General features: G+C 42.9%; 1 protein-coding gene, 2 long non-coding RNA genes, 2 pseudogenes and 1 gene segment (V, D, J or C); 2 read left to right on the top strand and 4 right to left on the bottom strand.

The window, feature by feature from the left end:
- The first annotated feature begins 52937 nt into the window (after nt 1–52937).
- Nucleotides 52938–78723, top strand: Rpia (ribose 5-phosphate isomerase A). Its single transcript, XM_076566896.1, has 9 exons — nt 52938–53236; nt 59818–59878; nt 61707–61762; nt 68538–68597; nt 69992–70056; nt 70778–70846; nt 71681–71822; nt 72941–73040; nt 77786–78723. Exons 1-9 carry the CDS (start codon nt 52973–52975, stop codon nt 77878–77880), a joined length of 912 nt encoding a protein of 303 aa, XP_076423011.1. The 5' UTR covers nt 52938–52972; the 3' UTR covers nt 77881–78723.
- LOC102904009 (heterogeneous nuclear ribonucleoprotein A1-like) lies at nt 63265–64644 on the bottom strand (annotated as a pseudogene).
- A 20955-nt stretch (nt 78724–99678) lies between the features above and the next one.
- Nucleotides 99679–111011, bottom strand: LOC143272384 (uncharacterized). The gene is made up of 3 exons (XR_013049898.1): nt 110928–111011; nt 104492–104652; nt 99679–99793 (listed from the first exon to the last, which is right to left on the bottom strand). It is a non-coding gene; the product is annotated as an uncharacterized LOC143272384 (long non-coding RNA).
- A 4899-nt stretch (nt 111012–115910) lies between these two features.
- Nucleotides 115911–176265, bottom strand: LOC102913793 (Ig kappa chain V-III region MOPC 321-like). The segment is given in 4 exon segments: nt 115911–116451; nt 120649–120686; nt 175693–175999; nt 176202–176265. Coding segments are annotated over 4 exon segments (729 nt in total).
- Nucleotides 176266–189832: 13567 nt separating this feature from the next.
- On the top strand, nt 189833–233564 carry LOC143272383 (uncharacterized). Of its 2 annotated transcripts, none has more exons than XR_013049895.1 (3): nt 189833–190492; nt 228403–228562; nt 233186–233564. It is a non-coding gene; the product is annotated as an uncharacterized LOC143272383 (long non-coding RNA). The 2 variants fall into 2 exon arrangements; XR_013049896.1 differs by lacking the exon at nt 189833–190492 and adding an exon at nt 217071–217122.
- Nucleotides 233565–246388: 12824 nt separating this feature from the next.
- Nucleotides 246389–248014, bottom strand: LOC102917027 (tRNA wybutosine-synthesizing protein 5 pseudogene; annotated as a pseudogene).
- Between the last annotated feature and the right edge of the window lie 40344 nt (nt 248015–288358).

Genomic DNA, 288358 nt, shown 5'->3' with positions numbered 1-288358 from the left:
CAGGGACCATCTGCCTCTCCCCTTTGGCCCTCACAGTGTATTGCTGGTGTCTTACTGGACATCCTTTCTCATCTCTTATACTAGGATTCTGAGGGTTCACTTTCATCAGGTATATGCTGAGGTCACTTCTTCCAAGCTGTCTCAGGGATCACTTATATCAGTGATGTTCTTCTCTTCCATGTTTCTACAATGTTACTCCTCTTTTCTTTATAGGGAAGGTTACACAGTTTTATTATCAGAAAAAGCAAAGCAACTAGGTATAATAAACAACACAGGAGCTCAGTCGTTAAGAGTGCTTGCTGCTCTTGCAGAGAACCTGGGTTTAGTTCTTAGCACCTATATTGGGCAGCATACAGGTACCTTATAACTCCAGCTGCAGGAAATCCAATGCCCTCTTCTGTCTCATGAGCACCAGGACATATGTGGCACACAGACACACACATTTTTTTTTAATTCTAAAAAAAGTTAAGTAACATAAATGCCAAGTGTCACTTTATATACCAAATACTGTATAGATACAGTATTTCTCATACAAGGATCATCAGTACAGTCAGTGTTAATGTTCTGTAAGAATGGAATGATATGATTGGGGCTTTGCTGTTTTCATTTATATGATAACCTTTTAATGTATCATAGGATCGTCTAGTTGACTTTTTTTTTTTTTGGCATCCAAGGGTCCAACCTGAATGAAGTAATGGTATTTGAATTGTCAGAGGCAATTTAGGAAAAAGAGAGCTATGTTCTTGCACTAAACAGATTTATTCCTTCTAAATAAGTACCAAAATGCTGGCAACTTCCAAGAGCAAGCACTCCACGGTGGTTCAAAACAAGACAAAAATGCTGAGAGAATCAAATCCTCACACAGCATGTGGCTCTGTAAGTGAGCCAGGCAGAAAACAGCCCACATCTCTGCTGCCAGCATTGTGTGTGCTCTCAGCAAAGCGCTGGAGTTTCATTAAATTATCACCCATTGGGCATCTGCTCCCAGCTCCGACATAGTAGCGGGCTCTAGAGCAAATCTCTTACTGACTTTCTCCATCGATTATATTGAAACAGCAGCAGCAACAACTCTTTGAAGGCATCAGGCAAGAACCAAGGCATCCAGGACTTGACGGACTAAATATGAAGACAGAGAAGGCCGTTATTACATCAAGGTAACTGTCTCCACTATGTTCCTTCTCTGGACACCTGCTGAATTATAAGGGAGAATCTCAGGGCCACTTTCCAGTACTTGTAGTTCAGAGAAATATTTAGCATCTCAAGTGGCAACAGAAACAGAATGCAGTTGCGGGCTAGCCTGGGAGCTGGGATTGGAGGGCTAAGAGAGCAGCAAAATGATAAACACTAAAACTCGAGGCTGAGGGTGTGCCTTCTTAGTCTATCAAAGTGTTTGCTGATTCCTAAGCCAGCAAGTAAGAGATCAAAACTCTAAGCAGATGGAGGCAAGGAAAACACTGATGAGCACTAAATCTCATTGTACTGAGAAGTTGAAAGTGCAGGTCAGGTCCAGCATTACAGCTCTGATGCATACCATCGGGCTTTGCCGAGACCCCTGGTGGACTTCAGATAGCAGTAAGGGCAAGGGAGTAATAAGCTGGCCTCAGAGAACCAAATTCCCTAACTGGATCAAGGAAACAAACAAACAAACAAACAAACATCTCCTAGAAAAAGAAACATCACACAGAATGTTCACAATTTACATGAACTGTTGCTGAAATGTGAACCAAAATTGTCATATGGATCACAGTGATAACAGAACCAGTAACAGAAAATCAAAAGAAAACAAAAAAAACAAAAATGACAGAAATAGACTCAACTCAGCTCCCTCATACACAGCTAAGGATATGAAATTGTGCAGATACTTTAGAAAACACTTTGGTTATTTCTCAAAAATGTTAAATATTGAGTTATCATATAATCCAGTAATTCTTTTACTATGTACATACTCCAGAGATAAAAATATTTATCTACACAAATATTTATCTACACAAATATTTATCTACACAAATATTCACAACAATATTATTTTGGTTTTCTCTGGGTTTTCTTCCTGTTTGTTTATAGTTTTCATTCCATAATAAACAAAAGACATTAAGTTATTTAAATTCTCTTATATTCATTATGAGTTGTTTTGTGTCCTAAAATGTCATCTATTTTAGAGAAACCTATGGGCTACTGAGAAGAATGTATGTTCTGTTGAGCCATAATGTCATGTAACCTTGATATTTCTTTGTGGATTTTTGTCTAAATGACCCATCTACTGATGCAATGGGATACTGAAGTTACTTACTATTATTGTGTTGAGGTCAGTATGTGTATTTATTTCCAGTGTATTTACTCTGTGAAACTGGTAGTGTAGATACTTGGCTCATGTGTTTACTATTAGAATACATTCTTGATGGATTGGCCCCTTAATCAATGTTTATCAGCTTTCCTCCTCTGGGTTGACTGACTTTGGCTTGATGCCCATCTTGACAGACCTGGGTGCAGCTGCATCCGCTCACCCCTCATTTCTATCTGTTTGGACTGTCTGCTTCTGTCTTTTCGCCTTGAAGACTATGCTCATCTCTGCTATTGATGTGTGTTTCTTACAGGCATTTAAAAATAAAAAAGATCCTTTATAGCTAGGCAGTGATGACGCATGCTTTTAATTCCAGCCAGAGACAGGCAGATAGCTGTGAGGTTCAAGGCCAGCCTGGTCTACAGTGCTAGTTCTAGGACAGCCAAGGATACACAGAGAAATCTTGTCTTGAAGAAAAACAAAACAAAAGGCTCATTTTAAAATCCAACCCTCCAAAATCCAAAATGAATTTTTACTGGAGAACCGAGACCATTAATGTTCAGAGTTGTTCTGGGAAGGTGTCTGTTAGCTCCAGCAGTCTGCTGTTTCTGTGGTGTTTGTCTCTCTCCTGTTCCCCATTCGCTCATTTACTGTTCTGGTGAGTCCATTCTTTCCTTTGGCCTTGTGGATGTGCTTATCTTTTTCCTTAGTGTGTAGGATTCCTTCAAGTACCTTCTGTAGTTCTAGCTTAGGGGTCACAAAGTCCATTAGTTTGTATTTATCATGAGAAGTTTTTATTTCTCCTTCAATTATAAAGAGTAATTCTTCTGGATATAGTAATCTGGGTTGGTGGTGGTTGTCTTTTAGAGACTGAAATACACTATTCCTACTGTTAGTTATTTTTCGGCGCTGTGCTCTTACCCTGCAAGGAAATGTCACGAAACACGACAGAATCTGCTAATAAGAGTTTTATTAAGATGAAAGGGACAGAGTGTGCAGGCCTGTGGGAGAGACACGTGTGTGGAGAAGAAGGATCTGGGAATATGGCACCGGCTTATAAAGACTGGGTGGCGTACATGCGTACACAGGTCGACGTAACCGTTCCACGCCTGCGCAGATCACATGGCTACGCTGCGCGCGCTTGCGTAGCCACGCAACGTCACGGATCCTGGTCACGTGAGACGCCTTGACCTGGAAATGGCTATCTTGACCTGGAACTGGCTAGGCAGAAGTGTCCAGGTCCGCCGGGCATGCGCAAACAAGCCCAACCGTGGGGGCATGTTGTGAATCCTTCATCTACCATTCCTTGCTCTCCTGGATTTTACAGGGTTTTGTTTTTATTTTTTTTGTTTGTTTAGAAATCTGCTATTTTTCTTCTGTATTTACCTTTATATGTGATTTGATGCTCTCTTTTGAAGTTCTCAACATTATTTTATATGTTTACTATTTTAATTATAGTATGACATGGGGATATTCTTGTTTGGTTTTTATCTATTTTGGTGTTCTACATTCCTTCTATATTTGGATAGCCATCTTTCCCTAGACTCAGAAAATTTTATTGAAATTATTTTCTGTGCCTTTAGCTTATATTTCTCATTCTTCTATGACAATGGTTCATAAAATGAGTCCTATAGAGCTGGATAGTGGTGGTGCATGCCTTTAATCCCAGTACTTGGGAGGAAGAGGGAGGTGGATCTCTGGGAGTTCCAGAGCCAGGATTGTTAACACTGAAAAACCCTATCTAGAAAAAACAAAAACAAAACAAAATCCAAAGAACACACAAAAAACTCCTGGAACAGGAGTTACAATTGGTTGTGAGCTGCCTATCATGGGTGTTGGGCACCATACCAGTGTCCTCTGGAAGAACAACAAGCTCTCTTAACCAGTCACCCACTTTCTAGTCACTGTTCATGTGTTCTTATTACTTTATATTTGTTGTTGTCTGCCTGTACTTCTCTTGAGCCATTCTATTGGTAATGTTTTCCATTGAGTTTAGTTTATGTTTATTTCAACTTTTTTTGTGAATTACTGAGGTTTTTGTTTTAAAGTCTGTTTGATTTTTTTTCATTATTTCTCATCTCTTTATTGAAATTCTCTTTCATATCCTATGCTGGTTTCCTTATTTCATTAGATTTTTATTTATAATCACTTTGAATTCATTCAGGAGTTAATTCATTTCCCTTTCGTTCTTTCCTTTTTTGGGGGGTAGGGGATTGATTTTTTGAGACAGGGTTTCTCTGTGTAGCCCTGGCTGTTCTGGAACTTGCTTTGTAGACAAGGCTGGCCTGGAACTCGCAAGGTTCCACCTGCCTCTGCCTCCCAAGTGCTGGAATTAAAGACACGTGCCACCATGGCCTGTCTAATTTGTTTCCTTATTGTATGGAAAATTCTTATAATCATTCTTTTTCAATGTTTGGGATTTTATCTAATTCAGTCTCACTGCTATGGAGCTGCTGAGTTTTGGAGGAATCGTGTTGCCTTAAGTCTCAGTTTTCTTGCATTTCTGCAATGAGACATGCACATCTGCCTGGGTGGTTTGGCTTGGAATTCTTTGATCATCTGCATTCTCTCAGTTGAAGTATTTGCACTGTTCAAGGGGGATCAGGTTGAGGTAGGATTGAGGTATAAATCTTCCTTACTGGACTGAAGATGTAGCTCAGTAGCTAAGCCCACAGACCATGTGCTCAGGCATCAGGCACAGTCTCCTGCACCACTCCAAGAACAGAAAAACTAACTTCAGAAGCAACCATAGCTAATGGATAGGCCTACTATGAAAATACAGTAAAAAATGCCTGGCATGGTGGTGCATGCCTTTAATCCCGTCACTCAAGAGGCAGAGGAAGGCAAATCTCTGTGGGTTCAAAGTCAGCCTGGTCTACATAGTGAGTTCCAAGAAACCCATCTCAAAACAAAACAAACCAAAAAAATATATTTGTTGCTAAGTGTAGAAATCAGAAAAAAAAAAATCTGAGAAGGCTAGCCATATCATTGAAGAAAAAAATAGAAAAGGGAAATGTAAGTAGAAAAGAAGGAACAGTAAAAGCGAGAGAAGACAAGGCAGCTCCAGCCAGAGAGAAAGAAGTAAAGAACTGTAATCACACAAACTAAGACAACACTCAAGAGGCCATCAGAGAGCTTCCCAGGCCCAGCCCCAGCCCTCGGGAGAGGTATCATAAAGAGAAACGGGGGAGAGGGCAGGCTTAGGACAAAATGGTCCCCAACATTAATTTAGCTATTGAATAGTGCCTGCCTCTGTGCTGGCACTCACCTGAGCACAGATGCAGATCCTGTTTCTGTGTCTTCTTCTTTTTCTTCTCTTTCTATTTGTGTTGGTGGCTTCTGACCAGAACAAAACCTTTGTGGTATTTCATTTCCTGTGCTGACCTTTGGTTGTTTGCTCAGCAACCATAGGGTATTGTTTGTGTGCCGGGCCTTAGGAACTGTAACTGGAGATGTCTTCAAGTCTCTGGGTGCTAGGAGGGACTGCCAGGAAGCTCTCCACTGACCTACCCTGGACACCAGCATCTTTAAACACTTGGTACTGCCCTTTCCTCTTCAGGAAACTGGTTAGGTCTAGATGGGTCTCAGTTCAGCCAGATAGTCTGTGTGCCAGACTCAGTGAATAGTCCCTTGACACATGTCCCGTCGGTCACAACGTAGTCAAAGGAGGTACCTTTGCCTCTACAGCCACCTAGCCAATTGCTCAGCAATGGTCGTTTAAAATCAGCTTCTGGAGGTTGCTCTGGTCAGAGGCTGGGAGGAGATGACTTCCTGATAGGTGTACTCTGTGTGGACCCAAAGATCACTGTCTGGATGGACTGCAAATCTAGTCAGTGACATGTCCAGTGTGGGGGTATATTTTGAATCTCTATTTTGTTTTTTGTTTTGCTTTTGGTCTCTGCCAGCATATGCAGCTGCCTTGGGCTCTCTGGGTCTGTCTCTCTCTCCCTCCCTCCCTCCTTGCCTTCCTCTCTCCCTCCCCCTTTTCCCTGCCCCACCCCCCTTTGCTCTGCTCTGTAAATCTGGTACTGAAAGTAGAGTGCAAATGTTCAGGCTTTCTATCTTAAGCTTGCGCTCACTTTGCGCGAGGAGCTGAGGCCGAGACCGCTCCGAAGGACTCTGGACTATTTCTGTCCACTTTTTAAAGTTCCCTTTCTTTCCTTGCTACAAACACTAGTGTGCTCCCATAGTCCCCGAGCTCATGGCTCAGCTTCTCCCAGTTTGCTCCTCAGAGATTCTAGCAGGCAGTGCTTGGGTGTCATCTGCCAACCTCAGGTCTCCCTTTCCTGCATGTGCACGCCCCTGTGTGTGTGTGTGTGTCTGTGTGTGTGTGTGTGTGTGTGTGTGTGTGTGTGTGTGTGTGTTGCTGGAGATCCAAGCCAGGACTTTGAGCTTGTTGGGCAGATAGGCTCTCTGGCACTGAACTGCAACGCTAGCCCTTGTTTCATACATTCATTCTTTAACTATTTATATGCTTACAGTGAAGCAGACTGTTTAAGAACTGGGATTTCAACTCAGAAAATATTCTCATGCTTGGGGACATATAACAGAGACATTGGTACTTGAAAGAATACCTCACCTGTATTTCCTTTAGTATTCCTCATATGTCTATAAAAAGATATGATGAAGAAAAAATAGGATGTAAAGGCACATCCCAACAGGAGGATCTTTCAAGGTTTCCGGTGTTCAAGTAACTTGTCAATAACCGGGGGTGGGGGGTGGAAGCCAGCTCCTGTAAAGACCAGGCCTTGGATCCACCTGTTTCTGCATTCCTTGCAGAGTGCTGACTTCAGCATAACACTCTTTCAGTATCTCCAGGCAAGTCCAGGGTAGCACCGGATACAAGCGAGTCATTACATGTTTGATCTCTTTCTTAACTCCCTCCAACTGGCAAAAAGCAGAACACTTTCTGTGGGTGTTTTTATTTACCTTCAGCATTCTCTCTTAGCTCATTCTGACTTTCTACACTGAACCCATACTACCCAAATATTTTTTTTTTTTTGTTATGATGTACATATATTTCTACTCTTATTTGAAATATTTTTTTTTTTTGCATATTTTTTTTTTATTATTATTATTATTATTATTTTATAACACCATTCAGTTCAACATAATAGCCACAGAATCCCCTGTTCTCCCCCTCTCGCCCACCCCTCCCCCCAGCCCACCCCCCATTCCCACCTCCTCCAGATCAAGGTCTCCCCCGAGGACCGGGGTTGACCTGGTAGACTCAGTCCAGGCAGGTCCATTCCCCCCTCCCAGACCGAGCCAAGTGTCCCTGCATAAGTCCCAGGATTCAAACAGCCAACTCATGCAACGCGCCCAGGACCTGGCACCAATGCACAGCTGCCTCCCAAACAGATCAAGCCAAATGACTGTCTCACCCGTTCAGGTGGCCTGATCCAGTTGGGGGCCCCTCAGCCTTTGGTTCATAGATCCTGTGCTTCCATTCATTTGGTTATTTGTCCCGGTGCTTTATCCAACCTTGGCTTCAACAATTCTCGCTCATATAAATCCTCTTCTTACTCACTAATTAGACTCCCAGTGCTCCACCAGGGGCCCAGCCGTGGATGTCTGCCTTCAGATTCCTCAGTCCTTGGATGGGGTTTATGGCACCACTATTTGGGTGTCTGGCCATCCCATCACCAGAGTAGGTCAGTTCCTGCCGTCTCGCGACCATTGCCAGCAGTCTTTTGAGGGGGTATCTTTGTGAATCTCCGTGGGCCTCCCTAGCTCTCTGCTTCCTCCCCTTCTCACCTTCTCATGTGGTCTTCATTTACCATGACTACCCAAATATTTTTAAGTTAAAAGTAAAGTGGAACCCTCCTGGCATCTTTCTAGAAGGCTGCCATATAGCCCTGCTCATCTTTAGCAAGCACTTTCCACGAGGCATTGACTCACCTGTTTAATTACCTGCTTCCTCTAAGGCTGTGATTTCCTTAAGGCCAGTGCTGTGCCTTCCTAGCTGGGTCCCCAGGGCCTGCCTTGCAGGAGGCCAAAGAGCTTTGATCTGTTCCTCTCCCCTCTTGAGTTTTCTGCCATTAATACTCTTCCATTCAGTCGGCAGCTAACCCCATAACATCACATCTATTCTCAGAGAACCAAAGAAGGTTTCTTCCCGGCCATCAGCTGGCATGACATACTAAGTCATGTACAACACTGTGCAACAATATGAGAAAATAAGGGCTCCCACCAGACATGACTGGCACATCCGACTCAGGAAGGCTCATGGTCAAGGTGGTGGTTGAAGTGCTTTATTCAGGTGAGAGCGGGGGGGGGGGGGGGGGGTGTCTTCTGGAACAGCAAGTGAAGCGGGGAGGGATGAGAATTGGATGGAGGGCTTGAGAGCAGAGCATAGGCTGGGAGTCAAGGAAGGCAGGAATCTAAGCTGTGGGTGACAGTGGATCGGAGACAGAGCAGTACACAGCAGAGAACTTAAAACGCAACCGGAGGTATGTGCAGAAAGGAAGGAAAGGGAGGATATGAAATTGGGCTGAAGAGAGGATATTTAAGAAAATAATTCAAACTTTTAAAATTTTACTAATGTACTGGTGAGTCTACCCAATGTCCCACTCCATGTCAGCACTGATGCACTTGAGGAGGCAGAAATGAATCCTCTTTAATCTTTAATGGGGTGAAATTCAGTCTTGGCTATACTTGGATTTTCAAGGGGGCTTTATAAAAGGCCAGTGCTTGCCTGGCGGTGGTGGCACACACCTTTAATCTCAGCACTCAGGAGGCAGAGCCGGCCGATCTTTGTGAGTTCAAGGCCAGTCTGGTCTAATGAGTGAGATCCAGGAAAGGCACAAAGCTACACAGAGAAACCTTGACTTGAAAAAACAAAACAAGACAAAACAAAACAAACTCCAGTGCCTGGACCCCACTCCTAGGGAGTCTGATGAAGTTAATTTCTTGTGAATCCTTCCTGAGCCTTCTTACAAAAATTCAGCTAAAGCAAATATTTATAATTTTTCCACAAATTTGTACAATGTTAAAATATCATTTTTGTTAGTGTTATCCCCTTTCAAAAATTAAGATTGAGTGCTTTTTTTTTTGGTTTTTCAGGACAGAGTTTCTTGGTGTAGCCCTAGTTGTCCCAGAACTCACTCTGTAGAGGAGGCTGGCCGCAAACTCACTGAGATCTGCCTGGTTCTGCCTTTCGAGTGCTGGGATGAAAGGCACGTGCCACCATCGTCTGGCTAAGATTAAGTGCTTTAAAACCTATGTTATTTATTTATTTATTTATTTATTATTTATTTATTTATTTATTTATTTATTTATTTATTTATTTATTTATTTATTCATTTATTTTGGTTTTTTTCGAGACAGGGTTTCTCTGTGTAGCTTTGTGCCTTCCCTGGGACTCACTTGGTAGTCCAGGCTGGCCTCGAACTCACAGAGATCCGCCTGGCTCTGCCTCCCGAGTGCTGGGATTAAAGGCGTGTGCCATAAAGCCTATGTTATAAATGATGAATATCAATTTTCTTTTAAAGTAAGAAAGATTTCTTGGAAAAACTGTGTGTTCTAGATTTGAACAAGAAATACACAAGGGGGTCTTGGGATAACTTGCCTTAAAAGAAAAAGACAGAAAAGCAAACAAAGTGAGTTAATCAGAGCTGGAGAGATGTCTCAGAGGTTAAGAGCACTAGCTGTTCTTCCAGAGGACCAGGGTTCAATTCCCAGCACCCATATGGCAGCTCACAATTGTCTATAACTCCAGTTTCAAGGGACCTGCCACTCTCACACAGATGTACATGTAGGCAAAACAGCAATGCTCATAAAATAAAAACAAATATATATATATATATATATATATATATATATATATATATATATATTTAAAAGAAAGAGAGTGAGTTGTTTTGCAAAGACTAAAAGAATCACGCATAAAGAACTCAGGTTTTGGAACCCTACAGAAGGTTCAACGTTTGTGGTAGTTTGGAAGAAAATGGCCCCTAAAGGGAATGACACCATTAGGAGGTGTGGCCTTGGAGTGGGTGTGGTCTTGTTGGAGGAATTGTGTCACTGTGGAGGCAGGCTTTGAGGTCTCATATATGCTTGTCACACCCAGTGAGACAGTTCAGTTCCTGTGGCCCACCTAAGATGTAGAACTCTCAGCTACCTCATCAACACCATGTCTGCCTGCACAGGACCTCTGAACTGTAAGCCACCCAGTGAAATGTTTTCCTTTATAAGAGTTACTGTGGTCATGGTGTCTCCTCACAGCAATGGAAACCCTGACTAAGACAGCAGTTAAGAGTGTTTTCTGCTCTCGCAAAGGCCCATGTTTGACTCCCAACACCCACTTGTCACTCCAGTTCCAGGGGATCTGATATCCGATGCCCTCTTCTGGCATGCATGGCCACTGCACTAACACACACACACACACACACACACACACACACACACACACACACTCCTAAAAATAAAATAATAATAATTTTAAAATATTCGGGTCTAAACTGCGGAGACTTACTGTGGGCAACAATGGGAATAGGATAGTGAAACCCATAATTGTATAATGACATTCCAAAAATATGAACATTTAGAGGCATCTAGAGGACCTCATTAGTTTTAAAACTGGGAGGGGGTAGTGCTAATCAAGCACAAACTATCACTGAGCAATCAAGTGTAATGATAGAAGTGTCTCTTTATAGACTGTTCTGTCAAATAGATAAGGAATGAAAGGATACTGTCACTCCTTACCCCTCATGCATGAGAGAATGGGAGGTTAGCTTGGAGGCAGTGGAATCATAGTAGAGAAACTGCCCGGTGTGACAAATCTCAAGCTACACAGCACTACTTATGAAGTCATCTTTTTATCAGGAAGAACAATGACAGCAAAAATAGCCACCACTCAAGCTGCCTACAGATGGAACTACCAGCTCACGGAGAATACAGGGAACAGAAGGACATTGTACCATCTGTTCTAGTTTGCTGTCTGTTGCTGAGATAAAATACTGACAAAAAAGAACTTGGGGAATGTCTTAGTTTAGATTTCTATTGCTGTAAAGAGACACCATGACCACAGCAACTTTTATAAAGGAAAACATTTAATTGGGGCTTGCTTACAGTTTCAGAGGTTCAGTCCATTATTATCATGGCAGTACATTGTGGCATGCAGGCAGACATGGTGCTGGAGAAGGAGCTGAGAGTTCTACATCTTGATCCACAGGCAGAAGGAGAGACTGTGTACTGGGTGCAGCTTGAGTGTGCATGAGACCTCAAAGCCCACCCCACAGTGACACACTTCCTCCAACAAGGCCACACCTACTCTAATAAGACCACGCCTCCTAATACTGTCATTCCCTATGGGTCGAGCACTCAAACACATGAGGCTATGGGGGTCATTCCCATTCAAACCACCACAGGGAGGAAAGGATTTATTTCATGTTTATGCTTTACAGTCCATCATTGAGGGAAGCCAAGGCAGGAACTCAGGGCAGAAACCTGGAGACAGGAAGTGAAGCAGGGGCCACAGAGGAAGGAGGAACACTACTTACTAGCTTGCTTTCCGTGATTTGCTCAGCGTGTCTTCTTATAAAACCCAGGACCAGCCGGGCAGTGGTGGCACAAGCCTTTAATCCCAGCACTCAGGAGACAGAGCCAGGTGGATCTCTGTGAGTTCGAGGCCAGCCTGGTCTATAGAGTGAGTTCCAGGAAAGGTGCAAAGCTGCACAGAGAACCCTGTCTCGAAAAACCAAAAAAAAAAAAAAAAAAAAAAAAAAAAACAAAAAAACAAAAACAAAAACAAACAAACCCAAGACCATCTTCCAGAGGTGGCACTGCCCATTGTGGACATAGCCCTCCTACATCAATCATTAACCAAGACAATTCCCCATAGACATGCCCACAGGTAAATCTAATGTAGGCAATTCTTCAATTGGGGATTTTCCCGGATGACTCTAGATTGTTTGTTTTGGTTTTTTTCCTTTTTTCTATTTTCGAGACAGGGTTTCTGTGAAGCCTTGGTTGTCCTGGAACTTGCCCTTATAGACCATGGACCAGGCTGTCCTCAGACTCATAGAGATCTGCCTGGCTCTACCTCCCAAGTGCTGGGATTAAAGGTATTCACCACCAATACCTAGTTACTCTAGTTTGTTTTAAATTAACAAAAACTAACCAATATACCATTCTTAAGGGATGCTTAAGCAAAATCCAGCCTATAGGAAACAAATAACTGTAAGGGTAAAAGGGAGACAGTGCATTCATCTGTGAAAAAAAAGTGTTGACATACCAGGCCTGATGCTGCTCCCTTGCAAAGGCTTTTTTCAAAGTTGGTCCTTGGTTGATTTCAGGAAAGTTCCCTCCAAAACCCCCGTGATGAGAATGGCCTCGGTGCTTAAGCTGCCGTGCAATGGGGTTCATGGTGACACCTGCTTTCATTCTGGAAACCTTAAATTACAGGATGTGCAGACAATGGGTACCTACCTATAGGACCAACCTCCCTTAAATACTCCGGACACTGAGTTTTTGATGCGCCTCCCTGCATGACAGCATTCCACATTTTGTCATAGTCTGATGCTGGAGTAATTAGTGTGTCCTGTGTGGCTTTATTGGGAGAGGGCTCTTGAAGCTTGTGCTTGGCTTACTCTGGCTATGACACCCATGTGCTTATCTCTTTTTGTTGACTTTTTTTTTTTCCACCTTGTGGTGTTTTGCATGAGATTGACCCCACAGACTCATATAGTTGAATGCTCAGTGGAACTGTTTGGAAAGGACTGGGAGGTGTGGCCTTGTTGGAAGATGTATGTTACTGGAGGCAGTCATTGAGTTTTCAAAAGCCCATGTCATTTCCCAGTGTCTTTCTCTGCCCCTAGCTTATAGGTCAAGATGTAAGCTCTCAGCTACTGCTCCAGTGCCATCCCTGCTTGCCTGATGCCTTGCTCCCCACCATGATGGTAAGATACTCTACTCCCAGAAGCTATAAGCCCCAAATAAACTTTCTTCTATAAGTTGCCTTGGTGGTTTTTTTTTTTTAATCACAGCACAGAACAGTAACCAAGTCACACCCTTATCTTTTTTTTTTAAACTTTGTATATATGTACGTGGGTGTGCAGAGGCCAGAGGACATCTGGTGTCCTGCTGTCACACTCCATCTTATTCCCTTGAGACACGGCCTTTCACTGAACTTGGAGCTAGGATGGCAATCAGGAAGCCCCAGAGGTTCTCCCGTTTCTGCCCTCCACAGTGCTGGGACTACAGGTGTGCATGCAACTATGTGAGCTTTTTTATGTGGGTTCTGGGACCCAAACTCTGTTTTTGCACTTGCCCAGTGAGTGTTCTTACCCACTGAGCCATCTCTCCAAATGCCCAAGAGAAGTCTAAGAGAGGAAAGATGTCATCCATCATGGCAGGGTAAGCAGAGCTGATCCATTCCCGGTGCCAGAAAGCATCCAGATGATGCCTACACCGCTGGCTTTTCCATTTTCCTCCTTGTTTTTTTTCCAGTTTAGGACCCCAGTTTGTAGGATGGTCCCACGCAGATTCACAGAGAGGTTTCTCCTCTTGTGATTTTTTTTTTCTGGAAATACCTTCCCAGACACACCAGGGCATGCACTTACTAATCTAGATGTTTCCTAATCCTTTCAAGCTGACAATGCACTATCCCGTCAGCGTCCCCCATGTCTTTTGGCAAGCTGGAGGAGGTGATTGCAGGGCACAGTAGGGCTTTCTTTCAGGGGGGGTCCTAGTTCTGTGGCTGGTGATAGTTATGGTATTCTGGGATGACTTTCTGTGAGGCTTCAGGGAATGTTAGTCAAGATGCTACTGTGGTGAGCCACATAAACCAACTCCTACCATTTTTAGAGAAAGAATTTTAAAAGGCTCTTGCAAGGATATGGAAACCTCACAGAATTAAAGGGAAAACACCATGTTTTGGATGTAACATGCTTTCTCAAGGATTCCTGGGTTGGAAGCCCAACTCCCAGCATGGTGCTATCAAAATGGTGGGACTTTTAAAGATCCTCTAAAAATTTTTATTTATTTACTTTTGTTTTATGTATATATGTGTGTGCCTGGGTGCAGGTCTATGTACTATCTGCATGAAGTGCCCAAGGAGGCCAGTAGAAGACATCAGATCCCCTAGAAATGGAGTTACAGATGGTTGTGGGCTTGCATGTGGGTGGTGGGAATGGAACCCAGGTCCTCTACTCTGGAAGAGCAGCCCGGGCTCTTAACTGCTGAGCCATCTCTCCAGCCCCAAGTAGCAAGAGAATTTTATGTTGTCATTTTTGGCACTGCATTCTGAGACAAGAGTAAGGGAGTTATTTCCCACAAGAGTGAATTGTTATAAAAGTCTCAGCCTGACCCCTGAGGTACTGTCTAGCTTTTGTCTGGCATCATGATATCACCCTCTTGCATGCTCTCCTACCAGCAAAATGGCCTCAAGGGAACTGAGCAGACATAGGTACCATGCCCTTGAATCTACAGAACTGTGAGCGTAGCATACTGTTTTTCTTTGTAAATTATTTAGTTGCAAACAATTATTATAGTAACATAAAAAAGATATCAATGCTAAACAGTAAGTCTGGGAACCAGGTCAGGTTAGAGGAACTCAAGGAAGCAGGAGCTAGTGGACAATCTCTTCAGAGATTCCCCAGAGTGGGGAATGGATCTAGCTTGGGTTATGGGTGTAGTCTGAATGAGGAAAAGGGAGAGCTCCTTGATCACAGTCCTCTCATGTCCATATACAGAGGGGAGAGGAGAGGCATGTTCCTATAGGGAAATCGTGGGATGATGACTATGGCAGATATCAAGGCTGGAGAAAAGGCTCAGCTGTTGAGAGCACTGGACTGCTCTTCTAGAGGTCTGGGACTCAATTTTCAGCTCACAACTCCAGTTCCAGGGGAGCAGATGTACTCTTCTGGCCTCTGGGGGTACCAGGCAGGCATGTGGTTCACAGACATACAAGCAGGCAAAACACTCATGTATATAAAATAAAATATTTTTTTTAAGGCAAATGATAGATTTCCACACCCATGCATATAAAATAAAATAACAGTGATAGATTTCCATCACTGAGAGCTTCCAGGAAGACTGGTAAGGATAACTTGTACCACTGATTTTTCTCCTGGTTGGTATAGCTTGAGAAACAGGGGCTATGCTAGAGAAATTTGTGACATATGATTGTCCTCTCTTTCCTGCCCAAAGGAAATTTCAAACTCCCTGAATAGTGTGTGTGTATGTGTGTGCATCTCATATGTGTGTGTGTGTGTGTGTGTGTGAGAGAGAGAGAGAGAGAGAGAGAGAGAGAGAGAGATGCACACACACACACACACACACACACACACACACACACACACACACACACATTATTAGAGCCTTATTCATATACTCAGGCTGACCTTGAATTCACTATATAGCTGTTGGTTACTTTGAACTTCTGATCTTTCTACTAGGATTGCACCCTGCACCACCTGGTTGATGTGTTACTGGGGATCAAACTTCCCTTTGCATCAGAGTTCTCTTGTGGTATGGTCCACATCCTGTTCCAGCAAGATGAAGGAGTAGTTGACATGGGGGTTCCAGGGTCTCATCTGCCATCTGTCACTTAGTAGACACTGATTAAATATTTGATGATATAAATGGCATGACTAGTATGAAGGGCATTGGCTGGACTTGTTCTGGAATGAGAATCCAGGGCCTCCACCCTTCTCTAACACTGAGTATAGCGAGTCTCCAGGAAAAGAAAGAGTTCCGTAAATACAGTCTATCCACACTCAGCACCTCAGTACCAGCCCCATTCAGAGGGAAGTGGCCAATGGAAGGCTGAGCGGACCCAGATGACCTCTGGTCTGCGTAGAGAAACACAGACTGTACTTTGCGCTGATCTTGCACACATAGCCCCACACCTGGCTGTTCTTAGCAGTCGGCAGCTCCTGGATTCCCCTTGGGTCTGGAAGGCAGCCACCCCGCTGATTGGCTTAGGAGTTGTGTTTTCAGTATGGTGACAGTCACCTGACTCTGCAGGGCCACTTCTGCTCCTTTCCTGTGACAGAGCCTGGGATGTGTTTTTCTGGAATGTCTGAGGGTGGGGCAGTAGCCGCTGCTCCTGGGTGGGGCTAGAGAACACTGCATTATTTTCAAGTTTATCCTGGGAGGACGGGCAGAGCCAGGACAGCGAAACCAGAGGGAGGTTGAAGGTGGGATATCCCTTGGCCACTTCCCTGGCGGCCACCTCTCTTGGCCAGTTTGGAGGTTGGAAACTGCTGTTCCATAGGACAACGCTCCCTTTAGGACTGAAAAGAAGGCAAAGGAAGGGTATTTTCATACACAACGCTGGCCTCCCTCATTCCTGAGAACTGTGAAAGCTCTCTTGGCACACAGGAGCTGCTCGGCCAGGAGGGTAGACGTCAAAGACGGCTAAGTCTTCTTCCGTGGGAGAGAAAAACCTCTCTGGGAGGAAACTGTGAAGCACAGTAACTTGTGGCAAAGGGATGAATGTCTGATGGGATTCACAGCCAACTGAAACTCCTCATCAGCCCTGGCCACATCACACCTCTCTCTGCACCAACACTTGGGTGTTTCTCAGTGTGTGTTGGGGGTGGGGGATGGGGCGTCTGTATTTCTGCTTTGGTTCTTTCCTACCTCCACGTGTGTAGTGCTAGAATCACAGAATTACAGGTGCACGCCACCGTGCCTGCTCAAGTCGGGCTGGGGCTTGACCCCGAGGTTTCAGGCCTGCTAGGCAAGCACTCTGCCAGCTGAGCTACAGCCTTAACCCCAGATTTTGGTTGTTGCCATTTGTTTTATATCTCTTCAGTGGCTAAAGGAGGAATCTGCAACTGGTCTTCTGTATAACCAAAGCGTATAATTAACTGAAACCAGAGAGGAAAAGCCCTTTAGAGGCAAAACCCCAGCCTTATGGCTGCATTTTAGTGTAGAATAAGCTTCTAGCGCTGCAAGGCTCTCACAGAACCAAATAGCTCCACTTATTTTAGACACCCAGACAGCCCTTTGTCATACACACCAAAACAGGATATCGGAACAGAAGGTGTTCAGTGCCACAGTCAAGCCACTAAAGCTTCCTGTTAGTGAAAGACAGACCTGGGTTCCAGACACGGCAAATCTGCCGCAGGAGCAGAGCAGCTGAACAGAGAGAGATTGTGGGAGATCCAGCTGGAGAGAGAGGGACAGGTCAAAAAAGGGACTCTCAGATTAAGGGACTTGTTCTCAAAGCAAAAGGAGCAGGAAGAAGTAGAGCAGGAGGATAACATAAAAAGAATCTCTTTTTAAAAACACCATTTATATGCGTGTTTGCATGGGCACTTCATGTTGGAGTGCATGCCGCAGCTCGCATGTGGAAGTCGGAGGACATCTTTCAGGAGTCAGTCCTCTTACCAGATGAGTCTCAGGGACCATGACCCAGGCCATAAACTCAGGTTATAAAGCTCAGTGGTTAGCACCTTCACCAACTGAGCTATCTTGCCAGCCCAGGAAAACCATATTTGAAAAAAAAGATTATTTTGCCCATTAGTTCATGTGTTACATAAAGTGTGAGTCCACAAAACCACTTCCTTACACACCTCCCATGGACAAACAGGCTTGAGAAGCCCTGTCTATTTTACTCTTGGAGTCTCCTGGTGATTCACAAAACACATTTGTTTTCAAGTCTCTGAGAAGTCACAAGAAAAAAAAGTTAGTTTTCCGGGGTGGGGTGGGGTGGGGGAGATTTAATTCTAGACTTCTAGCCAACCTCACAATGAAATGACTCCTCTTCCTCAGCAATACTGACAGCTTTGAGATAAACTTGGAGGTAGCTCGGTTTTCTGTGGCAGTGTGGCGGCCAATCAGTTTAAGAGCAGGTGAATCTAACCAGCAAGTCCAAGCAGGACTAGGAAGTACCTCGAACGCTCCATGGCATGACCATTACTTATAGGAGCTTACAGCTGCCGGGTCTATCTGCACTAGACCTGCACAAGATCAACCCAGTTAAAATCTCAGACATGGAGGGAGAAGGACTCCCGAGGTCCCACCCCTAGCAGGGAAGCTAATGGTAGTTGATGGAGGTTGAGGAAGACGGTCGCATTCTCTGGGGGCTGTGGCTATTGGTAGGTTTCCATACCCCAGTGATGACCACCCACGTGTGCACATATGGGCAGTACTGACTGGACTTTGTGGATCATAAAAAGAGAGTGAGATGGAGTTGGGAGGGAGATCGGAGACATGTTAGAGGAGGTAGGAGAGGGGAGTGAGTAGATGGATATAACCAAGATACACATGGAAGAATCTTTGCACAAGTGGGGGGAAAAGGAAGTCCCACTAATAGAATATTATGGAACTAAATATTAGTGTGTTTGACAGTGTTGTGCTTCTAGACACTTCTTGTGACCTGCAGATAGAGCCAATCCTGTTTGTGGTTCTATATATATTTTTTCCTCTGGTTTAGGGCACCATGGTACTGAGAGGGCAGTTGTCTCTGATGCCCCAGTTCACACAATCTGTCCAGCAGGCTTCTGCTGTACCTCACTGCCTGCTCTTATTAATGGGCTGCACTGAGCTGCATGGAGCTGTCTCCTCTGGCCAGCAGGGAGACTCATTTCAGAGATATTACCCCCCAGGGGAGTGAGAGGGCACACACAGCTCATGCGTCATGGCTTCCCTTCTTGCTACATTCTCCTGGTCTCAGAGTTAAAGGTTTTCCATGGGCACACTGAGTATGGGTGCTAGAGAGAACTAGAATCATAGGTGATGAGGGTATGTGTGTGTGTGTGTGTGTGTGTGTGTGTGTGTGTGTGTGTGTGTGTGTGTATGTGTGTATGTGTGTGTGTGTGTATGAGTGTGGTTTTAGAGAATTGTTTCCCATGATTATTATTTTTTAAGTATTTATTTTTGATTAACATATAATGAGTTAGAGATCATTATGGCATTTTTGAGCAAAACTGTAATGGTTCTCCTTCCCCTGTCTCCTTCCCCCGTCTCCTACCCCTTTCCCACACCGATGGCCCCTTTTAGCCTCCTGTTTGTCCCTAGCCTCTTTTCCTTTGCTTTGTCTTCTGTTTCCTTTCTCCTACCCCGTCCTTTCTCACCACCTGTTACTACCTTCTTTTTGTCTCTGTCCAGATTTTTAGGCTTTATTTACACTTACCTCTGTTTGTTTATATGTATACATTATAATCTAGATTTTACATGGGAAAGAGAATATGAGTTGGTTTGTTTTTATTTCTGAGTCAGGGTCACCTTGATTACATTATACTTTCTAGATCTATCCACTTTCCTGAAATTTCCATTTTTCTTTACAGCTGAATAAGATTCCATTGTGATGTATGCTATATCTTTATTATGCATTCTTCCATTGATGGACATCTAGGCTGGTTCCATTTTATATGTGTACATATGTGCACGAGTGTAGACATACGAGTACCATGATGTGCTGTGTTAAGAGGGCAACTTTCAGGCAAAGATTTTCACCCTCCACCTTATTGAGGCAAGGTCTCTCTTTGTTTCTTCTGATACACATCATATTACAGAATAGCTGGCCGGTGAACTGGCCCACAAGCTCCCGGATGATTCTCTTGTCCTGGCCTCCCATATCTCCTCAGGAGTGCTAGAAGCACAGACATGCTCCACCTCACTTGTTTTGTTTTGTTTTGTTTTTAGCGTGATTTCTGGTGATTGAATTCAGGTTGCCAGGCTTTTGTGGCTAGCCTTTTACCTAGTGATCCACACCTCCACCTGCATGATTAAGGCTAGCAAGTCTGCAATGTGCAGAAGGAGATAGAAACTCAGGGAAGAAGTGTCAAATGGAAGGTTTCCTCTAGGAGCCCCAGTCCTTCAAGACTGTCCACCACATGGAGCCTACACATGCCATACTTAATCTGGTTTGCTTAACATCTTCTGCCTTAAATATTACTCTCATTGAAAATATATTTCCACAGTGACACGCAGGTTAGTGTCTGACACCAAATGGCTATAATGACTTAACTGTCTCCTTAGGTGTCTGTGGAGTTGGGCCCATCCCTCCAGACTCCTGTGTCTTGTTAAGTGACTTTCTTATTGGGCCACTGTACCTCTTGGGAAGCCCGACTTCCATAAGGCCAAACCCTAACTAAAACTGACCTCTGGTCCAGCCAAGGTGACTTGTGACATGAACAGTGTCATGGCCCTACACCCATCAAAACAGCCTTAGTTTACATGAAACTTAGCTATTTTTCTCTCAAAAGTTTCATTCCAGCCGGGCGGTGGTGGTGCATGCCTTTAGTCCCAGTACTTGGGAGGCAGAGCCAGGTGGATCTCTGTGAGCTTGAGACCAGCCTTGGCTACAGAGTGAGTTTCAGGAAAGGCACAAAACTACACAGAGAAACCCTGTCTGTAAAAAAAAAAAAAAAAAAAAAAAAAAAAAGCCGGGCGGTGGTGGCGCACGCCTTTAATCCCAGCACTCGGGAGGCAGAGCCAGGCGGATCTCTGTGAGTTCGAGGCCAGCCTGGGCTACCAAGTGAGCTCCAGGAAAGGCGCAAAGCTACACAGAGAAACCCTGTCTCGAAAAAAAAACCAAAAAAAAAAAAAAAAAAAAAAAAAAAAAAAAAAAAAAAGTTCCACTCCCAAGGAGTTTCTTCATTAGTTAAACATCAGAAGTTTTAAGTTTAATTATTAAAAGCTCATAGAAGGCCAACAGAGAAATGAAAGATTAGGAGCTGGCTACCAGTTAGTAGAAGGAAAGTAGCCAAATGCCAGCATTCAATGTTTGGAAGACTGGATGGAAATAGTTAGGGTGTCACTGTGTGCTGGACAAGGAAGGTACGGCAGGTGACTGGACCTCTTTGGTCCAGATAGGACAGTAATAGATCTTTAAAATGTAAAACGTCTTCACAGGACTTGGGATATAGCTCAGTGGGTAAGATGCTTACCTAGCATGGGCAAGTCCCCCAGTTGGATTCCTGGCATAATATAAAGTGGACATGGTGGCCCATGCCTGTAACTGTAACACACTTAGGAGGATCAGAAGTTCAAGGTCATCCTCAGCTATATAGCAAGAGCAAAGCCAGCCTGGCATTCATGAGACCTTGACTTATAAAGAATTATGTATTTGTTTTATTTTTAGGCATCAAGTTTTGCTCATCAAGACCATAACAACTGTACATATAGAGGATACAGTGTGACATTTCAATACATATAAACAGTGCATAATGATCAGACCTAGCGTATCTTCACTTTAAACACTTACTACTATTTCTTTGTGTTAGAAACCTTCAATTCCTGCCTATTAGATTTCAAAATCATAGTATGTTTTAAAATATGCAATTAGTTGTTGCCAATCATAGTTACCCCACTGTGCTTTATAATTGGGGAAGTTATTCCTTCCAGCTGAGTGTGGTGGCAAACTCCTATAATTCAAGCGTGAGGGAGACTGAGGCACAAGCCAACTTGTTCTATGTAGTGAACTCTGTCTCAAACAACAAACACTCAAGGGCTGCTTCAAAAAAGAGAACTCATGCCTTGTGCTGTAAGCCTGCAAGAGTCAGTGGCTGGGAGGTCCCAGGCCTTGGGGGAACCAACTCTTGTTGTCTTGCTGGTTGGTCCTGTGTCAACTTGCCTTCAGCACTTCCGATTATAGCCTGAGGTTAGTGCAGGTTAGTGTGCCTCCCTTGGTCAGAGAAAGCTTCTTTTTTGGTGGGAAGCAGTCACTGCAGACTCCTAACTGGTGAAAGCAGGAGACTAAGGGACTATTGAGTGCTTGGCCCTGAAAGGGGCATCTATGGCAAGCTCTCCAAGGCACACTGTGGAAGAGGGGCCGGAAAGAGTGTAAGAGCTGGATGATGGGGAAGAGGGCTGCACAATGCTGTCTTTTGGACATGACAGGGCTTTTGTACTCATGAGCTCACAGTAGCTGTGGTGACCTGTGCAAGATCAGGTGAGCCAGCATTCCAGCATGAATGGGGAAGAGGCTCACACGGCCCCTCCCCCTAGCTGAAGAGCTGTTTGCAGTGGATGGCTACCATGGGAGGAAAAGTCAATTTTCTCTCTTTTGCTTTTTAGAAAAATATATTTTATGTGTATGTGTGTATGGGTGTTTTGCCTGTATCTGTGTCTGTATATCATGGGAATACCTGGTGCCCATATAGACCAGAAGAGGGAATGGAATGGAATACAGATGGGCATGAATGACCATGTGTGTCCTGTGTCCTGAGAATTGAACCCTGGTTGATTTCCACTGTTTTATTCTGTCCCTCTCTGGGTGGACATTTTCAATTTAAGTGGGAATTTTCAGTGTCTGTCTTTCTGAGCCTGATTTATTTCACTTATAAGGTCTTCTAGGCTCATCCATGTCGCTTCAGATCACAGGTTTCATTCTTTTTAGGGCTGAATGACATTCCATTATGTATAAAGAAACAAAGATTATTATTATTATTTTCTTCCTTTGTCTTCTTTTTATTTATTTATTTATTTATTTACTTATTTAATGTATATGGTTTCTTTGTCTGCCTGTATGTCTGCACACCAGAAGAGGGCATCAGATCCCATTATAGATAATTGGGAGCCACCATGTAGGTGCTGGGAATTGAACTCAGGACTTCTGGAAGAGGAGCCAGTGCTCTTCACCACTGAGCCATCTTTCCAGCCTTGCGAAGATTTTTCTTGGCCATGGCGATTTGCTTAGGCCTGCATAAGCTCTCAGTCACAGGTTCATGATCATTTTCCTCCCTATTTCATTTACTAGTTCCCTAAATTTCACTTCTTTGTCAGTTTCCCCACTCTGAGCCCCACCCTTTATTTTCAGTGTCTTCACTTCAAAGATGCCAATTTTAGAATATTGTAGGGAGTCTGGCCCTGAACACTATCTAGTGATTAACTGGAGTACCTTGTGACACATCACTCAGACTGGTTTTGCTATTACTCATTTTACCCAATAACTGGCTTAGGCATCTCTGTCCACTGGGAAGTGTTAGCTTTTCTAACTCTGATTACAGGTTGTGTTTATAGAGGAGAACACAGGCACTTCAATCTCCTATCACCCTCATTATGGACTACAAAAAGGTCGTGTGGTATAAACACTAGAGAGACAGAAGGACATACACGTACATTTGAGGAAATAGATAATACCATTCACCTATGTGGTTGCACTTCTCAACCTTTCGAGATGTGATCTGATCAACTTTGAATGGGAAACCAGTTGTGCCCAAAGCCAGCAAGTATTTCTAAAAGTCTACCCCAGAAAAAAAAATACATCATAAGAATGCATCTATTTTATGCATAACAGCACATATTTAATTCAATGAATTTTTCTTGGGTGCTGTTATATCTAAAAAAAAAAAAATGTTATGTATCTCTCCTAGGATTAAACCAAGGGTTCCCTCCTTTAGAGTACAACTCACCCTATGTTCACTTGGCCCCACCATTTGAACCCAGAAGCATCAAGTCATAATTGTGTAGTGTGTTCTTATGACTATGACCAGCTTAAAAGCATTTGTATCAATTAAGAAACATTATACGTTGTCAATATCCAGTTCACTTCTGTGGCATGCTAATGGACATATGTAATGGACTAGAACCTGTGTCAAATGTCCATGCACGGAACTCAGAGAAAGGGTACAGTCCATTTTGCAATCCCTTTGCTTTGTTGTCTCTTATAGTAATTTGGAAACTGTACAATTCTAATATTCATGGTCTGTCCAAAAAAAAAAAAAAAAAACAACAACTTTGGGCTAGTACTAAAACTGTGACTGTCTGAGGCCCTAATCAGGCTAAAGGTGGAACTAGAAACCTAACGCAGTGAGATAGTGAGTGAAGGCATGGTGATTGTGAGTTCTGAGGCCAGAGTTCGAAGCCCAAAGCAAGGGTTTCTTGTTTCCTGGAATGGTTGTTTGCTACATATTAGGTTGTTAAAAGCTGATGTTCCAGGCCATAAAATTAGTCTGGCCATTGCTTTTCCAGCTTGAGTAGCTATACCAACCATCCATTGTTCAATGCAGATTCTGCCTAAGTAGGAGTGGGGTCCAAGAATCTGCATTTCTGAGAGCTCGCAGGCAGGTGCTGATGCTGTTGGCTCACAGTTAACACTGGAACAGCGCAGCCCTAGATTGTCATGTTAGGGCCGCAAGACCTCCAGTGGGTCATAAAATCAAGGTGTAACCAGGTTCACTGGATGCGGTGTATTGGTTCCATCATCTCTTCCATCCTTGATTTGTATGCTTTCCCTGCATTGTGGAGTCAAGAAACCCAGCCTTGCATCTTGGGCTCTGACTCTGCCTGGCCTTCTGCCAACCTTAAGCACCCAGTTGACATTTGAATCCATGACTGACTTAGATGAGGGAGATAACAAGGTAAGAGGCACCTTTCTTTCTCTGCGGATCTCTGTAAAAGTGCTGGATCCGGAGGCAGGGAGCAGCAGCATCCACATACAGCAGTGCTCTTGGGAGTATATTTCTTTGCTGTACAGATCAGGTGTTGCTCCTGGATGTCTAGACTCCATTCTTTATCATGTGCCAACATTGTTGTGCACTTTAAATTACTTTGAATCAAGTACTTTCTTTGTGAGCTAATGAAGGTGAAGTCTTCTTTCTTAGGCTAAGCCTTCACTAATACACCAGATAGCAAACTGCTTTAGGTACAGGTCCTGGGGTACCTGCTGAAGCTTCCAGGTTCTTGTGTCCCAGGACAGAGAATTTCACCAGGGATACATCATTATCAATAATCATAGAGACAATTTATTAAGAAATAATTTATTAAGAAAGAATTTGTTCTAATCTACTTCTGGAAATTAGAGTAGGCTAGTGAGCTGAGAAAAGGTATTAAGCTCAAAAGTGCTTGGCCACCAGTCTCATGATCCTTTTATAGGTCATTTACATAGCACTTGACCTTTTGGGCATTTGTATATTGTGGGATTTTCTGGAGCATGTGCTTACACAGAAGCCAGGTAGAGAAGGGTTTTCAGTTCTCTTTGTCAACTGTCTTTTTATAAGCTTATCTTGATGTCCCTTCCTTCACATACCACATTAATATGTCTTGAGTAAGACTCTGCTGCTGGGGAGATGTGAACCAATTTCTAATCACTCCACATAGGGAACCAAAGCAGACTAAAGTAATGATAACAGCAAAGGTCAGCTTGGTGAACCAATGGATTTATTGGGGTTACTCACAGGAACAGGGGTCACTCAAAGGCAAGTGCATCAGCAAAATCCCACCCTGCCACAACCTGTACGGCCTGGGACCCAGAACTGGCGAGGGACGTCGAGGTTAAGCAGCACTCAGGACACACCGTGGTTTGTCATTCAAAGAGAGCCCTTTATTGACTATCCATCAGCCTTATATACCCTGCTACTTCCTACTCTCCATGGGGTCAGGGTACAGTCCTCAGGTTCCCATCTGTGTCCCAGCAGCTCAGCCAAACAGGAAGACCGCAAGCAGAGAGCTGATTCTTGAAACAATGTTCCAGCAATAGCTTTATCGTAAACATCCTGTGACTTGCTGACCACAGGAAAAGACGAAGGACAAAAGGGCACCTTAGGGCAATATAGGGCAAGCAAACAAGCTATGCACAAGGCCTGTTCAGCGTCTGCTGCCAACACCACCCCGACAATAGTGACTCAAGAAAGCTGGACCCCTGAAGTTTTCCCAACTTGCAGGCGGCTTCACAGGCTGAAGAGTCTCCTCCACAGTCCTTATTGCTTATAAAACCTGGAAAGGGAGGGGCCTTTCGAATCAGTTAAGTTGTAGGGACTTCCTGAGTCTTGTGAGTTGTTTGCTTCCTCAGTCTTAATGAGCCACTCTCCAGGATGGAAAGTTTCAATTTGGAGGAAATTGTCACAAAGCAATGGACCAAAAATAACATCTGAAATACACTTAGAAAATATATGTAACCTGTAGACAAGTAGGAGGGAATGCTTGCCTGCAGGCTGGAGGGCATCCTGGGTTATTTTGATGGTGGAGACTCTACTCTAGGTAAAAGTCCTTACCTTCTGTTTTGCTTTTTACCAGCCAGTCAAAGAACTGTGAGCTAGCATCCACCCCCAAGAACTAATAGAGCTGTAAATATCTAGGGAGAGAATTCTGTGGCAATACTTTTGGGGATGGAAAACTGAGGACAGATATTGAAGAAGAAAGGTTTGGGAGAAGAGGGGGCACCCCCAGGCTACTGTTTTCTCAGGATCTTTTATAAACAGGTATCTCCTGAGTAGGGCATGAAGGAATACTTTGCACTTGAACTAGCTTCTATTTTCCTAGTGTGTTGTATCCCAAGCTGAGGGACCACAAATAGCTTCTAAATACCCACGAAATCACCAAGCTTTGGCTATAGAATGAACATACCATGTGATACAAACATACATACAATAAAATCTGTCTTATTCATGTAGAGTGATGTAGAATATCATTTTAATATTATTTTAACTTTTGTTTATGTTGCATTTGTTTAACTCTGTGAACTATGTTACTGTGCCTGCCTAAAACACCTGATGGTCTAATAAAGAACTGAACGCCGATAGCAAGGCAGAAGAAAGGATAGGTGGGGCTGGCAGGCAGAAAAATAGGAGAAATCTGGGAAGGGAAAAGAAGGAGTAGGCAGAGAAGGAGGAGACCCAGGGGCTAGCCACCTAGCCACGCAGCAAGCCACGGAGTAAGAAACAAAGAAAGATATACAGGAATAGAAAAGGAAAGCCCAGAGGCAAAAGGTAGACAGGTTAATTTTAAGTTAAGAAAAGCCTACTAGAAACAAGATAAGCTAAGGCTGGGCATTTATAATTAAGAATAAGTCTCCATGTGTGATTTATTTGGGAGCTGGGTGGTGCACCCCCCCCCCAAAAAAAAGAGCAAAAACAAACAACAAGGTGATGGTGTGCAGGTCTTGGGGTATGGAGTGCTCATAGGGGAACCGTTAAGTCTGGACTGTGGGATGAACAAAGAATTGTATCTCCAGGAAAGGCAGAAGATGGGGACTCAGTGAAAGTGAAAGGGATAAACTTTATTAAAGCAAATAGATGTTTTAATGGATGGGAGGGGCCTCCCAGCTAGGAGTCCACCAAGAGGGCTCTAGCCTGGTTTATAGGGCCTGTGGGCTCTCCCTTTCCTGCCTCTCCCCCTTCTCCGTTATTGGTCCTGCTCTGGTATCCACTTAGGCACGTTCCTTCTTCCTACTGTCAGGCTTTTTCCTCCCACTCACAGTTACAAAGTCCCCAGGAATATGAAGCAGTCCCCTTAAAGGGACCTGCCTTTGATTTCCTTATCTGCCTAAGTTACCCCTAACTCTTTCTGAAAATGCTTAATACATATATTTTAAATCATTGGCAAGATTACAGATTTTTCATTATGAGTTTTCTTACTCAGCAAATACTATAGGATTACTGGGCATGGTGGCTTGTACCTGCAATCCCGACGCTCAGGAGACAGTGGCAGGAGGATCAGGAGTTCAAGGTCATCCTCAGTGAGTTGGAGGCTAGCCTGAGTGATGTGAAACCCTGTTTCAAAAACAAACAAACAAACAAACAATAGAACCCAAACCAAACACTAGAAAATAACTACTATCAATTAGAGATGTCTATGCTTTTCCTTTTTACCCAAGTGAAAATGTCCTCATGTTTATAGAAATGAGTGCTATGGTCCAATCCCTCTTAGCTTTTTGGCCTTGCATGGTCCAGCCTTGTGTTGGCTGTGATTGAAAAGTAAGTAGGAGGAGTTTGTTCACAGCTGCACAAGCCAAGCAAAAGGCCAGAGTTAGACCAGAGCTGCAATCTCACAGCCTACACGAATGACCTCACTTGGAGGTTGCTCATCTCTTGTTCAGTTTAGAGGTTTTGTTCTTTTTTTTTTTTTTTAAGATTTATTTATTTACTTATTATGTATACACTGTCCTGCCTACATGTGTGCCTGCAGGCCAGAAGAGGGCACCAGATCTCATTACAGATGGTTGTGAGCCACCATGTGGTTGCTGGGAATTGAACTCAGGACCTTTGGAAGAGCAGCCATCGCTCTTAACCGCTGAGCCATCTCTCCAGCCCTAGGTTTTGTTCTTATTAGGAGGACTCTGACTCAGAGACACGAAAGGAGAAAGTCGTCTGGACCTGGAAGCAGCCTGTAATAGCAACATAATGCTAAGTCCCAGAAAACCCTGACCCAGGCTCTAGTCACTGACTTGGTAAAAACCAGTGATATCAATTACCAAAGTGCTGGGCCTGGGGATATTTGACATCAACTTCCCTTTAGGAAGCTCATGGCTGAGTGAGGGGGACGTAGAAATATATTGGTGACTGTGGTGGCTGACCTTGGTTGGCAAACCTGGGAAGAGGAAACATTAACTGGAGAATCTATTCCATCAGATTGGCTTGTTGGATTGTCTCTGGGGGCATTTTCTTGATTGCTAATTGATGGGAGAGGGTCCAGGCCACTGTGGGAGTACCATCCCTGGGCAGGGGGCCTGGGCTGAATGTGACCCTAGGAGCAAGCCAGTAGGCAGAGTTTCTCCGTTGGTTTCTGCTTCAAGCTCCTTAAGTTCCTGCTTGACTTCCCTCAATACTGACTATAATTTGTGAGCCACAATAGGCCCTTTCTCCCCGAAGTTGCTTTTGGTCATGGTGTTTATCACAGACAGCAACAGAAACCAAACCTGGACAGTGACAAAATACAGTGGCAGAAGTGTCATGAGGGGGAGTCAGAAGCATAATGAAAGCGACAGTGGCCTGAACATAAGGAGAAATATTCAGACATTCATCAACTATTTCTCTCTTCCTCCCTCCCTCCCTCCCTCCCTCACACCCCTGCCGTGTTCGCGTCCATGGGTTTGAGCAAGTGTATTTGTGCATGCATGCCTGTGTGTAGAGGCCAGAGGTTGACATTGTGTGTCCTTCTCTATTGTTCTCCACTAAAATTTCCTGCCAGTCTCTCACTGACCCCGGTGCTCACTAACTAGCTAGCCTGGTGGGCTACTGAGCTCTGGGGATCCCCTGGTCTCTGTGTCCCCAGTGCTAGGGTTACAGATGTGCCCCTATACACATCTGTTTGTTGTTCATTTTATTTTTTAACCCGAGTACTGGAAAGCCAAGCTCAGGTCTTCATGCTTACCCAGCAAGAACTTACCCAGCTGAGTGGTTTCCTCTATAAACTTTGTCTCGGGTGACCAGGATCAACAAAGTCAGGTTTCTTTTTATAGACATCTAAACCTGTGCCCCCAGAATCCAAGTATTATATGAAACACGACTGTGCCCTACTGAGGGAGGACACGAGACTGGGGCTGTTCAACAATGCCTGTGACCGGCCCAGCCTGGGTCTAGGTTCTCCCATGGATGTTTGGAGGGCAGCTCCCCTCCTCTCCCAGCTGCTCTCCTTCTCAGGTGATGTCAGCAGAACCGTGAGTCATTATCACGAGTTGTCTGTGTCTGTTCCCACTCTGGTCCTTGCCAGGTCAAACAGACTGATACATAGGCAGCTGGCCCTTGGTCCCAGAGCCTTGTCTACCTGGAAACTCAGTATAGTCTTTGGAGTGTGCCCATTATTGATTTACAGGTTGTCTGAGGACACACCTTGCTGGGGCCCAGCTTCCTTCTCTCTTCACTGTCTCCCTATGTTCCCACGTCCCAGTTTTTAAAAATTAATCTGTGTATATGAGTGTTTTGCCTGCATGTATGTATGTACACCATATGCATGCCTTAGTGCCTGAAGATGTCAGAAAAAGGAATAAGATCTCCTGGGACAGGAGTTACAGGGGGGTTGTGAGTTGCCATTTGGGTGCTGGGATTCAAACCCCTGTCCTTTGCAAGAGCGACACATGCTCTTAACCCACTGCACCAACTCTCGGGCCCAACAGCTGACATTTTATACAACTCTGTCCCCAAGTTCTCCTACAGTACTCATTGTGGGAACTTGGTAAATATTTGATAGACCATGAAACCAAGTTTAACTAAATGGACTGTTGGATCGTTTTCAAATCCTTTGGGCCAGAAAATCTAAAGAAACTAGATTGTTCCAGAAATTCTTCACAGCAGGAAATAGAAGAAGCTCACACTCTAAATATAACTAGCCATCATTTCCTGTGGTGACCAAATCTGTCAATGGGGGTGGTCAGCCACCTGGTGGCCACAATAAGCATTGCTCCCTGGTAAACCTCAAATTCTGTGTTGGTTGAACTAAATGGGTGCAGAATCCTAGAATGTAAGATCTAGAAAAATCATCACCCTCTGCATTTATTTATAACAACTAAAACAGAAAAATCTGACAAAATATATTTTTAGATTATTTATGAATGTTTGCATGTGAAATCTTGTAATGGGATAAAGAAAGAGACCATAAACTAAAATCTGCTGGTGGTCTTGGAAACCAGACATTCTACACAGATGATCTTCCTCACAAGCTCACTCTGATTGGTGCTGGCAGCACAGGAAGTGAGCCTCAATTTCCTGTTCTTGCCACCAGGCCTTCACTTATGGACTCTGACCCTCGGGAACTAAGAGCCCAAATAAAATTCTTCTAGTTTCCTTGATCACAGCGTTTTATCACAGCAACAGGAAAGTAACTAGCATAGTAGGTATGCAGTTACCTCCCGCAGACATTCATGCCTGAATATCTGTAACCTCTGAATGTTGCCTTGGGTGGCCAAGAAAATTCAGTTAGCTGCTTAGGCCAGCAGGATGATCAGTGAGTAAGGGCCTCTGCATGCCAAGCCCAAGGACCTAAGTTCGATCCCAGGCCCTACACAGTAGACAGAAAGAACTGATACCAGATGTTTCATGGCATATTGCACGAGTGCACACATGCACACACAATAAACAAATAAACAAATAAATGTTAGAAAACAATGTTTGCCAGGTGGTGGTGGTACAGGCCTTTAATCCCAGCACTTGGCAGGCAGAGGCAGGAGAGAGTTCTAGGACAGCCAGGGTGGTTACATAGAGAAACCTGTCTCTTAAAAAAAAAAGAAAGAAAGAAAAAAGAAAAAGGAAGGAAAAAAGAAAGCAAGAAAGAGAAAAGAATTTTTTGAGTTTTTTTTTTTTTGTTGTTGTTGTTGTTTGTTTTTTCAAGACAGGGTTTCTTGGTGCAATAGTCTTGGCTGTCCTGGAACTCGATTTGTAGACCAGGCTGTCTTTGAACTCACAGAGATCTGCCTTTCTCTGCCTCCCAAGTGCTGGGATTAAAGGCGTGCATCATCACTGCCTGACAAAATAAAAGAATCTTAAAAGCTGTTTCTTGAGGCTAAGTGATGGTTCTGGATTGCTGCTGAGGCTGAGGAGTCACGAGGCTCTATATAGAAGGGAAACAGGAAGCCAGAATGAGTGGTAGTCTTGAGATGTCAATGCAGGACCAAGACGTTGGAGGGACACAAGAGAGGAACCCTGAGCCAAGAATCTCAGGCAGCCTCTGTCAGTTTATGATAAAGATGGGTCTAAAACCTGATTCTTCTAATTCTGCCTTTATAGTCTCTTTATTCTTTTCATTGCACCATACAGCTTCTATATGTGTTTAAAAGGCTGTAAATGTTATACAATTTCATATTGGACTTTCACTATGCTGATTTGATCCATTATTCACCCCTCTTATAGCCACATACTGGGCACTTTCTATGAATCAGTTCTAAGGATACAGACTTAAGATGCAGCTTTAGACTCTGAACCCAAGGAGCTTGCTTTTTAGAGGGCAAATGTAGTTACAGGTGCATAATGATACATAGGGGAAATCCAGATAAGACAAGCCTGAGACAATGCATAGGATGTATATGGTATATAGTATAGCTATGTATGGTATACCTGTGTATCTATAACAATGTAGCAGGGTCCTGTGCTGTTGTTCCCTTTGTGGGAGGGGTGCAGAGTCAACAACACAGACTCTGGGAGAATGTCGATACAACAAGCTCAGTTTATTCAGGAAGAGGCAAGCCTTATATACCCTCCATCCCACCCTGGAGGAAGGTCTGATGAATATGCATCTGCTGGTGTGACATGGCTGCCTCTCATTGGTCCAGATCATCTCCAGATCATGTCTTAGCTGCTGTTGCTAAGATCATCAGGCAGACCCAGGCTGGCTCTCAGAAAGTGTCTATTTACTTGTTTGGTCTGGCTGGCCCTCAAGCCTGTTAGGAATGAGTCATCCCACATAACATGTCATACAGTGATACAGTTATTCAGTGGGGAGACCCATACCAGGAGTTGGCCAGATTGTGGAGGCCCACAATGGTTTCCTGTAACAGGAATCTTAAAAGTTCTTATTAATAAAAACAAACCTGGAGCCAGGTACTGGGGTCAACGCTGGGAGATCAGAGAAACAAAACAAGCCACAGCTACCTCACCTCGTCAGTTCCTTAGCTGATCCTGTTTCCTCAGGCTGGAAGCCTTTGAGTCCTCATCCAAATGGATCTCAGCTGAACTGCTTCTTGAAAGCCTAAAAGCTTAACTCGGCCAAAAGCTTCTAGTTTCTGGTCTTCACACCTTATATACTTTTCTGCTTTCTGTCATCACTTCCTGGGATTAAAGGCATGAGTCACCATGCCTGGTTATTTCCAGTGTGGCCTTGAACTCACAGAGATCCATGCCTCCAGAAAGCTAGGATTAAAGGTGTGAGTGCCACCATTTTCTAGCCTCTGTATCTAGTGGCTGTTCTGTTCTCTGACCCCAGATAAGTTTATTAGGGTGCACAATATTTTGGGGAACACAATACCACCACAGTTTCCTAGTGAGATCTGAGCTTGCTTTGCCCAGCAAGGCTGCAATAGAGAATTGCTTGACCATGTTCATGATTAGTAGGTGATTGGGAGGGTCTACACTTGGCTAGGCTAGGGGGAGGCTTTTGTTCCACCTCTTGACATTCCTATAAATAGCCCTTTAGAAGAGACAAGAGGGGCTGGTGGATAAGGATCCAGGCCCTCTTGAGGCTATCCTCTGTTTCTGTCTGTTCCTCTCCCCTCTATCCTTCTATCTAAATATTTTGCATTTCTTCCTCCTCAAGAGTACCCTAGGGGGAAAATGTGGGAGCGGGTCTCCCACACCAGATGAAGATAAAGGAGTCTAAGGAGTGAGGGGTGGTAGAGAGGGCACCTAGGTGGAGACACCAGTGCTTGCAGAAGCATAAAGACATGAGAGCACTATGCATCAGGGAACTCTGGCTGGCTCTGGCTGGGGTTTAGGTCATTAAATAGGGAAATGGCCCTCGAGAAAAAGGCAGGGTTCTGTTCATGCCAAGGCTTTGTATGTTTTCATACAAAGCTCTTACTTTGCTGGGCAGTGGTGGCACACACCTTTAATCCCAGAACTCAGGAGGCAGAGGCAGGTGGATCTCTGTGAGTTCAAGGTCAGACTGGTCTACAGAGTTCCAGGACAGGCTCCAAAACTACACAGAAAAACTCTGTCTCAAAAAACAAAAAACAAAACAAAACAACAACAAAAACAATGATTATCAAGCATTGTTCAGGAGAAAGAAAAGATAACATAAACAAAAATGGAAATACAACCAACATGAACAACATCAAGCAAGAAACATGCTAAATAAATGTCCAAACCATAGGTAAATGGCAAATTACAGAGATTACTCCAACAGCTGTCTTATCCTGAAGAATCTAACTCTAGTACCTGATATATTCTTAGCTAAGATATGAGAGGAATGTAACTGCAACCATCTAGTCTTCAAGCCCATCAAAGATCTGAGAAGGAAAATACTATTACCTGTGGCAAGTCGTAAGAAAATGTAATGGAATTCAGCTACTATCACAAAAGCTACTACTTGGAAAAGTCAAGGACTTTTCTGAAGTTCAAGCCACGGCTTAAGAAGTCTTGGTGATGGGCTGGAGAGGTGGCTCAGAGGTTAAGAGCACCATCTGCTCTTCCAGAGGTCATGAATTCAATTCCCAGCAACTACATGGTGGCTCATGATCACTTATAATGAGATTTGGTGCCCTCTTCTGGCATGCAGGCATGCATGTAGGCAAAACAAAAAATCTTAAAAAAAAAAAAAAGAGAAGTCTTGGTGATATTTTAGCTTTTGTATATATATAAGCCGATTTCTGTAACGATTTTCTTGTATGCTATGTATTCTTCCAAGAACTCATAACAGTGTATTTTATCTAAAATACCTATCAAACATCCAAGGCTAAACGATCTCCTGAATTAAGGTAAATTAGGTTCAGACCCTCCTTTTATATACAGCCTTAGTGGTATTTATACTAACATTATAGACTCCTAACATTTACCTAATCACCTCTAGGAATGTAGTTTGAGCACACAAATTCCTTTTTTTTTTTTGTTATGTTAACTGATTTCAGTTCTTAGTTGACCTCCTTCTTTACCACTCCCCTTTTGGATTGTAAAAGAAAGCCTGATGGTCACTGACTGAGGAAAACTCTTGTCTGCCTTTATGACCCTGTAAGAATTCAAGCCTGGTGACCTTGCTTTAGCTAGAGCACTGCTATTGCATGGATATATAACTGTAAACCTCAGAGACTGAGAGAGGATTTTGACTGGAGAACTAGATGGAGAACTAGAAGAAGACAAACTCCTTATGAACTATCTTTGATGCCCAACATTCTTTTGGGAGTAGATCAGTGCTGCCAGGAGCAATAGTATCCCACATCAACAGAATCCTAAGTCATTTAAAACATTCAAATGCTCTATTCTCTGGGTCTATGAAGTGTTTGAAGATTACCTATCCATGTATCATGTATTTCTGTATATCTAGAAAACCTAACTAACATGACTATGAATGTGACAAGCATGGGCGACTATTAACCTGTAATTCTTATCAACCTAAATAACTTAAAGACTAAAGCTTCACATTATAAAAATAAACAATCTGTAAACAGATGTACAGTATAGGAACAATGACCTCAAAGTTGTGACAATATACAAAAATATCTTAATCAGAGGTAGAAATGTATAGTGCAATATGACAATAATATCCTTAATATGTATCAATATACAAAATATCCTAAACAGAGGTAGAACATACATACAGTACGACAAATATAATTTTAGGTTTGTATCAATATACAAAATATTTCAAACGGAAGTAGGAACATATGTACACTATGACAAATACAGTTTTGTATTTGTATCAATATACAAATATCTTATACAGGAATGGAAAAATAATTTTACATTTGTATCAATATACAAGAATCCAAACCAATGCAAATTATCTAAAGCTGATAGTTACTGATTTAGTTTACAAGCAGATACAATAATCTACCTTACTATCCTATCCTATCTATTCCCCTTTTTTCTTTTCCAAAAGAGAATCCTGAGTCTAAACTTTATTGTTCCATCCCCAACCCTATTGTAACTTATAACCAACTCCTAACAAATGACAATTATCCAAAACCCTAAGAAAACAAAACCTGTTAGAAGATGGGGTATCGTTTTCTTAAAACTGCTTCCTGCTGTCTAGGGGATGATGGTATCTCTGTGGAATCCTGTAAGAAAACTAAAATAATGATTAAGTTTCATTAGACTAGCTGTAATGCTTGTAGGCAGTCTCAGAGTAATGGGTAAAGCTTATCTGAAGTTCTGGCTAGAGGTGTGAGATGATGGACCACCCCAGCTAGCCACCTTGGAACTGTCCTGAATAGGTTGTAGTCCAGAGCTGATCTATGAGTGGTTTAATTTATTGGCTCAATGGCATCATTATGAACCACGTAGAATCATGGTTGTGGGGCCCCATCTTCATTTTGGAGACTTCAGAGATCACTGTTAGAAAAATGTATTGTTCACTGTAGAAATCTTAAACATTATTAATATCAAAATGGAAAGTTTTGAGATAGCATTATATCTAAAGAAAAGTTCAAAAGAGTCAAGAATGAGTATGGGGAGAAATAGAATTTTGACAACAATAGTCCCTAGATTTCTGTTTTTTTTTCTGTCCTATACCAGGTGGCTCTTCTGATATGAGGCAGAAACTTTTTACAACATGCTTGGATTTAGAAAAAGGAGAGAGCCACACTCCAACTCCAAAGCCAGCTTTGATTATAATTGAGTCAGGACTAAGACAGCCAGAGCTGCACAGAGAAACCCTGTCTCAAAAAAAAAAAAAAAAAAAATTCTTAATTTAACCACCAATGAGCTATGTTGTAAGATTTAAACAATAGTAACATAATCAGATTTGACTTTAAAAATGTCTATTTTTTTTTTCGTTTTGCCTGCATATATGTCTGTGTACCTCCTGCATACCCAGTGCCTGCAGAAGCCAGAAACAGCCATTGGATCCCCTGGAACTGGAGTTACAGACAGTTGAGGGTGCTGGGAATTAGACCTGGGTCCTCTGGAAGAGAAACAAGGACTCTTAACTGCTGAGCTATCTCTCCAGACACTTAAAAACAACAAAAAAAAGGTGTAGCCCTGGCTGGCTTTGAACTCATGATCCTCCTGCCTCCACCTCTTCGGCACATCCTACACACCACAACAACTGGGCAGCTTTAGAAACTCGGTCCTATGTCCGTAGAAGAGAATTAAAATCAGGACACTGGTGTGAAGTTATAAAGCTCCTGCAGTTTTCTAGGACTGGAGTGACTGCTCTGAGGGGCTGCTGCCGGACCAACAAGAAAAAGAAGGTTTGAGTCTGAGGGAGGCAGATCCTGTAGGCAGATTGAGACCGATGGGATATAGTAAAGAGTGGTCCTAAAACCCTGGATTGGAATTAGTGCTCACAACTGGCTGAAACTCTTTGGCCTCCAAGGGCTGCAGGTACATGGTGCATGTACATACCTGCAGGTAAGTCACTCATACGCATAAAGTAAAAGTAAATCTTTAAAAATCAAAAAAGAATTGCTTACACAAGTATTTGAATAATTCTGGTGATTTATTTGCCTTTGCTGTACTGCTCACTCATGGTCCCTGACACTAGCAGATGACAAAGCATTTGATCCTTTATTATTTAATATATTTGTAATATTGCCTGTTTTAACATGAATTTGGAGTTGCCTGCTATTCAAGCACAAACACAATAAAGGTAAACATAGTCATAGTCTCACACTCTCATGCAAGAGTGGCCACACCCTACTTTTGGCTTCCCGGCATTTGTCCTCCAGGAACAGTACCATAACTTCATTCCACAGCTCCTTCCCACAGTCCGCAGGCTCCCAAGGAAGAGAACTGTTCTCACTTGAATGTAAGTGTCCCCTACAGGCTCCTATGTTTGGACACTTGGTCCCCCGCTGACGGTATTGTTTTGGGTGTGGGGCCTAGCTGATGGACGTGCATCACTGGGCGCTGGCCTTTAGAGATTCTATCTGCCTCTGGTTCCAGCCTAAGCTGATCCCTGGTGCTCCCATCTGAACAGGCAGCCCCAGAGCTCTTCCTCTCCTTCCGCCACGCCTCTTTTGCCCCCGTGGACTGGAATTGTAAGCCGAAATAAAAATTCCCTTCCTCAGGTTGCTGACATGAGGTGTTTTGCCACAACAAGGAAAGTATTGAGGCAATAACTCTAGCTAAAGGATTTGGGTCTCAAACTAAAGAAAACCCATCAGTGTCAATTGATTCCGGAAACAGAGGTGTCTCATCTGTGACCCCAGGAGAGCTATGGTTGGGGCCCAACACAAAACTGTACACGTAGTTGAAACGTGAGGTTTTGCTTGTTCTCCAGCAGGAGCTGTAGGTGACAAGGCAGTGTGGCTGTGACACAAAACAAAGGTCTGGCAGCCTGAAGGCTGGGACTTGCAGGCCAGCAGGAGAAAGCAGAGGCCTTTGCCTGGTGAGTGAGGGGCATGGCAGGTGCCTTTGGCAGACACCTCGGACACGAGGGAAAAGTTCATCCGATGCTCGACCAACCTCGAGGCAGAACTGATGCAGAATATAACCCTCTCTTTTGAAATCTAGATCCAGCTGAGATGAAGATGATTTGGTTTGGGGAACCAGGCTGTTCCCATGGCCACTTTGGGCAGGTTTTGTCCCCTAGAAATGAAGGGTTTCCTTTCTTAAAGACTTCCCTAGAAGTGGCACCTTACCCTGGGAAGTCCAGAGCCAGTTTCTGAGAATGAGGTGCCAAGAGGTTTGAAGGGGTGGGCCACTGATACAGGCACACCCCCTTTTAACTTGGAAGCAGGGTGGGCAACACCCGAGGGAAGGGAAGACCAAATCCAGAAGCTCTAGCTTCCTTTACAGAAAGCCTGCACATGAGTGTGACTTTGCTCCAACAAGGCTCTCAGAGAGATGCTGGGAGCTTGGAAAGAGATGCTTGGAAGCCTCTGGAAGACGCCTCCTCCAGACTTACTCCAACCGAAGCCTGAGGACGTTCCTTCCTTCCACCCCCACTACCTGCTCTTTACTACACAGAGAACACCACTGAATCCATCTTTCCTCGGGGACGGGTATCCTGCTCTGGTTCTGCACTCCAAAGGCCTTAAAGTTGTGTATTTCAAACCACTAGTCATGATCTTCCAGGGCTTCAGAAACCAGGCCTGCAGATCCCTAACCTTCTTTGTGCGCTCTAACAAAATACTGGAGAATGGGCAACTTACATGAAGGACGTACTTTGTTCCTCTTAGTTCTGGAGGTTGGGAAGCCTATAATCAGGGGACTGGCATTTGGCAAGGGCTCTGGCTCACTGCCACGTGATGGAAAGCAGAAGGGCAAGGGGGCGGGATGGAGAGAGGGCAGGGTCCCTCTTTATGCCTGAATGGATATCACCCACTGATGCAGGTCTTTGAGAATGATGGGACCTTTCTGAGCCCACATGTACTAGACCCAAGGGACTAAGGTACCACACAGTCACCAGTGACCAGAAGTCAGCTGAGATGGTGGTCGTCAAGTTATTGTCACATGTCAATCATGAAGATGAGGGCCAGGGAGAAACAGACAAAGCCGGAGCAGACTTTAGCAGGGGATTTAAAGAAAGACGAGAATTTGAAGGAAAATGAGAGAAACTCCTGAGAGTCAGAGGGTGCCTAAGAAGAGGAGGTCCCTCTGGAGCAAGGGGTTTTACAGGTCTCAGGGAAGAAGCCAGATGAAGATAAGGTAATTTCTATTGAGACTGGTTACTTTCCCGGGCACATAAGCCCAAGTCCATCCACCCTGCACCAGCTTGGAGGTGGGGGTGGGGCGCGCATTCTGCATCTCCCTCTGGCCTAGCCAGTGACACAGTCACATGCTGCTCATGTGTGCTTGCATAATTAGGGGGCGGTCATGTGTTGAAGCCCCCCACTGTTCATCTTTGAGTTCTGCCTTGTTAGCCGATGACCTTGGCTGCCTGGCTGCTGCTGGCTCTGACCTGCTTTGTTAGTTGCTGCTCTGGAGCTTGGCTGGTGTTTTGCTGGCTGTTAATTAAATTATATTCTCTCTGCTCCCACTTCTAAGTGATCAGCTTGTAATTTTCATTAAGCAAAAGTCCTTTACTGCCTAATTTAGGCCTCATCATAAAAACTGCTTTTATTGGAGGTGACTGCTGCAATCCTGCCCATTAGCCACTAGGTGGCAGCAATACTCCCACATCACTCAGTTGCTACATCCCCAAATCTCTCTCTTGGACTGGGGAGAGGATTAAATCATAGAGTACCTACTGAGCAAGCATGAAGGTGTGGGGTGTGTGTGTGTGTGTGTGTGTGTGTGTGTGTGTGAGAGAGAGAGAGAGAGAGAGAGAGAGAGAGAGAGAGAGAGAGAGACAGAGAGACAGAGAGACAGAGAGAGAGACAGAGAGAGAGAGAGACACACACAGAGACAGAGACAGAGACACAGAGACAGAGAGACACACAGAGAGAGACAGAGAGGGAGGGAGGTTCTCTGTGTCGCTCTGGCTGTCCTGGAACTCACACTAGATCAGGCTAGCCTCACATTCAGAGATCCCTCTGCCTTTGCCTCCTGAGTGCTGAGATTAAAAGCTTATGCCACCACTGCCCAGCCAAACAGAGATCTGAGTTCAAATCCACCATCTGCATAAAAGGCCAAGTCTGGCTCCCTATAACCTCGGGAGAATGGCTAGGCCTTGCCTGTTACCTGCCTGGCTCCAGGTTCCGTAAGAGACCCTGTCTCAAGAGAATAAGGTGGAGCGATAGAGCAGGGAACCTGCTGTCCTTACACTTGCATCCCCTCACACACACTCCCCACCCCCCCCCCTGCTCTTGTAAGTGTATGAAGAGGTCTTTATTACCCACCACCCATGCACCTACTAAACCTATCACCTGTCAATATTAATTATTACGTATTCTAAGGGAAGGATTGTCTTACTTGAAGACCTCCCTGGGAGGGGATTCTTGCTCTGGGAAGGTGAAAACTAGTGAAGACTGACGAGAAAGATGCTTGAAACTGGCAGCCGACACCTACTTGCCCCGGGCTAAAGGGATCTTCCAGGGAGCACAGCCCCCTGTACATTTGGGGGATGCAAGGGTTCTCCCCGCCCCCCATGACTAACAATTTTGTTGTTTTCTTTTTTTTTTTTATTAAGAGATTTTCTATTCATTTTACAATCCAACCACAGACTCCCCTGTCCTCCCTCCTCCTGCTCCCATCTTTCCCCCCCAAACCAATTCCCCATTCCCACCTCCTCCAAGGCAAGGTCTCACATAGGGAGTCAGCAGAGCCTGGTACATTCAGATGAGGCAGGTCCAAGCCCCTCCTCCCTGCATCAAGGCTGCACAAAGTGTCCCACCATAGGCACTGGGCTCCAAAAAACCGGCTCATGCACTAGGGACAGGTCCCGATCCCCCTGCCTGGGGGTCCCCTATACAGTTCAAGCTAAACAACTGTCTCCCTTATCCAGAGGGCCTAGTCCAGTCCCATGGGGGCTCCTCAGCTATTGGCCCACAGTTTATGTGTTTCCACTAGTTTGGCTAGTTGTCTCTGTACTTTTTCCTCATGGTCTCAATATCTCTTGCTCATAGAATCCCTCCTCTCTTTCATTGATTAGATTCCTGGGACCCAGCTGTGGATCTCTGCATCTGCTTCTACCAGTCACCGGATGAGGGCTCTATGATGACAGTTAAGGGTATCAACCATCTGATTAACACAGTAGGTCATCTCAGGCACCCTCTCGACCATTGCCAGTAGTCTATGGTGGAGTCATCCTTGTGGATTCCTGGGAACTTCGCTAGCACTCTGCTTCTCCCTATTTCCATGGTGTCTTCATTTATCATGGTATCTCTTTCCTTGCTCTCCTACTTTGTTCCGGTTCTAGCTAGAACCTCCAGCTCTGCTAATTCCCAGTCCGCAAGGGTTCTTAGTTGTCACAGCTGAGATGTTGCTTCCACCTAGTGGTCAGATGGCAGAGTTGCAGTCCCTTACAGAAAAGAGTGCCCCAGTTTAATGCTCAACTATGTTGGTGAACTCCACGCTATCTTCCGTGGTTTTAGAGAGAAAGGGTGCATGGAAGACTAGACACTGGTAGTGAAGGGACAATTAAATTTCATCATGAATTTTGGTGGGGACAAACATTCAAACAATAGCAACAGGCATCAATGCACATTGGGTAGCAAAAGGATACAAAATATCAACACCTTCTATGAAGGAAGAATGAGTGTCATTTCCATTAATATTCCTTTCAGAGAAATTGCATATAGAATGCGGCTCTTGCTATGAGTTCTACGGCTCTTGCTGTGAGTTCTGGGTGAACAGCTGCACTAGTTTGGCTGAGATTCTTCCCAGAGGACTGGGGTTCAGGGATACAGGTATGGTGGGATGAAGAGGGGACGGAGGAAGGGAATGAAGTGGGGAAAGAGTTGGGCTCCAAATTGGAACTACTTTTGTGTTGAAAAAAACAAACTCAATCCCCCAAAACCCGTATGCTTGCTGCTTCTAGCTTTAGAAAGACAGGATGCATGGGAACTTTGAAGCTGGCTTTGCATGGAATATTTTGTGTGTCTGCAAGCAACGATAGTGTATTGCCTAGACTATACAGGACATCATCCTTCCAGGTTATTTGATTTCAATGAAGCTATTTTGTAATTTTGTAAAGTACAGAAAGGCAACAGCAATGCAAATTATTTATTTTGTATCTATAAACATGCAAAATCTGCTTCATTTAGCGGATGTTCAGTAGGCTTCCTGTTCCAGTGTGGAACAAGCTTGTTTTGATTCCAACTGCATGTTCATTTCAACACGGCATTCCAGGATACTTGACACCCCAGTTTAGAAGTTGGTGACCATCTTCTTAGCCAACACCCCCCAAACCAAACTATATACTAATATATACACAAGACCTGCAGGGCCAGAAGGGATCATAGCAGAGTGCAGGGGCCAAGGGAGCGCTGGTAAAGAACTTCAAATCCTCCCACACATGCTAGAATCCCATGAGCACAGACTGCAGAGACCAAGGACTCCCACCCTCCCCTCCCCAACAGCACCACATGGGACCTGCTTTCAACTCAGTACATCTATGCCTGCAATTTACCCCATAAATTATTCTTTTTATTTCTTATTTCCTACTATGTAATTTCTGTTCTTGCATATGTCTCATACGGTTTTGCTTTTGTTTGTACATTGCTCAGTTAGGTTTTGGGAATGTTGTTCATGTTTCTCCACTTAGATTATTATAAGGCATTTAAAAAATATTTCATTCTAAGTGTATGTGTGTATTAGTGTTTTGCCCACGCACCAAGTGTGTGCCTTGTACCTGTGGAGTCCAGGAGAGGGTATCAAATCCCCGGTAACTGTAGTTACAGATGGTGATGAGCTACCATGTGGGTACTGGGAATTAAACCCAGCTCCTTTGGAAGAGCAGCCAGTGTTCTTAACTACAGCCAACTCTCTAGCCTTATGAGTTACTGTTTACCATAGCACTCTTCAGTATCTATACCATACTATAGTAGCATAGTACTCTATATTCTCTTTGGTCACATCTCATAAACACCCCCTCTTATTCCTGTCTTTTCCTCTTTTACTCATCCTTATCCTCCCCCTTCTTACATCATAACTTTAATCTCTTATAGATTTAATAATCTATAAAATCTCTGGACCCTAATAGTCTCTCAACTTTTCCTTCTCAGCTACTTAAAACTACCTTGGATTTGTTTTCTTTTCAAAACCAATCAAACATTGCTGTAGAATCTTATTTTGAGGTGTGCTACCTTTGCTTATGTTGCTTTAAGTCTGTGTTACTGTGTCTGTCTAGAACACCTGATGGTCTAATAAAGAGCTGGATGGCCAATAGCAAGGCAGGAGAAAGGATAGGTGGGGCTGGCAGGCAGAGAGAATAAATAGAAGGAGAAATCTGGGAAAAGAGCTAGGAATGAGGGAGGAAGGAGGAGGACACCAGGAGACAGCCACCCGGCTCCACAACCAGCAACGGAGTAAGAGGAGGATTTACAGAAATAAGAGAATGGGAAAAGCCCAGAGGCAAAAGATAGATGGGTTAGTTTAAGGAAAGCTGGGTAGAAACTAAGCCAAGCTAAGGCCAGGCATTTATAAGTAATAATAAACCTCTGTGTGTGGATTTATTTGGGAGCTGGGTAGCGGGCCCCCCAAGAGAACCCAACAACAACAAAATATTAATTCTTATACACCCCCCTTGTTAGTCCTACTCCTACTCTAACCTTAATAACTAAAATCAAAGTACACCCGTACTAGTCTTGGCTGTTTATCCTCTAGCAGTTAAGGAAGCCAAAGGGGCCGCTGTGGAGAATGGGCTAGTGTGACATTTGCACCGTGGTAATATTGTGGAGATATGTAGACTGCGATGCTGTATTGTGAGTCACACACACCACACACAAAACAACAACAAACCCACAGACAACAAAACACCTCTAAAGACCATTAACCTGACAGTAATGGTGTCTAGAGGGAGTGAGTTCATCCCGGACAGAGAACGGGCATTTGGTCTGTGTTGTGCTCGGATGTCCCGTGAAGTCTGTGAAGTCGGGCGTTGGTTTGAGAGGTAGGGCTCACAGTCAGCTGGCTGGAGTGGATCATGGAGTTCCCAGGCAGACTCCGGAGAAGGGGAAGAGAGGCATCCCATAGTGGCATTCCTAGCCTCTGCCTACTGGATGCCAGTAGCATTTATCCAATTGTGACAATAAAAAGTGGCTCTACATATTGCCAAATACTCCATGATGGGCAGAACCGAACCGAACCAAACCCCAAACATTCTAAGTTGATAACCACGGCTACGAAGATCTCAAAAGGCAAAACAAACAAAAAATGGGTCCATCCCCACCCAGTAAGAAGTTGTCCTGTATACACCACTCCGCCCCTCCCCTAGAACTACATGGCCTGAGTCAAACAGTAGGAAGATAAATAGATTGCGGTATGGTGCATCCCATTGTTAAGTACACAACAAGATGGTAATGTTGACACAGCAGTGAATCATTTTGGTCACTGAGCACTGACTAAGGCCCATACATTTCTATGGATTTAGTAATCAGCATTGCTAGTCGATGGGAAACCTGCCCTTGTGAACAAAGGAGGAAGCAACAGAGGTCACATTTTGAAGCGCCAAGGACTATTTTGAGAGTGTGAGAACGGAGAAGCTACGGGAGCTTAAGTTGTTTCTTTTTTTAAATTAATTTCTATTTCTTTGTGTGTGTGTGTGCGTGTGTGTGTGTGTGTGTGTGTGCGTGTGTGTGTGTGTGTGTGTGTGTGTGTGTACGCGTGCACACACACGTGCTATGGTGAGTGTGTAGGTCAGAGGACAACTTTCCAGAGTTCTCTGATTCTACTATGTGAGACCTGGCAGTCACACTCAGGTGTCTGGGTTGTGGCAATTCCTTTTGCTTGCGGAGCCATCTTGAGCTCCAGAGATATAATTTAGTCAGGGACGCTGCAGTCTCAGTCAGGATTCTCAAGGCTGTTCTGTAGCCATGCACAATATTCCCTGGAGATCACCTTCCAACACCCTCCCTCTTCCATCCGCCTATTGGTCCATCCTTCCCTCTCTCCCTCCCTCCCTCTCTTTCTTTCTTTCTTTTTTGGATACAATGTTTCTTTGTGTAGCTCCAGCTATCCTGGAATTAGCTGTGTGGACCAGGCTGGCCTCAAACCCCTGCCTCTGCCTCCTGAGTGCTGGAATCAAAGGTGTGTGCCAACACCACTCAGCCTTTGCTTTGTTTTGTTTTTTTGTTTTCCACATTTCACATTTTCATGCTTTGAACAGAGCAAGTGGAAAAGAAGAGGAGATGATGTGGGAAATCACAAAGGGATAGTTTTTTCCGTTTTTCACCGAAGCCAAGGCAGGTGGCTGTGTGTCTCTGCCGTGCACTCCACAACATCTTAAACTGGTTCTCATGGGAGCCCTCAGGAAAGCAGTGCCTACATCCTCTGCAGACCCAACCACCCCACCTCCCTCTCACCAAAATCAAGGATTCAGTATGATGTGCTCAACTTCCTGGGGTCCTTTACTCTTATTCTGAAGACTCTTGCCCAAGAGTTCCTCAGAATCTTAACTACCCCAGGTCCATTAGATTCCACAAAGGAGGGAGAACTACTGGTCTGGTGGAGGGGAGGCTGTAGTGGACTTTAAGATTATAAAGTAGGCTAAGGCTGGGGATGGGACATAATGGTAGAGTGCTTGCCCAGTGTAGGCAGGGCCCTGGACTTGATTCCTAGCAATGGAAGAAAAAAAAGAGGAAAGCATCATGTAACAACAACAACAACAGCAACAACAACCACAAAACTACCTCACATTGTTGGCTGGGAATGGTGGCACACACCTATAACCACAACACTTAGGAAGTGGAGGCAGGAGAACTACAAGCTTGAGGCAGACCTAAGCTACATAGTGAGAACCTATGTTGTGGAATATTTGTTTACACTGTGTGGTAGTTTGAATGTACTTGGCCTCCATAGTCTCATAGGAATGGCACTATTAGGAGGTGTGGCTTTGTTGGAATGGATATGGCCTTGTTGGAGGAAATGCGTCACTGTGGAGGTGGGCTTTGAGGGCTCTTGTTGTTGGAAAGTTTCTCTATTCCCACCCGGCCCTCCGTCCTACAGCTGCTTATAAAATAATTATCCAGAGGCTTATATAAATTACCAATTGCATGGCCTGTGGCAGGTTTCTTGCTAGCTAGCTCTTATAACTTTCTATATTCACATCGTACAGAAAGACATCCCCCAGCAGAATCCTTTGCTCAAGTTTCCTTCAGTGTGACTGTCAGTTGACTTCCTGTTGCCTGCAAAAGGTAGCACTCCCAGCTCCCATACCACGTCTGCCTGCACACTGCCATGCTCCCTGTCATGACGATAATGGACTAAACTTCTGAAACTATAATTAAGCCGCTCCAATTAAATGTTTTCTTTTTAAGAGTTGCTGTGGTCATGATGTCTCTTCACAGCAATAAAATCCCTAACTAAGACACATTGTGAAGATGTGTCTTTGTCAAGGAACCTTCTGATTGGTTTAATATAGAGCTGAATGGCCAATAGATAGGCAGGAAGAGGTTAGGTGGGACTTCTAGGGACAGAGAGAACTCTGGGAAGAAGAAAGGCAGAGATGCAAGGAGAAGTAGAACAAGCAGGATGTGCAGGAGGAGAGGAAACAGCCATGAGTTACGTGCAGAACATAGCTTAATATAAATGGGTTAATTTAAGTTAGGAGAGCTGGTGAGAAGCCTAAGCTAAGGTCAAGCTTTCATAATTCATAATAAGTGTCCGTGTCGTTATTTGTGAGCTAGAGGCCCAAAGAAAAAAATCCAACTACAAACCAACCTACTTCACAAAAGAGATCTTAGTTTGTTAGAACCTGGAAGTGGTTGAGAATCCTGAAACTATGAATTTCAGTAAGCTGTCTGGGAGGTACTCTCTTCTGTCATCTCCCCTGGTGTTGCAGCGTGAAGCCCCAGGGATCCCTTCTTGCCACACTTAACTGTGTAGACTGAGCTGGCATTGGAGACGGTAGAGCAGAGCCACAGCAGGTGCAGTAAGGAGAGTACCAGTGAGCAGCTAGCTCAGTGAGAGCCAAGGGTCCTGATGCCGGAGGCTTGTACAGAGCTGAGCACTAGAGGGCACCACCTGACGTGACAGCCACTTGCAGCTGTCAAATGGCAAAGGACAGAAAGTTACCAATGGCCAGACTCCCAGGGTTTCTTTTCCACCACGATTTCTCAATGGGTACAGTGAGAGGACTATCGCTGGGCGGCTGGTGACCGTGATGGTTGATTCTCCTTGTCAGCTTGATGTGACTCAGTGTATCCATGAGGATGCTTCTCGAGTTTAAGTGAAGACTCACCCTGAATGTGGGTGGCACCATTCATGCTCTAGAGAAGTTTAACTGAAGACCCACTCTGAATGTATTGGTATCCCAGGATGAATAAAAAGGGAAAAAAGAGGATACCAGCTGAGCTCTGGTATTCCCCTTTTTTTGCTTTGTAGTCAGTACTTTGGACCCAACAGCTGCTGCCATGGCTTCCCCACCATGATGGACCTTATGCTCTCTGCCTGCCAGCTAACATAAATCCGTTCTTCCTTAGGCTGTTTCTGTCACAATAACAAGTAATGTAACCACTGTAGAAAATCAGTAATATGATGTTGCTATTGCTTCGACTACATGACTATGTGATTGATTCCCGGACTTCTGGAACTAGTTTGCAGAGTTTGGAACTAGTTTTGGAACTAGTGGAAGAGTTTGGAGCTGTGAACAAGAGAAGGCCTAGAATGCAGAAAGCAAAGCTTAATGGGTCATTCTGGTAGGAAACTGGAAGACCAGAATCCTGAGAGGAATTTGGATCGTTAAGGCCTGGCTCAGGGGATTTTCATGGGAATCTTAAGAGTTCTACTGGGAATTGGGTTAGAGGCCTTCACATTGCATTCTGGGGAAGACTTTCTGCATCCTGCCCATTTCCCAAGGAGATGAGTAAGGCTGAATTAAAAAAGAATAGACTGAATTTTCACAGCATAACATCCAGGATGTGGCATGGTAACTGTTCTTTGTCAGATCTCTAGTGACCCCCAGTCATGAAAAAAGAAAGGCGTGTATATTTAGAGTAGCAGACAAGACAAGCTGGGGTAAGTAACTGCGATTATCAAAAAGATCAGCACCGTTAAAGAGAACGCTTATGTCTTATATTGGGGCAATAGAAATGGTACTCTGAGGGCATGGTCTTATCCACAGAAAACTTCACACTGTAAAAATGCAAATTCCTTTAAAAGGAGAGAGTGAGCCAAGAACACAACTGTTGCAGGACATCTGATCACAGTGTAAACCCAGGGATTGTGTTATTTACCGGAGAAACCTGTTTCTATTTGTGTTGTGGCTCAGTCCTTGAACATATCTTTAATCCAAGCACTTTCTGCTTAAATATTGTGAACAGGGTTAAATAAAGTCAACAATAGGTCAAGAGGCAGAGCAAGCAACTGGTTGACAGGAAGTGAACATAGGATTATTAAGAAAAAAAACCATAGAGAGTAAGAGGGAGTCAGGAGGACAGATAGAGAGATGCATGGGAGGTAGAAGGAAGGGACATTAAGTTTGAGGAAGTTGGTTCAGCATGGGGTGGGGTTTCTGGGACATTGGCAGAGGAAAGTCAGCTGGGTGCTCTCTGCCTCTCTGAGCTAGCAAGCTTTCACCCCACTATCTGGCTCCTGAGTCTTTACTGGTAAAATCGAACGATTGAGATTTTGTTAAAAACATGTAACAGAAGGCATTCTGTGCATGAAACCAACTACCAGGAGAAGTTCAGCTACCAAGGCACACAGGGGCCACTACAGGTCTGGTACAAACCAGGAGAACTTGACAGTGTTATTTATGTGGCTTTGTAGGCATGGCAAATTAAAGTTATGGTGTCATGGAGACTTACCTCCAGTGAAGTTATTGATATCAGACAATATATAGCAAAGCTGGGTTCCATGCAAGGGGTCCTGAAAGACTCTTTTGTATAGTCTGGATGATGATCTATGGTAGCTGTGCCTTTGGTTTCAAATAAGTACACTTATTAAGTATACAGCAAGAAACATAAAAGAATTAATACCAAGTAGTGCATATAGAGAAGCAGTAGACAGATAGCAAACCATAATCACACTGGGCACTCACAACACATTGCAGAGATGGCTGGGGTCAGAGAATCATCAAACTGGGACTTATAGCTCCCAGCAGAAACAGGCTGGGAAAATGTTGAAGCAGTTAGCTGAGATTCCAATTCACAGTTTTCTCTCCATGGATGACTTTCTGGGTTCTGGTTCCCATTGCAGGCATTTTTATATCAAGAGGTAAACAAAAGTAAACTCTGTTAGACATGGTTCACTTTCTAGCTGTTCCCAAGGGCACAAGGATTTTAATAGCCTCAGCAGTATGCTTTTTCCATTCTCCCTGTCACAGAATTCGGGGGGCAGTTTGACCAAGGTCAGGGAGCTTTGGAGGACACTTGAGATAAACGTGCTTCTCAGATCTATGGTGACATCAAGGAGATAAAAGAGAGCCTCCTTGTTCTCTAAGTCCATTTTAACAAACTTAAAGCACATGGTAACTTACCAGTATAATGTACTGTAAAGGCTGCTGAGTGAAGCTATGACGGCAAGATTAAGTTGCAAGAGACACCCCAGTGTGTTGCAAAGACTTGGATGCCCACCAGAGAAAGCTGCAGGCATGGAGTGGAGCTGGCCCAAGAGAGAAGCTATGTGTGCTTTAGGTGGCAGAACCAGATGGTCAGGGCTACCCAAGGATGTTGGAGTCAGGAGGATGCCAATGAGAGCTCCAGAGGCTGAGCATGGAGCTACAGGATTTGGTGTTTGCCCTGCTAGGTTTTCATCTTGGTTTGCTCTGATTTTTCCTTTCTATGTCCTCATTCCTCCCCTTTGGGATGGGAATGCTTACTTTGTGCCATTGTATATCGGAGGTCTGTAACTTTTTTTTTTTTTTTTCCATTACCAGGGATTGAACCTAGGAAACCACGCATGCTGGTCAAGTTCTCTATCACCTGCCGTGGTTGCAACTTAAAAAAAATAGTCTAACAGGGCTCACAGAGAGTGCCTCAGTGTCAGAAGAAACTTTGGGCTTTAGAAAAATGATAGCACTGTTAAGATTTGGGGAATTAGAACAAAACGGACTAAGAGAAGGGTACAGGTGATCGGAAGGATGCTCCAAGGGGCAGTCTATGAAAGTGGGAGTTGAGTTCAGTGTTGTTGAGATACAAATAGCATGGAGTCTTTTTTAAAGATTTATTTTTTATGTATGTGAATGCCTAAATGTATATTTGTGCACCATATGGAAGGCCAGGTGAGGATGTCAGATCCCCTGAACCTGGAGCTGTATGTGGTTGAAGATGCCTGATGTGGGTGCTGGGAAATGAACCCAGCCCTCCATAAGAGCAGTAAGCACTTACCTCTCTAGGCTGTCTTTTGGGTTTTGAACCGGAGTCTCACTGTGTAGCCCCAGCTGAACTGGAACTCTGTTATCTAGGCCAGCCTGACCTGGAACTCCTAGAGATCCACATACCTCTGCTTCCCAAGCGCTAGGATTAAAGATGTGCACCACCATTCCCTACAAACAGTGAAGTCTTGAATTACATGTATGAATTATATAATGTGCTCAAAACCACAGCTAACAGCACAGGAAGAGACAGAAATTCTGTATGACTGAAGGTGGAGGGTAGAGTTGAGGCACGGGATGGTTGCTATTTCATCTTGCTTCAGATGCATGTTGAGGATCCTTTGTATGTTAGCAGCAGCCTGATAGCCTCTACAAAGGATGCATGATAAGCACAGAGTAAAGAAATGATCACAAAAAGTCCTCCTGAGTGAGTGATGTAATCTTAACTACTGAGAACATAAGGAAGGCAGGTGGGTTGAAAGTTCAAGGGCTGCCTGGGCTGCATAATGAGGTCAAGGCTGGACTGGTCAACTTAGTGAAACCCTGTTGTCAATGGCAGTGGGGCATGTGCCAGAGACACATCTCCATAGTGTTCAGCAGTCAGAGTTCTTTTCAGAGACTCCTACTCTGCTGAAGCCAGGATTCAAACCAGAGTTCAGTTTATTACAAAGGGACTTTTATCATATACTTAAACACGGGGTTAACATGAGGAGAGAGACTGTCTGTATTGCATAGTTTTATGTTAACGTGACACAAGCTAGTCATTTGAGTGGAGGGAACAATTGAGAAAACGCTTCCATAAGACTGGCCTGTAGGCAAGGCTGTAGGGTATTTTCTTAGTGACTGATGTGAGAGGGCCTGATGTGATTGTAGGTGGGGCAGCACCTAGCCTATTAGAAAGCAGGTTGAGAAACCAATAAAGAGTCATCCAGTAAAGAGCACCCCTCCCACCATGGCCTCTGCATCAGCTCCTGCCGCCAGGTTCCTGCCATGGCTTCCGTCAGTGGACTGTGATTCAGGATATGTAATCCAAATAACGTTTTCCACTCCAAGTTGCTTTTGGTCATGGTGCAGTTGACTAAAATAACTAAGATCCCAAATGTGGACGTGGGCTTCTCAGAAGAAGAGTCACATTTAAGTGTCTGGACAGCAGTTGTACACCTGATTTTGGTGGCTCCTGAAGTTAAATTTCTAATGGTGACTGAAGAACTTCCCCTCCTTTTTTGGTAAAGGAGGCTATCAAGTGGCCCCTGAGTGCATTGGGCGGGATTCCAGTCTGATAAGATAAAACTCAGGCTATAAAAGTTGCAAAAAGGCATTGCGAACTTGTCTTTTATTTTCCTACGGGTTTCTGGAAAATTCTAGCTCTTGGGGGAGGGTGTGGTGGCACATGCCTTTAATTACAGTCCTGGGTAGGTAAAGGCAGGCTGATCTCTGAATTCAAGGCCAGACTGGTCTACATAGTTCCAGGACAGCCAGGGCTACACAGAGAGACCTTGTCTCAAAAACCCTAAGGAAACACTAACAAAAAGAACTTCCAGCCTTCTTGGATGGCATACTCGGGTAATCCAAGCTCAGGAGAATGCTACACAGTGAGCCTGGGCTACATAGTGAGTTCAGGCTAGTGAGGCTGTTGCATGAGACCGAGAACTTCCAAGTGTTCAGTAAGGCTTAGCCAGCACTGGTTTCCTGCTTGTAAAAGGTGGTGATAAGAATTCCTCACCCCTTACATAGCAGCAAACTAAAGGCAGAGAAGAAGGCCCAAAGCTTTTAGTTTTAAAATTGCCAGCCACCAAGAATTGCAGGGTCTCTATAGGGCACACTGGTTTCTGCGCAGGCACCCAGGCTCCATCTAGACACCACGCCATCCAATGCCAACAGCAGAACAATGTCCAAGGCAGGAGCTGTTGGCTGAACTTGTGATCTTGGGTTTGTGATGGTCTAGCACAGACTTCAGAAGGCTTGGGAGTCTCAAATATATATCACCAAGGAGTGAGTCTAGAGCAGACACCTTTAAGGTGGTCTGCCAGTAAGTACTGACATAGGTGTTCAATCCCGGCTACATAGGTTGTCAGATAATGGACACCTGCAAGTTGTCCTTTGACCCACACAAGTTTGCACTCATGCACACAAACACAATTTTAATAAAATGCAATTAAAAGATTAAAAAAAAAAGAATGTCGTTGTGTTGTTATAACCACTTGACTGAGGACTCGCCCACAACACAGCATTTGCTGGGGGAAAACAAGGTCAGGTTTTCAACAGCTCGCTCTCTCTTCTATTGCATTGTTTTCCTAAATGCATGTCAAGACAGAAAAGTTCTTGGAGTTCACCTACAGGTGTAAACACTTGACCCCAGGGCACGGACTTGTCAGCTTCCTAGACAGTGGCGTTCCCGACCTTCCGGACAGAAAAAGGCTGGCGTCAAGGCGCGCGATTTGCACACTAAGCCGCGGGCATTGTGGGGCGTGTAGTCCAGATTGCGGCAGGGCTAGAGGCCGCCGCCGCCTCAGGACTACATTTCCCAGCAGCACGCGCTCAGGAACAGGCGCGGACCAGGGTGCGCCAGCCAGCCGATTTCCGGAGGAGCTGGGGGCGGGGCGGCCGCAGAGGCTGGAGCGAGGTGGCGGGATGCAGCGCCCCGGGCCCTTCAGCACCCTCTACGGGCGGGTCCTGGCCCCACTGCCCGGGCGGGCCGGGGGCGCGGCCTCGGGCGGGGGCGGGAACAGCTGGGGCCTCTCGGGTTCCCACGTGCAACTGCCGGGGCGTGCACAGTCGGAGACCCGCGGCGACAAGGGAGGCTCGAGCGCGGGCGGCCCAGCCCCCTCCACGATGTCCAAGGCCGAGGAGGCTAAGAAGCTGGCGAGCCACACGGCGGTGGAGAACCATGTGAAGGTGGGCAGCTTGTGGCGGCGTGATGGCTTCGTGCTGCGCGGCCGGGGTGCGCCTGACGCCCGAAAGGGCGAGGGCTGCGAGAGGGGAGAGGGTGAGCCTTGTACCCGAGTTCACGCTGCCCTTCCGAACCCCCGAAAGGCCCTTTAGACGTCGAATCGGTGGGTGTCAACTCTCCCCCAAATCGAGCCTTTTCCCCAAAGACTCCCTGTCCAGCCGGAACTGAGTGTACAGTGGAGCCTGGCATTACCCTGATGATAGAGTTTGTCAGGCTGTTATTGCCTGCCTCCTAGTCAGCCCATTGAAAATGGTGAGCCCCGAGGCTGCCTCGAGTTCTTCACTTCCCACTTACCGGGAAGCCACTGGAGAACTGGGTTGCAAAGAGTTTTGAAATTTTACTCCGGACAAGCTTTCAGCTCCTCCTGCTTGGGAAGCTTGAGTGCAGTCTTTACAAAGAAGTCTTGCTGTTTACAGGGCCGGGTGGACACGACATCTGGAGGTGCTGCTTCTTAGGTGGGGTCCAGGTGTTGAACAGTTCCTCAGTCAGGTTGTGTCCCCCACTTGCTTGTTAAACGGCAGGTGTGGTGCTATGAGTGGACTCTTCGCGTCTTGCCGTCCCGTAGCAGGTTAATTATCTGAGTTGTATCATTTCTGTTGCCCTATGGTGGAGTTTCCTAGTCTTGTTTTGTTTTCCACTTCTTTTTCTTTTCTTTTCTTTTTTCTTTTTCTTTCTTTTTTTTTTTTGAGCCGAGGATCGAACCCAGGGCCTCGCGCATGCTAGGCAAGCGCTCTGCCACTGAGCTAAATCCCCAACCCTTTTTCCACTTTTTAGATAGGGTTGTCAGAACACATTTCTCCATAGTAGGAAGTTCTTTTTTTTTTTTTTTTCCTTTCTTTTCATTTGTTAGTGCTGCACAAAGTTCCTCTGCAAAGATGATGTTCTTAGAGCTTTTTCTCTCTTCCTGCCAAGAGCGAGGGCGGTCTGAGTGGGTGGGACCGGGTCTGATAACCTCTGGCTCCTCCTTTTCTATAGCAGGACAGCCATACCACTCTTGTTTCAGGCAGGACTCCTATGCTCTTCTGTTCTGGTGTAGCTTTTTGCTACTCTAGTTAGCACAGGATTTTATACTCGCAATAAGAGGGTGTAGGGTGTAAGTATGAATGTAAAGTGTGTAATTTGGCTCTGTGTTGGGAATTCAGTGCCACAGTGGTACCTGGGACAGTAAAGTGAAATTTCAAAATACCTCCATAAAGTGACTTAATAGATTGATAAATGAAATTTATACCTTAGGAGAGCCCATTATCTAAGTTATTCTGTTAATGTTTAGTGGTACATGTCTCCTTGACCTTTGCTTTATGGTTATATATTTGATTAAAATAAAATCTGGAAGACTTCATCTCATGGTAGAGCCCCCAAACACTGGATTCTAGAGATATTCGAAGAAGTAACCAGGGAATACTTGGAAGATCTCTATTGGGTTTTGGAGCTTTCTGTTAAAATAGGGTTGTTTGTCTCGTAGGGTTTGATTCAAAGGACTTCACTACTTCAGTTTTTCCTTGTCTTCCTAAGGAGACTAGGAGAGGCCAATTTCCTCTTCCTATTTGGAGACTCAGGCTGGCTTTGAAGGCTTGTGCCACCACCACCTTCAGGCTGGTTTTGAAATCCTCTCCTCCTTCTGGCCAGGAACTTGATATGTGGGCCACGCTGGCCTTGAGTGCTGGGATTAAAGGTGTGCACTACCCCACAGCCAGATCCTCCTGATTCCGCCTCCCAGGGGCTGGCATTATAGGCATGAGGCACCACACTCTGCTTCCTCTGCTTGACTCCCAGACACTCTATGTGACCTATGTTCTAGTCCCCTGTGCGTTTCTCTTGCCTAACTCCCTACGAGCTCTGGGAGGAGCGTTATCGTTATCTACACATTCGGTGTTGGGTACAGTGAGACCTGCTCAGGCAGTATTCAGTGGGTGGTGTGGAGTGTGGGCACTGATATGGTGGTTGTAGACCACGGTGGCCCTTTTCCTAGGCTCTCAGAGTTTGCGGTTTCCAGTCCCCCCAATCTCCGGAACTGTTTCTACTTCAGTGTAGATGGAGAACTCCGCTGTTGAATCTTTGTCAGCAGGTCCAGACCTCCCTGATTCTAAAAGTGTAGTTACCTCAGATGGGTTACTGTGCATGTCTGTGCTGTCCTCATGGTCTGTTGCTTCATGTTGAAGCCTGCTTTGCTAACACGCTGTTCCAGACTCATCAGATACACCAGAGCCACTCTCCTAGATTCTTGAGATCACCCCATTGGACACGATGACATGCTGGTTAGCATTGCCCATTAGAAGGGCTGTCAGCTGTTGGGCCAGTTTGCAGGCAGCCTTTGGCCACTTCTAGTTGGTTTTGGCTAGGGCACTGACTCCCGGGTCTGTCATTTCATTTGGAGGTGGCAGGCCCTGCAATTCGTCTTCGAGAATAGAGCCTGTCTGATGTACTAGGTTCGTCTGTGTGCTGCTGCTTGACTGCCGGGAGCGACATGAGCTAAGCTAATGAGGAATTGATAATCAGATTCTCAGCATCAGGCCAGACGTGAAGGTCAGGTTAAGTTTATCTAGGCTTTAAGAAATGGAGATGTTCACCATTGTTTGAATACTTGACATCTTGAGATATTTGGCTGCTGTAAATGTTTTGTGTCCTCAGGTTCCTTGAGTCCCTTGTGTTTTTGGTTTTGTGGGGGCAGCTGATGACTTTATTAGGTGCATTGCTCTTGTGAAGGCATCCTGGCAGGTGGAATCTACAAGAGTTTGGAACTGTATGTTAATCTGGGCTTCTACTAGATTAGAAACAGAAATTGCCTTTAATCCCAGCACTTGCGAGGCAGAGGCAGGTAGATCTCTGTGAGTTTGAGAGCAGTCAGAGCTACCTAGTGAGACTGTCTCAATGAACTAGCAAACACCCCACAGAAATGGAGTCTCCCTCACTTCTAGTGCTCCCCGCTCCTCCTGCAGCCGCCTCTCGCAGGCTGTTTCCACCCAGGAAAAGGAGTCCTATTATGTGTCCTATAGCCAGAACCTCCACTCTTCCATCCTTTGCTGGTGCAGGTAAGGATGACGGCCTGCTTCCTGTTAGCATTGAGGAGTCTCTCTATAGGAATTGAGCTTCAGGAAGATCCTTACTGTACTGCCCCAGGGGTTGTGATAAAGTAGCAAAGGCCAGCCGGCAAGAAGTTTACCCACAATGGCACTGTCACAAGCATGTGTGTGTCGAGATAACTCAGCTATAAGGTGAGCAGGCAAGAACACAGACCAGTTCCTCCCAGAGACTAGATTGGCCAAGGATGGCTGTCTCAACTTCCTGGGTTTAAGTGCCTGTGTCTTCCTAAAGCTTCAGTGAGGATTTCCTTGCAGCAGTAGAATTTCCCTATCCCTTATTAAAAAACCCCACAGCTCATTCAGTGTTACCATTTGAGGTGCTTTGACTTGTAAGCTTCTTTATGCAATAATCTGACTAGACACCCCCCCAAAAAAAAAAAAAGAAAAAAAAAACCCACAGAAAATGATGGATAAAGTCTTAGGTAGGTAGGCGAGTCCCAGCTAGAAACATTTTTCAATGTGTTAAGTGTGTGATTGCCATTACAATAGAATTTGATTTGTTTTTCTAAATTCTTTGTACTTGTTGGTCATTTTGTGTCTTTCAGTTTTAGATATAGTCTAATTTTGAGAAGATCCAAATGAGGCATGGGGCTCTGGGGCTGTGGGGATCGGGGGGTTGGGGGATAGGGGCTTTAGGCTGTGGGCCTGCCCCTGCCCCTGCACATTACTGTGGCTTTTGTAGTGTGGCGATGAAACGGACGTTTTAGCTGCAGCCCTTAGTGCCTCCTACGAGGAAGTTTCACAATGGCCTTTCCCTTGCCAAGTGAGTTGCTGATAGTTGTCCCACTCTGAGAAATTTGAGGTGCAGGGCTCTTTCAGCAGTCGAACTCCTTGAATTGTTTAAAGTGAGGGTGTGTGTGGTTGATGGGGTTAAAAGATGATTTTCTTTGTAAGGAAACATGATAAGGATGTTAACTATTCTTACGTCAGTATTTTATTCAACTCATTAAATTAGTGGGGCATGAATAAAATGAACTGGATTTTTAAAGACCAGAATTTATTGTATAATAAATGTAGGATAATAACTACTTGCGTCTCATGGAACACAGTGAATTGAATTTTATGGATAAGATTTCTGAAGGTTTTCTGCGGATTGAAGTCAGCATCTATGGAGCTGTCAAGTTGTGCACACTCTTGTAGGATCAGATAGTACAGGCAGGGGCCAGAATTCTATGGAAGGAATCTAGTAATCTTTGGCTCACTTCAGAGTCTTCAGTTTTTTTTTTTTTTGTTGTTGTTGTAGTGTTGTATGGATCTGTGGAATGGGTTAGTGGGTCTCTAGGCCATAGGGGTCGTTGTGAAACTGGGCTTTATGTTAAGATATACAAGTCCTCTTGGTAATATTTTTTTTTTTTTTTTTAGTGAAACAGAATTTCTCCCTATAACAGCCCTGGCTGTCCTGAAACTTGCTTTGTAGACCAGGCTGCCCCCAAACTCACAGAGATCTGCCTCTGCCTCTTGAGTGCTGGGATTAAAGGCGTGCTCCACCACTGCCTGGCGGTATTGCTTCTTGATGGAAGGCAAATGTAGGTCTTCTAGGCCAGTGGTTCTCAACCTTCCTAATGCTACCACCCTTTAATACAGTTAGTTCCTCACGTTGTGGTGACCCCAACCATAAAATTATTTTCATTGCTGCTTTCATAACTGTAATTTTGCTACTGTTTTGGATTGTAATGTGACTATCTGATATGCGGGCTACCTGATTGTGACCCCTGTGAGAGGGTCTTTTGACCCCCTTTAGCCCCCGGAAGGGTCTCGATCCACAGGTTGAGAACCACTGTTGTAGGCCGTGTTCAGTGTAACTGCTGTTCTGGTTGGTGGTTTTGCTATAGCCTGAAGGAAGGTGTTCCCAGGAAGTTGCTTAGGAACCCAGCTCCATATTTGTTTTGATAGCGCCCCTGTTTTATTTTTTCTTTGTGGTCCTACCATCTGATCATAGGTATCTTCTCTCTCTTAGGATGGCAGGCTTAGTGTTGTGGCACATGTTTCCTATCCTTTGTGTTTGGGAGGCAGAGCAGGTACTAAAGAGGCTACTTCTTGCTAGGGGCCCACAAGGTGACTAAATGCCTCAGGACCTAAGCCTGCCATCTTCTGCCTCCATCTGTATCTGCACCCTTTACTTTGAGTTAAACACTTGCTTAATTATGCACACAGGCATGTTAATCATTCAAGGAGTGTTGGTCTAAAAACCAGTGCTATGCCTCATCCTGCTGCAGGGTTGAAGGTAAAGGAGCAACTTGCTGCCTTCAGCTCTTACCGTGTGCGCTTCCAGATCCTCAAAAGCACGGGAAAGTCTCCAGTCATTTTCCTAGACCTGTGTTTCAGGAGTGATGGAAGCTAGGCAGACACTGTGATGAAGTCACCCCCAAGCAGGAGCTGCCATTTCATGGTTGTTTCCTTCAGCAGTGAGGATGTCTTTGAAGCACCTTGTAGAATCTTAACCGAGACAGTGATCAAACAGAGCAGAGTTTGAGCAGCATTGCTTAATAATGTGTCCCTCTTGTCCTCTCCCTCCCCTACTTTAAAATCAAAGCTCAAGTCAGTGCCCTGAAGATGGCTGAAATGCTTGGGTTTCTCTCCTCAGTGGAGTTTACATTGAGTAAAATCCTGTCCTGCTTTTTCACCATTACATCTGCATCTTTGGGGCGAGGCTGGACCAACATGTTAGTCCTCACATGTCAAGCCTCCTGCCCAGGCTCTGGCTATAGAAAGGCTCTGCCTATGAAGACTTTCTAAGCTTTCATTCTCTTCCCATGCAAAAGAGGCCCCCTTGGTGTTGGCTGGACAGAAGGAAGATTGACTTCTGAAGTCACTTCCCACTCTCCCTTCTTTTACTGACTTTGGCAGAGCTCTGGGTGGTAGTCATGATGTGTCCCTGAGGCTTCTGTGTGAAGATGATGGTCTCTGCCTTCTAAGTCTTGAGCTTGTGTGAAAAGGCAGCCAGAAAGCCCAGCTTTCCACCCTTACCCAGGCTGCTTTCCCTCCTCCCCTGCCTCCCTCCCTCCTTTCTCTTCTCTCTTTCCCTCTCCCCTTCTCCTTCCCTCCTCCTTGTCTTTCTCATTTCCTCCCTTGGATTGGCCGAGATCTTTAATCACTGTTATTTGCAGGCCGTTTCTGTGAGGCCAGCTTCAGTTAGTGGAGAGTTGCTGTATGGTGTGAATAACTGAACCGGTTATTCATACGGGGTGTGTGTAGTGAGGATGGTGAAACGGGGATGGTATTAGTGTCAGAAGGGAAAGAGGGGGCCCTGCCACTGGATAGCAGGATAAAGTACAGCTTCGAGGGTCAGTGGTTACGAATCTGTAAAGCAGGCATGGTGCCCGTCTTGCACCTGTGCTGGTGAACTGATGTTCATGATGACTTCAGTGCTCCATAAGTCTAGGCCAAGGGAGTAAAACTACTGTTTGTAGTTTTGAATTTTGTTTGTCCTTCCCTCTTTTTGGCAGAATAACCAAGTGCTGGGAATTGGAAGTGGTTCTACAATTGTCCATGCTGTGCAGCGAATAGGTATGTTCTCAGACTGTTACTAGATGTTTCTTGTGTGTTTGTGGGGGTAGGAGGTGGGGGAAGGGAGGGAATGGGCAAAAGTTTGGCACTTGTTAACCTCCCTGCCCCCAGCCTTACAGTGCCGGGAGGAGCAGGCTGTTCACCTGAGGTCAGTTGAGTGTTTCTGTTGTTCTCAGGAAAGAGGGATTCTTGGCCCTCTTCAGCTGACTTTGGAGGAGCCCTGCCTGTGTTTAATTTACTGTGGTTAGCTAAAGGGGAGGAATTGACTTAGGTGAGACCTTGCAGAATTTGATGGTGCACACCCATCAGGGTTCCTGTATGTATTCTTGGGTTTCCTCTGAAGCCTGTGTATTTCTCAGGCAAATTGAGGTCACAGTGTCCTGTCTATGACCCTAGCAAGGGTGAGGCTCCTCTAGTTGGTGGCTGGTTTTGTAGGTGTTGACTTACTCTGATTGGGTTCTGTTGGTGCTTAGGAAAGGTTCAAGCATTATCAGCTCCCATGGCTGCTCAACAGGTTCTGCTGCCCTGCTCTTGGCTGGTAGAAACAAAGCCTGGGAGAGGCTTGCCCAAATGCCCATCTTTGGCAGGTGCCAATTGTCAGGGCCCAGGAGGTTCCTGTTGTGATAGGGAAGTGTATTGTGGAGGTGATGGCTGATGGGAGATTTAGTGACCAGTACATAACTACCTTAACCCTGTGTATGGAGAATCTTACGGCACAGGAATTGGTATGGATTCACAGAAGTGACATCTAGACCTCCCAGGAGACAGAGTTGATTAAAGAGACCTGATGTTTTAAGAAAACAGCTTTTTAAGCCTCATTCAAATTAAGATTTCCTGAAAGTTTAAGATAAATAACCAAATTTAAAATTACTAGGTACCTCTCTCAACCTTAATCATCCCCTGGGGCCTGTAGACCCTTATATCTTATTAAATGCAGAGTGAAGTTCTGATGTTTTCCTGGAAAAGGCAATGTAGGATTCTAGCTTAGATTGAAAAGCAGGCTACCAACCACACCTTTAATCCCAGCATTGGGGAAGCAGGGGCAGATGGAGGCAAGCGGATCTCTGAGTTCAAGGCCAGCCTGGTCTACAGAGTTCCAAGACAGCTAGGATCACACAGAAACGCCATGCACCACCCCCCACTCCCCACCCCCACCCCCCCCCAAAAAAAAGGAAAGGAAAAGGAAAGAGAGACCACCAAGGACCATATTCCAGCCGCTGGTTACTGGGTGACTACAAGGTGATTTACCTCTCAGTGACTCAGCTTCCTCATGTGTGTAGAGTAGGGGTGATAGTTCTAACTTATCTCTTGGGATGGCAGGACTTAAAAGGCTAGTGTATACATAGCCATTAGCAAATGCAGACACATAGCAGCAGGATCACTGAAATGGCTTTTTCTGAGGTCACTGCTTCCCTCTCAGGCCCTCTGGTGTCCCTGCCTTCCGAGGTGTCAAGTGAGGTCACTAGCTTTTACATCAAAGATGGGAACACAGAGGCAGCTGTCAGTGGGAGAGAGGCCTTTCCCCTTTGCTTGGCTTTGAGAAACACGCATGTGACAGGAAAAATCAAGTGCTAGCCTCGCAGTGGTCGCGCACGCCTTTAATCCCAGCACTCAGGAGGCAGAGGCAGGTGGATCTCTGAGTTCGAGGCCAGCCTGGTCTACAGAGTGAGTTCCAGAACAGCCAGGACTGTTTCACAGAGAAACCCTGTCTTGAAAAACCAAACGCCCTTCCCCCTGTCAGGAAAAAAAAAAAAAAAAAAAAAGAAAAGAAAAGAAAAATCAAGTGTGGGGAAGGAAACACTTAGCAGTGTGACTCTTGTCTCCACAGCTGAAAGAGTGAAGCAGGAGAATCTGGACCTCGTCTGCATCCCCACGTCCTTCCAGGTATGTCACGTCCTCTGTCTCCGTCTGTGTGTCCTCCCCACTGCTGCCAGGTCTTCCGGGTCCCTAAGACTCGTGGTGGACTCGTGGCTTTGTATTGCCATCAGGGTTGTTTTCCTCGAGAGAGCCAGGCACAGGAGAGAGGCTGACCACAAGCATTGCTCTTGAGTAATTTCTTTGAGACAGGGTCTCAGTATAGCCTTGACTGCCCTGGAACTCACTGTAGAGCAGGTTGGCCTAGAACTCATAGAGATCTTGCTGCCTCTGCCTCTTGAGTATTGGAATTAAAGGCATATGCCGCATGTCCAGCTGGTGGTTTAATTTTATATGTGTTCATTTTCTTCAAGAATATTTCCTCATGAGGTAGGAGGCACTGTGGAGTATGCAGAGACAACTGTGTGGTCTTCAGCCTTGAGGACTATTACTCTGTTAGTGGATGAAGCCAAAGGAATTTGTGAAGTTTAGTAACGCAAGTATAGTGTGCTCTTTGATTATGCAATGGCCAGAGTTGGATGGGGAAACAGTGGAGCTGGGGAAAACTGCAGAGTAGATTGAGAACCAAGGTGATAGAGCTGTCTGTTTTCGTCTGACTTGCCAGAATTTTGTTAAGAATTTGCCATTGTCTACCCATGAGTGTTTTAATTGGGGCCCCCCAGAGAATGGTTTTACAAGTGGATTTATAAGAAAAGAAGTTGAGTATTCCCACAATGGCCATGTGCAGGCGGGAGATCTGGGAACATTGGTAGCTGCTCAGTTGAAGACACTGGAAACCCTTAGTTTTCTCTGTTCTTCCCTCATCCCTTCTCCCCCTTCTCCATTTGATCCTCCTCTTCTGGCCCCCTTCTCCCAATCCATCCATAACTATCATATTTCCCCTTCCTAGGGTGATCCAGTTTAGGTTCTTACTCTATACCTAAACTCTGTGGCTATATGGATTATAGTCTGCTTATCAAAGACTTAATAACTAAAATCCACAGATAAGTGAATATAAACCGTATTTGTCTTTTTGGGTCTGGGTTACCTCATTCAGGATGATTTTTTTTTTAACTTTTGAGATCTTTTTCATTTAAAAGTAATCTTAATGCTATTAAATTCACAAATATGCTAATTTTTATTACCCAATCCTAATTATCTAAAACACATTGCAAACATACAGATATCTATTCTCTCCACATATCAGCACCCATTCATCATGGTTTTGGAAATGGGGAGAATAGATTCCCCTTAAATTGCAAGTCAGTAGGTGTTTCTTTACAGTTAACTGTAGCAAAATTCATACAAAATAGTAATTAACAATGATCTTCTTTACTTGTTAACTCACAAGGAAACACCTTCAAAACTGCATTTTTGTTAAAGTTTCTGTACTAAAATGTAGAAAAACTGAACTACATAAATATTGAAAAGTTAAAAATTCCTTAATTTTTTATTCCTGGTTTCACTACCACAATTTACAGGGCAATATACCTGATGTAATGAAAAGAAAAAGAAAAAGAAAAAGACAAAGCTACAACAGATAAAAGACCTCAGGAATGTACATCTAATTGACACTACATTGCATGAATCAATAGCTGCACTTTTTGCAAACTGTGGCTATGACAGTCCTGAACAAGAAGGGTTTCCTGTTTAAGCTGCAGTAACTTTTCTGACTATGGATCATTGCTCCTTCTGTGGCAGATTTTTACAGTTCCTCTAATGCATTTAGGACGACTGTCTCAAAGTAACCTGCAGCTTTCCTGACAACTCCTCGCTCTCTCTCCTGCTAAGAACTGTAGCCCTTTTCTGCTTTTTTTTTTTAAACCTTCTGCTACCATATCCACCACTTCCACCACCAGATCCATAGCCACCACCATAGGGACTGCCTGAGCTTTTTCCACCAAAACTGCCCCCTTTCATGGGCCCATAATTTGATTGCTGTTGTCCACTATAATTTCCAAAGTCATTATAGTTCCCACCACCACCATTGTTACCTCCACCAAAATTTCCTCCTTCATTGTAACCATCGTATCCTCCTCCACCACCACCATATCCACCACCTTGGTTTCCATATCCTGGTCCACCACCACCATAGCCTCCTCTACTACTGTAACCAGGACCACCACCATAGTTGCCACCATCACCTCCAAATCCATTATATCCACCATCACCACCTCTATAACTACCTCTGCTGCCACCACCTTCACCACCATAGCCTCCTCTTCCACCAAAGTTTCCACCACGACCAAAATTACCTCCATCACCTCCAAAGTTTCCTCCATGACCCATAAAGTTTCCAGATCCACCTCCACGACCTCTCTGTGATCCAGCAGACTGCATCTCTTGTTTAGAAAGGGCCTTTTTCACTTCACAATTATGCCCATTAATAGTGTGGTATTTCTGAACAACAATTTTATCAACTGTGTCATGATCATCAAAAGTTACAAAAGCGAATCCTCTCTTTTTCCCACTGCCTGTCTTCCATTACTTCTATGGTTTCGATTTTGCCATACTTTTCAAAGTAGTCTCTTAGATTATATTCTTCTGTATCTTCTTTAATACCACCAACAAAAATTTTCTTCATGGTTAAATGGGCACCACGCTTTACAGAATCCTCTCTAGAAACAGCTCTCTTTGGTTCCACCACATGCCCATCAACCTTGTGTGGCCGAGCACACATTGCAGCATCCACCTCTTCAACACAAGAGTAGGTCACAAAACCAAAGCCCCTGGAACGTTTTGTTTGGGGATCTCTCATTACCACAAAGTCTGTAAGTGTGCCCCATTTCTCAAAATGTTCTCTTAAGCTATCATCTGTGGTTTCAAAGCTCAGACCACCAATAAACAGCTTCCTCAACTGTTCTGGTTCCTTTGGATCATGGCCCTCCATTTTGAGACCGGACTCGCCTCTTCCAACTTCTCAGGATGATTTTTTTTCTAACTCCATTCATTTACCTGTGAATTTCATTAAAAAAAAGTAATATTCCACTGTGTAAATGTATTACATTTTCTTTATCTCTTTATTTGTTGATCCCTTCATCTACTTTCTGGCTCTTATGAATAGAGCAGTAATGAACATGGTTGAACAAGTGTCTCTATGGTAAGATGAAGCATCCTTTGGGTATGTTCCCATGAATGATATAGCTGGATCTTGGGGTAGATCCATTCCAATCTTTCTGATGAACAGCCACACCAATTTCCGTAGTGGCTTGTAGTCAGACTTTCTTTGGACTGCCAGCTCCTGAATAATAACATGGAGACTTTTTATTATGAAAGCTTGGCCTTAGCTTAGGCTTGTTCCCAACTACCTCTTAAAACTTATGAACACGTTTATATTAATCTACGTTCTGCCATGAGGCTGTCACCTCTCCTCAATACAGTATGTCCAACTTCCTCCATGTCTAGCTGGAAAATCTCCCAGGCTTCAGATTCTTCCCAGAGTTCCTATCTCTGCCCAGAAGTCCTGCCCATTCTCTCCTGCCTAGCTGTTGGCCGTTTAGTTCTTTATTAATCTAATCAGAAGGTGCCTTAGGCAGGTGAGTTAAAACAGAGACATCTTCACACAGTGTGATCAACTATCTATATCCCACAACAGTGCCTGTCAGGTTCACACTTGACAGTCTATTTGCCATTTGTATATATGAGGGTTTGAAGGAGACCCCCACACAGAAGGGGCTCCCTCTCCGACCAGATTGGGCTCAGACCACACCCCAAACACCTGTTTTCACAGAGAGATCCTTTATTAAGTGGGGAAGAAAAGTTAAAGTGGCTGCTCTCTGACTCAGGCAGAAAAACAGCAGCAAATGACCTTGCAGGTGTAATTTTTAATAAGAGAAAAAAGAGGGAGGTGTGTGTTAGAATGGGCTAGCAATCTTTTGATTGCTGGACTTCAGTGCTTTGATAGTTGAACCTTGGTAGTCAGCCTCAGGAGGAGGAGGTGGCCAAATAAGGGAACAGACCTCGGGGGCTAGCTTAAGGAATGTCTTTTTTTTTTTAAGCAAGGCAGAGGGAATGGGAGAGAAGGGCAAGGCCTGCCAGAGGTACATGCTCAAGTGGGCTAACATACCTTCAGGGCTACTAATTTATATATTTTGATTTTGTGCCCTACTACTTTGCTGAAAGTGTTTATCAGCTGTGGGAGTTTCCTGGTAGAATTTTTCAGGTCACTTATGTATACTATCACCCTCTGCAATTAAAGATACTTTGACTTCTTCCTTTGTAATTTGTACCCCTTTGATCTCCTTCAGTTGTCTAATAAGAATATAGTACTTCAGGTACTATATTGAGTAGGTATGGAGAGAATGGGCAGCCTTGTCTTGTTCCTGGTTTTAGTGGAAACTGCCTTTATTGTGTTGAGGTATGTCCCTTGTATACCTAGTCTCTCCAGGACTTTTATCATGAAGAGGGGTTGGATTTTTGTCAAAGGCTTTTTCTACATCTAGTGATAATCATGTTGTTTTGTCTTTCATTCTGCTTATGTGGTAGATTATATTTATTGATTTGTGGGATGAAGCCTAATTGATAAAGGTGGATGATCTTTATGATATGTTCTTAGATTTGGTTTGCAAATATTTTATTGAGAATTTTTGCATCCATAGTGTTCACAAGGGGAATTGATCTGAATTATCTTTCTTTATTGGGTCTTTATGTGGTTTGGGTATTAGGATAACTGTGGCCTTGTAGAATGAATTGGGCAATGTTCCCTCTGTTTCTTTTTTGTGGAATAATTTGAGAAGTATTGATGTTAATTTTCCTTAGAATTCTGTTCTAAAATAATCTAGCCTTGGGCTTTTTTTGCTTGGGAGACTTTTAATCACTGCTTCTGTTTCACTAGGGGATATAGGTCTGTTTAAATTACTCTTGAATTCTGTTGGTGAGGCTTACCTGTGAGGTTCCTCTTCAAGTTTCTAAAGTTTTGTTTCCAGTTTTCTTTCATTTTGGGTTTTCTTTATTGATTCAGTTTTACTTTCATATCTTGAACTGTTAATTTTATTTCACAGTTTGTGTTTTCACAGAGATTATTAAGGGATTTCTTCACATCCTCTGTAAGATCCCTGATCATATTTATTTTTAATAGCCGTTTGAAGTCCTTGTCTTGTGCTTCATCCATATTGCATTTCTCAGGGCCTACTGTAGTAGTGTTGTGGGGCTCTGGGGGAGATGTGTCCTGTCCTGGCTGCTATTGATTGTGTTTTCGCTCTGGTGCCTAGGCATCTGGGTTTGGGATGATTGTAGTTCTAGGTGTTGATATCTGGTCTTGTCTCTGTTGGGTCAGTTTTCTGTTCTTTGGTTCTGTTTCCCTCTCTGGATCTTAGAAGTGTGTGGTGGCTGTGGGTTGCTGGGTAGGAAGAGCTGAGTCTCTGCCTGATGTGGCTACTGGGGATCCCGGGTAGAACTTGTTTTTAGGTGTTGGGAGCTGACATGCAGGAATGTGGATGGGGCAGTGTAGAGGGCACACAGATAAGCGCCGGAGAAGCCAGGAAAGGTTAAACCTGCCACTATCTCTTCAACGTAAGAAGGTGCTTATCTAGTCTTCCAGAAAGCTGGGGAAGAATGGAGATCATGACTTGGTGATCCTTTGTGGAGCCAGCTTTACTTGTATCCCCAGAATTTATGTTTTACTTGTCCAGGATGCTTTCCACCTAAATCTTAAGCATTGCTTCTAGGCCATAAAACCCATCCATATGAGTGATGGCACTTGTATTTTGTAACAGCCTAAATGACTTCTGTATTATTTATTATCCTAGGGTCAGGCCAATCCTGACACCATTCTCCCTAGACCCCCAAATCCTGGGCACTGTCTCTGAGTCAACATGTCCATCTTTATGAAAGAAGCCAGATGGACTTTGTAAAGAATTCCAATGTAAACATGTCTTACATTTTGTTACACTCAACGGGACTGAGTTAATTGTTATCAGAAAACTCCCCCCCCCCCAAATTGTGCTGCGTTTAAATATGGCTAGAATAAATGACCCGATGTCAGACTCTGGAAGTTTGAACCAGTCGTGCTGAACTGAGTTTCATTCTTACCTCACCCTGATCATTTCCCTGCTGGCCATAAAGTTGCAGCCCCCTTCCCACAGTGTAGAAGGGTGCGGGGGGTTCTGAGACGGTCCACAGGAGGGAGGAAAGCTGTGTGTGCCCCGAGGATCTGATTCCCTGGCAGTGTGGTTTCCAGGTAGAGCGGCTTGGGTGTTGGCGGATGAGACAGAGGTCTGTGATTAGGAAGGAAGCTGTAGGAGAGAATCTGTTTAGTTCCCTGGGAGTCTGCTTTTCCATTTTTGAAGTTCTCCTGCCTCAGCCTCCTGGATCTTGTATTTTGTGGATTTGGGTCTTATTTTCGCTCTCTACCCCTGCCCATGCTAGGGATCTAATCTGGGGCCTTTGGCATGCCAGGAAAATGCTGCACCACTGAGCTCCATTCCCAGTCCTTGGTCTTTTGAGACAGGGCATCATTTTAGCTCAGGCTGGCTTTGAATTGGCTGTGTATCTCAGCCTCCCAAATGTATTGTTAGAAGTTTTAGGAGCATCCTGCCATTGTTTCCCCAATCAGGGAGGGGAAGCTCTTAGCTCACCTGGCACTGTCTCCGCTGTGTGCTGCATGGCTCCAGTCCCTGGAATGAATGAAGTAGCAGTCAGCATTGCTCTTTGTGGGGCTGGATCTCCCACCTGTTGGTAGCCAAGTTTGGGATATGAGAGAGGCCATAGGCCAGTCTTTAGGATTTGAAACATCAAAAGAACTCTGCAAACCCTTGCCATATTTTCAGAGTAAATGATTGTGGTTGTTTTTTCCTGCCCTCCTCAGGCCAGACAGCTTATCTTGCAGTATGGCTTAACCCTCAGTGACCTGGATCAGCACCCAGAGGTAAGAGAGAGAGGGGGGAGGGGAGGGAGGGAAGGAGGGGAGACGATGACAGAGGATTGTGTCTTTCCCCCCTTTTTTTGTGGCTCCAATTGTTCATGGGCTCCAGATATCTTGGCAGGTCCAAAAAACATTAGTCAATTATATTCACTTTTGTTCTGGGAACTTGAGTGTTAATTCTGACAAATCACAAGTAGAGAGGTGGTTAATTTCCAGTGTAGGCATAGTATAGGTTAGCTTCCCTGAGATTTAACCTCTAGGAATCAGTACATGGTAAAGGAGCTGTGGACAGCTCCAGGATTGGTCCATGGTTTCCTGAGAGTTCCTTCTCATAAGTGAGCCAGCCTGCATAGCTCACACCTAAGCAGAGGAAAGAAGTCATATCTGAGGCAGCCTTGGCTACTTGAAAACCGATTAAAGTTGGTATTTGTGGGAAAGGTTGTTAAATTTAAGGATAGTCACCTAGGAGAAACTGAAGGTGGGTGTGGAGAGTGAACAGCATCCCCTGTCACCCAGCCCCACCTGAGCTGTCATTAGGTATAGAGCTAAGTTTAACCTAGACCGTGGGTACTATAACTATCCGGTGGGTGGATGTGGAAAGGTCTGCCATTTGCTTAGGCGGCAGAAGCAGAATTATAACGTGTACACTTCAGGCTCGAGAGCAGTGTTGTAGCAAGAGGCTAGGCTTGTGCTTCGCTGCAGAGGCTCCATGGCAGGGCCGAGAGAGTCTTTGGAGGAGAAGATAATAGACATGGATGTGTGGCACGCGTGGGTGTTGCCCAGACTTTCTGGAGTGATGGGGCACAGTGGGGCAGGTATGGGGTGGAGATTTGACAGGGTCTAGCGGCCATGCCATGGTGTACATGATAAAACACTGGGAAGGACCTCCTGGGGATTTCTGTGGGCAGAAAGAGTTTCCAGTTCAAGACTGTGGTGAGTGTTTGTCATCTCCAGAGACGCCTGTTAATCTTCTTGTCCATTTGAAGTTGCCTGTGTCTGTCCACGTTAGTGCCGTCTTTGCAGTCAGTTTTCCTCTGTCCTGCTGCATATCTGCATATGGTCCTTCGGAGGGCTCCCAACTACAGTATCTTAAACGTTTAACCCTCACCTGTCACCCCCAGAGTCAGTATTTTGACTCCTTTGGGAATGCATGCTACAATTCCACTTTGTCCCTGGAGAGCAGAGGAAGCAAGTGTGGTGGCCAAGAGCTGGACATTGGACAGCGTGTGTCTCAGCCCCTCAGCCCCTTTCCCCTGTGACCCTGGCAAAGTCCCTTGGGTGGTTGAGTGGAATTACTGGGCCTAGCTCACGGAGCTGCCGAGAACCTGATGAGCTGTTGCTGCTTGATCAGGTTTGGCACAGCATCTCAGCTCAAGAGGCTCCTTCCTCCCTCACAGATTGACCTTGCCATCGATGGTGCTGATGAAGTGGATGCTGAGCTCAATCTCATCAAGGGTGGCGGGTGAGTGTTGTGGGGCTTGGTTGCTGAGGAGACTCTGTCAGCTAAAATGGAGTACAGAGTAAATATTTGTCCTGGATACATGTATTTTGTCTTCCTATCAGCACATTGATACCATATGCCTTCGAGTCAGCCTGGCATTTCTGATCATTAATTAGTGTCTGTCTGCTGACAGGCAACCCGGGTCTTTCAGTGAGGTGGTTTATCTTGCTGGGTTCTGTGTACGCACACAGCACAGTCTTGGGTTAGACTGTTAGGTCTGTGACTTTTGTGTTAAAAAGTCTGTGATCAGTTGGGGTACTCTTCCTTTACTTGGAAACACGTATCCGAATGACAGAGATGGTGGTTTTCTGTGTATTGTGTAGTCCTGGTTGCCCGTGTGAAGTACTTTAGCTGGGGGCGGTGGAGACAGCGGCAGTTCAGTGTCTGGGCCCTGTGCTGGCCTTCTCAGACACGTCCAGAGATGTCTCCCTAACACGGAGGGGATGTGCTTGGCCTGAATGGAACCTTTGTCTACTTCCTGGGTTTCTCCCAGACACAGGCTAGTGTTCCTGTCGTCCCTTTACTAGAAAGTAGCACGACAGGATTGAGGGTGGCTCCTTAACAACGGAAGCCAAATTTCTCTTCAAGTGTCAGGACTGAGCACAGCTGGGATTCCTGTGTCTGACCCTAGTCCCCAAATTAGGCTGATCTCACTCTAATGTCACTTTCTTCTTCCCGTCAGAGGCTGCCTGACGCAGGAGAAGATTGTGGCTGGTTACGCCAGTCGCTTCATTGTGATCGCTGATTTCAGGTGCTGTCCCGGGTCCTGTGCTCCAGCTGAGAGTGTCCGTGGGTTCCCCAGTCTCATCCCCGTGTGCAGAGGGAAGCCTGGGGAGGGACTCAGGAAGGACAACCTGCTCTCTGGGATTCCAGGCAGTGACTCCTGCTGTTATCATAGCACTCTTGCATGCAGCTGAGACTTCATGTCTGGGGGTGGGGAGGAAGCAGTGTCACCCTGTAGGCAGAGCACAGCTGCATGTGTCACTCATTAGGTTTCCAGAGGGAACCTCAGGAAGCAGGACAAGCCCTGGCCACAGGCGGTGACTCAGCACGTCCTGCTTCCTCTGGGGTCAGGATTTGCCACACGTGACGACTGTGTTCAGTCTTGGTCCAGGCTGATTTTTTTTCAGGAGCCACTTGTGCTGAGCATGTTAGAAGAGATACTTGCATTTACTCAAGAAAAACCAGAGCTGCAAGGAAAACCTAGTTTAGTCAGTAAGCCAGCAGAGCAGTTTTTTTTTTTTTTTTTTTTGTTTTTTTCGAGACAGGGTTTCTCTGTGTAGCTTTGTGCCTTTCCTGGAGCTCACTTGGTAGCCCAGGCTGGCCTCGAACTCACAGAGATCCACCTGGCTCTGCCTCCCGAGTGCTGGGATTAAAGGCGTGCGCCACCACGCCCGGCAGCAGAGCAGTTTTTAACAGTTTTGCCACATTATTCAGGTTGCTCTGTAGTGTAAAACAGCCCATACTTCTGAAGCCCCCTGTACTGTTCGGATCACTTCCCCTCTAGCTGTCAGACTAGCTAGCCCCTTGCCTGAATTTGGTTTTGTACGTTGAACTTACTTGATTTGATTGACATTCTTTCCAGGAAAGATTCAAAGAACCTTGGAGATCGGTGGCACAAGGGGATCCCGATTGAGGTCATCCCAATGGCCTATGTCCCAGTGAGCCGAGCTGTGACCCAGAAGTTTGGGGGCGAGGTCGAACTTCGAATGGCTGTCAACAAGGCAGTAAGTGGCCAGGGAGGTTTCCCAGCATCCTGGCTCAGTGTGCTACTGTCACCCTTTCTGTAGCAGTTAGGCCCCTGAAGTCTGGGGGTGGTATGTGTGTTCACTCCCCACCCCCTCCACCCCGTATAGAAGGGGGTGTGGTTCTCCCTGACATTCCCAGGGCTCCCAGTGAGCAGCCTCTAAACACTCTTTTGGATGCTCTGTGGGGCAGAAGGTTTTTCAGGTTCCCTGGTATGATATTTCCCTCCTTTCTCATCCTTTTTGAGGCTATCTGTGTATGAGTACAACTCTCATCTCAAAGAGCATAAGAAGTAGTTTACTTTAGAGCCAAATATGAGTAACCATGGTCTGGGAGTACAGGGTTAGGTTATTCCAAATCCTGCATTCCAGGGAGGTAATAGTTTTCAATTTGTACAGAGACAAAACAAAGAAGTTTACAAATGACACCTTTAAAATACATGGGAAACATCAGGTAGGTAGGCCACAGAAGAAAGGGGAGATCTTAGCTCTAGGCCTCAGCCCTGTCTGGTAGCATTCTTTGTTTTGTTTTATTTTTCTGTGTAGCCTTAGCTGTCCTGGAACTCTCTCTGTAGACCAGACTGGCCTTGAACTCAGAGATCCAGCTGCCTTTGCTTCCCCAATGCTGGGATTAAAGGCATGTACCACCACCGCCTGGCTGCTCCGTCCTTTTAAAGAGACACTGATGGAGAAGGTGTGATGTGTGAAGTCAGTACAGCCTTATTTTGTGGTTTTGGTGGTGTTTATGCTAAGCTTTGAGATGTTGGCGGTCATTTTGTTGGAGGCTTTCACTCTGTAAGTTGAAAGCTTCACTCCATTGGGCCTTTCCTGTTTGCATCTCTGTCCACCTTGTTGACACTTGAGAAACAGTAAGGTTTAGAGAAGCCAATGGCTCCTCTTAATCCCATACATATGTGGTGTTAAGACTTAAATCCAAGTTGCCAAAACTCCAAAGCGCATGCTCACTACTGCTTTACAGCACCACCTTGTAGGAAGCAGAGAGCAGGAGCGGAGCCCGTCAGTTAGGACGCCTGGCAGGTTGTCATCTTCCCTCTGCCTACCTGTGTTGTCATCCTTGGTCACTGGAAATTCTCTTCTAGGGGCCTGTGGTGACAGACAATGGGAATTTTATCCTGGACTGGAAGTTTGACCGTGTCCACAAATGGAGTGAAGTGAACACAGCCATCAAAATGACTCCAGGTAACCTGAGTGGTCTTCATAGTCACCCATCCTTCCATAGCTCCCCGCTCTTCTGGCCACAGGAGGCATGATGGACATGTACTGTGTAGGACCTAGTTTCCAAGAGCTCACCTTATACCATGTCTGGGGTTTTAACTTGAATCACCTCCTTCCCCTTGGCTTATGTAATAGTGTTGATATGTATGTATTTGATAGTCTGTTTCAATTGGGATAGTCCTGGAGCTGATGGAAAGCCAGAGGTGCTTGCTTTGAAATAAGGTCACCATCTCTGGGAGGGATCCTGCCCTCCTTTTCGGGGAGTTTGACTACAGCTTCTTTGACCTTTTTAGGGAAAAGTGGCTCAGTTCACCCACATTCACTGGTTATATGTCATAGGCAAGATGCGGTGACTGTGTATACATGGAATTGGTCTTAGATTAGAACTGATGTCAACCCAGGGAAGGCTGTGTGAAGCCAGCCTGCAAATACTGAAAGTGCTGATTCTGCTGGAGAAATAGCAAGAGTTTAGTTCACAGAGATTCCTTTTTTTTTTTTTTTGGGAAGGTGTGTTGGGGCAGTTTCATAGAAGTGATATTGATCTGGGTATTAGAATCACATTATCTAGACACTGCTTAGCCTTCTAAAAGTTTTCATTGGATTCCCACTTGGATGAGGTAGTTACAGGGCACAACACAGGCCTAGAGCTAAGCTAAGTGGTTTGCCTAATAACTACAGCATCAAGGTGGGAGCCCTAGGTTGTGTGCCTCTTGACCTTGACCTTTTAAGATTTGTGTTATTTTTAATTATGTGTCTCTTTATGAGTATGTGCATTCTAGTATGTGCAGGTGCCCATAGAAACCAGAAGAAGGCATTTTTTCTGGAGCTGCGGTAGTTGTGAGCCTTCCGACATGACATGGGTGCTGGGAATTGAACTTGGGTCCTCTATAGGAGCAGTATGCTCTCTTAAGCGCTGGGCCATCTCTCCAACCCTTAGACCCTGAACTTGAATGCTTACTCACTCAAGTGCCGTGCTGAAATGAGACCGTATGATGTATAAGCCTAGACTTCATGCTAAGGGATAATTAAGTAGGAGTTGGGGGAAGATTGGATGAGCTGGATTGAGATGAATTGGAGTCCAGGCTTAAGAAATCTGAGTGTCAGAGCTTGTAGGAGGGGATTTAAAGGAGGAAGTGATTTGAAAGGCATCATTCTTGCAGTGCTGAGGAACTGTCTAGATCATATATGGGTGGTGAGATAGATAAAATGTTTACCAGAGTGTGGTGGCTGAGTGGCTGCTGGGAGAAGACTGCTTGGACAAAGATTCTAACCCACCCATGCTTTAGCTGTATGAACTTGGAGCCCCTAGCTAACAACAGTGTACCTCAATTTCTCCTCTGTAAAAGGGCCAATACTAGTACCTTCTTTTGTAAACAGTGGTGGAACTTTCTGTCCTGTTCACTAGATCCCAAATACCCGGCAGCTGCTTCCCAAATTACCACACAGAGGCTTATATTATAAATGCTTGGTCGATGGCTCAGGCTTATTACTAACTAGCTCTTACATTTAAATGAACCCATTTCTATTAATCTATTTATTGCCACATGGTCCATGGCTTACCAGTCCTCTGGAATCTTGTTCCTTGGGTGGCTGTCTCACGTCTGTCTACCCACCCTCCTTCCTCTGAGTCCTCAGTTTGATTGTCCTTATCCTCCCTTGCCATAGGCCCAAACACCTTTATTATCAGCACACATTCACAGCATACAGAAGGACCATCCCACAACATACCTTATAGGGTTGCTGTGAGGATTAAATGAGTTAGAAAGGATACACTATTGTAATCATCAACTACTACATTAGTGCCCATGTAGTGACACACACCTGTAATCCTGGTACTTGGGAGGTAGAGGCAGGATGATTAGGAGGTCAAGGACTTCCTTGGCTACATAATGGATTTGAGGCCAGCCTGGGCTACATGAAACATTGTCTCAATGCCCACTGACACCCCCTCCTCTTTTTTTAGTTTTTTGAGACAGGGTTTTTCTGTGGTCCTGGCTGTCCTAGAACTCACTCTGTAGATCAGGGTGGCATCAAACTCAGAGACACCCCCCCCACCCCACCCCCCGCGCGCCTCTGCTGGGATTAAAGGCATGTGCCACCCCCCCAACCCCCAGTTTTGTTTTTGTTTTTTTTTCCCCCTAGATTCTAAGTTATTTGTGTTAGTTGGGAATGAAACCAGTGTGACTATATGCTGTATAATAATGCAGCTACTTCTTCTAAGTCCAGCTCTGGCAGTCTTTAGTCTTGTGACAACATTTTCTCCATTAATTAAGTACAGCAGGTGAATTACTCTATTGCTTAGTGTGACCTCTCAAAAAGGCCAAGAAGGCAGGAGGAAGATGATGTGCATGCAGGTCATGCTTGGTGGCAGAGTGCACTTGATTCTGCTAATACAGACTGACCCAGGGTGGAACGGGAAGTCGGGTTCCTTCTGTGCCCACTAGGGGGCTCTCTTGCTCTTCCCCAGGCCTTTCTTGGCTTTTGCGACTTGGAAGTGTGAGGAAGTGTGAGGAAGTTTTGTCCATGTTGCCTTTTACTGAGCATTGAAGAATCTGTATCCTTGATACATCAGAGTTACAGCTTAGAGTGAGGAAGCTGGCATGTTACCACAGGTCCATCCATGTTTGTCGTTGGCTCTCCTTTTCTCCTCCTTTCTGCCCATTGGGGTTGCTGTTGGAAAACATCCAGGGAAGAGGAATGGGCAGGCTTTGTTTATTCCCAGGTGCATTTGACAATGAGACCCTCAGAAAGTAGTCCCTCTGTGTGTTTCATGGCTCTGTCCTCTGCCCACGTTCAGCATGCTCTGCCCTTTTCTTGATTTTGTTGGGGGTGAAGGGATCAGTCAGTCCTAGCCCCTTAGTGATTCGAGGTCCCAGAATGCTGTAGACAGCTGCCCTGATACTTCTTGTAGCCTTTGAAGTGGTTGACTGTCTCTGGGGGCCAGATCGAAGCTTCTCGGTTGTGCTCCAAAGGTGTTCGTCAGAACGAGTGTGAGTGCTGCTTTGTCCGTTCTCAGGAGCTCTAGCTGTGCAGGCAGTGTGTGCCAGGACCTTCCTGCTTCAGCCACTCCATGCCAGTTTGCTATGGTGAGAGCTGTCCACAGATGGTTTAATTTACTTACCTTTGGGAATCACCTTGTTCAAAACTAGGAGTAAACAGTGGCAAGTGCCCCATCCCTTCTTTTTTACACAGCTAGTTACCCCGTCTGAAGACGGCCGGTGTTACTAAAAGAACAGTGTGGTCTGTTCTGAGGTGATCTTCCACACAAACAAAGGTCGAAACGCCCCTGCCTTCCCCACTTTAACCCAAGTAAAGGCACAACGTGCTCAAGCTCTGTTCTGCCCTCTCTCATCTCAGCTTATTACATGCTGACTCACAAGAGACTAGATCCCTGCTAGTGGTCATGTGCATCAGCCTTGTGCTAGCATGGACGTACTGGATCAAAGATCAGTCTCATTTTACAAATGACATTAAATGCTACCCACATTAAGAGCCCCCGTTTACCAGTACGCGAAACGAGATGCAGGCCCGTTTCCCTGCACCAGGCTCACTACCCTTTGATGGTTGGCAGTGTTATCTCACTGTAGGATATGTGTGTTTATAGACATTTTTATGAAGGCCATCTATAGTTAGCTAATCCTCTTTGTTGAGTGGTCCACTGTCAGTATGCATGCATAAACAAGCATGTTGATATATTCATGCTACTCTGTGTGCATGTGTGTATGTGCAGAAGCCAGAGGGCAATGTGTGTGTCCTGTCTTCCTTAGAGTCAGGTCTCTTACTGACCCTGGAGCTGGACGATGGCCAGCAAGCCTCAGCAATGTTCCTGTCTGCCTTCATATTCTAGTCAACTGTCATTGCCCTGGTGATCAAGTAGTCTTTCATGCCCTGTCACTAGTGAGTTTGAGTGCCTTTTTAAATGCTGGCTTTTTGGGATTGCTCTTTTTTTTAATTAATTTTAATTTTAATTTCTAGATTTATTTATTATGTATATAGTGTTCTGCCTGCATGTATGCCTGCATACCAGAAGAGGGCACCAAGAGGGCATCAGATCTCATTACAGATGGTTGTGAGCCACCTTGTGGTTTCTGGGAATTGAACTCAGAACCTCTGGATGAGCAGCCAGTGCTCTTAACCACTGAGCCATCTCTCCAGCCCAGGGATTGCTCTTTTTAAGAAGTACTTATTCAAGTCTTTTACTCACTTTTCTTTTGGGTATCTTTTACTTAGGGACTTGAGAAATTGTATTCTGATGTGACTCCTTGGTCAGGTGTGTGCTTTGTGAATATCTCCCACTCTGAGGAAGACCTTCTGGTCTGCTGGTGTGACTGAATTACCTGGGAAGAGTGGGGTCTACGTAGCATAGTCTTGGGGGTCTCTGTAGAAGACACATGGGAGGATGAAGAGGAGCAGCCAACCTTGACTGTTAAGGATGGCCAGTCAGGCGAGGGGAACAGCATGAGCAGAGGCTCCAGGGTGGGATGAAGCTGGCACATTTGGGTACACAGAGCAAGCCATGATGTAGTGGGAGGAAGAAGTGCCAGGAAGGAACAAAGATAGCCCTGGTTTCTTTCAGTGCTGTGTGAGAGAGCAGGGCTTTACTTCTGTGTTTCGTCTGGTGCTCTTTATGATGTTTGCTCCCAGGGACCCTGGAGGTTTGCCTTGTCTTGGGAAGCTGGACCTCAATGCTCCTATTCTTCATTCTGCAGGTGTGGTGGACACAGGCCTGTTTATCAACATGGCGGAGAAAGTCTACTTTGGGATGCAGGATGGCTCCGTGAATGTGAGGGAGAAGCCCTTCTGACCCTGTGAGGAGCAGGGTGCTCACCTTGAGTCTCCAGCCCAGGCACAGTGGACATGCCTCTCCAGGAGCCTTTGCCTTAATGTACCTTAATGTAGCTGTCCACAGTGCCAGAGGGACAGCTGGCCATGGGTGGGTGAGGGGGTGGTCAAATCCAGTCTTATGAAGTATTGCTATGTGTCTTTTTAAAAAGAAATTTAAATATATATTTTTACTATTAAAATATTCAGTTTTTTTTTATAAAATAGAACTTGATTTTATGTTTTATATGAAACATTTACCAAAACAAAAAAAAAAAATGTATAAATAAAAACAGGTGGTCAGGACTGTCTCTGAAAGCATTGACTTGACTTGCTGGTTCAGCTTCTGAGGTTTTGGATTTGCTGAGAAATAACAACCCGACATTTCCTTAAGCCAGCTGGCAGTGTCTCCTGATGCCTTATGGGAAACCTTGTTTACTTTCTTGCCGTACTCTGTTGTTTTGAGGTTGTTTTCGTTGTACCACTCCCAAGTCCTAGTTACGTTTTAAGATGAGGTTTACACAAGTCTGAGCGGAGCAGCGGGGTTTGTGGTGACTTGGGGATACACTCCCAGGTGAGAATGCACCTTCTCTGGGACCCTGGCTTTGCTTGGGTCCTGCTGGTGGGAACACGTGGTGGGAAGCTTTCGCCTGCTGGCAGTGCATAGCATGGCGTGAGATGTGCAGCACTTACTCTTTGTTGGAATCATTTTCTTTCTGTTAATATTGTTTTGTTCCTCTAAGAACACTTGTATGATTTGGCATCAGAAGCTGTCACTTTCCTGTGCTGTTTGAAGGTTGAAATAAACATTGTTGTGCCATTTTGACCCTTTGTCTTGACTGCGGATGTTGCACTGAAATGGGGATCAGTTTTGCTCACCTGGTTTATATCAGATAAGAGTGGGAGCCACTCAGGCATCTGAGACAGGCCAGGTAAATGCTTCGGTTCCGGCAGATTATCATCTCCTTTTTGAAACAAGGACCCGTGAGTTCTGGAGACCTTTGCTGCAGTGTTGATTTTCTCTGTCCGAGTGAGGGCAGCAGAGCTGAGCACACGTTTGCTTGGTTTCAGCTGCTGTATTCGACCTTTAGTCATGGAAGTTGATGAGCAGGAAAAGAGACTGGAATTTTCTCGTTTCCCTTAGTCTAGTGTTCAGATAAACTGCCTAGTAAGCAGCAGACCACTTAGAAAAAGCTCCATAGAGAAAGGTAGGCCGTGACCAGCTCAGTGGTAGTTCTAGAAGGGCCTCACAGGTCCGTTCTGGTAAACGGCCCTGTGCAGTGAGCCCTGGTTCCCTCATGCTAATGCTGCGTGATACTCAGCAGTCATCTCAGTTTACCTCTGCTCTGAAGTTTGAACTCTGCTGCACGTGTTGACATCTAAATTCCTGCTGAATCAAGTCTCAGAGTAAAAGCTAACCAGGACTGAGCCCTAAGTGGGCATTTTCCAGCCTCCTGTGGTGGCACACACCTTGAATCCCAGAAGAGGCAGGTGGCTCTCTTAGTTCTAGGCTAGCCTGGTCTACAGAGTGAGTTCCAGGATAGCCAGCGCTACACAGGGGAGCCATGTCTCAACAAAGGCATTTCCCCCCTTGCTGAATTCTGTTTTTTACTCAGAAAGTGCTCTCTACAGATAGCTGCCTCAGGTGCTGTTATGAAGGCTGGGTTAGGAGTGCATTATTTTTAATTGGCTCATCAGCAGCCTTTGTGCAGAACGAGCCGAGAAATTTGATCGAGTAGGTTTCAAAACAAGCCGGTTTGTGTGGTGTGGATTTAACTCATGGATAAAGGTAAACAAGATTAGTTGGGTTTCAGAAACACCTGTTTGCTCTGCGTCACATGTAAATTTCCTGTTGGCTTCACAGGCTTTGGCACATGTGACCAAACTAGGGCTTGTGAATGTTAATGTGAGGTTTTTCTTCTCTCAGAGAAAAACAAAACACCTGGTAGGTGAGATAGGGCAATTTAGAGGTAAATTTTGATTCAATTAAAATGAAACAATTGCCACTACATTATTAAATGTGACCTTGCAAGTGATTCACTGAAGAAGCCAAGCCACTTTCTTGTGCTCTACCTTGGGCCAGTAGTACATATCTTTATATATATATATGTAAGCTATATTTATGTAGACAGACGTGGTGACACACCTTCAATCTCAGCACTTGGAGGCAGAGGCAGGCAGATCTCTGTGAGTTTGAGCTCAACCTGGACTATATAGTGAGTTCCAGGACAGTCAGAGCTACATAGACCCTGTCAAAAAATAAAACAAAAATTATGTCTGTGTTTGTGTGTGAGTATGTATGTACACATGAATGTAGGTTCCCACAGAGGTGAGAAGAGGCTTTTGGAAACTGGCCTGGAATTACAGGTGGTTGTAAGCTGCCTGGTGTGGGTGTTGGGAATGGAACTGGGGTCCTCTGCAATGGCAGGACAGTGTGTACTCTAACCCCCGAGTCATCTCTAGGCCTTGAGTGACTTCTGGGAAAGGTTTGTCATCAAGGTAGGCTGCCACCATTCTGGGAGGCATGCAAGGACAATCACGGGGACTTGGGTAGAGTTGACTCAGTTTGGGCTTCAGCTAGGACTCAAAGTGAGGAAGGAAAGCGGCTATTTCCTCTTTGAACTTGTCCTGTGTGCCAGGCACTGTTCTGGAACTTTGACCTGCCATCCCGCAACTCCTTTGTGCCTGAATTTTCAGAGTGAGAGAGTGAGGCTCAGTTTAAGTACCTGGTTCAGGTTACACCCTGGAAAGCTGAGCAAACTTCTCTGGTTCCTGGCCTCGCTTGTGCTTCTGGGTAGTTGTAGGGTTTTGCCTAACTTATGTCCCTTGATTCTGTCTTGTCAGTTGTAATGTCAGTCACATTTGTTAAAGGCCTGAAGTTAATGAATGGTTGTGTGCACATGTGTGTGCTGGTGTGAGCTCATGGCTACTCTTGTTTATTTCTGTATTGTTGAGCTTTTTTTGGAAGAAGGGGAATAGAACATTGTGTGAACCTAGTTGGAGAAAGAGTGTCACTTGTCATCTGTCACAGAAGCAACACTCAACAACCGCTGTTTCCCCCCATCTCCTCTGTGTTCCTCTCTTCGGAGTTTTCTCTATGAAATGGGCCATTGGCCACTGTAGGCACAGCCCAGGAAAGGGGATTGTGAGTTCCTTTTAGCCACAGGCAAGTGATGGACCCATTGCATGGAGGGGAGCTTGCTGTGGGCAGCTTTTGGGATGTCTTGGTGTTAAGTCTGAGGAGATCTGTGTTTGTGCTTGGTCACAGTAAAGATGGAGGCTTTGCCTGGGACCAAGTGCTGGTAGAAAGCAGGAGTGATTCTTTGCGCAGGCACCTGAACATTCTTCCTCACATGGGAAGAAGAATGGAGAGAGGCCTTGTAGGAAAGCAGCCATGATTAGCCAGGATAGGGCTATCTGGTCCTTTTTATGGCTTCGGTGGTGTTCCTGTTTTACCTGTGTTCAGATATGATTGTGGAGGAGTCTGGCTTTTCTTGTCAAGATTGAAGAGTGGTCTTGCCTAACGGCCACTGGGATTGTTTATGCTCACCAGAAGGGTTCCAGGGCTTAGGTGTGGGTGTCAGGCTGACTGGTAGCCACCCCAAGGCCTGACGGAGAGCCGGCCAGTTGTGCTAGCTCAGACAGCATTTCTCTTCCTTGAGATCCAGAGGGCCTGAGCCTTGGCTTAGCAGTTCTTCACACCTGTGATTCACTGGCATTGTGCACTTGCCATGACCTGGGCACTGGCGTGGATGACTTGGGGTCTCAGAAACCCCATGTTACAGCTTCAGCCTCCAGACTTCCTTGGGGCTGCAACAACTTCTCGTGCCGAGATGCCTGACTGCTTACTTCCTGTCACACGTAGCAGCTGATGCAGCCAGATTTAGGATTGCATCAGCCTTCACTCCACTAACCCAGTAATCAGATGATGTTTTGACAGGTTCAGTGTCATTGGTTTTTTTTTAGTAACTGAGTTGAATCACAGAATTGCAAAACACTCCAGTATAGCTTAGCAATGAATTGAACACAAGTAGGTCTCAGCAGGTAAACATGCAGCCATGCTTTGAGAGAGAAAACAATGATTGGCTGGGGTTGGGTGGAGGCCCAGTCCAGGGAAGGAAGGAGAGGTCTTCTTTGCAGAGGTGATGCCATTGTTTACTGGACAGTTGTTAGGCAGGTTGATGAATACAATAAATTCAGGTTGAAACCCCCTTCTGTTACGGTGGGTCACTGAGAGCTTTGGCTCAGCCACAAGGTGGGCAAGGAAGTAGCTGTGTCAGGGAACTGAATTCCTGGCTGGTGGCGTCTCTTGTCAGGCTTATCCCAGTGGCAGTCAGACTCACAATGTCCCCTGATGACAGAACTGCCTTCTGAGGGGATGGTTTGGCATCTCAACTTGAGTTTCAAAGAGGCGAGTGTGTTAATTCTCATTTTACTTTAGAAGTTGGTCTTCATGGAGACTGAGGCCAGTCTGCTGTCACTGATGAGTCCTGATGGTCCCAAGATCTGATCTCTGAGTTTGATTGTACTTGGCCCATGTTCCTCAGTGCTGAGGATGCACTCCCCCTCCTTTGCAAACCTGTAAGTGGCATTCACAGAGCAAGCTCTCATACGGACCGAGTGCCAGGGCTGTACCAAGAGTCACGGCAGCATTGCCCGGGAGAAATGTCGGTCACGTGATTTAAAATGTTCTAGTCACCATACTAAAAAGAGGGGTGAAGCCAATTTCAAAATAGTTAATCCTAAATCTCTAAACTATTTTTAACAAAACAGTATTTTACATTCTTTTTATATTGCATCTTCAAAATACATATTTTTTACTTTAGATTTTGTCCTGGACTGGCCACACCTTTCAGATCTAGTTGAAATTACAGCTGTTAAGCAATCCGATGCAAAAGGGAAAACTGTAACAACAACAACAACAACACACACACACACACACAAAGTACTTGAAAAGTGTCAAAGGATTATGGGGACAAATCACCTGTGGTGTGGAACTAAAGTCATTGACATGGTCCAGGAGAGACAACCATCTCTATCTGATGTCCTTATATAATCGTCATGAAAACCGAATAGTCAAGTTCTTTAACATGTACAGAAAACTGTCACAGGCTGGTTTACACTTTGACAACAGCTTTGGAATTAACTGGGGCACTAACACAAAGATGTCATCACCCAGGGCTAAGGTATGCTCACAGAATTAGGCCCAAAGATCTGCCAAACCCAGATGAAAACGTTGCATTGCCATAGTGTCTAAGCCAGGAGAGGCTCTCTTCGCTGCTGTGTTTAGGGATGCCAGAGATACAGTAAGTCTGCCTGTTTGTAAAGAGATGGAGAAGTGTGCCAGACTAGATACCACATGCAGAATGCTTCCTCGAACTTACCCAGAAATAACAAAACAAAGCAGCTTGTTAGGAAAAAGTGTGCTTAGTCTTCTCCCTGCCTCAACACTGGCATGGAAGGGGAGAAATAAGAATGCTGTGGACCTCTCAGAAATGCTAGAGAAGACACCGGGTTCTAAGTGAGTGGATTGAAAACATGAACTCTCCCTCTTCTCTCTTCCACATTCGAGTAGAATCGTGCATTAAAAAAAAAACTAATATTAAATGCGACACTCTAGAGCTCTTACCATAAAAAGTAAATCACATCTCCCTCTGCTGATTTCAGAGGAGGTGGATGGGTGGTACAAAAACCAAACAGGAAACCATGCCGGGGTCTCTGTAGCTGGCTCCTAGTCCCCAGATGCTGGCTTTCGTGGGCATGCCATGATGTTGGTCCAAGGAGGTAGGATTTCTGTGGTAGGTATGCACATACCACTCAGCTCATGAGAATCCAGCTTCTGTGGAAATGTGCAGTATGCTTACAAAATGAAAACGGTCTTAACAAGAGCAAGACATCACTGTCTGAGATGGTTTTCCTGTCATCTAGTGAAACTTGTCCTGTCTGCTTGTAGAAGCCTCATCCTCTGTGATTCTTTTAAACAGCAAAATTCCCAGTCCTCTGGGGGCCTCTGAAGCACAGTCTTAAAGTTACCCATGTTTTGGCATGTATCATCAGCACTTACTTTTTTATTGTTAAATAAAATTCTCTTGTATGTATATCTTTTTTACTAGTTGTTAAACAGTTAGTTTTTTTCTACTTTTATATATTGTGAATATAGAAGCCCTGGGAACTTGCATGTATGGCTTTTCATATTTTTGCTGTCTTTGGTATATTTGTGTGTATGCACATATGGAGCGTATATCATGTATAAACTTACACCATTGAAATTCTCCTTTCTTCCTGATTATTTTTTTTTTAACCTATGCTTGCTCCAGGCAGGCAGGCAGTGGTTCAGGGAGGGTGTCCTAGCTTTTTGTAACTTTCTGTTTTCAAGGCACAAAATGCTGGATTGTGAGAGATGTCCTCCTGCTAGGGACTCTTCTTATGTATGGGTCTTTTTTCCAGAGATGTCACACAGGCCCAGGCTTGGACGATTAGCTGCTCCTGCTTAGGGCTTGAATCCTAAGGGAGTATCTCAGCTCTGTCCCAATGCCTCAGAGCACCTCAAATGCAGTAGCTTAGAACACTGCCAACTTCTGTTTGCTCACAGTCCTGCAAATGGAACACTGACTGGTGTGTGAGGTTTCAGCTCTGGAGTACTTGAACCAGTACTGGACTCTGGGCATTGCCTGGACCCCCTGCTCTCCGTGGGCCTTCTTGGGCCTCCTCACGACATGGAGTAGATAAACTCGAAGGAGTTATGTTGGTTTTCTATCACTGTGACGAATAACCTCAGTTAATCAGCATAGAAGCAAAGGTTTGTTTTGTCTGGAGGGTTCAGAGGATTCAGTCATTGGTCATCTGGTCCTGGTTGTTTTGGGGCCTGTGGCAAAATGGTACGTCCTGTCAGGAACACAAGACTAGAGAAGCTGTGTACTTCATGGTGGCCAGGAAGTGGAGGGAGGAGAGGGCTCATGTCCCAGTCAGTGTTCCCTTCAAGGGCGTACCCCACTAGACTTCAGTACTCATAGGTTCTTCCACCTCACAACAGTACCACAGGCTAGTGTCCAAATCTTTAACACATTGGCCTTTGGGGAACACTTATCCAGTCATAGCACGAAAGGTCTTATGGAAGCCACAGGCCTTTCTCAGAAAGCATACAGCATACACCTATTATTGTACTTCACAGTAAGGAGCTGGAGAAACAGACTACTTGCCCATGAGAGAAGGCGTTAATGCAGTCTCCTCGTCGTCTGGGAATGACAAAGACATAGGGATGGTTTACTGGGCATTTGGCCAGTGCAAGGGTCAGGGATGCCAATCACTCCATCCAGGACAGCACAGTCAGCCTTGCCATGCTTTAAAGGCTGTTTTAGGGCGGGAGCCTGGCTGTTGTTGTCACTTGCCAGGCTCTATGGAATCTTCCTAATTTTTGAACCCTGTTTGCTGGTACTTAGAATCTTGTGCTATCCTTTGAACAATTCCCTTTTACTTAATGCCGCCACAGCCAGCATCTGTGTGCCTAAGAATCTGATACCTTAGTGAGAACTCAATAGCAAGAGACAGGATAGTTTACCAAAGAGGAAACACCTGAAAAATGTTCTGCCTCGCTAACATCGAACACAAAACACCTCAAACAGCAGCGGCAGAGGAGCAGCAGTGTGCTCTTACTGTCTCAGCATCAATAATCTAATCCGAGCTATGGAGGGCCGTGGAGAGGAGCTTTCCCAGCTCGCTGGGGTTGCAAGCTCTTTCTAGCCTTTCTTGCTGGAGATTTTTGGTACTAAGTGCCAAGAAACAGAAAATGTCCCACTCGTTTCCAGTTACTTGCAGGAAACAGTCTGTGCAAATACATTGAAGGGGAGGTGGAAACTGAGGTGTGCAGACATTCATCCCAATGCTATATTTTAGCAAATACAGAAACCTAAATGATGTGAATCAAGATGTGATGTTATATTATTCAGTCTTTAAGATGGAGTTTGTTCACTGGGGATGTAGCTCAGCTGGTAGAGTGTCTGCCTAGAGTGCTCCTAGGTTTGACCTCCACTACCACAGGCCTATAATTCCAGCACTCAGGAGGTGGAGGCAGGAGGATCAGAAGTTTAAGGTCATCGTTAGCCAATCTGGGCTACGTAAGACCCTGTCTCAAACAAAACAACAACAAAAAGAATCCATAAAGAACTATATTTAGTGACCCATATGGGATAATTTTGAGTGGATATTATACAGATTGATCTTGATGTGAGCAGGTAAATTAGCCACTCAGGGCATTTCAAACAATGTCTTTGTGGGACCTACTTCATAGGGACAAGGAGCAGAGAACCCATCATTAAACTGAAGGGACCCAGAGCTGAGCAACATCAGGGTTGCAAGAGGTTGTCTCACAGCCTCGAAGTTATGCACTTGGTGGGAGCAAGAGTCACGGCTAGTGGAAAATTCCTCCCCCAGGCAGAGGGGGTGAGCGAATGTCCTGGCTTGACCCTTGACTCTTTAAACTTGCCAATGCCTTCCATGGCCCAGTCTAGTGAGGATGGGGACCAGGGCAGAGGAACGAGACTGGAAGTAGATGGAAAATGACTACTGCAGAGCATGATCTCAACTATGTAAAAAAAACGATACATACCAAACAATGTTAAGAGTAGTTGTCTGTGAACCTCATGATGTCATTGTTTTTCTCTGCTGAGTAGCACTCCATTGTGTATATGGAGGAGGGGCTTGGACCTGCCTCAACTGAATGTGCCAGGCTCTGCTGACTCCCCATGGGAGACCTTGCCTTGGAGGAGGTGGGAATGGGGAGTGGGTTGGGGGGAAAAGGCTGGGAGGTGGGAGGAGGGAGGACAGGGGAATCAGAGGTTGATATGCAAAATGAATAGAAAATCTCTTGATTAAAAAAAAAGAGTAGTTATCTTTGCTGATGGGTTGATAGCTGCCTCTTATTTCCGATTTCTTTGAAGAACCTAAAACAATATTATTAACATTAAAAATGGAAGTGTGGGAAATGTGTGAATGAGAAATGCCAAATAAAATTTTAAAGAGGTTAATGCCAATGTAATGATGGCTGTAACAGAGTTAAATGGTGACATTTTAGATAGTCTCTCTTTCAAGGGATTCAGTGGCCTCAGAGCTTTGTGTACCTCAAGCCAGAAGGGGGTGCTCCAGCCCAGCACATCAAAGGCCTCCTGAACAGGCTGGGTAGGGATTTCTGTGCCCACAGCAGAGTGAGTGGGATCTTGGGGAGACGTGTGTGGCCTCATCAGTCCCTGTCCCTAAAGCTAATTATCTCTGTCTTCATTTCAGAGCAATCCATCCTCTTTGGGAGTTATTGCCATGGTTCTTCAAAAAGCTAGGCTGAACACCACCGGAACTCATGGGTTCTTCCTGGTTCCTTTGGGGGTGTTCGGCGCATGCTCATGTGCTCATCGACCGGAGAGCCTCATTGTACTAGTCATGCATGGCCTAAAGGGCCTTGTACTGAGGTGCTTAGGGCTCCTAGCGCCGGATAATACATGCCCCATAAAACCCACTGTGGTGTCCCCCTAGCAAATCTCTTAGGTCTCTCGATATGTTTGCATTTCGAGTGTTTCTCTACCATTTGACTCTGGGACAACAGCCGGCCGGGGCTGTTAACCAGCAAAGCTGCAAGTGTAGTTAGAGTTATGTTATGGAGTGGTCAGAGGACATTTTCTCTCAGTGAAGATGTGTTGTAATTTTGAGTGTGTGCTACATCAGCTCACTGCCAAGCCCTTAGCTTTGTTCTCCTATGTGCCTAAAGCCACCCATAGCTGAATATGCTGGCTGGGTTGGGGTACAGTTCTGCCTGCCTGAAGCCCCGTCACCCCAACAAGCCCTTCAGGCAAATGGTTTTCCCATGGACATCTACTGACAGGTCATCAGGGGTCAGAGGAGGTTGTTTTTAGGGAACATGAAAGTTTTCCTGGGGGAAAATGGATCAAACTTCAAACGCTGGCCATTCTGAAGCTACAGCAGGGCTCGCTCAAATCTGAGCACAGCTGCAGTCCATCACGGGCTGCCACCAGGGCCCTCACAGTGATTGCTGCCAGCCTGCTGCCTGTGCAGAAACTGAGCAAGAGCTGCGTCCTGGACTCCCACCCAGGCTGTGCACCCCTCACAGGCCACTCTCTTGGTGTGTGGGGTTTGTACGGGAGGAATTATTGGAAAATCCAAGGGAGGTTAAGGAGATTGAAGGATAATCTTCTGTAACTCTTCATAGCTTGGCTTTTCCAAGCACACCTCCCCTGTACATTTTCCCCAATGGAGAAAGCCTGCCTTAATTTCTGCAGCCCCCACCAACTTTCTTCCTCAAGTTTGTTGTAGTGTTAAGCTTGTGCTTTAGAAAATGAATTAAAACCATGTACAGGAAAAGATTGTTTTGCTGAAACACAAAAAGTTTGTGTTAGCAAAATAGAATTTTAAATAACATTCAGTTGGTACCATGGAAAGATGCTTCCTAAGCGTACAGCTGAGTGGTGGAGTGTGTCTTCCTTCTATGCCCAAGGCCCTGAGTTTTATCCATAGCAAAAACAAACAAATGAACAAACAAAACAACAACAAAAAACCTCAATAAAAAAACAAAAACCCAACCCAAACCAAACCAAAACAAAATAAAGGTATGCTTGTAATTCAAATTGTTAAAAACAAGCCTGGATTCATTAGGTGTGAAGACTGTCGATGAACAAGTATTATCCTGGCTGCCACTGTTGGCAGAGGCTGACACTGGCAATTCTTGGGATTTTGCAGAGCTGGGGTTTGCATTTCTGGGCTAGTGCCCAAACATCGGTTCCCAAGAATAAATTCTTGTTTTATTTTAAAATGCATTTCCATTTTGTTGAGCTATAGTTTACATGCAATAAAACTCAGAGGGCACATACTATAATAAAATAAACTGCTGTATAATGTGTCTGCATGTAAAGTTCTATATATTTAAAAGTTTCAAGAAGAGAGGAGCCTTTCCTCTGAGTTCTCTTGATTGTGTTTCTGATTGCATGTATGCAACATTCAGTGATTATGAATTCCATTCATGGGTACCCTTTTGTTGGCACCCCACGAGATCACTTCTCATCCCCAGTTTGTATGTAAGTATAAATAATGAAAATGGAGAAATGATCCCGAATAGTTACTTAAACACAGTGTTGTTTTCTAGAACACATTTTTTTTTCTGAATAATTTTCTGTACTTAAAATAATTATCTCTCTAAAGTGGCAATTTTATAAGTAAGGATAATTCTAAAGGAGTTCTAAAAGTCATTTTTTGCTGTGTGTTTCTGAGACAGGGTTTCACTCTGTAGAGCAGGTTGAAGGTGTGAGTCACCTGGTTCTGAAGCTCTGATGCTGATAATTCAAGAGAGACTTTCTGCTGTTCAAGGGCAGCTCACACAGCTCCCCTCTTTTAAAACCCAGTTCCTTCTCTGACTCACTGGCTGTTGGTCTTGACCTGACTTTAAGAAGCTCTCTGTTAGAGCTAAGATGCTTTATTAAAAGTGTTGTAGCCTGGGGGACAGGGTAGTAGAGAGGATCATTTTCCATGGCCACTTCTTTGTACTGTTGGAATATTTTGCCAATGCAGTATTCAAAAATTAAATGAAATTTCCAGCAGGTGAATCAGTAAGAACATGTATTCATCTTTAGTTTCTTTTCTTTAACATGTTTTGGAAGTACTCAAGGGTACAAGTAGATGCATATATGTGGGAGTTGGAGAGAAATGGCTTGATTAAAACATGCACCTCTCCCCAGACATACCCTCATTAATTTATTCTACCTAGACAGTTGTGGAAGCAGGGCACAGTCTCAGAATGGCTTAACCTATTTTTATAGCTTATACATCACTTGACAACAAAGAGTAATTGGTGATTCTGTTTGCTGTAGGCAGTGAGATCTTACCTTTCTGATCGTTAATCCCAGCTGTTAGGGAGCTGTTAGCGGGCATTTTTGGTTAAGAGCAGCTTTCTACTCCAGGGACAGGAGCAGGCTCTCCATGCTGTGAGATGATCCACAGAGGGCCCAGTACCAGAGGCCTTGGCTCATCTCTGAAAAGAAGACAAGAGAGGTTGAAGCTGTGTTTACACTGTGAACAGTGGCAAGTGTTTCTGCTTCTTCTAGTTCTGGGTATTCCTTACTATAAAACAGTGTTCAACATCAAGAAGTTATTAGTGTATACTAAGTGTATAAAACACCAACTTTCATTCTGTTTTTATATGTGTATGTAACATGCTTGGATCAAGTCACCCACTTCTTGTTCTTGTCTTCTTTAACCTTCCTCTGCCCCCTTACTCTTTCCAAATGGTTCTCCTTCTACACTCATACCTTTAAAAAAATACTGAGATTCCTCCTGTGAGAGAAAACACACGGTATTTGTCCTAATATGACTTATTTTGCTTAACATAATGATTTCTAGTTCCACATATTTTCCTACAAATACCGTAATTTAGCTCTTTATGGCTGAGTAAAATTCCACTGGAGGGGGGTGGTGAGGTGGGTCAGTGGGTTAAGGTACTTGTCACCAAGCCTGAGGACTTGAGTTGGATCCTGGGAGCTACGTGATAGGAGAGAATCAACTCCTGCAAGTTATCCTCTGACCTCCAGAGATCACACACACACACACACACACACACACACACACACACACACACACACACACACACTCTCACACACAATGTAATGAAAAAAATCCTCATTGAGTACACATGCTATATTTTCTTTGTCCATTTATTCATTGATGGGCATCTAAGTTGAGCCATAGCTTGGCCACTGTGAACATTGCTGCAGTAAACAAGCATTTTGAAGGAAGACACTTTACCACTTGCCTTTAATACAGCACATGCTCAACATTTTGTCTGAGTTCTGTTTCTAATCCTTATTTCTAAATATGTGCATTTTTTTTACATAGGGCTGATTGTAATAGAATTCAATGTTACACATATCTCATTAACATGTAGCTGTCTATATTGTTACATAGGCCTTGGATGCTTCCTTTTACATGATAGCAAGTTCATTGAGGTAATTTTCCATATTTTCTTGGCCATTTCTCCTTTTGTTGGTCACTTAGCTTTCTACTTATGTTTACTTTATTTTATTATTAATATTTCTTTGATGTTAGGGATTGGACCTGAAGTTGGGAGCATGCCAGATAAGAGTTGGAACATGAAGCTATTTCCCCTGCTTTTTAATGTTCAATGTTTAGATTTCTTGAACTTACTGAGTTAAAGGGGATGAAATTTTGGTGACTTTTGATATGTGCTAACCTAATTATCTTTCAAAACATTAGGATGATTTGTAGCACCAATTAAATATTTCATGAGTTATTTTCCAACCATGTGAAGATTATTTTGCAGTTTATTTTTACACATCTGTATCTCTTTTCAAAAAAAAAAAAAAGAAGAAGGTGAAGTAGGATACAGATGAATTTGCATGTGTGTTGATGTTTACTGTGAACGCTGAGTTCCAGGTACTGAATTCTACAGATGTTTTCTTACTGAGAATTGCAAAAATGACCAATTTAGCTCCAGGCCTCACATATGGACTGAGTTCGTACTTGAAATCACGATTCTGTAAGGCTTTTTTTCCATTTGTAAAGTAGAAACTCTGACTTTCTGTTTCTGTGATTGCAGGTGTCTGTACAGAAAGAGGGAGCTGGGGCAAGCTGGACCTGCTGTTCTAATTATACAGCGATAAGGAAATACAGATTCAACATGGAGTTCGTAAGGAGAGCAGGCCATGGCCCATCACACATGGAAAGGCCCACCATGTTGCTTCCCATGAAATTAATCCTCACCATTGCTCTGAACATTTTTCAGAAGGTTGCAAAGAGCTGTTTTTGTGACCATTACTCAATGTTGTACAAACTGTAGGCAGGTGCTTTTAGATGAAGAACATGACCCAGTGCCATATTGGGGAGGAACCAGAACTAGGAACAAGTGCCAAATCCAGTCATTTGTTTAAAAAAATTTATTTCTACCACTGAGCTATTTTAAAACATCCAAGTGTCCATGTCAGTACCCACAGCACAGACAAAGAAAAATAGACCAATTGTTTTGGCAATTTTATCCAATTGTTGACACTCCAACCAGGATATTCAGGCACTTCTAGACTTATTGTATGTTTCCTAACAACTGCTTTATTTAAATAATCAGGACCATCTCCTACTCTTGTTCTAGAGATGTCTGGGAATCTAGGTGTGATTTGGTTTGGATATTCCTCCCAATTTGTGGAGGCCAGGAGCACTGAGGGGTCAAGCTGCATCACAGACTCTGGTCATTTGCCATTTTAACTCCTCTTTGTCAGTTCTCTTTCTTAGAGATGTATTTCTCTAAGTGCCTTTTCATCTGGTAAAACTTGAAAAATCAGATCCGGAGGGAATACTGCATGGCCTCTTTTCATATTAAAAATCAGCTTCCATAGCAATGAAAGAGATCTTGAGGGAGACATCATGGGGATAGGGAGAAACCTGGTGCTAGGAAAATCCCCAGGAATCCACAAGGATGACCCCAGCTTAGACTACCAGCAATAGTGGAGAGGGTGCCTGAGCTGGCTTAACCTGGCAATCAGACTGGTGAATACCCTGTCATCATAGAGCCTTCCCTCAGTAATGAATGGAAACAGATGCAGAGATCCACAGCCAAGCACCAGGCCGAGCTCCAGGAGTCCAGTCGAAGAGAGAGAAGAGGGATTCTATGAGCAAGGGGCATCAAGATCATGATGGGGAAACCTATAGAGACAACCAAACCAAGCTAGTGGGAACTCATGAACTTTAGACCAACAGCTGTAGAGCCTGCATGGGATTGGACTAGGCCCTCTGCATAAGGGAGACAGTTGTGTCGCTTGGTCTGTTTAAGAGGACCCCTGGCAATGGGATCAGACTCTATCCCTGGTGCATGAGCTGGCTTTTTGGAGTCCATTACCTATGGTGGGACACCTTGTACAGCCTTGGTGCAGGGGAGAGGGCCTTGGGCTTGCTTCAACTGAATGTACCAGGCTTTGCTGACTCCCCATGGGAGGCCTTATCTTTTTGGAGGAGAGGATGAAGGGTGGGTTGTGGGAGAAGCCTGGGGGACAGCGGAGGAGCGATGAGAGGGGAATCTGTGGTTGGTATGTAAAATGAATAAAAAAAATTTCTTAATAAAGGAAAAAAAAAAACCAGCTTCAAAGAGAATACTGCATGGCCCCTTTTCATGTTAAGATGATTGTTTCCACATTATGCTCAAAGAAAGAATCATGAAAATTCTTCACATTGCCATGCACAGACAGCAGCTTGTTAGCCATGAAGAGACAAGTCATCCAATCCAACCAATTGCCTCATGTTACAGACAGGCAAACTGGGGCTAGTGAGTTGTTCAGGATTGTGAATAAAGCAGAGTCAACTATGGGCTCCAGTCTGTTCTCTAGGACTGCACAGACCCAGCAAGTGTCAGTCATAACTGGGAGCTCCTTAAATTATGGAGCCCTCAGCTATGTTCATAGCAGCGTTGTTTGTAATAGCCAGAACCTGGAAACAACCTAGATGCGCATCAACAGAAGAATGGATGAAAAAAATGTGGTACATATACACAATGGAGTACTACTCAGCAGAGAAAAACAATGAAAGCATGAAATTTGCAGGCAAATGGATGGAACTAGAAAAAATCATCCTGAGTGAGGTAACCCAAACCCAGAAAGACAGTCATGGTATGTACTCACTCATAAGTGGATTCTAGATATGAAATAAAGAACAATCAGACCACAGCCCATAGAACCATAGAGGCTATATATATAGTATGGAGGTCCCTAGGACAACTGTGGCTTATAATAAATTTCGGCTCTACTCAATTATTGAAAAAAAAATTATGGATCCCTTTGTAGTTAATAAACTCTTTTTTTTGAACAAATTTTTTTAAATTGATTTTTTTGGAAATTCCAATCCCACCCATCTCCCAGTCTCTCCATATCCACCCTTCACCCTTGTGGCATACCCCCTCCCCCCCGCAAGGAAAACTTAAAAAGAAATAATAAAACTAAGAAATACAAATACAAATAAGAATATTAATTAATTAAAAACAAACAAGAAAGAAAGAAAACAACCCAAAACTAACAAACCAACAAACAAAAAAAGCAAACAAACAAATACCACTTAACTCCTCTGTCTTTCCCGCATCTCCATTGCCTCTTCATTTGTCTTAGTGGCATTGGGAGATGCTGTGTAGAAGTTAATAAACTCTCACACATGCAGAGGTGTGGATATGTAGAAGGTTTATTTAACATTTCATGAAATAGTCTTAATCTACTAGCTTTTTTAATAGTGCTTTCTTGTGATTTATGAATTATTAAGGGAAAAAGTCAATGAGAGGAAACTATAGATACTGTTTTTATTTTACTTTAGTCATGATCATTAAAAAATTATTAATTTTAATCTAAACTCTCATTCCTTAAGTAAGGCAACAAATGTGGAAATTTCTGAGGTTATTTAGGAAACTCTGGACATTTTCTTATCTCTGCATTGAGGTTTTTTTTGTGTATGTACATGTGTGTGTGCAGGTGCAAGTGAGTGTATGTACATGTATGTATGTATGTACATACGTGTGGACACCAGAGGACAACCTCAGGTGCCATTCACCTTTATGGTTTTGAGACAAGTACTTTCATGGGTTTGGCGATAACCAAGCAGGCCAGTCTGGCTAGCCGGTGATTCCCAGGAATCTAGCCTTTCCAGACCTGGGATTCCAAGTGTGTGTCACTCACTGTTCCTGGCTGTTTTTATATGGGATCTGGGGATCAATGTACAAGACAAGCACTCTACTTGCTGAGCTGTATCCCAAGCTCTGAATTGAGATGAAAAACAATTATGTGTATATGTGTGCATCTGTGTATATGTTTATACCATGTGTGTATGGATTCTTTCAGAGGGCACAAGAGCATGTCAGCTCCTGCAGAGTTACAAGTGATTGTGAGCCACCAGCTATGGGTGCTGGGATATTAACCTGGGTCCTCTGCAAGAGCAGCAAGTACCTTTAGACACTGAGTTGGTACCTCTTCAGCCCTTGGATCGAGATGTTTGATTTCATCATTTTCATGTGAGCGCTGGGGGTTTGAACTTCTCTTCATGCTTGTATAGCATGATGTACAGATGACACACTGAGTCATCTCCCTAGCCCTTTGGATTGATTGATTGATTTTTTGCTAAAGGAATTGAGTTTGCAAATTAAAAAAAAAATTGTGCACAGTAAGTCTTCATCAGGTTTTGACGGAGAAAGGTGGTCTAAGGCATGATTTAAGCTAAACTTTGAAAAATCCTTCCGATTTGATTGGCAGATTCTCAGAGGGAGGAAGACAGTGCAGCCTGGTCTTTGTGTCACTGGTGAGACACTACAGATGGGATAATTGTTTGTGCTCCGGCGTGAAGACACAGAATAGTGAAGCCTCTCCTCTGAGCGTTGGAGCTCGTTTAGTGGTGTTTACACGAATTTAGAACAATAAGAAGAGAGGCCTGCAAAATGACTTCGTGAGTGAAGGCACTTGCCGCCAAGCCTGACAACCTGAGTTCAGGCCCCAGAATTTACATGGTAGAATGAGAGAACTGACTCCCCCAAGCTGTCCTTTGACCTTCACATGTATGCTGAGGCATGATCAGATGTGTGTGTGTGTGTGTGTGTGTGTGTGTGTGAACAAATAAATAATATAGAAAATAGCAGAAACATTTACCTTCCCCTCCATCCCACCCTAGGCACTGTTCTATCACTATAGTTATAATCACGTTCAGAGGTGTGCTTTGTTATTATCTTAAAACATTACAAGTGGGGAAACAGGTACAGGTAATGTTAGCAATTGGGTCAAGACTAGTCAGCTAGGTTGAGGGAGAGCTAAGGTTATAACCAGGTTTGCTGGCTTCCTGGTTTGCCATTTTTCCACTGTGGTATTGTTATTATACTGAAGACATGATGGTTAAGATGGTTCCCTGCCTTTTCCTTTTCCATGGCTGCTGAGCAGGGGGAACAGAGCCCTAGGCCCCTCACTTCTGGCCAATGGCAGTGCTCTACCCTCTTTAATTTCCCATTCTTCCTGCTCAATCAGCAAGCATTGGGACTACACACGAGCCAGGATACTAACAGTTCTTCCCTCTGACTTTGCCTTGTTTATCCCTTTGGTGTTGGGGGACAAGCTAGAGGAGAGAAAAGCTGGAGATCTTAAGGCCAAAGATTCTCCATCTTCATGGCCTGCATGGTAGAAAACTTGGTTCCATCATCACTCAGCCAGCCTGTGTCCTGAACCTTCATGCCAGCCTGGCAGTGAGAAAAGACTGCTTTCATTTCTTCTTTTGTGAAGGCCATCTGCCCTGTGCAGGTGCAGGGCCGGGATCTTAAAATAGAAGCTTTCTTGTGTGTGATGTGGCATGGTGGAAACCCCCTGGCTTCCTTACCATGTTCAGATGAATGAAATGATGATCTGTCCCTTCCTTGTGGCGTTGTCCTGGCTTCTGTGAGATCTTTCATTTCTCAGTTAACGTCTCTAGTTTCTCTGTTTGTGGAACAGCACCTGCTCTTGGTGGTGTTAGGTCCCACCCACCCTACCTTTGATTTCCTATGCTTGCATTTCTGATTAGGACTCTGACTTGGGAATTCTCTTTGTCTTGTTGGATTCGCCCAGCCATGCTGTTCTGGCAAAGATAGCTGGGGATAACGATGTTTTTTGATACTTACAATCCTTTGTCTCACCATTTTGACACCACATTCACCCTGTTGTAGTCAGGGTAAACTAAATGTCACAGTCAGTATATCTAAAATGGTTAGATACACTCAGAAGCTTGATTAAGTGCTCATGTGTATGTTTAGAGTCACAGAAAATGAGATCTGGTTCATTTTAAAATTTGGGATGGATGTTTCCATAACAGCTGTTCTTACTTTTTAGCTTAAACATTTAAGATTCTTCTCAGAAGCTCAACATCCTGAGATATTGTACTGTGGAAAGTTAGTATTTGTTAAAGTTTACTAATTTCTACAATGACCCTAAGAAAAGGGGATTGTTACTGCTTTACAAAGAAGACAGCGAGGATCAGGATCTACTAACAATACTGGGTGGGAATTTAATGAGAGGAAAAACACAGTACTGTTTAGCAAGTGTCGGCTAAGCATCAAGAAAATGGTTACTCTGGGTCAAATGGTTAGCTCCATTTCCTCTGCTATGAGCACTAGCTAGTTATTAACTCTGAGGTTAGAAAATGTTTAAGATAAGACCTCCGATTTCAGTTTTATTTATTGGTTTGTTTATTGTTGTGGTGGTGGGGATCATGTTCAGGGCCTTGGATATGCCAGCCATCTCTCCTATTGGGCTTCACTTCGAGCCCATTATCAAACCGGCTAGCAATGTTTTCATGAGACCAAAGGAATATAGGTGAAACATTTACAACATAGAGTGTTAGCAAATGAGCAATGGATGGATTGGATAAAACATACCCCAGGCAGAGCAGGTGAATTCTCACAGTGATGGAGACTGTGGAGAGCCAGCATAGCTGATCATTCTAGGAAAAGTCGAGACCACAGCTATGAGCTGTAACAACAGAGAAAAGACAAAGTCAACTATGGACTGTTAGAATGAGAAAAACACAGCGTTCAAAGTGACCAGTGTGATGCCTTGGTAGAAACAAGTGCTCTGTGTGCACAGAGTTGAACATGAAATTGTAATTTTGTGGCTGATCCAGGGGCTATGGGTAGAATATACAGATAAATATCAGAAAAGAACACAATGTGAGAACTGACAGTAATAGATACTATGGTTAGAAATTTATAGGTGGATTTGAAAGACTTTCTCTTTAATAATTGACATTTTTTTTAATTAAATAATGACTGGGTTGAATGATCAAGCAGTCCCCGCTGGAGGGCTCCATCCATCTCAGAACTCCCTTCTTGGTTTTCATTGTCTTAGCCTTGGATGGATGGTTTTCTTAAAGAGTGTGGGATGCAACACACACAGTGGGCGATGGGACTCTCTCCTGCTTGTCTTGCTGTGGCCCTGCTTTCCCAGATTCTCTATAATCCTGGTTGTAAACCCAGTACTGAGTACAAAGGAAGGGAGGCTCTGGGGGCTCTGATGTCAGGGTTGAGGGGCCTGTCCTACTGTCCCTTTGGGAAAATGCCCAGTTCTTCTAAGAGCCAGTCAGTTCCAATAGAGCTATAAATCCTTTAGAAGAAAGTAAGAAGAAGAAAAGGCAGTACGGCAGCTCTCAGCTTACCAAGTAGACAGAAGGGAGAAGATTTACACCTTCATTTTGAAGCACGCGCGCGTGTGTGTGTGTGTGTGTGTGTGTGTGTGTGTGTGTGTGTGTGTGTGTTTTCTAGATGTATAATTGTGTATTTGGATGTGAGTTCGGACACATGTTACTTTATGTGGAAGTCAGAGGACAGCCTTGGGCCCTGGTCCTCCTCTTCCCTTTGACAGAGGGTCTCCTGTTTGCCATTACATACAGGAGGCTGGACGGCCTGTGTACTTCTGGGGGGTTCTTTTCTTTCCACCTCCCATGTCGCTGTTGGAGTGCTGCAATTACAGATGTGTGCTGCAGGGCTGTGTCCGGTTCTGCGTGAGTTCTGGGGATCTGAACTCAGGACTTCATGCATGCATACGTGGCAAGCGCTTTAACCACTGGGCCGTCTCCTCATCCCCACATCTTTCTTGACAGATGGAGACTATTCTCAGAGGAACTTAGAAACTTAGGAAGTTTGGCTTTTTAGCAATGCGCTGATTCCTCGCAGCCCTTGACGCTGTAGCCAGCGGTGCTTTCTTTTTACCCCATGCTTTCATAGGGCTTCCCCTTCTGGGACTCGAACAGCTGGGTTCTAGGAACCTGAGGACACACAGCACCACTGTGACATTTGTCAGCCTTCTTTCTAGCTGTTGGCTTGATTCAAGTCACATCAGTTTAACCCAAACCAACCCAGGGAAACTTGTTCAAAGCACTCATCCCCTAAATCCATGAGTGTTTGTGCCAGTCAGTGTAGTGATCACATTCCTGCCCGAATTAGAAGTTAAACTGGATGGCTGACATGCTCTGGCCTTTCTGTCATTGAGGGGAAGCTCATGGACATTCTCATGCCACTGACAGCTTCTCAAAGCCTCCTGGCTTAAGTTAGGTTAAGAGTGAAGGAAATAAACAAGATAGAAAGTCCAGAGCCCTAGTTTTTAATCTTGTTTTAACGTTAGCTGCTAACAAGGCCGGGTAAGCCAGGCCGTGCTGTAAGGTGTGTACCATCACACATGAGCTCTATCCTGGACTCGTTCTTGTGCCTATAAAACAGTTGTAACTCAAGTGAACAGTAGTCACAATTGTAACTCAAGTGAACAGTAGTCAATTTTTAATAAATCTGGAATGTTACAGATCGTATTTATATATGTATATATTGCAATAAATGTTGAAAAGCTTTAAAAAAGATTTATTTTTATAATTAAATGATGTTGTCTATGAAATTTTTCTGGAGATGCACACACACACACACACACACACACACACACACACACACACACACCCCTGTTCGCCAACTTAATGAACTCTTACATGGGACCAAATCACTCAACCCCAGTGTAGTGTTGCCCTCTTGACTCTAACAGCAAATGACCACGTGCACTCAGGGGTGGGGAGTGTGGCCATGGTACTGGGTGGAGGGTTGGGTTGTGGAATAGGATTGGATTATCCAGAGTCAGAAGTGAAAAATAATTTCTAGCTGCCTGGTTCCGGAAGGTGCAGTGTGCTGTCCCTGGAGCATTAAGTAACAATGCACAGCTATGACACACAGAGTGGATTGCTGGTGCAGCAGAACTCTTCAGAGGCTGGTGACATTGATCCAGGAGATTGATTGTGTGTACAGAAGAACTGACCTCACAAGGCAGGTGTGAGAGGCGACTTCCACTCGAGCGAGTCTCTAGATGGTTCTGCTCCTTCACCTGTAAACAGAGGGTAATAATGTCACACTCTGTCAGTCAACGTACCCAGAAAACAAGTAAATACACCCATGCGTACAGAAAAACAACTCAATAAACCCTGACAAACATCAACAGCCCATAGCCATCAACAACTCTTTTGCTCATCTATTCATTTATTCAGCAGGTGCTTGTCTGACCCAGGCGCCATGCTTTGTCCAAAGCTCTGTAACAGCTGTAAAATGATGTAAGCTTCAAGGAGTGAAAAGTCCTAGTTCAGGTTTCCAGTGAGTGGTAGATAAATTATAAGCGGAAGTGTGGAAATCAAGAATGATCTTCTATGAGTCCTCTATGATTACAATTACAATTACATTACATGCTTTGGTGCACAGTTTTCAAGGGAACAGTGTCAGTTCCTGCTTAATGGATTCTGTCCCTTGGGAGTTTATGAAATATATTTATAAAAGTTTGTAATATAAAATTTATTATTATGTACATTGTTGTTTTGTAGTACTTGGGATTAAATCTAGGGCCTTATACATGCTAGGCAAGTACTCTGCCATGAAACTATATCCCCAGCCTTTCAAATATATATATTTTTAATTTTGAGACAGGTTTCATTCACTTGACCAGGCTAGCCTTACACTTGCACTGCAGCCCTGACAAGTCTTAAATGTGAGATCCTCCTGCCTCAGCTTCCCAAGTAGCTGGGATTTCAAGTTTGTGCTACTGGGCCCAGCAGCTTTGCATTTTAAAAGGAAATACTTGGAACCTGCACAAGTCAAATACATATGCGATAGGTGGTATTTAATAAATTCTCTGACATGGAAAAATCAAGGAGAGGGTGAGCGTGGGGTGGATAGTAATAGGAGATTTTCATTACAGATGCTCTAGGTAAAAGGAAGTTTCTTCAGGTCAGATGGAAGCAGAACAAGCTTTCATTGTTCAGACATGCCTGAAGATAAAATCTCATAGGAGTTTTGAAGTTAACAGATTTGATGGTGTTATAGTGAAGCCGTTTTGCCTCATTATTTGGGGGCATTGCATGAAAGAGGGAAGCAAACTCAAGTCCTCTGGATGAGCGGTGCACCCCTTAAATGCTGAGTCATTTCTCTATAGTCCTGTTACGTGTATCTGGTATCTGACAACATGGTGACAATGTTATTTGCCACTGTCAAACTGTAGGTCAGTGACACACACGTTAGGAGTTTGTTTAATGTCACCTAATGTCTATTGCAACAGGATACAGGACTGGAAAGAAGAAATGCTTTCCGTTTTCTTATGTGATAATTAGGGCTCACTGTATTTCCGAAGAACAGTGTGTTAGAAAACCACAGTGAGGTTGAGAGTGGAGAGAGCCAGCAGCAGAGCGACAGGCAGTATGGACAAAAGCGTGTATTTACGCTTGCATGTCCGTGAGCTGAGGTGGCAGAAGTGGGCTTGGGCACCGCCATTTTTCACACATGCATATTTTGCTTCTACAGTTCTAGGACTTTGATACTTTTAAACTAATTATCCTTAGATTCTGTCTGTGTGTTCAACATTTCCAACCCTAAAGGGATGCATAAGATGAAGGACGGACAGATAGATGTAATTCTAAGACAAACCATTGCAGGTCTATGAAGCATGAGCTTTTCCAGCCTTTTGGCTACAGTGGGTCATATCCTTCTTGCAATAATCCGAGGGAATCTTTCCATATTGGTTTGAGATGCTTTAGTTAACGCCACCATTGGAGTCTCCAAAAGGATGTCATTTAACAATGGATCCTGGTATATGGGGTGGCAGACCAGGTGATAAGCATTGCAACACACAGCCTCATTCCCAGATACACACAGCCAAGCTCTTCAGTCATTGTAACCTCCCACTGGTCTCCTTTTTTCTTCATTATTTCCACCTCTAGTATCTTTTTCCCTGTTCTTTTTAATCTTTTCCAAATAATCATTTAAAATTTTCCTTTAATTGTGCATATTCCAGAACTAAAGCATAATCATCAATTTGTTAAATAAAATACTTCATGAATACCCTTACCCACACCCATGGAGTATTCTCAATTTTCTTCATAAAGAAAGAAAAAAAGATTGGAGATGGTGGCACACACATCTGTAATCCTAGCACTCAGGAAGTTGAGGCAGGAGGATTGTGAAATTGAGGCCAGCTTTGGTACATCGTGAAATCCTGTCTCAATAAAGTCAAATAAACAAAAACTAAACCAGAACACACACACACACACACACACACACACACACACACACACACACACACACACACACACGGTTGTGGGTGGGTAGGGGAGGGACAGGGAGAGGAAGAGGAAGAGACTGGACAATTGTAGAGAAATTTGTCAATTGTGTCAAATTTAGTGTTTGGGTGGTGAACCTCAGTCCAGAATTTCCTCATGTCTAGATGATTGTTTTTGGTGGTTGACAAAGAAATTATGTAATGGGAACCTGTATGTGGACTCTTAAGTCTGTGAGAGAACATTGTGAACTGAGTAGGAGTAGGTTAGAGGCCTTCTCTTCCTCCTTCCCAGGCGATTCATTTGAGTTTTTGTCTGGAGACAGGCTCCCAGTGGAAAGAGGGTGAGTGCTGAGTGTGGGGCGAGCTCTAGCACCAGAAAGGCTGGGCTTGCCACTTCCTCCTGGTCCTTGACCATCCCCCCAATCTTCCTTTGATTCTAATGTGAAGTCACATCTATAGACAAAACAATTCAGGGATGCCTGTGGGGGTAAAATGTTATAATCTCTCATAACTTCTGTGTCAAATATGTCTTAATTCCTCAAGGTGGCTTCTTTTTTCTTTTCTTTTCTTTTCTTTTCTTTTCTTTTCTTTTCTTTTCTTTTCTTTCCTTTCCTTTTCTTTTCTTTTCTTCTCTTTTCCTTCCTTTCTTTCTTCCTTCCTTCCTCTCTCCCCTTCTTCCTTCCTTCCTCTCTCCCCTTCTTCCTTCCTTCCTTCCTTCCTTCCTTCCTTCCTTCCTTCCTTCCCTCCCTCCCTCCCTCCCTCCCTCCCTCCCTCCCTCCCTCCTTCCTTCCTTCCTTCCTTCCTTCCTCTCTCCCTTCCTTTCTCTCTCTCTCTCTCTCTCTCTCTCTCTCTCTCTCTCTCTTCATTCTTTTCTATCTACAATGTAGTTTGTTCCCTTAAAAAATTACTGCATAATGAACTCCCCCCACAAAAATTCTTAGGCACTAAAGAATATCAGTAAACACACCATCATGCCCTGACTGTGAACTGAGTGAGTAGGAAGGCAGGTCTTGGTTGGTTGTAGGCCAACAGGCGTTTGTGATATTTTAGTGAGCAGGGTCTCTGTTCCCACAAGGGTAAAGAACACACCCTCAACTCATGGTTCTGGTGAGAAAAACAGCTGGATGGATGGATTTCTTGAAACTCTATACTCATGATTAGAAAGCACATTTCTTTTTTCTTCAGTATTAGTCTTTTGGGAAATGCATGTTGTACCTTAAGCCTGCAACATTTCCTAAGCTCCTTTATGGCACTGGATGGTGTGGATGGGGGAAATTATGTGGAGTCGACCAAGATTCCTAAGCCTGGGGGTCAGACACAGGATTTGCAAACAATCTCTTCACCTCATGCCTCATTTTTTCTATCTTCCCAATTGTGAGATTTTTTAAAATCGCTGTTTCCTGTTAAATTGGTAAGTGTGTTATTGCATATTGGAAGAAACAAATATTTCAGTCTAAGTTGGAGGATTCCTTGTGGGATTACTGCAGGGAGAATATCTACTGAGCTTAGCTATAGACCCAAAGAAACTGTTAATAATTAAGGATATAAGCTGGGTGGTGGTGGCATACACCTTTAATCCCAGCACTTGGGAGGCAGAGCCAGGCGGATCTCTTTGAGTTCGAGGCCAGCATGGTCTACAGAGCGAGATCCAGGACAGGCACCGGAACTACACAGAGAAACCCTGTCTTGAAACAAACAAACAAACAAACAAACAAATAAACAAACAAATAATTAAGAATGTAAGCTTGGTGATGGTGGCACATACCTTTAATTTCAGCACTTGGGAGGCAGGGGCAGGTGGATCTCTGTGAGTTCGAGGCCAGCCTGGTCTACAAAGTGAGTTCCAGGACATCCAGAGCTACACAGAGAAACCTCATCTCAACGCCCCCCAAAGGAAAAATAACTAAGAATATGAACCATATACAGGCCACATGCCTCCAATGTAAACACTGGGAGGTGGAGGCAAGAGGATCACTGCAAATTTGAGGCTACCTTGTTCTTCATAGTGAGTTTCAGGTCAGCCAGGGCTATACAGAAGGAGGCTTTGTCTCAAAAACCAAATAAGCACAGCAACAGCAACAGAATCACATCATCAAACAAACGGATCAATAAAAAAGAGACTATCAAAGGTTTGAGCTCATGTGCTACACCATGTCCTATACTAAGCAGATTATATGTAGTACTTCATTGACAGCTCATGGTGACATGAGGTAGAGACTTTATAGATACTGCTTTAATATAGCTGGAGAACTAAAGACAAAGGAAGAGCAAATACATTTGTGATTGATGGACTCCCACATGACCCATTTCTAATCAGAGGGCCGAAACATTGGAATGATCTGTGAGGACACCCTCGGTGCCAGGTAGTTCCCAGCTTGGCTCGCATTTAGCATGTGGGTGAGGGCATACACCGTCTCTGACCTTCAACATGTGTTACCTGCCCTTCTTGAAGCTTGCTTCTGCAGAGTCGTCTAGATAACTCACCCATGTTGCAACTTCTGATTGATGATTGCTTCTGCTGTAGGCTGGGAGCTCCTTGATGCTGGATTTCTTTTTGTTGACTATATTGTTTGCAGAACACAACCCAGAGGCAGGTGCATAGAGACACCAATGATTGGAATGAAGTCCAGCATGGTTGTATATATCTGTAACCACATTAGGTGGGAGAATTATGGGTTTGAGGCCAACCTAGGCTTCATAGTGAGACTCTTCCTCAAAAACCATCCACAAGCCAGGTGGTGGTGGTGCATGCCTTTAATCCCAGAATTTGGGAGGCAGAAGCAGATGGATTTCTGTGATTTTTGAGGCCAGCCTGATCTACAGGGCTAGTTTCAGGACAGCCAGGGCTACACAGAGAAACCTTGTCTTGAAAAACCAAAACCAAACCAAACCAAACCAAACCAAAACAAAAAACAAAATCCACAAAATGAATAAAAGTGACTACTTACATATCCAAACACACAATTTTCTCTTCTGGATGCTAGGCTTTCTTTGTGAAGGACAGATGACCTAGCTTGAATTGAGTAGGAACCAACATCTGGGTGAATGGATATGAGGATGGCCATATGCATGGATGGAAAGGGATACAGTAAGAAGAGAATACTTCTGTTGTGGGGAATTTGCTGACATCTATCCTGAAATGCTGGTAGAGTAATCTCTATCTTTTCAAGTCTCTCAGCCTTGAGATGGCCAAACTATTTAGCACAACTATTTCTTGCTGCTCTCAGGTACTTTCAGAACCTGTCTGGGCCTCATGAAACATCTTTTTCACATGTCTTACATTGTATATGGGCCCAGTGACTGTATCAGAACTGTTCAAGGGCGCTGGTTATTCCAAGCTGAGCTTTGACAGTGAAAAAACATTAGGACTGGGAGACCAGTCTGGAACTTGAGATAGAGTAATATCAAACAAGATGGAGGTTGGTATCATTTCCATCCCAGTGCTGGATACAGCCTTGGCCAGGTGCTGGGGTGGGGGGCAGGTGTGTGAGGCTTTGGAAACTTGCAAGGGTGTGGAGTGCACCACCCAATCTCTCAGTGGAGGATGGGAGTGAAAGCAGCAGATGTGCCTAAGGTTCTGTTTTCAGTTCCTCAAAGGGTCTTCTTGATCAAAGCAGTATGACGGTTGCTATGGCAGCTGCTATCTTGGTCCATGGGACACTCCCTCCAAAGGCAGCATTGCTTTTTTTAATATTCTCAGACCAGTCACCATGAAACTCAATAACTAGTCTGGGGTGGGGGGATGGGTGGGGAGATATGTGAGGGTCCTCAGTACTGTATCAAAGTGGAAGCTGTTGGCTAATAGTACTTTCCTAAAGGAATCTAACACTCTCAGTTGTTGTAGAGATCAATAGAATGTTCTCATTCTATGTCCACACTTAGATCCTTATTGCAATTTAAAAACATAGCAGGTAGAAAACACTGGCTTTGAATCTCAAGTCTGTGTCTTAGTAGCCAGATCTTATCATTCAATCTCCTATTAATTAAGCAGTTAGTAATTTTTTTGGGGACAGTTTCTGTATGTAGCCTAAGCTGGTTTGAGCTTGAGGACTTCTTGCCTTAGTTTTTCTAGCATTGGGATTATAGGAGTGTACAACTACCCTGAGTCTATCATTCCGTCTCCATCTTTTCATTTCCTCGTTTGTTAAATGAGTCATTTGATTTCTAAGTTTTTCCACTGGGATGTTGACTGATCCTTTGTTTCTGGAATCAGCAATTGTATCCAAGAACCAGTGAAGGAACAGCATTAGTTTTGAATTGGGCCTCTCCATCAGGCCAAGTTGGACTTAACTGATTGTATAATCTTAGACATGACATTTATTCCTTCTGAATCTTAGCCTCCCTATCTTTTTATAAAGGGAATGATGCAAGTTGCTTCAGGGGCTTCTTGAAGATGGCATGAGTTGGGACACTGTATCCGTTCCTGTTAGCAGAGCAAAACTGTTACAAGTTGGCGTCTGTGGAGCCACCTCAGGGTAGAAGGTCTCTCTGCTGGTTTTCAATTTGGTCATCAATGTTTTACAGCTTTGTCTTAGGTCGGGGGCCACTTCTCATTTGCTCTTGAACCCATGGTGGAATCAAAGCTTATGAATTTATGTAGATGGCTGACAGAGAGTGAGAATCATTATTTGTTATCCATTTGAGCTTACAAACTAATGTTCTAAGCCTTAAGCTTTATTCTTTATTAGCTCTGTAATACTCAAATATGAGAACTCTAGCACTGGCTTCTTCATCTGTGAGCCACAGCTAAGAGCGCCTGAGTGTGGGGTATCAAACCTTAAGGTGCCATGCAGGGGACAATGCCAGTCAGCCTTCCCTACTGCGTTACCCCTCTTCTGTCATTTCCTTTCTGAGTCTATGCAGAGAGTCTCAGAGCTCCAGGAACACAAAAAGGCCCATCCAGATTTGGGAGGTGGAACCTTCCATGAGATACTCAGTCACACAGGAGACATGATAAGGACGACCCGATCTTGAAACAGTGCAGGCAGATGGAAGGACAGAGCAAGGAGGGGGGAGGAGGCAGATGCTGGGAGAGAAGAGTGAGGGCACGCGGACAAGGAACAAGAGGAATGGGAAGGGGCAGGAGCGTGGCACCTGCGGGGAGCAACGCGAGGAATGAGGTTTCTTAGGGTGCAAAGACAATGTGTTGGGGTGTGTCTGTAAGGAATCTTTCAGGGAAGAAGACATCAGGAAGAGCCAAGGCAAGGCACATGACAGGTAGCAAGGACATTCTTTAGGAAGAGCTCTCTCCTTCCCCTACTCTCTTCTCTTAGCTACATCTTGCCTACAACCTTGAGTGGCTTACACCAATCTGCATGGTCTTCTCCAATGCCTGCAGCTACAGCATCTGAGCAATACGTGTTTACCGAGGTCACAGGCCTCTCCGCAGCTCTATCTGGCACACTGCCTTCTCCCTTGCTGTGGTGGTGAGCTGTCTGTGCCCACTCAAGGGGGACACTTCCACCTGTGTCGCCTGCTGTCTCACCTGGCTGGGGACATTGTTCCAGAAGTTGCTCCTTTTATGCTGCACTGCATTTTTCACCTCTGCTGGATCCTTCTTGTCAGCATCAGCAATGTTGCCATTTCCCTGAATTTCACATATATTTTCTTTCTTCCTTTTTTGGTTTTTAGAGGCAGGGTTTCTCTCTGTAGCTTTGGCACCTCTCCTGGAACTCACTCTGTAGCCCAGGCTGGCCTCAAACTCACAGAGATCCGCCTGCCTCTGCCTCCTGAGTGCTGGGATTAAAGGTGTGTGCCACCGCCGCCCGGCCACATATATTTTCTGTAGATACCTTTCTCTTTCTATTCTTTCCCTAGTTACGGCCTCATTCTCTCCCTCCATTTTCTACTTCTTTCCTGGAAATACTTTTCCATGCATTCTGTGTCAGATCTTCTCCCTTTCATTTTCTCTTGAATCCCTTTTGATCAAATCCTTGCCCTTGCCTTCTGTAGAACTTCCCTCTTTTAGTTTTCCAGTGATCCTCACATCGCTGAATCTGTCAGGCTATCTCTATCCTAATCTTCGTGACCTGTCATCTTCCATCAATGCAGCTGAAATACTGATCCCCTTTGTAACATTTTCCCTGGACTATCCTGGATTCTAGTGTATCTCCATCTTCCGAGTGTCTCTCAGTCTCAGTCTCTCCTTTCTGCCTTCTTTTTCTGGTCTTTCCTCATTTTGCCAGCTTGCTAATACTGGAATGCCTCCCAGATCAGGGCTTGGATTTCTCTAGCCATGCTCTCCAGCTGATCATGATGGCATCTCTGTTTCCAGGATTTGCCTCTTTGTCCTGACTCTGGACATAGCATTCAGCTGTCCACCTGACATCTCTGCTTGGTTATCCAATAATTGTCTCAGAATCAGCATGTTTGAGAAAGATCTCCTAAGGCCTCAGCAATCAAGACGCTATCTCCTGGCATCAGGACAGTCAATTATTTCAATGGAGTTTGAATAGGAAACTTAGATGTAGGGTCAACTTATATGATCAGTCGAGTTTCACAAAATAACTCAAATCAATCCCATGGAGGAGGGAAGTCTTTCTAAGCAGATAGTGCATATCCATATGGAAAAGAAGGAACCTTGAGTCTTACTTCACAGTATGCACAAAATAAATTCTAGAGAGTCTTGGCTTTTTTGCCCAAACCTGTGCCTTCTATTGGCATCAGATTTCTAGTTAAGACAACTGGGTCCTTCTAATTACAAGCTGAAGAATCCCAGTTCACCCTTGAATCTCAACAGATGCCCTGTTGGTGTGTTCTGTCAGTCTGAGTTCCTAAGTAGCGCCATGTCTTGTTTGGACTCCTGCCCACATCCATTCTTGTTTTTTTTTTTTTTCCAAGACAGGGTTTCTCTGTGTAGCTTTGCACCTTTCCTGGGACTCACTTGGTAGCCCAGGCTGGCCTCGAACTCACAGAGATCCCCCTGCCTCTGCCTCCCGAGTGCTGGGATTAAAGGCATGCGCCACCACCGCCCGGCATCCGTTCTTGAGAATTTGTCAGCAGAGTGCCCAGATGAAGCCAGATAAAATATGTCATGCGAAATTTATTCTCCCCCCACCACCAGTACTCCCTATCACTAAGCTTTATTCCCAGGTCTCCCCCACCCCCATTTTTAAATTTGAAGCTAAACAACCCTCACTCATTTGAAGTCAAATTAATTCTTTTTGTGATTCTGGAGGGTCTGCTTGACCTGCCTTTCATCCCTGTAGTCATGAGCTGTGCACACATCAGCCACAGGTATACCTTAGGGCTTTCCATTGCTATTCGTCAACATCTGAGATAGAACCTGGTGTATTTTGGATATTTAATGGACGTTTGTTGAATGAAAGCATAAACTGGAAATCAGGTCCTTAAGTTTACAGTTCCCCCAAATTTGATAGGATTTGTTCAATTTCCCTATATATGGCTTGGCTGTTTGCTGGATTATAAGAACATTAATGGCAGGAACTATGGATCATTTCTCACATGACTTTGTATTCTCCACTATTAGCAGCATCAGGAAGGGCATATGGGAGTCTTCTCTGAGTCTCCTGTATTATGTGTCATATCATGTCAACATATCAGTGTTTATGAGGTCCACTTATATTTGAGTCTTAGTGAATTTATGTTCTGGGACAGTGATATAATTATGACTTATATTTTCATAACTACTTTGATCACAATTGCAAGCAAAAGCATTGAAGATATTTTCTATAGAGTAATTGACTAGCATGAGATAGAGTGGGAAAAAAGAATGAATTTCTGGAAGCCACAAACTACTTTCAGTAGTTAGAGAATCTGAGGCAAACCTTTGCCAGTTTCTCATCTATTGCCCCCAAACCTGAACAGCACTGGAGATTGAACCTGGAGCCTATGCATGCTTGGCAAACATTATCATTGGGCTGTGCCTTTAGCTTGGACTGGATCCTTCTGTTAATGTTTATTTAATATCTGGTAAGGTATAGAGTGTTCAGGCAAACTCTACCTTAGTTCTTCACGCTTCATATCAAGTCTAGAAACCTTTTGTTAAAACTTGGGATCACTAGCCAGGCATAGTGGCACACACCTTTAATCCCAGCACTCAGGAGGCAGAGGTAGGTGGATCTCTGTGAATTCAAGTCCAGCCTGGTCTACATAGTGAGTTCCATGACAGCCAGAGCTTCAAACCCTGTCTCCAAAAATAAAACAACCAACCAAACAACCAACCAACCAAACAAAAAAAAAACCCCAAAAAACAAAACAAAACAAAACAAAAAAACAAAAAGCAAAACAATAAAAAAACCCAACAAACAAACAAACAAACAACTTGGGATCACTTTTGAGGGTGCAATTTGTAGTTTAGTATTATCTAGAGAGCACTATCTGATAGAAATAGAATATAAGACATATATAAAATTTAATAATTTCTAATATCCCCATTATAAAAATAAGCCTGTGAAATTAAGCTTATGACTATATTGATTTAACCTAATACATCCATAAAGTTATCATTTTGACATGTAATTAAAATGTAAATTGTACCATAGCATTTATTAATTATACTTATATTGTACAAACTCTTCAAACTTTGGTGTTAAAAATACTGTAGCACATCTCAGTATGGACTTCCCTTTCTTCACAAGGGTACCCAGTAAAAACAGCACTTCTATGAGAAGATAAAAGGGCCTGGCATAGACACTAGTTTACTGGGGGCCTGGTTGTAAGAAAGAACAAGATGTTGCTGGGTTGACACAAGAGAAGAGTTAAGTCTTAGACTCATCAATAAATTTGCCATGACTAAGTGCAAATCACAAACACGTGTCCATCTTGGCTTCCCCTTCTTCCTGTTTCCTTTCCTACCCAGCATCAATCATCTTTACCTCCCCTTCCTCCTCCTCCAGCTCCCTCCACCTCTTTCTTAATTTCCTTCCCTCCCTCTCCCACTTGTCCCCTCTCCATTTACCTTTTCTCCACAATGATTTATTTGACTTGTTAACTTCTCCAGAAGCAAATTTTAGGAAGCATAGTTGACCCTGGAAATTCTCTCTTTTAAAAAGAAAAGTTTTAATTAATTCTTTGAGAATTTCCTGCATTTCCTTCACTAACTCCTTCCAAATCTACCCCTACTTTTCTAAGCCCCAACTTCACACCCCTTTTTATTTTTAAAATGACCCACTGACTCCAGTTTCTGCTGTCTGTGTACTCCTGGGTGTGAGGTCATCCACTGGAATATGCTGGACCCAGCAGAAGTTGAACTCTCCGTCCCCTAGAAGTCATCAGTTGTTCATAGCTCCTCATTAGTGCTGGGGGGCTCATGCACCCTTTTCCACTTCAAAATTCTTTCATTTATAGACAAAAAAGTTACAAATGGAAAGCTACCACTCATTCGAAGTCACAGAGGATCCCACTCTGAGATGTAGACATTAAAGCTGGAAAGGAACTTCAAGATCCCTGATGCAGCTCTTTGTCTTGCTGACAGGTGTGGAGGGGGCAATCACACACCTGAGGGAACCAGGACTGGGCTGGAGGAATGTGGATGACTTCAGGAGGTGGTGGCTTAGCTCTCGTCCCAATCTGTGACACTAAACTCCATTGCCTACTATCAAGAAGTTCTAATTTTTACCTACTATCTTTTTGTCTCAGTATAATCTATACACTGCGCTTAAGAGGTCTAGGCTTATTTACTATCCAGTAATTGACACCCCGCTCTGCACCATGAGTGTGGGCCTGCCTCTTCTCTCTCATTAACAGGCAAGCCCCACAGTGTGCTAAGAATCTCTCTGACCTGCAGATGGGACACCCTCCTTGCTATGGGTGGGGAGTGTCATGGCAGGGCCTTCCTAGTTTTCCTTAACAGATCTCCTCCTTTTCCTTCCTTCTTCTTCCTCCTCTCATTCATAATGTAGCTCTGGCTGGCCTGGAATTCACTCTGTAGACCAGAGTGGCCTGGAATTCGCAGAGACCTGCTTGCCTCTGCCTCCTGAGCTTGGGGATTATTGTTTTGTTTTCTCCCATCTTTTTCTTGTCTTCCATCTTTAATTCGCCTTCCTTTCTTTTCTTTCTCTGTTGCATCTTTTCCCTCCTGTGTCTACCACGAGACTCATGGGATTTGGTGTCAAAGACATAGTCCCTCCTGCACATCACTGAAAGCAAATGTGCTCATTCACTGGCCAGCTTCACTGGGCTTTGAGTATGAGGCCTGCGGTGTGTCCAGCTCTACACTGCTCCTTTTAATCTTCACAACTTCTTGCCTTTCCAGTGATTGCCATCATTATATGCATCATATATGAAAGAAATCGAATCCCATGCAAGGTAAAGAACTTATACAGGCAGTACATGACATTGTTGAAGGCTGACTCCACACTATTTTAGAGTAGAAGGCATGTATGTTACTTACCAAGAGAAGCAGTTCTTGTGTATTTGATCTTTAATTCATGTTGACTTGAGCTTTCCAAATTTGACACAGCCATCTTTGGGCAGATGAACACCTGTGGGCCAACTCATAAATTTAGAAGGAAGGTCCTTGAAAGCTAAGTTAGCCTTTTGGCTGTCTGCATTGTACTGGTTTCCTAGCTCTACCCTAACAAGGAGCCAAACACTGGGGCTTAAAACAATAGGAAGTTATCCTCTCACAGTTCTGAAGGTTACAAGTCTTAAGCAAAAAGGTATTGGTTGGGTTGGTTTCCTCTGGCTACTTTGAGGGAGAAGCCATTTCATACCTCTTTCCCAGCCTTTGGTTGCTCCAGGCAGTCCTTAATCTTCCTTGACATGCTGCTGTGTTACTTCAGTCTGTCTCCAAGGTGATAGGGTGCACTCTCTGCATGTCTCCACATCATTAATCTCTCTCTCTCTCTATAAAGAAGCCAAACATTGGATTTAGGACTCATTTGGATCCAGTATTGGGGAAAGCATGGGCCTATGGGACATCCTCAGTTAGTACGTCCACACAAGATATGTCTTTTTAATATGCTTTATCCACACAAACATTCCTTATAGTATCATGCTAATATGAAAGTTAAGCAGACATCTCACTAGGCAGGAAACACTTGTTTGGGCAGAAATGCTGCTGCAGGGTCCCACTGGGAAGTCTTTGGTGAGGACGCTTTGGAAACTTTCTGTCTCAACCAAAGTCTGCAGTGATGGTCTTCAGCTGTGGCAGCCTGGGATATTGGCATTGATGGAGGTTCAGGAGGTCCTTGAGAATGTAGGCCAACAGCTAGTGTTGACAGATGGGCCTATGTGGGCCCAGCGACTGTGGGAAGCTCAACAGCAATCGAAGCCAGGGCCACACAGAGTCTCAAGTCCCCTTGCTGATGGATAGCAACACAAAAGCTGGAGAAGCCATGTCTCAGGAGCATTGCAAAGTGATCCTAGAGAGCATTCCCAAATTTTGTATCATTTTATCGGCAGTAGCTTTGTGCTACCAAGGCTCACAGCTTGAGGCTGATTCACTAGCCTATCAACACCACCACCTTGGGGTTAGTTCATTAGTATATCAAGGTCTGTCCTGGGCTTAGGTCTTATCTGAGTTGCTTGGTGACCTGCCAGGGGCTTGCTTCTGAGGCTTAGGTCTTATTAGATCTACTTAGTGACAAGCTTAGGCATATTATTTTAAGTCACACAAAATGGTTTTTAAGTTATGTTCCCAATAAGCACAGTCTCATCTTTGATGTGACCTCCACCCACTTTGTCCAAATAGTTATTGCATAATTATAATATGATGCCAAAACTAAGCATTTGACATTGGCACAATGTGTGTATGCAACTCTAAACCATTTTATCACATATCTAGACATATATAACCACTACTGAAATCAAGACAGTGATTCCATGACCACGATAGTCACATCTGCTTTTTTTGTCCCTACATCCCTAGCTCCTAGGAATCTGTGATCTGCTCTCCTCTTTAATAGTGTAATTTCAAGAATGTTAAATAAAAAGATTATGGCATGGGACATTAGACTAGTTTTTTTTTTCACTAAGCACAAGGATGCTCAGAATTATCTCAGAGCTTATATATATATCCTTCCTTCCTTTATATTGAAGGCACTGTTGTAGTTAAGACTTGAGCATATATATTTTTGAGGAGCAAGATTCAACATACAACATTTATTTTCTCTTGTTTGGGTCCTGATGGGTCTGGCTTCAGAATCTTGCCTCAGAAGAGGCTTGCTTTTCATTCATAGCCAGATTAGAGGTGTTGTTGATTGCTAAATTTGGTTCACAGAAATGGGTGAACAAGTTCATGTTATTTGAAAAGACATATTAAGTAAAAAAACAAAACAAAACTCAAGACCTCTAAAGTTTCAAGAAGTGGATAGTAATGAATATTCTCATGCAGTAGAAAGGCAAAGTGTTTCCCTATCTGATTGGGTGACCGTCCTTTCTCTTCATTTTAGAGCTGATTGAGAAAGAGGAAGAGTAGGAAATCTAGACTTGTACTAACTGAGGGAAGGGATACTATCTTAATTATTTCTCTATCCCCTTCAGAGTGTAGGCTGAGAAGGTGCTTAGTAAACGTGTGTTGAGTGGATGAACTCATGAGGGACTAAACCCAGGCGTCTCCAGGAAGAGGGGAGGGTGAAAGTGTTATGTATCCTCTTCCTTCCCAAACATAACCTTTGATACACGGCCTCTTCATACCTAGACAAAATTATTTATATGACTTGACCAATTGCTGAAGGTCTCATCCATCCCATTTTTTATACATGTATGTTCCTAGTTTGGTGGGTGGAGGAGGACACCCCAAGGAAGTATCACGTGTTTGACTCACTACAGTCTGAGTTCTGGAAGGTAGAATAACAGAGGGCACAAGAGAGCAGATTTAGGGATGTGGACATTTGATCTTGGATCCTCCAGTACTGTCTTTCTGGCCTTGATCTGTGGTCCATTCCTTCTATATTCTCTCTTATCCGTGCACTGGGTATTAGCTATTTCTTTATGTGAAGTTATTAAGAAAGAACATAGATTCCAACACCACAATATTAATTTTCACAAAGTGATGCAGCCCACACCGAGACACAGAACATGCTCCAATATCCAGAATTCCCTTCTTGTTATGTCATAACTTATCCTACATCCACCAGTGTGTCTTCCAAATCTTGATTTTTTTGTCTCTTTGGGTTTTTTTTTGCTTAATATAGTGTTTATGAGATTAAACTATGTTGTTGGTTTAGTTGTACCTCACTAATTCTTTATTGAGTCACAGCTCATTTGTGAACATACCAAAATTTAACTGTTGGTGGACATTTTGGTTGTTTCCAGTTTTAGGCTTTCATAAATGAGTCTCTGAACATGGATTGCTGCTTAAGGTTTCCTTCTGGTATATAGAGACAGGCATGTAAGAGTGGTATGGCCACAAATAATGATGACCACCTCTCAGGTTTATGGAACCTTTCCATAATTTTGATGAACATGTTTAATCTCACGGTATAGTGAGTCTTGAAGTAGGCTGTGGACAGTGCCCAGCATTGCCAATAGGAGTCTACCCATGTTTAAGAACACAATGAAGGCATAAGAGCTCATGATGCTCAGGTGCTATGATGGCCACAAACATTTCCCTATTGCTTGTTCCTTTAGGTTCTCTCCACTCCCTGGGGCAAAGGCTTTTCATTGCTTTGTCAAGTTTTCAGGGTAGGCTAAATCAGATCATAGAATATGTGCTTGTAAAAACTGTCCCCTTCTGGACTTTGAGGACTTAAGAGAGGAAAAACTAGGAACCTCTTCCAACCCACCATGGCCCAGAAGGGTGAGATGCGAATAGTACTTGGGAACCTTAGAGAGGGCTGTCATGTAGAGGACAGCCACACAGGGCAGATGGAGGATTTTATTTATGTTTTAAGTGTCATGGATTTCAGGGTAACTAGATATTTAACTTCATTTGAAGAGAAACCAGGTAACTAGAGAAAACAACTGTTAACAGTTAGTAAGAAAGGAAACAAAAATCTCAAGTGCAAAGATTCACTTTATTCAATATCTTCCCCAAATATAAGCATGATAAAAGCCAAGGAAAGGGAGGGGGATGAGGCAGGGAGGGGATTTGAGGACTGCAACAGTGGCAGGTTGTCTGTGGAGAAAGCTCCAAGACCTTAGGAGGGAAGACTGAGGATGGTCCCAGAGAGCAGGGTCCCAGGGGCAGGTGGTGGTGACTCAGGACCTGCGGCTCTAACACTCATCCTTCTTGAAGCTCTTGACGATGGCTGTAGATGACGTCTTGTGGGTGACCTCACAGGCATACAAGCTGTGACTCTCATACTCTGCTTTGGTCAACATGAGGGTGCTGCTCATGCTGTAGGTGTTGTCTTTGCTGTCCTGATCGGTCGTACTGCTCACAATTCCATTTCGTTGTTCACTGCCATCTACTACCCACTTGACATTGGCTTCTTTGGGGTAGAAGTTGTTCAGGAAGCACACGACTGAGGCAGTTCCATCCTGTAACTGCTCTTTGGATGGTGGGAAGATGGAGACAGTTGGCTTGGCATCAGCCCCTGAGGAAGGAAACACAGAGGATGCATGAAGTAACAGTGACGGTCTCTCTTTGGGTGTATTGTGTGTGGACAGTCACATGCATTGTAGACAGACACACAGAAAAGCACACTTCTCCTTCAGACTAGGAGCAGTGAATCCAGGAAGTACACATATACAATCTTGTTGGTTTTGAGTTATTCCCTAGTTCGTGGCTACTTCTTTGGAAAGCAAATTGCATCTGGCCCTTTGAAGCTATTTCCAGACTTCTTCCTATACCTATCTTCCCTGAAACTGTGTTCTCCATCAGCTGCAATGGTTGCATGCTTCAGAGAGAGAAAAAACAGGCCAGTTTACTTGACATCCCTGGTGTTTGCGAGTCTGAACACACAAATACCTAAGGTAGGAGCAGAAGGTTGGTTTTCATTTTCTCCTGCCTCTTTCAAGAATACTCTGATTTCAATTTCTCTATGGCTTCCTTTAGAGTGGCCAAGCTAGAGACCCACCCTATGGACGGGGCCTTGAGCCAGGGTCTGTGTTTAGGTTCATGTTCAGCCACTCTCTCAGCTCTTACAAGGCCTCCAGGTGAGACCTGGACCCTGGTCTGATGGCCTGTAACCGCATGGGGCAATTTTTAGCCACCCCAGAAGAGGTCAACTGTAATCTTGGCCACCTGCCTAGGAGGAACTGACTGGCTTCACTTCTGACCTCCAGCAGCTGCCAGATGGCTTCTCGGAAATCCCCCTCTGTGGGGACGACAACCCTTAGGTGACAGAGTGACAGCAAAAATGAAAACCGAGAGCCCTTTGCCAAGAAAAACAGCAGAATTATTAGCAGCTTTTCTTCCCCTCTAAATAAATTAGCAGTTTTAAAAGAAGTTGACATCATTTTAAAGTAATTAAAAGTGGTTAAATAACTTAAATTGACTCTAAAATAGTTTCAAGAGTTTTAAAAGGCCCTTAAATAGTTGTGGTTAGCTGGGAAAGGGTCAACCACAAAAACAAATCAGCAAACAATTCTAGAGATTGTGGAATTAAAATAGCCAGCTTAAACATTTTTTTATCATTGAATTAAAGTGCTGGAAAATATGTTTACGCTAAATTTTTATTAGTCAAATTTTTGTACAAAGAAAAATAGCTTACCTAACGAGCTAAAATCATGTCACCAATTTATCTTATTTTAACCAGTTAATATGCCATACAATTTAATGGAATTTAATGAGAGTTCAGTCAAAGTAAATTTACCATGACTTGAATGGCATATGAGTGGTGTTAATTCAATTTCCTTGGAATTGATTTTACCTCCAAAGAATTACAGGCATTAATTAAGATCTTCATATAACACTGGGTAAAACAGTTTTCTGCCTTTTATAATCCCCTAATGGGAAAATAAGGGAATATAATGATAAAGGCATTTTATCTCTGAAATCTCCAATAAGTCACCTTTCTGCCACGTTAGTGTACTGTCTTTCCATTAGTGGCACTGTTCTTAGCACTGTGCCCCAGGAAAGCGGTCCACACGGAGTGAAGGGCGCTACCGCGGGCTTTGCGTGGCCCTTAGCGGCCACTGTGAATGGCTGGCATGGCCGCGAAGCCATTCAGTCATAAAGAAGAGGCTGCGGACCATTTCAGTCCCCTTTTGGCGGCATAAAAATACAAGCATATAATAACTGGGAAAAACAAAGGTCCATATATCTTACAAAACCTTGGCCATTAAAAAATATAATTTACTTTTTGAGCATTTGAACCCAACTGTATTTCTACGATAATTTACATTCATGTAGAAGTGCGACAAAACACCAGCTGTCTATCAAGAAGTTGTTCCCATAGAGTCATTTTGACATTTTGTGACATATTCTGGACTCTAGGAATCACATCCCTTCTGATTCAGTAAGCCACCTTTTCTACATGCCAAGTAGTCATGCTTTTAAACATTTTACTGATTTTTATTTCAGGGCCTGATACTGATTTTTATAGTTATAAAAAATGATGAGACAAAAGAGGGCAAGCCCCTTAGGGCCCAGCTCACTCAGCTCCTACCACATTTACTGTAAAACAACACAGTAGTGAGGAGACCCAACATAAATGAACTCATTTCTGTTCTCAGAGCTCCAAGCCCCTCTTTTCATCTGCAGTTTTCATCCTTTGAGTCCTTCAGCCCATCTCAATGAGAAACTTTGCTTCCACATCCATCTTTTACAGCTGAACTTGACTTTAGCTCTTGTCCACCCTGAAATGCCCTCTTTTCTCCTCTGCCCAAATCTCCCACTTAAAAGCATCTAGAAGTCAACACTACCAGCAGTTAGACCCAGGTCTCAGAAGGATATAGACAGTAACGACTTATATTTAATCTCCAGTCTAATCTCCGGATGCTGACCACAGTATTAACTACTTTTCCTCAACTAAAGCCCCCTTTTCGCCCCCAATCTCAATAACTCGGTAAACAGAAAATCTGACACTGAATGCTGTGTTAACTGATGAACCCCTTCCACTTTCTCAAGATGAACAGATTTTCTGCCACTCAGCTACTTTTTGGAACCAACTTTAACTCCTAACATGACAATCTTACATGTAAAAGAAAGATGAGAAAAATGCACTTACGTTTGATTTCCAGCTTGGTGCCGCCACCGAACGTGAGCCACAGTGGCGACTCTGACATGTGCCCCCTCAACAAAAACCTGCCTCTGAAGTCAATCCAACTAGATTGGCCAAATTCAGAGGGAAAGCCCAGCTTTTTCTTATCCGCTCCCTTTACAAACCTATTCCCACAAGTCTAACATGAATTTCTTGACTCAACTTTCCACTGGCTATTTTTCTGGGACTATTGATGTATATGGGTCACCAGGAATGACTCATTTAGCCAAAATATCACAAACTAACATAGATGATACAACAGAATCAAAATGTCACAAATAAGTGAGCAAAAATCTACTTACGTTTAATTTCCAATTTGGTCCCTGCGCCGAACGTGAATCACAGTGATTCACGTCAATGCCCTCCTCTGTCAAAATCTGCCTCTGAAGCCAGTCCAATTGGACTTGCCAAATTCAGAGAAAAACTGTTTCTTTTCCCTTCCTCTCACAAATCCTACGTTTTCTCACAGAGCTAATGTGAGGCCAGTCTGTCTGCCCAGCTTCTATCCTGGCTATTTTTTGGTGCTCCTATTTAACTTTTGGATGACCTGGAACAGTTCATTTAACCAAAAACACCACAGACTTACACAAAAGACCCAATGGGACCCAAACTTCACAAACAGTTGAGCAAAAATGTACTTACGTTTTATTTCCAATTTGGTCCCTGCACCGAACGTGATTCACAGTGATTCACTTTAACTTCTCACTCTACAAAAACCTCCCTTGACAGGCAAGTATCCCTCTTTCCCCAGCTTAGTTACATTGGTTTAGAAAGCCTAAAAATCAGTCACTAGCCAGCCTCCGGTGGAACGTTTTCCCTCCCTAAAACCTAATCTGAGAGACTGGAGTTTGTTACATCCCTGAAATCCCATTAAGGAAAGCACACAAAAAAGTACAAAGTAACCTGATTAGACACAGTGAAGAATTGGTTGAGAAGAATACTTACGCTTGATTTCCAGCTTGGTCCCGGCTCCAAACGTGTATACACACTGGTTTCCCTCCACTTCCCCCCAGTACAAAAACTGAGTATCGCCTTCTGACCACTGAGCAACCCCTTGTCTAGAACTCTCTTGTCTTAATTATTACACTGACATTTGCTCTTCAGAGAACATGTACAGTCTATTCCCAGGTTTGCCTACAGTTATTATTTATCTTTGCCCTGGAGAATGCCAGAATCTGGTTTCAAAGTCAGATTTTTGTACATTACTTTTAGACACAGAGACCACGAAACATAGTGCAGGAAAGAGAGTTTGGAGTCTACTTACGTTTGATTTCCAGCTTGGTCCCGGCTCCAAACGTGTATACACACTGGTTTCCCTCCACTTCCCCCCAATACAAAAACTGAGTATCGCCTTCTGACCACTGAGCAACCCCTTGTCTAGAACTCTCTTGTCTTAATTATTACACTGACATTTGCTCTTCAGAGAACATGTACAGTCTATTCCCAGGTTTGCCTACAGTTATTATTTATCTTTGCCCTGGAGAATGCCAGAATCTGGTTTCAAAGTCAGATTTTTGTACATTACTTTTAGACACAGAGACCACAAAACATAGACAGTGCAGGAAAGAGAGTTTGGAGTCTACTTACGTTTGATTTCCAGCTTGGTCCCGGCTCCGAACGTCCACCACAGTGGTAGTCCTCCATTGTCTGGCTGTACAAAAACCCTCCTCACCGAAGAGGAACAGAGCCCTGGGTCAGCTGCTAAAGCTTAACCCCTTCTCCAAGCATGCGTGGAAGCTCTTTGGTTTCTCTGACAGAGAAATGCTTATTTTCATAGGCGAGACTTGAATTTGTAGAAGATAATTTATTTTATTGCATATAATATTATACATTTTTGTCTCTTTCTTTAGCAGCCTACCACATAGGATTGCTTATTATTTATCCATTTAAAAATAAAGAAAAACAGGGCCGGAGAGGTGGCTCAGCAGTTAACAGCACTTGCTTTCTTCCCTAGGCCCTTCGTTCCTGGAGCCCACATTAAGCAGCTCACAACTGCCTATCTCCAGCTCCAAGGAATCTGATTCTGGTCTCAGTACTCACAAACTCATGACACTCACTCACACATAAAACCAAATAAATGAAAGAATAGCCATTTCTTTATAATATTTCCTGGGGCGAGTGAGTATGGGGACTTCTGCAAATTATAAACTTTGATATTAGGTTAGAACCCAGTAGCATCTCTCAGTTAATAATAACTAAGACTGACCTGCTATTTGAACTTCTTTGCTTTAATGCTGTTTCATAAAAGGTAATATATATATATTATATAAAGGTAATATATATAATATATAATATATGTTATATATGTGTGTGTGTGTACACATATATAAAATCAAGGCTCATATCTTTGACATACACTTTGGAATTGAGTTATGGGTGACATATGAGGCAATGACAACCATCAGTAAAGGAGAAAAATAAGCTTTTACTCTTGGATTGGTCTGTTGTTACAGGGCAAGCATTGCTCAGGTGTCACAGAGATCAACCAGATGTATACTGCCATTGGAGTTAGTGTCTCCATAACAACCAATTAAAGACACCGAAGAACTTGCTTTGAGTGCCAGCTTCATTGACCTGTTTCCCTTGTAACCATTCATTCCCATCCTCTTCCTACCACCCTAAACTCCTTAGAGTTCTACCATGGCCCCCAGCATTTGCAAAGCAACTTTCTTGCTTCTAAACACTCTACTCTCCCTTAGGATAGCTCAGAAATAACAGTCATTCAAGATTCAGCTCAAGAGATTCTTTCTACTAGTGAGCTGGATTTACAGACAGATTGTTAGGCCTGTAGAACCTCTTTACTCTTAACTGATGTTGGATTCTCTCTTCCCTATTAGATGGTAAGCAGTTTGCTGTTTTATTAGTCAGATATTTGGGAATGTTGGTCTATTATATTTAACTGACGAGCACTCATCATATATTTGCATAATAAATGAAAAAAAGCAATTGAAAAGTCAATAATATAATCAATGATAGTAATCTACAATATAGATGAAAGGTTAGTACAGATCATGACAACAACCAGCTTTCCTAGAGAAATTACAAGTGTAACCAGATTAGAGAGACCAATTTATTTTTGTTACTGGGAGTTTTGCTAATCTGGAATGGCAGATTCTACAGTGTGTTTTACCAGAAGATAGAGAAGGAAAATAATTGAGTTGGAAGTAGAGAGAAAACAGAAATTATCAATAGAAATAAGTGTGTAAAATAGCTGATGAACTCAACTAATATGCATCCCAAAGAGGATGGAGAGTGATTTTCTCCTTAGTTATAGGAGCGATATCAACTATGAAGATTGACATTTGTTGAGAACTTATAAAATGCCAGGCATCACATATGGCTCACTGTATTTAGATATCCATAAGACTCTATGAACAAGAAATTAATATTGACTGTCTTATGGCATTGAAGGGTAGAGCTTGGATCTGAATCTGCTGCTCATGTGCTTAGCATTCTTACTGCAGGGTGGACACCAGCAACACAATCACCTGACGGAAGCAGCAGGCATGTGAGAGAACCCCGGAGTGGGAGGAAGGAAAACTCCTTAGGCCATCCTGGGGCGGTAAACGAGTGGCTAAGTGTGCCTAGATGTCTGTACAGATTGCATTGTTATTTAAAAGGTGAAAAAAAATACAAATACCAAATATCCATCACTAGGAATTTGCTCAAGCTAATTTTTGTAGAGCACAATGAACACAAATCAGTTGATAAGAGGAAAAATAGGTTTCTGGATATTTTCATGAAAAGGTGGGGCAGTGAATACTGTGTATGGTCTGACACCATGAACCTTTTAAAATGGATCCTGAAGACTGGGCTTCTTCTAGAAGGTTACACAAGCTGTGCTCAACAGTTTCTCCTGGGACTTCTTAGAAAAACTGATGGACATTCTATTCTCTTGTCTATTGTATATATGCCCTTATATTGCATATTATTTAACTGTTATATTCACTCATTTTATAATAATTCATTTCCTACATTTATTTTATGGTTGTCAGAAACAGCGAGACTATGCCACTCGGGGGGAAATGTAAATTCTGAGATTACCTTTTCTCGTTTTCTCTATTAATTTTTATAAATACCTTTAAAAAGAGTTCAAAAATGGTAAGAGCCTCTCTGGTTCTGTATAGGAGATATTTTTTTCCAGAAGCAGAATTGGGGACTGTAACATGGGAGTGGATTAGTTGCACTGGCAGTACAAGAGACACATTTCTGAGTAAACAAGATGTAGTTTGGACAGTACATGACTGCAGCAACAGATGATCGTTATGAAGCTGTATTTGGCCATACAGTGGTAGCTGATGGGTATGGGGTTGGGATCTATTTTAGTAAAAACAGATCACTGAGAAGTGGCTGAAATGTTTAATATGGGACTCATTACTTGCAGGCAAAGGATGTCTCAGGAGCATTTATGAGGCTCTACCAGGATTTATGATTCTATAGAGTGTCCATATTGGGCATTAGTTGATCTATTGAGGAAAGCCTAAGTGTCAATAAAACAACCTGCGTGGTTCCTGGACAATACATGAGATTGATGGGAATAGAATTCTGAGGGAAGCATTCCAATAAACTCATCCTTAATATTGTTTCCCATTTCAACCTCAGGAAAGTCAAATAAATTCTCAGAATAAATTTAAACCTGTTTGTGAAGAGAAAGGGAGAGGGGGAGGAATAGGGAGAGGGGAAGGGAGCCAGTAAGTATAAAAACATGTCTATAAATTATCCTAAACAATTCACAAGCTATGTCAATGACATTCCTTAGATATAACAATTCCAGAAACATGTTTTTTTTGTCAATGTAAATAATTTTGCCACCATTAAACAGTCTTTTAAGGGAGATTCTTTTCATATTAGTAACACAGAAGATTACTCAACATGTCAGAAACAAACAATTTTGTTCTCTGCAGGTTTGAGGGGTGTTGGCTTCCCTACCTGGCAGCGGAATATCCACCTTGAAGTCTCTGGTTCACTATTTCCTTTTAAGTTTATCAGTCATGATAGAGTCCTAGACAGGCAATTCTTCATGCTCCAGCTGGACTTGACTTTGGCTAGTAAATTCACAGTGTAAGAGGCGGGCTGGTCCCCTTGCTCAGGAAGGAGGGAGACAAAGGAGGTCACTTGAGAATGAGGTGCTTGTCTCTGCTTGTCCCTGAAGAAAGGCGAGTGGGCACAAATCAAGTCCTTTCCCATCATGTGCATGTGTGCAGGCCATCAACATGACCCCAAACTCTGGTCCCAGTCTGGAAAAATGCAGATGTGTCTCTGGCTTCCAGAAGGACTTTAGGCTACAGCCATTTTACTTCCCATGAAAGAGAACACAGAAACTGGGTCAGGGTTTACCAACCCCAGAGGGGCTAAGCCACTGAAATTTACATATTGGCTGCTGTGGGTTCCAGCTCATCTTACAGGAGTGATAAGCTGAACTCTGAGCTCTCTGCCTTCCCCCATGTGTCTGCCACTGGCACATTGTGAGTGGTTGTTTTTGTCACTCTAGCTTTGTTCCCAAGGTGACATCACTTGGCACATATGTGTATTAAAGGAGGTTGGATGGCCTCCTTTGTATAGATCATTGAGGAGGAAGGCGGTGAGCTAGCTGGTTTGGAGATGCTGTGTCCTGTCCATGGACTTGTAAGGTTATTTGCACTATGCAGAAGGAATTTAGTACATTTCTTAGTGTAAGAGACAAAACCTGTACATAAACTTATTAAACTAAGTAATATTCCCAGGGGAAAGCAGGCAGGAGTGACTAGCAATGAGAGCCTAGCTGCACCAGGCTGCTCTAGTGAGGGCAGTGGAAACTGCCAGGGAAGTACTCCTGTTCATACATGTGCTCTGTAGAAGCTGTCAGCTGGGTGGCCAAGGGTTGGATGCATCATTGTCAGTGAAACATGGGAACTGAAGAAACTGAAGGAGAGTGTAGAGATCAGCTGAGGTCTATGGGAACCACCAGGCAATGACTATAGCCTTCCCTTCTAGCCAAGTACACACATGCACACTCCCTAAAACACTCAAGACTACTACTGAAGCCAAAGGCTTCACTTACCCTTCTGTCTCATAGCACCAAGACAAGCTGGAGAGTGTCCCAAGGAGGGAAGGGAGAGTTACACTACCCAGCTTGGTGTGGTTGTGTCAGAATTACATCTCCCTTATCAATACAGTTTGATACATGAACTATCACAAGGAAGGAAAGAATTCAAATTTCATGGAAGAAATACAGACTGATGTGATCGTTAAAAATTGAATGCATTTTTAAAAATCACACTTAGCATTTTTGTTTGTTATTGTTAATTTTGGGGTCACTTTCTGTAGTTTTTACTTTTTATTTTCTAGTCTTCACTCTTGCATTCACACTCCACAGTGGCCTTGCTTTGATTTGTGTATTTATTGCTCAGTTAGGTTTTAGGATGGTTCTGTGTGCTTTGCCATTCAGGCTGTTATTGTCACTCTCTATTCTTCCTTGGCCATGACTCATAGATGTTCCTTCTCATTCCTTCCTTTCTCTCTCCTTCCATTTCCCCCTACTCCTCTCTTATGTATGTGTTAGTCATAACCTCCCATAGCTTAACAACCTCCAGAAGCTGTGGACCTTACCAGTACCCCAATTTTCCCCTCCTAGCTACTTTCCCATTTTGAATCTATTTTTTCAAAGTTGATCTAGTATTAATACCCATCTTTATCTCCGCTCCTTCCTTCTCACTGCTGATCTTAACAACTAAAATCCTAGTATACACCTTACCATCCTTTTTCATTCACTATCCAGTATTTGTCGAAGTTAAAGGGGGCACTGTTAATTGGCTGTTGTGATATTTTCATGCTACTGGGTACATTCAGAAGCTGCAGTTGCTTCTGCAGTTACTATCCTACTCTGGAAATATTACAGAAGGTCACAGAAAACATCCTGAACTCTTCACTTGAGGATATAACATCTGAAAACTATGCACCTCAACAATAGCTGGATAAACAATGATCAGGAAAACACTATAAAGTCAACAAAATGATAGAAATTAATATACATTGCTCAATAGTAACTATGAATACTAATGTCTCAACTTCCCAAACAAACGATACAGACTAGCAGGTTGAATTAAAAGCACAGGATCCATCTATTTGATACCTCAAAGAAACACACATTATCAGCAAGGGTAGACACTGCTTTCAGTGAAAGGATGGAAAAAAGTATTCCAAGCCACTGGAACTAGAGGGTAAGCAGGTTATTACCATTCTCATACCTGACAAAATTTTAATCATATACATACCCAATTATGTATGGGCATATAATGATAAAAGATTCTTCCTAAAAGGTTACTAAAGGACAGTTTTACCTTACTGAAAATGCACCCAATACCAGCTCAGGACAGATCAACCCTTCAGTTTTTCATTCTCTGGTACATTGAGAGTACACTTACATAGACACTGGCTAACAATATTGTTGTCGGAGGTGGGGAAATTTATACCACTGTTTAGAGATGGGGGTATGTGTAGCCCTTTGATGTGCAGGAGCTTTTAAAATTTCACACAATCACATTTGTAAATTCTTGGCTTTATTTTCTGAGCTATTTGGAGTCGTTTTCAAAAGCCTTTGCCTATCTTGAAGTGTTTCTCTCTAACAGTTTTAGTGACTCAAGTCTTACATTGATTTACTTTGAATAGATTTTTTTTTGTACAAAGCACAAAAGGATCCAGCTTCATTACTTTACATTTGGATATCCAGTTTCCCCACCTTCTTTATAATACTTTGTTTTGATAGATCCTCTGTCCGTGACACACTTCTCTCCCTCAGCCCCGCCCCTGCCTCTGCTTGTACCCATCCACTTTTCGTATTCCACTTTCCACTTTTATATTGCACATCACCTTCCTCACCCCTCACATCTTCTTCTAAAGCACTTTTGTTTACTTCTTATGAGTCGTAGCTTCTTGATTCCTTACCTCAATCTAAACTCTCATAAATACACACACAAAAATTAGAAGCTGGGATTTGCACATGAAGGAGAATGTGTATTTCCCCCCAGTCCTATTTGTTTTCCTAACCATTTCATATGAGTAAAAATCCATTGTGTTTATATATAAGACTTTCATAATTTATTTATCAGTTGGTGGACATCAGGTTGACATTACTTCTTAGTTTCTGTGTATAGAACATCAATAAATGTGAAGGTGTACGTATCTCTAGTAGGATATAGAGTCCTTTGAGTATACGCCCAGGAGTGATATAAATGGGTCTTATGGTAGTTCTAGGTTTAAGTGTCTGTGAAAACTTACATTTATTTCCATGGTGGCCACACCAACTTACATCCCCCAGCAGTGAGTAAGGACGCTTTCTCTACCTACTTGTCAGCCTTTTTTGTCGCTTGTCTTCTTCATGATAGCCACACAGACTAGAGTGACATACACTATTACTTTAGTTTTGATTTTCATTCCCTGATGACAAATTAAAATATTTTTTGACCATCTATATTTCTTTATTCAGCTCATCCTCTCATTTATCAATTGGAATTTTTGCACTTTTGATGTTTGTTTTTTTTGCAGTTCTTTATGTATTCTAGATGTCAACCCTTTATTAAGGTATAATTGGCAATGACTTTCTTTCATTCTGTGGCTGGACTACCGTTATGCTGAAAGTTTCTTTTACTGTGCAGAAGCCTTTTGGTTTTATGTAATCTCACTTGTCAATTGAAGGATATTTCCTGTATTATGGAAGTTTTATTCAGAAAGTTCTGTCTATACTTAGACTTTGAAGTTTTTTTCCTATGTAGTTGCAACTTTCAGATTTTAAATCAAAGCTTTTGATCCAGCTTTGAATTAACTTTTGTGCAGGATGACAGATACAGATGTATCTAATGTAGTTCTTGTGGATGTCCAATTTGCAACTTTTTTTTTCTAATGAGCATTTATGCTTTTGACATTTTTGTTTAAAAAATGTGTCATAGAAAGGAGCCAAAACTATTCAATGGAACAAAGAAAGTATCTTCAACAAATGGTGCTGGCATAACTGGATGTCAATATGTAAAAAATTACAAATAGATCCATATCTGTCACCATGCACAAAACTCAAGTCCAAGTGGATCAAAGACCTTAACATAAATCCAGTTACACTAAACTTAATAGAAAAGAAAATAGGAATCACTCTTGAATGCATTGGCACCGGAGACCATTTCCTAAATAAGACACCAACAGCACAGACCCTGAGCACAACAATTAATAAATGGGACCTCTCAAAACTGAGAAGCTTTTGCAGGGCAAAAGACACAGTCAATAAGACAAAAAGACAGCCAACAGATTGGGAAAAGATCTTCACCAACCCCACATCTGACAGAGGATTGATCTCCACAATATATAAAGAACTCAAGAAACTAGACATCAAAGTACTGAACAGTCCAATTAAAAAATGGGCTAAAGAGCTAAACAGAGAATTCACAAAACAAGAACTACAAATGGCTGAAAGACATTTAAAGAAATGCTCAACATCCTTATTCATCAGAGAAATGCAAATCAAAATGACTCTGAGATACCACCTTACACCTGTTAGAATGGCTACGATCAAAAACACCAATGACAACCAATGTTGGAGAGGATGTGGAGCAAAGGGAACACTCCTCCACTGTTGGTGGGAATGTAAACTTGTACAACCACTGTGGAAATCAGTATGGCGGTTTCTCAGAAAATTAGGAATCGAACTACCTCAAGACCCAGCCATCCCACTCTTGGGCATATACCCAAGGAATGTTGATTCATACCATAAAGATACATGCTCAGCTATGTTCATAGCAGCACTATTTGTAATAGCCAGAACCTGGAAACAACCTAGATGCCCATCAACGGAAGAATGGATGAAAAAAATGTGGTACATATACACAATGGAGTACTACTCAGCAGAGAAAAACAATGAAAGTATGAAATTTGCAGGCAAATGGATGGAACTAGAAAAAATCATCCTGAGTGAGGTAACCCAAACCAAGAAAGACAGTTATGGTATGTACTCACTCATTGGTGGATTCTAGATATAAAATAAAGAACAATCAGACCACAACCCATAGAACCATAGAGGCTATATATATAGCATGGAGGTCCCTAGGATGACTGTGGCATATAAAAAATTTCAGTTTTACTCAATTATTAAAAAAAAAATAGCCAAATGAATGGAAACACATGAACTATGAACCAAAGGCTGAGGGGCCCCCAGCTGGATCAGGCCCTCTGAATAGGTGAGATTGTTGATTGGCTTGATCAGTTTGGGAGGCAACTAGGCAGTGGGACCAAGTCCTGTGCTCATTGCATGAGTTGGCTGTTTGAAACCTGGAACTTATGCAGGGACACTTGGCTCAGTCTGGGAGGAAGGGACTGGACCTCCCTGGACTGAGTCTACCAAGTTGATCACAGTCCTCGGGGGAGGACTTGTCCTGGAGGAGGTGGGAATGGAGGGTGGGCTGGGGGTAAGGGGAGGGTGTGGGAGGGGGGAGAATAGGGGAACCCATGGCTGATATGTAGAACTGAATGGTATTGTAAAATAAAATATATATATATATATATATATATATATATATATATATATATATTAAAAAAAAGAAGGTGAAAATTATGAAGGTGGTATTCAGAGAATAAAAAGTCTCATTTACCTATAAAAAAATGTGTCATAGAAGTGCAGGTGTATGCACTTTCTGGGCCCTCTTACAGTTCATTGTTCTACATGTCTGTTTTTGTGGACGTACCTTGCTGTCTTTGTTACTATGGCTCTGTGGTATAGTTTGAGGTCAGGTGATATGATGGCTCTGGCAGGGTTCTTCCTGCTTAGGACTGCTTTGTCTATCTGTGGTCTTTTGTGTTTCCATAGAAGTTTAGTATTTTTCCAGTTCTGTAAAGAATGTCATTGGAATATTGATGAGGATAGCATTTAACCTGTAGATTACTTTTGTTAGTATAATATTTCACCACATTATTTCTGCCAATTCAGGAACAGAGATCCCTCTTATGAAATCTATCCTTTCCTATGCTTTTGTGATGGAGAGCGTCATTCTTCCTTCTCTGTATAGTATTTTTAAAACCATCTTCTGTAGTGTTGACTTGATGGTCATGAACTCAGACTTGGGTTGTCTCATACTTTATTTCGTTATTAATTTTAGAAGGGTAGCATTGGTGGGTATATCAGTCTTGGTTGGCTGCTATTTGCTTTCAGGGCTTGAAGCAAATCATTTCATGATTTCCTGGCTTTTAGAGTTGCTGATAAGAGATTTGACATTTTCTGGCTTTTGTGTCCTGTAGATGAGTTGGTGTTTCCCCCTACAGTTCCTAATGTTTGTTCTTTGCTTAATATTTTTTTTTATTTCTTGATTATTATTACTATTTTGTCTTTTGAGACAGGGTTTCTTTATGTAGCCTTGGCTGTCCTAGAACTAGCTCTGTAGACCAGGCCTGCCTCTGCCTTCCAAGTTCTGGGATTAAAGGTGTGTGCTACTATGCCTAGCCTATTTCCTGATTATAATTTGGCTTGAAGAGGCTCTGTTTAGAGTTCTGAATTCCTTTTGTATTTCAATGTCTGTTTCTTTTTCTAGACTTGGAAAAAGGAAAGAAAGAAAAAAAGATTTGCTAACAATGAAAAAGTTTAAAACCATAAAACTAGAAGACAGAAAAAAAACTTAAGAAAATTATAAAACAATTGATAGTATCAAAATATTACTAAATGTATGTGTGTATGTGTGCATGTTTGTGTGCGTGCTTGTGTGTGTGTGTGTGTTAGAAACACAGGAATAGACAAGAAAGAAAGAAGGAAAAAAGAAACTAAGAAAAATAACTGCCCTGAACTGTAAAAATGCATGAACAAACTTAGATAATTGTATCAAGAGGGATAACAAAAACAAAAAAATAAATACCATATACTAAAAATTCTGCTGAGTGGTGTAACACGAATCTTAAAAGGTTTTTTTTTTATTAATCAAAAACTCAGAGCCGGATATTGGGGTGAAAGCTGAAAGATCAGAGAAACATAACAAGCCAGTCACGTTCTTACCTCTACGAAATCCTCAGCCTCAAGAGCGCGAGTTCCTGTTTCCTCATGCCTTATATACCTTTCTGTGTCCTGCCACATTGCTTAGAGGAGTCTTCACAGATGGTTTTCCTTGTTACTGAATAGGGGCCTCTGCTGGCCACACTGAGCTTCGCAGTCTGTGTTTCACCCTCCCGAGAGGGTGCCACATGGGGTTTCTATTCATGGCTGATCCGGATGCTGGAGGAATCGCACTAAAACCTGCAACTGGATTTCAGGATGTGAGAGCTGTGCGCTTGTCTTGAGGGTACGACTGCTCTGCTGTGGTTAGCTCTCCGTTCAGGAGCCGCTTTTGCTTCTAAGTTGGAGGCAGTATTTAGCTGATTTCTCTGTCACACTTAACCATTTTGCCCTCTTCTTTTCAAGTATCCTTTCACTTTCTTAATGAACTTGTGAAATTCTTCCTCTGTTTCTCTCATCGGGAAAAAGTCCTTTTTGTCCCCTGACTCACCTTCCTCAGCTCACCCAGAGGCACTCCTCTGTTTTACCCACGTGAATTAAAGTCCCGGTCCCCCCTGAGCCCCACCGGGTGTAGAATGTGCACCTTAAGTTGAACACTCTACAAAGGCCTAATCACTGATTGGAATTTCAGAGATTGCCGAGAGGTGGAAATGAGCCAAGTCATCTTGGGTTCTCTTTAGCCCCCTCAAGTGGCCATTTACTGACACTTGAGGCCATTTACTGCCCTCTGCGTGGGACCTCACGTCTTTGTGATTATTCGATAAATCCTTTGGAATTTATGAACAAATCCCAACTCATCCACCAACATGAGTTGTTGGATGAACCGCATCCACCAAGTCCAAAGCTAAGAATGTCATTAGATAGCACCTGAGGCCGGTTGCTGGGGTTCCCTCCACTTTGCTCGAACCTGCCCGCCCTCTTGTGGCCACCAATAGATATACATGAAAAGAATCTTGCATCCCCCTTTGTTCTGTTACTATAAAACCTCTGAAAGTTTTACCTTGAATTTGGGGTAACCCAAAGCAAGGAAGCTGGAAAGGGGTGAGGGGAGGTAGAAAGGAAAGAGTGTTTAGGTAGTGAAATAGTAGGGCACATTTGATAGGAAGTGGGAACGTAGTACAGAGAGATGGGAAAGAGGAGAGCCTGGGGGAGTTGGCCAATCAAAACAGCGTATATGAAAAAAGCCATAGGGAAGCCTACTACTTTATAAGCAAATTAGCATACGATTAATAAAAAGAAGTTGGTGTGAGGTACCCTGCCTGGTAGAGCTGCTTCCAGAAGCCATAAGTCATTAAATGAAAACCTCAGTACCATAGGGCGAGAGAAACATCTTGTATGTTGTTGGTCATTGAGGTCCGTAGTATAGCAATATTATAAATGAGCATTATAGGCAACTATCATAGCTAATTACTAGATGATAAGGCCCTATTGCTGAATTCAGCACACACTTTGGTATGGGACACAAAGAAATCAAGCTGGAACTCATCTGGAGGCTTCTTTCTAGCTGGGCAGATTACGTAGTGCCTGAAGATGCTGTGCAGGCTTCTGGGGGAGGAAAGTCATCAGCAACTGTAGTCAGCTGCAGACCCTGTGCCCTATACTACCTAGCACCTTCGCAGGTAAGACGTGCCCCCTGGAGCAATGGCGGTGGCACTACTATGGGGGGCAACCACCCATCCTCTGATTGGATTTGAGGTCTGATCCGCAGGCTTCATTCCTGCTACTGTAAGCCTGGTTAAAGGCCCGTGGTGGTGGGGCACATCAAAGGTTCTGGTGGGAAACTTACTGCTGTTGTTTTGCTAAGTGGACATGATATGCCGGTTGAAATAATTAAGTTTTAGCCTATAAGTTAGTGCTGCTTAGAACGTTTATTATTATTATTATTATTATTATTATTATTATTATTATTATTATTTTACCGCGGAGACTCATAACTGGCCAAAGTGCTGAAAATAAGGGACAATCGAGTGCTCAGCCCTGAATGGGACATCTTTATTACTACCCTCCAAGTCTCAGGGAATGCTGCAGAAGAGGGGCCAGAAAGAATGTAAGAGCTGGAGGAGGGAAAGGGACTTGGGGTACCATCTTTGGGAACTAGACGTGGCTGTTCCCCTTATGCACGCAGAACAGCTTGATTTACATGCCCCAAACTGGAACAAAATCTGGCTTGTCAATGTTCCATCCTGGGCAGAGAAGGGGCTCATGTGGCCATTCTCTTCTCCTAGGGTTTCTAGTCAGTTTAAGATTTCTAGCTAGGTTGTTTGGGCTCCTAAAGCGCCCCCCACCCTTTCCTAAAGAGTTTTTGGCTGTTAATAGTTGCTGGGGATGGATGAAAGTTTCTTCAGTGATATAGCCACAGCTAAGCAGTCCATGCTCTGTTAAACAACCCCTCACCATGTTTATGTTAGTTGCCTTAACTAAACTTAATGGATTATAAAAAAGCGTGTACATGGCTTGTGGAAAGATGGCCTAGTGGTCAAAAGCACTTGCTGCTCTTTCAGAGGACCCGCGTTTGATTTCCAGCACCCAAAGCAGGCCGGCCGCTCATAGCTGCCTGTAACTCCAGGTTGGGATCTGGCAGCTTCTAATGGTCCACACAGAAACATTACACTCATACACACAAATAAATATAAGCCTTAAAAACAGACATGAAAGTAGCAGATGGTGTAGTTGGGAAGGGGAATGAAATCCGAAGGGGTGGGGTGGGGAGACAAGAGGTTATGGGTGTTGAATATGATAAAAATACAGGATATATGTGGGTTTCAGGGGGCAGTTGGATGGTGGAGATAGGTGAAACAGACAGGTTAGGAGATCCATCACTCATGGGGACACGGAGGCAGGAGTTACTCATTCTTAGAGCATTGTTAAGTCACTGTGAATGGCATCTGTACTGCAAACCCCCTTTACTATTTACTAAAATGGCTTGGGTGACTTGGATAGTGAATCAACAACTGCTTCATCCTATGGAGCTATGGCCTCGAGGGAAGGAATATCAGTCAAGAAGGGCAGTCAGAAGGTGTGTGCGTGTGTGACATCATTTGTCTGAGGGACTGACGTGATTGGTGCTGGTGCCCCGCTTCATTTGCCAGACCACTTGTGTCATGCTTGGTGCGAACACTGTTCTTCATGGGCATGAAGTGCAGATGTGATGCAGATTCGCCGGCTACACCCCGCCTCTGGCTATCTAAGCGCTTTGCTTGGTTCCCTCTGCAAGTCGGCTGGGAGATGCCTTCCTGTGTTGCCCTCTGGTGTGGAAGCATTAGCTCCAATAAAAGACCGGATCTTGCCTATTTTTTTTTTTTTAATCATTACTAGAGTGAGTTAAGCTGGTAACAGGAAGAAAGGGAGGACACAGCAGCGAAGGCAGTGTTGCCCGTCGGACGGTGAAGGAAGTGTCGCTGGTGACATTAGCAGTAACATGAAGAGTTCCAGAGCGTGGCTGAGGCAGACACAATGAGGAGCAGACACAAGAGGGACAGTGAGGGCTGTGAAGAGCTGCAGACAGGAAACTTCCGGCCCTGGTCACTAGGAGAGTTCCACGGAGCTGCCGAAGGGCCAAGGGTCTCAGGCACTCCAGGAGGAAGAGCTGCAACACTGTCGCTGCAGGAATGCGGGTCCCAGCAGAACCTTCTGTGTGCCGCTGCTCCTCGGGACCGTGGGCTGCAAACATTCATTGCTGGGGATCAAGAGAGTTGTCCAGTGCCAGGGCTGCTGCTGCTGCTCCAAGTCCAGAGCAATAGTCCTTCCACTTGAGTACTTTGAGCCATGTCTTTAGCTTTTTAGAAAGGACTTATTTCAATTATGTGTAGGTGTATGTGCTCGTGTGTGGGTGTGTGCATGTGAGCACAGTGCCCGAGGAGGCCAGAAGAGAGGTTCAGATCCCGTGGAGGTGAAGTTTCGGGCTGTTGTGAGCTGCTGGATGTGGGTGCTAGGAACTGAACTCACATCCTCTGCAAGAGCAGGACATGCTCTTAACCACTGAGCCATCTCTCCAGACCCGTGCTGTTGGGTGTTAAGCCTGGAACACTAAATCTCTAGCTCTCAGGGCTCGGAGTTATAAGCCTCTGGTTCTTCAGCCCAGCCTCTAGGTTTCTGGAGCTCCAGGGCTTGGGGCTACAGTTCAGGGAGAGCTTTACTCCCCTATCTTGGTAGGACAGAGGAACCACCACAAGCCATTGATAACAGTAAAAGAAGGAGAAACATTAATTTGTAAAATTGGAGTTAATTATACATTTTGTTTATGTCTATACATGGCAGAAACATTGTTTAGATATCAAAAATGAAAGCAAATGAAAGGCAATGATCTCACCATGCTTCCAAACAACTCATCATCTACTCTAGTCAGGATGCAGAAGCTATGCCAGCAGAGGGCAGTGTTGTATAAGCAATGAGTCTACAGAGGCCCAGTCATGGGTCACTGAGCTGGCCTAGGAACCAAAGCAGTGATCTGAATGTTCTCAGCCAGCCCCCCCCCCCACCCCACATGGGTTCAGACTCTGTTGTTTTTTGAAAACATGCTCTCTCTCTCTCTCTCTCTCTCTCTCTCTCTCTCTCTCTCTCTCTCTCTCTCTCTCTCTCCCTCCCTCCCTCCCTCCCTCCCTCCCTCCCTCCCTCCCTCCCTCCCTCCCTCTCCCTCCCTCCCTCCCTCCCTCCCTCCCTCCCTCCCTCTCATTTCCTCACTTTTTTCCTCTCTTCCTCCCCATTCTCTCTCCACACACACCCCCCCACACCCCCCCACACCCCCCACACACGAGTATCTATGTAGGCATATAGGTACATATATAAACACACATATATGTATGCTTACATAAAGCCTATATACATGCTTCCTATCTGAATTTTTTCCTTCAGAAGCTCTGCCAGCAGATGACAGTGTTGTATAAGCAATGAGCGTACAGAGGCCCAGTTGTGGGTCACTGAGCTGGCCTAGGAACAAAAGCAGTGAACTGAATCAAGTCTCCACCCATAACGGGTTCAGATTCTGTTGTTGGAAAATATCCCCCACCCTCTTTCTCTCTTTGTGTGTCTGTCACTCTCTCTCACACACATGAATGAATATCACATATGGACTTTTTTTTTGACTTTTCAGACTTTATATTTAGAACGTATGCATAGTTTTGACACAGAGAGCAGTGATACAATCCATAGTCAACAGGGCCAGTTATCAGGCTTTTAATTATAGTATCAAACTTGAAAATAAATTAACAAATCAATAGAGAATGTTTCATAGATGCTAAATTATCTCACTAATACTGCTGTTTTGAACATAGGTTATTTGAAATAGCTCTGTGAAGTTCTAATAGCTGTGGAACTAGATACGTGAAAAACTATACAGAGATAGACCTTGTAATCTGGGCAGTGTATGGTAGAGACCTTTCTTGTGTGGTTGCAAATCAATTATTTATGCTTCCTGAGCCCCTGGTTTGGATACAGCTATAAAAAGGCTGTAATATAGGCCTGGTGAGATGGTTCAGCTGATAAAGGCACCTGCTGCTAAGCCTGATGGACCGAGTTCAATCCTCAGGACCCACATAATGGAAGAAGAGAATCAACTCATATAAGTTGTCCTTTGACCTCCACACATGTGCTATGGCATGCATTACCCAACCCCATGTACACATAAAACAAACAAATAAACAAGGGCAATGCAAAACTTTGAAAAGCCTGTAATGTGAGTGTATTTATAAAATCATGAGGTCTAAAATTAGATAAGCTGAGTGGTGGCATCACTTGGGAGGCAGAGGCAGGAAGATCAAGACTTTGAGGCCCTGTCTTAAACCAACAAATGACAAATGTCAATTCTGTTCCTGTATAAGAAACTGTATTTGCATATAGCCTGTGAGCAGCCCCCTGTTTGCTACAGATCATGTCTAGACATGTCTACAAATCATGTTTAAAAATACCAAGTTCAGACTGGGCAAGGCGGTATACGTCTTTGATTGCAGCACTTGGGAGGCAGAAGCAGTGAATTCAAGGACAACCCCTGGTCGACACAGCAAGCTCCTGGACTGTGAACTGCATAGAAGGACCCTGTCTAATGAAGAAAAAACAAGAACAATTGAAGTCCAATATAAATGCTGTGTAAATACTTGTAATACGGTGCTATCTAAGGGTCAATGACAAGGCAAAGTCCATATAGGTTCAGCAGAGATGCAATTAAAGAATATTTTTGGAGCTGGGGTACTGCTCAGTGGATGTGTACTTGAAAAGTTTTTTTATCTTTAATTCCAAGCACCACACACACACAGACACACAGATACACACACATACAGAGCGTGAGACAGACACACAGACACACATGTGAATGCATACACACACACACACACACACACACACACGTGAACATACATACACAGACATACAGGCACACACAATCAGACACATAAACACACACACACATACACACATCCCTCCAAATAATTTTCATTTGAGGTTGGTTGAATGCTCAGATGGGAAACACACTAATATAGAGGGCCAAGTTATCTCTGCCTCTGCCTGTCCCACAAATATTGGGACACTCACACAACTCACTGAACACGGAGAGGTAGATCTGGTGCCTACATAGACCCTTCACTCCTGTGTTCTATTGTCTTTGGTATGGGAAGGTACTCTCCAGGCTATCAAAAGATAAATATAAACACCAAACCAACCACAAAACTTTGATCTACAATCTGCTCTGCCTGCAAGATATGCTAGGGCAATGGTGGCACAAAATTTGTGGAAATAACCAAACAATGTCTTATCTGACTTGAGGCATACTCCACAGGATGAAATCCATATCCAACACTGCTTGGTTACCAAAAACCAGAGACTAGGTATCCCAGAGACTTAGGGCAAAACAAAATACTACCAATCTAAAAAAAAAGTAATAATAAAATGATACTCACAGACCAGTGCCTTATTCAGCCATTATCAGGGTGGTTTCCTCCTGCAGAAGATGGGGGCAAATACAGAGATCCACAGCCAGACATTATGCAGAGAGAGTGAGCAAGAGATAGAGATAGATAGATAGATAGATAGATAGATAGATAGATAGAGACAGAGACAGACAGACAGACACACATATCTTGGAACACACAGCTCTAAATGAGCTGTCTCCATCAAATCCCTCTCCTTAGAGCTCAATGAACCCCGAGGAAGAGGAGACAGAAAAAATGTTGTAGCAAGAGGAGATGGAGGACACCAGGAGAACAAGGCCCTCTAAATCAACTGAGCAAAAGCTCATATGGACTCACAGAGACTACAATAGCATGCACAGGGCCTGCATGGGCCTGCACCAGGTCCTCTGTATACATATTATAGCTTTCAGTTTAATACTTTTATGGGAATCCTGAATGTGTGAATGGTGGATCTCTGATGCTTGTGCCTTTTCTTGGGGTTCCTTTCCTTCTGTTGGTTTGCCTTGTCCAACTTCGATGTGATGGATTTTGTTTTATTTTATTATATTAAAAATAAAGTTATTAAAATTGAAAAAACTGTAAGAATACAGGAAAAATTTGTAATGAAATTAAAGATGAGAAGAAGAGGAGAAGGAAGAGGAGGAGGAGGAGGAAGAAGAAGAAATAGAAGAAGAAAAAAGAAGAACAAAAGAAGAGGAGGAGGAGGAGGAGGAGGAAGAAGAAGAAATAGAAGAAGAAGAAGAAGAAGAAGAAGAAGAAGAAGAAGAAGAAGAAGAAGAAGAAGAAGAAGAAGAAGAAGAAGAAGAAGAAAGAGTTTCTTATTATAATTGGTCATTGTTAGATACCTCCAAACCCCCGATGGGAAGTCTTTCTGTTATGACCTTAATTGTAGCTGAAACCCTAACTTGGATCTGAAAGATGGAGCTGACTGTTAACATCAAGCTGGAATCTCCTTATGAAGTCTCTGTCTAGTGCTACAGGGGTCACACACGCAGACCACGGGACAGGAGGACATGTGGCATGTTTTGCCAAATAGCATCCCCCATTTGAAATGGAACAAATGTGACATAACACAGGAAGCTTATGGGTGATTTTGGAATTACAGGAAGATGTAAGGAAGAAGAGATGACAGAGTTCTATCATAATCCCATTACTCAGACACATTGGTAAGATGTCAAACGGGAGGACGAGGATGAGAAATAAAGAAAACAAAAGCAATAGCTGTGTCAGGAGGTCATGCATAAGCTGATGACTTATGCCAAGAAATTTTGTTAACAAGCATAGCATCATATATACAATTTTCAGGGAGAAAAATGGTCTGCAGTGAGCTAAGTCAGATAATGTTGGTGGAGAGATGTATGAGGCTTGTGATGATGAAACCACAATTCAGGCACTGGATTAGAACCTTTATTGAACATCTTTTGAATTGTGTGTGACATTAGGCCAACTCCTTAACTTCCCCAAGCCTCAATTTCCTATCAAGGAATTTGCCTTGGTTGAAAAGTTTAAAAAAATTCCTAATTCAGATGAATAATATTTAATAAAATATTAAAAGATCAATGCAAAACAGCAGTGTTTTACTTTGTGAATAAGGAAATGTTGGTAAGGACTTACGTTGTGCAATATAGTGTTTGAAAGGTTAAGTTGATTCTGTGTATGATCATGTTGTGTTCCTGCCACTAGGTGTAGTCAGTGTATAGGCTGAGTGAAGCATCAGCAGCTCAATGGAAAGAGTCTGTGACCATTGCATGCTGTGATGTGCAGAGTGGCCTGTGTCTGCTGGTGGACTGCTGATATGGCTGAGTGGGAGGGGTGGTCAAATGATGAGGGGAGCACTTGGAATCAAGTTTGATAACCTAAGCAAACAACCTTCCATTTCCTCCTCTCTGGGTGAGCCTGTTTCTCATGTGTAGAATAATAGATGAGATGAGTCTGACTCCATAGCTTTGATACTCTGAAATACTGAGAGCAATCCTGCAGCATCTCAGCTGGGTCACTGCAGGAAAGGCAAAGGATTTCAAGATGGTTTAAAGGATGAAAAGCTAACACCCTTTTAAATTTGGGTAAACAGACCACCCAACTAGTGCTTTATTATTATTATTATTATTATTATTATTATTATTATCTTCCAAATCTTTAAAAAATATTTATTTATTTATTATGTATACAGTGTTCTGTCTGCATGTATGCATGCAGGTCAGAAGAGGGCACCAGATCTCATTACGGAAGGTTGTGAGCCACCATGTGGTTGCTGGGAATTGAATTCAGGACCTCTGGAAGAACAGCTAGTGCTATTAACTGCTGAGCCATCTCTCCAGCCCAATCTTCCAAATCTTGTACTTGCCCAGGGAGACTTATAGTACCCCAGTGGAATGTGTTAGAATATTTGATGTCTGACCATTTAGTATCAACAAGTCTTACATTTTTCTTTTCATTAATATTTTAATTTTATATTAAAACTGAAAAGACAATCTTGGACATTATTGGTTCAAGCCTACTTGGTAGCTGTGCCTTTCTCTATGGTAATTCCTCCTCATGTATTAACTTCTCTGTACTGGGTTATCTTGTAGGACTCAGTCTGTTTTCATCTATTTATAGTCCTTGTCTGGTGATCTCACCCTGTATCCTAAATTTGCACCTCTGGCTCAGCCTGCTTCCCTAGACTATTCGACACTACTGGCTGGCATTCTGTCAGCATCTCAAAATTCTAATGTGTTCTGCACAAAGTCCTGGTTCCCACCTGCCTCCTGGAGCTGCTTTCCCTCAGTATTATCCAGCTCAGAAGACACTGTTTCATATTCTGCGGTTGCTCAGGTCCAAACACATGCAGCAGTTACCTTTGATTTTGTCCCTCTCCTACTTCACATTTGCTGTGCCCGCAAAACTTGTTTGTCTAGACTTTAAAATATGAAGATTATCTGGCCATCTTTTTACCACCACTGGCAATAGGTCAGGAGTCCTGAGCAGGGAGACACATTCTTACCTGGATACATGTATCAAAGGCTATGGAATAGAAGGGGAACATTTTTTGTATTGACTGTACAAGTGGTCTCCAAGTTCCCAAAAACCATAGCAAGTATCCAGGGGTCCTGTAAGGAGACCCTGTGTTTTCTTTTTCTTACCCTGAATTTTGGGGGTAGTGGAGTAGGACTGGAGGACAGGGGTTTTCAGACTGAGGAAACACTTCACATATAGTGGTTCATCAGATGTCAGAAGGGCCCAGTGGAGGTGAGGAGTGCACTGTTTAATACTTCCTGGTTGCATGCAAAAGGTCTAGAAACAAATGTCTCTATGGAGCATAAACCTTGTAGGTCTTGGTCTGTAATAATGTAAAGTAGAGGATTCAATTGGATCGTGCATCTCTTGGCCAATTGCCATTAATTGATGGAGAAAATTTCCAAGAATGCTCCTACTCCATTTCCATGGCAGCTGTACGAGTGGTTTCTGGAGCATGAACATCACTAAACTAAACTTACTGCAGTATGGATGATGTAATAGTCGGGATTCTTTTAAAAAGCAGCCAGCATCAGCTTTAACAGATACAAATAAAAATGAAATTTATGCAATATATATTAGAAAAAGAATACTAGTCCATGTTTTGGTCTGTACTTGCCAGCTTTTAGTACCATAACAAAGTACCCAAGACAATCAACTTATAATGAAAAAAACCAAACATTTGTTTTAATTCACAGCTGTGTAGGTTCCACTGGCTCTGTTGTTTTGGGGTTTGTGGTGTCATGCCCTACAACATGGATATACAATATACTCACCTACGTATAGAATGCAAAAAAGAGAGAGGATTCTACAATCTCTTTCAGAGGTAAGAACTTCAGTGACCTAAAGAGCTCTCACTAGGCCTGACCTCTTAAAGGCTCTATTGTTTCTCAGTAGTGCCAAAGGCTGGAAATGGAACCTTGAACACTTGGAGATTTGGGGGAGAATTCCAAACTCAAGTCATAGCATTCACAAATTCACTGAGGAAGTTGGAAAACCAGGCTCAGAGTTGTTTAGGAGGGAATTGTTTCTTCTGTTATGCTATTGAACTAGACCATGTGTAAGTGTTATAGCTCTGAAGGAAAAGGTATCCTGACTCTCAGGAGCCAGTCTATATCTATAGCTGTGAAGGAAAAGATATCCTGACTGTCAGAAGTCAGGTTATACCTACAACTCTGAAGAGAAAGGTATCCTGACTCTCAGGAGCCAGCCTATACCTATGGCTGTGAAGGAAAAGATATCCTGTCAGAAGTCAGGCTATACCTACAGCTCTGAAGAGAAAGGTATCCTGACTCTCAGGAGCCAGGCTATACCTATGGCTGTGAAAGGAAGATATCCTGACTGTTGGGAGCCAGGCTATACCTATGGCTGTGCCCTGGTGGGGGATGGTTTCCCTGAGGAATGTCACAATTCTGCTCCTCTACAAGAGAGCTGTCATAGCTCAGGCCTGCTCCGCTCTGCTAAGAGTTTCCTAGCAGAGATGTCCATTGCTTCTCTGTTCGGCTCCATTATGGGAGTTTTCCAGCGGAGATGTCTGTCTCTTCTCTGCTCCACTCCACTCTGGCGAAAGAATGTCTTCATCCAAATGTAGCTAGAGTTTTCCTTGTCCTGCCTGGCCCATGGTCAGGACAAATCTCTCTCACACACCAGTCCCACAGCTGCTCAGACCCAATCAAACACACAGAGACTTATATTACTTAAACTGTTTGGCATAATAGCTCAGGCTTAACTGTTCTTATGTCTCAAGTCAATCCATTTCTATTAATCTATAAGTTGCCACGTGGCTTGTGGCTTACCGGTACCTTACATCTCACTTTTCATGGCGGTGGCTGGCAGCATCTCTCAGCCTTCCACTTCCCAGAATTCTCTTCTCTAGTTGTCCCGCCTATACTTCCTGCCTGGCTACTGGCCAATCAGTGTTTTATTTATTAACCAATCAGAGCAACACATTTAACATATAGAACATCCCACAGCACCCAAAACTCATTCAAGAGATTTATTGGGAGGGAGGAATCCAGGTGAGTGGCTGTTTCTGCCAGGGTGGAAAAAGGCAGAGGACTTCTATAGGGCTTCTTAGGGAACGCCAACCCTAAGAAGTCTAAAGGTGAAGATTTTCAGGGTGGGAATTGGTCGGATTTCAACCGCTGAGCTTGGACAAGCTCAGAGATTGGCTGGATTTTGCTCAGGGATTGGTTGGTTTTTGTGCTGAGTTGGTCAGGGACAGAGTGTATTTCTTTAGTTTTGGTTTCGGGGACAAAGTGTGTTTCTTTGACTGGCCCTTTTAAACCATTTGGCTCTGGTTTCAGGGCCAGGGTGTTTTTCTTTCACTGGTTCTGGTTTCAGGGTCAGGGTGTGTTTCTTTGGCTCTAGTTTCAGGGTCAGGGTGTGTTTCTTTGGCTGGTCCTTTTACCCTACACCATGGATATGCTAGATGTGGTCATGGGTTGGAACTAGTGACTAGTGCTGGATTCAGGGTACTTGCCTAGACTTTGATCTTGCTGTTTGCTATAGCTGCTTTTGGGATTTTCCTTGCTTTTCTCAAATTAGCATGACTGAAATCTATAATTCATATATCATAAGAGAGGCATTGTAAAGGCAGGCAACTCCACCAAACAGTTCATTGGAGTGCCCATTTCAATGTTTCATAAGAAAAGTGTTATGCAAAAATTGACACACACATGTGTACACCAGCAAGTTCAATGTGTTATTTGCTATGAGAAATGATAGAATTTAAAAGATAAGCTTTCATTTGCGCAAACAGCCATGTGGAAGGTATTCATTCACTTTCTGCTAGAGTCTCTGTGAACAGAGAAGAAGCCCCACCTTAGAGAACCTAAAATGAATTCAGATTGTTTTCAATAGCAGAGTCACATAAAGTGTTTATCAACCTGTGATTCCAGACTTGGGGCTGGAGAAGTGTTCAGAGGCAGAAAAAGACACAACAGCAGAAGCTGAGGATCTGATTTTAGCCTCAGTTCTGCCATGGACTACATAGCTGATCTGGTTGAGATATTTGTGCCCTGGCATCTATTTCCTCATACCAAGGGTGCAGTGGATGATTTCTAAGGTGCATTTATACCATTAGCCTCTAAATCATTCAGGGGAGGAAGTAGTCTTGGGAATGTTGAAATAAGAGTGAACATAAGAGCACAGTCTCCTGTGGCCATCACAATCTTGTATCCTCAGTTTCCCACTGATGTAAATTTTATGCACATGTTGCCGTATGCATTGCATGCCTGAGGGAGATGGAAGCTTCTAGATACATCAGAAAAAAGCATTTAGAATTGAAAGATCTTTTTTTTTTTTTTAAAAAAAACACTACTACATTTTGATTGACAAAACAATTTTTTTTTAGATTTATATATTTATTATGTATACAGAAGAGGGCACCAGATCTCATTACAGATGGTTGTGAGCCACCAAGTGAGTGCTGAGAATTGAACTCAGGACCTCTGGAAGAGCAGTCAGTGCTCTTAACCTCTGAGCCATCTCTCCAGCCCGACAAACCATTTTATAAGAAAAGATTAACACATAAGTATCTCGTACTATTCCTTCTTAAGTTTTCTTTTGAGGAATTATGTTGATCAGGGCAGAGTAGGTAACATCATGTCCCAAATCTCAGTACACAACACCTTCTCTAGTCACATTCTGTACCTTACCATTTTCCACAGGGCTCATAAAGATGCCTTGTCCCATACATTCATTCAAAGGCCCCTGACAGAAGTCCCACCATCCCACATGGCCTCTTCAGTTGCTGCTGCAGGGTAATGAGGGATAAAAGAATGTATATTACTTGAGTGTTAATTTTGCAAAAGAAAATGATTTTATTTTTCAGCAATCACAGCATGGTATTAACATAAAATTAATGAAGATTGATTCAGTAACACAGAGGACACAGAGAAGTCTACAGAGGTACAGTCACCTGGTTTTTGAGAAGATGAAAAAACAAACATTGCAGAAAAGATAGCCTGTTCCAAAATGGTGATGGGAATTTAGATTTCCATATGTAGAGGAATGAAATGAGATTCTTTTTTTTAATACAAAGAAAATATTTTTATTTGTGTATCAAAGACTAAGGTTAGTTAACAGCTGATGTCAAGACACAAAAAAGGTTTGAGAAGCTACAGATAATCACTGTTGGATTGACTCAACCTTCCTTGATTATTTTAAAGAGCATCTGATATGCTCATAATCTTAAATATGATGTATCTAGGTGACAGAATGATAGTTTCTTTCCATTAATCCTCAGCTTCTTTCTTTTTTTTCTTTTTCTTCTTTTTCTCTGGACTAGGAATTGCTGTGCTGGTGCATGGCTCTTCGTCGGAAATCGGCTCTTCCTTAATGTGTTTCTTTTTATCCTTCTTCTTTTTCTTCTTTACTGATGGCTCCTCTTCTACTACCTGTTCTTCTTCCACCTCTGCCTCCTCCACCTCCTCCTCCTCTACTTCAGCTTTAATTTTAATCTTGGCTTTTTTTTTTTTGCTTTCTTTTCAGTAATTTCATCCTCTTTATCTACCTCTTCTATTTTGCATTTTTTAGAACAAGTTGGAAGTGTGGAGTCACTAGAGGGATCATATGTCTTCACTTCACTTTTGTGTTCATACTTTTCTGCTTTTGCTAAGGCCTTTCCTGTTCCATTTATTTTTCTTATCCCTCGGTCCTCCAAAATTCTCAATCTGGCCTCTAATTTGGCTCTGTTCTCAACTCCTATCACAGAACTGGAATCTTCACCAAAAGCATCATATCGGATAGCCAAAACCGTTTTGGCTGCCAACATTCGAGAAATCTTTCCTTTGTGTTTGGGACTTGACTGGCCTATGAGAGAAGCATGATAAATGAGCCCATATTTAGGGGTGTCTCATCTAGATTTGAGGGCCCTGAAAAGTGCTTTTTCTGCACCAAGAATCTGAACCGTAGAAGCTGCATGCTTGGTCAAATTCAACAGAGACCCGGCGTCTTCACATGCTGCTGGTCATGGCGGCAGCTGCAGTGTCTCTCTCCGAAATGAGATTCTTATGTCTGACAATGTGCATGAACAAATTCAAAATCATTCAGTAACCTTAATGTATGACAGAGGGAAAAAAGAATATCCCAAGATCTGGAAATAATCACCGGGAGATTCAGAAAAAGCCCAGATCAGCTCATTTTTCTCTGCTCCAAGTGACTCCTAAGACCCAGATATCCCAATGCTGCCTCTGGAGCAACTGCTTGTGGCCTGTGAACAGATTGACACTACCTGCTGCTCCCTAAAATACAGAGGGGAAGTGAGATTTTTAGATGTAAAAATATACAAATACTGAGTATTTGAAGTTCCTTTAAAGGGAGATTGACCTGGGTATGCCTGACTTAATCAGGTCAAAGCCATTAAAGAGAAGCCATTTCCTCTCTGCTGTGCATCCCCTTGCTGGTGTGATAGCTGAGCTCGCACATGTCAGGGGACTCTCAGTGCCTGTAGGACCTTAGGGAAGCTGCCAGCCCACAGTTAATAAGGGTGTAGCAACTCAGACACAGAGTTCCTGTGTAGACATGCTGACTGAGCTGGGAAGGAGAGTCTCTGAGCACCCAGATGAGAGTGCAGCCCTGATAGCACCTTGAGTGTATTCCTATGAGACCCTGAGCAGAGGACCCAGACATACCCTGCCAAGATTATTGGTGTTGAACTCGTATGGCACTGAGTTTGCATTAACTCTTATGCATCGGTAGAAAACTACTACAATACAGTTTCATCTAGGACTGTGATCTAGGAGTGTGAACTTGAAACACTTGGGAGATATGCATCTGAGAGAAGTTGCCAGAGATCATTATGTTGAACTTTCCTGTTCCACATGGGAGGATACAGATGCTCAAAGAAGGCTCATGTAGAAGTAGAAGGTGTCTGGGAAGTTAACACTCATGACCATGGTTGTGCACTCTTGGTCCTCTGGAGTTCATGCATTTGCAATGGTAGAACAACAGGAAAATGAAATGGAGCTGGGTGTGGTTCCATGATCCAACTGCTGGGGGAAGGCACAGGTGGGTTGTAATTTCACTGTCAATGATTGCTAGATAGTGATTCCCAGGTGAGTGCAGGATATATAATGAGATCTTTTTTATCTTCACCCCCTAAAATAGAGTGAAAATGGAATTATAAATGAAGGAAAGCAAAAAGAGAGTGTGTGTCCACACATGTGGAAGATACTGCAGAGAAAGACTAGACTATTGGACATGGAGAAGAGAAGAGCTGATAAATCCAAGACTGTGATACATGTTCATGATGGACATAGAGATGCAGGTCAGAATCAAAGCAGTAGAAACAGCTACAGAAGCCTCACATCTGCGATTTACTGAAAAGGTTTTTTTTGTAAGTTCAAAATTGCTTCCTAGTCAGTCTATTGAGTATAGAAATGCTTTGAAATAGTACCAGAGAGGTCTTTATTAGCAAACAAGTTGTTATATTATAAAGTACACAGAGTGGGACAAACACACATAACAGTTTAAATTTTCTATTTCACACCTTCCTTCCATGGAATCAAAACTTCTAGGTTCTATGTCTGAGATGTACTGGGGAAAGAGAAAGCTGAGAGCCTGAGCCTTAGGGAGCAGCAACCCCAGGAGGTTTTTGTTTAGCCCTGGAGCACTGTGGGAGGAAGCTCCTTACTCTGCTGACAGTAATAGGTTGCAGCATCATCAGCCTCCACAGGATGGATGGTGAGGGTGAAGTCTGTCTCAGACCCACTGCCACTGAACCTGGCAGGGACCCCGGATGCTGTATTGGATGCTCTATAGATGAGGAGTTTTGGGGGCTGTCCTGGTTTCTGTTGATACCAGTGCATAGAATTTAAAAAGATGTTACTGACACTCTGGCTGGCCTTGCAGGAGATGGTGGCCCTTTGCCCCAGTGACACAGCCAAGGAAGCTGGAGATTGGGTCAGCATGATGTCCCCAGTGGTGCCTAGAATGAAAACATACACATTACTGTCACAGATGTACTGAAACCATCCTGGTGTAGCACTGTTGTATGTGCAGTCTTTAACAACAATCATGAACTTTAATTTGAAAAGAAAAGAAGAGGGAACTAGGTAAATCGGGCCTGGAGAGATGGCTCGGTGACTAAAAGCCCTGGCCAGGGAACCGAGGTCTGATTCCCAACACCCACATGGTGTCTCACAATGTCTGTAACTCAAATTACAGAGGATTAGAGGCCTGTTCTTGCCTCCACAGCCACCAGGGATACATGTGATACACAGACATGCATACAAACAAAACACCTATACACATAAAATAATTAAAAAAATAAGAAAATTAAGGTAACTAGGAACAACAAAACTAATTAAATGCCATAATTTCAATGATCAGGACACCAAAGCATGGAAAACAGCCATGGCCACAGTGGTTGCTCCCAACACTGCACGCTCTCACCTGGAACCCAGAGCAGCAGTACCCACAGCAGGAGAGCAGATGACCCCATCTCTGAGACCTGGACTAGAGGCTATTCTTGGGCACCTGTAAGCTGTCTTTAAAGATGCTTTGAGCAGTCTGCACTGTGCCTCAATATGCAAATCAGCTCAGAGAAGCTTGACTTGGTGCTCAAAGGACACCTGCTCTTGTGTCACCCTATGGCAGTTAGGACTAGCAAAGAATTCCCTAGGGTATTGTAAGTGCATCCCAAGTGATTTTGCTGCTGGCCCTATGGAATCACGTTCTGTTATTTTGAGGTTCCATGTGGGGAGTGCACTCTCACTGCTCTGCTGTAGAGGATATTGTATGCAGGAGCACTTTTATCCCTCAGAATTATTTTCTTAAAAGACTATTTTATTGATTCTTTGTGGATTTCACATCATGAATCCCAATCCTATTTATCTCTTCATTCCCTTGCTTCCTCCTTCTCTCCTTACAACCTCCCCAAAACCAAAATTTAAAAGTAACACCCAAGACCCCAAAACCAAAACAAACAAACAAACAAAAAAAAAAAAAAGAAAAAAGAAAATTAAAAAATCGCGGCATGGAAACTGTAGTGTGGCTCACTGAGTCACACAGTTTATCCTTTAGTCCATATGTCTTTACTTGTATGTATTTATTGCAATGAGTCATTGCTCAGGTTGGAGGCCTCTGGCTTCTGGTACACCCTCAATACCAGGCCCTCCCTGGGACTCAATTGGATATCCTATGTGTCCTGGAGATTCTGTAGCTTTGGATCTGTGTGTCTGGCCCCTTCACATGCTTCAGCAGTTCACAGATGAGGTGGGTGTCTGGGTGGACTGCCTGTAGTCTTGCTTCTGGGTCTGGGTGGCAGCTGGGTTGGTCAGCCTGCCAGCTTTCTCTCATCATCACCACCCAGACAAACTCTCCAGCACTGCCCCAGCCAGCTCCCCCAAAGTAGCAGACAGCAAGGACCAGGACCAGTTTTCCTGCTCTCACACCCTCGGGTCTAGCTCACTGACACTGAGACCACCAAGGCCAGCTCTACTGTTTTGTCCAGGTGAAGTTCAGGACACACTCTCGGGTTTCTGCACTTGGTGAGGAGGGGCAGGACCAGCTCCTCTGTTCTCATGCCCCTGAGGTCGGCTCTCCTGCCTGTCACAGGTGGTAAGGTGTGGGGGGAAGGCCTATTTCCTTTATCCTTGCCGTCCTATAGCATACCAGGGAGGGGGTGGGGACAGCTCTCCTGCTCTCATGCCTCCAGGCCTGGCCCAACTGAGCCCCACCAACAGGGTCAGCTCTAGTGTGCTGCCCTGGTGAGATGCCATGCCACTCTTCCACGTGCTGCAGCTGATGAGGGGCAGGGCCAGTTCTCTCACTCTGTGGCTCAGGGGCCAAGTCTCTCACCTGGTGCAGGTGGCAAGGGGTGAGGGGAGGGAGGGCACGTTTTCTCACCCATGCTATCACGAGTTAGATGAGGGGGTGGGATCAGTCCTCCTGCTCTCCTGACCCCAGCCGGAACACCTGATCCCCTCACCAACAAGGTCAGCTAAATTGTGTTGCCCAGGTGAGATACAGGCCTGTTCTTTCTAGTGCTGCTTCTGGTGTGGGACAGTGCCAATTCTCCAACTCTCATGACCTCAGGGTCAGCTCTCTCACGTGCCACAGGCAGTGAGAAGCAGGGGATGGAGATGTCATCTTCCCTTTACTCCCTCCACCATATGGCAGATGAAGGGTGGGGCCAGATCTCCCACAAGCACTAAATTAGCTTGACTATACTGCCCAGGCTAGGTGCAGGGTCCACTCTCCTGAGTGTTGCAGCTGGTGAGGGGCAGGATCTGCTCTCCCACTCTCCTGACTCCAGGACCAGCTTTTCCAGCTTGCAGTAGGTGGCAAGAGGAGAGGGGCAGTACCTCTCCCTTGCCTCTGCCACTGAGTGACAGACTGTGGGGCTAGCTCTCCCACTCTCACATATTCAGGGCCAGCTCACCTGCACCCTTGCTAACAGGGACAGCTCTACTGTGCTGCCCTGGGGAGGCACAGGGCCCCTCTCTTTGGAGTGGTGCAGTTCATGAGGGGCAGGACTAACTGTATGAAGTCCCATCCTCACTGCTTTTGATAGTAACAGGAGCCAAAGACACCAACACAGACCATGGCTGCAGCAGGGCCATGGACCAGACATGGTCACTGGCAGCAGCCCAGTTCCTGACGACACCATGGTCCTGGGTAGCAGCATAGGTCACTTAGATTGGCATGACCCAATGGCAGCATGGCCCTTGAACTCCAACATGGTCTCAGTGTGGGCTTAGATTCTGGACATCTACTCTGCCTTTGATGGTGACAGGAGCCTTAGACATCAGTGAAGGTGCTGTCTTTGGCAGGGCTACCGACCCAGACATGGCCCTGGCTGCAGCTCACACTGGTACAATGCCCTGGCCCTGAGTGGCAGCACGTTTTACTCAGGTCTGTATCGGGCCAGCAGCAGCACAGCCCTTGGCACCAGATAGTTGTGAGCTGCCATGTGGATGCTGGAAACTGAACCTATGTCCTCTGAAAGAGCAGGATGAGCTCTTAACCACCCGGCCCCAGGTTGTGAATTATTTTTTGTAACTTACAACAAAGTATTTCACATTTTGATTCTTCTCAACAAAAGAAAGCAACCAGGTTTCACAATATAAAAAAATAAAAAGATTGTGGTGTGGTTCAGATTAGAAGGGGACATTGGTTCATTAGATGGCCTTGATTCCAATCATTAGGGGCAGGAAAGGCAGTGAGCAGGGAGAATGACATGCAGATGGGCTCTGAAAGCCCAACTCTGAAGACGAATGGACTTCACCATGGGTAAGACATGCTTCTCCATCCACTCAACCTAAGCCCAATCCTGGATCCACATGACTGCTTCACAGTCTGAGGAGACAGTCCCCTGAGACATGTTCAGAATGGGGAGCACCCAGTCCTCTACGTTCACTAGTTCAATCCTTATTGTAAATAGATATTTGAAGTTAGAAATCCCACTTGAACTGTCAAAATCATGGTGTCCCACAGATAATAGGAATGTTTATGTAGTTAATGTAGTAAATATTAGATTCACTTAAATTAAAATGTTCAAATTGAAATCAAGTCTTGGTGATTTTGGATAAGGAATCAGCTGAAAGAAATCAGGGTGGTATTTTATTTAATATACACGTAGAGAAATGCATAGCTTGGCTGTAGAGATGGCTCAGCCATTAAAGGCTAGGTTCACAACCAAAAATATAAGGTAAATGCATAGCAGTAATTACAACTTTAGGGGAAAATGCACTAGTCAATGATAACAGATTTTTTTAAAATTATATGTGAGGATTAATTTATTTTCATATGCTTTACTCATATTTTTAAGGTCTACAAGATAGCACTTTTATTAAGCAAAAACATATTTGAGAAGATATCTTAAGTGAAAACACCAGCTACAGGAGCAGTTTTTTATACATCTGAATCCTGATTCCACAGAAACTAACAGAAATGGTAAGGTCTGAATGTCTGAAAGCCATCATCAAGTATGCAGACAGCCCCCAAAAGCATGAATGCTTATCCATAACAAACAATATCGGATCAGAATCCTGGATTCCTGTCAATCACACCCAGCTTTCCTTTCCCAACCTGGTGTGTGGAGAGAGTGCCAGATGTCCTGACAATGTCCTCACTGTGAAACACAAGGGGCTGGTGTCACTGGGATTTGTGGCTTTCTGGATTCTCCCCATCAAGTCCACACAGCAGCACAACCCTTAACCCAAACTCTAGATTAGCGGAGTCATGGGCTTCTTTGGTAAGAAGCACTTCCCTTCTCTGTATCACCTGCCCTTGAGACACTGACAAGGGCACGTTTAGGAGAAAGTTTTATTCAATGTGAGGGGAAGTCCTAAGTCTCAGCTCCCAGGGGTTAGACGAATAAAAAGTTCCCAGACCCCGATATCCAGTATTATTACAACTCAAGGGGCCAAGTGAAGCTCAGGGCTTCCCTTTTAAGACTGAAGTAAATTACAGTCTGACTGTGTCCAGAAGACCCATGCAGCCTTGGTCTCCACAAGGTGCTCAGCTTTGCTCCACATGCTCCTGTCCTGATGTACTGCCTCACCACAGACTGGTATAGAAGCTTCTTCTCATGGAGCAGAACATCCAAAACCGAGCCAATGTTATGTCCTTTTCTTCTAGTGATGGGAACACTGATGCACGCACAGGGCTTCATTCTTTCAATGCATCCAGAGCAAAATGTGCTGAAGTGATTGCAGGACTGAATTCTGAAAAGCACCCCCCCCACACACACACACTCAGTTGATGTTAGTGAGGTAAAGAATTTCAGCATTGTTTTCCAGTTCTGTAGGGAATGTCACTGGAATATTGACATGGATATGTTCTTGTATCCCATTGGTGTCACAGGCCACCCCCCCAAAACTTTCACTATCTATTATCTTCATTTTTGAGGATCCCAATGATTTCATTATAGGGGTCTTTAACCTCCTTGTTTAAATTGGTTCCTCAGTATTTTTTTTTTTTTTTTGGTTTTTGAGACAGGGTTTCTCTGTGTAGCTTTGCGCCTTTCCTGGAGCTCACTTGGTAGCCCAGGCTGGCCTCGAACTCACAGAGATCCGCCTGGCTCTGCCTCCCGAGTGGGTTCCTCAGTATTTTATTTGTTTTGAAATTGTGAATGGAATTGACTTCTTTCCTAGTAAGTTTGTTACTAGCACACAGAAAAGCTGCTGACTGTTGTATCTTGACTTTATATCCTGCCCTTTGTTTATATCCTGCTCTTTGCTGAAAGTATTTTCAGGTCTAAGAGGACTTTAGTCGAGTGTGGAGAGTCTTTGGAGTTTAAGAACACATGATGTATAAATGTTTATAAACTGACTCTTTCATTTACTGTTTATATCTCTTTCATTTCTTTCTCTTCCCTTGCCACTGTGCTGAGACCTTGAGCACTTCATGGAATAAGAGTTGGGGAGTGGGTTTGCAACCTTTTCTCATTCCCGATTTGAAAAACTTCCTCCACATGAATAGTTATGGTGATAGTTTGTCATTTGCCTTCTGTATTGTTTTCAGGAATGAGCCTTCTGTTTGTGGTCCCTTCAGAGATTTGTGTGATAACTCTAGATGGTTTTTTCTGCACTGACTGAGATGATTATGAAATTTCTGTTCTGAAGCAGTTTGGGTTGAGCTGACGTTATTGGTTGTTTTTGTTTTGTTTTGTTTTTGTTTCAATATAGGGCTCCTCTGCATAGCCTTTGCTGTCCTAGAACTCACTCTGCAGACCAGGCTGACCTTGAACTCACTGAGATTCTCCTGTCCCTGCTTCCCCAAGTGCTGGGATTAAAGGCATGTTCCACACTGCCCTGTTGTTTTCTTTTTGGAACCAGCCTTTCATCCCTGGATTGAAACCAACATGGTCATAGGGTACAGTCCTCCAAATGTGTTCTTAGATTGGGCTTGCAGGGTTTTTGGGAGGCTGTTTTAATCAGGGACATTGGTCTCTTTGTCGTTTGTCCCATATGTCTTTGTGTTGTTGTCTGGGTAATGCTGGCTTCATTGCGGTGGTGTTTTTTTTTCATTTTCTTGTGGTGTTTCTTCGTTCTGCATGGCTTGGAACAGTTCCAGGGGCATTAGTGTCAACTCTTTGCTAAAGGTCAGGCAGAATTTTCAGAGGACCCCTCCAGTTGTAAGCTTCATCCCTGAGAGTCATTTTATTACCACGTCAATAGAGTGGCTTGCTATGGTTCTGCTGAAGTTGTTGACATCATTTAGATTTAATATGATTATGTCATCTGTGTCTAGATATATATCCATTTCTTCAATTTTTCCATTTTGGGGGAGTATAAGATTTTAAATTACTACCCAATGGTTGTCTGGATATCATTTGAATGTGTTGCAAGCCCCTCCCTTCTATCTCTGATTTTATTAATGTAAGTCTGCTTCTCTTGCTGTAGACTGTGGATTTATTCAAAGAACAAAGTCGTTGAATAATTTTTATGCACTGTTATTTTACTATCCATTTCATTAACTTCTGCCTTGATACTTATCATCTCTTGCCATAGACTGAATTTGGGTTTGGCTTAAATATTGCCTTAGACCTTGAGGCTCATCATTAGGTACTTAACTGAGATCTTTCTGAATTTGGTCATTTTTTTGTCATTATTTGAGGTCTTTCTACTTTTCTAAGTAGGCATTTACAGCCATACTCTTTTGTCACCATGACTTAGTTGCATCCTGAAGATGCTGGGAAGCTGTGCTGTCATTTTCATTTGGTTCTAGGAATTGTTTTCTCACTGATTTCCTCAATAAATCAATGGTAATTCAAGAGGATACTGTATAGTCTCCAGTTACTTATGTGGTTTCTTCCTAAGAGCTGTCATAGATGGAAGCACAAGGGAAGATATTATCTGCATATTGGAGGGCATTAACTTGTTATTAAGAGAATTCAGAAAGGTCCTGTGACATTGTCTATCCCAATAAGTGAGGAAGGTCTTGGTACTCTTGGAGTAATATAGTTTAAGAGAGTTGGGTGGTTTGGTTTAAATGATCCCCAAAGTGAAAAAGATATTGGTAATCAGGATATAAAGATAAGGAGAAAAACATATCACTTAATTTAAGACTGAAACATTTGGTCCTGTCAGGGATTTTTGTTAATGAAAAATAGAGGTTGGGGGATCATAGGTGTGTAGGAACTATGGCCTGGCTAATGAGGAGGAGGCGCTTTACTGACTTCCATTACTGAATAGTCTTTTGAACACCTAACTTTGGGGCTTTACAGGGACTGTTGCTTGATTTTGAGGCCCTATGATTTTATGTAATCTATTGTGATTTCTAATCCTTCCTAAGATTATAATTTTAGAGGTTATTGTCTTTAATGAGGGAAAGAAATGGGATTCTTTAGATGAATTTGAACTGGGATAATAGTGGAGGCATTGGAAGTTGGAAGAAAGAATAACTTGTAAGCAAAGGAAGCTGCCATGACTGCATCCAACTCGAAAGAGGAACATTGGAGGCTAGACTATCTTTGGAGACAGAATTCTCTGCATTCAGACCCTTCCCCATAAGTGGTCCAACAGGATGATTAGGTTCTTAAGCTCTTACCTTCAGGCATAACCCAAGTTATATTCCTGGGTATTGCAGGATTTGTCCAGCCTGCCAGCTCTCCCCTGTCTTCACCACCAGGGTGAGCTCTTCTGCCATTGCTCTAGCTAGTTCAGCCCTTGCAGTGATGAGCAAGGGACTGGGCTAGTTTTCCTGCTTTCATGCCCTCAAGGTTGGCTCTTCGGGGACCTACATCTTCAGGACCAGCTTTACTGTACTGTCTAGGCAAGGCCTAGGGATCACTCTCCTGAGTGCTACAGCCAGTGAGGAGCAGGGCCAGCTTTCTTGCTCTTAGGACCTCAGGTCCAGCTAGCTCTGCCACTTGCCACAGGCTGCCAGGAGCACCCCTGCCCACACCACCATATGGCAGATGAGGGGCAGGGCCATATTTCCCATGCTCACGTTCTCAGGGTGGTTTATCAGCACTCCCACTTCCCATCAATAGATTCAGCTCTCCTGTGCTGCCCAGGCAAGGTATATAGTCCAATTTCCTGAGTGCTGCGGGTGGTAAGGGAGAGTCTTCGCTCACTTGCCAGTATCACATGGAAGGGACAAGGAGGGAAGGGCATTTTTCTTTTGCCCTGTGCTTTTTAAAGAAGGTACAGGGCTTCCTTCCCACAAGGCCTTGACCTATTGGAGTAGACTGAGATTTGATCCTGGCCTTTCTTAATCCATCTACTGTACAACTTTGAAAATGTTTATCTTACTGTTCCATGGAAAGACTGTCATGGCCCCATTAATGGTTTTCTTGGGATATGGCCTCCTAGACTTCAGGGTCTGTTTTCTCTTCAGAAAAAAAACTGCTGAGATAGACCGTAGGATACAAGAAGATAATCAGCCTATATGTTAGCAGCCTGGGAACAGCATGTTTTCCTAATCTTACATGTGTCTGACCCAGGACTAACACTATCTTTTCCTAGGTTATATCTACTAACAGGGTAGATTTTAGAAAGTTTCAGTTTTTGGGTTAGGGTCAATTGAAAAATCTCCTTAAGTCGAATTTAATCTGGATTTAAGTTTTTCAGGGAAAGAAGATTTGTATTCTAAAGAACAAAAGTTATCTTGACATTTCCTTTAAGGGGAAAGCAAAGGATCAGGGACAAATTGATTGTGGTGAACTAGTAGAGTATCCCACCTATTGTTTTTCTCAGAGAGGCATTGATCCTCCACCGATGCAGTATTAGTGGAGGCTAGAAGAGCAGATTCCACATAACAGTGTCCATAGAGATTTAAGTCTTCCAAGGAAGCAAAAAAAATTGTATATAGGGGACCTCAGATTATTTTCCTTCCTCATGGCTGGATAGGTCTAGTTGGATGTTAGTAGTATAGTTAGTACTTCTCTTAGGACGCCATTTCCTCTTTTTTCCCAGCTTCTAGCCACAGCAAGGCACAGTACAGGAAAATACTAAGCACTTCTCCTTAGGGACTGAGGATCTAAGAAGTTCTAGTGTCTTAGTGCTCTAGAGAATTCCACGCTGATGAGGGCCCATTGCCCATCTGAAAAGTTAAGAAGATATGAATTAGGTCTTCTCTCCCAATCCCATGTCTTGAAATTTCCCTGATGATACCCTGCCTCAAACAAGGTAGAATTTGGGGACCAACAACTGATGTTGTCCTCTGTTCCCCACATGCATTCTGTGTCACACTACCATTCACTCACTCACATATTTTACACCCCATACACAAAGGATGAAGAAAGAAAGAAAGGATGAAAGAAAAGAAAAGAGCCAGAAGACTTTGACGACAAATATAGAGGTTGTTAAAATGATGAATATTTTATAAAGACAAAAGGTTAATCAATAAATCTTATATTAAAGACTCAATATTGGGGTGGATACAATGATAGAGACATTGGAAATAAAGCAGGAAAGTAACTGCAGCACTATCTTATGATTCTAAGTGACTGGAGCAGGTTGTCAATGGAGAATGATAACCCTGGGGTAAGAATGCAAGCCCGCATCTGAAAGATTTACTCACAATTTTAACTTTTCAAAGCTCTTTCTGCTTAGATGATGATCAACAAAGCTTCCATTAAGTTTACCATTGTCCCAAGGCAGAAGGGTTAGAAATTCTAAAGTAGACCTTAATAAATGGTAGATTAGATGTGAATAAGCAGGTGAGCAGTTAAGAGCACTTCTTGCTCTTACAGCTTGGTTTCCAGCACCCACATCAACTACCTCAAAACCTCCTGAAGCTCCTGCACCCTAGGATCTGATGCCCTCTTCTGACAGATATGTATACACCCACCATTCCCCACCCCAATTTAAAATAAACTAAACCATTAAAAATAAGAAATGGTAGGTCAGACTGGCAACATTGCTCAGCTGGTAACAGGGAAGGTGCTTACAGCAAAGACTGATGACCCTGAGTTTGATACCCAGACCCCATAAGGTGGAAAGAAAGAATTAACTTCTGCAGTTATACTCTGACCTACTTACTCTCTCTCTCTCTCTCTCTCTCTCTCTCTCTCTCTCTCTCTCTCTCTCTCTCTCTCTTTCTCTCCCTTACACACACACACACACACACACACACACACACACACACACACACACACACACTAAATGTCTTTGGCTAAATTCATCCCCAGTGAAGTAATTTGCATTTAGTATCTCTGAAAACACATTAAAAAAGAAGAAACAGTAAATCTTAAGTGATAGGAAATTCAAAGTCAGAATACTGAAGGTGGGAGGGACTGGGCATAGATGTGGTCAGGGAGATTGGGGAGAAAGAGAGAAAAATCATCCGAAGATTAATGTGTATTAATAAAAATTTAAATGAATAAGTAATAATTAAGAAACAATGATAAAGGTCTATCTTTTGTTGGGAATTCAAAATTATAAAGTATATGGGATGATACAATCATGCATATCAGTTTATAAAAGTTCATTTCATTGTTTAAGGTCTTTCCCCAATCAAGCCTAGAGCCCTGTATTGAGACTTTAGACACTTACAGAGTGCTCAGAGACTGAGCTTCAGTGAGCAGCAACCCCAGGAGGTTTTTGCTCAGCCCTGGATCACTGTGGGAGGAACCTTCCTAGTCTGCTGACAGTGATAGATTGCAGCATCATCAGCCTCCACAGGATGGATGGTGAGGGTGAAGTCTGTCCCAGACCCACTGCCACTGAACCTGGCAGGGACCCCAGATTCTGTATAGGATGCTCCATAGATGAGGAGTTTGGGGGGCTGTCCTGGTTTCTGTTGATACCATTGCAATACATCTGTGCCATAATAATTGACACTTTCACTGGACTTGCAAGAGATGGTGGCCTTTTGTCCCAGAGAGACAGCCAATGAAGCTGGAGACTGGGTCAGCAAAATGTCCCCAGTGGAACCTGGAATGGTAAACACACAAGCCATGGTTAAATATGTTTAGAAACCTTCCCAGCACAGGAATTTTTCATTGTAAGAATACTTGTGGGCATCACTTTGAGAAAACAGAAAATCAAAGGCATTGAGAGACTTAAAACCAATTACAAATGCCTTAATTCTAATGATCAAGATACTAGAGACATGGAAAACCATGATGGCCACTGTGGATGCTCCCAACACTTCTCTGCACCCTCTCACCTGGAACTCCGAGCAGCAGCATGCATAGGAGGAGTGTGTTTGACTCCATCTCTGGCAACATGAAGAATGGGTTATTCTTAGGCTCCTAGCAGCTTCCCTTAAAGAAGCCTGCCTGTTGTATAATGACTCAATATGCAAATCAGCCCAGAAAAGTGTGTGCTGGTGCTCAAAGGGGCACCTGCTCCTGTTTCACCCACTGGGAGTTGGTGTCAGCTGAAAATTTACCAGAGCATGGCAAGCGTATCTTAAAGGTGTCTTGCAGCCTGTTCTATTGAATCTTTACCCTCTCCTCTTTCTGAGGTGTGATACAGGGGAGTGAAGTATGGCTGTACTATGTAAAGAGTGTAAGTTATTTCAGGAACAACTTGCTCCTTCAAAATTGTACACACCCAATGAAAATATTATCTAAGAGGGAATGGAGAATGAAGACTGAAAGAAAAGTAATGTAATGAACTTTTGGCATATTTCCTTATTAAAAAAAATCTGTGTTTCAGTGTGTGTGATGTTGTGTGTGTATGTTTGTATGTTTGTGTCTGCTCTTGTTTGAGGGCCACCTCCTTGCCATGGGACATGGGTAGAAATAAGAGGCCAACCTTGGGTGTGACTGTTGCCTTCTGCTTTATCTGAGACTGTGTCTCTCTCTTTTTTTTTCCAAGTTTAACTCTTTTTTTTTCCGTTTTCATTATTTATTTTCTTTTCTTTTTTTTTATTATTTTACAACACCATTCAGTTCAAAAGAATAGCCACAGATTCCCCTGTTCTCCCCCTCTCGCCCCCCTTCCCCCAGCCCACCCCCCATTCCCACCTCCTCCAGATCAAGGTCTCCCCCGAGGACCGGGGTTGACCTGGTAGACTCAGTCCAGGCAGGTCCATTCCCCCCCTCCCAGACCGAGCCAAGTGTCCCTGCATAAGTCCCAGGATTCAAACAGCCAACTCATGCAACGAGCCCAGGACCGGGCACCAATGCACAGCTGCCTCCCAAACAGATCAAGCCAAATGACTGTCTCATGCATTCAGGGGGCCTGATCCAGTTGGGGGCCCCTCAGCCTTTGGTTCATAGATCCTGTGCTTCCATTCATTTGGTTATTTGTCCCGGTGCTTTATCCAACCTTGGCTTCAACAATTCTCACTCATATAAACCCTCTTCTTTCTCACTAGTTAGACTCCCAGTGCTCCACCAGGGGCCCAGCCGTGGATGTCTGCATTCAGATTCCTCAGTCCTTGAATGGGGTTTATGGCACAACTATCAGGGTGTCTGGCCATCCCATCACCAGAGTAGGTCAGTTCCTGCCGTCTCTCGACCATTGCCAGCAGTCTTTTGCGGGGGTATCTTTGTGGATCTCTGTGGGCCTCCCTAGCTCTCTGCTTCCTCCCCTTCTCATGTGGTCTTCATTTACCATGGTCTCCTATTCCTTGTTCCCCTCTCTTTTCTTGATCCAGCTAGGATCTCCCACTCTCTTTCCCTCGACCGTCGCCCTTCATTGTTCCCACTCATGACCAGGCTGTTCATGTAGATCTCATCCATTTCTCCGTGTCTTTTTTGGGGTCCCGTTTTCCAGTAGCCTCACTGGTGATGTGAGTAGCAGTCCAGTCATCCTTGTTCCACATCTAGCATCTTCCTATGAGTGAGTACATACAATATTTGTCTTTCTGAGTCTGGGTTACCTCACTCAGGATGATTTTTTCTAGATCCATCCATTTGCCTGCAAACCTCATGATGTCATTGTTTTTCTCTGCTGAGTAGTATTCCATTGTGTATATATGCCACAATTTATTTATCCATTCTTCAGTTGAAGGGCATCTAGGTTGTTTCCAGGTTTTGGCTATTACAATGTTGATATGAACATAGCTGAGCAAGTGCTCTTGTGGTATGATTGAGCATTTCTTGGGTATATGCCCTGGAGTGGTATAGCTGGATCTTGGGGGAGATTGATTCCCAATTTTCTAAGAAAGCGCCATATTGATTTCCAAAGTGGTTGTACAAGCTTGCATTCCCACCAGCAGTGGAAGAGAGTTCCCCTAGATCCACATCCTCTCCAGCATAAAGTGTCTTCAGTGTTTTTGATCTTAGCCACTCTGACAGGCGTAAGGTGGTATCTCAGAGTTGTTTTGATTTGCATTTCCCTGATGATTAGGGATGTTGAGCAATTCCTTAAATGTCTTTTAGCCATTTGGGTTTCCTCTGTTGAGAATTCTCTGTTTAGTTCTAAAGCCCATTTCTCAATTGGACTGTTGGTTGTTTTGAAGTCTAATTTCTTGAGTTCTTTATATATTCTGGATATCAGTCCTCTGTCACCTGTGGGGTTGGTGAAGATCTTTTCCCATTTTGTAGGCTGTCGCTTTGCCTTGTTGACCGTATCCTTTGCTCTACAAAAGCTTCTCAGTTTCAAGAGGTCCCATTGATTGATTGTTTGTCTCAGTGTCTGCGCTACTGGTGTTATATTTAGGAAGTGATCTCCTATGCCAATGCGTTCAAGACTACTTCCTCCTTTCTTTTCTAGCATGTTCAGAGTAGCTGGATTTATGTTGAGGTCTTTGATGCACTTGGACTTAAGTTTTGTGCACAGTGACAGATATGGATCTATTTACAGCCTTCTACACATGTTGATATCCAGTTATGCCAGCACCATTTGTTGAAGATGCTTTTTTTTCCATTGTACACTTTTGGCTTCTTTGTCAAAAATTATATGTCCATAGGTGTGTGGGTTATTGTCAGTGTCTTCAATTCGATTCCATTGGTCCACTTGTCAGTTTTTATGCCAATACCAAGCTGTTTTTATTACTGTAGCTCTATAATAGAGCTTGAAGTCAGGGATTGTGATGCCTCCAGAAGTTGTTTTATTGTACAGGTTTCTTTTAGCTATCCTGGGTTTTTTTTGTTTTTCCATATGAAGTTGAGTATTATTCTTTCCAGGTCTGTGAAGAATTGTGTTGGTATTTTGATGGGGATTGCATTGAATCTGTAGATTGCTTTTGGTAAGATTGCCATTTTTACTATGTTAACCCTGCCTATCCATGAGCATGGGAAATCTTTCCATTTTCTGACATCTTCTTCAATTTCTTTTTTCAGGGACTTAAAGTTCTTGTCATATAGGTCCTTCACTTGCTTGGTTAGTGTTACCCCAAGGTATTTTATGTCATTTGTGGCTATTGTAAAGAGTGATGTATCTCTAATTGCCTTCTCAGCTTCTTTGTCCATTGTATATAGGAGGGCTACTGATTTTTTTTGAGTTGATCTTGCATCCTGCTATGTTGCTGAAGGTGTTTATAAGCTTTATCAATCCTGGTTGGAATCTTTGGGGTCACTCAAGTATACTATCATGTCATCTGCAAATAGGGAAAGCTTGACTTCTTCCTTTCCAATTTGTATCCCCTTAATCTCCTTATGTTGTCTTATTGCTCTGGCTAGAACTTCAAGTACTATATTGAATAAGTATGGGGAGAGTGGACAGCCTTGCCTCGTTCCTGATTTTAGTGGAATTGCTTTGAGTTTTTCTCTATTTAATTTGATGTTGGCTGTTTGTTTGCTATATATTGCCTTTATTATGTTTAGGTATGTTCCCTGTATTCTTGATCGCTCCAAGACTTTTATCATGAAGGGGTGTTGGATTTTGTCAAATGCCTTTTCTGCATCTAGTGAGATGATCATGTGGTTTTTTTCTTTGAGTTTGTTTATATGGTGTGTTACATTGATGGACTTTCGTATGTTGAACCACCCTTGCATCTCTGGGATGAAGCCTACTTGATCATGGTGGATAATTGTTCTGATGTGTTCTTGGAGTCTGTTTGCCAGTATTTTATTGAGTATTTTTGCATCAATGTTCATGAGGGAGATCGGTTTGTAGTTCTCTTTCTTTGTTGCATCCTTATTTGGTTTAGGAATCAGGGTAATTGTAGCCTCATAGAAGGAGTTTGGTAATGTTCCTTCTGTTTCTATTATGTGGAACAATTTAGAGAGTATTGGTATTAACTCTTCTTTGAAGATCTGGTAGAATTCTGCGCTGAAACCATCTGGTCCTGGGCTTTTTTTGGTTGGGATACTTTTAAGGATTGTTTCTATTTCCTTAGGGGCTATTGGACTATTTAAATAGTTTATCTGGTCTTGATTTAACTTAGGTATGTGGTACTTATCCAGAAAAATGTCCATTTCTTTTAGATTTTCCAGTTTTGTGGAGTAGAGGTTTTTGAAATATGACCTTATAATTCTCTGGATTTCCTCAATGTCTGTTGTTATGTCCCCCTTTTTATTTCTGATTTTGTTGATTTGGATTCTCTCTCTCTGTCTTTTGGTTAGTTTGGATAAGGGCTTGTCTATCTTGTTGATTTTCTCAAAGAACCAACTCTTTGTTTCATTAATTTTTTGTATTATTCTCTTAGTTTCTATTTTATTAATTTCACCTCTCACTTTGATAATTTCCTGGCATCTATTCTTCCTGGGAGACTTTGCTTCTTCTTGTTCTAGAGCTTTCACGTGTGCTGTTAAGTCACTAGTGTGGGATTTCTCCCACTTCTTTATGTAGGCATTTAGTGCTATGAATTTCCCTCTTAGCACTCCTTTCATAGTGTCCCATAAGTTTGGGTATGTGGTATCTTCATTTTCATTGATCTCTAGGAAGTCTTTAATTTCTTTCTTTATTTCTTCCTTAACCCATTGGTGATTCAGTTGAGCATTATTCAGTTTCCATGAGATTGTAGTTTTTCTGTAGTTTTTGTTGTTGTTGAAATCTAACTTTAAACCATGGTGGTCTGATAGAACACAGGAGGTTATTCCAATTGTTTTGTATCTGTTGAGATTTGCTTTGTGGCCAAGTATGTGGTCGATTTTAGAGAAAGTTCCATGGGGTCCTGAGAAGAAGGTATATTCTTTCTTGTTAGGATGGAATGTTCTGTAGATATTTATTAGGTCCAACTGGGTCATGACATCAGTTAAGTCCTTTATTTCTCTGTTAAGTTTCGATTTGGGAGATCTGTCCAGTGGTGAAAGTGGGGTGTTGAGATCTCCCACTATTAATGTGTGGGGTTTTATATGTGGTTTAAGCTTTAGTAATGTTTCTTTTACATATGTGGGTGCCCTTGTGTTTGGTGCATAAATGTTCAGAATTGAAACTTCATCTTGGTGGATCTTTCCTGTGATGAGTATGTAATGTCCTTCCTGATCTCTTTTGGTTGATTATAGTTTGAAGTCTATTTTCTTCAATATCAGGATGGCTATACCCACTTGTTTCTTAAGACCATTTGATTGGAAAGTCTTTTCCCAGCCTTTTATCCTTAGGTAGTGTCTGTCTTTCAATTTGAGATGTGTTTCTTGTATGCAGCAGAAAGATGGGTCCTGCTTTCGTATCCATTCTGTAAGCCTATGCCTTTTTATAGGTGAATTAAATCCGTTGATATTAAGGGATATTAACGACCAGTGATTGTTCATCCTGTTATTTTTGGTGGTAGTGTGTGTGTACTTCTCTTCTTTGGGGTTTACTGTTGTGGCTTTATCTATTGCCTGTGTTTTCGAGTGTGTATCTGACTTCCTTCGGTTGGAATTTTCCTTCTAATGTTTTCTGTAGGGCTGGGTTTGTGGATAGGTATTGTTTAAATCTGGCTTTGTCTTCGAATGTCTTGTTCTTTCTGTCTATGATGATTGATAGTTTTGCTGGGTATATTAGTCTGGGCTGACATCCATGGTCTCTTAGTGTCTGCATTACATCTGTCCAGGTCCTTCTGGCTTTCAAAGTCTCCATTGAGAAATCGGGTGTTATTCTGATGGGTTTACCTTTATAGGTCACTTGGCCTTTTTCCTTGGCTGCTCTTAATATTCTTTCTTTATTCTGTACATTTAGTTGTTTAATTATTATGTGTCAAGGGGACTTTTTTTTGGGTCTAGTCTATTTGGTGTTCTATAGGCTTCTTGTATCTTCATAGGCATTTCCTTCTTTAAGTTGGGAACGTTTTCTTCTATAATTTTGTTGAATATATTTTCTGTGCCTTTGAGCTGGTATTCTTCACCTTCTTCTATCCCTATAATTCGTAGGTTTCGTCTTTTCATGGTGTCCCAAATTTCTTGGACATTTTGTTTCATGACTTTGTTGGCTTTAGTGTTTCCTTCGACTGATGAAACTATTTCTTCTACTGTATCCTCAATGCCAGAGATCCTCTCTTCCATCTCTTGCATTCTGTTGGTTATACTTGCATCTGAATTTCCCGATCTTTTCCTCAGGTTTTCTATTTCCAGCATTCCCTCTGTTTGTGTCTTCTTTATTTTTCAATTTCCCTTTTCAGGTCTTGGACTGTTTCCTTTATTTGTTTCATTGCTTTTTCATGATTTTCTTTCAGTACTTTATTGTTTTCTTCCAGTACTTTATTGTTTTCTTCCAGTACTTTATTGTTTTCTTCCAGGACTTTATTGTTTTCTTCCAGGATTTTATTGTTTCTTCCAGGACTTTATTGTTTTCTTCTAATTTGTTTGCCCTTTCATCTAGTTGTTTACAGTGTTCTTCCAATTTTTCTTGTGTTTTCCTCTACACAAGCCTCTACCTTCTTCATGATGTTACTCATAAGGCTACTTTCTTCTGCTTCTTCCAATTTTTGATGTTCAAGTCTAGATGTTGGAGGGGGGCTAGGTTCTGGTGATGCTGTATTGCTTTTCATTTTGTTGTATGTACTTCTGCCTTGACGTCTGCCCATCTCCTTGTGGTTCCTTCTTGGTCTTATCAGTGTACTTGTTTCAGAAAGAGCTGACAGATTCAGGAAGTCTCTCTCTCTTGTCCAGATGGGAGTTCTCTTGTTCAAATGGGAACTTCAGGGCAGAATGGAAACTCTTATCTGGACCGGAAGTCTCTGGTCCAGAAGGGAAGTCGGGAGCAGGGTGGGAGCTGGGAGCCACTCTCTAAGTCTCAGGAAGTGGCTGGGGTCACGAGCAGATGGGCCTGGGGCCAGGGCGCGGAGATTGCAGGGGCTTCCAGGGGCGCTTGGAAAAGGGGATCCCTCCCAGTGGAGCTAGAAGGGGACCTGCCTGGTGGCCAGAACGTGGGGCCAAGTTGGGCAGGTCTTCCCAGAGTGGCTGGTGCCCAGTGATGGGGTCCGGGTTGGGCCCAGATACTCACCTCTCTGGTCCAGAAGGGAAGTCGGGGGCAGGATGGGACCAGATTGTTCTCAATAGCAGAGTCACATAAGGTGTTTATCAACCTGTGATTTTAGACTTGGAACTGGAGAAGTGTTCAGAGGCAGCAAAGGACACAAAAACAGAAGCTGAGGATCTGATTTTAGCCTCAGTTCTGCCATGGACTACATAGCTGAACTGGTTGAGATATTTGTGCCCTGGCATCTATTTCCTCATACCAAGGGTGCAGTGGATGATTTCTAAGGTGCATTTAGACCATTAGCCTCTTCAGGGGAGGAAGTGGTTTTACTTGGGAATGTTGAAATAAGAGTGAACATAAGAGCATAGGCTTCTGTGGCCATCACAATCTTGTATCCTCAGTTCCCCACTGATGTATATTTTATGCACATGTTGCCCTATGCATTGCATGCCTGAGGGAGGTGGAAGCTTCTAGATACATCAGAAAAAATAATTTAGAATGAAAAGATTTTTTTTTTTAAAAAAACACTACTACATTTTGGTTGACAAAACAATTTTTTTAGATTTATTTATTTATTATGTATACAGAAGAGGGCACCAGATCTCATTACAGATGGTTGTGAGCCACTATGTGGGTGCTGAGAATTGAACTCAGGACCTCTGGAAGAGCAGTCAGTGCTCTTAACCTCTGAGCCATCTCTCCAGCCTGACAAACCATTTTATAAGAAAAGATCAACACATAAGTATCTCTTACTATTCCTTCTTAAATTTTCTTTTGAGGAATTATGTTGATCATGGCAGAGTACGTATCATCATGTCCCAAATCTCAGTACACAACACCTTCTCTAGTCACATTCTGTACCCTACCTTTTTCCACAGGGCTCATAAAGATGCCTTGTCCCATACATTCATTCAAAGGCCCCTGACAGAAGTCTCACCATCCCACATAGCCTTTTCAGTTGCTGCTGCAGGGGAATGAGGGAAGGGAGGGCACATTTTTCTCACCCATGCTAGCACAAGGTAGATGAGGGGGATGGGATCAGTCATCCTGTTCTCATGCCCCCAGCTTGAACACCTGATCCCCTCACCAACAAGGTCAGCTAAATTATGTTGCCCAGGTGAGATACAGGCCTGTTCTCTCTAGTGCTGCTTCTGGTGGGGGACAGTGCCAATTCTCCAACTCTCATGACCTCAGGGTCAGCTCTCTCACGTACCACAGGCAGTAAGAAGCAGGGGATAGGAATGTCATCTTCCCTTTACTTGCTCTACCGTATGGCAGATGAAGGGTGGGGCCATATCTCCCACAAGCACTAAAGTTAGCTTGACTATACTGCCCAGGCTAGGTGCAGGGTCTACTCTCCTGAGTTTGCAGCTGGTGAGGGGCAGGATCTGCTCTCCCACTCTCCTGACTCCAGGATCAGCTTTTCCAGCTTGCAGTAGGTGGCAAGAGGTGAGGGGGCAGTATCTCACCCTTGCCACTGTCACTGAGTGACAGACTGTGAGGCTAGCTCTCCCAATCTGCATATTCAGGTCCAGCTCACCTGCACCTTTGCCAAAAGGGACAGCTCTACTGTGCTGCCCTGGGGAGGCACAGGGCTCCTCTCTTTGGAGTGGTGCAGTTCGTGAGGGGCAGGACTAACTGTATGTAGTCCCATCCTCACTGCTTTTGATAGTAACAGGAGCCAAAGACATCAACACAGACCTCGGCTGCAGCAGGGCCATGGACCAGACATGGTCACTGGCTGCAGCACAGTTCCTGACGACACCATGGTCCTGGGTAGCAGCATAGGTCACTTAGATTGGCATGACCCAACGGCAGCATGGCCCTTGAACTCCAACATGGTCCCAGTGTGGGCTTAGATTCTGGACATCTACTCTGCCTTTGATGGTGACAGGAGCCTTAGACATCAGTGAAGGTCCTGTCTTTGGCAGGGCTACTGACCCAGACATGGCCCTGGCTGCAGCTCACACTGGTACAATGCTCTGGCCCTGAGTGGCAGCACGTTTTACTCAGGTCTGTATCGGCCCAGCAGCAGCACAGCCCTTGGCCCCAGATAGTTGTGAGCTGCCATGTGGATGCTGGAAACTGAACCTATGTCCTCTGAAAGAGCAGGATGAGCTCTTAACTACCTGGCCCCAGGTTGCGAATTATTTTTTGTAACTTACAACAAAGTATTTCACATTTTGATTCTTCTCAACAAAAGAAAGCAACCAGGTTTCACAATATAGAAAAATAAAAAGATTGTGGTGTGGTTCAGATTAGAAGGGGATATTGGTTCATTAGATGGCCTTGATTCCAATCATTAGGGGAAGGAAAAGCAGTGAGCAGGGAGAATGACATGCAGATGGGCTCTGAAAGCCCAACTTTGAAGACAATGGACTTCACCATGGTTAAGACATGCTTTTCCATCCACTCAACCTAAGCCCAATCCTGGATCCACATGACTCCTTCACAGTTTGAGGAGACAGTCCCCTGAGACATGTTCAGAATGGGGAGCACCCAGGCCTCTAAGTTCCACTAGTTCAATCCTTATTGTAAATAGATATTTGAAGTTAGAAATCCCACTTGAACTGTCAAAATCATGGTGTCCCACAGATAATAGGAATGTTTATGTAGTTAATGTAGTAAATATTAGATTCACTTAAATTAAAATGTTCAAATTAAAATCAAGTCTTGGTGATTTTGGATAAGGAATCAACTGAAAGAAATCAGGGTGGTATTTTACTTAATATACAAGTAGAGAAATGCATAGCTTGGCTGGAGAGATGGCTCAGCCATTAAAGGCTAGGTTCACAACCAAAAATATAAGGTAAATGCATAGCAGTAATTACAACTTTAGGGGAAAATGCACTAGTCAATGATAACAGATATATTTTTTAAAATTATATGTGAGGGTTAATTTATTTTCATATGCTTTACTCATATTTTTAAAGTCTACAAGATAGCACTTTTATTAAGCAAAAATATATTTAAGAAGATATCTTAAGTGAAAACACCAGCTACAGGAATAGTTTTTTATACATCTGAATCCTGATTCCACAGAAACTAACAGAAATGGTAAGGTCTGAATGTCTGAAAGCCATCATCAAGTATGCAGACAGCCCCCCAAAGTATGAATGCTTACTCAGAACTAACAATATCGGATCAGAATCCTGGATTCCTGTCAATCACACCCAGCTTTCTTTTCCCAACATGGTGTGTGGAGAGAGTGCCAGATGTCCTGACAATGCCCTCACTGTGAAACACAAGGGGCTGGTGTCACTGGGATTTGTGGCTTTCTGGATTCTCCCCATCAAGTCCACACAGCAGCACAACCCTTACCCAAACTCTAGATTAGTGGAGTCATGGGCTTCTTTGGTAAGAAGCACTTCCCTTTTCCGTATCACCTGCCCTGGAGACACTGACAAGGGCCCGTTTAGGAGAAAGTTGTATTCAATGTGAGGGGAAGTCCTAAGTCTCAGCTTCCAGAGGTCAGATGAATAAGAAGTCTTCAGACCCCGATATCAAGTATTATTGCAACTCAAGGGGCCGAGTGAAGCTCATGGCTTCCCTCTCAAGACTGAAGTAAATTACAGTCTGACTGTGTCCAGAAGACCCATGCAGCCTTGGTCTCCACAAGGTGCTCATCTTTGCTCCACATGCTCCTGTCCTGATGTACTGCCTCACCACAGACTCATATAGAAGCTTCTTCTCAAAGAGAAGAACACCCCAAACTGAGCCAATGTTATGTCCTTTTTTTCCAGTGATGGGAACAGTGATGCACGAACAGGGCTTCATCCGTTCAATGCATCAAGAGAAAAATGTGCTGAAGTGATTGCAGGACTGAATTCTGAAAAGCACACACACACACACACACACACACACACACACACACACACACACACACACACACTCAGTTGATGTTAGTGAGGTAAAGAATTTCAGCATTGTTTTCCAGTTCTGTAGGGAATGTCACTGGGATATTGACATGGATTTGTTCTTGTATCCCATTGGTGCGGCAGCCCACCCCCACAAAAACTTTCACTATCTATTATCTTCATTTTTGAGTATCCCAGTGATTTCATTGTAGGGGTCTTTAACCTCCTTGTTTAAATTGGTTCCTCAGTATTTTATTTGTTTTGAAATTGTGAATGGAATTGACTTCTTTCCTAGTAAGTTTGTTACTAGCACACAGAAAAGCTGCTGACTGTTGTATCTTGACTTTATATCCTGCCCTTTGTTTATATCCTGCTCTTTGCTGAAAGTATTTTCAGGTCTAAGAGGACTTTAGTCGAGTGTGGAGAGTCTGTGGAGTTTAAGAACACATGATGTATAAATGTTTGTAATCTGACTCTTTCATTTACTGTTTATATCTCTTTCATTTCTTTCTCTTCCCTTGCCACTGTGCTGAGACCTTGAGCACTTCATGGAATAAGAGTAGGGGAGTGGGTTTGCAACCTTTTCTCATTCCCGATTTGAAAAACTTCCTCCACATGAATAGTTATGGTGATAGTTTGTCATTTGCCTTCTGTATTATTTTCAGGAATGAGCCTTCTGTTTGTGGTCCCTTCAGCGATTTGTGTCATAACTCTAGATGTCTTTTCTGCACTGACTGAGATGATTATGAAATTTCTGTTCTGAAGCAGTTCGGGTTGAGCTGAGGTTATTGGTTGTTTTTGTTTTGTTTTGTTTTTTTGTTTCAATATAGGGCTCCTCTGCATAGCCTTTGCTGTCCTAGAACTCACTCTGTAGACCAGGCTGACCTTGAACTCACTGAGATTCTCCTGCCCCTGCTTCCCCAAGTGCTGGGATTAAAGGCATGTTCCACACTGCCCTGTTATTTTCTTTTTGGAACCAGCCTTTCATCCCTGGATTGAAACCAACATGGTCATAGTGTACAGTCCTCTCAATGTGTTCTTAGATTGGGCTTGCAGGGTGTTTGGGAGGCTATGTCAATCAGGGACATTGGTCTCTGTGTCGTTTGTCCCATATGTCTTTGTGTTGTCATCTGGGTAATGCTGGCTTCATAGTGGTGGTGTTTTTTCATTTTCTTGTGGTGTTTCTTCCCTCTGCATGGCTTGGAACAGTTCCAGGGGCATTAGTGTCAGCTCTTTGTTAAAGGTCTGGCAGAATTTTCAGAGGACCCCTCCAGTTGTAAGCTTCACCCCTGAGAGTCATTTTATTACCATGTCAATAGAGTGGCTTGCTATGGTTCTGCTGAAGTTGTTGACATCATTTAGATTTAATGTGATTATATCATCTGTGTCTAGATATATATCCATTTCTTCAATTTTTCCATTTTGGGGGAGTATAAGATTTTAAAGTACTACCCAATGGTTGTCTGGATATCATTTAAATGTGTTGCAAGCCATTCCCTTCTATCTCTGATTTTATTAATGTAGGTCTGTTTCTCTTGCTGTGGACTGTGGATTTATTCAAAGAACATGTCTTTGAATAATTTTTATGCACTGTTATTTTACTATCCATTTAATTAACTTCTACCCTGATACTTATCATCTCTTGCCATGGACTGAATTTGGGTTTGGCTTACATATTGCCTTAGTCCTTGAGGCTCATCATTAGGTACTTAACTGAGATTTTTCTGAATTTTGTCATTTTTTGTCATTATTTGAGGTCTTTCTACTTTTTTAAGTAGGCATTTACAGCCATAATCTTTTCTCACCATGACTTAGCTGCATCCTGAAGATGCTGGGAAGCTGTGCTGTCATTGTCATTTGATTCTAGGAATTGTTTTCTCACTGATTTCCTCAATAAATCAATGGTAATTCAAGAGGATACTGTGTAGTCTCCAGTTACTTATGTGGTTTCTTCCTAAGAGATGTCATTGAAGAAGGCAGAAGGGAAGATATTATCTTCATATTGGAGAGCATTAACTTGTTATTAAGAGAATTCAGAAAGGTCCTGTGACATTGTCTATCCAAACAAGTGAGGAAGGTCTTGGTACTCTTGGAGCAATATAGTTTAAGAGAGTTGGGTGGTTTGGTTTAAATGATCCCCAAAGTGAAAAAGATATTGGTAATCAGGATATAAAGATAAGCAGAAAAACGCATCACTTAAATTAAGAATGAACCATTTGGTCCTGTCAGGGATTTTTGTTAATGAAAAATAGAGGTTGGGGGATCATAGGTGTGTAGGAACTCTGGCCTGGCTAATGAGGAGGAGGCGCTTTACTGACTTCCATTACTGAAGAGTCTTTTGAACACCTAACATTGGGGTTTTACAGGGACTGTTGCTTGATTTTGAGACCCTATGACTTTAAGTAATCTATTGTGATTTCTAATCCTTCCTAAGATTATAATTTTGGAGGTTATTGTCTTTAATGAGGGAAAGAAATGGGGTTCTTTAGATGAATTTGAACTGGGATGATAATGGAGGCATTGGAAATTGGAAGAAAGAATACCTTGTAAGCAAAGGAAGCTGCCATGACTGCGTCCAACTCGAAAGAGGAACATTGGAGGCTAGCCGATCTTTGGAGACAGAATTCTCTGCATTCAGACCCCTTCCCACAAGTGGTCCAACAGGATGCTTAGGTTCTCAAGCTCTCCCCCCAGGCATAATCCAAGTTATAGGCCTGGGTATTGCATGATTTGTTCAGCCTGCCAGCTCTCCCCTGTCCTCACCACCAGGGTGAGCTCTTCTGCCATTGTTCTAGCTAGTTCACCCCTTGCAGTGATGTGCAAGGGACTGGGCTAGTTCTCCTGCTTTCATGCCCTCAAGGTTGGCTCTCCTGGGACCTACACCTTCAGGACCAGATCTACTGTACGGTCTAGGCAAGGCTTAGGGACCACTCTCCTGAGTGCTGCAGCCAGTGAGGGGCAGGGTCAGCTCTCTTGCTCTTATGACCTCAGGTCCAGCTAGCTCTGCCACCTGCCACAGGCTGCCAGGGGCACCCCTGCCCACACCACCATATGGCAGATGAGGGGCAGGGCCAGATTTCCCATGCTCACGTTCTCAGGGTGGTTTATCAGCACTCCCACTTCCCATCAATAGATTCAGCTCTACTGTGCTGCCCAGTCAAGGTATATAGTCCAATTTCCTGAGTGCTGCAGGTGGTAAGGGATAGGCTTTGCTCACTTGCCAGTACCACATGGAAGGGACAAGGAGGGAAGGGCATTTTTCTTTTGCCCTGTGCTTTTTAAAGAAGGTACAGGGCTTCCTTCCCACAAGGCCTTGACCTATTGGAGTAGACTGAGATTTGATCCTGGCCTTTCTTAATCCATCTACTGTACAACTTTGAAAATGTTTATCTTACTGTTCCATGAAAAGACTGTCATGGCCCCATTAATGGTTTTCTTGGGATATGGCCTCCTAGACTCCGGGGTCGGTTTTCTCTTCAGAAAAAAAACTGGTGTGATAGACCATAGGATACAAGAAGATAATCAGCCTACATGTTAGCAGCCTGGGAACAACATGTTTTCCTAATCTTACATGTGTCTGACCCAGGACTAACACTATCTTTTCCTAGGTTATATCCAGTAACTGGGTAGATTTTAGAAAGTTTCAGTATGTGGGTTAGGGTCAACTGAAAAATCTCCTTAAGTCGAATTTAATCTGGATTTAAGTTTTTCAGGGAAAGAAGATTTGTATTCTAAAGAACAAAAGTTATCTTGACATTTCCTTTAAGGGGAAAGCAAAGGATCAGGGACAAGTTGATTGTGGTCAAGTAGTAGAGAATCCCACCTATTGTTTTTCTCAGAGAGTCATTGGTCCTCCACAGAAGCAGTATTAGTGGAGGCTAGAAGAGCAGATTCCACATAACAGTGTCCATTGAGATTTAAATATTCCAAGGAAGCAAAAAAATTGTATATAGGGGACCTCAGATTATTTTCCATCCTCATGTCTGGATCGGTCTAGTTGGATGTTAGTAGTATAGTTGGTACTTCTCTTAGGAGGCCATTTCTTCTTTTTTTTCGAGCTTCTAGCCACAGCAAGGCACAGTACAGGAAAATACTAAGAACTTCTCCTTAGGGACTGAGGATCTAAGAAGTTCTAGTGTCTCAGTGCTCTAGAGAAGTCCACGCTGATGAGGGCTCATTGCCCATCTGAAAAGTTAAGAAGATATGAATTAGGTCTTCTCTCCCAATCCCATGTCTTGAAAGTTCCCTGATGATACCCTGCCTCAAACAAGGTAGAATTTGGGACCAACAACTGATGTTGTCCTCTGTTCCTTATGTGCATTCTGTGTCACACTCACACTCACTCACTCACTCACTCACTCACTCACTCACTCACTCACTCACTCACATATTTTACACCCTATACACAAAGGATGAAGAAAGAAAGGATGACAGAAAAGAAAAGAGTGAGAAGACTTTGACGACAAATATAGAGGTTGTTAAAATGATGAATATTTTATAAAGACAAAAGGTCAATCAATAAATCTTATATTAAAGACTCAATATTGGGGTGGATACAATGATAGAGACATTGGAAACAAAGCAGGAAAGTAACTGCAGCACCGTCTTATGATTCTAAGTAACTTGAGCAGGTTGTCAGTTGGAGAATGAAAACCCAGGAATGAGAATGTAAGCCTGCATCTGAAAGATTTACTCACAATTTTAACTTTTCAAAGCTCTTTCTGCCTAGATGATGATCATCAAAGCTTCCATTAAGTTTACCATTGTCCCAAGGCAGTAGGGTTAGAAATTCTAAAGTAGACCTTAATAAATGGTAGATTAGATGTGAATAAGTACGTGAGCAGTTAGGAGTACTTCTTGCTCTTGCAGCTTGGTTTCCAGCACCCACATCAACTACCTCAAAACCTCCTGAAACTCCTGCACCCTAGGATCTGATGCCCTCTTCTGACAGATATGTATACACCCACCATTCCCCACCCCAATTTAAAATAAACTAAACCATTAAAAATAAGAAATGGTAGGTCAGACTGGCAACATTGCTCAGCTGGTAACAGGGAAGGTGCTTACAGCAAAGACTGATGACCCTGAGTTTGATACCCAGACCCCACAAGGTGGAAAGAAAGAATTAACTTCTGCAGTGATCCTCTGACCTACTCTCTCTCTCTCTCTCTCTCTCTCTCTCTCTCTCTCTCTCTCTCTCTCTCGCTCTCGCTCTCGCTCTCGCTCTCGCTCTCGCTCTCGCTCTCGCTCTCTCTCATGCACACACACACACACACACACTAAATGTCATTGGTTAAATTCATCCCCAGTGAAGTAATTTGCATTTAGTATCTCTGAAAACACATTAAAAAAGAAGAAACAGTAAATCTTAAGTGATAGGAAATTCAAAGGAGGAATCCTGAAGGTGGGAGGGACTGGGCAGAGATGTGGTCAGGGAGACAGGGGAGAAAGACAAAAATCATCCAAAGATAAGTGTGTATTAATAAAAATTTAAATGAATAAGTAATAATTAAGGAACAATATTAAAGGTCTATATTTTATTGGGAATTCAATAAATTATAAAGTATATGGGATGATACAATCATGTATATCAGTTTATAAAAGCTCGTTTCATTGTTTAAGGTCTTTCCCCAAGCAAGCCTAGAGCCCTGTATTGAGACTTTAGACACTTACAGAGTGCTTAGAAACTGAGCTTCAGTGAGCAGCAACCCCAGGAGGTTTTTGTTCAGCTCTGGAGCACTGTGGGAGGAAGCTGCTTACCCTGCTGACAGTGATAGATTGCAGCATCATCAGCCTCCACAGGATGGATGGTGAGGGTGAAGTCTGTCCCAGACCCACTGCCACTGAACCTGGCAGGGACCCCAGATGCTTTATTGGATGCTGCATAGATGAGGAGTTTGGTGGGCTGTCCTGGTTTCTGTTGATACCAGTGCAGTAAATCTGTGCCATACTTATTGACACTTTCACTGGTCTTGCACGAGATGGTGACCTTTTGTCCCAGAGAGACAGCCGATGAAGCCGGAGACTGGGTCAGCACAATGTCCCCAGTGGAACCTGGAATGATAAACCCACAAGCCATGGTTAAATATGTTTAGAAACCTTCCCAGCACAGGAATTTTTCATTGTAAGAATCAAAAGCATTGGGAGACTTAAAACCAATTACAAATGCCTCAATTCTAATGATCAAGATACTAGAGACATGGCAAACCATGATGGCCACTGTGGATGCTCCCAACACTTCTCTGCACCCTCTCACCTGGAACTCCGAGAAGCAGCATGCATAGGAGGAGTGTGTTTGACTCCATCTCTGGGAACATGAAGAAAGGGTGATTCTTAGGCTCCTAGCAGCTGCCCTTAAAGAAGCCTGGCTGTTGTATAATGACTCAATATGCAAATCAGCCCAGAAAAGTGTGTGCTGGTGCTCAAAGGGGCACCTGCTCCTGTTTCACCCACTGGGAGTTGGTGTCAGCTGAAAATTTACCAGTAAATGGCAAGCATATCTTAAAGGTGTCTTGCAGCCTGTTCTATTGAATCTTTACCCTCTCCTCTTTCTGAGGTGTGATACAGGGGAGTGAAGTATCGTTGTACTATGTAAAGAGTGTAAGTTATTTCCGGAACAACTTGCTCCTTCAAAATTGTACACACCGAATGAAAATAGTATCTAAGAGCGAATGGAGAATAAAGGCTGGAAGAAAAGTAATGTAATGAACTTTTGGCATATTTCCTTATTAAAAAAAATCTGTGTTTCAGTGTGTGTGATGTTGTGTGTGTATGTTTGTATGTTTGTGTCTGCTCTTGTTTGAGGGCCACCTCCTTGCCATGGGACATGGTTAGAGATAAGAGGCCAAGCTTGGGTGTGACTGTTGCCTTCTGCCTTATCTGAGACTGGGTCTCTTGTTCACCACCTCTCATGAAAGGCTGCCTCCCCAGGGTCTTCTGGGGATTCTCCAGTCTCTGTCTCTCATCTTGTCACAGCATCACTCTCAGTACAGTCATGTGGTGCAGCTACATCTGGCTTTATGTGGTTCCTGGGCTGTGACGCAGGTCCTCACCCTTCTGTGTCAAGCACATTACACACAGAGCCACCCCAGTGCATTTTTAAAAATAAATGAAACGCTGAAAGGAAATTCTTCAGGCTGAACATAAATAAAACTTCAGGAAATATAGGATTTCATAAATGAAGAAAAGAACTTTGTAAAGGAGATGGGCTCAGATCCTTGTAAAAATTCTTTTGTACGGTTCTTTAAAACATTCAAGATTGGTGAAAGAGAGATACCTTGCATCTTGTCATGGTGATAAAAGCTAATTATCAGAACCGTGGATTTTCCTCAGAAACATTGTAAGACAGACAGATGGATAGACAGTTAGGCAGATGTAGAAGTGAGTATTTCTTACCATTCTGAGCCTTCGCCCCTTTCTTGATTTACCTAGCCAGAAGTATGGATTTTCTAGCAAGATTTTAAGGGAGAAAATGACACAGTAGTATTTTAATTAAATAAGACAATGAAAAAAGTTATTAGTTAGTAAGAAGTTGGAATAAGAGAGAAAAAAGAAGCACTGGAATAAGATGTGTAGGAAGAAAGGAGTGAGGGAATGAGAAGGGAAGGGAGGAAGGATGCAGAGGAGTGAGGGGAGAGGGAGAGGAAGGAGGCCGAGAGGAGGGGGAGTGAGTGAGAGGGAGTGAAGTGGAAGAGGGAGGAAGGAGGGGAAGAATGATGATAGAGAGAGGGACCAAGGAAGGGAGGAAGAGAAAGGAAGAAAGAAAGAGAAGGGAAGAAAGGAAAGAAGTGAGGAAAGAAAGAGAAGAATGGACAGTTCCCTACTCCTCAGCTCATACTCACTCTTTTTCCGGGTCTCTGCTCTACACAGTTGGCTTCTTTTATTTTATTGTGCACATTCACTGTTTTGTTACTCAGTGTGAACCAACTAGAGTTCAAAGAAGAGAGAAACATGGCAAAACAAGTACACAGCTCATGAAATAAACAAGTTATTCTTCACATTTTATCTTATTTTTGAGGTGTGCTCATCTATAGTTGATTTTTGAATTCAAAACTAGAGTGTTGACTTGTTATAATATGGATAGTAAGGTGATATTTCTTATTTATGCTCATAATAAAAACATTCCTATATTATACCATGTATAATATCCATGCAAAGGGCCATGTAATTTTTAAACAGCTCCCAATCATATAGTTCTTACTTTGAGGATGGTTCAGTGGTGGTGGGACACAATAATGAATATTTGTGATGTCATTCCTCTACTGCTTCTATGAGATTCTCCTGTTGTCTTTGGTGCTTTTGACTTCTTTTGCATTATGGCATTAAGAACCATTCTTCTGTCAGGCATGGTGATGTATTCCAGTAATCCAAACAGGTAGGAAGCTGAGGCAGGAGGATCTTGAGTTTTCAGGTAGCCCAGGATACAATGCCTGGGTTACACAGGTGACCAAATCTTCTGCCTCACCCCAAGCCCCACATCTTCATCTATTTTTGTATATAGTTCTCTTAATATTTATTTTTATTCATACTGATTTCATTCTTGGTTTTATTGACTTATAACTTAACTTTCTATTCCTTAACATTGGTACTTTTCTTCAGTACAGCAGAACTACCCTCTCATCGGGAAAGAACAGTCAGTACCCTCTGACAGAAAGAATGACAAGATGATAGAACAGAAGATGTAAGGGACAGGGATATAAGTTGCTGGGTGGAATGCAACAATGTGCAAACAGGGATGATCACTGAGAAGTAGGTACTTGATCCCAGCCCTGAAAGAAGAGATTTGGTCATAAACAGCTCAAGACGAGCCCTTTAAAATGCACAGGAGTCCTGAGTACTGGGTATGGTGAAAGGATGGGCTGGGCTTTAGGAAGTAGGTCAATGGAACTGACGTGTGAAAGCCTGGCCTGATGCTCACATGCTGGAATTTGACCAAGAAGGATGAGGTTTATGTATAGTGCAAAGAGAACTCCTGGAACAATGGTCACAATCAGTTCATGTGAATACTATCTAGTGGATGTTGTGATTGACACACAATGAAGAAACTGTGTGGGCACTGTTGTCATTTCTTTCCCAGTTGAACTGTTAGCTTTTTTACCTGTCATTTTCCTATTTTACAAAATGATATTAAGAATTGTAACCTTGCCTGTAATCCCAGCACTTGGGGGGCAGAGGCCAGCCTGGTTTACAAAGCAACTTCAAAAGAGAGCTAGTGCTGTTAGACAAATCAACCCTGTCTTGAAAATGAAAAAAAAGAAAAGAAAAGAAATGTAATCTCTATACTGCATGATCCACAGCAGCTCCCACATCTCCTAAAACAAATGGAGAGGTGATGGAGAAGTGGAAAGATGGAGGTTAGAAGTGTTTTTTTTTGTTTTTGTTAAATTAACATTCTTATTAGTATTTTTAAATTTTTTAACTTCATATAAAATAAGAGGTTTTATTTATTTGTGTGTGAGTGTATGTGTGTGTGGGTGAGTATGTATGTGTGTATTTTTTATAATTTTTTATTTTATAATTTAATTTAATTTTACACATCAGCCATGGATTCCCTTGTCCTCCCCTCTCCGAAGCCTCCCCCACCCTGCCTTCCCCCCAGCCCACCCCCCATTCCCATCTCCTCCAGGGCAAAGACTCCCCTGGGGATTGAGTTCAACCTGGTAGATTCAGTCTAGGCAGGTCCAGTTCCATTCTCCAAGGTTGAGCAAAGTGTCCCTGCACAAGCCCTAGGTTCCAAACAGCCAGCTCATGCACTGAGGACAGGTCCTGGTCCCACTGCCTGAATGCCTCCCAAACAAATCAAGCCAATCAACTGTCTCACTTATCCAGAGGGCCTGATCTAGTTGGGGGCCCCTCAGCTATTGGTTCATAGTTCATGTGATTACATTTGTTTGGCTGTTTGTCCCTGTGCTTTATCCAGCCTTGGTCTCAACACTTCTCGCTCATACAAACCCTCCTCTTTCTCGCCAATTGGACTCCTCGAGCTCCATCTGGGGCTTGGCAGTGGATCTCTGCATCCGGTTCCCTCAGTCATTGGATGAGATTTCTAGCATGACAATTAGGGTGTTTGGCCATCCTATCACCAGAGTAGGTCAGTTTGGGCTGTCTCTCACCCATTGCCAGTAGTCTATTGTGGAGGTATCTTTGCCGATTTCTGTGGACCTCTCTAGCACTTTCCTTCTTCCTATTCTCATGTGGTCTTCATTTATCATGGTCTCTAATTTCTTGTTCTACCTCTCTGTTCTTGATCCAGCTGGGATCTCCCACTCCTACAGGCTTTCTTTCCCTCAAACCTTGCCCTTCATTACACCCACTCACATCCAGGTTGTTCATGTAGCTCTCATCCATTTCTCTGTCACTGGGCGATCCCTGTTTCTTTCTTGGGGTCCTGTTTTCTAGGTAGCCTCTCTGGAGTTGTGAGTAGCAGTCTAATCATCTTTGTTTTACATCTAGTATCCTCCTATGAGTGAGTACATACCATATTTGTCTTTCTGAGTCTGGGTTACCTCACTCAGGATGATTTTTTTCTAGATCCATCCATTTGCCGGCAAACCTCATGATTTCATTGTTTTTCTCTGCTGAGTAGTATTCCATTGTGTATATGCACCAGATGTTATTTATCCATTCTTCAGTTGAAGGGAATCTAGGTTGTTTCCAGGATCTGGCTATTAAAAACAATGCTGATATGAACATAGCTGAGCAAGAACTTTGTGGTATGACTGAACATTCTTTGGGTATATGCCCAAGAGTGGTATAGCTGGATCTTGGGAGAGATTGATTCCAAATTTTCTAAGAAAGCACCATATTGATTTCCAAAGTGGTTGTACAAGCTTGCATTCCCACCAGCAGTGGAGGAGAGTTCCCCTAGCTCTACATCCTCTCCAGCATAAGGTGTCTTCAGTGTTTTGATCTTAGCCATTCTGACAGGCATAAGGTGGTATCTCAGAGTTGTTTTGATTTGCATTTCCCTGATGATTAGGGATGTTGAGCAATTCCTTAAATGTCTTTCACCCATTTGAGCTTCCTCTGTTGATAATTCTCTGTTTAATTCTATAGCCCATTTCTTTTTTTATTTTATTTTATTTTATTTTATTTTATTTTATTTTAATTTAGAATTCTATTCAGTTCTACATAATAGCCACAGATTCCCTTGTTCTCTTCCCTTCCTGCCCCCTCCCTTTCACCCCAGCCCACCCCCCATTCCCACCTCCTCCAGATCAAGGCCTCCCCCAAGGACTGGGATCAACCTGATAGACTCAGTCTAGGCATGTCCAGTCCCCTCCTCCCAGATTGAGCCAAGCATCCCTGCATAGGCCCAGGTTTCAAACAGCTAACTCATGCAACGAGCCCAGGACCTGATACCACTGCCTAGATGCCTCCCAAACAGATGAAGCCAATCGACTGTCTCACCTATTCAGAGGGCCTGATCCAGTTGGGGGCCCTTCAGCCTTTGGTTCATAGTTCACGTGTTTCCATTCGTTTGGTTATTTGTCTTTGTGCTTTACCCAACCTTGGTTTCAACAATTCTCGCTCATATAAACCCTCCTCTTTCTCACTAATTAGACTCCCGGCGCTCTACTCGGGGCCTAGCCGTGCATGTCTGCATCCAGATTCCTCAGTCCTTGGATGGGGTTCTGGCACAACTATTAGGGTGTTTGGCCATTCCATCACCAGAGTAGGTCAGTCCTGGCTGTCTCTCGACCATTGCCAGTAGTCTTTTGTGGGGGTATCTTTGTGGATTTCTGTGGTCCTCTTTAGCACTTTGTTTCTTCCTTTTCTCATGTGGTCTTCATTTATCATGGTCTCCTATTCCTTGTTCTCCCTCTATTTTCTTGATCCAGCTAGCAACTCCTGCTCTCTTTCCCTCGACCCTTGCCATTCATTGCTCCCACTCATGTCCAGTCTGTTCATGTAGATTTCATCCATTTCTCTGTGTCTTTCTTGGGGTCCCGTTTTCCAGGTGGCCTCACTGGTGATGTAAGTAGCAGCCCAGTCATCCTTGTTCCACATCTAGCATCGTCCTATGAGTGAGTACATACCATATTTGTCTTTCTGAGTCTGGGTTACCTCACTCAGGATGATTTTTTCTAGATCCTTCCATTTGCCTGCAAACCTCATGATGTCATTGTTTTTCTCTGATGAGTCGTATTCTATTGTGTATATGTACCACATGTTATTTATCCATTCTTCAGTTGAAGGGAATCTAGGTTGTTTCCAGGATCTGGCTATTAAAAAAAATGCTGATATGAACATAGCTGAGCAAGTGCTTTTGTGGTATGATTGAGCATTTCTTGGGTATATCCCCAAGAGTGGTATAGCTGGATCTTGGGGGAGACTGATTCCCAATTTTCTATGAAAGCACCATAATATTTTCCAAATTGGTTGTACAAGCTTGCATTCTTACCAGCAGTTGAGGAGAGTTCCCCTGGTTCCACATCCTCTCCAGCATAAAGTGTCTTCAGTGTTTTTGATCTTAGCCATTCTGACAGGCATAAGGTGGTATCTCAGAGTTGTTTTGATTTGCATTTCCCTGATGATTAGGGATGTTGAGGAATTCCTTAAATGTCTGTCAGCCATTTGAGCTTCCTCTGTTGAGAATTCTCTGTTTAGTTTTATAGCCCATTTCTTAATTGGACTGTTAGGCATTTTGATGTCTAATTTCTTGAGTTCCTTATATATTCTGTATATCAGTCCTCTGTCAGATATGGGGTTGGTGAAAACCTTTTCCCATTCTGTAGGCTGTCACTTTGCCTTGTTGACCATATCCTTTGCTCTACAAAAGCTTCTCAGTTTCAAGAGGTCCCACTGATTGATTGATTCTCTCAGTGTCTGTGCTACTGGTGTTATATTTAGGAAGTGATCTCCTATGGCAATGCGTTCAAGACTACTCCTACTTTCCCTTCTAGCATGTTCAGAGTAGCTGGATTTATGTTGAGGTCTTTGTTGCACTTGGACTTAAGTTTTGTGCACTCACTGCTTTCGGTTGTAACAGGAGCCAAGGACATCAACACAGACCATGGCTGCAGTCGGGCCATGGGCCCAGACATGGTCCCTGGGAGCATTCCAGTCGAGGACCACACCATCGCCCTAGGAGGCAGTACAGGTCACTTAGATTGGTGTGGACCCAAAAGCAGCATGGCCCTTGAGTTCCCACACGTCCCTGAGTGTGGGCCAGGTCCTGAAAATCCACACTGCCTTTGATGATGTCAGGAGCCTCAGACATCAGTGCAGATCCTGTGTTCGGCAGAGCTACAGACACAGACATGGCCCTGACGGCATCTCAGGACTGTACAATGCCCTGTCCCTGGGTGGTAGCATGTGTTATTCAGGTCTGTATGGGCCCAGTAGCAGCACAGTTCTCAGGCACCAAGAAGGCCACAGGTGAAGACCCAGATCCTTGGCATCAGTGTGGACTTTGGTGGCAACACAGGCCACAGACATCATCACAGACTCAGGCTGCAGTAGGACCATGGTCAACAACACCCCTGGCCCAAATGTCATCATGGCCCTAGTTGGCATTGCAGGTCACCCAGTTGGACATGGCACAAGTTCAGGCATGTCCCCCAAATGCCAACATGCCCCCATGTGGCAGCCCAGACTCCTGGTTATCCACTCAGCCTTTAATGGTAAGAGGAGTCACCAACATTAACACAGACCCTGGCTGTGGTAGGGCCATGAAGAATACTTCCTCATTTCTGGACTGAATGATACCATGGCCCCTGGTGGGAGTATGGGCCACCCAGGTATGTATGTCCTTGGAGACAGTTTGATCCTTTAAGACCAACTATGTTTCAGGTGTTGGCCCAGACTTCAGGTTTCTGCACGGCTCTCAGTGGCAAAAGGAACCATGGACATCAACTCAGAGCTCAGCCACAGGAGGGCCATGGAGCCAGACATCTCCTCTGGCAGCAGTTTGGGCTGGACATCACTGTGGTTCTGGGTTTTGGCACAGGAATCCTGGATTGACATTGTCCCTCTAGGAGCACATGCCTTGAACATCAACTTGGTCACAGGTAGTGGCCCAGACTCTGGGAGTACAAAGGGCCCTCTTCGGTAATAAGACCCTAAGATATCAACACAGATACCCTTTTCTGCATAGGGTCATGGGCCAAGTCATGGACCTCGGAAGCAGCCCAGATCTGGACATCTGTCCCTAGGAGACTGTGGGGTATCTCCGTCAGCCTATTCCTCATTGCCTTTGCCTCTTCATGAATTGTTTGGTATCTCTATCTTTCCAATCTTGCCAATTGTACTCACTCACTGTAAGGGTGTCTGACTGCCTGGTTTGTGGGAGAAATTCTTCCTGCACCAAGTCTAGGGACCTGGGGTGGGGCTGTGGTTTTCCTCTATAGTCTGCCAAGCCTAGATCAGAATTAAACTTTTTAAAAATATCTTTATTTTTATTTATGTATGAGTATTTTGTCTGAATGTCTGTGTACCATATCTGTGCCTGATGTTCTTGGGTGCCAGAAGAAGACATGGAATTGTCTCTTGAACTAGAATTACAGATGGCTGTGAGATGCCATGTGGATGCTTGAAACTGAGCCAGTATACTAGGGGTTGAGGTGGGGAAGGGCATCTATTCCCTGCCCACACCACTATATGGCAGATGAGGAGCAGGACCAGATCTCCCATGCTCACATTCTCAGGACAGTTTATCCGCTCCACCCATCAATAGAGTCAGCTGTACTGTGCTGCTCAGGTGAGGTGTAGGGTCCACTTTCTGTAGTGCTGCAGCTGCTGAGGGGAATGACCAGTTCCCTCACCTACTTCAGGTGGCAGTGGCATGGAGGGGAGGGTATCTTTCCTTTGCTCTGTGCTTTTCAAGGAAGGCACAGGGCTTTCCCACAAGGCCTTGACCTATCATAGACAATTTGAAGTAGACTAAGATTTGATCCTGGCCCTTCTTAATTCTGCTATGATACAAGCTTGAAAATGTTTATCTTACTGTTCCATGAAAAGACTGTCATGGCCCCATTAATGGTTTTCTTGTGAAATGGCCTCCTCGACTTGGGGGTTGGTATCTTCTTCAGAAAAGAACTGGTGAGATGGATCATAGGGTACAAGAAAGTCATCAGCATAAAACTTAGCAGCCTGGAAACAATTTGTTTTCCTGTTCTTATATTTGTCTGACCTAGGACTAACATTATGATTTTCTAGGTTATATCCACTAACAGGGTAGATTTTGGAAAGTTTCAGTACATTGTTCAGGGTCAACTGAAAATCTCCTCAATTGAGATTTAATCTGATTTAAGTTTTGCAAAGAAAGGGGATTTGTGTTACAGAGAGCAAAAATTGTTTTGACCTTTCCTTTAAGGAATACGAAAAGTCAACCCATAAATCTTGTACTAAATACTTAGTTTTCGGGTGGACACAGAGATAGAGATATTGGAACCAAAGCAGGAAAAAAAATAACAGCAGCACAGCCTTATGTTTCTAAGTAACTGTAGCAGGCTGCCTGTGAGTATAAACAACAAAGACAATTGGAGAATGAAAACCCTGGGGTGAGAATGTAAGTCTGCATCTGAAAGATTAACTGACAGTCTTAACTAATCAAAGCTCTTTTCAGTTTAGATGATGATCTATTAAGTTTACCATTGTCCTAAGGCAAAAGAGTTAGAAATTCTAATATAGACGGTAACAAATGGTAGATCAGAGGTGAATAAGCAGATGAGCAGTTAAGAGCACTTCTTGCTCTTGCAGCTTGGTTTCCAGCACTCACATCATCTAGCTCAAAACCTCCTGAAAGTCCTGTTTCCTAGGATCTGACACCGTCTTCTGACTGGTATGGACACTCATGCATGTGTACACCCACATTCCAATTTAAAATAAAATAAATCATTAAAAAAAGGAAATAGTAGGTCAGACTGGCAAGATTGCTCAGCTGGTAACAGGAAAGGTGCTTACAGCAAAGACTGATGAACCTGAGTTTGATGCATAGACCCCACATGGTAGAAAGAAAGAACTAACTCTTGCAGGTATCCTCTGACTCTCTCTCTCTCTTTCTCTCTCCCCCTCTCTTTCCTCCTTTCTCTCCCCCTCTGTCTCTCTCTGTCTCTGTCTGTCTGTCTGTCTGTCTGTCTGTCTGTCTGTCTGTCTGTCTCTCTCTCTCTCTCTCTCTCTCTCACACACACACACACACACACACACACAATGTCTTTGGTTAACGCCTTTTCCCAAGTGAAGTAATTTGCATTTGTTAACTCTGAAAACACATTAAAAAAGAAGAAACAGTAAATCTGAAGTGATAGGAAATTCAAAGTCTGGATACTGAAGTTGTGAGGGACTGGGCAGAGATGTGGTCAGGGAGACAGGGGAGAAAGAGAGAAAAACATCCCAAAACCAGTATGGGTTAATAAAAATTTAAATGAATGAATAATAATAAACAAACAATCATAAAGGTCTATATTTTTGTGGGGAAATCATTAAAGTATAATGTACACAGGATGGGACAAACATGCAAATCAGTTTATGAAAGCTTGTTTCACTGTTTAAGATCTTTTCCCAAACAAGCCTAGAGCTCTGTATTGATATTAGACAGTAAGAGAGTTCAGAGCCTGAGCTTCAGTGAGCAGCAACCCCAGGAGGTTTTTGTTCAGCCCTGGAGCACTGTGGGAGGAACATCCCTAGTCTGCTGACAGTAATAGGTTGCAGCATCATCAGCCTTCACAGGATGGATGGTGAGGGTGAAGTCTGTCTCAGACCCACTGCCACTGAACCCGGCAGGGACCCCAGATGCTAGGTTGGACGCTCCATGGATGAGGAGTTTGGGGGGCTGTCCTGGTTTCTGTTGGTACCAGTGCATGTAAGTTAAGCCAAGTAAAGTGACACTCTGGCTGGCCTTGCAGGAGATGGTGGCCCTCTGCCCTAGTGACACAGCCAAAGAAGCTGGAGACTGGGTCATCACAATGTCCCCCATGGAACCTGGAAACATTAACACACAGTTCATGGTTATACATTTTCAGAAACCTTCCTAGCAGAGAAAATTTTCATTTAGAAATTGTAAGAATACTTGAGGACATCTCTTTGAGAAATCAGAAAATCAAAAGGAATGGGGGAACTTAAAACCAATTACAAATGCCTTAATTCCAGTGATAAAGATACCAGAGACATGGAAAACCATGATGGCCACTGTGGATGCTCCCTACACTTCTCTGCACCCTCTTACCTGGAACTCCGAGCATCAGCATGCATAGGAGGAGTGTGTTTGACTCCATCTCTGGGAGCTTGAAGAGAGGATGTTTCGTAGACTCCTGGCAGTTGCCCTTAAAGAGCTTGGGCTGTTGTATAATGACTCAATATGTAAATCATCCCAGAAAAGTGTGTGCTGGTGCTCAAAGGGGCACCTGCTCCTGTTTCACCCACTGGGAGTTGGTGTCAGCAGAAAATTTACCAGAGCATGGCAAGTGTATCTTTTTTTCTTTATTAAGAAATTTTTAATTCATTTTATGTTCCAACCACACTTCCCCTTTTTTCTCTTTTCCTGCTCCATCCCCAACACTCCCTCCCCCCAGCCTACCCCCCATTTCTCCTCTGAAAAGGTAAGGCTTCCCATGGGTAGTCAGCAAAGCCTGGTACATTCAGTAGAGGTAGGTCCAAGCCCCTTGCTCTTGCATCAGGGCTGTGCGAGGCATCCCACCATAGGTAATGGGTTCTAAAAAGCCAGCTCATGCACCAGGGATAGATCCTGATCCTACTGCCAGGGGCCCCTTAAGCAGACCAAGCTACACAACTGCCTCACTTATGCAGAGGTCCTAGTCCAATCCCACTGAGGCTCCACAGTTGTTGGTCTAAAGTTCATGAGTTCTCATTAGCCTGGTTCAGTCGTCTCTGTAGGTTTCCCCATCATGATCCTGATGCCCCTTGCTCACAGAATCCTTCTTCTCTCTCTTCCACTGGACCTCTGGATCTCAGCCTAGTGCTTGGCTGTGGATCTCTTAATCTGCTTCCATCACTGGATGAAGGCTCAAAGATAACAGTTAGGTTATTCACCAATCTGATTACTTGGGTAAGCCAGCTTAGGTATCTTCTTCACTACTGCTAGTCATCTAAGCTGGGGTCATCCTTGTAGATTTCTGGGAACATCCCTAGGATCAGGTTTCTCCCTATCCACATGATGTCTCCCTCTATCAGGATATCTCTTTCTTTGCTTTCCCACTCCATCCCTGTTCCAGCTCAACCATCCCATTCCCCTATGTTCTCATCCATCATACCCTACCCTCTATTACCCTCCTCACCCCCAGTTTACTCAGTAGATCTCATTTCCCTTTTCTAGAGCAATTATGCATCCCTCTTAGGGTCCTTCTTGTCACCTAGTTTCTCTAGGGCTGTGGACTGTAGCCTGATTATCCTTTGCTTATGATTATCCACTTATGAGTGAGTAAATACTGTGTTTGTCTTTCTGGGTCTGGGTTACATCACTCAGGATGCTTTCTTTCTAGTTCCATCCATTTCCTGGCAAATTTCATGTGTCATTTACTTTTTTTTCACTGCTGAGTAGTACTCCATTGTGTATATGTACCATATTTTCTTTATCCATTCTTCAGTTAAGGGACATCTAGGTTATTTCAGGTTCTGGTTATTATGAATAATGCTGCTAAGAACATAGTTGAGCAAGTGTATTGTGTTATGATTGAGCATTCTTTGCGTATTTGCCCAAGAGTGGTATCATTGGGTCTTGGCAAGTGTATTTTAAAAGGGCTTTACATCCTATTCTATTGAATCTTTACCCTCTTGTTTTTCTGAGGTGTGATAAAGGGGAATGCACTATGGTTGTACTATGTAAAGAATGTAAGTTATTTCAGGAATGACTTGATCCTTCAAAATGTACACACTGAATGAATATATTATCTAAGAGCGAATGGAGAATATGACTGGAAGAAAAGCAACATAATTAATTCTTGGCATATTTTTTGATTAAAAAAAGCCTGTGTTTCAGTGTGTGTGTGTGATGTTGTGTGTGTATGTTTGTATGTTTGTGTCTGCTCTTGTTTGAGGGCCACCTCCTTGCCATGGGACATGGGTAGAGATAAGAGGCCAAGCTTGGGTGTGGCTGTTGCCTTCTGCCTTATCTGAGACTGGGTCTCTTGTTCACCACCTCTCATGAAAGGTTGCCTCCCCAGGGTCTTCTAGGGATTCTCCAGTCTCCATCTCTCATCTTGTCACAGCATCACTCTAAGTATAGTCATGTGGTGCAGCTGCATCTGGCTTTATGTGGTTCCCCAGATGTGAACCAGGTCCTCATACTTATGTGGCAGGCACATTACCCACAGAGCCACTCCTAGCACATTTTTTAAAAAATAAAACACTGAAAGGAAATTATTCATAAAACTTCAGTAAATATAGGACTTCATAAATGAAGAAAAGAACTATGTAAAGGACATGTGCCCAGATACATGTAAAAGATTCTTTTGTACAATTTTTAAAAATATTTGAGATTATTGAAAGAGTGGTATCTTCCATCTTGTCATGGTGATAAAAAAATTAACAGAACTGTGAATTCTTCCTCAGAAACACTAAGAAAGACAGATGGATAAACAGGTAGGTAGATATAGAAGTGAATATTTTTTCACATTCTTAGGCCCTGTACCTGTCCCAGTTTACCTAGCCAGAAGGATGGATTTTCTAGCAAGATTTTTAAGGGGGAAATGACACAGTGGTATTTTAATTAAATAAGAAATTGAAAAAAGTTGTAAGTTTATGAGAAGGATAAAGAGAGAAAGAATTAGCACTGGAATGAGAAGAGTAGGAAGAAAGGAGTGAGGCAGTGAGGAGGGAAGGGAGGAAGGATAGAGAGGGGTGATGGAGGAAGGGGAGGAAGGGGGGGAGAGAGAGGAAGGGTGAGAGGGATGAAAGAGGGGGATAATGAAGGAAAGAGAGAGAGATCTAGGAAGGGAGGAAGAAGAAGGAAGAAAGAAAGAGAAGGGAAGAAAGGAAAGAAGTGAGGAAAGAAAGAGAAGAATGGACAGTTCCCTACTCCTCAGCTCGCACTCACTGTTTCTTTTTCCAGGCCTCCGCCCTATAGAGTTGGTTCCTTTTATTTTGTTGTGCACATCCATTGTGCTGTTGTTCAATGTGAACCAACTAGAGTTCAAAGAAGAGAGAAATATAGCAACACAAGTACACAGCTCATGAAATAAACAATTTATTCTTCACATTTTGTCTTTATTTTTGAGGTATGCTCATGTATAGTTAACTTTTGTATTCAAAACTAGAGTGTTGACCTGTTATAATATGGAAAGTTGGGTGGTATTTCTCATTTATGCTCATAATAAAAACATTCCTATATTATACAATGTATATAATACAATGTATATTATACATTCCATGCAAAAGGACATGTAATTTTAAACAACCCCCAATCACATAGCTCTTATTTGAGGATGGTTCGGTGGTGGTGGGAGGCAATAATGAATACTTGTGATGTCATTCCTCTACTGCTTCCATGAGATTCTTCTGTTGCTCTTGGTGCTCTTGACTTTCCTTGTATTATATGTGAAGAACCACTCTTCTGTCAGGCATCGTGATGTATTCCAGTAATCCAAACAGGTAGGAAGCTGAGGCAGGAGGATCTTGAGTTTTCAGGTAGCCCAGGATACATAGCCTGGGTTACACAGATGACCAAATCTTCTGCCTCACACTAGCCCCACATTTTCATCTATTTTTGTATATAGTTCTGTTAATATATAATTTTTTATATTTACTTCACTCATTTTTTATTAAGAAATTTTATTAATTTTACATGCCAATCACAGATCTCCCTCTCTCCTCATCTCACCCCCATTCTCATTTTTATTGACTTATAACTTAACTTTCCATTCCTTAACATTGGTACTTATCTTCAGTGCAGCAGAACTACCCTCTCATCAGGAGAGGACACTCAGTACCTTCTGATGGAAAAAATGACAAGATGATAGAACAGATGATATAAGGACAGGGATACAAGTTGCTGTGTGCAATTCAACCCATATATGCAAAATGGATATTTATTGAAAAGTAGGTACTTGATCCCATCCCCGAGAGAAGAGATTTGCACATAAACAGCTCAGAGATGAGCCCTCTAAAATGCACAGGAGTCCTGAGCACTGGGTATGGTGAAAGGATGGGCTGGGCTTTAGGAAGGAGGACAATGGAACTGATATATGAAAGCCTGGCCTGATGCTGACATGCTGGAATTTGACCAAGAAGGATGAGGTTTATGTATAGTGCTAGGAGAGTCCATGGAACAATGGTTACGATTAGTTCATGTGAATCCTGTCTAGTTAATGTTGTGCTTCACACACAAGGGAGAAAACTGGGTGGGCACTGTTGTCATTTCTTTCCCAACTGAGCTGTTAGCTCTTTTATTCTGTCATTTTCTGATTTTTAACAATTTATTTTTATTATTTTCTATTAAGACATTTTCTATTCATTTTACATACCAACCACAGATTCCCCTCTCCTCCCTTCTCTTGCTCCACCCCCCAGCCCAGAGGTTGCTTTATCATACAGAATTCTTTTAGCTATCCTGGGTTTTTTGTTTTCCCATATGAAGTTGAGTATTGTTCTTTCCAAGTCTGTGAAGAATTGTGTTGGGATTTTGATGGGGATTGCATTGAATCTGTAGATTGATTTTGGTAAGATTGCCATTTTTACTATGTTAATCCTACCTATTCATGAACCTAGGAGATTGTTCCATTTTCTAATATCTTCTTCAATTTCTTTCTTCAGAGACTTAAAGTTCTTATCATACAGGTCCTTCACTTGCTTAGTTAAAGTTACTCCAAGATACTTTATGTTATTTGTGGCTATTGTAAAGCGTGATGTTTCTCTTATTCCTCATAATTTGTATATGGGATGGTTACTGATTTTTTGGAGTTTCTCTTGTATCCTGCCACATTACTTAAGATGTTTATCAGCTGTAGTACTTCCCTGGTAGAATTTTGGTGGTCACTTATGTATACTATCATATCATCTGTAAATAGTGAAAGTTTGACTTCTTCCTTTCCAATTTGTATCCCCTTGATCTTCTTTTGCTGCCTTATTCCTCTAGCTAAAACTTCAAGTACCATATAGAATAAATATGGGGAGAGTGGACCGCCTTGTCTTTTCCCGATGTTAATGGAATCGTTTGAGTTGGCTGTTGGCTTGCTGCAAATTGCCTTTATTATGTTTAGGTATGTTCCCTGTATTCCTGATCGCTCCAAGACCTTTGTCATGAAGGGTTGTTGGATTTTGTCAAAGGCCTTTATACGGTGTATTACATTGATAGACTTTCATATGTTGAACCATCCTTGCATCTCTGGGATAAAGCCTACTTGATCATGGTGGATAATGTTTTTGATGTGTTCTTGGAGTTGGTTTGCCAATATTTTATTGAGTATTTTTCCATCAATGTTCATGAGGGAATTGGTCTGCAATTCTCTTTCTTTGTTGCGTCTTTGTGTGGTTTGGACATCACGGTAAGTTAGCCTTATAAAAAGAGTTTGGTAATATTCCTTCTGTTTCTATTGTGTGGAACAATTTGAAGAGATTTGAAAGTAGCTTTTTGAAAATCTGGTAGAATTCTGTGTTGAAACTATCTGGTCCTGTGTTATTTTGATTGGGAGACTTCTAATGACTGTTTCTAGTTCCTTAGGGGTTATTGGTCTGTTTAAATAGATTATCTGGTCTTGATTTAACTTTGGTGTGTGGTACCTGTCCAGAACGTTGTCCATTTCTTTCAGATTTTCTAATTTTGTGGAGTACAGGTTTTGAAGTATGACCTGATGAGTCTCTGGATTTTCTCATTATCTGTTATGTCTATTTTTTCATTTCTGATTTTGTTAATTTTCTTTTTTTTTTAATCTCTATAATTTTTATTATTATTATTATTATTATTATTATTATTATTATTTTACAACACCATTCAGTTCAACATAATAGCCACAGAATCCCCTGTTCTCCCCCTCTCGCCCACCCCTCCCCCCAGCCCACCCCCCATTCCCACCTCCTCCAGATCAAGGTCTCCCCCGAGGACCGGGGTTGACCTGGTAGACTCAGTCCAGGCAGGTCCATTCCCCCCTCCCAGACCGAGCCAAGTGTCCCTGCATAAGTCCCAGGATTCAAACAGCCAACTCATGCAACGAGCCCAGGACCTGGCACCAATGCACTGCTGCCTCCCAAACAGATCAAGCCAACTGACTGTCTCACCCGTTCAGGTGGCCTGATCCAGTTGGGGGCCCCTCAGCCTTTGGTTCATAGATCCTGTGCTTCCATTCATTTGGTTATTTGTCCCGGTGCTTTATCCAACCTTGGCTTCAACAATTCTCGCTCATATAAATCCTCTTCTTACTCACTAATTAGACTCCCAGTGCTCCACCAGGGGCCCAGCCGTGGATGTCTGCCTTCAGATTCCTCAGTCCTTGGATGGGGTTTATGGCACCACTATTTGGGTGTCTGGCCATCCCATCACCAGAGTAGGTCAGTTCCTGCCGTCTCGCGACCATTGCCAGCAGTCTTTTGAGCGGGTATCTTTGTGGATCTCCGTGGGCCTCCCTAGCTCTCTGCTTCCTCCCCTTCTCACCTTCTCATGTGGTCTTCATTTACCATGGTCTCCTATTCCTTGTTCTCCCTCTCTTTTCTTGATCCAGCTAGGATCTCCCACTCTTTCCCTCGACTGTCGCCCTTCATTGTTCCCACTCATGACCAGGCTATTCATGTAGATCTTGTCCATTTCTCCGTGTCTTTTTTTGGGGTCCCGTTTTCCAGGTAGCCTCACTGGTGATGTGAGTAGCAGTCTAGTCATCCTTGTTCCACATCTAGCATCTTCCTATGAGTGAGTACATACCATATTTGTCTTTCTGAGTCTGGGTTACCTCACTCAGGATGATTTTTTCTAGATCCATCCATTTGCCTGCAAACCGTGTGATGTCGTTGTTTTTCTCTGCTGAGTAGTATTCCATTGTGTATATGTGCCACAATTTATTTATCCATTCTTCAGTTGAAGGGCATCTAGGTTGTTTCCAGGTTTTGGCTATTACAAACAATGCTGATATGAACATAGCTGAGCAAGTGCTCTTGTGGTATGATTGAGCATTCCTTGGGTATATGCCCAGGAGTGGTATAGCTGGATCTTGGGGGAGATTGATTCCCAATTTTCTAAGAAAGCGCCATATTGATTTCCAAAGTGGTTGTACAAGCTTGCATTCCCACCAGCAGTGGAGGAGATTTTGTTAATTTTCATTCTCTGTCTCTCTGTCTCTCTCTCTGCCTTTTGGTTAATTTGGATAATGGCTTGTTTGTCTTGTTGATTTTTCTCAAAGAACCAATTCTTTGTTTAATTGATTCTTTGTTTTGTGCTCTTTGTTTCTATCTTATTGATTTCAGCCCTCAATTTGAATATTTCCTGGCATCTATTCTTCCTGTGTGAGTTTGCTTCTTTTTGTTCTAAAGCTTTCAGGTGTGCAGTTAAGTCACTAGTGTAGCCGAATTTCTAAATGGTCTTATTAAATAAGAAACACAGAGCCATATATGGCCTGAAAGCCTTAGAGATCAGGGAAATAGTGATAGCCACCAACCTTACCTCTCCATCTCTGCAGCTATCCAAAGTTGAGTTTCTTCCTGTCTATCTGTGCCATTATTGCCTTGTTGTTCTTCCCTCTCATTGGCTATTAGCCCAGCTACCTCACTTCCTTGTCACTGCCTGTATGTACAGACCTCCAGGTCTCTATGGTTCGTACTGGGATTAAAGGTGTGTGTCACTATGCTTGGCTGTTCCCTAGTGTGTCCTTGAACACACAGAGACCCTGCCTGCCTGGTGATCAGATTAAGGGCATGTGCTACCACTGCCTGATTTCTATGTTTACTTAAAAATGGCTGGCCTTCCCCCTGATCTCCAGGCATGCTTTATTTATTAACATACAAATAAAGTGTCACCACACACTAGTGTGAGATTTATCTTCTTTATGTGAGCATTTAGTGTTATTAATTTTCCTCTTAGCATTGATTTCAGAGTGTCCCATAAGTTTGGGTATGTTGTACATTCATTTTCATTGAATTCTAAGAAATTTTTAATTTCTTTCTTATTTTTTCCTTGACCCATTGGTGATTCAGTTGGACATTATTCTGTTTCCATGTGATTGTAGGCTTCCTGTAAATTTTGTTGTTGAATTCTAACTCTAGGCATGGTGGTCTGATTAAATACAGAAGGGTATTCCAATTTTTTTGTATCTGTTGAGATTTGCTTTGTGAATGTGCATATGGTCAATTTTAGAGAAGGTTACATGGGTTGCTGAGAGGAAGGTATATTTATTTGTGGTTGGGTAGAATGTTCTGTAGATATACATTAAGTCTATTTGAGTCATAATGTCTGTTAGTTCCCTTATTTCTCTGTTAAGTTTCTGTCTGGCAGACCTGTCCATTGGTGAGAGTGGGGTGTGGAAATCTCCCACTCCTAGTGTGTGTGGTTTAATATGGGATTTAAGCTTTAGTAATATTTCTTTTATAAATGTGGGTGCCCTTGTACTTGGGGCATGAATGTTCAGAATTGAGACTTCATCTTGTTGGATTTTCCCTGTGATAAATATGTAATGTCCTTCCCGATCTCTTCTGATTGATTATAGTTTGAAGTCTATTTTATTAGCTATTAGGATAGCTACACCAGCTTACTTCTTAAGTCCATTTGATTGGAAAGTTTTCCCCCAGCCTTTACTCTGAGGTAGTGTCTGTCTTTGAAGTTGAGGTGTGTTCCTTGTATGCAGCAGAAGGATCTATCCTGTTTTCATATCCATTCTGTTAGTCTCTGTCTTCAATAGGCAAATTGAGACCATTGATATTAATGGATATTAATGACCAGTGACTGTTAATTCCTGTTATTTTTTGGTGGTTATGTTGTATGTTTCTCTTCTTTGGCATTTTTTGGTGTGGAATTATCTATTGCCTGTGTTTTCATGGTTGTATCTAACTTCCTTAGGTTGGAATTTTCCTTCTAGTGCTTTCTATAGGACTGGATTTGTGGATAGGTATTGTTTAAACCTGGTTTTATCATAGAATATTTTGTTTAATCTGTCTATGGCCATTGAAAATTTTGCTGGATATAATAGTCTAGGTTGGCATCCATGGTCTCTTAGCGTCCAGGACCTTCTGGCTTTCATAGTCTCCATTGAGAAGTCAGGTGTTATTCTGATAGGTTTGCCTTTATGTATTACTTGTCCTTTGTCATTTGTAGCTGTTTATTACTTCTTTTTTTCTGTATGCTTTGTGGTTTGATTATTATATGGCAAGGGGACTTTTGTTTTTGGATCCAGGCTATTTGGTGTACTGTAAGCTTCTTGTATCTTCATAGGCATTTCCTTCTTTAGGTTGCAAAAGTTTTCTTCCATGATTTTGTTGAATCTATTTTCTGTGCCTTTGAGTTGATATTCTTCTACTTCTTCCTATCCCTATTAATCTTAGGTTTGGTCTTTTCATGATGTCCCAAATTTCCTGGATGATTTTTGTTATGACTTTGTTGGCTTTAGTGTTTTCTTTGACTGATGAATTTATTTCCTCTATTGTATCTTCAACACCAGAGATTCTTGTTCCATCTCTTGCATTCTGTTGGTTATGCTTGTATCTATAGTTCCTGTTCATTTACTCAGATTTTTCCATTTCCAGCATTCCCTTAGTTTGTGTCTTTTTTATTGCCTCTATTTAACTTTTCATGTCTTGAACTGTTTCCATCACCTGTTTTATTGCTTTTTCTCATTTTTTGTTTGTCTCTTCCTAGATTTTTTTCAGGGATTTTTTCCTTTCCTTTTTAATGGTCACTATCATCTTCTTAAAGTCATTTTTAAGGTCGATTTATTTTCCTTCCTTTGTGTTGCTGATGTAGAACCACTAGGTTCTGATAGTACCATATTGGTATTTATGTTGTTGACTGTATTTTTGCACTGGTGTCTACCCATCTCTTCCTCCACTTGGTGCATGTGGTGCCTGTGACTTAGAGAGCCTGTCTTGGTCCGATTGATACTCTTGGTCCAATGGAAGCTCTTGGTCTAATTGGGGCTCTTGGTCCAATTGGTGCTGATGAAATCTGTGTCTATGGGAGCAGCTCTTAGCTGGTGGGCTGTCTCAGGAATCAGCTGTTCCCAATCAGTACAGGGTGGGCTTATGGCTCTGATGGTCACTGTTGTGACAGGGGATGATTAGTTTGGCCTTGGGCAAGGGAAGAGGTAGCTGCCTGATCCTTGGGGCCCTAATAGCTATGGGGAGGGGCACTGGGTATACCTCCAGGGCCTAGGTTTTAGAGAACCGGTCTGCCAGTCCAGGGATGGGTCCTTACCTGTTCCCAATTGATGCAGGGTTGATTTATGGCTCCTATGGTCACTTGTGCTGCAAGGTTGGTTGGCTAGGTGAGGGGGTGGAGGAAGAGGCAGCTGCCTGGTCCCTGGGGCTCCAATGGCTGGGCGGAGGGGCATGAAATGTGCCCTAGGGCCTAGGCGCAATAGACCTGGTGTGCCCAGTCCAGAGATCAGGGCTTTACCTTCATTTTCTGAATATACAAAACAATATTAAGAATTGTAACCTTGCCTGTAATTCCAGCACTTGGCAGGCAGAGGAAGGGAGATCTCAGTGTTTTCGAGGTCAGCCTGGTCTACAAAGTGAATTTCAGGACAGCTAAGAATATTGCACAGGGTAATTGTAGCCTCATAAAAGGAGTTTGGTAATGTTCCTTCTGTTTCTATTATGTGGAACAATTTAGAGAGTATTGGTATTAACTCTTCTTTGAAGATCTGGTAGAATTCTGCACTGAAACCATCTGGTCCTGGGCTTTTTTTGGTTGGGAGACTTTTAATGACTGTTTCTATTTCCCTAGGGGTTATTGGGCTATTTAAATAGTTTATCTGGTCTTGATTTAACTTAGGTATGTGGTACTTATCCAGAAAAATGTCCATTTCTTTTAGGTTTTCCAGTTTTGTGGAGTAGAGGTTTTTGAAATATGACCTTATAATTCTCTGGATTTCCTCAATGTTTGTTGTTATGTCCCCCTTTTCATTTCTGATTTTGGTGATTTGGATTCTCTCTCTACTACCATACATGTGCCTGACCCAGGACTAACACTATCTTTTCCTAGGTTATATCCACTAACAGGGTAGATTTTAGAAAGTTTCAGTATGTGTGTTAGGGTCAACTGAAAAGTCTCCTTAAGTCGAATTTAATCTGAATTTAAGTTTTTCAGGGAAAGAAGATTTGTATTCTACAGAACAAAAGTTATCTTGACATTTCCTCTAAGGGGAAAGTAAAGGATCAGGGACAAGTTGACTGTGGTCAACTAGTAGAGAATTCCACCTATTGTTTTTCTCAGAGAGGCATTGATCCTCCACAGAAGCAGTATTAGTGGAGGCTAGAAGAGCAGATTCCCATAGAACCATAGAGGCTATATATATAGCATGGAGGTCCCTAGGATGACTGTGGCATATAATCAATTTCAGTTTTACTCAATTATTGAAAAAAAATAGCCAAATGAATGGAAACACATGAACTATGAACCAAAGGCTGAGGGGCTCCCAGCTGGATCAGGCCCTCTGAATAGGTGAGACAGTTGATTGGCTTGATCAGTTTGGGAGGCATCTAGGCAGTGGGACCAAGTCCTGTGCTCATTCCATGAGTTGGCTGTTTGAAACCAGGAACTTATGCAGGGACACTTGGCTTAGTCTGGGAGGAAGGGACTGGACCTCCCTGGACTGAGTCTAAAAAGTTGATCACAGTCCTCGGGGGAGGACTTGTCCTGGAGGAGGTGGGAATGGAGGGTGGGCTGGGGGTAAGGGGAGGGCGTGGGAGGGGGGAGAATAGGGGAACCCATGGCTGATATGTAGAACTGAATGGTATTGTAAAATAAAAAATATATATCACAAAAAAAAAAAAAAAAGAAAAGTCTCCTTAAGTCGAATTTAATCTGAATTTAAGTTTTTCAGGGAAAGAAGATTTGTATTCTACAGAACAAAAGTTATCTTGACATTTCCTCTAAGGGGAAAGTAAAGGATCAGGGACAAGTTGACTGTGGTCAACTAGTAGAGAATTCCACCTATTGTTTTTCTCAGAGAGGCATTGATCCTCCACAGAAGCAGTATTAGTGGAGGCTAGAAGAGCAGATTCCACATAACAGTGTCCATAGAGATTTAAATCTTCCAAGGAAGCAAAAAAATTGTATATAGGGGACCTCAGATTATTTTCCATCCTCATGTCTGGATCGGTCTAGTTGGATGTTAGTAGTATAGTTGGGACTTCTCTTAGGAGGCCATTTCCTCTTTTTTTTCCAGCTTCTAGCCACAGCAAGGCACAGTACAGGAAAATACTAAGCACTTCTTAGGGACTGAGGATCTAAGAAGTTCTAGTGTCTCAGGGCTCTAGAGAAGTCCACACTGATGAAGGCTCATTGCCCATCTGAAAAGTTAAGAAGATATGAATTAGGTCTTCTCTCCCAATCCCATGTCTTGAAAGTTCCCTGATGATACCCTGCCTCAAACAAGGTAGAATTTGGGGCCCAACATCTTATGATGTCCTCTGTTCCTCATGTGCATTCTGTGTCACACTCACACTCACTCACTCACTCACTCACTCACTCACTCACTCACTCACTCACTCACTCACTCACTCACATATTTTACACCCTATACACAAAGGATGAAGAAAGAAAGAAAGGATGACAGAAAAGAAAAGAGCCAGAAGACTTTGACGACAAATATAGAGGTTGTTAAAATGATGAATATTTTATAAAGACAAAAGGTCAATCAATAAATCTTATATTAAAGACTCAATATTGGGGTGGATACAATGATAGAGACATTGGAAATAAAGCAGAAAAGTAACTGCAGCACAGTCTTATGATTCTAAGTAACTGGAGCAGGTTGTCAATTGGAGAATGAAAACCCAGGAATGAGAATGTAAGCCTGCATCTGAAAGATTTACTCACAATTTCAACTTTTCAAAGCTCTTTCTGCTTAGATGATGATCATCAAAGCTTCCATTAAGTTTACCATTGTCCCAAGGTAGAAGGGTTAGAAATTCTAAAGTAGACCTTAATAAATGGTAGATTAGATGTGAATAAGCAGGTGAGCAGTTAAGAGCACTTCTTGCTCTTGCAGCTTGGTTTCCAGCACCCACATCAACTACCTCAAAACCTCCTGAAGCTCCTGCACCCTAGGATCTGATGCCCTCTTCTGACAGATATGTATACACCCACCATTCCCCACCCCAATTTAAAATAAACTAAACCATTAACAATAAGAAATGGCAGGTCAGACTGGTAACATTGCTCGGCTGGTAACAGGGAAGGTGATTACAGCAAAGACTGATGAACCTGAGTTTGATACCCAGACACCAGAAGGGGGAGAGAAAGAATTAACTTCTGCAGTTATCCTCTGACCTACTCTCTCTCTCTCTCTCTGTCTCTGTCTGTCTCTCTCTCTCTCTTACACACACACACACACACACACACACACACACACACACACACACACACACAATGTCTTTGGTTAAATTTTCTCCCAGTGAAGTAATTTGCATTTAGTATCTCTGAAAACACATTAAAAAAGAAGAAACAGTAAATCTTAAGTGACAGGAAATTCAAAGGAGGAATACTGAAGGTGGGAGCGACTGGGCAGAGATGTGGTCAGGGAGATCGGGGAGGAAGAGAGAAAAATCATCCAAAGATAAATGTGTATTAATAAAAATTTAAATGAATAAGTAATAATTAAGAAGCAATGATAAAGGTCTATATTTTCTTGGGAATTCAATAAATTATAAAGTATATGGGATGATACAATCATGCATATCAGTTTATAAAAGTTCATTTCATTGTTTAAAGTCTTTCCCCAATCAAGCCTAGAGCCCTGTATTGAGACTTTAGACACTTACAGAGTGCTTAGAAACTGAGCTTCAGTGAGCAGCAACCCCAGGAGGTTTTTGTTTAGCCCTGGAGCACTGTGGGAGGAAACTCCTGACTTTGCTGACAGTGATAGATTGCAGCATCATCAGCCTCCACAGGATGGATGGTGAGGGTGAAGTCTGTCCCAGACCCACTGCCACTGAACCTGGCAGGGACCCCAGATGCTTTATTGGATGCTGCATAGATGAGGAGTTTGGGGGGCTGTCCTGGTTTCTGTTGGTACCAGTGCAATAAGTCTGTGCCAAAAATATTGACACTTTCACTGGACTTGCAAGAGATGGTGGCCTTTTGTCCCAGAGAGACAGCCAATGAAGCTGGAGACTGGGTCAGCACAATGTCCCCAGTGGAACCTGGAATGATAAACCCACAAGCCATGGTTAAATATGTTTAGAAACCTTCCCAGCACAGGAATTTTTCATTGTACGAATACTTGTGGGCATCACTTTGAGAAAACAGAAAATCAAAGGCATTGGGAGACTTAAAACCAATTACAAATGCCTCAATTCTAATGATCAAGATACTAGAGACATGGAAAACCATGATGGCCACTGTGGATGCTCCCAACACTTCTCTGCACCCTCTCACCTGGAACTCCGAGCAGCAGCATGCATAGGAGGAGTGTGTTTGACTCCATTTCTAGGAACATGAAAAATAGGTGATTCTTAGGCTCCTAGCAGCTGCCCTTAAAGAAGCTTGGGCTGTTGTATAATGACTCAATATGCAAATCAGCCCAGAAAAGTGTGTGCTGGTGCTCAAAGGGGCACCTGCTCCTGTTTCACCCACTGGGAGTTGGTGTCAGCTGAAAATTTACCAGAGCATGGCAAGTGTATCTTAAAAGTGTCTTGCAGCCTGTTCTATTGAATCTTTACTCTCTCCTCTTTCTGAGTTGTGATACAGGGGAGTGAATTATCGTTGTACTATGTAAAGTGTGTAAGTTATTTCCGGAACAACTTGCTCCTTCAAAATTGTACACACCCAATGAAATATTATCTAAGAGCAAATGGAGAATAAAGACTGGAAGAAAAGTAATGTAATGAACTTTTGGCATATTTCCTTATTTAAAAAAAATCTGTGTTTCAGTGTGTGTGATGTTGTGTGTGTATGTTTGTATGTTTGTGTCTGCTTTTGTTTGAGGGCCACCTCCTTGCCATGGGACATGGGTAGAGATAAGAGTCCAAGCTTGGGTGTGACTGTTGCCTTCTGCCTTATCTGAGACTGGGTCTCTTGTTCACCACCTCTCATGAAAGGCTGCCTTCCCAGGGTCTTCTGGGGATTCTCCAGTCTCCGTCTCTCATCTTGTCACAGCATCACTCTCAGTACAGTCATGTGGTACAGCTGCATCTGGCTTTATGTGGTTCCTGGGATGTGAAGCAGGTCCTCACACAAACATGGCAAGCACATTATACACAGAGCCACCCCAGTGCATTTTTAAAAATAAATGAAACACTGAAAGGAAATTCTTCAGGCTGAACATAAATAAAACTTCAGGAAATATAGGATTTCCTAAATGAAGGAAAGAACTTTGTAAAGGAGATTGGCTCAGATCCTTGTAAAAATTCTTTTGTATGGTTCTTTAAAACATTCAAGATTGTTGAAAGAGAGATACCTTGCATCTTGTCATGGTGATAAAAAGCTAATTAATAACTGTGGATTTTCCTCAGAAACATTATAAGACAGACCAATGGATAGACAGTTAGGCAGATATGGAAGTGAGTATTTCTTCCCATTCTGAGCCCTCGCCCCTTTCTTGATTTACCTAGCCAGAAGTATGGATTTTCTAGCAAGATTTTAAGGGAGAAAATGACACAGTAGTATTTTAATTATATAAGACAATGAAAAAAGTTATTAGTTAATAAGAAGTAGTAATAAGAGAGAAAAAAGAAGCACTGGAGTAAGATGTGTAGGAAGAAAGGAGTGAGGGAATGAGAAGGGAAGGGAGGAAGGATGCAGAGGAGTAAGGGGAGAGGGAGAGGAAGGAGGCCGAGAGGAGGGGGAGTGAGTGAGAGGGAGCGAAGGGCAAGAGGGAGGAAGGAGGGGAAGAATGATGATAGAGAGAGGGACCAAGGAAGGGAGGAAGAGAAAGGAAGAAAGAAAGAGAAGGGAAGAAAGGAAAGAAGTGAGGAAAGAAAGAGAAGAATGGACAGTTCCCTACTCCTCAGCTCATACTCACTCTTTTTCCGTGTCTCTGCTCTACACAGTTGGCTTCTTTTATTTTATTGTGCACATTCACTGTTTTGTTACTCAGTGTGAACCAACTAGAGTTCAAAGAAGAGAGAAACATGGCAAAACAAGTACATAGCTCATGAAATAAACAAGTTATTCTTCACATTTTATCTTTATTTTTGAGGTGTGCTCATCTATAGTTGATTTTTGAATTCAAAACTAGAGTGTTGACCTGTTATAATATGGATAGTAAGGTGATATTTCTTATTTATGCTCATAATAAAAACATTCTATATTATACCATGTATAATATCTATGCAAAGGGCCATGTAATTTTTAAACAGCTCCCAATTATATAGTTCTTACTTTGACCATGATTCAGTGGTGGTGAGATACAATAATGAATATTTGTGATGTCATTCCTCTACTGCTTCTATGAGATTCTCCTGTTGTCTTTGGTGCTCTTGACTTCTTTTGCATTATGGCATCAAGAACCACTCTTCTGTCAGGCATAGTGATGTATTCTAGTAATTCAAACAGGTAGGAAGCTGAGGCAGGAGGATCTTGAGTTTTCAGGTAGCCCAGGATACAATGCCTGCGTTACGCAGGTGACCAAATCTTCTACCTCACCCCAAGCCCCACATCTTCATCTATTTTTGTATATAGTTCTGTTAATATTTATTTTTATTCATACTGACATCATTCTTGTTTTTATTGACTTATAACTTAACTTTCTCACCTTAACATTGGTACTTTTCTTCAGTAGAGCGGAACTACCCTCTCATCAGGAAAGAACAGTCAGTACCTTCTGACAGAAAGAATGACAAGATGATAGAACAGAAGATGTAAGGGACAGGGATATAAGTTGCTGGGTGGAATGCAACACATGTGCAAACAGGGATGATCACTGAGAAGTAGGTACTTAATCCCAGCCCTGAAAGAAGAGATTTGGTCATAAACAGCTCAGAGAAGAGCCCTTTAAAATGCACAGGAGTCCTGAGCACTTGGTATGGTGAAAGGATGGGCTGGGCTTTAGGAAGTAGGTCAGTGGAACTGACGTGTGAATGCCTGGCCTGATGCTAACATGCTGGAATTTGACCAAGAAGGATGAGGTTTATGTATAGTGCAAAGAGAACTCCTGGAACAATGGTCACAGTTAGTTCATGGGAATACTATGGAATGGATGTTGTGATTGACACACAATGAAGAAAACTGTGTGGACACTGTTGTCATCTGTCCCAGTTGAATTGTTAGCTTTTTTACCTGTCATTTTCCTAATTTATAAATGATATTAAGAATTGTACCCTTGCCTGTAATCCCAGCACTTGGGAGGCAGGGTCCAGCCTGGTCTACAAAGCAGCTTCAAAGGACAGCTACGGCTGTTAGACAAATCAACCCTGTCTTGAAAATAAAAAAAGAAATAAAAAAAGGAAATGTAACCTCTATACTGCATGATCCACAGCAGTTCCCAAATCTCTTAAGACAAGTGGAGAGGTGATTGAAAAGTTGGAAAGATGGAGGTGAGAAGTTTTTTTTTGCTTTTTTTGTTTTTGTTAAATTAATATTCTTATTTGCATTTGTATTTTTTTTTGGTTTTTTGAGACAGGGTTTCTTTGTGTAGTTTTGTGCCTTTCCTGAATCTCGTTCTGTAGACCAGGCTGGCCTTGAATTCACAGAGATCTGCCTGCCTCTGTCTCCCAAGTGCTGGGATTAAAGGCATGGGCCACCACTGCCTGGCTGTATTTTTAATTTTTAAATCATTTTATTATTTCTTTTTAAGATTTCGTTTGGGCGTGATGCTATAAGTATGAAAGGTGGGTATGGAGGGACTAGGAAATGAGTGGGATTGGGGGGCATGATGGGAAATTCCCAAAGAATCAATAAAAATTGCATAAAAACAAGAATTGTGATCCTCTGAGACTGCAGCTGCTCACTAAGACAGAGCCCACCAGCACTAATTTGACTAAGATGTGAGTCTTTGTTCTCATAGCCAAACACTCCACCCTCTAGGCTTTGGGCCCAAGGGCACAATCTTGTGCTTCCATACTACCATCCAATGCAATCCCAGTTTCAGGCCAGCAGGCAGGTTTTCTGAAGGCATTTCAGAATACCACCGTCCCCCATCAGACCCTGTAACCTTCAAACCCAACCCCTCCCAAACCCACCTGAGACAGAGCCAGTCAGCACCCATTGGACTTAGAGCTGCTCTCTGAGACACAATGTTCTTCAGCACCCATTGGACGAAGAGCCCTAATTAGACCAAGAGTTCCCATTGGACCAAGAATATCTATCAGATCAATAGAGGCTCCTTTAGACACAGACACTACTTGTACCATGTGAAGGAAGAGATGGGTAGACACCATTGCAAAAATACATTCAGCAGCATAAAGACCAATATGGCACCATCAGAACCTAGTGGTTCTACATCAGCAAGACCTGATCATTCCCAAGAAGAAGAAGCAGAGGAAATTGACCTTAAAAATGACTTTAAGAAGACGATATAGGGCTTTAAAGAGGAAATGAAAAATTCCTCTAAAGAAACTAAGGAAAAGACAAAAATTTGGAAGAAATTAATAAACCCCTTAAAGAAAGCCAAGAAAAAGCAATTAAACAGTTGATAGAAAAAGTTCAAGATTTTAAAAGTGAAATGGAGACAAGAAGACACAAACTGAGGGCATGCTGGAAATGGAAAATGTGAGTAAATGAACAGGAACAAGAGATGCAAGCATACCAACAGAATACCAGAGATGGAGGAAAGAATCTCTGGCATTGACGATATGATAGAGGAAATAGATTCAACAGTCAAAAAAAACACTAAAGTCAACCAAGTCATAACAGAAAACGTCCAGGAAATTTGAGACACCATGAAAAGACAAAACCTAAGAATAATAGGAATAGAAGAAGGAGAAGAATACCAGCTTAAAAGCACAGAAAATAGATTCAACAAAATCATAGAAGTAAAATTTCCCAACCTAAAGAAGGAAATGCCTCTGAAGATACAAGAAGCATACAGAACACCAAATTGACTCGACCCAAAAAAGAAAGTCCCCTCATAATAATCAAACCACTAAATAATCAAACCACCAAACATATAGAATAAAGAAAAAATATTAAGAGCTACAAAGGAAAAAGGCCAAGTAACATATAAAAGTAGGCCCATAAGACTAACACCTGACTTCTCAATGGAGACGCTAAAGCCAGAAGGTATTGGATAGGCGTTATGAAGACACTAAGAGACCATGGATGCCAGTCCAGATTATTATACTGAGCAATATGCCGTAGATTGGAGTAAATTAAATATTCCATGATAAAACCAAATTTAAACAATATCTCTCCACAAATTCAGACCTACAGAAAGCAGTAGAGGAAAAATCCAACCTAAGGAATTTAGATATACCCATGAAAATACACGTACAATAGATAATCACACACCAACAAATATCAAAGAAGAGAAACATACAACTACCGTCAAAAAATAACAGGAATTAACAATCACTGGTCATTAATATCCATTAATATCATTGGTCTCAATTTGCCTATAAAAAGACACAGGCTAATAGATATGAAAACAAGATGGATCCTTTTGCTGCATATAAGGAACACACCTCAACTTCATAGACAGACACTACCTCAGAGTAAAAGGCTGGGAAAAGACTTTCCTATCACATGAATTTAAGAAGCAAACTGGTGTAGCTATCTCACTATTTAATAAAATAGACTTCAAACTTAAAGCAATCAAAAGAGTTGAGTGAGGTAACCCAGACTCAGAAAGACAAACATGGTATGTACTCACTCATAGGAAGATACTAGATATAAAACAAAGGATGACTAGACTGCTACTCACAACTCCAGGGAAGCTACCTAGAAAACAGGACCCCAAGAAAGACACAGATTTCGCCCAATGACAGAAACATGGATGAGATCTACATGAGCAATCTTGACGTGGGGGGGGGTAATGAAGTGCAAGGGTTGAGGGAAAGAGAGTTTAGGGGAGCAGGAGATCCCAGCCAGATCAAGAACAGAAAGGGAGAACAAGGAAAAAGAGACTATGATAAATGAAGACCCCATGGGAATATGAGGAAGCAAAGTTCTAGAGAGGTCCCCAGAAATCCACAAGGATACCTCCACAATAGACTACTGGCAATGGTCGAGAGAAAGCCCAAACTGACCTACTCTGGTGATAGTATGGCCAAACACCATAACTGTCCTAGAAATCTCATCCAATGACTGATGGAAGTGGTTGCAGAGATCCACAGCCAGGCCCCAGGTGGAGCTCCAGGAATCGAATCGGCAAGAAAGAGGAGAGATTGTATGAGCAAGAATTGTTGAGACCAAGATTGGAAAAAGCACAGGAACAAATAGCCAAACTAGTGGAAACACATGAGCTATGAACCAATAGCTGAGGAGCCCCCAACTAGATCAGGCCCTCTGGATAAGTGAGACAGTTGATTAGCTTGAACTGTTTGGGAGGTACCCAGGCAGTGGGACTGGGATCTGTCCTCAGTGGATGAGCTGGCTGTTTGGAACCTGGGGCCTATGCAGGGACACTTTGCTCAGCCTGGGAGGATGGGACTGGACCTGCCTGGACTGAATCTACCAGGTTGAGCTGAATCCCCAGGGCAAGTCCTTGCCATGGAGGAGATGGGGATGGGAGGTGGGTTAGGGGGAGGAAGGGGGCGGGAGGAGGGAGGACAGAGGAATCTGTGGCTGATATGTAAAATTAAATCAAATTATAAAATAAAAAAGAAAGAGTTTGGGAAGGGCATTCCATATTTATCACAGGGAAAATCTACCAAGATGAAGTCTCAATTCTAAACATTTATGTTCCAAAGACAAGGGCACCCACATTTGTAAAAGAAACATTATTAAAGCTTAAATCCCACATTCAAACCCCACACACTAGTAGTGGGAGACTTCAACACCCCACTCTCATCAATGGACAGGTCTGCCAGACAGAAACTTAACAGAGAAATAAGGGAACTAGGAGACATTATGACTCAAATGGACTTAATAGATATCTACAGAGCATTTCACCCTAACAAAAAAAATGTCTTCTTCTCAGCACTCCATGGAACCTTCTCCAAAATTTATCACATTCTTGGTTACAAAGAAAATCTCAACAGATATAAAAAATTAGAATAACCTCCTGTATTTTATTGTAACACCATGGCTTAAAGTTAGATTTCAACAACAACAAAAATTACAAAAAGCCTACAATCTCATGGAAACTTAATAATGCCCAACTAAATCACCAATGAGTCAAGGAGAAATAAGAAAGAAATAAAGGATTTCCTACAAACAATGAAAATGAATGTACAACATACACAAACTTATGGGACACTGTGAAAGCAGTGCTAAGAGGAAAATTCATAGCACTAAATGCCCACTAAGAAGATGAAGAAAACTCACACTAGCAACTTAACCACACACCTGAAAGCTCTAGAAGAAAAAGAAGCAAACTCATCCAGGAGAAACAGATGCCAGGAAATAATCAAATTGTGGGCTGAAATCAATAAAATAGAAACAACACAATACAAAGAATCATTAAAACAAAGAGTAGGTTTTTTGAGAAAATCAGCAAGATAGAGAAGCCCTTGTCCAAAATAACAAAAAGACACAGAGAGAGAGAGCATCTAAATTAACAAAGTCAGAAATGAAAAGGCAGACATAGCAACAGACAATGAGGAAATTCAGAGAATCTTCAGGTCATACCTCAAAACCTATACTTCACAAAACTGGAAAATCTGAAAGAAATGGACAATTTCCTGGATGGGTACCACATACTAAAGTTTAATCAAGACCAGATGAACTAAAAAGACCAGATGGTTTCAGTACAGAATTCTACCATATTTTCAAAGAAGAGCTAATATCAATACTGTTCCAATTGTTCCACACAATAGAAACAGAAGGAACATTACCAAACCCTTTTAGAGGCTACAGTTACTCTGATTCCCAAGCCACACAAAGATGCAACAAACAAAGAATTACAGACCAATCTCCCTCATGAACATTGATGCAAAAATACTCAGGAAATATTGGCAAACTGAATCTAAGAAAACATCAAAAATTATGCACCAAGACCAAGTAGACTTCATACCAGGAATGCAGGATGGTTCAACATATGAATATCTGTCAGTGTAATATACCATATATGCAAACTGAAAGAATGGAAACCATATGATCATCTCATTAGATGCTGAAAAGCCTTTGACAAAAATCTAACACCTCTTCATGATGAAGGTCCTAGAGAGATCAGGAATACAAGGTACATACCTAAACATAATAAAGGCAATTTACAGCAAGCTAACAGCCAACATCAAATTTAATGGAAAGAAACTCAAAGCAGTTTCACTAAATCAGAAACTAGACCAGGCTGACTGTCCGCTCTCCCCATGTTTATTCTGTATAGTACTTAAAGTTCTATCTAGAGAAATAAGACTACAAATGTACATCAAGGGGATAAAAATTGGAAAGGATGAAATCAAAGTTTCCCTATTTGCAGATGATATGATAATATACATAAGTGACCACCAAAATTTTACCAGGCAACTCCTACAGCTGATAAACTACTTCAGTAATATGACAGGATATAAGGTTAACTAAAAAAATCAGTAGCCCTCCTATATACAAATGATAAGTGGTCTGAGAAAGAAATCAGGGAAACATCACCCTTTACAATAGCCACAAATGATATAAAATACCTTGGGGTAACTCTAACTAAGCAAGTGAAGGACCTGAATGATAAGAACTGTAAGTATTAGAAGAAAGAAATCAAAGGAGATATCAGAAAATGGAAAGATCTTCCATGCTCATGGATAGGTAGGATTAATGTAGTAAAAGTGGTAATCTTACCAAAAGCAATCTACAGATTCAATGCAGTCCCAATCAAATACCAATACAATTCTTCACAGACTTAAAAGAAAAATACTCACCTTCATATGGAAAAACAAAAACAAAAAAAGCCTATGATAGCTAAAAGAGTTCTAAAGCAAGCTCTAGAGGTATCACAATTCCTGACCTCAAGCTCTACTATAGAGCTATAGTAATAAAAACAGCTATAGTAAGAAAAAATACTGGCATAAAAATTGACATGTGTATCAATGGAATTGAATTGAAGACCCTCACATTAATCTGCAAACCTATAAACTCTTGATTTTTGAAAAAGAAGCCAAAACTGTACAATGAGAAAGAGAAAGCATCTTCAACAAATAGTGCTGGCATAACCGGATGTCAACACGTAGAACATTGGATATAGATGTGTATCTGTTGCCATGCACAAAACTCAAGTCCAAGTGGATCAAGGCTTCAATGTAAACCTAGTTACACTGAGCCTGATAGAAAACAAGGTAGGAAATAGTATTGAACGCATTGGCACTAGAGACTATTTCCTAAAAACAACACTGGTAGCACAAACACTGAGAGCAACAATTATAAATGGGACCTCCTGAAACTGATAAACTTTTGTAGAGCAAAGGACATGGTCAATAAGACAAAACGACAGCCTACAGAATGGGAAAAGATCTTCACCAACTCCACATCTGACAGAGGGCTGATCTCCAAAATATATAAAGAATTCAGGAAACTAGACATCAAAATACTGGATAATCCAATTAAGAAATGGGCTACAGAGCAAAACAGAGAATGCTCAACAGCAGAATCTCAAATGGCCAGAAGACATTTAAGAAATTGCTAAACATCCTTAGTTATGAGGGAAATGCAAATCAAATGATTCTGAGATACCATCTTACACCTGTCAGAATGGCTATGATCATAAACACTAATGACAGTCTATGTTGGAGAGGATGTGGTGCAAGGGGAACATTCCTCTATTGCTGGTGAGAGTGCAAATATGTACAGCCACTTTGGAAATCTTATGGTGGTTTCTCAGAAAATTGGGAATCAATCTTCTTCGAGACCCAGCTATATCACTCTTGGGCATATACCCAAGGAATGCTAAATCATATCACAAGGACACATGCTCAACTATGTTCATAGCAACATTATTCATAATATCTAGAACTTGGAAATAACCTAGATGACCCTCAAGTGAAGAACTGATAAAAATATGTGGCACATATATAGAAAGGAGTACTACTCAGTAGAGAAAAACAATGGCATCAAGAAATTTTCAGGCAAATGGATGGAACTAGAAAATACCATCCTGAATGAGGTAATCCAGACTAAGAATGACAAACGTGGTATGTACTCACTCATAAGTGGATACTAGATGTAAATCAGTGGATAACCAGGAACAATTCACAACTCTAGAGAAGCTTGCTTACAAGGAAGACCCTAAGAGGACTGCATAGATTTTCCAGTGAAGGATAAATAGATGAGATCTACATGAGCAAACTGGGGGTGAGGAGGGATAAAGAGGGCAAGGGATGGGGAATGAGAACATAGGGAATGAGAAGTTCAAGCTGGAACAGGGGCAGAGTGGGAGAGCAAGGAAAGACATACCATGATAGATGGAGACATCATGGGAACAGGTTCTAGGGAAGCACCCAGGAATCCACAAGAATGACTCCACCTTAGACTCTAGTAATAGTTGAGAAGGTGCCTGAGCTGGTATACTCCAGTAATCAGATTAGTAAATACCCTAACTGTCATCATAGAGCCTCTATCCAGTAACTGATGGAAGCAGATGCAGAGATCCTTGGCTGGGTGCCAGTCCGAGCTCTAGGAGTCCAGTTGATGAGAGAGAGGAGGTATTCTATAAGCAAGGAACTTTGAAATCATTATAGGAAAACGTATAGAGACGGCCAGCCAAACTAGTGGAAACCCATGAACTGTGGATCAATAGCTGTGGAGCTTCCATGGGACTGGATTAGGCCCTCTGGATAAGTGAGACAGTTGTTTAACTTGAACTGGTTAGGGTGTTCCCAGGGTGGAATTGGGATTCATCATTGGTGCATGAGCCGGCTTTTTGGAGCCCAGTGCCTATGGTGGGATACTTTGCACAGCCTTGGTGCAGTAGGGAGGGGCTTGGGCTTCCCTCTGCTGAATATATAAGGCTCTACTGACTCTTCATGGGAGACTTTGCCTTAGAGTAGGTGTGAATGGGGTGGGTTGGGGAAAAGGATAGGAGGTGGGAGGAGGGAGGAGGGAGGAGAGGAGTATCTGTGTAAAATGAATAGAAAATTTCTTAATAATAAAAAAAGGAATTGTACCCACTGAACAAAATCAAGATCTTCTTGACCAACTTAGATTGAATGAGCATTTAGTAAATGATAAGTCTGTGTAATGTGTAGTCCGACTTTCCTTTGGGCTGCCAGCTCACAAATAACAACACAGAGACTTATTAATTATGAAGACTTGGCCTTAGCTTAGGCCTTTTTCCAACCAAATCTTTTATTTTATTTTATTTCATTTTATTTTACAATACCATTTAGTTCTACATATCAGCCACGGGTTCCCCTTTTCTCCCCCTTCCCACACCCTCCCCTTACCCCCAGCCCACCCCCTATTCCCACCTCCCCGAGGACTGCGATCAACCTGGTAGACTCAGTCCAGGCAGGTCCAGTCCCTTCCTCCCAGACTGAGCCAAGTGTCCCTGCAAAAGCCCCAGGTTTCAAACAGGCAACTCATTCAATGAGCACAGGACTTGGTCCCACTGCCTAGTTGCCTCCCAAACTGATCAAGCCAATCAACAATCTCACCTATTCAGAGGGCCTGATCCAGCTGGGGGCCCCTCAGCCTTTGGTTCATAGTTCATGTGTTTCCATTCATTTGGCTATTTTTTTAAAATAATTGAGTAAAACCGAAATTTATTATAAGCCACAGTCGTCCTAGGGACCTCCATGCTATATATATAGCCTCCATGGTTCTATGGGTTGTGGTCTGATTGTTCTTTATTTTATTATCTAGAATCCACTTATGAGTGAGTACATACCATGACTGTCTTTCTGGGTTTGGGTTACCTCACTCAGGATGATATTTTCTAGTTCCATCCATTTGCCTGCAAATTTCATGCTTTCATTGTTTTTCTCTGCTGAGTAGTACTCCATTGTGTATATGTACCACATTTTTTTCATCCATTCTTCCGTTGATGGGCATCTAGGTTGTTTCCAGGTTCTGTCTATTGCAAATAGTGCTGCTATGAACATAGATGAGCATGTATCTTTATGGTATGAATCAACATTCCTTGGGTATATGCCCAAGAGTGGGATGGCTGTGTCTTGAGATAGTTCGATTCCTAATTTCTGAGAAACTGCCATACTGATTTCCACAGTGGTTGTACAAGTTTACATTCCCACCAACAGTGGAGGAGTGTTCCCTTTGCTCCACATCCTCTCCAACATTGACTGTCATTGGTGTTTTTGATCGTAGCCATTCTGACAGGTGTAAGGTGGTATCTCAGAGTAGTTTTGATTTGCATTTCTCTGATGATTAAGGATGTTGAACATTTCTTTAAATGTCTTTCAGCCGTTTGTAGTTCTTGTTTTGTGAATTCTCTGTTTAGCTCTTTAGTCCATTTTTTTAATTGGACTCCAACCAAATCTTATAACTTAAGTTAACCTGTTTTTATTAATCTACATTCTGCCCCGTGGTTTGGTTACCTCTACTTCCTGCTCTTACAGCTTGGTTTCCAGCACCCACATCAACTACCTCAAAACCTCCTGAAACTCCTGCACCCTAGGATCTGATGCCCTCTTCTGACAGATATTTATACACCCACCCACCATTCCCCACCCCAGTTTAAAATAAACTAAACCATTAAAAATAAGAAATGGTAGGTCAGACTGGCAACATTGCTCAGCTGGTAACAGGGAAGGTGCTTACAGCAAAGACTGATGACCCTGAGTTTGATACCCAGACCCAATAAGGTGGAAAGAAAGAATTAACTTCTGCAGTTATCCTCTGAACTACTCTCTCTCTCTCTCTCTCTCTCTCTCTCTCTCTCTCTCTCTCTCTCTCTCTGTCTTAGTCTCTCTCTCTGTCTCTCTGTCTCTCTCTCTCTCTATCTTACACACACACACACACACACACACACACACACACACACACTCACACACACACACAATAAATGTCTTTGGTTAAATTTTTCTCCAGTGAAGTAATTTGCATTTAGTATCTCTGAAAACACATTAAAAAAGAAGAAACAGTAAATCTTAAGTGATAGGAAATTCAAAGGAGGAATACTGAAGTTGGGAGCGACTGGGCAGAGATGTGGTCAGGGAGACAGGGGAGGAAGAGAGAAAAATCATCCAAAGATAAATGTGTATTAATAAAAATTTAAATAAATAAGTAAAAATTAAGAAACAATGGTAAAGGTCTATCTTTTATTGGGAATTCAATAAATTATAAAGTATATGGAATGATACAATCATGCATATCAGTTTATAAAAGTTCATTTCATTGTTTAAGGTCTTTCCCCAAACAAGCCTAGAGCCCTGTATTGAGACTTTAGACACTTACAGAGTGCTCCGAGACTGAGCTTCAGTGAGCAGCAACCCCAGGAGGTTTTTGTTTAGCCCTGGAACACTGTGGGAGGAACCCCCTTACCCTGCTGACAGTGATAGATTGCAGCATCATCAGCCTCCACAGGATGGATGGTGAGGGTGAAGTCTGTCTCAGACCCACTGCCACTGAACCTGGCAGGGACCCCAGATGCTTTATTGGATGCTGCATAGATGAGGAGTTTGGGGGGCTATCCTGGTTTTTGTTGATACCATTGCAATAAATCTGTGCCATAATAATTGACACTTTCACTGGACTTGCAAGAGATGGTGGCCTTTTGTCCCAGAGAGACAGCCAGTGAAGCTGGAGACTGGGTCAGCACAATGTCCCCAGTGGAACCTGGAATGATAAACCCACAAGCCATGGTTAAATATGCTTAGAAACCTTCCCAGCAGAGGAATTTATCATTGTACGAATACTTGTGGGCATCACTTTGAGAAAACAGAAAATCAAAGGCATTGGGAGACTTAAAACCAATTACAAATGCCTCAATTCTAATGATCAAGATACTAGAGACATGGAAAACCATGATGGCCACTGTGGATGCTCCCAACACTTCTCTGCACCCTCTCACCTGGAACTCCGAGCAGCAGCATGCATAGGAGGAGTGTGTTTGACTCCATCTCTGGGAACATGAAGAAAGGGTGATTCTTAGGCTCCTAGCAGCTGCCCTTAAAGAAGCTTGGGCTGCTGTATAATGACTCAATATGCAAATCAGCCCAGAAAAGTGTGTGCTGGTGCTCAAAGGGGCACCTGCTCCTGTTTCACCCACTGGGAGTTGGTGTCAGCTGAAAATTTACCAGAGCATGGCAAGTGTATCTTAAAGGTGTCTTGCAGCCTATTCTCTTGGATATTTTCCCTCTCCTCTCTCTGAGGTGTGATACAGTGAAGTGAAGTATGGCTGTACTATGTAAAGAGTGTAAGTTATTTCAGGAACAACTTGCACACCCAATGAAAATATTATCTGAGAGGGAATGGAGAATAAAGACTGGAAGAAAGTAATGTAATGAACTTTTGACATATTTCCTTATTTAAAAAAATCTGTGTTTCAGTGTGTGTGATGTTGTGTGTGTATGTTTGTATGTTTGTGTCTGCTCTTGTTTGAGGGCCACCTCCTTGCCATGGGACATGGGTAGAGATAAGAGGCCAAGCTTGGGTGTGACCGTTGCCTTCTGCCTTATCTGCGAATGGGTCTCTTGTTCACCACCTCTCATGAAAGGGTCTTCTGGGGATTCTCCAGTCTCCGTCTCTCATCTTTTCACACTATCACTCTCAGTACAGTCCTGTGGTGCAGCTGCATCTGGCTTTATGTGGTTCCTGAGGTGTGAAGCAGGTCCTCACACTTACATGGCAAGCACATTATACACAGAGCCACCCCAGCTCATTTTTAAAAATAAATGAAACACTGAAAGGTAATTCTTCAGGCTGATCATAAATAAAACTTCAGGAAATATAGGACTTCATAAATGAAGGAAAGAACTTTGTAAAGGAGATTGGCTGAGATACTTGTAAAAATTCTTTTGTACTGTTCTTTAAAACATTCAAGATTGTTGAAAGAGAGATACCTTGCATCTTGTCATGGTGATAAAAGCTAATTAACAGAACTGTTGATTTTCCTCAGAAACATTGTAAGACAGACAGATGGATAGACAGGTAGGCAGATATAGAAGTGAGTATTTCTTCCCATTCTTAGCCCTCCCCCTTTCTTGATTTACGTAGCCAGAAGTATGGATTTTCTAGCAAGATTTTAAGGGAGAAAATGACACAGTAGTATTTTAATTATATAAGACAATGAAAAAAGTTATTAGTTAATAAGAAGTAGTAATAAGAGAGAAAAAAGAAGCACTGGAGTAAGATGTGTAGGAAGAAAGGAGTGAGGGAATGAGAAGGGAAGGGAGGAAGGATGCAGAGGAGTGAGGGGAGAGGGAGAGGAATGAGACCAAGAGGAGGGTGAGTGAGTGAGAGGGAGTGAAGTGGAAGAGGGAGGAAGGAGGTGAAGAATGATGATAGAGAGAGGGACCAAGGAAGGGAGGAAGAGAAAAGAAGAAAGAAAGAGAAGGGAAGAAAGGAAAGAAGTGAGAAAAGAAAGAGAAGAATGGACAGTTCCCTACTCCTCAGCTCATACTCACTGTTTCTTTTTCCGGGTCTCTGCTCTACACAGTTGGCTTCTTTTATTTTATTGTGCACATTCACTGTTTTGTTGCTCATTGTGAACCAACTAGAGTTCAAAGAAGAGAGAAACATGGCAAAACAAGTACACAGCTCATGAAATAATACAAGTTATTCTTCACATTTTATCTTTATTTTTGAGGTGTGCTCATCTATAGTTGATTTTTGAATTCAAAACTAGAGTGTTGACTTGTTATAATATGGATAGTAAGGTGATATTTCTTATTTATGCTCATAATAAAAACATTCCCATATTATACCATGTATAATATCCATGCAAAGGGCCATGTAATTTTTAAACAGCTCCCAATCATATAGTTCTTACTTTGAGGATGGTTCAGTGGTTGTGGGACACAATAATGAATATTTGTGATGTCATTCCTCTACTGCTTCCATGAGATTCTCCTGTTGTCTTTGGTGCTTTTGACTTCTTTTGCATTACTGCATCAAGAACCACTCTTCTGTCAGGCATGGTGATGTATTCCAGTAATCCAAACAGGTAGGAAGCTGAGGCAGGAGGATCTTGAGTTTTCAGGTAGCCCAGGATACAATGCCTGGGTTACACAGGTGACCAGATCTTCTGCCTCACCCCAAGCCCCACATCGTCATCTATTTTTGTATATAGTTCTGTTAATATTTATTTTTATTCATAATGATTTCATTCTTGTTTTTGTTGACTTATAACTTAACTTTCTATTCCTTAACATTGGTACTTTTCTTCAGTACAGCAGAACTACCCTCTCATCAGGAAAGAACAGTCAGTACCCTCTGACAGAAAGAATGACAAGATGATAGAACAGAAGATGTAACAGTCAGGGAATGCACAGGAGTCCTGAGCACTGGGTATGGTGAAAGGATGGGCTGGGCTTTAGCAAGGAGGTCAATGGAACTGACGTGTGAAAGCCTGGCCTGATGCTAACATGCTGGAATTTGACCAAGAAGGATGAGGTTTATGTATAGTGCAGAGAGAACTCCTGGAACAATGGTCACAATTAGTTCATGTGAATACTATCTAGTGGATGTTGTGCTTGACACATAATGAAGAAAACTGTGTGGACACTGTTGTCATTTCTGTCCCAGTTGAACTATTAGCTTTTTACCTGTCATTTTCCTATTTTACTAAATGATATGAATTGTAACCTTGCCTGTAATCCAAGTCCTTCGGGGGCAGAGGCCAGCCTTGTCTACAAAGCAACTTAAAAGGGAGCTAGTGCTGTTAGAAAAATCAACACTGTCTTGAAAATGAAAAAGAAAAGAAAGGAAAAGAAATGTAATCTCTATACTGCATGATCCACAGCAGCTCTCAAATCTCCTAAAACAAATGGAGAGGTGATGGAGAAGTGGAAAGATGGAGGTTAGAAGTGTTTTTTTTGTTTTTGTTAAATTAACATTCTTATTAGTATTTTTAAATTTTTTAACTTCATATAAAATAAGAGGTTTTATTTATTTGTGTGTGAGTGTATGTGTGTGGGGGTGAGAATGTGTGTGTGTAATTTTTTTTCAATGTATTTATTTATTTTACAATACTATTCAGTTCTACATAATAGCCACAGATTCCTTTGTTCTCTCCCTTCCTGCCCCCCTCCCCTTCACCCCAGCAAACCCCCCATTTCCACCTCCTCGAGATCAAGGTCTCCCCCGAGGAATGGGATCGACCTCATAGACTCAGTCCAGGCAGGTCCAGTCCCCTCCTCCCAGATTGAGCTAAGCGTCCCTGCATAAGTCCCAGGTTTCAAACAGCTAACCCATGCAACGGGCCCAGGACCTGGTACCACTGCCTAAATGCCTCCCAAACAGATCAAGCCAATTGACTGTCTCACCTATTCAGAAGGCCTGATAGAGTTGGGGGCCCCTCAGCCTTTGGTTCATAGTTCATGTGTTTCCATTCATTTGGTTATTTGTCCCTGTGCTTTATCCAACCTGGGTTTCAACAATTCTCGCTCATATAAACCCTCCTCTTTCTCACTAATTAGACTCCCAGCGCTCCACCAGGGGCCTAGCCGTGGATGTCTGCATCCAGATTCCTAAGTGCTTGGATGGGGTTTCTGGCACAACTATTAGGGTGTTTGGCCATCCCATCACCAGAGTAGGTCAGACCCGGCTGTCTCTCGACCATTGCCAGCAGTCTTTTGTGGGAGCATCTTTGTGGATTTCTGTGGGCCTCTTTAGCTCTGTGTTTCTTCCTTTTCTCATGTGGTCTTCATTTACCATGGTCTCCTATTCCTTGTTCTGCCTCTCTTTTCTTGATCCAGCTAGGATCTCCCGCTCTCTTTCCCTTGACCCTCGCCCTTCATTGCTCCCATTCATGTCCAGGCTGTTCATGTAGATCTCATCCATTTCTCCCTGTCTTTCTTGGGGTCCCATTTTCCAAGTAGCCTCACTGGTGATGTGAGTAGCAGTCCAGTCATCCTTGTTCCACATCTGGCATCTTCCTAAGAGTGAGTACATACCATATTTGTCTTTCTGAGTCTGGGTTACCTCACTCAATGATTTTATTCTAGATCCATCCATTTGTCTGCAAACCTCATGATGTCATTGTTTTTCTCTGCTGAGTAGTATTCCATTGGGTATATGTACCACGTGTTATTTATCCATTCTTCAGTTGAAGGGCATCTAGGTTGTTTCCAGGTTTTGGCTATTACAAACAATGCTGATATGAACATAGCTGAGCAAGTGCTCTTGTGGTATGATTGAGCATTTCTTGGGTATATGCCCAAGAGTGATATAGCTGGATGTTGGGGGAGATTGAATCCCACTTTTCTATGTAAGCACGATATTGATTTCCAAAGTGGTTGTAAAAGCTTGCATTCTTACCAGCATTTGAGGAGAGTTACCCTGGTTCTACATCCTCTCCAGCATAAAGTGTCTTCAGTGTTTTTGATCTTAGCCATTCTGACAGGTGTAAGGTGGTATCTCAGAGTTGTTTTGATTTGATTTCCCTGATGATTAGGGATGTTGAGCAATTCTTTAAATGTCTTTCAGCCATTTGAGCTACCTCTGTTGAGAATTCTCTTTTTAGTTCTAAAGCTCATTTCTCAATTGGACTGTTGGTCATTTTGATGTCTAATTTCTTGAGTTCCTTATATATTCTGGATATCAGTCCTCTGTCAGATGTGGGGTTGGTGAAGACCTTTTCCCATTCTGTAGGCTGTCACTTTGCCTTGTTGACCATATCCTTTGCTCTACAAAAGCTTCTCAGTTTCAAGAGGTCCCACTGATTGATTGTTTCTCTCAGTGTCTGTGCTACTGGTGTTATATTTAGGAAGTGATCTCCTATGCCAATGCATTCAAGACTACTTCCTACTTTCTCTTCTAGCATGTTCAGAGTAGCTGGATTTATGTTGAGGTCTTTGGTGCACTTGGACTTAAGTTTTGTGCACAGTGATAGATATGGATCTATTTGCAGCCTTCTACACACGGTGATATCCAGTTATGCCAGCACCATTTGTTGAAGATGCTTTCTTTTTTCCATTGTACACTTTTGGCTTCTTTGTCAAAAATTATATGCTCATAGGTGTGTGGATTAATGTCAGGGTCTTCAATTCAATTCCATTGGTCCACATGTTGGTTTTTATGCCAGTACCAAGTTGTTTTTATTACTGTAGCTCTATAGTAGAGCTTGAGGTCAGGGATCGTGATGCCTCCAGAGGTTGTTTTATTGTACAGGATTCTCTTGGCTATCCTGGGTTTTTTGTTTTTCCATATGAAGTTGAGTATTATTCTTTCCAGGTCTGTGAAGAATTGTGTTGGTATTTTGATGGGGATTGCATTGAATTTGTAGATTGCTTTTGGTAAAATTGCCATTTGCACTATGTTGGTCCTGCCTATCCATGAGCATGGGAGATCTTTCCATTTTCTGACGTCTTCTTCAATTTATTTTTTCAGGGACTTAAATTCTTGTCATATACGTCCTTCACTTGCTTGGTTAGTATTACCCCAAGGTATTTTATATCATTTGTGACTATTGTAAAGGGTGATGTATCTCTGATTTCCTTCTCAGCTAGTTTGTCATCCACCAGCAATTTATGAGTGGTCTTTTTACTCCACATCCTTGCCAGCATGAGCTATTTGAGCTATTAAATATTTTGTTGGTCTTAGCCATCAAATACCTCCCCTCAGAGCTCAGAGAACCCTGTAGAAGAGGAGGATAAAGAGTGTAAGAGCCTATTATGTAGAACTGAATTGTATTGTAAAATAAATTAAAAAAATGTGAAAAAAAGAGCATAAGAGCCAGATGGGGTAATGAACACCACGAAATATTATTGTCTAAATCAACAAGAGAAAAGCTCATATGAACTCACAGAGACTGAAGCAGTATGCACAGGGTCTGCCCAGGACTGCACTAGGTCCTTTATCTACATATTATAGCTTCCAATATATTGCTTTTACGGGATTCCTGAGTGTGCAAATGAGTAGGTCTTGATTTTGTGCTTTTCCTTGGGCTCTTTTCCTTCTGTTATTTTGTCTTGTCAAACTTTGATGTGATAGCTTTTGTTTTATCTTATTGTATTTAATTTTGGTATATTAAAATGAATGAAGAAAAACCTATCTATTAGGGTAAATCTTAGCAACTGAACTGTTACACACTCTGCAAGAGGGAAAATCAGTTTTCTCCAATATAATGACACTGGATATATCAACCACTCCAGGACAGGTAGGAATATTTGACCAACATATAGAATTCCATATTTGTGTGTGTGTGTGTGTGTGTGTGTGTGTGTGTGTGTGTGTGTGTGTGCGTGCTTTTATTTGGGTATAGTTTTTTTCTATTTGGTGTTGTTTTATTTTGTTTTCGTGGTTTTTGGGGGGTTTGTGGTTGTATTCCTTTTGAACTTTGAGAAAGAGCCTAAAGTTAGATGGGTAGGCAAGGGAGAGGATGTGGAAAGACTAGGAGGAGTGGAAGAATATGATAAAATATATTTAAATTTGAATTTTCTAAAAAGACAGAGCAACTCCCTGAATATACCTAACCTATTCATAGGAGCCCATAAAGTCTCAACTCAGAAAGTAAAATCAGAAAGACTCAAGGCATGCAAGTGACTTGTTGTGAGGCAATATCTTTGAGGGCATCTTTGGGGACAAAAAGGGCCACATTTAAAAAGAAAATTTCCAATTTCCTTTTAATTTAGACTTTAAATGAGTCTGATCAGAGAAGCCAGCCATGTCATTCCTAGTGTCGAGGGGCACAGGCTTGAGGATGAATGAGCTACTCAGTTAATGTGGATTTGTTATGGAATTTGATGCACCCCATGCTATTAGGAGCTCTAGAGATCTGTACCAAGGATATCTTCCCACTGAGCTCATGGCCTGAGATATTGCAGACATCCATGGCATGAGTGACAGTGTGATGAAGCTCTGCCATTTCTGTTTCTACAGTTTTTCCCTAAATGGTTCCATTTCCACACAACAAAGGCTGAATTCCTTTCTATAAAAATGCAAATAGAAACAGGTTAGATTTGAATAAAGTCATGATCTGTCACCTAAGTGTTCACAGCCATGTTCAGTAACAATGAGAGGGATCTAGGCAAGGTGTTCTGAATGGGATAGGTGAGGTGAGGACTTAGGACATTCCAAACAGACTTGAACTCTACTGTTGCTTGCAGCTTTGGTGATGGCCCACTGCTCAGTCAGTGTAAAAGAAGCTTCTCTGACTAGGGCTAAGAACATCACTGATCTAGGGGTGTAAATATTAATATCTCGAAGGCAGTTTGACTTCCTGTTTCCAGTCTTGTTTGAGACTGACTTCTCTGTGTCTTACATCCAAAATATATGGTGCCTTCAGTATAATAGGGTCTAGCCAATTAGTTATGGCTGGCAGCAAAGAGGAACAGTAATAGCCCATGCTGCTTTGGGTGCTGTGAGGGCTCCCCTGACCAATAACTCACAGGGCAGGAGGCTATGCCTAGCACTGAGATCTTAATTTAGTATCCCATAGCTTCTGAGAGCAGACTTGTCCACACACTGAACCTCTTTTCAAACACTTGCAAACATATTTATAAATGGCTTGTAGACTTGTGGGTTTTTCTGCGGCGTCTTTACACATCCTTAGTGTTAGTTAACTGCCCCCTACTTTTCTCCCATCTCCCTGCTTCCATCTCCCTTAAATCTTTAACCCACACTCTTCAACCCTTGATGGGAAAATATAATAAGGATGTTTACCTTAAAGGTTGCTGTTGCAAATGGTGCTGGCATAACTAGATATCAATGTGTGTAGAAGGCTGCAAATAGATCCATATCTATCACTGTGCACAAAACTTAAGTCCAAGTGCATAAAAGACCTCAACATAAATGCAGCTAATCTGAACATGCTAGAAGAGAAAGTAGGAAGTAGTCTTGAATGCATTGGCATAGGAGATCACTTCCTAAATATAATACCAGTAGCATAGACACTGAGAAAATCAATCAATCAGTGGGACCTCTTGAAACTGAGAAGCTTTTGTAGAGCAAAGGATATGGTCAACAAGGCAAAGTGACAGCCTATAGAATGGGAAAAGGTCTTCTCCAACCCCACATCTGACAGAGGACTGATCCAGAATATATAAGGAACTCAAGAAATTAGACATCAAAATGCCCAACAGTCCAATTAAGAAATGGGCTATAGAATTAAACAGAGAATTCTCAACAGAGGTAGCTCAAATGGCTGAAAGACATTTAAGGAATTGCTCACCATCCCTAATCATCAGGGAAATCAAATCAAAACAACTCTGAAATACCACCTTACACCTGTCAGAATGGCTAAGTTCAAAAACACTGCAGACAGCTTATGCTGGAGAGGATGTGGAACTAGGGGAACTCTCCTCCACTGCTGGTGGGAATGCAAGCTTGTACAACCACTTTGGAAATCAATATGGTGCTTTCTTAGAAAATTGGGAATCAATCTTCCCCAAGATCCTGCTATACCACTCTTGGGCATATACTGAAGAAATGCTCAATCATACCACAAGGTTCTTTCTCTGCTATGTTTATATCAGCATTGTTTGTAAATGCCAAAACCTAGAAACAACTTAGATGCCCTTCAACTGAAGAATGGATAAACAACATGTGGCACATATACACAATGGAATACTGCTCAGCAGAGAAAAACAACGACATCATGAGGTTTGCAGGCAAATGGATGGATCTAGAAAAAATCATTCTGGGTGAGGTAACCCAGACTCAGAAAGACAAATATGGTATGTACTCACTCATAGGAGGATACTAGATGTGGAACAAGGATGACTGGACTGCTACTCACATCACCAGTGAGGCTACATGGAAAACAGAATCCCGAGAAAGACACAGGGATTGCCCAATGACTGAGAAATGGATGAGATCTACATGAACAGCCTGGATGTGTGTGGGGGTAATGAAGGGTGAGGGTCGAGGGAAAGAGAGCTTCTGGGAGTGGGAAATCCCAGCTGGATCAAGAACAGAGAGGGAGAACAAGGAATAGGAGACCATGGTAAATGACGACCACATGAGAATAGGAAGAAGCAAAGTGCTAGAGGGGCCCACAGAAATCCACAAAGATACCCCCACAATAGACTGCTGGCAATCGTCGAGAGACAGCCGGGACTGACCTAGTTTGGTAATAGGATGACCAAACATCCTAATTGTTCTGCTAGAAACCTCGTCCAATGACTGAGGGAACTGGATGCAGAGATCCATGGCTAGGCCCTGGGTGGAGCTCCGGGAGTCTAATTAGCAGGAAAGAGGAGGGTTTATATGAGCAAGAATTGTTGAGACCAAGGTTTGATAAAGCACAGGACAAATAGCCAAATGAATGAAAAAACATGAACTGTGAACCAATGGCTGAGGAACCCCCAACTGGATCAGTCCCTCTGAATAGGTGAGACATTTGATTAGCTTGATTTGTTTGGGATGCATCCAGGCAGTGGGACTGGGTCCTGTGTGCTCAGTGCATGAGTTGGCTGTTTGAAACCTGGGGCATATGCAGGGATGTTTGGCTCAGTCTGGGAGGAGGGGACTGGACCTGCCTGGTCTGAGTCTACCAGATCTATCTCAGTCCTTGTGGGAGGCTTTGCCCTGGAAGAGGTGGTAATGGGGGGTGGCTTGTGGGAATGGGGAGGGAGCGGGACGGGGGAGAACAAGGGAATCCGGGGCTGATATGTTGAACTAAATTATATTGTAAAAAAAAAAAAAAACCTTGCTGTTGCTCTTGCAGTTCCTGAGTTGTATTACATAAAAAGCTGTTAAATGTTCTGAGACAAAGACAGAATTTTCAAAAGTTTCTGAAATGGTCCCAAATATATTTCTGCTACTTTTACAATATGTTTCTATGAAACAGGACTTTTAGTTTGATAACTCAATACTCTGAAATATGTTGAAATTACTCTGTGAACTGTAGAATCAACTATGCAGGAGGTTCTTACTTGACCTGTAGATGATAGATGGATCTTGAAAACAAATATAACATAATGTTGCATGTGAGAGATGATCAGTGCTTGAAGTAGGGCAAGAATGAAGAGACTGAGGAGAGAAGTATTCACTTACACAATTCAAATGAGCTAGAAATCAAAGTATCATTATCTGTAGATGACATGAGAGTATGCATAAGTGATCCCAAAAATTCTATCTGGGAACTCCTACTGCTGATAAACACCTTTAGTAAAGTGGCTGGATACAAGGTTAACTAAAAAATTCAGTAACCCACTAGGCGGTGGTGCTGTACACTTTTAATCCCAGCACTCAAGAAGCAGAGGCAGGGGATCTCTGTGAGTTCGAGGCAAGCCTGGGCTACAGAGTGAGTTCCAGGAAAGGCTCCAAAGCTACACAGAGAAAACCTGTCTTAAAAAACAACAAAAACAATTCAGTAACCCTCCTGTATACAAATGAGAAAAAGACTGAAAAGAAATCAGGGAAACAACACTCTTCACAATACCCAGAAATAATATAAACTATCATGGAGCAACTCTAACCAGCCAAGTGAAAGACTTGCTTGACAACAACTTCTTTGAAGAAATAAATTAAAGATTTCACAAGATGGAAAGCTCTCCCATGTCCATGCACCAGTAGGTTTACATAGTCAAAATGGCCATCCTACCAAAAGCAACCCTCAGATTCAGTGCAATCACCATTAAAATTACCACCCAATTCTTTACAGACATTGAAAGGACAATACTCAACTTCATATGGAAATACAAAAAACCCCAGGAAAGCTAAAACAATCCTGTACAATAAAGCAACTTCTGGAGACATCACCATCCTTGACTTCAAGCTCTGCTGTAGAGCTATTATAATAAAAACAGCTTTATCTTGGCATAAAAATAGACACATGGATCAATGGAATCAAATTGAAGAAACAGACATAAATCCACACACCTATGGACACCTGATTTTTGATAAAGAAGGCAGAAGTACACTATAGAAAAAAGAAAGCAACTTCAACAGGTGTTGCTGGTCTAACTGGATGTCTGCAAAGAGATCCATATTTATCACTCTGCATAAAACTTGAGTCCAGTTTGTTAAAGACCTTAACAAGAAACCACATACACTGAAAGTAATAGAAGAGAAAGCAGGGAATAGCCTTGAATTCATTGGCACAGGAGACAACTTCCTGAACAGAACACTAATCATGTAGGTATTAAGGTCAACAATTAATAAGTGGAAACTCATGAAACTGAAAAGCTTCTGTAAGACAAAGAACACTGTCAATAAGACAAAAATGCAGCCCACAGAGTGGAAAAAATATTGACCGATTCCATATCTGCCAGAGGGCTACTATCCAACTAGTCATCAACAAATCAAATAATTCAACTAAAAAATGGGTCACAGATCTAAACAGAGAATATTGTTTATTAAATTTTTATTTTTCATTTTACATACCAACCACATTTCACTTTCCTCCCCTTCTCCTGTGCCCTTGCCTCCCACCCCCATCTCTACCCACTCATCAGAGGGAGTAAGGCCTCCCTTGGGGAGTCATCAAAGTCTGGCATAACAAGATGAGTCAGGACCAAGCCACATCCTCCTGCATCAAGGCTGAGCAAGGTATCCCACCACAGGGCATGAGATCCAAAAATCCAGTTCATGCTTTCAGAATAACTCCTGGTCCTACAACTCGGGTCCCCACAAGCAGGTCAAGCCACACAACTGTCATCCACATTCAGAGGGCCTAGTCAGTCCCATGCAGGATTCCCAGCTGTCAGTACAGAGTCTTTGAGCTCTCACTAGATTGGGACAGCTGTCTGTGGTTTTCTCCACCATGATCCTAATACCTTTGCCCATATGATCCCTCCTCCCTCTCTTCAACTAAACTTGTGGATCCCAGCCCTATTCTTGGCTGTCGATCTCTGCATCTGCTTCCTTCAGTTATTGGATGTAAGTTTTATGATGACAATTAGGGTAGTCACTACTCTGATTACAGGGGAAGGCCAGTTCCGGCACCTTCTCTACTATTGCTTGGAGTCTTAGCTGGGGTCATCTTGTGAATTCCTGGTAATTTCCCTGGTAGCAGGTTTCTCCCTAACCTCATAATGTCTCCCTCTATCAAGAGATCCCTTTCATTGCTCTCCCTCTCTGTCCCTCCCCCAACTCAGCCATGTTGATCCCTCATGTTTCCATTTCCCATCCTGTCCCTTCTACCCCTCCCAGTTTACTCAAGAGATCTTAACTATTTCCCCTTCCTTGGGAACTCCATGTGTGTCCCTCTTAGGGTCCTCCTTTTCCCCTCGCTTCTCTGGGATTGTGAATTGTAACCTGGTTATCCTATGGTTTGTGCCCATATCCAGTTATGAGTGAGTACGTACTGTTTTTGTCTTTCTGAGTCTGAGTTACCTCACTCAGGACGATTTTTTTCTAGTTCAGGAAAAGCCCAGATCAACTATTTTTCTCTGCTCCAAGTGACTCTTAAGACCCAGATATCCCAATGCTGTCTCTGGAGCATCTGCTTGTGGCCTGTGAACAGATTTGACACTACATGCTGCTACCTAAAATACAAAGAGGAGGTGAGATTTTTTAGATGTAAAAATATACAAATACTGAGTATTTGAAGTTCCTTTAAAGGGAGATTGACCTGGGTATGCCTGATTTAATCAGGTCAAAGCCATTAAAGAGAAGCCTTTTCCTCTCTGCTGTGTGTCCCCTTGCTGGTGTGATAGCTGAGATCGAACATGTCAGGGGACTCTCAGTGCCTGTTGGACCTTAGGGAAGCTGCCAGCCCACAGTTAATAAGGGTGTAGCAACTCAGCCACAGAGTTCCTGTGTGGACATGCTGACTGAGCTTGGAGGGGAGTCTCTGAGCACCCAGATGAGAGTGCAGCCCTGACAACACCTTGAGTGTATCCTATGAGACCCTGAGCAGAGGACCCAGACACACCCTGCCAAGATTATAGGTGTTGAGCTCATATGACACTGAGTTTGCATTAACTATTATACATTGTTAGAAAACTACTACAACACAGTTTCATCTGGGACTGTGATCTTGAAAAACTCAGGAGATATGCATCTGAGAGAAGTTGCTAGAGATCATTATGTTGAACTTTCCTGTTCCACATGGAAAGATACAGATGCTCAAAGAAGGCTCATGTGGAAGTAGAAGGTGTCTGGGAAGTTAACACTCATGACCATGGCTGTGCACTCTTGATCCTCTGGAGTTCATGCATCTGCAATGGTAGAACAACAGGAAAATGAAATGGAGCTGAGTATGGTTCCATGATCCAGCTGCTGGGGGAAGGTGCAGGTGGGTTGTAAGTTTACCATCAGTGAGTGTTAGATAGTGATTCCTAGGTGAGCACAGGATATATAATGAGAACTTTTTTATCTCCACCCCCTAAAATAGAGTGAAAATGGAATTATAAATGAAGGAAAGCAAAAAGAGAGTGTGTGTCCACACATGTGGAAGATACTGCAGAGAAAGACTAGACTATTGGACATGGAGGAGAGAAGAGCTGATAAATCCAAGACTGTGATACATGTTCATGATGGACACAGAGATGCAGGTCAGAATCAAAGCAGTAGAAACAGCTACAGAAGCCTCACATCTGTGATTTACTGAAAAGGGGTTTTTGTAACCCCAAGTACATAGAAGTGGAAACACATTAGGGTGAGAACATCAGCAAGAAAACTGACAACCTTCAATGTTCAAAGCTCTTATTATTTTGAATGAAAAGTTTTTTTTTGTAAGTTCAAAATTGCTTTCTCGTCAGTCTATTGAGTATAGAAATGCTTTGAAATAGTACCAGAGTGGTCTTTATTAGCAAACAAGTTGTTATATTAAAGTACACAGAGTAGGACAACACACCTAACAGTTTAAAAAATTTCTATTTCACACCTTCCTTTCATGGAATCAAAACTTCTAGGTTCTATGGCTGAGATGTCCTGGGGAAGGAGAAAGCTGAGAGTCTGAGCCTTAGGGAACAGCAACCCCAGGAGGTTTTTGTTTAGCTCTGGAGCACTGTGGGAGGAAACTCCTTACCCTGCTGACAGTAATAGGTTGCAGCATCATCAGCCTCCACAGGATGGATGGTGAGGGTGAAGTCTGTCCCAGACCCACTGCCGCTGAACCTGGCAGGGACCCCGGATGCTGTATTGGATGCTCCATAGATGAGGAGTTTGGGGGGCTGTCCTGGTTTCTGTTGATACCAGTACATGTACGTGAAAAAGTTATTACTGACACTCTGGCTGGCCTTGCAGGAGATGGTGGCCCTTTGCCCTAGTGACACAGCCAAGGAAGATGGAGATTGGTTCAGCACGATGTCCCCAGTGGTGCCTAGAATGATAACATACACATTACTGTCACAGCTGTACTGAAACCATCCTGGTGTAGCACTGTCGTTTGTGCAGTCTTTAACAGCAATCTTGAGTTTTACCTTGAAAAAAAAAAAGAAGAAGAGGGAGCTAGGTAAATCAGGGCTTCATAGATAACTCAGTGGCTAAAAGCACTGGCCAGGGTAACTAGGTCTGGTCCCCAACACCAACTTAGTGTCTCACAATCTCTGTAACTCAAATTACAGAGGATTAGAGGGCTGTTCTTGCTTCCAGAGGCTACAGGGCTACTTCTGATACACAGATATTCATACAAACAAAACAACCATACACATAAAGTAATTAAAATAATAAGAAAATTAAGGTGACTAGGAACCACAAAACTAATTAAAAGCCATAATTTCAATGATCAGGACACCAAAGCATGGAAAACAGTCATGGCCACAGTGGTTGCTCCCAACACTGCACCCTCTCACCTGGAACCCAGAGCAGCAGTACCCACAGCAGGAGAGCAGATGACCCCATCTCTGAGACCTGGACTAGACTGCTTCTTGGGCACTGGCAAGCTGTCTTTAAAGATGGTTTGAGCAGTCTGCACTGTGGCTAAAGTCTCAATATGCAAATCAGCTCAGAGAAGCTTGACTTGGTGCTCAAAGGACACCTGCTCTTGTGTCACCCTATGGCAGTTAGGATTAGCAAAGATTTCCCTAGTGCATCCCAAGTGATTTGCAGCTGGCCCTATGGAATCACGGTCTGTTATTTTGAGGTTCCATGTGGGGAGTGCACTCTCACTGCTCTGCTATAGAGGATATTGTATGTAGGAGCACTTTTATTCCTCAGAATTATTTTTTTTAAAAAACCTTTTTATTGATTCTTTGTGGATTTCACATCATGAATCCCAATCCTATCCATCTCCCCATTTCCCTTGCTTCCTCCTTCTGTCCTTACAACCTTCCCAAAACAAAATTTAAAAGTAAAACCCATGACCCTAAAACCAAATAAACAAACAAACAAACAAAAAAAAGAAAAGAAAAAAAAATTAAAAAATCTCAGCATGGAAACTGTAGTGTGGCTCACTAAGTCACACAGTATATCCTTTTGTCCATATGTCTTTACTTGTAAGTATTTATTGCAAAGAGTCATTGCTCAGGTTGGAGGCCTCTGGCTTCTGGTACACCCTCAATACCGGGCCCTCCCTGGGACTCAATTGGATATCTTATGTGTCCTGGAGATTCTGTAGCTTTGGATCTGTGTGTCTGGCCCCTTCACATGCTTCAGCAGTTCATAGATGAGGTGGGTGTCTGGGTTTGTTACCTGTAGTCTTGCTTCTGGGTCTGGGTGGCAGCTGGGTTGGTCAGCCTGCCAGCTTTCTCTCATCATCACCACCCAGACAAACTCTCCAGCACTGCCCCAGCCAGCTCCCCCAATGTAGCAGACAGCAAGGACCAGGACCAGTTTTCCTGCTCTCACACCCTCGGCTCTAGCTCACTGATGCTCACACCTCCAGAGCCAACTCTACTGTATTGTCCAGGTGAGGTGCAGAGCGCACTCTCGGATTTCTGCACCAGGTGAGCAGGGGCAGGACCAGCTCTTCTGTTCTCATGCCCCTGCAGTCGGCTCTCCTGCCTGTCACAGGTGGTAAGGTGTGGGAGGGAAGGCCTATTTCCTTTACCCTTGCCATCCCATAGAATACAGGGAGGAGGTGAGGACAGCTCTCCTGCTCTCATGCCTCCAGGCCTGGCTCAACTGAGCCCCACCAACAGGGTCAGCTCTAGTGTGCTGCCCTGGTGAGATGCCATGCCACTCTTCCATGTGCTGCAGCTGATGAGGGGGCAGGGCCAATTCTCCCACTCTGTGGCTCAGGGGCCAGGTCTCTCACCTGGTACAGGTGGCAAGGGGTAAGGGGAGGAGGGCACGTTTTCTCTCACCCATTTTAGCACAAGGTAGATGAGGGGGATGGGATCAGTCATCCTGTTCTCATGCCCCTAGCCTGAACACCTGATCCCCTCACCAGCAAGGTCAGCTAAATTGTGTTGCTCAGGTGAGAGCAGGCCTGTTCTCTCTTGTGCTGCTTCCGGTGGGGTACAGTGCCAATTCTCCAACTCTCATGACCTCAGGGTCAGCTCTCTCACGTGCCACAGGCAGTGAGAAGCAGGGGATAGGAATGTCATCTTCCCTTTACTCCCTCCACCGCATGGCAGATGAGGGGTGGGGCCAGATCTCCCACAAGCACTAAAGTTAGCTTGAGTATACTGCCTGGGCTAGGTGCAGGGTCCACTCTCCTGAGTGTTGCAGCTGGTGAGGAGCAGGATCTGCTCTCCCACTCTCCTGACTCCAGGACCAGCTTTTCCAGCTTGCAGTAGGTGGCAAGAGGAGAAGGGCGGTATCTCTCCCTTGCCTCTGCCACTGAGTGACAGACTGTGGGGCTAGCTCTCCCACTCTCGCGTATTCAGGGCCAGCTCACCTGCACCCTTGCCAACAGGGACAGCTCTACTGTGCTGCCCTGGGGAGGCACAGGGCCCCTCTCTTTGGAGTGGTGCAGTTTGTGAGGGGCAGGACTAACTGTATGTAGTCCCATCCTCACTGGTTTTGATAGTAACAGGAGCCAAAGACATCAACACAGACCTTGGCTGCAGCAGGGCCGTGGACCAGACATGGTCACTGTTAGCAGCCCAGTTCCTGATGACACCATGGTCCTGGATAGCAGCATAGGTCACTTAGATTGGCATGACCCAACGGCACCATGGCCCTTGAACTCCAACATGGTCCCAGTGTGGGCTTAGATTCTGGACATCTACTCTGCCTTTGATGGTGACAGGAGCCTTAGACATCAGTGAAGGTCCTGTCTTTGGCAGGGCTACCGACCCAGACATGGCCCGGGCTGCAGATCACACTGGTATTATGCCCTGGCCCTGAGTGACAGCACGTTTTACTCAGGTCTGTATCTGGCCAGCAGCAGCACAGTCCTTGGCACCAGATAGTTGTGAGCTGCCATGTGGATGCTGGGAACTGAACCTATGTCCTCTGAAAGAGCAGGATGAGCTCTTAACCACCCGGCCCCAGGTTGAGAATTATTTTTTGTAACTTACAACAAAGTATTTCACATTTTGATTCTTCTCAACAAAAGAGAGCAACCAGGTTTCACAATATAAAAAAATAAAAAGATTGTGGTGTGGTTCAGATTAGAAGGGGACATTGGGTCATTAGATGGCCTTGATTCCAATCATCATTAGGGGCAGGAAAGGCAGTGAGCAGGGAGAATGACATGCAGATGGGCTCTGAAAGCCCAACTCTGAAGACGAATGGACTTCACCATGGGTAAGACATGCTTCTCCATCCACTCAACCTAAGCCCAATCCTGGATCCACATGACTGCTTCACAGTCTGAGGAGACAGTCTCCTGAGACATGTTCAGAATGGGGAGCACCCAGTCCTCTACGTTCACTAGTTCAATCCTTATTGCAAATAGATATTTGCAGTTAGAAATCCCATTTGAACTGTCAAAATCATGGTGTCCCACAGATAATAGGAATGTTTATGTAGTTAATGTAGTAAATATTAGATTCACTTAAATTAAAATGTTCAAATTGAAATCAAGTCTTGGTGATTTTGGATAAGGAATCAGCTGAAAGAAATCAGGGTGGTATTTTACTTAATATACAAGTAGAGAAATGCATAGCTTGGCTGGAGAGATGGCTCAGCCATTAAAGGCTAGGTTCACAACCAAAAATATAAGGTAAATGCATAGCAGTAATTACAACTTTAGGGGAAAATGCACTAGTCAATGATAACAGATTTTTTTTAAAATTATATGTGAGGGTTAATTTATTTTCATATGCTTTACTCATATTTTTAAGGTCTACAAGATAGCACTTTTATTAAGCAAAAAATATATTTGAGAAGATATCTTAAGTGAAAACACCCGCTACAGGAACAGTTTTTTATACATCTGAATCCTGATTCTACAGAAACTAACTGAAATGGTAAGGTCTGAATGTCTGAAAGCCATCATCAAGAATGCAGACAGCCCCCCAAAGCATGAATGCTTACCCAGAACTAATAATATCGGATCAGAATCCTGCATTCCTGTCAATCACACCCAGCTTTCCTTTCCCAACCTGGTGTGTGGAGAGAGTGCCAGATGTCCTGACAATGTCCTCACTGTGAAACACAAGGGGCTGGTGTCACTGGGATTTGTGGCTTTCTGGATTATCACCGTCAAGTCCACAAAGCAGCACAACCCTTACCCAAACTCTAGATTAGCAGAGTCATGGGCTTCTTTGGTAAGAAGCACTTCCCTTCTCCTTATCACCTGCCCTGGAGACACTGACAAGGGCACGTTTAGGAGAAAGTTGTATTCAATGTGAGGGGAAGTCCTAAGTCTCAGCTCCCAGGGGTTAGACGAATAAAAATTTCTCAGACCCCGATATCCAGTCTTATTACAACTCAAGGGGCCAAGTGAAGCTCAGGTCTTCCCTCTCAAGACTGAAGTAAATTACAGTCTGACTGTGTCCAGAAGACCCATACTGCCTTGGTCTCCACAAGGTGCTCAGCTTTGCTCCACATGCTCCTGTCCTGTTGTACTGCCTCACCACAGACTGGTATAGAAGCTTCTTCTCATGGAGCAGAACATCCAAACCGAGCCAATGTTATGTCCTTTTCTTCTAGTGATGGGAACAGTGATGCACGCACAGGACTTCATTCTTTCAATGCATCCAGAGCAAAATGTGCTGAAGTGATTGCAGGACTGAATTCTGAAAAGCACACACACACACACACACACACACACACACACACACACACACACACACACACACACAAACACACACACACTCAGTTGATGTTAGTGAGGTAAAGAATTTCAGCATTGTTTTCCAGTTCTGTAGGGAATGTCACTGGGATATTGACATGGATTTGTTCTTGTATCCCATTGGTGTCACAGGCCACCCCCCAAAAAACTTTCACTATCTATTATCTTCATTTTTGAGGATCCCAATGATTTCATTGTAGGGGTCTTTAACCTCCTTGTTTAAATTGGTTCCTGAGTATTTTATTTGTTTTGAAATTGTGAATGGAATTGACTTCTTTCCTAGTAAGTTTGTTACTAGTACACAGAAAAGCTGCTGACTGTTGTGTCTTGACTTTATATCCTGCCCTTTGTTTATATCCTGCTCTTTGCTGAAAGTATTTTCAGGTCTAAGCGGACTTTAGTCGAGTGTGGAGAGTCTGTGGAGTTTAAGAACACATGATGTATAAATGTTTGTAATCTGACTCTTTCATTTACTGTTTATATCTCTTTCATTTCTTTCTCTTCCCTTGGTGCTGTGCTGAGACCTTGAGCACTTCATGGAATAAGAGTGGGGGAGTGGGTTTGCAACCTTTTTTCATTCTCGATTTGAAAACCTTCCTCCACATGAATAGTTACGGTGATAGTTTGTCATTTGCCTTCTGTATTGTTTTCAGGAATGAGCCTTCTGTTTGTGGTCCCTTCAGCGATTTGTGTGATAACTCTAGATGATTTTTCTGCGCTGACTGAGATGATTATGAGATTTCTGTTCTGAAGCAGTTTGGGTTAAGCTGAGGTTATTGGTTGTTTTTGTTTTGTTTTGTTTTTTGTTTCAATATAGGGCTCCTCTGCATAGCCTTTGCTGTCCTAGAACTCACTCTGTAGACCAGGCTGACCTTGAACTCACTGAGATTCTCCTGCCCCTGCTTCCCCAAGTGCTGGGATTAAAGGCATGTTCCACACTGCCCTGTTGTTTTCTTTTTGGAACCAGTCTTTCATCCCTGGATTGAAACCAACATGGTCATAGCGTACAGTCCTCTTAATGTGTTCTTAGATTGGGCTTGCAGGGTGTTTGGGAGGCTATGTTAATCAGGGACATTGGTCTCTGTGTCGTTTGTCCCATATGTCTTTGTGTTGTCATCTGGGTAATGCTGGCTTCATTGCGGTGGTGTTTTTTTTTTTTTTTCATTTTCTTGTGGTATTTCTTTGTTCTGCATGGCTTGGAACAGTTCCAGGGGCATTAGTGTCAGCTCTTTGTTAAAGGTCTGGCAGAATTTTCAGAGGACCCCTCCAGTTGTAAGCTTCATCCCTGAGAGTCATTTTATTACCACGTCAATAGAGTGGCTTGCTGTGGTTCTGCTGAATTTGTTGACATCATTTAGATTTAATGTGATATTGTTATCTGTGTCTAGATATATATCCATTTCTTCAATTTTTCCATTTTGGGGGAGTATAAGATTTTAAAGTACTACCCAATGGTTGTCTGGATATCATTTGAATGTGTTGCAAGCCCCTCCCTTCTATCTCTGATTTTATTAATGTAAGTCTGCTTCTCTTGCTGTAGACTGTGGATTTATTCAAAGAACAAAGTCTTTTTATAATTTTTATGCACTGTTATTTTACTATCCATTTCATTAACTTCTGCCTTGATACTTATCATCTCTTGCCATAGACTGAATTTGGGTTTGGCTTAAATATTGCCTTAGAACTTGAGGCTCATCATTAGGTACTCAACTGAGATTTTTCTGAATTTGGTCATTTTTTGTCATTATTTGAGGTCTTTCTACTTTTCTAAGTAGGCATTACAGCCATAATCTTTTCTCACCATGACTTAGCTGCATCCTGAAGATGCTGGGAAGCTGTGCTGTCATTTTCATTTGATTCTAGGAATTGTTTTCTCACTGATTTCCTCAATAAATCAATGATAATTCAAGAGGATACTGTTTAGTCTTCAGTTACTTATGTGGTTTCTTCCTAAGAGATGTCATAGATGGAAGCACAAGGGAAGATATTATCTGCATATTGGAGGGCATTAACTTGTTATTAAGAGAATTCAGAAAGGTCCTGTGACATTGTCTATCCAAATAAGTTAGGACGGTCTTGGTACTCTTGGAGCAATATAGTTTAAGAGAGTTGGGTGGTTTGGTTTAAATGATCCCCAAAGTGAAAAAGATATTGGTAATCACGATATAAAGATAAGCAGAAAAACACATCACTTAATTTAAGACTGAAACATTTGGTCCTGTCAGGGATTTTTGTTAATGAAAAATAGAGGTTGGGGGATCATAGGTGTGTAGGAACTATGGCCTGGCTAATGAGGAGGAGGAGCTTTACTGACTTCCATTACTGAATAGTCTTTTGAACTCCTAAATTTGGGGCTTTACTGGGACTGTTGCTTGATTTTGAGACCCTATGATTTTAAGTAATCTATTGTGATTTCTAATCCTTCCTAAGATGATAATTTTAGAGGTTATTGTCTTTAATGAGGGAAAGAAATGGGGTTCTTTAGATGGATTTGAACTGGGATGATAGTGGAGGCATTGGAAGTTGGAAGAAAGAATAACTTGTAAGCAAAGGAAGCTGCCATGACTGCATCCAACTCGAAAGAGGAACATTGGAGGCTAGACTATCTTTGGAGACAGAATTCTCAGCATTCAGACCCTTCCCCACAAGTGGTCCAACAGGGTGATTAGGTTCTCAAGCTCTCACCTTCAGGCATAACCCAAGTTATATTCCTGGGTATTGCAGGATTTGTCCAGCCTGCCAGCTCTCCCCTGTCTTCACCACCAGGGTGAGCTCTTCTGCCATTGCTCTAGCTAGTTCACCCCTTGCAGTGATGAGCAAGGGACTGGGCTAGTTCTCCTGCTTTCATGCCCTCAAGGTTGGCTCTCCGGGGACCTACATCTTCAGGACCAGCTCTACTGTACTGTCTAGGCAAGGCCTAGGGATCACTCTCCTGAGTGCTACAGCCAGTGAGGAGCAGGGCCAGCTTTCTTGCTCTTAGGACCTCAGGTCCAGCTAGCTCTGCCACCTGCCACAGGCTGCCAGGAGCACCCCTGCTCACACCACCATGTGGCAGAAGAGGTGCAGGGCCAGATTTCCCATGCTCACGTTCTCAGGGTGGTTTATCAGCACTCCCACTTCCCATCAATAGATTCAGCTCTGCTGTGCTGCTGCCCAAGCAAGGTATATAGTCCAATTTCCTGAGTGCTGCGGGTGGTAAGGGAGAGTCTTCGCTCACTTGCCAGTATCACATGGAAGGGACAAGGAGGGAAGGGCATTTTTCTTTTGCCCTGTGCTTTTTAAAGAAGGTGCAGGGCTTCCTTCCCACAAGGCCTTGACCTATTGGAGTAGACTGAGATTTGATCCTGGCCTTTCTTAATCCATCTACTGTACAACTTTGAAAATGTTTATCTTACTGTTCCATGGAAAGACTGTCATGGCCTCATTAATGATTATCTTGGGATATGGCCTCCTAGACTCCAGGGTCGGTTTTCTCTTCAGAAAAAAAACTGATGAGATAGACCATAGGATACAAGAAGATAATCAGCCTACATGTTAGCAGCCTGGGCACAACATGTTTTGCTAATCTTACATGTGTCTGACCTAGGACTAACACTATCTTTTCCTAGGTTATATCCACTAACAGGGTAGATTTTAGAAAGTTTCAGTTTTTGGGTTAGGGTCAACTGAAAAATCTCCTTAAGTTGAATTTAATCTGGATTTAAGTTTTTCAGGGAAAGAAGATTTGTATTCTAAAGAACAAAAGTTATCTTGACATTCCCTTTAAGGGGAAAGCAAAGGATCATGGACAAATTGATTGTGGTCAACTAGTAGAGTATCCCACCTATTGTTTTTCTCAGAGAGGCATTGATCCTCCACAGATGCAGTATTAGTGGAGGCTAGAAGAGCAGATTCCACATAACAGTGTCCATAGAGATTTAAGTCTTCCAAGGAAGCAAAAAAAATTGTATATAGGGGACCTCAGATTATTTTCCATCCTCATGTCTGGATAGGTCTAGTTGGATGTTAGTAGTATAGTTGGTACTTCTCTTAGGAGGCCATTTCCTCTTTTTTCCCAGCTTCTAGCCACAGCAAGGCACCTTACAGGAAAATACTAAGTACTTCTCCTTAGGGACTGAAAATCTAAGAAGTTCTAGTGTTTCAGTACTCTAGAGAAGTCCACACTGATGAGGGCCCATTGCCCATCTGAAAAGTTAAGAAGGTATGAATTAGGTCTTCTCTCCCAATCCCATGTCTTGAATGTTCCCTGATGATACCCTGCCTCAAACAAGGTAGAATTTGGGGCCCAACATATGATGTTGTCCTCTGTTCCCCATGTGCATTCTGTGTCACACTCACATTCACTCACTCACATATTTTACACCCCATACACAAAGGATGAAGAAAGAAAGAAAGGATGAAAGAAAAGAGCGAGAAGACTTTCACGACAAATATAGAGGTTGTTAAAATGATGAATATTTTATAAAGACAAAAGGTCAATCAATAAATCTTATATTAAAGACTCAATATTGGGGTGGATACAATGATAGAGACATTGGAAAGAAAGCAGAAAAGTAACTGCAGCACAGTCTTATGATTCTAAGTAACTGGAGCAGGATGTCAATTGGAGAATGATAACCCTGGGGTGAGAATGCAAGCCTGCATCTGAAAGATTTACTCACAATTTTAACTTTTCAAAGCTGTTTCTGCTTAGATGATGATCAACAAAGCTTCCATTAAGTTTACCATTGTCCCAAGGCAGAAGGGTTAGAAATTCTAAAGTAGACCTTAATAAATGGTAGATTAGATGTAAATAAGCAGGTGAGCAGTTAAGAGTACTTCTTGCTCTTGCAGCTTGGTTTCCAGCACCCACATCAACTACCTAAAAACCTTCTGAAACTCCTGCACCCTAGGATCTGATGCCCTCTTCTGACAGATATGTATACACCCACCATTCCCCACCCCAATTTAAAATAAACTAAACCATTAACAATAAGAAATGGTAGGTCAGACTGGCAACATTGCTCAGCTGGTAACAGGGAAGGTGCTTACAGCAACGACTGATGACCCTGAGTTTGATACCCAGGCCCCACATGGTGGAAAGAAAGATTTAACTTCTGCAGTTATCCTCTGACCTACTCTCTCTCTCTCTCTCTCTCTCTCTCTCTCTCTCTCTCTCTCTCTCTCTCTCTCTCTCTCTCACACACACACACACACACACACACACACACATCCACATACACACACACACACACACACACACACACACACTAAAAGCTTTTGGTTATATTTATCCACAGTGAAGTATTTTGCATTTAGTATCTCTGAAAACACATTAAAAAAGAAGAAACAGTCAATCTTAAGTGATAGGAAATTCAAAGTCAGAATACTGAAGGTGGGAGGGACTGGGCAGAGATGTGGTCAGGGAGACAGGAGAGGAAGAGAGAAAAATCATCCAAAGATAAATGTGTATTAATAAAAATTTAAATGAATAAGTAATAATTAAGAAAAATGATAAAGGTCTATATTTTATTGGGAATTCAATAAATTATAAAGTATATGGTACGATACAATCATGCATATTAGTTTATAAAAGTTCGTTTCAATGTTTAAGGTCTTTCCCCAAACAAGCCTAGAGCCCTGTATTGAGACTTTAGACACTTACAGAGTGCTCAGAGACTGAGCTTCAGTGAGCAGCAAACCCAGGAGGTTTTTTTTAGCCCAGGAGCACTGTGGGAGGAACCTCCTTACCCTGCTGACAGTGATAGATTGCAGCATCATCAGCCTCCACAGGATGGATGGTGAGGGTGAAGTCTGTTTCAGACCCACTGTCACTGAACCTGGCAGGGACCCCAGATTCTGTATTGGATGCTGCATAGATGAGGAGTTTGGGGGGCTGTCCTGGTTTCTGTTGATACCATTGCAATACATCTGTGCCATAATAATTGACACTTTCACTGGACTTGCAAGAGATGGTGGCCTTTTGTCCCAGAGAGACAGCCCATGAAGCTGGAGACTGGGTCAGCACAATGTCCCCAGTGGAACCTGGAATGATAAACCCACAAGCCATGGTTAAATATGTTTAGAAACCTTCCCAGCACAGGAATTTTTCATTGTAAGAATACTTGTGGGCATCACTTTGAGAAAACAGAAAATCAAAGGCATTGGGAGACTTAAAGCCAATTATAAATGCCTTAATTCTAATGATCAAGATCCTAGAGACATGGAAAACCATGATGGCCACTGTGGATGCTCCCAACACTTCTCTGCACCCTCTCCCCTGGAACTCCGAGCAGCAGCATGCATAAGAGGAGTGTGTTTGACTCCATCTCTGGGAACATGAAGAATGGGTGATTCTTAGGCTCCTAGCAGCTGCCATTAAAGAAGCCTGGGCTGTTGCATAATGACTCAATATGCAAATCAGCCCAGAAAAGTGTGTGCTGGTGCTCAAAGGGGCACCTGCTCCTGATTCACCCACTGGGAGTTGGTGTCAGCTGAAAATTTACCAGAGCATGGCAAGTGTATCTTAAAGGTGTCTTGCAGCCTGTTCTATTGAATATTTACTGTCTCTTCTTTCTGAGGTGTGATACAGGGGAGTGAAGTATGGTTGTACTATGTAGAGAGTGTAAGTTATTTCAGGAACAACTTGCTCCTTCAAAGTTGTACACACCCAATGAAAATATTATCTGAGCGGGAATGGAGAATAAAGACTGGAAGAAAAGTAATGTAATCAACTTTTGGCATATTTCCTTATTAAAAAAAATCTGTGTTTCAGTGTGTGTGATGTTTTGTGTGTATGTTTGTATGTTTGTGTCTGCTCTTGATTGAGGGCCACCTCCTTGCCATGGGACATGGGTAGAGATAAGAGGCCAAGCTTGGGTGTGACTGTTGCCTTCTGCCTTATCTGAGACTGTGTCTCTTGTTCACCACCTCTCATGAAAGGCTGCCTCCCCAGGGTCTTCTGGGGATTCTCCAGTCTCCATCTCTCATCTTGTCACAGTATCACTCTAAGTACAGTTATGTGGTGCAGCTGCATCTGGCTTTATGTGGTTCCTGGGCTGTGAAGCACATCCTCACACTAACATGTCAAGCACATTACACACAGAGCCACCCTAGTGCATTTTTAAAAATAAATGAAACACTGAAAGAAAATTCTTCAGGCTGAACATAAATAAAACTTCAGGAAATATAGGACTTCATAAATGAAGGAAAGAACTTTGTAAAGGAGATGGGCTCAGAAACTTGTTAAATTCTTTTGTACGGATCTTTAAAACATTCAAGATTGTTGAAAGAGAGATTCCTTGCATCTTGTCATGGTGATTAACAGTACTGTGGATTTTCCTCAGAAACATTGTAAGACAGACAGATGGATAGACAGCAAGGCAGATATAGAAGTGAGTATTTCTTACCATTCTGAGCCCTCGCCCCTTTCTTGATTTATCTAGCCAGAAGGATGGATTTTCTAGCAAGATTTTTATTATTATTATTATTATTATTTTACAACACCATTCAGTTCAACATAATAGCCACAGAATCCCCTGTTCTCCCCCTCTCGCCCACCCCTCCCCCCAGCCCACCCCCCATTCCCACCTCCTCCAGATCAAGGTCTCCCCCAAGGACCGGGGTTGACCTGGTAGACTCAGTCCAGGCAGGTCCATTCCCCCCTCCCAGACCGAGCCAAGTGTCCCTGCATAAGTCCCAGGATTCAAACAGCCAACTCATGCAACGAGCCCAGGACCTGGCACCAATGCACAGCTGCCTCCCAAACAGATCAAGCCAAATGACTGTCTCACCCGTTCAGGGGGCCTGATCCAGGTGGGGGCCCCTCAGCCTTTGGTTCATAGATCCTGTGCTTCCATTCATTTGGTTATTTGTCCCTGTGCTTTATCCAACCTTGGCTTCAACAATTCTCGCTCATATAAACCCTCTTCTTTCTCACTAATTAGACTCCCAGTGCTCCACCAGGGGCCCAGCCGTGGATGTCTGCCTTCAGATTCCTCAGTCCTTGGATGGGGTTTATGGCACCACTATCTGGGTGTCTGGCCATCCCATCACCAGAGTAGGTCAGTTCCTGCCATCTCGCGACCATTGCCAGCAGTCTTTTGCGGGGGTATCTTTGTGGATCTCCGTGGGCCTCCCTAGCTCTCTGCTTCCTCCCCTTCTCACCTTCTCATGTGGTCTTCATTTAACATGGTCTCCTATTGCTTGTTCTCCCTCTCTTTTCTTGATCCAGCTAGGATCTCCCACTCTTTCCCTCGACTGTCGCCCTTCATTGTTCCCACTCATGACCAGGCTATTCATGTAGATCTCGTCCATTTCTCCGTGTCTTTTTTTGGGGTCCCGTTTTCCAGGCAGCCTCACTGGTGATGTGAGTAGCAGTCTAGTCATCCTTGTTCCACATCTAGCATCTTCCTATGAGTGAGTACATACCATATTTGTCTTTCTGAGTCTGGGTTACCTCACTCAGGATGATTTTTTCTAGATCCATCCATTTGCCTGCAAACCGTGTGATGTCATTGTTTTTCTCTGCTGAGTAGTATTCCACTGTGTATATGTGCCACAATTTATTTATCCATTCTTCAGTTGAAGGGCATCTAGGTTGTTTCCAGGTTTTGGATATTATAAACAATGCTGATATGAACATAGCTGAGCAAGTGCTCTTGTGGTATGATTGAGCATTTCTTGGGTATATGCCCAGGAGTGGTATAGCTGGATCTTGGGGGAGATTGATTCCCAATTTTCTAAGAAAGCGCCATATTGATTTCCAAAGTGGTTGTACAAGCTTGCATTCCCACCAGCAGTGGAGGAGAGTTCCCCTAGTTCCACATCCTCTCCAGCATAAAGTGTCTTCAGTGTTTTTGATCTTAGCCACTCTGACAGGCGTAAGGTGGTATCTCAGAGTTGTCTTGATTTGCATTTCCCTGATGATTAGGGAAGTTGAGCAATTCCTTAAATGTCTTTCAGCAATTTGGGATTCCTCTGTTGAGAATTCTCTGTTTAGCTCTAAAGCCCATTTCTCAATTGGACTATTGGTCCTTTTGATGTCTAATTTCTTGAGTTCCTTATATATTCTGGATATCAGTCCTCTATCAGATGTGGGGTTGGTGAAGATCTTTTCCCATTCTGTAGGCTGTCGCTTTGCCTTGTTGACCATATCCTTTGCTCTACAAAAGCTTCTCAGTTTCAAGAGGTCCCATTGATTGATTGTTTGTCTCAGTGTCTGCGCTACTGGTGTTATATTTAGGAAGTGATCTCCTATGCCAAGGCGTTCAAGACTATTTCCTACTTTCTCTTCTAGCAGGTTCAGAGTAGCTGGATTTATGTTGAGGTCTTTGATCCACTTGGACTTAAGTATTGTGCCCGGTGACAGATATGGATCTATTTGCAGCCTTCTACACGCTGATATCCAGTTATGCCAGCACCATTTGTTGAAGATGCTTTCTTTTTTCCATTGTATACTTTTGGCTTCTTTGTCAAAAATTATATGTCCATAGGTGTGTGGGTTAATGTCAGGGTCTTCAATTAGATTCCATTGGTCCACATGTCGTTTTTTATGCCAATACCAGGCTGTTTTTATTACTGTAGCTCTATAGTAGAGCTTGAAGTCGGGGATTGTGATGCCTCCAGAAGTTGTTTTATTGTACAGGTTTCTTATAGCTATCCTGGGTTTTTTGTTTTTCCATATGAAGTTGAGTATTGTTCTTTCCAGATCTGTGAAGAATTGTGTTGGTATTTTGATGGGGATTGCATTGAATCTGTAAATTGCTTTTGGTAAGATTGCCATTTTTACTATGTTAACCCTGCCTATCCATGAGCATGGGAGATCTTTCCATTTTCTGAGATCTTCTTCAATTTCTTTTTTCAGGGACTTAAAGTTCTTGTCATATAGGTCCTTCACTTGCTTGGTTAGTGTTACCCCAAGGTATTTTATGTCATTTTTGGCTATTGTAAAGGGTGATGTATCTCTAATTGCCTTCTCAGCTTCTTTGTCCATTGTATATAGGAGGGCTACTGATTTTTTTGAGTTGATCTTGTATCCTGCTATGTTGCTGAAGGTGTTTATAAGCTTTATCAATTCCTGGGTGGAATCTTTGGGGTCACTCAAGTATACTATCATGTCATCTGCAAATAGGGAAAGCTTGACTTCTTCCTTTCCAATTTGAATCCCCTTAATCTCCTTATGTTGTCTTATTGCTCTGGCTAGAACTTCAAGTACTATATTGAATAATTATGGAGAGAGTGGACAGCCTTGTCTCGTTCCTGATTTTAGTGGAATTGCTTTGAGTTTCTCTCCATTTAATTTGATGTTGGCTGTTGGTTTGCTATATATTGCCTTTATTATGTTTAGGTATGTTCCCCGTATTCCTGATCGCTCAAAGACTTTCATCATGAAGGGGTGTTGGATTTTGTCAAATGCCTTTTCTGCATCTAGTGAGATGATCATGTGGTTTTTTTCTTTGAGTTTGTTTATATGGTGTATTATATTGATGGACTTTCGTATGTTGAACCACCCTTGCATCCCTGGGATGAAGCCTACTTGATCATGGTGGATAATTGTTCTGATGTGTTCTTGGAGTCTGTTTGCCAGTATTTTATTGAGTATTTTTGCATCAATGTTCATGAGGGAGATCGGTCTGTAGTTCTCTTTCTTTGTTGCATCCTTGTTTGGTTTAGGAATCAGGGTAATTGTAGCCTCATAGAAGGAGTTTGGTAATGTTCCTTCTGTTTCTATTATGTGGAACAATTTAGAGAGTATTGGTATTAACTCTTCTTTGAAGATCTGGTAGAATTCTGCGCTGAATCCATCTGGTCCTGGGCTTTTTTTGGTTGGGAGACCTTTAATGACTGTTTCTATTTCCTTAGGGGTTATTGGACTATTTAAATAGTTTATCTGGTCTTGATTAAACTTAGGTATGTGGTGTCTATCCAGAAAAATGTCCATTTCTTTTAGGTTTTCCAGTTTTGTGGAGTAGAGGTTTTTGAAATATGACCTAATAATTCTCTGGATTTCCTCAATGTGTGTTGTTATGTCCCCCTTTTCATTTCTGATTTTGTTGATTTGGATTCTCTCTCTCTGTCTTTTGGTTAGTTTGGATAAGGGCTTGTCTATCTTGTTGATTTTCTCAAAGAACCAACTCTTTGTTTCATTAATTTTTTGTATTATTCTCTTAGTTTCTAATTTATTAATTTCACCTCTCACTTCGATAATTTCCTGGCGTCTATTCTTCCTGGGAGACTTTGCTTCTTCTTGTTCTAGAGCTTTCAGATGTACTGTTAATTCACTAGTGTGCGATTTCTCCAACTTCTTTATGTGGGCATTTAGTGCTATGAATTTCCCTCTTAACACTGCTTTCATAGTGTCCCATAAGTTTGGGTATGTGGTGTCTTCATTTTCATTGATCTCTAGGAAGTCTTTAATTTCTTTCTTTATTTCTTCCTTAACCCATTGGTGATTCAGTTGAGCATTATTCAGTTTCCATGAGGTTGTAGGTTTTCTGTAGTTTTTGTTGTTGTTGAAATCTAGCTTTAAACCATGGTGGTCTGATAGAACACAGGAGGTTATTCTGATTGTTTTGTATCTGTTGAGATTTGCTTTGTGGCCAAGTATGTGGTCGATTTTAGAGAAAGTTCCATGGGGTGCTGAGAAGAAAGTATATTCTTTCTTGTTAGGATGGAATGTTCTGTAGATATCTATTAGGTCCAATTGGGTCATGACATCGGTTAAGTCCTTTATTTCTCTGTTAAGTTTCGATTTGGGAGATCTGTCCAGTGGTGAAAGTGGGGTGTTGAGATCTCCCACTATTAATGTGTGGGGTTTTATATGTGGTTTAAGCTTTAGTAATGTTTCTTTTACATATGTGGGTGCCCTTGTGTTTGGGGCATATATGTTCAGAATTGAACCTTCATCTTGGTCGATCTTTCCTGTGATGAGGATGTAATGTCCTTCTTGATCTCTTTTGATTGATTTTAGTTTGAAGTCTATTTTGTTGGATATCAGGATGGCTACCCCTGCTTGTTTCTTAAGACCATTTGATTGAAAAGTCTTTTCCCAGCCTTTTATTCTTTTTTTTTTTTTTTCATCATTAAAGGAAGTATTTATTTAAAAAACTAGAAATAGTACAGAAGTATCTGCTAGGAAAACAATGATTAAAGTTTAGATGTAAGTATTAACTAAAGAGAGGCTGACAACATTTGGGGGGCAGGAAAGGCCAGGGTCAGACATTTGGGTAAATCCAGAACTCATGATATATCACACCATCAAATCTACTCATTTTTAGCATCCTGTAAGCTTTATTAAATATCTATTCTGTTCCCTCATACACTTCTGTGCCCCAAGGAAGAGCATCCCACTCGTGTTTAATTTTATAACGTGATGATGACTGGCTCATTGATGGACAGGGCTAAGCCATTTCAGAGCATTAAGGCTAAGGGCCTGGTAGGGAATTCTGGAAAGCGGCTTCATGTAAGACAGTGCCTGTGGATTCCAGCCAGACGACTCCACTGCATACAAATGAAGACACACAAGGTCCCAGCTGCTACTGGCAACCATCCCATGACCACGAGGGTAGCTAGACCTAGGATAATGCCAATCCTGTGGTTGAAAGACAGTGGGGTGGGGGTGGGGTGATCAAAAGTTTCTGGTGGCACTACTGAATCACTGCAAAGACCAAAGAAGGTCATTCTATCAGTAGACTTTGTGTAGTGTGATTCAATACATATTTTTATTGTCAGAATTTTAGTTATTTACATCTTAGAGCTAAAGAATGGGTCTACTAAGCATTCTCAATCTGAACCAAGTAGAAATCAGATATGTATCTCCTTTTATACAATAAATCTGAGACTGATTTATCCTATTTTTAAAAAACATCTTTAAATGTTTATATCTTGTTATAGTTTTCAAATACTTAAGCTGATTTTTATTTTTAAATTTTTACTACATTTAGTTCATTTTTTTACTCAAAGTTCTTGCTGTAGGCTTTGTCTTGAATACGTAAGACCATTTGGCGTGCATAGAAGTCCCTGTATTCCTCTGGTAGTTCAGCCAGTGTTTTCAAAGCTCTGTCCAAGATCTGCACAGCTCTGGATGCTGCTACAGGGTCTTTGTTGCCATAGGTATCTGTTTTGTCATAGCATTCCGATGGAAGGTGCTTCCAAAAGACGTTCACACCCACGCCAAACTCTTCAGAAATTACATTATGGAACCATAAAGCAGGAATGAACAGAGCATCACCAGCCTCAAGGAAACACTCATACCTCCTCGCCTTAGCAAAGAGTGGGTATTTATCCAGGTCTGGACTGTCAATATTCAGCACTTCTGATTTAGAACCTGATAAATACAAATAGTGTGCATCTCGAGGACTGAACAGTGTAACTCGCTTCTTTCCTGTTACTTGTATTAAAAAGTTATCCATTACATCATAGTGAGTCCAGAGTTGCAATCCAGGTGAACTAATTCGAAAAACACTGGAAAAGAACTGCTCCTCTTCAAAGAATATTGGAAACTTAATATCTCCTCCTAATGATGGAAACTGCTGTCTGATATCTGCAACATCCTTCCTCGGGTCTTCTCCAAGTGACCGTAAGTAGTATTTCTCATCCTCTGAAATAAAGAATTCTTTATGCGTTTCTTCGGCTGCTCTCTGGACCAGCTTGTTAAATGGTAATGTTTAATGAAGTCCATCTGTGCGACCGCAGCAACGTGAACCTTCACTTCTTTCGTCCCCCCAGCTTGGCTCAGGTAATCCACTGTCCATTTGCTTGTACAAGATCCCAAGTCCAGTCCTTCCAACACAAGAGGCTTTCTCTGCGGGTAGAGATGCTCCACGAACTGCTCCCGCGAGACGCCCCGAAGCCGGGGCACCGGAAGGCGCTGCTCCGCCATGCCGGGCTCGGGTTAGTTTGCCAGCCTTTTATTCTTAGGTAGTGTCTATCTTTGAATTTGAGATGTGTTTCTTGTATGCAGCAGAAAGATGGGTCCTGCTTTCGTATCCATTCTGTAAGTCTATGTCTTTTTATATGTGAATTAAGTCCATTGATATTAAGGGATATTAATGACCGGTGATTCTTCATCCCTGTTATTTTTGGTGTTAGTGTGTGTGTACTTCTCTTCTTTGGGCTTTACTGTTGTGGCTTTATCTATTGCCTGTGTTTTCGCGTGTGTATCTGACTTCCCTCTGTTGGAATTTTCCTTCTAGTGCTTTCTGTAGGGCTGGGTTTGTGGATAGGTATTGTTTAAATCTGGCTTTGTCTTCGAATGTCTTGTTCCTTCCGTCTATGATGATTGAAAATTTTGCTGGGTATATTAGTCTGGGCTGACATCCATGGTCTCTTAGTGTCTGCATTACATCTGTCCAGGTCCTTCTGGCTTTCAAAGTCTCCATTGAGAAATCAGGTGTTATTCTGATGGGTTTACCTTTATAGGTCACTTGGCCTTTTTCCTTGGCTGCTCTTAATATTCTTTCTTTTTTCTGTACATTTAGTTGTTTAATTATTATGTGTCGAGGGGACTTTTTTTGGGGGTCTAGTCTGTTTGGTGTTCTATAGGCTTCTTGTATCTTCATAGGCATTTCCTTCTTTAAGTTGGGAAAGTTTTCTTCTATAATTTTGTTGAATATATTTTCTGTGCCTTTGAGTTGGTATTCTTCACCTTCTTCTATCCCTATAATTCGTAGGTTTGGTCTTTTTATGGTGTCCCAGATTTCTTGGACATTTTGGTTCATGACTTTGTTGGCTTTAGTGTTTCCTTCGACTGATGGAACTATTTCTTCTACTGTATCTTCAATGCCAGAAATCCTCTCTTCCATCTCTTGCATTCTGTTGGTTATACTTGCATCCGAAGTTCCTGATCTTTTACTCAGGTTTTCTATTTCCAGCATTCCCTCTGTTTGTGTCTTTTTTATTTTTTCAATTTCCCTTTTCAGTTCTTGGACTGTTTCCTTTGTTTGTTTCATTGCTTTTTCATGATTTTCTTTCAGTACTTTATTGTTTTCTTCCAGGACTTTAATGTTTTCTTCCAGGACTTTATTGTTTTCTTGGAGGGCTTTATTGTTTTCTTCTAATTTGTTTGCCCTTTCCTCTAGTTGTTTACAGCGTTCTTCCAATTTTCTTGTCTTTTCCTCTACACAAGCCTCTACCTTCTTCATGAAGTTACTCATAAGGCTACTTTCTTCTGCTTCTTCCAATTTTTGGTGTTCAGGTCTAGATGTTGGAGGCGAGCTAGGTTCTGGTGATGCTGTATTGCTCTTCATTTTGCTGTATGTACTTCTGCCTTGACGTCTGCCCATCTCCTTGTGGTTCCTTCTTGGTCTTATCAGTGTACTTGTTTCACAAAGAGCTGACAGACTCAGGAAGACTCTCTCTCTTGTCCAAAAGGGAGTTCTCTTGTCCAACTCTTTGGTCCAGAATGGAAGTAAGGGGCAAGCTCTGGTCCAGAATGGCAGTCGGGGACAGGCTGGGAGCTGGGGGCCGGTCTCTAAGTCTCAGGAAGTGGCTGGGGTCTTGGGCAGATGGGCGTGGGAGCAGGGCGCGGAGATTGCAGGGGCTTCCGGGGGGGCTGGAAAAGGGGATCCCTCCCGGTGGGGCTAGAAGGGGAGCTGCCCAGTGGCCAGAACCTGGCACCAAGCTGTGCAGGCCTCCCCGGAGTGGCTGGTGCCCAGGGATGGGGTCCGGGCTGGACCCGGGTACTCACCTCTGGTCCAGAAGGGAAGTCGGGGGCAGGCTGGGAGCTGGGGGCCGGTCTCTAAGTCTCAGGAAGTGGCTGGGGTCTCGGGCAGATGGGCGTGGGGGCAGGGCGCGGAGACTGCAGGGGCTGCTGGGGGCTTGGAAAAGTGGATCCCTCCCGGTGGGGCTAGAAGGGGAGCTGCCCGGTGGCCAGAACCCGGCGCCAAGCTGTGCAGGCCTCCCTGGAGTGGCTGGTGCCCAGGGATGGGGTCCGGGTTGGACCCGGGTACTCACCTCTGGTCCAGAAGGGAAGAACTCTAGCAAGATTTTAAGGGAGAAAATGACACAGTAGTATTTTAATTAAATAAGACAATGAAAAAAGTTATTAGTTAATAAGAAGTAGTAATAAGAGAGATAAAAGCAGCACTGGAATAAGATGTTCAGGAAGAAAGGAGTGAGGGAATGAGAAGGGAGGGGAGGAAGGATGCAGAGGAGTGAGGGGAGAGTGAGAGGAAGGAGGCAGAGGGGTGGGGGACGGAGTGAGAGGGAGTGAAGGGGAAGAGGGAGGAAGGAGGGGAAGAATGACAGATAGAAAGAGTGATCAAGGAAGATAGAAGAGAAAGGAAGGAAGAAAGAGAAGGGGGGAAAGGAATGGAAGTGAGGAAAGAAAGAGAAGAATGGACAGTTCCCTATTCCTCAGCTCATACTCACTGTTTCTTTTTCCGGGTCTCTGCAATATACACTTGGCTTCTTTTATTTTATTGTGCACATTCACTGTTTTGTTGCTCAGTGTGAACCAACTAGAGTTCAAAGAAGAGAGAAACATGGCAAAACAAGTACACAGCTCATGATATAAACAAGTTATTCTTCACATTTTGTCTTTATTTTTAGGTGTACTCACTTATAGTTGATTTTTGAATTCAAAAGTAGAGTGTTGACCTGTTATAATATGGAAAGTAAGGTGATATATCTTATTTATGCTCATAATAAAAACATTCCTATATTATACCATGTATAATATCCATGCAAAGGGCCATGTAATTTTTAAACAGCTCCCAATCATATAGTTCTTACCTTAAGGATGGTTCAGTGGTGGTGGGATACAATAATGAATATTTGTGATGTCATTCCTCTACTGCTTCCATGAGATTCTCCTGTTGTCTTTGGTGCTCTTGACTTCTTTTGCATTATGCCATCAAGAACCACTCTTCTGTCAGGCATGGTGATGTATTCTAGTAATTCAAACAGGTAGGAAGCTGAGGCAGGAGGATCTTGAGTTTTCAGGTAGCCCAGGATACAATACCTGGGTTACACAGGTGACCAAATCTTCTACCTCACCCCAAGCCCCACATCTTCATCTATTTTTGTATATAATTCTGTTAATATTTATTTTTATTCATACTGACTTCATTCTTGTTTTTATTGACTTATTACTTAACTTTCTATTCCTTAACATTGGTACTTTTCTTCAGTACAGCAGAACTACCCTATCATCAGGAAAGAACAGTCAGTACCCTCTGACAGAGAGAATGACAAGATGATAAAACAGAAGATGTAAGGGACAGGGATATAAGTTGCTGGGTGGAATGCAACACATGTGCAAACAGGGATGATCACTGAGAAGTAGGTACTTGATCCCAGCCCTGAAAGAAGAGATTTGGTCATAAACAGCTCAGAGAAGAGCCCTTTAAAATGCACAGGAGTCCTGAGCACTGGGTATGGTGAAAGGATGGGCTGGGCTTTAGGAAGGTCAATGGAACTGACGTGTGAACGCCTGGCCTGATGCTAACATGCTGGAATTTGACCAAGAAGGATGAGGTTTATGTATAGTGCAAAGAGAACTCCTGGAACAATGGTCACAATTAGTTCATGTGAATACTATCTAGTGGATATTGTTCTTGACACACAATGAAGAAAACTGTGTGGACACTGTTGTCATTTTTGTCCCCGTTGAACTGTTAGCTTTTCTACCTGTCATTTTCATAATTTATAAATGATATTAAGAATTGTACCCTTGCCTGTAATCCCAGCACTTGGGAGGCAGAGGCCAGCCTGGTCTACAAAGCAACTTCAAAGGACAGCTACGGCTATTAGACAAATCAACCCTGTCTTGAAAATAAAAAAAGAAATAAGAAAAGGAAATGTAACCTCTATACTGCTAGATCCACAGCAGTTCCCAAATCTCTTAAGACAAGTGGAGAGGTGAGAAGTTGGAAAGATGGAGGTGACAAGTTTTTTTTTGTGCTTTTTGTTTTTGTTAAATTAATATTCTTATTTGAATTTGTATTTTTTTTTTGTTTTTTTGAGACAAGGTTTCTTTGTGTAGTTTTTTGCCTTTCCTGAATCTCATTCTGTAGACCAGGCTGGCCTTGAACTCACAGAGATCTGCCTGCCTCTGTCTCCCAAGTGCTGGGATTAAAGGCATGTGCCCCCACTGCCTGACAGTATTTTTAATTTTTAAATCATTTTATTATTTCTTTTTAAGATTTCCTTTGGGCGTGATGCTATAAGTATGAAGGGTGGGTATGGAGGGAAGAGGAAATGAGTGGGATTGGGGGGCATGATGGGAAATTCCCAAAGAATCAATAAAAATTGCATAAAAACAAGAATTGTGATTCTCTGAGACTGCAGCTGCTCACTGAGAAAGAGCCCACCAGCACTAATTTGACTAAGAGTTGAGTCTTTGTTCTCATAGCCAAACACTCCACCCTCTAGTCTTTGGGCCCATGGGCACAATCTTGTGCTTCCATACTACCATCCAATGCAATCCCAGTTTCAGGCCAGCAGGCAGGTTTTCTGAAGGCATTTCAGAATACCACCGTCCCCCATCAGACCCTGTAACCTTCAAACCCAACCCCTCCCAAACCCACTTGAGACAGAGCCAGTCAGCACCCATTGGACTTAGAGCTGCTCTCTGAGACACAATGTTCAACAGCACCCATTGGACCAAGAGCCCCAATTAGACCAAGAGTTCCCATTGGACCAAGAATATCTATCAGATCAATAGAGGCTCCTTTAGACACAGACACTACTTGTACCATGTGAAGGAAGAGATGGGTAGACACCATTGTGAAAATACATTCAGCAGCATAAAGACCAATATGGCACCATCAGAACCTAGTGGTTCTACATCAACAAGACCTGACCATTCCCAAGAAGAAGAAGCAGAGGAAATCGACCTTAAAAATGACTTTAAGAAGACGATATAGGGCTTTAAAGAGGAAATGAAAAATTCCTCTAAAGAAACCAAGGAAAAGACAAACAAAAATTTGGAAGAAATTAATAAACCCCTTAAAGACATCGAAGAAAAAGCAATTAAACAGTTGATAGAAAAAGTTCAAGATTTTAAAAGTGAAATGGAGACAAGAAGACACAAACTGAGGGCATGCTGGAAATGGAAAATGTGAATAAATGAACAGGAACTACAGATGCAAGCATACCAACAGAATACCAGAGATGGAAGAAAGAATCTCTGGCATTGAAGATATGACAGAGGAAATAGATTCAACAGTCAAAGAAAACACTAAAGTCAACCAAGTCATAACACAAAACGTCCAGGAAATTTGAGACACCATGAAAAGACAAAAACCTAAGAATAATAGGAATAGAAGAAGGAGAAGAATACCAGCTTAAAAGCACAGAAAATAGATTCAACAAAATCATAGAAGTAAAATTTCCCAACCTAAAGAAGGAAATGCCTCTGAAAAACAAGAAGCATACAGAACACCAAATAGACTCGACCCAAAAAAGAAAGTCCCCTTGCCACATAATAATCAAACCACTAAACATATAGAATAAAGAAAAAATATTAAGAGCTACAAAGGAAAAAGGCCAAGTAACATATAAAGGCAGACCCATAAGACTAACACCTGACTTCTCAATGGAGACTCTGAAAGCCAGAAGGTATTGGACAGGCGTTATGAAGACCCTAAGAGACCATGGATGCCAGTCCAGATTATTATACTGAGCAAAATGCCGTAGATTGGAGTAAATTAAATATTCCATGATAAAACCAAATTTAAACAATATCTCTCCACATATTCAGACCTACAGAAAGCAGTAGAGGGAAAAATCCAACCTAAGGAATTTAGATATACCCATGAAAATACACAGACAATAGATAATCCCACACCAACAAATATCAAAGAAAAGAAACATATAACTACCCTCAAAAAATAACAGGAATTAACAATCACTGGTCATTAATATCCATTAATATCATTGGTCTAAATTTGCCTATAAAAAGACACAGGCTAATAGATATGAAAACAAGATGGATCCTTTTGCTGCATATAAGGAACACACCTCAACTTCAAAGACAGACACTACCTCAGAATAAAAGGCTGGGAAAAGACTTTCCTATCACATGAATTTAAGAAGCAAACTGGTGTAGCTATCTCACTATTTAATAAAATAGACTTCAAACTTAAAGCAATCAAAAGAGTTGAGTGAGGTAACCCAGACTCGGAAAGACAAACATGGTATGTACTCACTCATAGGAAGATACTAGATAAAACAAAGGATGACTAGACTGCTACTCACAACTCCAGGGAAGCTACCTAGAAAACAGGACCCCAAGAAAGACACAGGGATCGCCCAATGACAGAAACATGGATGAGATCTACATGAGCAAACTTGACGTGGGGGGGGGGTAATGAAGTGCAAGGGTTGAGGGAAAGAGAGTTTAGGGGAGCAGGAGATCCCAGCCAGATCAAGAACAGAAAGGGAGAACAAGGAAAAAGAGACTATGATAAATGAAGACCCCATGGGAATATGAGGAAGCAAAGTTCTAGAGAGGTCCCCAGATATCCACAAGGATACCTCCACAATAGACTCCTGGCAATGGTCGAGAGAAAGCCCAAACTGACCTACTCTGGTGATAGTATGGCCAAACACCATAACTCTCCTAGAAATCTCATCCAATGACTGATGGAAGTGGTTGCAGAGATCCACAGCCAGGCCCCAGGTGGAGCTCCAGGAATCGAATCGGCAAGAAAGAGGAGAGATTGTATGAGCGAGAATTGTTGAGACCAAGATTGGAAAAAGCACAGGAACAAATAGTCAAACTAGTGGAAACACATGAACTATGAACCAATAGCTGAGGAGCCCCCAACTGGATCAGGCCCTCTGGATAAGTGAGACAGTTGATTAGCTTGAAGTGTTTGGGAGCTACCCAGGCATTGGGACCGGGATCTGTCCTCAGTGGATGACCTGGCTGTTTGAAACCTGGGGCCTATGCAGGTACACTTTGCTCAGCCTGGGAGGACGGGGCTGGACCTGCCTGGACTGAATCTACCAGGTTGAGCTGAATCCCCAGGGCAAGTCCTTGCCCTGGAGGAGATGGGAATGGGGGGTGGGCTAGGGGGAGGAAGGGGGTGGGAGGAGGGAGGACAGAGGAATCTGCGGCTGATATGTAAAATTAAATCAAATTATAAAATAAAAGAAGAAAGAGTTTGGGAAGGGCATTCCATATTTATCACAGGGAAAATCTAACAAGATGAAGTCTCAATTCTAAATATTTATGTTCCAAAGACAAGGGCACCCACATTTGTAAAAGAAACATTACTAAAGCTTAAATCCCACATTCAAACCCCACACACTAGTAGTGGGAGACTTCAACACTCCACTCTTATCAATGGACAGGTCTGCCAGACAGAAACTTAACAGAGAAATAAGGGAACTAGGAGACATTATGACTCAAATGGACTTAATAGATATCTATAGAGCATTTCACCCTAACAAAAAAAATGTCTTCTTCTCAGCACGCCATTTAACCTTCTCCAAAATTTATCACATGCTTGGTTACAAAGAAAATCTCAACAGATATAAAAAATTAGAATAACCTCCTGTATTTTATTGTAACACCATGGCTTAAAGTTAGATTTCAACAACAACAAAAAGTACAAAAAGCCTACAATCTCATGGAAACTTAATAATGCCCAACTAAATCACCAATGAGTCAAGGAGAAATAAGAAAGAAATAAAGGATTTCCTAGAAACAATGAAAATGAATGTACAACATACACAAACTTTTGGGACACTCTGAAAGCAATGCTAAGAGGAAAATTCATAGCACTAAATGCCCACTAAGAAGATGAAGAAAACTCACACTAGCAACTTAATCACACACCTGAAAGCTCTAGAAGAAAAAGAAGCAAACTCATCCAGGAGAAACAGATGCCAGGAAATAATCAAATTGTGGGCTGAAATCAATAAAATAGAAACAACACAATACAAAGAATCATTAAAACAAAGAGTAGGTTTTTTGAGAAAATCAACAAGATAGACAATCCCTTGTCCAAAATAACAAAAAGACAGACAGAGAGAGAGAGAGAGAGAGAGAGAGAGAGAGAGAGAGAGAGAGAGAGAGAGAGAGAGAGAGAGAGAATCTAAATTAACAAAGTCAGAAATGAAAAGGGAGACATAGCAACAGACAATGAGGAAATTCAGAGAATCTTCAGGTCATACCTCAAAACCTATACTCCACAAAACTGGAAAATCTGAAAGAAATGGACAATTTCCTGGATGGGTACCACATACTAAAGTTTAATCAAGACCAGATGAACTAAAAAGACCAGATGGTTTCAGTGCAGAATTCTACCATATTTTCAAAGAAGAGCTAATATCAATACTGTTCAAATTGTTCCACACAATAGAAACAGAAGGAACATTACCAAACTCTTTTAGAGGCTACAGTTACTCTGATTCCCAAGCCACACAAAAATGCAACAAACAAAGAATTACAGACCAATCTCCCTCATGAACATTGATGCAAAAATACTCAGGAAATATTGGCAAACTGAATCTAAGAAAACATCAAAAATTATGCACCAAGACCAAGTAGATTTCATACCAGGAATGCAGGATGGTTCAACATATGAATATCTGTCAGTGTAATATACCATATAAACAAACTGAAAGAATAGAAACCATATGATCATCTCATTAGATGCTGAAAAGCCTTTGACAAAATCTAACACCTCTTCATGATAAAGGTCCTAGAGAGATCAGGAATACAATGTACATACCTAAACATAATAAAGGCAATTTACAGCAAGCTAACAGCCAACATCAAATTTAATGGATAGAATCTCAAAGCAAACAGATTTCACTAAATCAGAAACTAGACCAGTCTGACTGTCCACTCTCCCCATGTTTATTCTGTATAGTACTTAAAGTTCTATCTAGAGAAATAAGACTACAAATGAACATCAAGGGGATAAAAATTGGAAAGGATGAAATCAAAGTTTCCCTATTTGCAGATGATATGATAATATACATAAGTGACCACCAAAATTTTACCAGGCAACTCCTACAGCTGATAAACTACTTCAGTAATATGACAGGATATAAGGTTAACTAAAAAAAATCAGTAGCCCTCCTATATACAAATGATAAGTGGTCTGAGAAAGAAATCAGAGAAACATCACCCTTTACAACAGCCACAAATGATATAAAATACCTTGGGGTAACTCTAACTAAGCAAGTGAAGGACCTGAATGATAAGAACTGTAAGTATTAGAAGAAAGAAATCAAAGGAGATATCTATCAGAAAATGGAAAGATCTTCCATGCTCATGGATAGGTAGGATTAATGTAGTAAAAGTGGTAATCTTACCAAAAGCAATCTACAGATTCAATGCAGTCCCAATCAAATACCAATACAATTCTTCACAGACTTGAAAGAAAAATACTCACCTTCATATGGAAAAACAAAAACAAAAAAACTTATGATAGCTAAAAGAGTTCTGTACAATAAAGCAAGCTCTAGAGGTATCACAATTCCTGACCTCAAGTTATAGTAATAAAGCTATAGAGCTATAGTAATAAAAACAGTTATAGTAAGAAAAAATACTGGCATAAAAATTGACATGTGTATCAATGGAATTGAATTGAAGACCCTCACATTAATCTGCAAACCTATAAATTCTTGATTTTTGAAAAAGAAGCCAAAACTGTACAATGAGAAAGAGAAAGGATCTTCAACAAATGGTGCTGGCATAACCGGATGTCAACACGTAGAACATTGGATACAGATGTGTATCTGTTGCCATGCACAAAACTCAAGTCCAAGTGGATCAAAGGCTTCAACATAAACCTAGTTACACTGCGCCTGATAGAAGACAAAGTTGGAAATAGTATTGAGCGCATTGGCACTAGAGACTATTTCCTAAAAACAACACTGGTAGCACAAACACTGAGAGCAACAATTATAAATGGGACCTCCTGAAACTGATAAACTTTTGTAGAGCAAAGGACATGGTCAATAAGACAAAACGACAGCCTACAGAATGGGAAAAGATCTTCACCAACTCCACATCTGACAGAGGGCTGATCTTCAAAATATATAAAGAATTCAAGAAACTAGACATCAAAATACTGGATAATCCAATTAAAAAATGGGCTACAGAGCAAAACAGAGAATGCTCAACAGCAGAATCTCAAATGGCCAGAAGACATTTAAGAAATTGCTAAACATCCTTAGTTATCAGGGAAATGCAAATCAAATGATTCTGAGATGCCATCTTACACCTGTCAGAATGGCTATGATCATAAACACTAATGACAGTCTATGTTGGAGAGGATATGGAGCAAGGGGAACATTCCTCTATTGCTGGTGAGAGTGCAAATATGTACAGCCACTTTGGAAATCTTATGGTGGTTTCTCAGAAAATTGAGAATCAATCTTCCTCAAGACCCAGCTATATCACTCTTGGGCATATACCCAAGGAATGCTAAATCATATCACAAGGACACATGCTCAGCTATGTTCATAGCAACATTATTCATAATATCTAGAACATGGAAATAACTTAGATTACCCTCAAGTGAAGAACTGATAAAAATATGTGACACATATATAGAATGGAGTACTACTCAGTAGAGAAAAACAATGACATCAAGAAATTTTCAGGCAAATGGATGGAACTAGAAAATACCATCCTGAGTGAGGTAACCCAGACTAAGAAGGACAAACATGGTATGTACTCACTCATAAGTGGATACTCTATGTAAATCAATGGATAACCAGAAACAATTCACAACTCCAGAGAAGCTTGCTTACAAGGAAGACCCTAAGAGGACTGCACAGATTTTCCAGTGAAGGAGAAATAGATGAGATCTACATGAGCAAACTGGGGGTGAGGAGGGATAAAGAGGGCAAGGGATGGGGAATGAGAACATAGGGAATGAGAAGTTCAAGCTGGAACAGGGACAGAGTGGGAGAGCAAGGAAAGACATACCATGATAGATGGAGACATCATGGGAACAGGTTCTAGGGAAGCACCCAGGAATCCACAAGGATGACTCCACCTTAGACTACTAGTAATAGTTGAGAAGGTGCCTGAGCTGGTATACTCCAGTAATCAGATTAGTAAATACCCTAACTGTCATCATAGAGCCTTTATCCAGTAACTGATGGAAGCAGATGCAGAGATCCTTGGCTGGGTGCCAGTCTGAGCTCTAGGAGTCCAGTTGATGAGAGAGAGGAGGGATTCTATAAGCAAGGAACTTTGAGATCATGATAGGAAAACGTACAGAGACGGCCAGCCAAACTAGTGGAAACCCATGAACTGTGGATCAATAGCTGTGGAGCTTCCATGGGACTGGATTAGGCCCTCTGGATAAGTGAGACAGTTGTTTAACTTGAACTGTTTAGGGTGTCCCCAGGGTGGAATTGGGACTCATTTGGTGCATGAGCCGGCTTTTTGGAGCCCAGTGCCTATGGTGGGATACCTTGCACAGCCTTGGTGCAGTAGGGAGGGGCTTGGGCTTGCCTCTGCTGAATATATAAGGCTCTACTGACTTCATGGGAGACTTTGCCTTAGAGTAGGTGTGAATGGGGGTGGGTTGGGGAAAAGGATAGGAGGTGGGAGGAGGGAGAAAGGAGGAGAGGAGTATCTGTGTAAAATGAATAGAAAATTTCTTAATAATAAAAAAAGGAATTGTACACACTGAACAAAATCAAGCTCTTCTTGACCAACTTAGATTGAATGAGCATTTAGTAAATGATAAGTCTGTGTAATGTGTAGTCCAACTTTCCTTTGGGCTGCCAGCTCACAAATAACAACACAGAGACTTATTAATTATGAAGACTTGGCCTTAGCTTAGGCCTTTTTCCAAACAAATCTTTTATTTTATTTTATTTTATTTTATTTTACAATACCATTTAGTTGTACATATTAGCCACGGGTTCCCCTTGTCTCCCCCCTCCCACACCCTCCCCTTACCCCCAGCCCACCCCCTATCCTCACCTCCTCCAGGGTAAATCCACCCCCAAGGACTGAGTTCAACCTGGTAGACTCAGTCTCGGCAGGTCCAGTCCCTTCCTCCCAGACTGAGCCATGTGTCCCTGCATAAGGCCCAGGTTTCAAACAGCCAACTCATGCAATGAGCACAGGACTTGGTCCCACTGCCTAGTTGCCTCCCAAACTGATCAAGCCAATCAACATTCTCACCTATTCAGAGTGCCTGATCCTGCTGGGGGCCCCTCAGCCTTTGGTTCATAGTTCATGTGTTTCCATTCATTTGGCTATTTTTTTAAATAATTGAGTAAAACCTAAATTTATTATAAGCCACAGTCATCCTAGGGACGTCCATGCTATATATATAGCCTCCATGGTTCTATGTGTTGTGGTCTGATTGTTCTTTATTTTATTATCTAGTTTCCACTTATGAGTGAGTACATACCATGACTGTCTTTCTGGGTTTGGGTTACCTCACTCAGGATGATTTTTTCTAGTTCCATCCATTTGCCTGCAAAATCATGCTTTCATTGTTTTTCTCTGCTGAGTAGTACTCCATTGTGTATATGTACCACATTTTTTCCAAACATTCTTCCGTTGATGGGCATCTAGGTTGTTTCCAGGTTCTGGCTATTACAAATAGTGCTGCTATGAACATAGCTGAGCATGTATCTTTATGGTATGAATCAACATTCCTTGGGTATATGCCCAAGAGTGGGATGGCTGGGTCTTGAGATAGTTCGATTCCTAACTTCTGAGAAACTGCCATACTGATTTCCACAGTGGTTGTACAAGTTTACATTCCCACCAACCGTGGAGGAGTGTTCCCTTTGCTCCACATCCTCTCCAACATTAACTGTCATTGGTGTTTTTGATCGTAGCCATTCTGACAGGTGTAAGGTGGTATCTCAGAGTAGTTTTGATTTGCATTTCTCTGATGATTAAGGATGTTGAACATTTCTTTAAATGTCTTTCAGCTGTTTGTAGTTCTTGTTTTGTGAATTCTCTGTTTAGCTCTTTAGTCCATTTTTTAATTGGACTCCAACCAAATCTTATAACTTAAGTTAACCTGTTTTTATTAATCTATATTCTGCCATGTGCTTTGGTTACCTCTACTTCTTGCTCTTACAGCTTGGTTACCAGCACCCACATCAACTACCTCAAAACCTCCTGAAACTCCTGCACCCTAGGATCTGATGCCCTCTTCTGACAGATATTTATACACCCACCATTCCCCACCCCAGTTTAAAATAAACTAAACCATTAAAAATAAGAAATGGTAGGTCAGACTGGCAACATTGCTCAGCTGGTTACAGGGAAGGTGCTTACAGCAAAGACTGATGACCCTGAGTTTGATACCCAGACCCCACATGGTGGAAAGAAAGATTTAACTTCTGTAGTTATCCTCTGACCTACTCTCTCTCTCTCTCTCTCTCTCTCTCTCTCTCTCTCTCTCTCTGTCTTTGTGTCTTTGTCTCTCTCTCTTTTTCTCTCTCTCTCTCTATCTTACACACACACACACACACACACACAAACACACTCACACACACACAATAAATGTCTTTGGTTAAATTTTTTCCCAATTAAGTAATTTGCATTTAGTATCTCTGAAAACACATTAAAAAAGAAGAAACAGTCAATCTTAAGTGATAGGAAATTCAAAGGCGGAATACTGAAGGTGGGAGGGACTGGGCAGAGATTGGTCAGGGAGACAGGGGAGGAAGAGAGAAAAGTCATCCAAAGATAAATGTGTATTAATAAAAATTTAAATGAATAAGTAATAATTAAGAAACAATGGTAAAGCTCTATCTTTTATTGGGAATTCAATAAATTATAAAGTATATGGGATGATACAATCATGCATATCAGTTTATAAAAGTTCATTTCATTGTTTAAGGTCTTTCCCCAAAGAAGCCTAGAGCCCTGTATTGAGACTTTAGACACTTACAGAGTGCTCAGAGATTGAGCTTCAGTGAGCAGCAAACCCAGGTGGTTTTTGTTTAGCCATGGAGCACTGTGGGAGGAAGCTGCTTACCCTGCTGACAGTGATAGATTGCAGCATCATCAGCCTCCACAGGATGGATGGTGAGGGTGAAGTCTGTCCCAGACCCACTGCCACTGAACCTGGCAGGGACCCCAGATGCTTTATTGGATGCTGCATCGATGAGGAGTTTGGTGGGCTGTCCTGGTTTTTGTTGATACCAGTGCATATAACTATTACCAAAAATATTGACACTTTCACTGGACTTGCAAGAGATGGTGGCCTTTTGTCCCAGAGAGACAGCCCATGAAGCTGGAGACTGGGTCAGCACAATGTCCCCAGTGGAACCTGGAATGATAAACCCACAAGCCATGGTTAAATATGCTTAAAAACCTTGCCAGCAGAGGAATTTATCATTGTACGAATACTTGTGGGCATCACTTTGAGAAAACAGAAAATCAAAGGCATTGGGAGACTTAAAACCAATTACAAATGCCTCAATTCTAATGATCAAGATACTAGAGACATAGAAAACCATGATGGCCACTGTGGATGCTCCCAACACTTCTCTGCACCCTCTCACCTGGAACTCCAAGCAGCAGCATGCATAGGAGGAGTGTGTTTGACTCCATCTCTGGGAACATGAAGAAAGGGTGATTCTTAGGCTCCTAGCAGCTGCCCTTAAAGAAGCCTGGCTGTTGTATAATGACTCAATATGCAAATCAGCCCAGAAAAGTGTGTGCTGGTGCTCAAAGTGGCACCTGCTCCTTTTTAACCACTGGGAGTTGGTGTCAGCTGAAAATTTACCAGAGCATGGCAAATGTATCTTAAAGGTGTCTTGCAGCCTATTCTCTTGAATATTTTCCCTCTCCTCTTTCTGAGGTGTGATACAGGGGAGTGACGTATGGCTGTACTATGTAAAGAGTGTAAGTTATTTCAGGAACAACTTGCACACCCAATGAAAATATTATCTAAGAGGGAATGGAGAATAAAGACTGGAAGAAAAGTAATGTAATGAACTTTTGGCATATTTCCTTATTTAAAAAAAATCCGTGTTTCAGTGTGTGTGATGTTGTGTGTGTATGTTTGTATGATTGTGTCTGCTTTTGTTTGAGGGCCACCTCCTTGCCATGGGATATGTGTAGAGATAAGAGGCCAACCTTGGGTGTGACTGTTGCTTTCTGTCTTATCTAAGACTGTGTCTCTTGTTCACCACCTCTCATGAAAGGCTGCCTCCCCAGGGTTTTCTGGGGATTCTCCAGTCTCTGTCTCTCATCTTGTCACAGTATCACTCTCAGTACAGTCATGTGGTGCAGCTGCATCTGGCTTTATGTGGTTCCTGGGATGTAAAGCAGGTCCTCACCCTTCTGTGTCAAGCACATTACACACAGAGCCACCCCAGTGCATTTTTAAAAATAAATGAAACACTGAAAGGAAATTCTTCAGGCTGAACATAAATAAAACTTCAGGAAATATAGGACTTCATAAATGAAGGAAAGAACTTTGTAAAGGAGATAGGCTCAGATACTTGTAAAAATTCTTTTGTACGGTTCTTTAAAACATTCAAGATTGGTGAAAGAGAGATACCTTGCATCTTGTCATGGTGATAAAAGCTAATTAACAGAACTGTTGATTTTCTTCAGAAACATTGTAAGACAGACAGATGGATAGACAGTTAGGCAGATATAGAAGTGAGTATTTCTTCCCATTCTGACCCCTCGCCCCTTTCTTGATTTACCTAGCCAGCAGGATGGATTTTCTAGCAAGATTTTAAGGGAGAAAATGACACAGTAGTATTTTAATTAAATAAGACAATGAAAAAAAGTTTTTAGTTAGTAAGAAGTTGGAATAAGAGAGAAAAAAGAAGCACTGGAATAAGATGTATAGGGAGAAAGGAGTAAGAGAATGAGAAGGGAGGGGAGGAAGGATGCAGAGGAGTGAGGAGAGAGGGAGAGGAAGGAGGCAGAGAGGAGGGGGAGTGAGTGAGAGGGAGTGAAGGGGAAGAGGGAGGAAGGAGGGGAAGAATAACAGATAGAGAGAGTGATCAAGGAAGGAAGGAAGAGAAAGGAAGGAAGAAAGAGAAGAGTAGAAAGAAGTGAGGAAAGAAAGAGAAGAATGGACAGTTCCCTACTCCTCAGCTCATACTCACTGTTTCTTTTTCCGGGTCTCCGCCCTATACAGTTGGCTCCTTTTATTTTATTGTGCACATTCACTGTGCTGTTGCTCAGTGTGAACCAAGTAGAGTTCAAAGAAGAGAGAAACATGGCAATGCACGTACACATCTCATGAAATTAACAAGTTATTCTTCACATTTTGTCTTTATTTTTGAGGTGTGCTCATCTATAGTTGATTTTTGAATTCAAAACTAGAGTGTTGACCTGTTATAATATGGAAAGTAAGGTGATATTTCTTATTTATGCTCATAATAAAAACATTCCCATATTATACCATGCATAATATCCATGCAAAGTGCCATGTAATTTTTAAACAGCTCCCAATCATATAGTTCTTACCTTAAGGATAGTTCGGTGGTGGTGGGATACAATAATGAATATTTGTGATGTCATTCCTCTACTGCTTCCATGAGATTCTCCTGTTGTCTTTGGTGCTCTTGACTTCTTTTGCATTATGCCATCAAGAACCACTCTTCTGTCAGGCATGGTGATGTATTCCAGTAATCCAAACAGGTAGGAAGCTGAGGCAGGAGGATCTTGAGTTTTCAGGTAGCCCAGGATACAATGTCTGGGTTACACAGGTGACCAAATCTTCTACCTCACCCAAGCCCCACATCTTTATCTACTTTTGTATATAATTCTGTTAATTTTTATTTTTATTCATACTGATTTCATTCTTGGTTTTATTGACTTATAACTTAACTTTCTATTCCTTAACATTGGTACTTTTCTTCAGTAGAGCAGAACTACCCTCTCATCAGGAAAGAACAGTCAGTACCCTCTGACAGAGAGAATGACAAGATGATAGAACAGAAGATGTAAGGGGCAGGGATATAAGTTGCTGGGTGGAATGCAACACATGTGCAAACAGGGATGATCACTGAGAAGTAGGTACTTGATCCCAGCCCTGAAAGAAGAGATTTGGTCATAAACAGCTCAAGACGTGCCCTTTAAAATGCACAGGTGTCCTGAGTACTGGGTATGGTGAAAGGATGGGCTGGGCTTTAGGAAGGAAGTCACTGGAACTGACGTGTGAAAGCCTGGCCTGAGGCTAACATGCTGGAATTTGACCAAGAAGGATGAGGTTTATGTATAGTGCAGAGAGAACTCCTGGAACAATGGTCACAATTAGTTCATGTGAATACTATCTAGTTTATGTTGTGCTTGACACATAATGAAGAAAACTGTGTGGACACAGTTGTCATTTCTGTCCCAGTTGAACTATTAGCTTTTTACCTGTCATTTTCCTATTTTACAAAATGATATTATGAATTGTAACCTTGCCTGTAATCCAAGCCCGTCGGGGGCAGAGTCCAGCCTGGTCTACAAAGCAACTTCAAAGTACAGCTACGGCTGTTAGACAAATCAACCCTGTCTTGAAAATGAAAAAGAAAAGAAAAGAAAAGAAATGTAATCTCTAAGCTGCATGATCAACAGCAGCTCCCAAATCTCCTAAAACAAATAGAGAGGTGATGGAGAAGTGGAAAGATGGAGGTTAGAAGTGTTTTTTTTTTGTTAAATTAACATTCTTATTAGTATTTTTAAATTTTTTAACTTTATATAAAATAAGAGGTTTTATTTATTTGTGTGTGCATGTATGTGTTTGGGGGTGAGAATGTGTGTGTGTAATTTTTTTGAATGTATTTTTTTATTTAATTATTTTACAATACTATTCAGTTCTACATAATAGCCACAGATTCCCTTGTTCTCTCCCTTCCTGCGCCCATCCCCTTCCCCCTAGCAACCCCCCATTTCCACCTCCTCCAGATCAAGGTCTCCCCCGAGGAATGGGATCGACCTGATAGACTCAGTCCAGGCAGGTCCAGTCCCCTCCTCCCAGACTGAGCCAAGCGTCCCTGTATAATTCCCAGGTTTCAAACAGCTAACTCATGCAACAAGCCCAGGACCTGGTACCACTGCCTAGATGCCTCCCAAACAGATCAAGCCAATCAACTGTCTCACCTATTCAGGGGGCCTGATCCAGTTGGGGGCCCCTCAGCCTTTGGTTCATAGATCCTGTGCTTCCATTCATTTGGTTATTTGTCCCTGTGCTTTATCCAACCTTGGCTTCAACAATTCTCGCTCATATAAACCCTCTTCTTACTCACTAATTAGACTCCCAGTGCTCCACCAGGGGCCCAGCCGTGGATGTCTGCATCCAGATTCCTCAGTCCTTGGATGGGGTTTATGGCACAACTCTCAGGGTGTCTGGCCATCCCATCACCAGAGTAGGTCAGTTCCTGCTGTCTCTCGACCGTTGCCAGCAGTCTTTTGCGGGGGTATCTTTGTGGTATCCGTAGGCCTCCCTAGCTCTCTGCTTCCTCCCCTTCTCATGTGGTCTTCATTTACCATGGTCTCCTATTCCTTGTTCTCCCTCTCTTTTCTTGATCCAGCTAGGATCTCCCATTCTCTTTCCCTTGTCCGTCGTCCTTCATTTTTCCCACTCATGACCAGGCTGTTCATGTAGATCTCATCCATTTCTCCGTGTCTTATTTGGGGTCCGGTTTTCCAGGTAGCCTCACTGGTGATGTGAGTAGCAGTCCAATCATCCTTATTCTACATCTAGCATCTTCCTATGAGTGAGTATATACCATATTTGTCTTTCTGAGTCTGGGTTACCTCACTCAGGATGATTTTTTCTAGATCCATCCATTTGCCTGCAAACCGTATGATGTCATTGTTTTTCTCTGCTGAGTAGTATTCCATTGTGTATATGTGCCAAAATTTATTTATCCATTCTTCGGATGAAGGGCATCTAGGTTGTTTCCAGGTTTTGGCTATTGCAAACAATGCTGATATGAACATAGCTGAGCAAGTGCTCTTGTGATATGATTGAGCATTTCTTGGGTATATGCCCAGGAGTGGTATAGCTGGATCTTCGCGGAGATTGATTCCCAAATTTCTAAGAAAGCACCATATTGATTTCCAAAGTGGTTGTACAAGCTTGCATTCCCATCAGCAGTGGAGGAGAGTTCCCCTAGTTCCACAACCTCTCCAGCATAAAGTGTCTTCAGTGTTTTTGATCTTAGCCACTCTGACAGGCGTAAGGTTGTATCTCAGAGTTGTTTTGATTTGCATTTCCCTGATGATTAGGGATGTTGAGCAATTCCTTAAATGTCTTTCAGCCATTTGGGTTTCCTCTGTTGAGAATTCTCTGTTTAGTTCTAAAGCCCATTTCTCAATTGGACTGTTGGTCCTTTTGATGTCTAATTTCTTGAGTTCCCTATATATTCTGAATATCAGTCCTCTGTCAGATGTGGGGTTGGTGAAGATCTTTTCCCATTCTGTAGGCTGTCACTTTGCCTTGTTGACCATATCCTTTGCTCTACAAAAGCTTCTCAGTTTCAAGTGGTCCCACGGATTGATTGTTTCTCTCAGTGTCTGTGCTACTGGTGTTATATTTAGGAAGTGATCTCCTATGCCAATGCATTCAAGACTACTTCCTACTTTCTCTTCTAGCAGGTTCAGAGTAGCTGGATTTATGTTGAGGTTTTTGGTGCACTTGGACTTAGGTTTTGTGCACAGTGACAGATATGGATCTATTTGCAGCCTTCTACATACGTTGATATCCAGTTATGCCAGCACCATTTGTTGAAGATGCTTTCTTTTTTCCATTGTACACTTTTGGCTTCTTTGTCAAAAATTATGTGCTCATAGGTGTGTGGATTAATGTCAGGGTCTTCAGTTTGATTCCATTGGTCCACATGTCATTTTTTATGCCAGTACCAAGTTGTTTTTATTACTGTAGCTCTATAGGAGAGCTTGAGGTCAGGGATCATGATGCCTCCAGAGGTCGTTTTATTGTACAGGATTATTTTGGCTATCCTGGGTTTTTTGTTTTTCCATATGAAGTTGAGTATTATTCTTTCCATGTCTGTGAAGAATTGTGTTGGTATTTTGATGGGGATTGCATTGAATCTGTAGATTGCTTTTGGTAAAATTGCCATTTTTACTATGTTGGTCCTGCCTATCCATGAGCATGGGAGATCTTTCCATTTTCTGACGTCTTCTTCAATTTCTTTTTTAAAGGGACTTAAGTTCTTGTCATATATGTCCTTCACTTGCTTGGTTAGTGTTACCCCAAGGTATTTTATATTGTTTGTGGCTATTGTAAAGGGTGATGTATCTCTGATTTCCTTCTCAGCCTGTTTGTCATCCACCAGCAATTTATAAGTGGTCTTTTTACTCCACATCCTTGCCAGCATGAGCTATTTGAGCTATTAAATATTTTGTTGGTCTTAGCCATCAAATACCTCCCCTCAGAGCTCAGAGAACCCTGTAGAAGAGGAGGATAAAGAGCGTAAAAGCCTATTATGTAGAACTGAATTGTATTGTAAAATAAATAAAAAAAAATGTGAAAAAAAGAGCATAAGAGCCAGATGGGATAATGAATACCAAGAAATATTATTGTCTAAATCAACAAGAGAAAAGCTCATATGAACTCACAGAGACTGAAGCAGCATGCACAGGGTCTGCACAGGTCTGTACTAGGTCCTTTATCTATATATTATGGCTTCCAATATATTGCTTTTTCGTATTCCTGATTGTGCAAATGAGTAAGTCTTGATTTTGTGCTTTTCCCTGGGCTCTTTTCCTTCTGTTATTTTTTCTTGTCCAACTTTGATGTGATAGCTTTTGTTTTATCTTATTATATTTAATTTTGTTATATTAAAAATGAATGAATAAAAACCTATCTATTAGGGTAAATCTTAGCAACTGAACTGTTACACACTCTGCAAGAGGGAAAATCAGTTTTCTCCAATATAATGACACTGGATATATCCAGGACAGGTAGGAATATTTGACCAACATATAGAATTCTATATTTGTGTGTGTGTGTGTTTGTGTGTGTGTGTGTATGTGTGTGTGTAAGTGTGTGTGTGCACGTGCTTTTATTTGGGTATAGTTTTTTTTCTATTTGGTGTGGTTTTATTTTGTTTTCGTGGTTTTTGGGGGGTTTGTGGTTGTATTACTTTTGAACTTTGAGAAAGAACCTAAAGTTAGATGGGTAGGCAAGGGAGAGGATGTGGAAAGACTAGGGGGAGTGGAAGAATATGATAAAATATATTTAAATTTGAATTTTCTAAAAAGACAGAGCAACTCCCTGAATATACCTAACCTATTCATAGGAGCCCATAAAGTCTAAACTCAGAAAGTAAAACCAGAAAGACTCAAGGCATGCAAGTGACTTGTTGTGAGGCAATATCTTTGAAGGTATCTTTGGGGACAAAAGGGGCCACATTTAAAAAGAAAATTTCCAATTTTCTTTTAATTTAGACTTTAAATGAGTCTGATCAGAGAAGCCTGCCATGTCATTCCTAGTGTCAAGGGGCACAGGCTTGAGGATGAATGAGCTACTCAGTTAATGTGGATTTGTTATGGAATTTGATGTACCCCATGGTATTAGGAGCTCTAGAGATCTGTACCAAGGACATCTTCCCACTGAGCTCATGGCCTGAGATATTGCAGACATCCATGGCATGAGTGACAGTGTGTTGAAGCTCTGCCATTTCTGTTACTACAGTTATTCCCTAAATGGTTCCATTTCCACACAACAAAGGCTGAATTCCTTTCTATAAAAATGCAAATAGAAACAGGTTAGATTTGAATAAAGTCATGATCTGTCACTTAAGTGTTCACAGCCATGTTCAGTAACAATGAGAGGGATCTAGGCAAGGTGTTCTGACTGGGATAGGTGAGGTGAGGACTTAGGACATTCCAAACAGACTTGAACTCTACTGTTGCTTGCAGCTTTGGTGATGGCCCACTGCTCAGTCAGTGTAAAAGAAGCTTCTCTGACTAGGGTTAAGAACATCACTGATCTAGGGGTGTAAATATTAATATCTCGAAGGCAGTTTGACTTCTTGTTTCCAGTCTTGTTTGAGACTGACTTCTCTGTGTCTTGCATCCAAAGTATATGGTGCCTTCAGTATAATAGCGTTTAACCAATTAGTTATGGCTGGCAGCAAAGAGGGACAGTAATAGCCCATGCTGCTTTGGGTGCTGTGAGGGCTCCCGTGACCAATAACTCACAGGGTGTAGCCTATGCCTAGCACTGAGATCTTAATTTAGCATCCCATGGCTTCTGAGAGCAGACTTGTCCACACATGCAACCTCTTTTCAAATACTTGCAAACATATTTATAAATGGCTTGTAGACTTGTGGGTTTTTCTGAGGCGTCTTTACACATCCTTAGTGTTAGTTAACTGCCCCCTACTTTTCTCCCATCTCCCTGCTTCCATCTCCCTTCAACCTTTAACCCACACTCTTCAACCATTAATGGGAAAATATAATAAAGATGTTTACCTTAAAGGTTGCTGTTGCAAATGGTGCTGGCATAACTAGATATCAAAGTGTGTAGAAGGCTGCAAATAGATCCATATCTATCACCATGCACAAAACTTAAGTCCAAGTGGATCAAAGACCTCAACATAAATCCAGGTACACTGAACATGCTAGAAGAGAAAGTAGGAAGTAGTCTTGAATGCATTGGCATAGGAGATCACTTCTTAAATATAACACCAGTAGCGCAGACACTGAGACAGACAATCAATCAGTGGGACCTCTTGAAACTGAGAAGCTTTTGTAGAGCAAAGGATATGGTCAACAAGGCAAAGTGACAGCCTACAGAATGGGAAAAAGTCTTCACCAACCCCATATCTGACAGAGGACTGATATCCAGAATATATAAGGAACTCAAGAAATTAGACATCAAAATGCCCAACAGTCCAATTAAGAAATGGGCTATAAAACTAAACAGAGAATTCTAAACAGAGGTAACTCAAATGGCTGAAAGACATTTAAGGAATTGCTCAACATCCCTAATCATCAGGGAAATGCAAATCAAAACAACTCTGAGATACTGCCTTAAGCCTGTCAGAATGGCTAAGATCAAAAACACTGAAGACACCTTATGCTGGAGAGGAAGTGGAGCCTGGGGAACTCTCCTCCACTGCTAGTGGGAATGCAAGCTTGTACAACCACTTGGAAAATCAATATGGTGCTTTCTTAGAAAATTGGGAATCAATCTCCCCCAAGATCCAGCTATACCACTCTTGGGCATATACCCAAAGAATGTTCTATCATACCACAAGGTTCTTGCTCAGCTATGTTCATATCAGCATTGTTTTTAATTGCCAAACCCTGGAAACAACCTAGATGCCCTTCAACTGTAGAATGGATAAATAACATGTGGTACATATACACAATGGAATACTACTCAGCAGAGAAAAACAATGAAATCATGAGGTTTGCTGGCAAATGGATGGATCTAGAAAAAAATCATCCTGAGTGAGGTAACCCAGACTCAGAAAGACAAACTTGGTATGTAATCACTCACAGGAGGATACTAGATGTGCAACAAGGATGACTGGACTGCTACTCACTTCCCCAGTGAGGCTACCTGGAAACAGGTCCCTAAGAAAGACACAGGGATTGCCTGGTGACAGAGAAATGGATGAGATCTACATGAACAGCCTGGACGTGTGTGGGGGTAATGACGTGCGAGGGTCGAGGGAAAGAGAGCTTCGGGGAGTGGGAGATCCCAGCTGGATCAAGAACAGAGAGGAGAACAAAGAATAGGAGACCATGGTAAATGACAACCGCAGGAGAATAGGAAGAAGCAAAGTGCTAGAGAGGCCCACAGAAATCTACAAAGATACCCCTACAATAGACTGCTGGCAATGGTTGAGAGACAGCCAGGACTGACCTAATCTGGTGATAGGATGTCCAAACATCCTAATTGTCTTGCTAGAAACCCCGTCCAATGACTGAGGGTTCTGTTTGCAGAGTTCCATGGCTAGGCCCTGGGTGGAGCTCCAGGAGTCTAATTAGCGAGAAAGAGGAGGGTTTATATGAGCAAGAATTGTTGAGACCAGGCCTGGATAAAGCACAGGACAAAAAGCCAAATGAATGGAAACACATGAACTATGAACCAATGGCTGAGGGACCCCCAACTTGATCAGTCCCTCTGAATAGGTGAGACAGTTGATTAGCTTGATTTGTTTGGGAGGCATCCAGGCAGTGGGACTGGGTCCTGTGTGCTCAGTGCATGAGTTGGCTGTTTGAAACCTGGGGCATATGCAGGGATGTTTGGCTCAGTCTGGGAGGAGGGGACTGGACCTGCCTGGTCTGAGTCTACCAGATCTATATCAGTCCTCGGGGCAGGCTTTGCCCTGGAAGAGGTGGTAAATGGGGGGTGTTTTGGGGGAGTGGGGAGGGAGCGGGAGGGGGGAGAACAAGGGAATCCGGGGCTGATATGTTGAACTAAATTATATTGTAAAATTAAAAAAAAGTTTGCTGTTGCTGTTGCAGTTCCTGATTTGTATTACATAAAAAGCTGTTAAATGTTCTGAGACAAAGACAGAATTTTCAATAGTTTCTGAAATGGTCCCAAATATATTTCTGCTACTTTTACAATATGTTTCTATGAAACAGGACTTTTAGTTTGATAACTCAATACTCTGAAATATGTTGAAATTACTCTGTGTACTGCAGAATCAACTATGCAGGAGGTTCTTTCTTGACCTGTAGATGATAGATGGATCTTGAAAACAAATATAACATAATGTTGCATGTGAGAGATGATCAGTGCTTGAGGTAGGGCAAGAATGAAGAGACTGAGGAGATAAGTATTCACTTACACAATTCAGATGAGCTAGAAATCAAAGTATCATTATCTGCAGATGACATGAGAGTATGCATAAGTGATGGCAAAAATTCTATCTGGGAACCCCTACTTCTGATAAACACCTTTAGTAAAGTGGCTGGATACAAGATTAACTCAAAAATTCAGTAACCCACTAGGCGGTGCTGCTGCACACTTTTAATCCCAGCACTCAAGAAGCAGAGGCAGGGGAATCTCTGTGAGTTCGAGGCAAGCCTGGGCTACAGAGTGAGTTCCAGGAAAGGCTCCAAAGCTACACAGAGAAACCCTGTCTTAAAAAACAACAACAACAACAATTCAGTAACCCTCCTGTATACAAATGACAAAAAGATTGAAAAGAAATCAGGGAAACAACACCCTTCACAATAACCAGAAATAATATAAACTATCATGGAGCAACTCTAACCAGCCAAGTGAAAGACTTGCTTGACAATAACTTCTTTGAAGAAATAAATTAAATATTTCACAAGATGGAAAGCTCTCCCATGTCCATGTACCAGTAGGTTTACATAGTCAAAATGGCCATCCTACTAAAAGCAACCTACAGATTCAGTGCAGTCACCATTAAAATTACCACCCAATTCTTTACAGACATTGAAAGGACAATACTCAACTTCATATGGAAATACAAAAAAAAAAAAAAAAAAAAACAACCCAGGAAAGCTAAAACAATCCTGTACAATAAAGCAACTTCTGGAGGCATCACCATCCTTGACTTCAAGCTCTGCTATAGAGCTATTATAATAAAAACAGCTTGATATTGGCATAAAAATAGACACATGGATCAATGGAATCAAATTGAAGAACCAGACATTAATCCACACACCTACAGACACCTGATTTTTGATAAAGAAGGCAGAAGTACACTATAGAAAAAAGAAAGCATCTTCAACAGATGTTGCTGGTCTAACTGGATGTCTGCAAAGAGATCCATATTTATCACTCTGCATAAAACTTGAGTCCAGTGGGTTAAAGACCTTAACAAAAAACCAGATACACTGAAAGTGATAGAAAGAAAGCAGGGAATAGCCTTGAATTCATTGGCACAGGAGGCAACTTCCTGAACAGAACACTAATCATGCAGGCACTAAGGTTGACCTGTTGCTAGAGTTTTCCTGCCTTGCCCACAGTCAGAACAAATCTTTGTCAGTCGCCAGTCCCACAGCCGCTCAGACCCAACCAAGTAAACACAGAGACTTATATTGCTTACAAACTGTATGGCCATGGCAGGCTTCTTGCTAACTGTTCTTATATCTTAAATTAATCCATTTCTACAAATCTATACCTTGCCACGTGGCTGGTGGCTTACCGGCGTCTTCACATGCTGCTGGTCATGGCGGCGGCTATAGTGTCTCTCCCTCAGCCTTCTGCTTCCCAGAATTCTCCTCTCTCCTTGTCCCACCTACTTCCTGCCTGGCCACTGGCCAATCAGTGTTTTATTTATTGACCAATCAGAGCAATTTGACATACAGACCGTCACACAGCACTTCCCCTTTTCTTTTTTTTTAAAAGGAAGGTTTTAACTTCTATACATCTCCAAAGCCAGCTTGGTATATTTGGGAATTTGGGCGTAGCTTCTCTTACTACTTCCTGCTGGAGGGGGGCGCTGTATCTATGGGGACACAAAGAAAATTTTAGGATCATGGAGTAGTCCGTGAGACTGTATCGTCTGAGCCAGTTGCCTTGAAACGATTCTGGATGTTGGATCATCTGGGCCATGGTGTCATCGGAGACCTTTCAGGTGGTCTTGGCTGGTCAAACCTGATGTATCTTAATCTGGAACAAATCCATAGCCTCTGGCTTTCTGTAGAAACAAAAGCAGAGCCTCTTTTCCAAAGCAACATATCCTTATAGCCAAATTTTGAAGTCAAGGTACCTTTAAAATATACATTTTGGCATAACTTAACAGCTTTTGCAATAAAATGTTTTTCTTCAGTTACAAATATCAAAGAGAACATAATCCAGATTCTCTGTGTGGTAGCCATCTCTATGTGGCTTATTTTTTATATTACCTTGAGCCTTTTGCTTTAAACTGCAGCCTTTTAAGCCTGAAACGGCGCTGTGGCTGCTGACTCAGCCCACTTCAGCTTCCCAACATGGCGGTGGTACCTTTTCCGCCAGCTCTGGGAGCCATCCTGGGTCTATGCTTTTATCCAAGCAGTGTGTAGCCCAGAAACCTCTTTTTTTGTTTTGTACTAGCAAAGGCTAAATCCACCATGCAGCTTAATGTGCCACTTGCAGAGGCCTCATTCCCACCATACTGCAGATCAAGCACACACGCTAGGAACCCACCAGTAGCTCAAACCGGCAGCTGCTGCTCATTTGAGAGAGACAATTAGGAAGCTGTTTTTAGTCCCGTTTTAGAATCTTTTCTCAGGTTTTAAGTGGAAACTCTTGCCAACACGTTGGGCGCCATTTGTAGATGTAACCAACCGTCTTATTAAATAAGAAACACAGAAACAATGTAAAAGAGAAAGCCGAGAAGTCAGAGCTCAGAGCTAAAATCTCACCCTTCCTCCTGCTGTCCCAGCTTCGCGAAAAGAGACCTACTTCCTGTCGGTTCGTATTTTTAAAGTATGTTGTTCTGCCTTCTCATTGGTTGTAAACCCAAACACATGACTGCCTCGTCACTGTCTGAATGTACAGCCCCCTAGGTCTTAAAGGCATATGTCTCCAATGCTGGCTGTATCCCTGAACACACAGAGATCTTATGGGATTAAAGGCGTGTGCCGCCACCGCCACACTCTTGCTATGGCTCTAATAGCTCTGACCCTGAACACACAGATATCTATGGGATTAAAGGCGTGTGCCACCACCGCCACACTCTTGCTATGGCTCTAATAGCTCTGACTCCCAGACAACTTTATTTATTAACATACAATCAAAATAATAATTCAGTACAATTAGATTATCACCACAGTCAACAATTAATAAATGGAAACTCATGAAACTGAAAAGCTTCTGTAAGACAAAGAACACTGTCAATAAGACAAAAATGCAGCCAGATTGGAAAAAGATGTTTACCGATTCCATATCTGCCAGAGGGCTAATATCCAAAAGATAAAAATAACTCAAACAGCTAGTCATCAACAAATCAAATAATCCTTGAACAGTATTGTAAAATAAAATAAAAGTAAAAAACAACAAATCAAATAATCCAACTAAAAAATGGGTCACAGATCTAAACAGAGAATTTTGTTTATTAAATTTTTTTCATTTTACATACCAACCACAGTTCCCCTTTCCTCCCCTTCTCCTGTTCCCTTGCCTCCCACCCCCATTCCCACCCACTCATCAAAGGGAGTAAGGCCTCCCTTGGGGACTCATCAAAGTCTGGCATACCAAGTTGGGGCAGGACCAAGCCACTTCCTCCTGCATCAAGGCTGAGCAAGGTATCCCACCACAGGGCATGAGCTCCAAAAATCCAGTTCATGCTTTCAGAGTAACTCCTGGTCCCACAACTCGGGTCTCCACAAGCAGGTCAAGCCACACAACTGTCACCCACATTCAGAAGGCCTAGTCAGTCCCATGCAGGTTTCCCAGCTGTCAGTACAGAGTCTTTGAGCTCTCACTAGCTTGGGTCAGCTGACTGTGGTTTTCCCCATCATGATCCTAATACCTTTGCCCATATGATCCCTCCTCCCTCTCTTCAACTAAACTTGTGGATCCCAGCCCTGTGCTTGGCTGTGGATCTCTGCATCTGCTTCCTTCAGTTATTGGATGTAAGTTCTATGATGACAATTAGGGTAGTCACTACTCTGATTACAGGGGAAGGCCAGTTCAGGCACCTTCTCCACTATTGCTTGGAGTCTCAGCTGGGGTCATCTTGTGAATTCCTGGTAATTTCCCTGGTAGCAGGTTTCTCCCTAACCTCATAATGTCTCCCTCAATCAAGAGATCTCTTTCATTGCTCTCCCTCTCTGTCCCTCCCCCAACTCAGCCATGCTGATCCATCATGTTTCCATTTCCCATACTGTCCCTTCTACCCCTCCCAGTTTACTCAAGAGATCTTAACTATTTCCCCTTCCTTGGGAATTCCATGTGTGTCCCTCTTAGGGTCCTCCTTTTCCCCTGGCTTCTCTGGGATTGTGAATTGTAACCTGGTTATCCTATGGTTTGTGCCCATATCCAGTTATGAGTGAGTACATACTGTTTTTGTCTTTCTGAGTCTGAGTTACCTCACTCAGGACGATTTTTTTCTAGTTCAGGAAAAGCCCAGATCAGCTCATTTTTCTCTGCTCCAAGTGACTCTTAAGACCCAGATATCCCAATGCTGTCTCTGGAGCAACTGCTTGTGGCCTGTGAACAGATTTGACACTACATGCTGCTCCCTAAAATACAGAGAGGAAGTGAGATTTTTAGATGTAAAAATATACAACTTCTGAGCATTTGAAGTTCCTTTAAAGGGAGATTGACCTGGGTATGCCTGACTTAATCAGGTCAAAGCCATTAAAGAGAAGCCATTTCCTCTCTGCTGTGCATCCCCTTGCTGGTGTGATAGCTGAGATCGTACATGTCAGGGGACTCTCAGTGCCTGTAGGACCTTAGGGAAGCTGCCAGCCCACAGTTAATAAGGGTGTAGCAACTCAGACACAGAGTTGCTGTGTAGACATGCTGACTGAGCTGGGAAGGAGAGTCTCTGAGCACCCAGATGAGAGTGCAGCCCTGATAGCACCTTGAGTGTATCCTATGAGACCCTGAGCAGAGGACCCAGACATACCCTGCCAAGATTATAGGTGTTGAGCTCATATGGCACTGAGTTTGCATTAACTATTATACATTGTTAGAAAACTGCTACAACACAGTTTCATCTGGGACTGTGATCTTGAAAAACTCAGGAGATATGCATCTGAGAGAAGTTGCTAGAGATCATTATGTTGAACTTTCCTGTTCCACATGGGAGGATACAGATGCTCAAAGAAGGCTCATGTGGAAGTAGAAGGTGTCTGTGAAGTTAACACTCATGACCATGGCTGTGCACTCTTGGTCCTCTGGAGTTCATCCATCTGCAATGGTAGAACAACAGGAAAATGAAATGGAGCTGAGTATGGTTCCATGATCTAGCTGCTTGGGGAAGGTGCAGGTGGGTTGTAAGTTTACTGTCAATGAGTGTTAGATAGTGATTCCCAGGTGAGCACAGGATATATAATGAGATCTTTTTTATCCCCACCCCCTAAAATACAGTGAAAATGGAATTATAAATGAAGGAAAGCAAAAAGAGAGTGTGTGTCCACACATGTGGAAGATACTGCAGAGAAAGACTAGACTATTGGACATGGAGGAGAGAAGAGCTGATAATCCAAGACTGTGATACATGTTCATGATGGACACAGAGATGCAGGTCAGAATCAAAGCAGTAGAAACAGCTACAGAAGCCTCACATCTGTGATTTACTGAAAAGGTGTTTTTGTAACCCCAAGTACATAGAAGTGGAAACACATTAGGGTGAGAACATCAGCAAGAAAACTGACAACCTTCAATGTTCAAAGCTCTTATTATTTTGAATGAAAAGTTTTTTTTTGTAAGTTCAAAATTGCTTTCTAGTCAGTCTATTGAGTATAGAAATGCTTTGAAATAGTACCAGAGAGGTCTTTATTAGCAAACAAGTTGTTATATTAAAGTACACAGAGTGGGACAAACACACATAACTGTTTAAAAAATTTCTATTTCACACCTTCCTTCCATGGAATCAAAACTTCTAGGTTCTATGGCTGAGATGTCCTGGGGAAAGAGAAAGCTGAGAGACTGAGCCGTAGGGAGCAGCAAACCTGGGGGGTTTTTGTTTAGCCCTGGAGCACTGTGGGAGGAAACACAATAGCCTGCTGACAGTAATAGGTTGCAGCATCATCAGCCTCCACAGGATGGATGGTGAGGGTGAAGTCTGTTTCAGACCCACTGCCGCTGAACCTGGCAGGGACCCCAGAATCTAGGTTGGATGCTCCATAGATGAGGCGTTTGGGGGGCTGTCCTGGTTTCTGTTGATACCAGTACATGTAAGTGAAAAAGTTATTACTGACACTCTGGCTGGCCTTGCAGGAGATGGTGGCCCTTTGCCCTAGTGACACAGCCAAGGAAGATGGAGATTGGGTCAGCACGATGTCCCCAGTGGTGCCTAGAATGAAAACATACACATTACTGTCACAGATGTACTGAAACCATCCTGGTGTAGCACTGTCGTATATGGAGACTTTAACTGCAATCTTGAGCTTTACCTTGAAAAAAAAAAGAAGAGGGAGTTAGGTAAATCAGGGCTTCAGAGATGGCTCAGGGGCTAAAAGCACTGGCCAAGATAACTAGGTCTCATCCCCAACACCAACTTAGTGTCTCACAATGTTTGTAGCTGCAAATACAGAGGATTAGAGGCCTGTTCTTGCTTCCACAGGTAACAGGGCTACTTGTGATACACAGATATTCATACAAACAAAAGAACCATACACATAAATAATTAAAAGATAAGAAAATTAAGGTGACTAGGAACCACAAAACTAATTAAAAGCCATAATTTCAACGATCAGGACACCAAAGCATGGAAAACAGTCATGGCCACAGTGGTTGCTCCCAACACTGCACCCTCTCACCTGGAACCCAGAGCAGCAGTACCCACAGCAGGAGAGCAGCTGACCCCATCTCTGAGACCTGGACTTGACTGCTTCTTGGGCACTGGCAAGCTGCCTTTAAAGATGCTTTGAGCAGTCTGCACTGTGCCTCAATATGCAAATCAGCTTAGAAAAGCGTGACTTGGTGCTCAAAGGACACCTGCTCTTGTGTCACCCTATGGCAGGTAGGATTAGCAAAGATTTCCCGAGGGTATTGTAAGTGCATCCCAAGTGAATTTGCGGCTGGCCCTATGGAATCATGGTCTGTTATTTTGAAGTTCCATGTGGGGAGTGCACTCTCACTGCTCTGCTATAGAGGATATTGTATGTAGGAGCACTTTTATTCCTCAGAATTATTTTTTTTTAAAAAAAGCCTTTTTATTGATTCTTTGTGGATTTCATATCATGAATACCAATCCCATTCATCTCTTCATTCCCTTGCTTCCTCCTTCTCTCCTTACAACCTCCCCCAAAACAAAATTTAAAAGTAAAACCCAAGACCCCAAAACCAAAACAATCAAAAAAAAAAAGAAAAAGAAAATTAAAACATCTCCACATGGAAACTGTAGTGTGGCTCACTGAGTCACACAGTATATCCTTTAGTCCATATGTCTTTACTTGTAAGTATTTATTGCAAAGAGTCATTGCTCAGGTTGGAGGCCTCTGGCTTCTGGTACACCCTCAATACCAGGCCCTCACTTGGACTCAATTGGATATTCTATTTTTACCATGTGTCCTGGAGTTTCTGTAGCTTTGGATCTGTGTGTCTGGCCCCTTCACATGCTTCAGCAGTTCATATGTGAGGTGGGTGTCTGAGTGGGCTGCCTGTAGTCTTGCTCCTGGGCCTGGGTGGCAGCTGGGTTGGTCAGTCTGCCAGCTTTCTCTCATCATCACCACCCAGGCAAACTCTCCAGCACTGCCCCAGCCAGCTCCCCCAATGTAGCAGACAGCAAGGACCAGGACCAGTTTTCCTGCTCTCACACCCTCGGGTGTAGCTCACTGATGCTCACAGATAAAGGCCAGCTCTACTGTATTGTCTAGGTGAGGTGCAGAGTGCACTCTCGGGTTTCTGCACCAGGTGAGCAGGGGCAGGACCAGCTCTTCTGTTCTCATGCCCCTGAGGCTGGCTCTCCTGCCTGTCACAGGTGGTAAGGTGTGGGGCGAAGGCCTATTTCCTTTACCCTTGCCATCCCATAGCATACAGGGAGGAGGTGAGGACAGCTCTCCTGCTCTCATGCCTACAGGCCTGGCTCACCTGAGCCCCACCAACAGGGTCAGCTCTAGTGTGCTGCCCTGGTGAGATGCCATGGCACTCTTCCACGTGCTGCAGCTGATGAGGGGCAGGGCCAGTTCTCCCACACTGTGTCCTGGGGCCTGGTCTCTCACTTGGTGCAGGTGGCAAGGGGTGAGGGGAGGGAGGGCACGTTTTCCTTACCCATGCTATCTCGAGTTAGATGAGGGAGGTGGGATGAGTCCTCCTGCTCTCCTGACCCTAGCCTGAACACCTGATCCCCTCACCAACAAGGTCAGCTCTGTTGTGTTGCCCAGATGAGATGCAGGTCCTGTTCCTCCTAGTGCTGCTTCCGGTGGGGTACAGTGCCAATTCTCCAACTCTCATGACCTCAGGGTCAGCTTTCTCATGTGCCACAGGAGGTGAGGGTGAGAGGATGGGGGATATATTCTCTCCCTCACACCTTCCACCACTTGGCAGAAGAAGGGTGGTTGCAAGATCTCCCACAAGCACTGGGGTCAGCTTGACTCTGCTGCAGCTGAGTGCTGCAGCTGGTGAGGGACAGGATCTGCTCTCCCACTCTTGTGACTCTGGGACCAGCTTTTCCAGCATGCAGCAGGTGGCAAGAGGTGAGGGGCGGTATCTCTCCCTCGCCCATGCCACCGAGTAACAGTCTGTGGGGCTAGCTCTTCCACTCTGCATATTTAGGGTTTGGTAACCTGCAACTTTGCCATCAGGGACAGCTCTACTGTGCCTCCCTGGGGAGGCACAGGGCCCTGCTCTCACTGGAGTGGTGCACTTGGTGAGGGGCAGGGCCATTTGTGTGCAGCCCCATCCTCACTGCTTTTGGTTGTAACAGGAGCCAAGGACATCAACACAGACCATGGCTACACTCAGGCCATGGACCCAAATGTGGTCACAGGGAGTAGCCCAGTCCGGGACAATACCATGGCCCTAGGAGGCAGAGCAAGTCACTTAGATTAGCATGGACCTAACAGCAGCATGGCCCTTGAACACCCATACACCCCCAAGTGTGAGCTCAGATTCTGGACATCCACATTGCCTTTGATGGTAACAGGAGCCTCAGACATCAGTGCAGGTCCTGTCTTCGGCAGAGCTACAGACCCAGACATGGCCCTGGCTGCATTTCAGGCCTGTACAATGCCCTGGTCCTGGATGGTATCATATGTTTTTCCGGTCTGTATGTGCCCAGCAGCAGCATAGCCCTCAGGGACCAAGAAGGCCACAGGTGAAGACCCAGATCCTTGGCATCAGTGTGGCCTTTTGTGGCAACACAGGCCAAGGGCATCAGCACAGACTCAGGCTGCAGTAGGACCATCGTCCCAGACATGGTCCTTGGCAATAACCCAGGCTCAGATGTCATCATGGCCCTAGTTGGCTTTTCAGTTCAAAGAGATGGGCATGGCACAAGTTCTAGCATGTCTCCCAAATGCCAACATGTTCCAATGTAGCAGCCTAGACTCCCGGACATCCACTAAGCCTTCAATGGTCAGAAGAGCCACAGACATTAATACAGACTCTGGTAGGTCCTTGGAACCAGACATGACATACTTCTTTAGTTCGGGACTGGATGACACCATGGCCCCTGATGGCAGTATGGGCTATCCAGATGTGTATGGCCTCGGTAACACTTGACCCTCTAAGACCAACATGGTCTCAGGCGTTAGCTCAGACTTCAGATCTCTGCACAGCCCTAATTTGGCAACAGGGACCATGGACATCAACTCAGAGCCCAGCCACAGCAGGGCCATGGACCCAGACATCTTCTCTGGCAGCAGTTTGGGCTGGACATTAACATGGTTCTGGATTTTGGCACATGACTCCTGGATTGACATGTCCCTGTGGAAGCACATCCCTTGAACATCAACTTGGCCACAGGTAGTGGCCCAGACTCAGGCTATACACAGGGCCCTCTTTGGTAACAAGAGCCACAGACATCAACACAGACACCCTTAGCTGCATCAGGGTCGTGTACCAAGTTGTGGCCCTCAGAAGCAGCCCAGACCTGGACATCTGAACCTGGATGGCTGTAGGGCATCTATGTCAGCCTGTTCCTCACTGTCTTTGCCTCTTCAAATCTGCCTTTCCCCTCATGAATTGTTCTGTATCTCATTGTCTCCCATTTTGCCTACTAGACTCACTCATCATAAAGGTGCCTGACTGCCTGGTGGGCAGGTTTGTGGGAGAAATTCTTTCTGCAATGAGTTAATGACCTGGGGTGGAGCTGTGCTTTTCTTCTGGAGTCTGTCTAGCCTAGATCAGAATTAAACTTTTAAAAAATGCCTTTAATTTTATTTTATGTATATGAGTATTTTGCCTGCATGTCTGTGTGCCACATTTGTGCCTGTGGCCTTGGATACCAGAAGAGTGCATGGGATTCTCTCTCAAACTAGAATTACAGATGGTTGTGAGCTGCCATGTGGATGCTGGAAACTGAACCCATGTACTCTGAAAGTGCAGGATGGGTTCTGAACCAATATCCTATCTGTCCAGGTTGCAAATTATTTTCTGTATCTTACAACAACAATGTATTTCACATTTTGATTCTTCTCAACAAGAGAAAGCAATCAGGTTTCACAAAAAAGAAACAAAAGATTGCGGTGTGGTTCAGATTAGAAGGGGACATTGGGTCATTAGACAGCCTTGATTCCAATCATCAGTAGGAGCAGGAAAGGCAGTGAGCAGTGAGAATGACATGCAGATGGGCTCTGAAAGCCTAACTTTGAAGACAAATGGACTTCACCATGGGTAAGACATGCTTCTCCACCCATTCAAGCTAAGGCCAATTCTGGACCCACATGATTCCTTCACAGTCTGAGGAGTCACTCCCCTGAGACATATTCAGAATGGAGAGCACCCAGCTCTCTATATTCCAGTTCCATCCTTATGCAAATGGATATTTGAAGTGAGGAACCCCACTTGAACTATCAAAATCATGGATTCCTAGAGATAATAGGGATGGTTTTGTAGTTAGTGCAGTTAATGTTATAGCGTATAGTCCTCTTTATGTGTTCTTAGATTGGGCTTGCAGGGTTTTTGGGAGGTTATGTTAATTAGGGACATTGGTCTCTTTGTTGTTTGTCCCATATGTCTTTGTGTTGTAATCTGGGTAATGCTGGCTTCATAGTGGTAGTGTTTTTTCATTTTTTTTGTGGTGTTTCTTCCTTCTCTATGGCAGGGAACAGTTCCAGGGCATTAATATCAGCTCTTCATTAAAGGTCTGGCAGAATTTACAGTGGACTCCTCCAGTTGTAAGTTTCACTCTTGAGAGTCATTTTATTACCATGTCAACAGAGTTTCTTGCTATGGTTATGTTGAAGTTGTTGACATGGTTTTGATTTAATGTGGTTATGTCATATGTGTCTAGACATATATCCACTTCTTCAAGATTTTTCAATTTGGGGGAATATAAAATTTTAAAGTACTACCCAAAGGTTGTCTGGATTTCATTTGAATGTGTTGCAAGCTCCTCTCTTCTATCTCTGATATTATTTATGTAGATCTGCTTCTCTTGCTGTAGACTGTGGATTTATTCAAAGAACAATGTCTTTGAATAATTTTATTCACTGTTATTTTAATATCTATTTCATTAATTTCTGCCCTAATATTTATCACCTCTTGCCATTGACTGACTTTGGGTTTGGCTTGAACATTTCCTTAGACCTTGAGGCTCATCATTAGGTATTTACTTGAGATTTCTCTGAATTTGGTCATTATTTGAGGTCCTCCTGCTTCTTTAAGAGGGTATTTACAGGCATAATCTTTTCTCACCATAACTTAGCAGTATCCTGAAGACGCTGGAAAGCTGTGCTGTCATTTTCATTTGATTCTAGGAATTATTTTCTCACTGATTTCCTCAACAAATCAATGGTAATTCAAGAGGATACTGTGCAGTCTCCAGTTATTTGTGTGATTCCATCCTATGAGATGTCATCAATGGACGCACAATGGAAGTTGTTATCTGCATATTGGAGGACATTAACTTGTAAGTAAGAGAATTTAGAAAGGTCCTGTGACAGTGTCTATTCAAATAAGTGAAGACGGTTTTGATACTCTTGGAGCAATATAGTTTAAGAGAGTTGTGTGGTTTGGTTTAAAAGATCCATAAAGGCAAAAAGATATTGGTAATCAAGATGTAAAGATAAGCAGAAAAATTTATCGCTTAAACCTAAGACTGAAACATTTGGTCCTCTTAGGGATTTGTGTTTACAAAGAATAAGGTTGGGGGCTCCTAGGTAAGTAGGGACTGTGGCCTGGTTAATGAGGAGGAGGTGCTTTACTGGCTTCCATTACTAATCAGCCTTTTGAACACCCAATATTGGGGTTTTACAGGTTCTGTTGCTTGATTTTGAGATCCTGTAACTTTAAGTAATTTATTGTGATTTCTAATCCCTTCTAAGATTATAATTTTAGAGGTTATTGTCTTTGATGAGGGAAAGAAATGGGGTTCTTTAGATGAATTTGGACTGGCATGATAGTGGAGGGGTTGGAAATTGGAAGAAAGACTACCTTCTAAGCAAAGGAAGCTGCCATGACTGCATCCAACTTGAAAAGGGGAACATTGGAGGCTAGACTATCTTTGGAGGCAGAATTCTCTGCATCCAGACCCTTACCCAAAAGTGTCCCAACAGGATGATTAAGTTCTCAGGCTCTCATCTTCAGGTCTCAATGCTTAAATACCATGACCATCCAGGATGTTGGAGTGGGCCAACTCATAACACTGGTTATTGCAGAGTATGTCAGTCTGCCAGCTCTCCCCTGTCTATAGCCATTGCTCCACCTACTTCACCTCTTGCTTTGATGAGCAAGGGGCTAGTTCTCCTGCTTTCATGTCCCCATGGTTGGCTCTCCCAGAACCTACATTTTCAGGAACAGCTCTACTGTGTTGTCTAGGCAAGGCTTAGGGACCACTCTCCTGAGTGCAGCAGCTAGTGAAGGGCAGGGCCTTCCCCTCATGGTGCAATCTGTATTTATTATCTTTTAAAAACACATTATAAAAAGAAACAGTAAATCTTAAGTGATAGGAAATTTAAAGTCGGAATACTGAAGGTGGGAGGGAATAGGCAGAAATTTGGTCAGGGAGACAGGGGAAAAGAAGGGAAAAATCATCCAAAGATAAATATGTGTTAATGAAAAGTTAATCGAGTAAGTAATAATTAAGAAATAATGAAAAAGGTCTATATTTTGTTGGGAATTCATTAAATTAGTATATGGGATGATACAACCACGCATATCAGTTTATAAAAGTTCGTTTCATTGTTTAAGGTCTTTCCCCAAGCAAGCCTAGAGCCCTGTATTGAGACTTTAGACACTTACAGAATGCTCAGAGACTCAGCTTCAGTGAGCAGCAACCCCAGGAGGTTTTTGTTTAGCCCTGAAGCACTGTGGGAGGATCCTCCTTACCCTGCTGACAGTGATAGATTGCAGCATCATCAGCCTGCACAGGATGGATGGTGAGGGTGAAGTCTGTCTCAGACCCACTGCCACTGAACCTGGCAGAAACCCCAGATGCTAGGTTGGATGCTGCATAGATGAGGAGTTTGGGGGGCTGTCCTGGTTTCTGTTGATACCAGTCCATAAAATCTATACCATATTCATTGACACTTTCACTGGACTTGCAAGAGATGGTGGCCTTTTGTCCCAGAGAGACAGCCAATGAAGCTGGAGACTGGGTCAGCACAATGTCCCCAGTGGAACCTGGAATCATATACACATGAACCATGGTTAAATATGTTTAGAAACCTTCCCAGTGGAGAAATTTTTCATTGTAAGAATAGTTGTGGGCATCACTTTGAGAAAACAGAAAATCAACGGCAATGGGAGATTTAAAACTAATTACAAATGCCTTAGTTCTAATGATCAAGATACAAGAGACATGGAAAACCATGATGGCCACTGTGGATGCTCCCAACACTTCTCTGCACCCTCTCACCTGGAACACTGAACAGCAGCATGCATAGGAGGAGTGTGTTTGACTCCATTTCTGGGAGCTTGAAGAAAGGGTGCTTCTTAGGCTCCTAGCAGCTGCCCTTAAAGAAGCCTGGGCTGTTGTATAATGACACAATATGCAAATCAGCCCAGAAAAGTGTGTTCTGGTGCTCGAAGGGGCACCTGCTCCTGATTCACCCACTGGGAGTTGGTGTCAGCTGAAAATTTACCAGAGCATGGCAAGTGTATCTTAAAGGTGCCTTGCAGCCTGTTCTATTGAATCTTTTCCCTCTCCTCTTTCTGAGGTGTGATACAGGGAAGTGAAGTATGGCTGTACTATGTAAAGAGTGTAAGTTATTTCAAGAACAACTTGCTCCTTCAAAATTGTACATACCCAATGAAAGTATTATCTAAGAGTGAATGGAGAATGAAGACTGGAAGAAAATAATGTAATGAATTTTTGGCATATTTCCTTATTAAAGAAATCTGTGTTTCAGTGTGTGATGTTGTGTGTATGTTTGTATGTTTGTGTCTGCTCTTGTTTGAGAGCCACCTCCTTGCCATGGCACATGGATAGAGATAAAGGCCAAGCTTGGGTGTGACTGTTGCCTTCTGCCTTATCTGAGACTGTGTCTCTTGTTCACCATTTCTCATAAAAGGCTGCCTCCCCAGGGTCTTCTGGGGATTCTCCAGTCTCCGTCTCTCATCTTGTCACAGCATCACTCTCAGTACAGTCATGTGGTGCAGCTGCATCTGGCTTTATGTGATTCCTGCGATGTGAAGCAGGTCCTCACACTTACATGGCAAGCACATTCCACACAGAGCCACCCCAGCGCATTTTTAAAAATAAATGAAACACTGAAAGGAAATTCTTCAGGCTGAACATAAATAAAATTTCAGGAAATATAGGACTTCATAAATGAAGAAAAGAACTTTGTAAAGGAGATGGGGTCAGATACTGCAAAAAGTCTTTTGTATGGTTCTTCAAAACATTTAAGATTGTTGAAAGAGAGATACTTTGCATCTTGTCATGGTAATAAAAAGCTAATTAACAACTGTGGATTTTCCTCAGAAACATTGTAAGTCAGACAGATGGATAGACAGTTAGGCAGATATAGAAGTGAGTATTTCTTCCCATTCTGAGCCCTCCCCCCTTTCTTGATTTATCTAGCCAGAAGGATGGATTTTCTAGCAAGATTTTAAGGGAGAAAATGACACAGTAGTATTTTAATTAAATAAGACAATGAAAAAAGTTATTAGTAAATAAGAAGTAACTAATAATAAGAGAGAAAAAATAATAATAAGAGAGATAATAATAAGAGAGAAAAAAGAAGCAGTGGAATAAGATGTGTAGGAAGAAAGGACTGAGTGAATGAGAATGGAGGGGGGAAGGATGCAGAGGAGTGAGGGGAGAGGGAGACGAAGGAGGCAGAGGGGTGGGGGAGGGAGTGAAGGGGAAGAGGTAGGAAGGAGGGGAAGAATAACAGATTGAGAGAGTGATCAAGGAAGGGAGGAAGAGGAAGGAAGAAAGAGCAGAGAAGAAAGGAAGGAAGTGAGGAAAGAAAGAGAAGAATGGACAGTTCCCTACTCCTCAGCTCATACTCACTGTTTCTTTTTCCGGGTCTCTGCTCTACACAGTTGGCTTCTTTTATTTCATTGTGCACATCCACTGTGTTGTTGCTCAGTGTGAACCAAGTAGAGTTCAAAGAAGAGAGAAACATGGCAAAACAAGTACACAGTTC

Source organism: Peromyscus maniculatus, chromosome 3, assembly GCF_049852395.1.
Source record: "Peromyscus maniculatus bairdii isolate BWxNUB_F1_BW_parent chromosome 3, HU_Pman_BW_mat_3.1, whole genome shotgun sequence".
NCBI lineage: Eukaryota > Metazoa > Chordata > Mammalia > Rodentia > Cricetidae > Peromyscus > Peromyscus maniculatus.
The sequence above is the reverse complement of the archived record's forward strand: the minus strand, read 5'-3'. Positions and strand labels throughout refer to the sequence as shown.

What these genes read in the sequence shown, in the direction of transcription:
- Rpia (XM_076566896.1), top strand. Translation starts at nt 52,973, where the DNA reads ATGCAGCGCCCCGGGCCCTTCAGCACCCTCTACGGGCGGGTCCTGGCC. An exon ending in CGGTGGAGAACCATGTGAAG is followed by an intron (nt 53,237 to 59,817) that starts GTGGGCAGCTTG and finishes TCTTTTTGGCAG; the next exon opens with AATAACCAAGTGCTGGGAAT. An exon ending in GAATGGCTGTCAACAAGGCA is followed by an intron (nt 71,823 to 72,940) that starts GTAAGTGGCCAG and finishes ATTCTCTTCTAG; the next exon opens with GGGCCTGTGGTGACAGACAA.